Raw genomic sequence first — 245,454 nt, 5'->3', positions numbered from 1 at the left:
AAAATATTAGACATGCTATTATTATCCACGTTTTCACTGCGGAGTAGTGCAGTGTGGTTTAAATTATTTTCCTGATTGACATCTTGGTGAACAAACACAACGAGGCATGAACACACGACTGCTGCACACCAAAGATAATCAGGCCCCAAGCCAAATCTTTGTAAAGCGCACTTTTTTTTAAAGCATCCCTCTAATAAACAGGCTTAACTCTACACACATTACATACTGAGGGACCTCTGCTGTAGTAACAAGAAGCTGTAGTATTAAGGCACTGGTGCAGGTGACTCTGAAAAACATCAATTATTCACAGCACATCCGTCATGACTGACTGAGCTCTTTTGGTAGAATACTTTCGTCACAGTATCTGTTAACCTGTGTGGTGGGGTCGCACGTTATGATGCTCTGACGCCATCTCGTGGTTGTGTAGCTGAAGAGCGGCGTGGAAGTGGGTGTTGGTCTTTGTGTGAAAAAAAGACTTCCTAATTGTCTCTTTTCCTGTCCACTTCTTACATTTCAGATACAACTGATTTGTTGCGTTTATTCTCACTAGTTGTCTGATGACTGCTCCGTGTTCAGATGTGTCACTGAGATCAAACTGAGATCTGGTGCCGCAAATTGCAACTTTCAACACAAAAGTGTGGATGAGTGAAGTTATTGAGGGATCAGTTCACCCAAAAATGAAAATTCAGGCATTATCTACTCACATCCATGCTGATGGAAAGTCAGGTATTTGTTTTATAGTCCACAAAACATTTCTGGAGCAGAACAGCATTGCAGCGTTCTCCTAAACAACTGACATGGACTTGTTTTAAAATGTAAAAGATAACTGAAAAAGGAATTGTTTGCAAAGCCGAGCTCGTGCACCAGCTTCAGACGGGGTAATGATTTTAGCCTAGCGATTACAATGAAGATTTCACCTAAAAAAAGGGTGTAAATGATGTTTTTTTTTCTTCTAATTCTACCTCAGTCATTGGAGACAATTGCTTTAATGTTTAATGTTTTGTGGACTACAAAACTTCACCTGACTTTCCATTGGGAAAGGGGGTGAGTAGATAAAGACTGAATTTTTATTTTTGGGTGAACTTTTCCTTTAAAGAGCTCTACTTCTCCGCTGTATGCTCACTACCTATACATCTATGCAGACTGTGCTAGAGTCCAGACATATTTTCTGCATATTTTCACACATCTGACTAATTCCTCGTATCGCCCACTTCCATGTTTTGATAACAATATAGATTAAAATGTGTCTTTTATACATTGTTGATTTTCTCTGAATGAGGTCAATCATATTTACATAATATATTTATGGGATAGTTGGATGTGCATCCAGCGTTGTTACAACTGTTTTTGTCCTTATGTTTAATATATATAACTGTGTATTGAGGTCTCCAGCCTGTAAATTATAAACAATGAGTGAGATGGTGCTGAGGGCAGGCTGAGGGGATACAACATGTGGGATGTTTCCAAACAGTATCCAACACATTTGAATTACCGACCTGATGTGTATGGCTCGGTTCAGTGTAACTGTAGCTTATCATCCTTTTCATTGTCACAACAAGCGGTCAAAAGGGTAAGAGAGCATGTCGTGGATCGCTGACCTGAAATTCTCCTGTGAGTTACATGCTGTTCATTAATGTTATTACCCATCGTGCCCCAAACTCCTACCCTCGCTGCTCAGTAATGGTGATACTGTACCGCGTAACATGAGAATAGGTATTTGTTGATTAAAAAACTAAATAATCTGAAGCTCAAACTCTTACATTTACACATTAGGACCTTGCATACAGTAAATTCACGTTGTTCTGTACCTACAGAGTGTTTGGCCATCTTTTAAAGGGTCACTTCACCAATTTTTCACACTTTCTGTGGCCCTGGAGGAGATTTGTCAAGTCAGATGATGTCATCATCTAGGTTATTTCAGGGTCTTGATGGGTGTCTCTGCTTCTACTGCAATTTTGACTGTTCTCTTTAAAATCTCTTTGTCAAAGCCCTCCAAACTTATGAAAGTACAATACTACATCTGAGTATCACACCAAATATCTTCTCTATATTTTCATACGCTATCTTTAGATTTAGACTTAGATGTACAGTTGATTTTGGTGTAAGGTTGGTCCAATGATGCATTTCACCTGCTTTGGCTATTTATCCACTAATTCAGTAGGATCAGTTCAAAAATGTTCAGATGGAAACAAACCTGTTGAGAATGACAGAAGCCGTGACGTATGAAAGATAGCTTTATTGCACAAGGTGTTAGAATGATCTTTTTAGTTTTTGCTTTCTTTTCATAGAAAATGTACTTTTGAACACAAGCAATTGCTATAACAAGCAACTCAAACAAATGTTTGGGATACCCTCAACATTTTTTTTGTTTGTTTTTGATTTTCATACATTTTTTCCTTCAGTTTTTCCCTTTTAGCAAGCATGCAATGATTCTTTTGAGGATGAACAAAATATAAAATAATGATAATAAAAAAAGTAAATAGGACAAATGACAACATCAAAAGACCTTTAAAAAAGAATAAAAATTCAACAAATTAGTATCAAAAACATAAAGGGAAAGAAAAATGTTTTTGCCCATTTCAGAAGTAAAATATTTTATTTTTGATACTATTTCAATTTTGAAATTGGGGCATTCAACCCTGATGTGTCCCCTGATTTATTCTGACGAAAATAGCTCTTCATACAAAACTGTGTTTATGTACAAGACTTAATCTATAAACAACACTGACAAAGGTAGAGATGATGGGTCTAGTATGTTTAGGGTGGTGAATTTTTACTTTAATTTATCTGAACGGGGGGGAAAGGACGGGAGTCTGAATGCTTCAGGTTTACAGACCGACTCCAGTCCAGTATATACACAACAGTAGTTTGTGTGACCAAAAGAGCTACGAGTCCCTGATTTCACTTGGCTGAACAGGTTTTAGCCACAGGCCACATACCTTAGTACTGTTTGGCCCCTGGAACCAAAATTTTTGAAAAAACCCAAAACAAATAAAAATGAATTTTATGAATCGAAATCAACAGACCAACAGATACCCTCTCCCCTAAACAAACAAACAAACAAACAAACAAACAAAGCAAATGGATAAACAAAGATAAAGCACAAAACACTGTCATGGAGATGCTTCAAGAAGACATTCCAATAGGTTCTTGTGTGAATGTACATTAGAGCAAAATGGAGGTGGAGAGAAAGAAAGCGGGACATGTACAGTACTTCAGACAGGGCAACAACAAAGATATCAATTGAGTGAACATCATATAATTTTTTTTTCAAAACTGAACTCCCTGACATATAACATCGCTCAACTTTATAATATTTTACTTCATTCACATCATGACTGGGATTTCCTTTCAGCTAGTTATCCATTTCTTTGAAACAGCGAAGATCGGCTGAGTGACACCGAGGCTGGCTGAAAAGTTGTTACTGTATCTGTGACAGAAGCCTTGAGGATATAATATGTAACATTTCTGCATTAAAATGTCTATAAATGACTGGACCTTTAGCATATATTTTGTCAAATTGTGTACTTACATTATCCTAAACCTTTCCAACAATGTTCAAACCCAGAGATATTCTTAATTTTACTCATGGTAAAGGTGCATTTAATTTGGTCGCCTGTCACTGTAACTTCCAGTCAGAGTGACAGAGGAAGTCTACGAACGTGACTAATTGTAACGTGAATACAACTTTAAAGGAGACCTATTATGCGTTTTCATTGTTTTCCTTCCCTTGTGTGTGTTGCATGTAAAAGGTTTTCAAAATTAAAAAGCCCAGAGTCTGCACCAATGGGAGCTCTTCTCTCCCACAGAAAACTGAAGCGCCTAAAATGCCTCGTCAGTAGTCCCGCCTTTAATTCTGTCATTTCTTGACATCATACGCCATCACCACGTGTCACATCTGCATACTTTATACCTTTACACGACAGAGCTGACCGGAGACTAGGTGAGCGGTGCTGGCTCAGGCGTCTCAGACGGAGGGGGATTACAGAGCTGCAGCACTGGACAGTATGAGAAAATTGATGCGTTTTTTTAAAAGAATTAAAGCATGTAAACCTATTCTACTAGTAACCCAAAATAAAATTATGAACCTGAATATGAGCATAATGTGTCTCCTTTAAAAATTTACCTCATCCGTGAACGTTTCTGCCTGAGTCACGTAGATAGATTTAGATTTAGATAGATAGAAGACCACAACTCCCATGATCCCACACTACTTACGTCTTTAGTTTTGCTTTGATTGAGAGACTCCTAGCGGCGGAAATTACACACTGTACATTCAATTCTATATGGTAACCACCCCATATCCTCATGAGCAGGTTTAATCCAACAGAAGGCTTTCTTGTCATGATTGTTTAACACTCATCAGTGTAGGCGCTGCTATTATCTGTTCACCCAGCCAGCCTGCCTTGCAGCATATCTTGCTTTTTTCCATCTCAACATGGGGCTTGTAAAGGGCCGCTCTCCGTCCGTACGGGAGCGAGACACTCTTCTCTTAGTCGGTCTACACAGAGAAACATACAGAACATCCCGTATATATACTAAACCTTTTTCTTTCTTTAGTCCAACCTTTTGTTAAAATTTCTCTTTTTTAAATTTCATGATTGAGCGATTGTCTCGTTCGTAAATTTGACTTTAACATTAAATTGCTGTATATACTACTACACTATGGTAGTACATACAATTTATACTTTGTCATAATTTCACTTAAATGTCAATAATATACCTACATAGAAATATATATGTAAATTCTTTATAATACCAAATATTCTCTATTTGTAATCTGAGAAATTATAGCTGGTTCATTTGGGTTGTCATGATTTGATTGAAAAGTTCGACACTGTTCAGCTGGAGAGAGATGTGTGGAGAATATTCATGTGATATAATTTTTATCCTTGGAAGTGAACCTGAATCATTTCTTCAGGAATCGTCGTTAAGAGAGAATCTGCCAATAGCTATTTGGGACTTTAAGAGACACATAGAGGGTGAAAGATACAGTAAGAATCGGGTAACTTAACTTGAAGTCCTGCAAATTGACAATAATACTCAAACTATGGGGGACAGTATGTGTGTGCGTATGAGAGACAGGATGGCCACACAGCTTCATATTGGCTATCGTAGTCTTCATCGTCATAAACACAGAGCTTTCAAGCTCCTCAATTATAGTCAGTATTTCCAAATGACCACAGAATCGCTTCCTGGTTTTTCGCTGTGCAAGTCCCGCGAGAAGTGAGCGGAGCTGAGCACCAGCCGGCTGGAACTGTTAGTTGGAGTTAGTAATTCTTTTATAGAGTCCCAGGTGAACATGAAAAGTAGGGTTAGCTGGGTCTCTGTCTGGGAGAACACCTATCCCGAGGAAAATTAGACAGAACGCGGGGCAGTTCACCATTAGTTGGGTTTACAGAATGATGGTTGCATGCCCTTTCTGGCCCAGACTGAAGAGTACCAGAGTGGGGCTGGCTGAGGAGTGGGTCAGCAATGCAAGTCTGTGCAAGAGAGCGGACTACACCAGCGTGTACGACTTGGAGTAGGCCCCCACGCTCTGTTTCTGCAGTCTCCCCAGTGCAGAGGAGCTGCTCTCGAGCAGCGAGTCTCTGGAGCCCCCCACCTTGTTACTGTTGGTGGGGTTGCTGCTCGTGCTGGAAGTGGAAGCTGTTGCTGCAGTGTTGGAGCTTGGCATGGTGAGAGTCCTTTGGGGCAAGGTGGCGGTACCCGAGCTCGCGCCCAAGCTGCCCAGCCCAGAGTGGCCCAGCGTCAGGGCCTGCTGCTTGGCAGGGTCTAGAGTCTTGTGACGGCCCTGGGTGTGATACGCCCGCTGCGTCAGGCTGCGGATTGAGGCTTCCCGCGGCGGCACAGCTGGGCACGGGTCATGCAGCTCCCCTTGCTTGCGGAAGAATGGGTCTGTCTTCATGTAGAGGGGTAGGTTGCAGAATTCACCTGAGAGATGCAAGGCAAAATAATTTTGAATTAAGGAAGGAAGGTGTCATTTCAGCTGCTTAAATTAATCATTTCCAAATGCATATATGTTATAACTTTGTGGTTTTTGAAGTATGTAAGCCAGAAACTAAGCCTTGGAGTGATTGCTTAGACATATCATCCCAGAAAGATGACTCCTTACTTCCTTGTGGAGCTTTACTCATCCTAGCCAACTGTCTGAGGGTGATTCATAGCGACAGTGTCTCTACCTATTTATCTGCCAACTTATTGTGTAATGAACACATTTCTTTGGTGCATCCCCAGATCAGATTCCATAGAGTCCAGTCTATCTACATTTAGTATTTGTACTTTTTCTGGTAAAATTTGTCTTGGCTTCTATTTTAGCATTGTTTTGCATTTTCGGTGCCCTTTTGTCAAGGGAAGCTGTTTTTTTTACTCTACTCTCACAGTGTTGCTAGGTCACCATATGCAGTGCAACATGCGATGTGTAAAATATATGCAAAATCAAGAAAAAGCAGGTATTCATGCAGAATACTATCCATATAATAATAATATCTGCATGTCTCTCATCTGTCCATACTTACTTTTGTTAGCGCGGTGGGGAATGGGCACAGCCACATTTTTACCGCGGTCGTAGTCCTGCGGTTTGGGTGGCGAGGCAGTGAAGCGGCAGATGCCCGGCTCAGACGGCGTGCTGAGCGACGTCATGCTGTCCGCCGGGTCGTTGGTACCTGTGGTCATCTGGTCGGACGAGCTGTCGGAGATGAAACACTCTGTGATGGTGAACTTGGCGTGCTGAAGGTGCTCCTCCAGCTTGGCGTGCTCGTAGGCCCTGGCCAGCTCCTCGTAGGTGGAGGAGGCGCTCTCTGTCGACACCATGCTGTTGCGACCCTTGTCTGGAAAAAGCAAAGCGAGTGAATCAGTCAGATGAGAGCTCATACGTGTCACATGGTTAGATATCTTACATTGGCTTCCAGGTGGAAAAAAAAATATTCTGAATTATATTCTTAATGAAGAAAATGATGACTTACTTTCATAAAAGTAGTACATAAGTAGTACATAAAAGTGGACGGCTTGGATTGACTCACCTGTGTCTTGCGAGAGACTGGCGCTGTAGCTGTCGCTCTCGGTGGCAGTGATGCCGTGAGAGCCCATCGTCCGCCAGTCAGAGGTCAGAGTTCGCGCCGAGGCCGTCGACTGGCTCTGACTCGGCCGGCTCAGCGTCCACTGGCTGGAGTATCTGTTCCTGGAGCTGTGGGCTGACTTGATACTCTTCCTGGACACGGGATCTGAGAAGAGAGGTCACAGCGATCAGAGAACGGCTCAGCAGTACAAACACTGTGTGTATCCATGTATTGATCACCGAGAAGACGAGTCTTCACTGTCTCATCGTCTTCATGGGTGAAGTGGATTTAAGTGGAAGAGCTTATAGCAAAAATGAGAAAAACTCACTCGTGCCTGGCCGGATGTCTGACATGTCAATCAAAGGCCCTGAATTCTGGATGAGGGCCTGGTGGTGCAGAGACACGCCCGTGCAGAAGTTCTGCGGATTCACCGATTGGCTGAACTCCGTGTCTGTCACTGGAACCGCCGCCTTGTCCTCTCCTGGTGAAAGAAGTGAGCAGAAACGATAGTTACACAAAGAAAAATCATTAATTATCTAATATAAGCTGCCAGATAAATGATATTTGTGCTGTCGAGTGCAGCCACATGCCTATCTGTTTGATGCCTTCCTTGTCCTCGATGAGGAGCTGAACACGTGGGATGTCAATGTGGAGCCTTGGTCCTTGAGGAGGGCCCTTAACTGGAGTGTCTATACTGCGATTGTTCTTGCTGCACACACACATGGAAAGGACACATGTAGTCAGACTGCTGTCTCTTGTGAGGTTTTCCAAAAATGTACAAGTCTGTGAATTATACCTTCCTCTACACAGTCGTCATAAAATCTGGCTCTTACCTGATAAGCATCTCAGCGAGGCTCTTAGCATCTACAAGAAGACAATATCTTAATTAGATTATAGTTGGCTGTGAAGATAATCGTTTAAACGTGTCAGGCTGTTACGTTAATCCATTACACACAATAACACAGATCTCCCTCTGAACTCTCACTTTCTTTCTCTCACCTCTAAGTCGTTTAAGCCTCTTCTCCTTGCGCTTCTTGCGGATAATGAAGAGCAAAGCGACGCCCAGAGTAACCAGGATGACGGGAGAGCCGATGGAGAACAGCTTTTTCACGTCGTCCCCTTCTCCACGGGCTGATTTAATGGGAGGGATTGTGCCTGAGGAGAGATGGAGGAAGGAAAGAAAATTTAGAGATACAGATGACAAAGAAGCGACGGACGGACAGAAATGCAGAAATGTAGGATGCACTTACTGCCATCATAGTCGGTGGTCGCAAACTGGGAGCTCTGGTTGCCGCAGCCAGCGCTGTTGCAGGCCTTCATTTTGAGCTCATACCAGGTGGCCTCACGCAGCTCGCTGAGGAAGAGCTGAGTGGTGGAGTTGGCCTTGAGGCTCTGCCAGGCCCAGGTACCTTTGGGCCTGAAGTCCAGCATCATGTCAGTGATGGGGCAGCCACCGCTGGTCCAGCCCTGCAGGTTGAGGCCTGCGTGAGTGGAGTTGATGTGGGTGAGCAGCGGCTGGTCCTTATTGAACACTGGCTCTGGAGAGACGAGTGGCACAGAGCAACAGGAGGTTAGAAAGATAATGGTAATGCCAACGCAGCAATCTAACATGTATATCTGGATTTTTGTGATCTACTGATGACTTAAAATGGCAACAGACAAGTTACAATGAAATAATGACACCATCAGTATTTACACTGGTTTCCTATAAACCTCGCCATCACTGACCAGTTTTCTCTGCCACTAGATCACAGTCACCCAGGAAAACAACAGTTGGGAGGAATACCATCGTATAGGACTATTTCACATTGGGATCTCATTCAGGATTTTTTTTTTATAAGGACTTCGTTGATGTGATATAAGAACAATGTGTCCCAGCTGACTGCACTATTTATTCAGCATATTTGCATGTAGAAACTGTAGAGAGTAACATCCTGGAGACATTTTCTATCTTTCTGTTGTATTAATTAAATATAATCTGAAGATTTTAATTGAATTACAATTAAGTTAATAAAAAACAACCTACAAACTCTTACAAAGACTTTTTCTTTTTGCCACACTACAATCACGTATATTTTCACTACAAATTAGCCAAATATGACGTTGCAGAAAGAATCTGGACTGCAAACAGAAAACAACGTCCTATTGCATCTTATTAGAAGAAATGCTGCTTTAAGAGTTTGCTGCTGGGGCTGGGCTCTGATGGGTGCATACCACCGCGCGATAGTTGGGTTCAAATATTCCTAAATGACCTGAACACAGGGGGGAAAGGCTCCATCAGAGCTACGTGTGAAAACATACTTAGATTTTGATTTATTTAATCTCAAATGAGAAATTCCACCATTTTAATCTATTTTGAGTTAAAGTCTTTTAATTCCCTTTCCTTCGTGTATACGGCACTCTAAGCCCTCACCTCTTCCATGTGTCTTTGCCTCAATGATCTCACTGATGCGCCCTGAGCCCACGCTGTTCTTGGCGGCCAACTTGACCTTGTACCAGGTTCCACAGCGCAGATTGTCCAACCTGAACGATCGCTCGCTGGAGCTGATGAACACATCCCTCCATTCCTCCGTGTTGTCCACTGAATACTGCAGCACAAACCCTGCAGAATTGACCAGCACAATTTTATGTCAAACAAAAGTCATTTACAACATCTACTGAAAGTACAAGAGATGTAACACTGTGGAGGATCCTTGCTGCTGCTACATCAGTTGGACACCAGGGGGCAACAGTGAGCCACAATCAGCTCTGGTTTGAGGACTTCTTACACAGAAACATTGTTTACACAGTTGTGTGTAGCATAGAAAAACTGTCACAAAATCAGCTATTTGCAAGGTGACCAGATGTTTCTCTGGTCAGGAGCATACCTCTGATGGAGCTTCCCCCATTGTCCCCAGGGATCCAAGCCAGGGTGATGGAGGAGGTGGAGGTAGTGGAGACGGTCAGGCGAGGCTGATCAGGAGGAACTGCGTGTGCACACAGAGACAGTGACTCAACAACAGAGCGGAAACATCCCAATGCAAACACCTCCTCCGCAGCTAAACTCCGCTCAAAAACACCTTCTGTTTCTTCTTACCTTGCACCACCAGATTGACTATAATGGTGTCGAAGCCCAGGGTGTTTGTGGCCGTACAGGTGTAGTACCCAGAATCCTCTGCTTTGACTGAACGCAGCACCAGTGTGCCGTTGGATAAGATCTGCTTCTGGCTGTCAGCTGTCACAGGGATGGCGGTGTCCTCACTGACAAAGCACAGGCAGGTTACGGATGTTAATCTCATTCCAGAGAAAGTTATTTGTGCTCTCACAAGCAGCAGTATCTGTCTGGGTGAGTCATGACTCTGACATATAAGCGATATATGACGAGCTCTGACCTGTCTTTGGTCCATTTAATTGTGGGGGCGGGCTCTCCCACTGAACTGCAGGGCAGACGCACTTCCTTCATCCAGGGTGTGGTCACCGTGCCCCCGAAGGACAGGATCTTAGCCGGGACTGCACACAGAAATAACTTGATTAAATCAGATCTATGACACAAAGATGATTGCAGATACACCAAGACAAAACGTCAAACTCTCCGCTGTTCGCTGAATGAGTGGCCCGGTTGCCAAAGGGGAAAGGCCTTCGCTCTCTGCTGAGGGAATAAAAAGCTGTAGCGTAGTGTTTTAGTGTGGCCCCTCCTCTAACCTCTTAGTTTCAGTCTATCTTTTCTCCATAGATCCTCCCATCTATTGATTCCCGCCTGCTACCTCTCTCCCCAAGGGTCATTTTACTGGATAGGCCCTGTTCATCACCACATAATTAACAACAGCATTTCTTGCAACACAGCCGCTACTCAATCGATACTACGGCTGTCAATCAATAACAGAGAGAGTAGACAGAGCGAGGAAGGAGAGCGAGCGATGAAAGCGATCCGCGCACGGACAGATCATGTAGCCGTTTCATAGCCATCTCTGGAGCGCTCTCCCTCATAACCTTTACAGAAATCCCTTTACCCTTCTACTCCACTACAGGCTCGCCTGGAGGACCCACCTTTCCCAGCAGGCTCCACTGTGACCTTTGAGCTGATGTTGCCTCTGCCCGCAGTTGTCACGGCTGCAGCCCAGATGTGGTATTGTTTGCCACGGGAAAGGTGCGTGATGCGGTAGAAGAGCATCTCCGGGTTGGCCTCGTACTCGCTGGGTGCCTGGGACAGAGGGCACGCAATGTCAGGTTAGCAGACTGTGATAACACGCTGACACGACAGGCTTGGTGGCAACTCAGAAACTGTACCAGACTAAGCGTTACAGGAAGTATGTAAATGTGCATTGAGAGACATCAGTCTCATTTTAAAGTTACATTTTCTTGGAGAACAAGAAGAGAAAATTCTGTCGATAGGCATTTTTTGCAGCAGACATTTTAACTTGTCATACCAGGAAAGTGTTAGCTTTCACCTAACCATCGGATCACTGCTCGTTGCTTGTTTTACAGTCTTCCTATATCTGTACTTCTGTTACCAAAATCTGAACACATTCTGATATTTTTTATCGCTAATTATCTCGTGTCGCCTGTCCTCCTCCAGGTGCACGCGGAGGAGAGGAGGTCATGTGGCAACGACTCAGCCTGCTCACTCTTCACATATATTTTATAATCTACTTGTATCAGATATTTTGTCATTGTGATCTGCATGCTGTGATTTTGTCGGTCTGTTCTGTACACATGATATCTAGTTTGTGTCTGTCCATCCTGGGAGAGGGATCTATCCTCTCTGGCTCAGGTTTCTTACTCTGTGTATATACATTTTTCTTTTTTTTGGCTATATAAATATAATTGACCTGACTCGACTAACAACAGCTTTGTTTTATACTGTGCCGTAACAGTGTGACAGTGGGCCAGCGTGCACAATATCAGGAACCTGAAACTGAAGCAGCTAGATGGAATCCAGCCGTCATTGATTTTATTATTTACACCTGTGTTTTTTAACCACTCTGACAAGTCAAAATGTCTTCTTTAAAAAACGCCTACGGCAAAACGATTGTTTGAAAAATAGTTTTCTTTTTTTTGGAGAAATTGTTCAGAGACATCTTGGTGTCTGGAAAGAATAAGATTTATTTATTTTTTTTAATTTGACCTTGAGATTCCTGCATGTTATATCTCTTTTTCTATTCATGCATGATGTCTGATCCAAAACACTTTTTTTTTAGTTTTGGCCTTGTGATCATTGATATCAAACATTTATTCATATACACATTAAAGTCTTTTGAGAATGAATTTTGCTGTTTTTGGTTGACATTCATCATTGTATACGTGATATAAGGCTGCAGGATATGGTAAAAAAAATATATCATTTTGACAGATATTATGATTACGAACTGATTCATGATTAGTGGGACTGATCATGTTTGCATCATATTTTTCATTTTCAGTAAAAAAAAAAAATAAAGTCATGATGATGTTACATTTCTTCGGATGTGCACCAAATAATCACGTCTTCTTACATCTGAAGAACAACATTTGTAGGACAGAGCACGTAATAATAATGCTGTCACAAATTTTACCTTTATCAAAAAATGCAGCTTGTGATTTGGACACTGCACTTGACATATTGCAATTTCAATGTTTCGATTAACTGAGCAGCCCTTGTGTGATATGTATTCACATTCTTTTGTAGCTTTATTGCGTCATTTGAATTTAAGCATGCAGATGTGTTTCTACTTCGTTTGTATTTGCTGGTTCTTGCAGTGTGGACATGTGGATACTGGAGGCCTCTCTCAGCTATGACTGACCTCTCTACGAACTCCACTGCTATGTTCATGTAGGTTTCCCTGTGAACCCATCAAGAAAACCTTGATCAGTAGAATTTTGACTTTATTGACAGAAACAATGATAAAGGAATTTGTCATTTTTGTCATTTTGGTGGCAGTGATGGATTTTTTTTTTTATCCATTGAGAAATGTTTTGAGTGAGTGAAGGCCTCTTTCACCACACATTAGTGCTACACAGTATAAATGAATGTAGTACAAGTGTTTCAAACTGTTACAAATGAGCATTAAGCACTTAAGTATGAAAAATAAGAGAAATAAGTCAAATAAAAAAAATGCATTCAGAGTGAGTGCATGGATTCCCCCCCACCATTTTTTCAACGAAATAATTTATTCACCGGGCTAAGAAAAATCACATTTTAGGCCTCAATACTGGATTTAACGTTCCTGTGGATAATTTTTTACGACAACACATCTTTGAGAAGATATTCACTCACGCACCTGCAGGCACACAAACGCACACACATGCCGACGCGCGCACAAAAACACAGTTTTTCTCTCAAGTCGATCCTCCGTTCTATCTCTTTAATCTGTTCATCTCTCAGTGTTCATCTTCAGTTCCCTCACCATTTGCTTCCCCCTCTTTCCCTCTATCCCTCTCTGTCTAGCTCAGTGAAGAGGAGAGGATGGAGAGACAGAGGGAGGGAGGAGGGTGTGTGTACGTATGTGTGTGTGTGTGTGTGTGTGTGTCTGTGTGTGTGTAGGGGGTGCGTTCGAAAATTCCTCCAGCATAGCGGTGGTGTTGTGGTGATCCAGGGAGTGATACAGGGAGATAATGAAAAGACGGACAAAAGCACTCTCATCTCGATGTGACTGATACCCTCCTCTGCTCCTCCCTTCTTCCCAGCCTGCCTCTCCCTCTCTCCCCCTCTTTCCTCCCCCCTCATCTCTCTCTTTTTCCCTCATTTCCCCTCGGTCTCTCCCTACCTCTAACGTTGCTCCTGTTTCTCTCTCTCTCTCAACCTCCTTTCCCCCTCCCTTCCTCCCTTTCTCTCTCCCCTCCCTGCCCGTGCTCATTTACATGGCACTCATGCACAGAGAGGGGAGGAGTATTTGTGAATAATAAGAAAGTGAGATTCGAGCTTGATATCAGATTTCACCGTGCGCCGGTGTTTGTGTGCACATGATCTAACTGCAACCGAAATGCCGCACATGCATGTATAAATAGAAAATGTTGAAATGTAATGTTTCTGTGTGTGTCTCTGTGTGTGTGTGTGTGTGTGTTTCTTATGCGGCAGTGTGCATGTGTGAGCTTGTTCTCTGCTTCATTTGCATATCTACGTCTCATCACGTTGCCAAGACAACCTCATCTGTTCATCTGGGAGGGCAGGAAATAAAGCGGTGGTGCAAATGCAGTGAAAGAGAGACACGCGCAAAAGACACACACACGCACACACACTTACAGGGCCAATTAATAATAGTGGTTACAAATTAATTATTTCAATTGGTAGATGTTTATCAAGTTCACAAATTCCTTGCCTCTCAATCAGCTGGAACATTTTCTACTGGACTTACCGGCTGTCCAGACCCTGGACTGGAGCAGTAGATGGTGTACTTGCGGATGACGCCGTTTGGTTTGTGAGGAGGCAACCAGGACACGACCACACTACTGGGAGAGGAAGGGACCGCCTTGATGCCAGCTGGTGGACCAGGAACTGTAGGAAACACATAGGAACATCAGGGCACGCGCACAGTATATGCCTCCATGTGTGTTGCGCATGCTGGGTGTTGGACGCCTATTAAAGTGAGCAGGCTTGTTTGCAGATTGCTCGTCTTATCCCGCGCTAAGCCGCTCTGGGAGGACTTGGACGAGGTCCCTTTGGGGTGGACGCTGGTGACATATGTTCAGTCCGACATTGGTCAGCAGTTCTGACTTTGTGACACCAAGCATTCTCTTAACTCTCAGACCCACAAACAGATTAGAGACACTAGTGTCTGATCCTCTGCTCGCCACTTCAGCTTGACACTGGATACCACTTAATGCTCTCATTAGCATCTAAAGGCGTAAGAAGGGTATAAAATGGATGCGCGCTGTACAAAAAAACACATCAGGACACTGGATGCTGTGAAAGCTGGACAATAATGCTTTTGTCACACTGGCCTTACAGTATGGGGTTCACAGTGTCAAGCCTATTCAATCCTGTCCATAAATATAACTCGTGTTTGACAGTGGGCCTCATATGGGGTCTATAGAAGGCTGTAACTAAATCCAACCCCCAATTCCTCTTTCTCTTTTATGTGAGGCCCCCTGATCCAGTCATTCAAACCTCGGACTTCTTCATCCCGCACATTACATGAGCACGGATAAAAACAACTCGAAAAAGGATAGATGCAGCGAGGGAGGTTTTAAAAGAGGGAGGCGGGGATGAAAGAATGGCGAGAATGATAGGTGCAGTTCCTGGGGGAGCGATGATGTCGGGGAGGGGCAACATTATCATAACTGGACCTCCATGTCAAAGTAGGAGTGGTAGCGGGAGGGGGTGGGGAGGTGGTTAAGTCCCATCTGGTGCCCAAAATCTGCCCAGGACTCCAGACAGACTGCACAGCCAGCGCGGCCCGTGTGATGACGAGGAAGCGAGGAAACAATGGTGCTGAGTGAACATCCCCACTTAAATGAAGACATTACACTGTGCCAATCACGATGCGTCACGGTAAAGGGCTCATACACTCAAACAAATATAAGACGAGCACTTTAATTCGGCTCAAACATTACGTTTCTATTATGTCTATATAAAGGCTGCGTGATCACCGTCCTATCTTTCCATCTTCAACCTCCAGGCCCCTCCTCCTCCCCCCTCCTCTATAAAGAGACATGGATCCGGCTGTAATCCCGCCCTCAATGGTGTAAGCACAAAATTAATTCTCTCTAATCCAAGAGGAGTTAATCCCTCTGCCTATGGCAAGAGGGCTGGCAGAGAGGATGCAGGCTAGGGCTGATGGCTGACTCCTGGATGCTATATGCTCCCAGAGAGCACCCCTCCTCTCCCCCCAGCGTCTCCCGCCAGCCCTCCCTCAGCCCTGAGCTGTGGACCCAAAGCCTCTTAATTCTCATTAGCACTGCTAATGGAGCTTTCCAGCATAAATGAGCTTTTGTCATGGGTTTGAGATAAAGCCCAGCACTGTTTTTTGTATATTACCTTCCCATCTTCCTTCCCCCTTTACCCCATACACGGTGCAAGCATACTTTCATGCTTTCCTCTATTTGAATCTGAACGCATCAAAATATATAAACAAATAGGTAAAATGCTGTCATCTTTCATTTTGACCTCTAGTTGGTGTGTATACTCACGGTCCTCGCGTGTTTGGATGTACAGGACGTTGCTGCGGACTCCGTCTCCAGCCTGTGTGTAGGCCAGCACTTGAACACTGTAGTTGGTGAACTTCTCCAGCCCTCGCAGCTCCACCTGTTCACGTGTGGTGGTGATATTCTGCATCTCTCCCCATTCTGAGGAGGAGGACAGGAGGGGAAAACTTTATTTAAACAGTTCTTTACATAATCTGGCGGGCAGGCAACACATACTCTGTTTTCTACAAAATACATTTACACACTACTAACTTGCTTTGCTAAATATGTTTTGCGGGAAATTTGATTACTGCCTAAAATACAAGGCAGGGTGGCAATAGGTTTACACAGTGGAAAATGGCACTTCAAAAATAAGTACAAAAATAATAAAACATTAATTTTTTTGCCAGTAATAATTAAAAATAATCTGCCAATGGAACAAGTGAAAATTGTCTAAAAACAACTGCGTATAACTCACTGAAATGCTTCTTTCTTTGTGACTCTGTCGTCTACTAGAGTCGTAATATGTAAGAATTTTAGTTAAAAACACTAAAATTAGGGTTAATTATGATTAAACTAAAATTATCAACAGAATGTGAATGTGACTTTATGACTTCTATGATTTGGGTTGCAGAGATGTCAACAGATGTTAACATGCCAACCAGCTAGCTCTGGTCCATCCCAGTCAAAAGCCCCCGGTCTGGACCACTAGATGCATGGCTAAACGAGCTAACTAGCTAACGGCAGCTACAGTTCGTGGTTACTCTGGTGATATGCTGCTCCATTTGTTTTGAGTACGAATTCGACCAATTCTTAGGTGGCAGATTTTTTTTACATATAGCACCTTTAAGTGTAATGTGACAAATATACTAAGAAAGGTTTTAAGTTTTTGCGGTGTATAGGCTACTAAAGCACTTAGTCATAGTTAAGAAAAGTTTGTGAAAAAGTCCTTTCGTCAACTAAACATAATCAAAACAATGTAAATTGTGCCTCTTTTTTTTGCCATTATCTGCACATTAGTTCCCACAAAACATATCTGCTAATGCAAATTTAGGAAACAGGGTTGAACAGACATAGGAGCACAAACACATTGAACTACTGTACTGCAATCTCACCAACCATCAGAACTGACAGTGTTGAGACTCTAAGACACAAAGAAAAAAGGGCAAACAGACACATTCAAAGACGCACAGGAACAGGAAGTGCTTTATGAGAAAGGTGCGGACACACTCACAAAACTCTGACTCCAAATACAGACAAAGAGGTCGGTGGGTGGGTGGGAGGGTTGGTTGGTGAAGTTTAGAATGAGATAGGTGATAATTACTCTGCATTGGCCACTGGGCCTGGCCCCCACAGCACCCACCTCCGTCAGGGAAGAGGGACCAAAACACAACCCGGTAGCCTTTCAGCACACCGTGCAGTGTCAGCCGTGGAGGCTCTGCCCACGTGATCACCGCCTCGTCCGACGTCACGGAGATGGCTCGCACGTTCTGCGGAGGCTCGCTGGGCACTGGAGAGAGCAGACGGCAAGCGTTAGTCAATATGAGCATTGAGGTTGTTTTAATGATTTCTACTTGTCCAAAATCCTCAGTTATTGCTGTCGCTAAGAAGACATGACTGATCTGGCATGGCGGGCTAAGGCTTTAATAATTAATGACTACTCAACACCAACAACCCACAGGCAATCTCTGCTGAAACAAATCAGTCAAATAAGCTCAAATTAGCTCTCAATAGCTCCTTGTTCGGTGCTGGCTTTTAGAGCACAGAGGAGAGACGGAGAGGAGGTGTAGAGGGGAGGAAGAGCACTGAGAGAGAGCACCATGAATAGTAAAGCAGCTACACCTTAAGGGGTTAAAATGCAGATGAAGAGGGTGGGTTGAGCAGAGATGTGGAGGATAAAATCTGAGAGAGGCCATGTTCATCTTTAAGGTAAATGCAGTTGTAGGGTAATTACAACCACAATTACTGTTGATAAGGGTGTCTATCATTACCGTCCATATAATTCTGTCTAACAGAAATGACAAAGATGTGACATAGACAGAGGACGGATGAGGAGGAAGAGTGGGGAACCAATGGGAGGAAGAGGAAGATAAAGGAGAGGAAGAGAAAAAGGAGGCAGAGTGAGCAGACATTTGGAGAGTAATGGGGTTCCTTGTTCCTCTCTCGCTCTCTACCAGCCTAATGAGGGTGCTAATTAAAGTGGAAAGAAGAATGGGGGGATGTGCTGCAAATTCATTTCTACAATTTCTTTTAGAAGCACGTGTGTCTGTATGTATGATAGCTGCGTTTATTTGTCTGTCTGCCATCCTGTTGTTGCATTTGATTATATTCTCTATTATTTCTTCCAAATCAAAGACACATAAGCTTTATGGATCCTTTAATCTTCACGTCCTGCCATGCTCTCTCAATTGGGTCTACACTCCTTGTCTTTCATCCTGTCATCTACTTTTTGCTCCATCCCTCTCTCCCAGCTCTCCTACCATCTTCCAATGTGGTAGCGTTGATCTCAGTACTGGATGGACCCGTCCCAGCTCTGTTGAAGGCCTGGACCACAACCCCGTACTGGGCAAACTTCTTTAGGTTGTCCAGGGTGTACACTTCACTGTCCCCTGTAGCTTTCATCTCCACTATGCTGTACTGGCCGTTGCTGCCTGGGCCATTCTCCCTGTAACCGATCTGGTAGCCTCGGATGACTCCGTTCTGCAGCTCCTTCTTAGGAGCCTGAAAGAAATGTGGTGAGAGGGATTCATATTAAAGTGCACGTCAGGGGCAACGTGTAAGAACTTTAGTTAAAAGCATCCAAAAATCTACAAAACCTGTCCGCAGAACATGAATAAAAAGCAGTTTTAACATTATGATGTACTGTGTTGTAGGGATATCTGCTGAAGGTAGCAGCTCGTTCCAGTTCAAAGCTAATGTGCTAGTGGTGTACACACTAACAATCTTTTGGTCCCAAGCTCCCAGTCTGGACTGCTAGCTGCACGACTAACTGAGCTAACATGTTGATGAAAGTTCTCAGTCATCCAGGTCATGGTAATTCTTAGTGCTGTATCATAGGCAACTGGACTTGTTTTAGTTTGTTGAAGGAGCGGTGTGTGAGATATGGCCAGAATTATAGTTAAAATTTTTTAAAAAAGAACAGAGTTGAATGTGATGAAACAACAGTGTGCAACAAATGCAACTATGTACTGTGTGTGTATTGTGTTCAAGAAACTGAAGTCCAGCTGCCTATGATACAGCACTTGGAACAACTGAGCTAACACACTACGTTAGCTAGCAGTTAGCAGTTACTCTGGTTATATACTGCCCCTTTTTGTTTTGAGTGGCTAATTCTTACATATTGCACCTTTAAAATCACTGTGCAACGTTGCAACTGGGTTATTTGGAACTTGGCAGTAATATTATAATACATTGAATAACTGCAAAAATATAAACATTTGCACCTGTAATCCTTAATTCTTGCTCAAGAATATAAATATTAATCATCTGGCTTGTCACAATTCTATGTAGGTATTAATGAATTAAATGTTTATGCCTATCAACACTTAAGAAATTTGTAGTTAAAGACATAAAGGACATAAGTATTAGCATTTAAATGAAGTGTTGTGCAGATGGAGGTATATATACACACAGTATTAAACAGTGATTTGCACTGTATCTCTACTAATCGTAAATAAGCACTGTATGATAATACACATACCCTCCAAGTAACGCGTATGCTCTGAGATGTCATCGGTTGGAGGATTACATCCATTGGCGGCCCGTCAGGTGCTGTTGATGGAAGATGTCAAATAAACTGTTACTGTCGATATTCACAGCCCTCGTTCATGAACAAAAATCACAGAGAAAGACAAAGAGAAGAAGTGTGATGTCTAGGAGAAAACAATCACTTACGTGCTTCCTCGGTACTGATTGTGAGCTCTTTGCTTGGAAGGCTTCGGCCAATCTTGTTGTAGGAGTACATGCGGATGCTGTAAACGCAGGCCGGGTGCAGCTCCACAATGTTTGCCTGATTGTTGGTGGGTGAGATGTTTCTGGTTGTGTACATGTGATCCCAGGAGTCTGTGGATTATGGAAAGAGTTTAGACCTTTAAGACATGGATCTTGAAAGATGTTTCAGGCATATTTAAATGTAGGATACCCACCTGACTTGTTCTTGTACTCGATGTCATAGCTGGTGATGATGCTGTTTCCATCAAACCTTTGGATCCAGCGCAGGTTCATGCTCCTGTCCTTCACCTCCCTCACTTCCAGTTCAGGGGGATCTGGTGGTTCTGTGTGTGACAGAGAGAAAATGTAAGGGCTTCTGATCGAGATTTGATTCGACAACATTTTTCCACATATTGCTACCGTGCTGGACCTCATGTTTCAGTAAATTAAAGAAGTTTGCGAGACATGCGCAGTATGTGGTAGAGATACCTTGCACAGTGAGTTGGATGAGGCCTCGACCCTCTCCGTAGGAGTTGATGGCATGGCAGGAGAAGAAGACAGAATCGCCTCGCTCAGCTGGGTTCAGCTGTGAGCGTCAACACGGACAAAAAAAAGTTAGAATGTGCAACAAAATATACAGAAAAAGCACATCAGGCAGCAGCAGTAGCACACATGAAATCTTCTGTTATAATACAATTAAACCATTAATTAAGAAGCCTGAATGTGTGAAGCCAGATAATCACATCCTTCCGTTCATCTCGTTTCATAATGTAGTCATTTAAAGGAAAAAACATTGACACTTCCTAAAATTAAAAAAAATATGCAAAATACGAACACTAAATATGCTAAATATACTGTTGTATTCTGTATCTGACCTTAAGGGTTGAGATGACCTCGTCGCCCTTCTTGTTGATGGTGATAGAGTAGCGGGGGTTCCTCTCAGCGTCGATGACGGTGTCCCCTCTCTCCCAGCGGATGATGATGGGTTGTTCGCCCCGTGCCGTGCAGTTCAGCTCCTTGGTCTGGCCCTTCCTCGCCATGGTGGTGTTGGGGTGGCTGGTGATCATGGCGGGAACTGAGCGGAAATACAGACACATGTCAGTGTGACGAATAGTATTATATGGAGTAATGAGACGAGGGAGCGGGGATGTGGTATTGGAAAACCGAGGATATATTACAGATGTATAGACATCTCTATTTCTGCACTTCGTTCTCCATTTTCATTTCACGCTTCAAGCCCCGCTGGCCCTCTTACTCTCCCTCCTTCCTGCCTGCCTTCTTCGTCTTCTTCTCCTGATTCTTTTCCACCTCCTTTCCTCAGACATAGATTATTGATTGAAGAGGTTCCTGTGGTTTTGTTTTCATCACTAATTCATCAGCCCTTTTCCCCACCAAACATTCAGGAGCACACAGACCGGCAGCCGGAACGCATCAATCAATAGCAAAGATACCCCCAGTTAAGGAAGGGCAGGGCGGAGACAAGGTTTTGTTAGGTTCAGTACAGGCCGCACTAGCCTGGGGCTAAAAGTGCATCTTAGAGGAGTTGATTCCCCTCAAAAAGCTAAGGCTTGTCTCTGTATACAGTGGATGTGCAATCCAGGAGATGTGGTTATGAAAGGAAGCTAAAGAGAGTATGATTGACACTTACTCTTGACAGTGAGGATCATGCTTTTACTGATGTCTGAGCCCACTCCGTTGGAGGCCTGACAGAGGTAGTACCCTCTGTCGTCCTCGAGCACGTGCCGGATGAGCAGAGAGCCGTTTGACATGATCTGGATTCGGCCAGTTAGAGGGACTGGGTGGTACTGCTGAGGGTTTCCTACACCTGCACCGCAACGCAAAGTAAAAGCATGGTTATTTTCCATGACGTGAACCCGTGTTGCAGATATTGTCAGGGTGATGTGCTGATTTTACCTTTGGCGTGTTTCCACATGACTTTTGGAGGTGGGTAACCCTCCACGGAGCAGTTGAGAACTCCAGCTTTGCCGTAGATACAGTCCTGATTGTTGGGCTGCACCACGAAACGTGGAGGCACTGAAGAGTAAAAAGATGTGATTAACCTAAATGGAAGGCTAAAAGAAACAGTAAAAGGTAGAAAATGGGAGTGTTCCTAAAATAACGTGTGCAATTCTAAACTCCCTCTGCACATTGGATATCACATCTGATCTGACCTAATTCATCATCATGCCACCCTCCCTTTGCTCAGTCCCTCACCAGTAACAATCAACTGTCTCTCCCAGCTGACGGTGGCGGCGGCGTTGCTGGCGATGCAGGTGTAGTTCCCGTTGTGCTTCAGTGTCACCTTGGAGATTTGCAGGGAGCTCATGAACTCTTTGGTCTCTATTGCGACGCCAGAGGCGGAGCCTGGCACGATGAGCTGGCCGTCTTTGTGCCAGGTGATGCGTATGGGCATGTCCCCAGATGACACCACACAGGCGATGTACATGAGCTTCCCCACTGAGGTAGAGGGGATATCGAAGGGCTGGATGAGGGGTGGCACTGGCGGAGGGAGGAAGAGTGCGCAGAGTTAGTGGAATAAAGGCAGCGATAGACATGGAAGAGTGGCAGTGTGGCCATCTGGAGCAATGCTGAGAGAGAGAGAAGGTCATTGGCCAGTGGGTCCCTCTTCTCTCCCCCCCTTCAGCCCCCATCTCCTGCAGCCCATAATAGCTGCTCTGGTTAGAGTCCAATTGGCAGGAGGAAGTCATTCCGTTGCCATAGTAATGGAGGTTGGGGTGGGGGTACTACAGCTGAGACATCTGGGGGATTTAATCTAGGCTTCATTATTATTCATCTAATTAAATCAGAGACACACTCGCACGCAGGCACATGCACACACCCTTAAACACCTCTGCAGCTGCCCTGCTACCATCATTACCCCACTCAGAGTCAACAAAATGCGGAAACACTGAAACACAAATCTGTCCTAAAACACCAACTACCTTTGTCATGAAGCATTACTTTAATCTGCACTGCACAACTTTGAACACTGGCGTCTGCAGTGATGAGGTATTGTGAAATCTAGAAATCTCTTTTGCTAACATCTGTAAACTGCACATATATATATATATATATATATATATATATTTGGCATATTGACCAAAAAGACCAACTTGTCGATCTTTTTTAAAAAGGTAAAAAAAGGCGCCAAAAGAACTAATGTTGCTTATTTAAGCTTTATTTTGGCAGATTGCTTTCTGACTACTGACATGAAGCCACAGTGCATCCCGATCAGGTGGACGGCTCACTAGCCTCACTTCATGATTGGAGATGGGTTAATTTCTACCTAAAAACATTGCCCACTGTAGCTTTGAATCTTCTCTTCACGCTCACCTTTGACAGTGACATGAACAGTCTGGTTGATTGACACCTGCGGTTGGATCAGAACGCTACACAAGTAGGTGCCCTCGTCCGCGCCCTTCTGCACGTCCGTCAGCCTCAGGGTGCCGTTCTCAAACACCACTTGACGATGATTATCGGGCAGCTGCATGCCGTCCTTCAGCCACTTGATGGAGTAATAGGGGTAGCCAATCACGCGGCACGTTATGTAGGTGTTCCTGCCCGCCACTGCGGTGATGTCCCGCATGGGTCTGATTCGGGGTGGACCTGGAGACACAGGGAAGAGAGGGAGGGGATGGAGGGAGGAGACAGAGAGAGAGACACACACAGAGGTCGGAGAGAGAGGCAGATGAGGTGAGGGAGGTCATGGCAGAGTAAGGGAGCAGCCACGGAGACAGGAGGTGAAGAGATAAAGGTTGAGGGATAGAGTGATTGGGGCAAGTTGACAGGTGGACAGGGAGGTTAGTTATGCTCCCTTTACTAAAATCTGAGTGAGGATATTGTTGATTTTGGTCTAATCAGATAGTCTGTGTATCTAAGTGAGTCCTGATTTTCTAAATTATCCTCAGATAGATAGATAGATAGATAGATAGATAGATAGATACAGTAGATAGGTAGATAGATAGATAGATAGATAGATAGATAGATAGATAGACAGACAGATAGACAGACAGATAAACAGATAGATAGATAGACAGATAGATAAATAGATAGATAGATAGATAGATAGATAGATAGATGTAACTGTGTGTAAAATGCAAAGTGATCTATGCCTCTCTTTAGCCCTTGTGTGTTTGTATGGAGTCAGGTGTAGAGTGCATTTATATTGAAAAGCAGACAGGCACCTCTTACGTTTATGCGCGCTTGGTACTCGGCGCTACCGGCCGAGTTGCGTGCGACGCAACGATACACTCCTCCGTCCCGAATGAGCGGGCTGCTGACGTTGACGTGCGACACGGTCAGGCCGTCCGACAGGGTGTACTGGCTGGTCTTGTAGGTGGAGTCTCGCACCACGGGCTCGTCGTCCAGCGTCCAGGTGATGGAGGGGGGCGGGGCTCCTTTGGCTGCACACATGAGGGAGAAAGGCTCGCCGGGGTTCACCACCCGCTCGCTGAAGGAAGACACAATACGAGGAGTACCATCTGAGAGGAACGAGAGAGAAGGACATAAAGACAGAACGGTGAGAAGAAGTCCAAGGATTACCTCTCAGTTTCTTTTAAAACACTGTATTAAAATGCCTTCCCCGTCCTTATTTATACAGACTTTGCACTTGTGTATATCTGTGACAGCTTGTCCACATACCCTCTAGCAGAATAATGGAAAAGTCCTGAGCAGTGTGGCCCTTTCGGGAGGCGAAGCACTGGTAGGCCCCCGAGTGGAACTTCTGTGCTGCAGTGATCTGCAGCGTGTCGTTGTGTTGTCCCTGGATGGAGATGTGCTGGTCGGGGACGATTGGCTCTGTGTTGCTGTACCATGTGATGGTGTATTCTGGAGAGCCCTCCACAGTGCAGGTGAAGAACAGTGTGCTGCTGATGCCAGTTTTCAGATTCTTAGGGGACAAGGTCACTCGTAGTGGATCTGAGGGAAGGACGAAGGTTGTTTGTTAGAACACAAATAGATACAAGAATAAAACAATAAAACCTCCAACTGAGGTTGTGTTTAGTTTTTATGTTACACTTTAAAGAAATTCATACCTTTTGTTGTGAGACTGTTAAATGAATAAATGAAATCATCATGTTAAGTTTGTATCGCTGTTGCTAGCCTTCTTTTTATTTTTGATTTGGTATCACTTGATATCCTCGATTTCCTGATAAATGCCAAGATTTTATAATTTTCTGGTACAACTTTGCAGTCGATCCTAATTATACAGGGTTTATTCTTTGTTAGTGGTTAATGTATTGGTGGTTACTATCTCAGGTATTAAGGATTCACAAAATAGTTATTACCTATGAGATATAAAAATACAACCTGAGTTGCCAGATTCATGAGTTAATATTAAAAACACCAAGTGTAAGTGACAATATTTGTACCAGAGGTCGGAGCTGGGGAGGATGAGGTGTATCCTTATTGGATCTAATTCAGAAAACTAAACCATACCCTGCTTTATCATCAATTTTACTCCAAATGGGACCATAATTTAAAAAATGAACATCATGCTGTATTGAAGAAGACTTGAAACTAGAAATTGGGACCATAAACTCATTAGGAAGCTGTTTACTGAGGTACAAAAAACAAGTAAGAATTAGGGTCATTTTCTCATGAGCTTACATACAATCAGACTTCTTTTTTGCAACCAGTGGAGTCACCCCCTCCTGGCAATTAGAAAGAGTGCACTTACGCATTATTGTCACTCATATTTTACATTGAGTGGTTTACACATCATATTAGGGTTAATAATAATTAATAATTTATCAATTATTTGAAAGAAACAAATTCTAAATATTTTATAAATATGTCTTATTGTCAAGTGATATTATTTTTTTAATCTCCTAAGTGACTAAAATCATTCAGCTGCAGTCAAAAGTGACACACACATTCATGGATACAGTCTGCAGAGACGGAGAGAGAGAGAGGGAGGAAGCGAGCACAATCAGCAGTGGTGACTCAATCAGTTCGACGCACTCATTAAAAAAGCAGCTGGAGATATCTCTTCACATCTCCGTCCACTTGTGTGTGTAAGTGTGTCCGTCCGCTTTTGTGTACGCGCGACAGACAGTGTGTATGCACGTGTGTGTGTGTGTGTGTGTGCGAAAATGTCAGTGAGCAATAAGGCAGCTGGTGGTGTGTGCTGGGGGGCATCTCTGTGCCTCCCAACCTCCCCCCCTCCTCACCCTGTCAGAGTCACAGAGTGTGCTGCCATGATGTGCCCACTGGCAAAGCCTACCGCCTCTCTATTCTCCCCCTGTGTCTCGCCTTCTCCCGCTCTTTGTTTCGTTGTATACTTTACACAATGTGCGCTTATCGCTGCCTCGCTTATTATCTTGTTATTACATTGTAGATAATGTCATTCCAGCACTGTCTGGGTGTCTGATCGTCCCCCGTGTGACCCCTTGTGTTTATCTCTGTCTTCCTCACCCTCCGTCTCTCTGATGGTGAATTGTGCTGGCAGCTGTGTTACGGATTCAGTCTCAGTGAATTATTGCCCTGTCTCCCTTTTTGAGACCTGATATGACAGGGCATCATACAGCTCACACACATGTTTGTTACAGACACACTCTAGGCACAACTTATATGTGTGAGGAGTTTGTGAACGTTTCCGTCTGCCAGGCTGAGTCACTGAGGAGACAGCGTGGGAGTCTGTCAGGTTGGTTTTGAATGTGTGTGTGTGTGTGCGTGCTCACACACCTATAACGTGAAGCTGTCCAGACACCTCCTTTGAGCCAAAACTGTTGGTGACCTCGCACGCGTAGCTGCCGCTGTCTTCCTGCCTCAGGTCGCTGATGGTCAGCCCTGTCAAACGCCGTGTCCAGCGGGCATCTGAGGGCAGCGGGCGACCATCTTTCAGCCAGCGCACGGTGGGGCTGGGGTAACCTCCCGCTATGCAAGGGAGCTCGATACTCTGGCCTGCATACACCTCCCCTGCTTGGAAACTGTCCAGGATGGTAGGTGAGGACTCGTTGGGGTCTGGAGGGCAGAGACAAGGTTGTTTTTTGTTTTTTTTTATTGTTGAGACAAAGATAAATATCCAACTAACATGAGTAAACTGACAACAGCAAGCTGCTCACCCATTACAGAGAGCCTGGCTCCATTGCTTTGGCGTGTCTCGCCACTGTACTTATGTTTGGTGATGCACCGGTATGTGGAGAGGGCGTCCTCCTTCTGAACATCAGAGATGTAAAGAGCCCCGAAGGAGGTCAGTGAGAACCTGTTACCTGAAAAAGACACATTCAATAACGACTTTCATTAATTTCCCCAAAGGAAAACTGCTGACAGACAGAAACATCCAGTAAAAAACATACACTCATTCTGGTACAAACCCATTGTGCTCATTGCGAAACCGTATTGCACTAAGAACAAACAGCTGCCTGAACAGTTGGCACTACCTGCCTGATAATGTTGCTTCCCCAAAACCTGGCACTCTTTCAAGGCCTGGAGGACACTCAGCGGTCACTTACACCACCCATAGACAGAGCGGAGACAGATTTACTGTCCATTTACACACAACATAAAACTCTTATGCACCACACTTTCATCACCAAACTATCTAAATGTTCTTCCTTTAAGTGTGGTAACAAAAATGGAAGGCCAAAGATCAAGTGTGTCCCTATGTGATGGGTCCGTTGATTGCAGGCAGATAGGGTGCAGAGGGAAAAGAGAAGTCGGGGGATTCTCTGATACTGCATGGTACACACACACACACACACACACACACACACACACGTTGTCCTTCACTTTCTGCTTGTATTTGTTTGTGTATTTTCTGGAATCCCATGGAGCTAATTTCCAAATGTAATGACAGACATTTGCCCATCGTGAGGTATGAACATCTCTATAAATTAATGTTTCTCATAAATCGAGGGGGGTATATGTTTACATTGTAAAGGATCAGTGTGTAGGATTTAGAGACATCTGGCGGTGTGGTTGCAGATTGCAACCAACTGAATACCCCTCGTTTCACAAAAGGCCCTCTCTAAAGTCAGTGCTCGGTTTGTCCATACTGGGCTTCTGTAGAATCATGGTGGAGGAGAACTCGCTCCGTCTGTAGATATAGAGAGCTTTTTCAATGGTAAAGAAAACACAATATGGGCATTTTAAAGGATGAGTTCACCCGAAAAATTAAAATTCAGTTATCATCTACTCACCCAAAGTCAGGTGAAATAATGTATTTTCAAATCAATTTGGGAGCTCGGGTGCTACTAGATTATGCCGAACAAGCTGTATAAAGCTATTTTCTGCTGTTTTTTTAAATTTCAAAACACGTCTCAATTTATCAGTTGTGTAGGAGAATGCTGCGACATGTTATATTATTTAACACATTTGCTGTGACGCTCCAGAAATGTTTTGTTGACTTTGAAACTTCATCTGACTTTCCATCACCATGGGGTGTGAGTGGATAATGACTGAATCATCAATTATGGGTGAACTTAACCTTTAACAACTTTCTGGAACACAGAGTATCTTCATATTTGGGCATGCTAGTGGTTGTTATTAAAAACCCTAGCCAATTAAATTATCACACATTTTGTCAATCTGGCCTTTTCTGCCAAGCAATTGTTTTGCAGCTTCCTGTTAGAGGAACATATTTCAAAATGGTTGCCATTAAACAATCAGGTTTAGGTAAACATCAACTATCACCTGCTTCTTTAAGTATCTACGGCCAGAAGCTGGATTGGCTGTGTTCAGGCGCCCCTGTGTGTTTTCAGCGTCAGTATTTTATCTACAAGCTCTGTGTTTGTCGAGGTCTTGCGGAGGGGTTGAGCAGGAACACTGAAGGTAGCAGTTATGGACTGTGCATGTGTTTGCATGGAATATACTGCATGACCCGAGAGGAGGCACAGGCTGCAATTTCACAGCAGCCTTTGTTTGCCCCCCAGAATGAAGCCTTACAGGATAATGAGCACTTTAAGACTGCTACTCCCACAACACTGACAACTCGCCTGTCACAACACTCTGACATAGGCAGGGAGAGAGAGAGAGAGAGGGAGAGAGAGAGAGAGAGAGAGAGAAAAGAGAGAGGGAGAGTCAGCTGGATCTGTCAAAGCCACACTTTCTGTCTTCAGCAGGGGACGGAATCCATCCCGTCTGCAGCGACGCGTCTGAAACAACACTGATTACATGATGCACCTCACATTATTCCCCTTACTGTCGCTCCATCTTAACTGAGTGGCTCGTTCACTATCAGTCTATCAGTCTATCTCTGGTCGACTCTCTTCATCTCTTTGTGTGAACCCTCTTCGTCTCTCTCGCCCTTTTCCGCTCTCTCTCTCACTCTCGGTCTCTAAGCAGAGTGGCAGACAGAGTAAAATATTAATTACTAAATCACTGTGCTCCCTCAGCTTTTATTCATGCTGACTTGACTAGATAACGAGAAACAGAGCCGATGTGCAGTACACACACACATGCAGACACACACGCAGCTGCAGCAAAACATGCAGACATGCATGCATTCAGCTCCGAGCGGAAAACAGGGTGCATTTGTTAGTGTTGCATAATTTTTTTACGCAAACCTGTCGTGTGTCCTTCGCTTTAACTCCATACGCACTAAGTATTTAGGTTTATGTCTCAAACATGCATTTGTTCAATCAAGTCAGAAGAAAAACATGAATAGACAAACGTCTTTCTGTTCAGCAACAGAGGAAACTGCTGACCATAAGACATTATACTTCACATGGCGCAAAACAGTCCATCCAAATGGTTTAGTTTGGGATCTTCATGGAAGACTTTCCCAAAAAGACTGAAACACCATGTACTGAAACTAAAAGGACCATTAGGTTAAAAAATAGAAGCACTCATGGATCCTCAAAAGACCTCTGAAGGAACCGTTTAAAGGTTTAAGTATTTTCCACCAACTATAAATGGTCCTTTAAAGAGTCCTTTCACCCAGAAAGAAGCTTTCTGAAAGAAGCTGCATTGCCTTGAGGATGTCAACATTGTTGGATTTTGTATGAGTTCGGTCAGAGCCTCAATGAGAGCCATTCATGGAGGAAAATTGTGCATGTATTCCTGATGCAGATGGAGTCCAGAGGGGGAAATATTCTAATCTTTACTTATAAGAAGTAGATCAGGATTTTTTTTTTAAATGTAGTGAAATGTGTTTTATTCTCAATTTTCACAAAAATGTTAGATATGCAATTAAAAACAAAGAAACACCATCTTTTAATCACACATTTTAGAAACTGATAATTGATATTTTTTCCCCTAAAACAAGAATCTTTTCCACTACTCCCCCTCCACCCTGTTTTTTTCTTCATTTTATAAAATCATCATTTGAATACTTATTATAATAAGTATTATTATATTTGTTTCCACGCGTGCATTCACGACAGCATGCATTGCTTATACTATCTTATAGTTATCTATTCTTATGCTTTAGGTCACACACATTTATTTGAAGCTGATTGAAGTGGCTAAAGTACACACATGAGCATGTCATTAAAAATCCACTCCCCGACTGTGTGTGTACTCTGTAAACTGTATGTGTGTAATGTTCAAAAAGTGGCTTTACTCAAATTAATTGCGCTGTATGTCCTGAGAAAACCTCTTCTGTGTGATGAAGGTTTGCTATCGCTGTATCTTTTTAATCCGACAAAATGCCCGCGGCCTCGCAGTCGCACAACAGGCCCGACCTGCTGCTGCTATGACAAATTCCGACGAGGAGGAAACAAAAAGGGAAAAAATGGAAGCATAAATGTGCGAGAGAGAACAGGAAAAAATAAAAGCATGACAGAGTCTATAAATAGGAAATATACTGTAGCCCGTGTGGGTCTAAGAGTGTTTGTGTGTGCATCGCCTGTGTGTGTGCGCGCGCCCGAGTTCGTAGCAGCCTCATTTTCTCACATGCAAATGAAGGCGTCGGCGCAAAGATAACGAGGCCCATATTTCCACCTCCTCAGTGGGGCCATTATTTATTGATGTTCTGCATCTTTCCCCCTCCCTCCCACTCTCACGCTTTCTTCATCCTCTCCCTGTTGCTAGGGTCTTCTCGCTGCCATCCTGTTACGTTTTTCGGCGTACTTCCAGCAATTATTAAAGCACGACGTGTTTACAATCGTTAAGGACGAGACGGTGAAAGCCTCCACGTTGTGCAAAGTGCAAAAATCACAATGGTGAACTGGTGGAAGATGTCAGTGAAATTAATGGGGGGAAAAAACAGCATCAGGGTGAAGTTGCTAAATATAGCTTTTCAGATGCAAGTGGGTTTTGTATCCAATCACAAATATTTTCCAAAAACATACGACTGAACACACTTTCTTTTAGTGTTCCTGTTCCCTGAGGTTCAGTCTGAAGTTTGTTGGTTTGAAAGGCAGTTAAATCCAACTCTGTGTCACAACATGAGCACAATGAGAGCAACTTATTTAGCTTTTAGACCTTCAGGACGAAGGTGTGAAAAGAATCAATCTAAAATCACTTGGTGCCCGTTCACTGGCAGTTTAATGTGCAGCTCCGAAACTAAGTTGGACATCTCTACCCTCAACAGGAAACTAATTTAGCTCTTGGAAATGAATCTGACCTACATGCTTTAAAGGGGCAAATTGCCACACGATCTAGACTGGTCTATTTCAGGAGCTTTTAACCTTTTAACTCTCTTAGCAGGAATTATCTTATAACCTGCGTAAACATATACTAAATGAAAAATAACTGTGTGATCGTGCAGCACTCACAGCTCTGAGTAAAAACGTTGGTTTTCCTTCGGGAGTTCCCTGTATGGACCCCATATCTAATCAGTTTGGAAAAGGCTAATGAGCTATCGAACTCACATCCCTGTTTTCCTCCTGGCGGATCACTACCATCTGATCCCTGGAGTCTGCGTCGTACTCAACACTGTCGACGGTCAAAGGCAGTGGGTTCCTTCGCTCGAAGGGCTCTCCCAGTTAAATGAAGGTTATTTTCACCGCTCATTATGACGACTACACGGCAACACAATGAGAAAATGTGCCAAGCAGAGGAGGGTCAGAGGTTTCACTCCTCCACAAACTGACAACAGTGTAAATCCTCAGATAGACGGCCGCCTACAGCACAACATGTTTATTTGTTAAATCGAAGGTGGTCTAAAGTTAGAAGATTAGAGGGAAATTGACTCAAAAAGCAGTCATCTTTACAATTACACATGAGCTGAAATGCCTCCACATCACCTGAGGCTCTAATATTGGACAAAACTGAACTTGATTAATTAAAAACAGATACTCTCCCACCTATAACTATAAACTGTTAGAAGAGGAGTCAAGTATGAATAGTTGAGGATGTAACTTTAAAAATAAAGAAAACACATTTTTCTTATCTATGTAAGCTTAATGATGGACAAACATTTTGCTCCATCAGGCAGGTAACATACGGCGCATGAAGGTCAAAGGTTAGTTAGTCATTCTAATAAATAAATCACACTCCTCTAACCGACGGGCGAAATAAAGGGAATTTTTCTGATTTTGACGTTAGAAATATCGCACTCTGTATCTCTGCCTTTTGCCCTTGCTCTCAACGGCAAGTCGCAGAGAAGAATTTGAAGAAGGTGAGAAGAGAGAGGGGAGGAGGAGCGGATCAAAGACTTGTGACTGTCACAGGAAGAAGAAGAAGAAGAAGAAGAAGAAGAAGAAGACGGAAGAAAAAAAGGCGGCATATTCCGGAGATATTCTCTGCGGTGCTGGAATATGCTTGGTGCTCACATATGCAGACACACACACACAGACAAAAACACCTACTGGGCTTAAAATAGGACAAAAAATATTTCCTTGCTGGAATGAAAAATAATAAACTATGTAATAAAATTAGCACAGTGGAGCCAGTGAGTGGCAGTCGTCCAGTTTCGCAGCAGAGGAATGTGTTAAAGCAGAAAATCGGCGCTGTTGGACTGAATGACGACTTGGGGAGGAAAGACAGTAGAGGAGACAAGCAAAGGGAAAGATGGAGGTGGAGGAGATAACAGTCCATGTCTGTGTTCTTTACTTCTTTCAAACCTTCATACAAAAAAAGGGGGGTGTTGCATTTGTATTCAAAGCGCGAGCCCACTCCAGCCTCCCTTTGCTCTCTCTTCTGTGTACATTAAAAGCCTAAGTAGAAGCAGGTGTCAGCCAATTAAATATATACACTTTCCTGGCTTTTATTCTGCCGCACACTTACTTAACATCTTTGAATGGCACCCTCTTAACTCCTTTCAATTCACATTCAAAGCAGGTTTTATTGGCACAACTGATGTGTAACAACTAATTGTGCAACGGGAGCCCACCCTGCTGCATCTCCTCCATAAAAGAGACTTTGTTAACACGACCAAACTGTTCAGACGGAGCACAAGTCTGGCTGCCAGTTAAGGCTAACGCTGCATGAGCAATATCTGAATCTCGGCGTTCAATTCTCTCTCTCGCTTCTTGTTCGTCTTTCTGGATTGGGGGGCGAGATGCAAGACGTTGGGAGCAAGCCGCAGCTCTGTCATGTTTTCATTAAAAAGCCACGCTTCACTGTCTAATCCTGACTGCTGTCCTCTTTCCTAACCAATTCTGACTGCTTACCTCATCTTTCAATCATGTTCTGCCCCTCGCCACTGTGCTGCGTCCTGCACCGACTCATCGTGAGCTGGGAGGACGTTGGAAAAAGTTGAGGGGACGGAGGTGAGGGGCGGACAAAGGTGGAGGGTGAGGAGAGGGGATGAGGCAGAGCAGACAGACAGAGCAGAGTCCAGTTTCCACTGCGATTGGGACCACGTCTCTTCTGCTTCACTTGACTGCTCTGTCCCAATTTGCCCTGTGTGACTTTAAACAGTAAACACTGGGGGAGGGGATGATGCTGAGGGGTGGAGGGGGCCTATCGGGAGGCCTGAATGGACAGTCGGGGACCGACATAAAACCGATCTTATGCAAAAGACGTCATTTGCGTGGATATAACTCAACGCAGTGCTGCAGAGACGCCATGTTCTCCCCCATAAACCCATCCTAACCAGACAGGCCGACGATGCTGCATAAAGCTAAATGGACCATCTCAGATAGAGGCAGCGCTGAGGAGATTAAGCATCAGTAGGAGCATCAGAGGAAACGAGGGATGGAGGGGAAAAGAGGGTGGGAGGATAGGAGAGAAATGGGGAGAGATGTAGAAATAGGACTCCATTATTCATGACGTGTGTTTCATGTGCTCGGTGACATCTGGGACAGCAGTGATAATGAGAGTCCCGGGAGAGAGAAACCACATATACACACACGTACACACACACACATCCCGATGCACCGCGCCATAGAGAAGTGTGCCACCATGGTCCAAACACCTACCCTCAACAGGATGTCCCATTAACTCTTATTGAACTGTTTACTGCATGTGCACAAAGGCTTCGAACACTGAAGCAACTCTTTTCTTTTAGAAAATCACTCAGTCAAAGTCAACATCCAGCGCTCGCCCCTCCACCTTGTTTTGATTCGGCAACGGATAAGAGGCAGAGATGGATATATGGTGTGTGTCTGCCATCGTGTGTGTGTGTGTGTGTGTGTGTGTCTGTGTGTGTGTGTGTGATGTGGTGTACTCCAGCTTAGCCCATGGCCCGGGGCAGTGAGCTGCATTAGCGGCACTGAGTGAGCTGCCTGGTCCCTCCCTATTAGAGTGCTGGTGGCAGAGGAGTGTCACTGCCCAGCATGGAGAGCGAGCGAGCGAGCGAGAGAGAGAGACAGAGACAGAGAAAGAGAGAGAGAGAGAGAGAGATTAACTGCTGCTACACACACACACACACACACACACACACACACACACACACGTACATTTACAGTGTTTACCAGTAAAAAGGGGACAGCACGTCAAATGACCGTTATACTCTCAGAATCAAATAATCAAATATCACATTTACCAAAATCATCATCACGAGCTTCTGTTTGAGTTGCATGAGATGGATTTTCATCAACAATGGTGGTTGTTCAACAATAAAGACCACAAGTCCCATGATCACATGGGATAAGGTGTATCAAAATGACTATTATTGTTGCTTTAACATACGCATCAGCAGCATTTTAATGGTGTAGATAGTAGATAGACTGGGTCAGTCTCTTTCAAACCACTTATTTACAATCTTTAGCTTCTGAAGGTGCTGACGTTATCTGTGAAGAGCCTTCTGTGTGGAGTTTGCGATGCGTGCGCTGGTTTCCACCCCACAATCCCAAGACACACAGGCAACAATCAGTTAATCCATTAGATGTTAACTGTTCAGTTAATCAGTAACTATTTTGTGTTTCGTATTTTTGACTTTTTAAAAAAAGTCAAAATTCCAGCTTCTTAAATGTGAATATTTTCTGCTTGCTTTCCTCCTCTCTGACAGTAAACTGAATATCTTTGGGTTGTGGACAAAACAAGACAATATAGGATGTAATCTTTGGCTTTGGAAAACACTGATTGACATTTTTCACCATTTTCTTTGACCAAACAACTAATCAAACAATTGAGAAAATAATCAACATAAAATAGTTAATGAAAACAGTGTTAGTTGTAGTCCTAATCAACACCAATTTAGATATTTTCATCATCAATCTCGGGTTTTGGACTTTTAGTGGGACAAAACAAGCAATTTGAGAAGAATCAGTGTGTGCATACTGTACTGTATATGTTGCTGATATCATGGAAATATACTGAACATGAATATAAAACTAGGGGAAATGTCACTCTCTGCAGGAAACTGACACTTTGGAGTAAAACGATTGTGCTTTACAATCATATTGACCCACGATTTTATTAGAATTATTACTTTATCATCATGTTATTGATCCATAAAGAAAACAGTGGATGCTATTTGCTCTGTATCATCCTTATTGCATATACAACATGCTGAATTGTTGACTGAAGCCTCAACAATGTTTTACTGGAGAGAGAAACAGAGAGAGCAAACAACTCACATGCTGTAATCATGTTGAATTATTGACTTGCTTACACAGGACATTCACTATGCACATACTGATCCACAAACAACAGCCGAGAGAAATCACAACAGACTTTTCTTATCACATTAACCCCAAAGCAGCGCCGCTGATCCGCTCGCCTCCCTCACCTTCCCGCCCGCTGCAGTCAATCACGGCCTGCCATGTTGATCTGGCCTCTACGTGTGTTTGGACAGCTAATAGCGAGGCGGATCAATAGGTCTGATTGAGAGGTCATGTAGGAACATGACACTTGGATGACCACCAGGGATCCCATTTGATCCCAGATCATGTCTCCGCACAGTCCCTGGGCAACCAGCTGCATTCACGGACACATCATAAAATAGAAATCTCTTCATCAGTGCGAAATCAGGAATTAATCACAGTGAGTCGTGGGCTTAATTAACAATTTCTCTTTATCTTTTCTTTTTTCGAAGAACCAGAGGAGGAGGAGAACCATGGGTCAGAAAAAGGGTCAGACTTATGCTTTTAGTTTTTAACGCTGGCTATTTGTAACAAAACAACATAATCTGATTGAGGTTTTGGAGAACAAAAGGTTGGAGCCACAAGTTGAGATATTTTAGGACAGGATTAGAGAGAAAATCGCTGCATTTCATACTGAGAGAAAGAAAGAAATGAAGATGGAGCGGGAAATCAGAGCCAAACTTCTCACTACTGCTGCTGAGTAAATAAGCATTTCCTTAAATACAATTTCTTAGTAAAGCCTGCAGTAATCTCCTCGCACTAATCCCTCTTTCGCTAGCCTAAACAAAAGAGTGGAAGAAAGCAGGAGGAAAGGGGGTAAAACCTCTTTACTCAAATCCTATTTCTTAACCCAATCCAGGCCACATAAACCTTCCAACTCCTTTACTCTAAGCCTTGACACGAGCCTTTCACTTTCATTAACGACTGTGGATGTTAGTTAGAAGTGCAGATTAACAAGCATCATTTACAGAGGCAGCGAGAAGAAATTGTGTGGTTACCCAAGAGATCAGAGTGAGGTGACTGAACAATATGACCTGAAATAACACTTTACAATAAGGGACACAAAAAATTGACCCTAACCCTTACGAGGGAACAAATGAGGGACGAATGGAAAATTACCTGCTAGTTAACCAGTAGTTAATGAGTAACTCCTACTCCTATTTTTTAAAGTAGCTAATGATTAGTTAATTATGAAGAGTGGTTATGAAATGAGTAGTTACTAAGTAGTCCCTCAGTACTTATTATCTTATGTTAACTCACCTTTTTGTCTCCCTTCAAGTAAAGTGGTGCATCATACTGAGCGGTTATTGAGCTCTAAATCATTACTTCATGAGTACCTCTCTATTAGATAACAAGTCATTTTCCTTTGGATCCTGGTTCTTTCCTCACTCTTTTCTTAATCAACCAATCATCAACCGATGATTAGCTACTCTTTAGATTTGGATTTTGGAGGTAATTATTTACTAATAACTAATAGTTAACTAGCAGTGAGTCATTCATTCCTAATTTGTTCTCTTGTAACTACTCAAAATGTGTCACTTATTGTAAAGTGTTATCAAAGATAGCACAGCCTTGATGACAATAAAAGTAACTTTTAATTTATACATCAGTGTATGTGTATTCTGTAATGTTGGCTCACTCTGTTTTATTACAGTATGAGCCGTTAAGCTTACTGATTAGTTGGTTGAATGTGTAATTGTTTGTAGCTACTGTTCAAAGATATTTACTGAGTTTTAGTAAGACATTGATAATGTTGCTACTTTGGTCATTAGGGTGGTATTATTCAGCACACAAGTTTGTCTGTAAAGCTGTTTTATTCGCAAACATGTCTTCACATTATGTCAAACTCTACAGCTTGAGACTTTCTCAACAATACAATAATAGTGATAAACTTTATTTGTAGGGCACTTTTCTTAATCAAGTTACAAAATGTTTTCCAAAGGAAAAAAAAGAAAAAGTGCCAAATAAGTTCAAACTAATCGAACAAATCGTGTTTTTACCCTTATTTTACCAGGTTTGTCCCATCAGAATTTGTCAACTCAGTCACCAGGATAAAATGTTGGCACTTTTTGACATTCCTGCAAACCAGTGATTCGTTCACATTTGTATATGTCATACGCTACCTACCGTATTGACATTTCCTCAAAACATGTCATATGATGTTAACATTACATGTTTATGACCTGACGTTCATATCACAATGCAGAGGTGATGGTGGTGGAGTTACACACAAGAATGCTGCTGAGCCAGTGACTGCAGTCCGAGACGTACAAATGACAGTTTCATCATTTGTAAGTGTGAAACCACAGGACATTTCAAAGGAGGCCTCAGGACAATTTCCAGCTGTGTTTGTGTCAACAACCAAAGCAACCAAAGCAGGTATAAATTTGGAATATAAAGAAATGTTAAGATTCAACACATCCTTGGTTTGCAGAGACCTACATTACCGACATTTTATCTGGTGATTGGGTTGATTTTTTTGTAGCAATATTGTTCGTCTAAAATTTACTTTGGCGAGTACCAGTACAAACAATGCTGAAACGCTGTTTTAATAAACTGTAAATATCTTTTTAGGCCACACAATTGGAAATCCAAATCCGACTTCCTCAACTCTCTCTCTCTCTCAGTTGATGTATTCTCACAGAGCGAGGGTTGAAGGGTGAGATAGTGGCCAGATTTCTGTCAGAGTGATGTGCTCGCAGGGGCTTTCCCATCTCTCCCTCTTACACTGATTGACACTGATACACTGATGCACTGTAAACATGCTCATGCTGCATGTGTGTGTGAGTGTGTGTGTGTTTGATGGAGACACAAAGAGAAAAAAGGCAGGGGAGGAGAGCGATGGCGGAGTGTGTGCGGTTTCTGTGTTATGTGCACGTGAGCAGGCGTGCGTAGTAGTGTGTAAATAGTCAATAATAGCCGACACTTGTCAGCCCTCTGCTCTGTACACACAAAGCCCGTGGTTGAGCCATTGTTGAACTCCGCCTCTCCACGCGAGCCCCCCCAAACTGGGCCTCTCAGGCAGAGATAATTATGCCTATTGTGCCCCTTGCTCGCGCACGCACGCACACATACAGACACAGACACACACACATACACACACACTTGTTTGTGCTAATTTACACACCCACCCACGTGCCTACTCAACCTAACTGAGTAAAAGATGTCTGCCAGCACCCCATCTGCTCCTGCCCGGCTCTCAGGAGCTCTCAGCACACTGGGGCAAATGTGAGAGGGGCAAAAATATCCAAAGAAAGTAAAAGACGACCAGTCAGAGGTATTTAGTTGCATTGGAAACTGGATGTGAGAGGTTAAACATGTTAATATTTCCATGTTGTTTTACCATTTCTTTACAAGAAGCTGCTCATCGTTATGTTTTTGTGTTACCGCCATATGTTTGCATGTGTAGGCAGATAGTCGCGGCACCTTCAGCTGCATGATTTAGTCTTTAATTTTCTCCCACTGACCCCCATGGCCTGCTGCGTGCCATGTGGGACAGAGGCAGTAGCTGAGGGGGGGAGAGGTGAGGGAGGGAGGGATGGTGTGTGAGACTCAGGGGTGGGGGTGACAGAGGGCGACAGTCGATGGGGTTGTGTTCAATGAGCCCTGGGGACGCCACGTGCTCCCTGTCCTCTTCTGTCACACTACGTCCTGCTGCACCCCGGCGGCCCGAGCACAACAACAGGACAGCCGTCACACAGCAGAGCAGCCCGGCGCAGAGCACAGCCTTAATGTATCCCGAGTTAATGTTTAATGAGAGCTCCATATTCAGGCAGGTTCATGCAAAACCTGAAAATGGCTTTATTGTGTTTCTTTTGAGGAGGATGTGCGTGTAGGCTTGTACATTTGTACTTTGCGGAAGCAAGTGTGTGTATGTGTGTGTGTGTCAGACCAGTGTTTACAAGAGTATGCGGTGTCCCAGACAAGTGTATCTATTAATGTATTCCTGCTCTGAGTGCACAAGCACAGATTTACAAACAGACATCGTGTCCTAACACACCACTGCTCTCCATGAGGTCCCGCTGCCTTTGTCACCTCTCCCCTGCACCTGTGTGGAGCCTCATGACGGTCACTTTTTAATTACTCAGGGGAAAAGCAAGGGGCAATAACTGTATCACAACTGTTAATACAGACTGTATTAACAATCTCCACCACAACGCATGTAGTTAACTACTAACTATCACTAAGTTAAATATTGCCATTAGTTTTGAAAATTGCATTATTTTTTTTAACTGTTTAATATGTACCCTAACTCTAACCCTATCTGAAATTATATTGGGTAGAGCTTAGTGTTGTGACGATACTGGAATTTCTAACTACAATACAATACCTTTAAAAAAAAAAATGATATGCAATGCCATATTCGATACCACGGGGAAAGAAATGATCGGGGGCACAAAAATTTCAGATTTTCATTAAAGGATAAATATAACAAGGGCTGTTTACTGTGTGTTAAGCACAACAGCATCTAAGTCAATTAGAGGTGAGACTGTGTGCATGTGTTAACTTGCTGTTGGAGAGTAGAGTGGAAAAAATGCAGCTAGGACTGGAGTATCGATACTACAGAAAATGAGGAATGAGACCATTTTAAATAACTAGTATATATATTGATGGACATTTAGATACTTTTGACGACACTAGTAGAGCCCGACCGATATATCGGTTGGCTGTTTTCAAGTACACTCCGGTATAAAAACATTGTTTTTAGACATTATAATGCAGGTAATTTAGAAGTGAACAGTGAAGTTTTTTTTTTTCAGTGCACTGATCTAATTTTAAACAACTTTAGACTATGTGGGTGTGTCCGCAATTGTGTACATAGTTGTGTATTGTTGCGTGTCTGTTGAACCGCTTGACTCCCAGCAGGGACCCCAGGGGGCAGGGGATTGATCTGTAATGTAGCCAGTAAGTGACCTCGCCACCCGGTGACACCCATTAGGATCCAAGTTCACATTAAGGCCTGATGGCTCAGCACTTACACAGTGACAGGTTAACACAGGTTAAATCCACCTTACTGTCAACAACAGGGACTTACCTAGACTGATGGGATGGAGTACAAACAGAGTCTGCTTAATGATACACTAGATCAATGTATGCGTGCAAAATACACACACTGCATTGTTTTGTTCTACCGCCTAGAGAGTGCAAGGAAGAGAGTGGAAATACAGACTGTTTAGGGTGAGTGGGTGAATTGTTGTGAATGTGTGCAAGAAGAGTTTTCTAATCTTATTTTTCTCATAAATTAAATTTTCCCCCTTCAATTATTGCTTTTCATCAATCGATTTTATGACCGCGTGTATCAAATTACTGTGCAAACACATAAACAAGACCAAACTGTGTGGCAGGTGGATTAGACGGAGCATGGTCGGGCATCTTCTGTGGACCACCATGTGGCTGCAGCCATCTGCTGGTCCAGTCTCTATTCATCGGAGCCACTCATTAGCTTTCTGCTGCTTAGACTGACGGCCTCGATCTGCGAGCTGAACCCTCTCTGTGTCCCACTGTTGTTTTCATTCCCGTCCACAAAAACCCCTCCATCTCTCTGTCTCCGCTCCAGCTCTCCTCCTTCAGATCACTGCTCAGACTAGCAGGGCTCCATTGTCTCATGAGGGTCACACAAACACACACACATACACATGCACACACACAAAGCTCAACTATGGGGATGGTATGGGACGGGGAAGTGAGAGGGAAATAGGTCAGTCTGCCTGCACCCCTCCCCTCTTAAACCCCCTCACTGTCCTGGCTGGACAGGAAAGTGGGGCAGGCAAGGGGACATGCACACACATAAACACACACACACACGCGGCTCCAGATGGGGAGCATGTGTGTTTGACAAAATGGAACCTGTTGGGGTTCAGAGGGCATGGCTGCGTTGTGTTATGTCATCAACTCAACCTTCAGACTGGGATGTGATCGTGCTACTGATCAGGGTCTGCACCTGACGATGCCTCCGTGCAAAGGCACAGGCATTATGTGAAATTGAACTTTTTTTGTTTTTTGATTCAAAGAAAAGTGGGCAGTCTGGTCACTTTTTAATCTGACTTTGTTTTCAGATGGTGGGTAATCAGAGAAGAGAGCCAAAGAACTGTGGTGGGTGTGATTTTTAATGCATCAACAGCCCTAAGAGAAGTCAATTAAAGAAGACCTATTCCTTTCCCTCAGTGTGTTATGTGTATAAGTTATTGTGCATGTAAAAAAAAAAAGTACATGCTAATGGAAGCTCCTCTCTCCCACAGAAAACACTGCTCCTGAAACGCCTCGTCAGTAGTCTCGCCTTTTTTAATGCCTAGATTCATTGTAGAAGTGAAGATAACCAGAAGCTGAAAACATGACAGAGCTGACCGGAGACGTGGTGAGCAGTGATGGCTCAGGTGTGTGTGAGCTGACCAATCAGAGGAGGCTGTGGGGCCTGAAAGAGACAGGAGTGTTTCAGACAGAGGGGGAATACAGTGCTGCAGCACTGCACAGTTTGAGAGAACTGATGTGTTTTTTGAGCATTAAAGCCTGTAAACAACAACCCAAAATAAAAATATGAGCGTGAAAATGAGCATTATATGTCTCCTTTAAAATCAACATGTAAACAATATCTGTGTATCTCAACTAAAGGAGCTCAGTTCATCCTTCATGACATTTGCAGCAGACAGACTGCTGCAAAGTACATCTGATTCTATTTTTCTCTTTTGTGTTGCAACAATGCGACGAGCCAATCACAGCCCACCCTGAGACACAGTATTAAATTCAAAGAAAGTTCAGTGATGGTTGAGTGCTCTGGCTTGCTGTTTGCAGTGGATTTCAGCAGACAATGTCCCTCTTTGTTGATACAAATCCAGATAACATCCTCGGCAGACTTTACCACAGAGACAGCCAACGGGGATCTGAACAAAATAAAGGACACACAAGCGAGTTGTGTGTGTATGATTGGAAAAACGAAAAGGAAAACGCATGAAGGGAAATTGACGGCGTGAATGTTTGGGTTGCGTGTGTGCACCTTTACACAAGCATGTATAGATTTACTGACTTGAAATCAACTCCTTACAGCGAGCGTGAGAAATAGTGACAGGCGAGACAGGCGACCACCCACTCACTGGCGTGCAGCGAGCTTTCAGTCACAAAATCAATTTTAATTTTCACATCTTCATTAGACCAATCCAGACGGTCCTTTACTGGCCGAGCAGCGGAGAGAGAGAGAGAGAGTTTGACCGGTGGTGTTAGAGTTGGAGATCAGCATCGATGAAGCTTCCCATTAGACTGTTTATGAAACATGTATCTACTGTACACGGATATTCTCTGTTTGTGTGCATGTTTGTATACTTTGTGTGCATCCATGTGAGAGTGCACTGACAATATTCAGATTATGAGCGTGTCATTTTGCAGACTGTGACTGTGTTGATTGGCTGTGTGAATATTGAGGTCACTAAGTTGAGGAACGGGGAGGTCGGGGGTCAAGGTTTAACACAAACACATCGGCAGTGCTTGTTCGTAGGGAAACGAATGCTCGGAGTTCAGTGAGCAGCTCTCCATGTTCAACATCTGATCCTCACACTCACTGCTCATCAACTGACCTATATACCCCTAATTACACACAGCAGCCTCATGACTGTGTACACAGCAACACCCCATACGTAAGGGCCATAAACACACACGGAGGGCTATCTAAAGCAGATCGACTGTGTTTACGTTTAGCAATCAGAGGAACTCTTCATCAGTTTAGAGCAAGAAAGAACAAAAGATGAAATCTAATTTGATAATTTTGCAATGTGCAATTTGCATGTGTTTAGCGAAAGAAAATGAGGAGTAGTGTGTGGGAAAAATAAGAAAATAATAATCTAATCAATCTGAATTTTTTTAAATGTTTGTAGCTAAAGGTAAAGTCAAAAATGAACTTTTTAAAATGTCCATAACATTATTATGTAGGTCTGTAATGTAGCAGCTTTCTGCCAGGACACAAATGTCATACAAAGTACAGTAAAACACTGTAATGCTCTACACAAAAACGGAGAAAAACACACTGAAATGTCTGAACAAAACAAAATAACCACAACCTTGGTGCATGCGCATGTGTGACACAGTGTCTGTGTGTTTTGCATACATATAATATAAAACGCCATCTGCCAGGACCTGAGGCCATTCTTGCCCTACTACCCTCCTTGCTTCTCCTCCTTTGGTTCATTTTTCTTCTCTATCTCTCATCCCTCCTCTCCTACATGGTTATTGCAGGGAAATAATCATGCGTACACCTCAAATATACACATAATGTATAATCACACAATAAAATACCCATAATGTATTCTCAAACAGACAAAAAAGCCTGAACACTGCATTTCTCTTTCTCTCCCTCTTGCACACACACAAATGAGGTTAATGAAGATGAATGTGGGGGCACAGTCCTATTGACATCCTGTGTCTCTAATTGCGGCCCTGTTCTTCAAGGACATGGTGGTAAAGACAAGCAGGGAGAGGACAGAAATAGATCTGATGAAGAGGAACAGTGGGAGAGTCGTGCGGCATGGGAGAGAGTCGGCCTAATGCAGTGTCAGTCACAATTATTGACATCGGGGGGGAGTAACTGTATGTGAGGAGAGGTAAAAGCAGTGATAGCGGAGAGGGAAATGTCTGTGAGAAGAGGAGGAAGACGAAGGAGAGTGAGGGAGAAGATACAAGCGAGGGAGAAAGGAGGGAGAAAGGAGGAGGGAGGTTGACGGGGACCAGATCAGTGATCCAGAACAGTGAGCAGACAGAAGACACGAGTTAAGAGTGCAGTCAAACATAGAGCACAGCGGTGCATCAACTATCCTCATACACACAAACACACACACAAACAGAGAAGATAAAGACGTCCTGTGAAACAGAGGCGCGGACTCGAGTCACAAATTTGGTGACTTTACTTCTCCAACTCCACTCGGACTTTAGTACGAATGACTTGTGACTTCACTTGGACCTCTTGACTTTAAAATACGAGATACCTTCCCCAAAGCCTCAAGATGTAAAAATCATTTTAAAAAAGGGACGAGAATCAATTCATGAATCATGATTCATGATCAATTCATGATGACATGAATTGGCCCTGAAGCGCAAATCACCATGGCAAACAACAAATTAGGTCAAATAAACAAAACAGACTCAAACAGCACAACAACTTCTGTTCTTGCCTTCTCCTGTCGAAAAGAAAAAAAGGAAAGATTTTTTGAGCACAGAGTACCAGGAACACGAAGCCATTGAGGCTGTTGCCATACAAAAAAAAAAAGACGCAAGCCAATCAGAGGCAGAGAAGGCTGGGTCTTGCGAGAAAAGCAGTGGGATCCATATTAAGATGCAAGTGGCACCTACTTCCTGTTTAAAAGGCGGACAGTGCGTCTGTCCAATCAGCAAAAATCATTTTTGATAGAAGGTATCTAACTTTTCAGGTGGAAGTTAAGGTCATGTTTTCTGTCATGTTGTTGTGATTTCTTCCCAAATCGACTAACGTTAACGCTATCATTCCCAGCAAGTCAACACCTAATTTTCCTGATCTACTTTGTTTGAAACAATCCAACAGCATCCAATCAAGTTCCAGCAGACAACCTTGAAGAAAAACATTACGTTTCTTCCAAGATCTATTGACTGATCAACAATTACAATTACAGTACGCAAACGTGTGAAGATTACAGTCGGCGATGCAACAAATTCCAACTTTGCTCGACATTTGAAGTTGCACATAAAGTGGTAAATAGAGGAACTGTTAGAACGGCATTACATCTGGTGAAGCACATACTTGTTTAGGACACCTAATTCAAAGTTTAGGATTTGGGACTTGTCAGTCTTGACTTGAAAAGATTGAGACACATTTCTCACTTGCATAACTATGACTCTGTCCCATCTCTGCTATGAAAGAAACCAACCCGTCCATCCCAGGATAATCCACATTCACTCATGTTTTGTTGTCCTACCTGGGACGATGGAAACAGTGTCTCTCTCCCAGGACACGACGCTGACGTACTCCTGCACGGCGGCGGGGATGAGGCACTTGAACACAGCTACGTTGCCCCGCATCGAGCGCTGGTCCGCCACCCGCACGGTGTAGGGCTCCCTGAAAACTACAAAAACACACAGAGGAATTTGATTCTCAAGCGTTTAAAAGGCAAGATTATTTCCCTATCACTGGATAGCTGAGGTGTGGTGACCCATGATGGTGTAAATGTCACTTGAGATGCTTTTCCAGCCAGGCACAAACACATTTAAGGGTTTGTTTGTTTTTCATAAAATAGGTCAAATTTGGAGATATTTATAATCTATGTAAGATATCTTCCATCGGCTATCCAGAATGTGTTGAAAATAAATGAACATTATGGCTGTTTCAGTTTTAATCACGTAATAGTTCAGTGTTTCTGAGACAAAAACAATAATCTGCTTGTGTTTACATCATCAAAAACAACACATTAACACTCCAGAGCAAAACACCCTTTCATCAATTACCACAGCACTCCACATGTATTCATTGGAAATTACTGGCCCACTCTTGTGTATTGTTTGAACTCTTCTAATCCTGCCTCTGCTTTCACCATAAATGGCGCGAGCCGCCATTAAGCGGGATAATCATGGAAATTATTTTCCAGCTTTGGTGTGACATCATCATGAAAAACTGATCGACTGTTTGCGTACACAACTTTATTAGGAACAGCACCGAGCTGCACACTCAAACTAAACCAAATAAAGGTTGCTGGCGCTTCAGTTTATGCAGCTTCATGCAATATTTTACACTCTGGTGAATGAGCGGGGACTCATTAGCAAAATCACATGAAAGCTAGGACGTATCCGAAGGTTGCTAAGAAACTGGTGCGAAATCCCTTCCCTGGTAACAGACACGATGACAGCATGCATACATTCCCGCTGCAAGAGGGAAACACATGCAAGTGCATGTAAATTTACATCTTCCTTTGAACAGTCGAGTAGAATAAAACAGATCTGTCAAGTTCTTTTGGAATAATAAGAATGAACACCACTGATGTGACTTTGTTGTTAGCCGTGAAGCAGTAAAGGTGATTCAGATGAATGTCAATTAGTGCAGCACCGCGGCCACAAGATTGAACCCCGACACAAAGCATCCGCATCCTGTCTGACTGTAACCTGTGCGCCAGAGCTGCCGACCAGAGGCCGCTGGCTGCAGGATGTTTGGTTCATGCTAATCCCTCGTCTCCTGAGGCCAGGCTTTAGGGTCATGTGGGAATGAAGGCAGCAACCGGCTGGCATGCAGCTCAGGGTCCTGGCTCAAATCCTCAACTTGGCGCTAGTATTAGTATTAGAATGAATATGAGTATTAGTTCAGGTCGGTGTTGGGAGGCAGAATATGAAAACAGATGTTGACGGCAGGAGGGAAGGGGGAGGGACCGAGTGGCCTGAATGAATGATGGGAAGGAGGGGAGGGGACAATGGATGCAGTGTAACTATCATCCAGCTGTAGCTTTTGTTCCAGCTGTGGTTTGATGTAACTGTCTGTTCTTCTTCACGTATCACTGCCGGTTCTAGAGCTGGAGGAACCCAAACCCCCAGACGTACTATTTTACTTCTGATGAGGTCTGGCTTATTAAAGCAGCCTCGCGAGGTCCAATCAATGAAAAGCACCAGTTAGGTTTGTTAATGAGAGATAATTAAAGAAGTGTGCTGTGGCTATATTTAGTCTGGCACAAGAGGACGGCTCGGAGGAGGAGGGAGCAGGGAGGAGAAAGAGGACAGAGGAGAGAATATGATGGCAACAGAGGCAGCTTTTGGTCAAAAATTCAAAAAATAGACTACTTTTACGGTGATTGATTCTTTAATAACTGACTCTTGAAAATAATTAATTGGTCGGTTTGTGAGCAGGATTACACAAAAACCACTGAATGGATTTGCAGAAAACTTGAGGAATGGACTGGAGGATGGGTTTAGGCCCAGAGTAGACCCCGTTAACTTTTGGTGCAGATCCGGATTCCAGATTTTTTTTTTTCTCACTTTCGTTAACATTGTTTTGTTTTGTTTTGTTTTGTTTTACATTATGTCAATTTCACAGGGAATAATGCATGGATCAGTCATATTTAGGTGACTGGTATCTACAAAAGGGGAGTGTTGGGCCTTGCCGGAGGTATACTCTCTACTGAGTGCCATTCTAGGTCCTGTTGTGATTTCTGAAAAGAGGTATTTTTGTTTGTATGTCATATTGTAACAGCATATTAAAAATACATTTCAGGAGGAAGAAAGGAATGATAGGGTCACTGATACTTTAACCATATCTCCTTATCACCAGGTGTTGAAATACTCTTCACACCTTGCAAAGCTTTAAAAAGGCTCGCTTGAAAAATATCCAAGTGGCTGTCAAGCTCCTGGTGGCCTTTATTGTACTGTCCTTTTAAAAAGTGAAGGACTGTCAATGAGAATGAGCCTGTAATGTGATATAACCTATTGTCACACTTTTTCCCTCTTCATCCGATCTGGTTATATCATCTAAAAAAATCACATCGGACTTGCTACTTTACTCTAAGTACTGTAGGGGTTGTGTTTTGGATTTCATCCGACCAGATGGTGCCGTGCCGTAGATGGAGCTGAAGGGGTTAGGTCGGTATAAAGTGCAGCGGTTCATCACCAGCTCAGTCAAATAGGTGTGAGCGAAGGCCTCGGCCTGGTGTAGTATGTGATGCAGATGTTCTCTCTGTAGACTGTGTTCTAGGTCAATCTGTGTTCAGGTCGAGATGGGCTATTTTAGGGCAGGTGATTCTGTGTGTGGGTTGGGCTTTTTTTTTTTTTGCAGCTGCCAATCACATCTGCTCTACTTTGTGCCTTCACAACCTGTCTCTATTTTCTCTGTTCCTCATCATGTTGTGTGTCACTTCGACCTTTTGCTCCATAGCCCCTTCTTTTATATCTCTTAGGCCCGTTTTCTTTCAGACTCACCAGCTTTGATGCGGATGTTGGGGCTGCGGATCTTGCCGGCTTGGTTCTCGGCGGTGCAGAAGTAGTCGTTGTCGTGGATGTAGCTGTTGTAGGCGGAGGGCGAGAAGGGGTACAGTTGGAGGGTGCCATTGGCGTGCACGTGTCGGATGTGGGGCACGTCGTAGATGTCGTCGCCGGTGGCCAGGTACCAGCGCAGTATGGCACTGGGGGTGCCCCCTGCTGGACAGGGCAGGGACACCCCCACCGAGCTGGAGTAGGTTACCCTCTGCAGGGAGGCATTCACAAAGTACAGCCTGGTAGAGCCCACATCCTCACTGTGTACTGCAAGGGGACAAACAGACAACAAAACATCACTTAGGAGGCCGAGGTTGAGGTCAGAGGTCAGTGATGAGCCCCTGTCATGTGTTATAAACACGGCGAACAGGATTCATTGATTTAAAGCAATCAGTGTCACATTAATGGACGAGAAAATGGACAGAGTGGGAATGTCCTTCAAATGTGTGGCAAAATAATCATAACAAATGTATGTCAAATGTCCAGCTGCAAACATCAGTCATGTGATCCAGAAAGCCAGGGATTTGGGCTAAAGCCTGTGATGGTTTAGGTGGATCGGAGGGGGGAGGAGCCTGTTACCTCCGTACAGTGAGAGACAGAGAGCGAGAGGGAACGCGATGATAGGTTATGTGATTGGAATTTCTATGCCAGACGCAGAGATTTAAGTCTATTTAATCTCCTTACATATTTAACACACACACACATGCACGCACACACACACACACGTACAGGAATGTTCTTCATTGGCACTCAGATTAAACACATACAGCTCCGACAGAGAAAGGAGAGTGAGAAGAGAGAAATGAGAAGGGGGGGGGGTCTCAAATTTGGGGTCATTAGAAGAAAGATTAGAAGAGAAAGAAGAGTGCTGCTGATGGACAGATGTGGATGTCAACCACCACTGGTTCTGAATTATATCATCTAATACACACCATCCCACCACATGTTCATCACCCTGTTAACGTTCAGCGCAGAGAGTCGGTAAAACATCGTGGAGGATGCTAACAGACACTGAACGACGGAGGATTTTGATCCAAATTGGATAAAATTAGCATTCAGGGTACTCTGGGAAATGTTCAGTCATAAATGTGTGTGTTTTTCCTTTTTGATCAAATGGATCAAACTGATTTATCTTCGATATGTCTCTCCTATTAAATGCTGCTTGTTGAAATTGCTTAATTATCAATTACATACAATTGAACATGTTTCAATTTCTGATCGATCAAATTAATGTCACAAAGTCTTACTTTTTAGAGGTTCAGGTGTGTTGATGGTCACATCAGGGTGTTTTACGCTCTATTCTTAATCGAGGGTCTGAAAGTTTTGTTCACTGTGCAGATTACAAAGCCCACTGAGGCAATGTGGTTGTCATTTTGGGCTATATAAATAAACTGATTTGACTACACAAACCTAAATGAATCAAACAGTTTAAGATCCGGCACTTAAATAAAAATATGTCCACTGGGTCACCTTTCAGGACTTTCACACTGTTGCCAAAATATCAGGTAAAACAGAACTAAACATATGGAGATGAATTAAAACTTTCTACGGTATAAACGCTATATGGCTGCAACTTATTATTATTTTCCTTATTGATAAATATTAATTTTGGTAAATTGATTAATCAATTTGGTCAATAAAGTCCAAGGTGTAGTCATCCAGTTGCTGGATTTGTCTGATCAACACACCAAAAAGAAAAAAAAGATATTCAATTTTGCTGTTAATAAACAATCAAATATAAAGCAATTGTTGTTAAGCACTTGTTTATCATTAAGTTGCAATAGATCTACACTTTACATTGCTTAATAAACCGTTTATAAAGTATTTCACTGTTTGTTGACAGTAAAATTAAGTATTGATTTACCGTTCAGTAATGATGGTTATTGTAAGGTGTTGCAGATTCTCACAACTGAGGCAACAATTTGGGAATATTTGTTCTTTTTGTTTGAAAAATCATTAATTATTGACTCATTGTTTCAGCTGTAATAAAAACACATTTTTACAAATCTAAAAGGTTTCGACTCCTCTGTGGTCCAGATCATCCATCTGACTTTGTCACCAGCTAATTGTTACGCTCACTTTAAATAGCAGTGCTGCATGTAGCATAATGTACAGTACACCAATCAGAGCTGCTCCTTCCTCTCAGTATACAGAAACACCACGATGTACAGATCTTCAGTTATATCGATCACAACATCTTCTGTTCTTAATAACTTTATTATTATCTGTTCATTGTTCTTTATGATGGCGACAGTGTTGCACCAGCTAAAGCATCATCATTTTTGAATAATTATGAAATCATGCTTTAACTCTGAGGAGACGGGATAACAGATATATATCCCTGTTGTTCACATTACATGGGCCAGTATTTGGTTTTCACAGCTGCAGGAAAAAGTTATAACAACCAAAAACATCTGCGTGAATGTATAAGTGTTAAGTTTTTGTATCTTATATATTGTATCTGATCAACCAGTGCAACCAAACATTTATACTTTGTTTAAGCCGCGACTTTAAGCTATGGCAGGAAAACATGACCAAATAAAACCTGGCAGAGTTAATCACCACCATCAACAGTGTCGCTGTGCTGCCACTGAGCTCAGTGCACCAGATCGAAGACAGCTATCACTCTCATCCAGGAGGGTTTGTTAATAATTCCTGCTTCCTTTCAAAGAAGTGCTTCTGTCCCTTGTAGACTGCAGATTGATAAAGCTGGGTAGAATGTTACAGATGGTATATGAAAATGTGTCTGGCAGTCCAGTGGTGGGCTGCAAAAACCAGGTCAGACTCCCTCCCCTCTGCAGATTACTGATAATGGCCCCTGAGCATAAAGCCCATATTAAAGATTGCAATATCTATAATCTCCCAATGGGGGGACAGGACTAAAGTGGAGGAGCGAGGGGGTCACCCTGAGAGCTTGGGGGCGGGGGGGCTTGGGCAGCAGGAGGACCTCTCATACAGTAGATTATATGGCCTGGGGGGCCCGGGCACTGGGGGGCTGGGGAGCACTGGGACTGATGGAGCGGGAAGTGGAATAGAAAGGGGATCAGAGCAAACTCCCACCACTCAGAGCCTGTCAAAACCAGGCGAGCCACACATGCACTCACCCAACACACACACACACACACGCACGCATACACATAAACACTCCAAAAGCAGCTCTCGGCGCTCAGTCACACTGGGAGGAGACAGAGTGGGTTGCCATGGTGGCGCTGGCACTTGAAAGCTGTGACTGAATAAAAAAAACAATGCAACAATTTAACCTAACAACAGTGACCCACTGAAGAGTCTAAATTTAGAAACTTCAAGTCAACTAGCCCCAAATTCTCAAATATTTACAGGTTGGGGGGAAAAGGCTGCTGAAGTGATCGAGGAAGGCATAGAGGGGAAAACAGGACAAGCAGGCTGCCTATAGAGAGTGTTCATTTAATTTGTACCAGGATGAAAACTCCTGTTTAGTTAGGTGTGGTCAGGCACAGCGGCGTTATAGCATCACGCTGGGCGCGCTCCAAAACTCACCTGGCAAAGTCCTGCATTGTGGCAGAATGGTGGAGTTTCCACCCCATTTAAGACCAACAGTCCAAACATCACATACCACCTGTGCCAACCCGTATAGACGGCTTGTGCGACAAGACAACAAAATGTCACGTGCACCAGCAGTGTGGTAAACAACAGAGACTGCATAAACACATCCTTGTTCGTTAATCCAAATGGAAAAGCACTGAAACGTCAGAGATGAAATTCAAGTCGGGCCAGTTCACCCTAACGCAGAGCTGTTCAACAACTTTCTGATATTGACATACTATCATCATCAAACATCAGAACAGGGATCGATGTTACGTTTAACCAATGACAGGATCAACTGGCCAAACAGACCAATTTATCATAACCTTAAGGCTTAATCATTGTTATTTTACTGAAATATTGTTGACTGGTTTGTTTGTTTTTTTTGCTAACTGAAGTTTAATTTCCACAACTCAAGTTTTTACAAAACTTTTGCTTTATAGGGATCTTTAGGGAAAAGGACAAGTAATGTTTTGACAACAGTGTTGACAGTAAAATACCACAATAAGCAGGTAGTATAGTCAACATCCTGTCAAACCAGCACGCTCCAGGACTAACATATTCAGCTAGTACTGTGCAATATATTGATATCATATTGTTATTGTTATTGAAACTGCTGTCTTAGATTTTGGATATTGTTATTTCGTGATATGGCATGTGTCGTCTTTTCCTGGTTTTAAAGGCATTACAGTAAAGTGATGTAATTTTCTGAATTACCAGGTTGTTTTACTTGTTCTTATACTCTCCTTTACCCACTTAATCATTATATTCATCTCACTGATGATTATTTATCAAAAATCTGTTTGTGTAAATATTTGTCGTAATATTGATATCGAGGTATTTAGACAAAAATATCATGATACGTTATTTTGTCACCCACTTCTAGCATTTATGAAGTGCTTTTGAGGAGATTTCAAAATATAGTGAGTTATGTATTGAGTGTTGTGATAAAGCCTAAAAATATAGTGATATCATTTTAAGGCCATATCACCCATCCTTACAACCAACCACTACAGTAAGACATAACATATAACAGACACTGTTTTCTAGTTATAAGGGTGTTTTTTCACTGCTAAAATATCACAATAAGCTGATTTTAACAGCTGTTGTTATTAACACATTGTGGTCACACTGAATTAACAAAAATAAAGCTGAGTTTGAACACTAAAGATTTATTTTTTTATCGATGTCTCAAAGTTCTGTGACAGATCACATTCCTGCATTAATCCAGGACTACAACTCCATAATTTCAATTATTTAATTATTGATAAATCTGTCAATTTCTAAACAGATCAATTATTTAGACTTTAAAATGTCAGGAAATAGGGAAAAAAAAGTCCATGTGGGGTCTTCACGTGTCTTGTTTTATCCAACTAACAGGCCATAACCCAAAACTATTTTCCTTATGATAAAATTAAACAGAGGAAAAGGGACTAATTTTCCAATTAGAGAACCTGAGAGCTGAGAATATTTGGATTTTCTCCTTGAAAGACGACCGACACGATCATCAGATTAGTTGATTTTCTGTCAATCGACTAATTGTTTCAGCTCTACATTAACTTATGTTGATTAAACTCAGTATTCTTCGATCTTAGTCCTCTGGGCCGTCCTGTCCTGCATGTTTTAAATGTGTCCCCGAACACACCTGACTCAAATGAACGGGTTGTTTTGAGATTTCAGCAGAGCTTGATGACGAGCTGATCATTTGAATCAGATGTGTTGGGGCAGGGAAACATCTTAAACATGCAGGACAGGGGTCCCTGAAGAACATTGCTTTAACAGATGGAGAAAAAAACCTGTACGCAGGCTTTAACACAATGGGACACGTAGATCACATTCACATGGTGCCCTTACTCATTTCAGTGACACCACTTTTCTCAGCGATGCACGTCCACAAACATCTAACTCCAGCAGCGTGTGGACAGTCAGCTCCCTGATAGCAGTATTGACCACAGCTGTGGGGCTCCTGTGTTGTTGCTGCTGCTGCTGCTGCAGTTCACCTGCACCCAGGAGGCTTCATCAACCCCGTTCAGACACAGAGAAAAAGCAGCCCTCTCTGGAAGGTGTTGGAGCACTGACGGCGCCGCTGGAGCCAAAAGCTTAGGCTGTCAAGAGTCGCAGCCACTATTTTATACATCCTGCCAGAGAGCCATGCATGAATATGTATGTCAGAGAGGCAGAAGTCATAACCTATGCAAGGTTTCATCATGCATAATGCAGCTGATCTACGCCTCTCCAGGATGTGAGTGCGCACAGGAGTGTACACACACACACACACACACTTGAAGCTCACGACTGTATTGTGATGAGGAGGTAAACAAACCCCAGAAACCCTCACACATTCTCACACCCAGAGCTCCCTGCGCCCCTTCGCATGTTCTTCTCCTCTCTTTCCCATCTCTGCCTTACATTTCTTTCTTATGGCAGCATCATTTTCGCAGCATTTCACTGTTATTGGATTTACTGATACGTAGCAAAGGTCAAAAGTAGGATCCAACTTAACCGAGACAAGCACATCAGCCGCGAGAACTGTCAAAAACCTCTCCCTCCTCTCCTCGACTGCCTGGAAACGGCTTCATTTCCGACCCGTGCCACCTCTCTGTCGCTCATCCTTGAGGTGCTTTTGGGACAGAAAGTTGGTGTTTTTGTTAAGGGGCCACGAGGATTGGGAACCGTGCGCGGAGACATAAAGCAGCAGGGGCGGAGGAGGGAGGAGACGCACCGTAAGAAGGGGTGTGAATTGAATATTGGCGTGGATGCAGGGGGATGAAGATAGGTGTAATCTTATGGATAATCCTCAGGGGTCTGGCATAAGTAGGTGGTTGGCGAGTGGCGGGGGCTGTTGGGGTGACATCTAATCAACAATGGGGGTATCGCCGCTGCCCACCTACTGTCTTTCTGTACACCCTGTCCCCAACAATCTGCTCCCCACCGCAGCCACCCACCACCCCCATCACTAACACCCCCCCGGCCTGTGCTGTGTCAGTAAAAAAAAAAAAGTGTGCTACTTCAGCAGTCCCCTGGGACCTGCTCCCCCCTCACATCAAAGCAGCCAGTTTCTCTCTTAATGTGAATATCAAATCTGTGGATCACAAGTCCCAGCACAGTCTGCATAAACTGCCCCTCCCCCAACCTTTAATTCTGCCTAGTGATGAGGGAGAGAGAGGGAGGGGAGCTACTGCGAGAGGAAGCGATGGAGGGAGGGAGAGATGGAGATGGAGAGAGAGATGGAGATAGAGAGAGAGAGAGAGAGAGATCCAACAAAAACAACTACTTGCTTCAGAGATTTGACATTTGCCGAACGCACCCTCCTTCTGAAAATGTGCAGCTCCGCCATCCAATAAAATTTGGAGGAGGTCCGGCTCAATTTAGCATCAGTGTGGTGATACAGAGTTCTTGTTGAGGGGGATAAAAAAAAAAAAAAAAAATTCTCACTGTTGAAGGTGTTCATTTGCATCTTTATTTTTGTTGATGCTGTTTTAAAACGATTCGCTCTGATTCATAATCTCGTTGGGATTTATGATAATGAATTTAAGGACGAATGGGGAAGCAGGGACAGAGCTGTGACATCCTATTGGTGCGCTGGGAAGTGCAATGAGCTCCGTTTCCCTGCTGACAGTCTTACACCACCACACTTCTTTAACCGCCATTTGGCAACAACATTGAACAAAATTTGTGTGCAGATATTTTTCAGCTGATGAATTATTTAAGGACAACTGGAATTTTAGTAGTTTCATTATAATTGACTGCTGGTTCTTATAATTAAAAGTGTAAAGGGAGGTGTAAAGATCATTAAAGAAAAACTGGCCGGCAACAGTGGTGTTCGTTTCTAAATTTTACGCTTTTGTTGGAGCACATTTCCCTCATTTTAAATCATGCATTGAAGCTCCTGAAAAATGCACCCAAAGTCACACTGGGAGCTCAATACTCCTCCTTTAACCCTCTTTAAGATGGCTGTTGTTGGAAAATTAAATAATGCCGGGTTAGGTAATGGTAAAAAATGTAGGCCTGCATGTGCCCTGCCTGAGTAATGATTGGCACCCCTGTGGACCACACAGCTCTGTCATTGAGTGGAGCCTATGTGGTTCAGATTGCAGCTTTAATTGTGCAGCCTTGCAAAGGCAGCACGGGGAATTGGACTGGGGAGGGAAGCAGGGGGAGGATTTTTGCATATTTCTATTTGTAGCGGGTGAGCAGCGGAGGGGACAGGAGTGTGCCAGGGTGAGGGATCACCTTATTGCTTTTCACACCTCAGATTAAAATCCAAGTCAAATTGTTTGAATTTTGCACATTTTTTTTTTTGTTTAATTAATTTGATTTCAAATTTCAGGTTCAAAATAGGCCTACATGAGCAGGCCTGCAGATTAAAAGGGATGTCTTCACTGCTAATTAATCCAGACTGTCAGTAAATTAAACCTGTGAATTTGATTTAAAATGAGAGAAGAAAACAGGCATTTTTTGTTTTCAAATCACCAATTAAAAATCACCATCAGTCCTCTTTTAATTGCATATAATATATTAAATCATTGAGAAAAGAAATTACAGGCATTGTGCTTTAATTGGCTACCCTTCAAGCATGTTCCTCCAAAAAGATCCGTTAATTACCCCTCACACCCCGACTGCCTCCTGAACCTGAGCCTCTCACATAATTTAACAACATTTTTTTTTTAAATCACGAGTGGTGTGGAAATTTGTTTTCAACATATATTTAAAAAAAATTCTTGTAAATAAAATAAATTAGTGAATTTCCGGTTCAACTCCTGCAGAAATCACAGAAATGGCATCCAAAAGTGTCCAAGACCAAGAGGGGTGTCCCCGTCACTTCCCCTCCTCCGCGCGCCCGACAACACACACACACACACACACACACACACGCAGAAACACGAGGCGGGACGCACGCGCTGGCACACGCGCGATCACGTCCGCGGGGTCCAGGTGCGCTATTAGTGAGGAACATGACCGGGCAAGTCTATAATCTGCACCCACGCCCCTGGAGTTTCTCATTTGGCGAAATAAATTTGCGCATATTAAAATGACTCCGGAGAGGCTCCGACATCACATGTTTCAAGTTGAATAAATGATTTAAATCAAATGCGAATATTTGAATTCAAGAGAGCGAAACGCAACGTGGGGACGAACCCGGGCAGCACATATGCGGCTAATTGATATTTCTAAAAAAAAAAACAGGCTGATCCAACATGCCACAACTTGGAAATGGAAAATGAACCCCATGGCCTATTTTGATCAACTCCGTTCGCATCGAGAACAGCCATATTCCTCCTCCCTTCCGATCCATATCCAACACTTTGTGAAACACATTTACACCTTCCCAGGGCCCGTGCTCCTGTTAATCAGGACAAAACAACACGTAAACATGGCTCCAAACAGGCAGGCTACACAAAGGCCCATAAACAGCTCTCATGTGGAGACAGTGTTGAACTTCTGTTATTTTCGACGCAGATTTGTTCAGGATTATTATAATGCACTGTAATAGCAGAAGATCAACTTTGCAACAGGGTCAGGGATTTGCTGCATATACTGAGCGAGGCAGAGAAATGAATCCATTTAAACAGATAGACCTCCATTTATATCTAAAAATGCAATTAAACAAAAGGAAATGAAGAGAGCAAATGATTTAAATGAGGAGGACAAATGTGAATGCACTAATTATGGCCTTTATGTGGGTGTAGGTCCATTAAACTGAGGCCGTTGTAGAGAAAAAAAAGAGGCCTTTTTATTTGTCATCCAATTTTAAAATGGTAATTTGCCATCACGCACAAAAAAAGAATTAAAACCCTAAAAATCATCTCATCCGGAAAAAGAAATAATAAATCAGAGCATCTCTGTGGGATGGAGCGCTCGTGCCAAATATAGTCCACGAAAACAGCTGCAATTAGCAAAAGGGCTGCACAATGAGCGCACAAAGATCTCACAAATCACAAGAATCCCCCTCCAAACTTTACAGGGGCGCACACGTTTCGAGTGGATTTGTTCCAAAATTGGCAAACAATTGATATAATTGCAGGCCGATGCATGTTTTCATTCCTCTCTCACCCTCCCTCTCTATTTGCACCTCATTCTCCCTATTCAGCCATTTTACATATTCATAACTGGAGTTGGTAATGCGAAAACAATCCGTGCTATCAGCACCATCGGAGGCATCACGGGCCGCTGCATAAAACCACAAAACACTGAACACACAGGGGAAAAAAAGAAAAGAGAAGAAATCACTTGACACCTCCACTCTCACCAGATTTCTACCTGTTCAGCTGCTTTATACATTTTGATTGAAAGAATCGTTTCCAATCAATTCCTCATCACAAGGCTTCCGATGAGACATCAAAGCACGAGCCACACACACCATCCACAGCCACAGATCAATGCATTTCGATCGATTATCACTTTTCATTCAACTTGAAAAACAAACCGACAAACAACAAAAAAAAGAAAAACCCAGCAGGACTCCAGCAGTCAGTGTGCAGGGTGTGAAATATTTCAAGCATTTCTTTTTTTTTTCCCCCCTCTTACCTTCTTGGAGAGAGTACAGCAGGAGTAAAGTTACAAGCCACATGCCATAAATAGCAGGTATATTTTTCAGGAATATTTGGCAATCCTGGCAAGTGTGAGGCGCGGTTTTTTGGCCAGGCGGGTCTCCGTGCTGGACTGGCGACTGTGCTCCCCGGAGGTCTCTCCAGCCCTGCTGCCCCGCTAAGCATGGAGGGGAAATGAGAGGCGCCTCGGCCCCGCCCATGTCCCCTCCTCTCCTCCCAAGACTACTGTGCATACAAATCCATCCTCCCTACACTAATCAAACACCGCAGAACGACGGGCCACAGCGAAGCCGCGGGTGGCTGAGAGCTGAGCGGTGGATCTTGGTCCAGTTGTGTCCAAAAAGAAAAACAAATGCCAGTTTGTGTGAGCGGTGGAGCCGCGCAGACAGATGTGTTGGCACCTTGGAGAGCGCGCCCACCTGTGCGCCCCTGACGACCGCGTTTCTTTGCGCAATATGGATCTACAAAAGCCGCTCGGGCTGCTGCGAAGACTCTAGAAAAATGTGTTCATGTCTTTTCCTCTGAGTTCGGGTGTTAATCACGGGGACGTGGAGCTACACCACACACTAATGACTGTTTTTCTTTGTCTTTCGGAGCCATGAAACGTGCGTAGACATTTGCGCACAGATATGCACTGCAGATGGAGAGGAGGAGGAGGAGGAGAGAGAGAGGGAGAGAGAGAGAGGCAGGGAGAGAGTAGCGGGGTGTGGGGCATGACACTTCAACACAGCAGGTGAAAACACAGCAGGTGAATCCGACCAATTATGAAAGAAAGGTTTCAGCGTATCCTTTAAGGACAGCGAGCAACTTTCCACATCACCGTTCCCCTCTTCACCCCCGCTCTGTTGCGCATGTGATGAGCTCCCCCTGCATAAGCATAAATTAGGACGGCGAGTTGCAGGACACTCCCAGTTCATGGGATATTTAAGGTCCGCGTGGATTCCAGAGGTGGATCCGAGAAGTGGTCCTCCGCTGCACCAGACGCAAACAGCTCCAGGCGCAGAAAGAGCGGAGAAACGCAATAAAATGATTGAATCTGGACGAGAACTCTGTGTTCCTTCAGTGTCATTTTGGCTGATTGATAAATAAGAGCTGAGGCTGCAAGTGTGTGGACTGAACAAGATGGTTTTGAGGTTTTTCCTTTCAGACAAACAGTGGAGATCAAACTGGACATGTGTATTTTTTGGTGTTCATATATATGCAACTATTAAGATTTCATTTGTATTTCCATCATCTTATATCAATCATTACTTCGATCACAAGTCAAATCTCATGAGAGTAAAAGTTTTTCCCATCCTGCCCAGCACATTTAAGTACACTTGAACGCCGCCTGCGGCCTCAGGACAATTCAAGGAAAGAAGCAGAAGTGGCAAAAATGTACACATATGAGTTTGACACCAGTGGGCCAGAGGTCACTCACTGAAAAGTTGGGTTTAACTTTAAACTTACACAAGTTGAAGAGCAGCAGGTCAGCAGCAGCCTCTCTCCTCCCCGCATGGCGCTGCTGCCTGCAGCGGCCGCTGCGATCTGATCTGACCGGAGCTGCAGGCTCCACATGCGGGTAACTGCTGACATCTGCTGGCCGCACTCACACATTTCTGCACGGTGACGTGGTGTGGTGTGACCTTGTAGATGAGATTAGGTCTGTGGCACTGTGCAGAGGTAGTTTTCAAAGCAACTTCAGGAGGTTAAGATTGGTTTGAATTATTCTGATGTTTATTGTTTATGACTTTAGATTTTAAGTCTGCTCTTCTTGTTTATTTCACCACTATTTTATTTCAGTGTGAGTAGAGCACTTAGTTTCTTTGACAAGTGCTCTAATAGTAAACTAAAAAAAAACTGTATTATTATGCTTAATGTTATTGCATTTGTGTCTGATGTGAAGCAATAGTCCTCCCTATTAAATGATGAAATCAAACACCCTCAGCCCCCAAAATGATTACATCTTTGCATGTTCCTTTTTGTAAAACGTCTTTACTTTTGCTCATGGGGACGTATTTTATTAGATAATTCATATAACGTGATGGGTTAACATGAAAATTCAAACCAATAATATTGATCACAAACCTCTGAGCAATCCGGCTCTTTAACATTTCAAACATCAGAGCGGTGGAAAAAAATAAAGGCAAAGTTAAAGCTTTCATTTGCTTGAAGGCTAAGCTTTTGTGCTGTTGCTGTTAATTTATTGACAAGACGATGGAGTAATCTTCTTACCTTCTCTCTGCTTGTTGTAGACATAAAGGGGTTCTCCAGTTTTGCACTTCCATGCCACGCCGGTCTTCAACAGGGTCCTCAGAGTTACTGTAGAAGGGCCACCAAATTATTGTTTGATAATATTTTTGAAGGTTTTTATGTTTTTATGTATCTGAAAATACACACTGACATGAGTCTAACATATCATTAGCAAATATACATTTGTAAAAGAAAATAATTAATTACACAACACTGATGACAGTCTATTCATGATTTATTATGGCATCATGTAAGCAAGCTCACCTAACTTAAAGCTAAAACGCTGTGTGGCAACGATTATAATGGCAAACTAGTCAGATAACAACATATTTTTGAAACATAATGGCCATTTATCTATTATCATCCCAAGTGTACAGACATTACAACATAACAGCTTATCAAGCAAAACACTCCAGCATACCCTCCACCTCAGAAACCACAAACTGCAGAGGGTGAGGCTAACCAGCTAACATTAGCTACCTATTAGTTACACATGGGACTACAGGCTGTCCTACACTTGTTGTAGGTCCAGTTTAATATGCAACAGGAGTTTGTACAATGTGTCATGTCTTGCTCTGCTTCTCAGGTCATGTTTTCTTTATTTGTCACATTTCCTGTTTTATTTTGTTACTCAGCTCTCCTGTCGTTTCAGATCTTTCTCTTCCCGCCCTTGTGGTTGGTCACCCCGCCCTAAAGTGTTTCACCTGCGTCTAATCATTCTCACCTTCCTTGTGTATTTAGTCTGTATGCTCCCTTTTCCCTGTACCAGTATGTCTGTGTCCCAAGTGTCAAGCTTCCAGCACTAATTCCTAGTTTGTTTGTTTTTTAAAATCCTTTTGCTCCCCCTTTTTGGATTGTTTACCTGCTCTGCCGGCCGGCCGGCCGGTGTACCAGCCCCTTGCATGTATTAAAGGACATTCAGATTTTTACTGCGTGGTCTTGAGTTGTGCTTTGTCATCTCACTCAATACATCACCATCACCAGCATGGCCACTGACTGAGCACGCAAAAGGTACTAACAAAGGTGGAAAACACAATAAATCTGGTCTTATTGATTACTGCATATGAAAGGGTAGTTTGTAAGCTCTGCAATATACCTGTAATATACAGGACCAGCGTACAGTAAAGCTCCAAAAACCCTGGATCCTATTCTTCCCATAATGCAACTTGATTTCCTGCATGTAAATTCATGAACGATAACCCTGATGACATCATCAGGGGGCATTTTCTCATCCTGAAAAATAGTGTCACTTTAACGTGGCCTCTTGTTCTTCCTCCCTCCGCCCAACAGGAGGCACTGCTGTCAAACGTCAAGTGTTGCATTCCTTCACACACAAACAGCACGACAGGATGCATTTTATTCAAAACTTTATTAGATTTCACGTTTCTATAATAAAGAGATCGAGAGCTGATATGCACAGATGAGAGGGAGTTGAAAATGGAGACATCATTTGAGAGCGAGCCAGAGCATTACAGCTGTATATTGGTGTGCAGAGAGCAGCAGTGAGTACGATGAGTCTATACGCTCTGCAGGGTCTGATCAGTACAGGGGCTCCAGTCCACTCAAGGCTCCTCTCTGGATGTTCCCCATTCACCCTGCATCCCATTATCACAACTCTCTGATCCAGGACCTGATCTTCTGCGGTTATATTGCTCACAGACCTGAACTGTCGCAGTAACTCAAAGCTGCAGTGTGACAAACACACTGTCACTCCTGTTGTGATTTGCATAGAGTTGCTTGTCATCATAAGGCCCTTCGCTGACACAATGTCGACATTACCCAAACGCTTGTTTTTCTCAATTCATTGATTCAGTGAGACTGACATTCAAACAAATCACATTTTTTTTCCAACATCGTCTAACAAGACAACAGAAGCCAATCAAATTATTGCAATCAAATTATTTCATCATATGATCCTGCAAAACACTGTCGTCATGTTTTCAAAGTCACAGCAACAGACCAGAAGTTTAGACCTGATTTCTCGAGGGTGGATTTTCTCTTTTAAGGCAAACAAGAATATGGTAAACACACATATGACAAATGTATATTACCCATACTATGTCTTGCACCTTGTGTACCTGTAATATCTTTTCAAAGATCCCATGCAATGACGTCATCACAGCTTTTTCAGCAATTACGCTTCTCTGTTCATCTTCAAATTATTATTTTTTTCCATTATTAACACTTTAGCCTATAATTCAACATTTTGGGAAACATGTTTATTTTCTTTGTTGCTTAGAGATAGATGAGCCGCTAACCTGCTAACTTAAAATAACCTTTTCCCGGAGCCTGGAAGTAGCTTAGCTTAGCTTCACAAAAACACTGGTGTCAAGGGGGAAACAGCTAACCTAAAATAAACAAAAATAAATCTTCTTACCAACCATAGAGTCTCTGTCACGTCCCCATAGTTTTCTGAAGAGCCATAATGACAGTCAGTGTGCTCTTATCTCCTGATCCAGGCAGAGCTAGCTGCACACCTAGCTGCCGTCGACAGCAGTGGGTGGTTACTCTTGTGATAGGCTGCCCCCCATTTTTTGGACTATTAGTTTCACAGTTGACCAATTCTTAGATATTTAATATGACACTCGCTTGCTTTCAGAGCCAGTCTCAAGTGGCCATTTGATGAATTGCATTTTCCCACTTGGCTTAATTTTTCAGTCCCAGAGGTTGCGGCTTGCTACCCACACCTTTAATGTGAACTAATTAATAGATCATATTTTGTTTCAACCAGCAGAGACTCCAGCTTTAGAGGTGTGGGCGTGCGGATTTTGTTTCAATTGTACGGAACCAGGGTTGCTAATCTTTGCGCTAGGCTAAGCTAACAAGCTAATGGCTGTACCTTCATATATATCAGACAGACATGAGAGTGGTATCAATCCCTGTCATCTAACCTTTGGCAAGAAAGCAAATAAGCAAATTTCCCAAAATGACAAACTACTTCTTTAAGATCGATATCTTGCCATCTTGCGCTGTTCCACTACTTCACATTACATGAGACCTTGAAGAATCACCTGGCTATTTCCTCATGCGGGCTGTTTGGTTTCTTCTCATCTCACTCGGATGATCAATGTGACAAACCGACACTGGTTTGGATTATACATACAACAAAAATATACATCTTGCCCAACACACCCCATTTGTTATATTGCTTCAAGCCAGTGACTAAAGACTGGAGTCACTTTAATGTGGAGGCACATTATTATTAACGTAACAGTGAGTTTCAGAAACAGCCGGACATTCACACGTTACCGTACAGTACGATCAGTCAACACCTGTTGTGACTTGGGAGGTACGTTTATATCTGACCTGACACAGTGTTATCCACACATCTGTCCCACTCTCCAGAGGTATTTCTTTTTAAAGCCAGACATTCAGCGTCTTAGATGTGAAACAGATGTATATTGTAATGCAGTTGATACAGATACATTCATCTCCTAATGTGATGCTCAGCTGGAGTCATCCCTGTTTGGCACAGTCACTGGGCTCCACTGAGAGCATCACTTATTTCCTGCTTGAGAAGAGTTATACTTGAACTACAGCCCCCCTACTCAGCCCGTCCATGATCATTTAAACCATGAATCTATGGGTTGTTTACTGTATGCATGGGCAGGACAACCAGGTTTATCTTTGTCACTGCAGGGCAGCAGGTAAAGATTATTTATAGCAAGAAGGAAAACACTGACTGAATGTGTTTGTCAGGAAAAACGAGCCGTTCCCATGAAGAGGCAGACACTAAGCAGTGTGGATATGTTGAGTCTAATCCAGGCATACAGTATCCGGGGCAACATCACCAAGTAGTGCTAAGCCTTAGCCAGGGTTAGCACGATGAAATTAGCATGGCATAGAATGGGATTTACACTTAACCTCAGAGCTGACGCTACTAGCGTTAGTATATTAGAAGATGTTTTTTTCCAAAAAGTATGTTTTTCTGTTTTCTAGCATTGTGTCTAAAATCTGGCCCATGTTGCACATGCTTAAAATGCATTGGTTATTTGTCTTAAAAGCAGCATCATCAGAGGGTCATTCATTTTCTAAAGGGGTGGGGGGATTGTTTCAGGGGATTGTCTATCATTTCAGCTCAGAAGCTTGTTGTACTATTACTGTTTGCTGATTTTTATCATCTGTTTTGCAGTATGTAGTTGTCCTCGCTGGCAGAGGAGCATAGAAGCACTAACAGGCACCTGTGTTTTATATCAAGCAAAGATGGGTAGAGGGTGAAGAGCTGGGCTGAATCCCACAATATTCTGTCGATACCATTAGTACGGAGGCCCTGAGAGGCAGGTAAGAAATACAAATTCAGGTAATCCCCTACAAGGTTTTGACAGGATAATCTCTCAAAGATCTTTAATCTTTTTATTCCTCTCTGAAACAGTTGGGATTTTTTTTTTAAAAGATATCTTTTAATCATCCTGGCAAAAAGTTTTTGAACATTTTGTTTTTCCATGTTCATTTTTCTCAGTGTTGGTTAATGTAACACTTATTTTGGTCACAAGACGGTGTTTTCTGATTTCATCAAGTTTTCTGAGGAGGTTACTGGGGACACAAATATGGGTGATACTCCCGGTGCTCTGCGTAACTAGTGTACCTTTTTTGTACCCATTCAACAATTCATATCAAATTTAGAGAATGGACCGCCAGAATTTATTTTCTCGCCTCTCAGGGCTTCCATACATTTGTGTTATTAATACTTTAATCACCCATTGTTTCTAAATTGTTTAAATAAATCAGACAACAAACTCTAGGAGTTAAATGGAAGTAGCTTCAAATGTATCAGCAGATTTGTGGGATTGAACTGCTGTTGTATCTTGACTTGACTACATCTACTCTGAATTTGCTGTATGTTAAAGAGGGATTCAGCCCAGCTGTAGCTACATTGCATTATTCCCTGTCTCGAGCACTTAAATAAAAAAGTATTTTTGCTCTAACTTTAGATGAAAAACAGTCAAAGTTTCAAATGTGTATCTGCTCTGGCTGTGGCCACAGACATTTATTCATATAACATGGCTTTACAAAGCACTTTAAACAGTGCACAATGTTGCAGAAGTGATATACAACTGTTTTGATTAACCCACACACAGTTTGATCAACTGTACACACAAATTCACACAAGCATCCCCGTAAGTTAGTAATATGCGCACTTAATTTGGTTTCTATCTCATGATTTTAAAAAGAAAACCATCCACCAGAGACTCTTAGCTTACTGATCAGAAATTAGCATGCGTGTCTACATGGCAGTCTTTCTTAAAATGCATTAGTGTACCTTCTTTGGTGCTCCATGGTGTATTTAAAGCATAATCTAAGAATCAAAGTACTTAAACAAAATCAGAGAAAACAATGTTGGAGGACAGGTTAAAATTCAGTGGACTTGTTCAGTGAATCAGAATCAGATGATGACTTCGCCACCGGGAATGATAAAAATGACCTGTTGCATCTTCTCCGAGCACATTATCCGTTGCAGGTGTGCCGGAGTCAGGGAGGCGTCACCAGCTGCACCTCATCACCATAACAAAGACTTCCTCAAATACTCTGCTCAGCGATCTCCACCCTGCCAGTGCAGCCACGTTCAATATATTTTGCTATTCAATGCTTTGCCAGCTCCTAGCCCTGCCTTCCCTGACTCTGGCCCTGCCTTATCCTCCTCACCTGTCAAGCCTGCCGCTCGTTCACTGTTCTTGCCACTCTGCCTGGGACCCAACTTCAGTCAAGCAACCTCAAAACCCTCCCTGGATCCGTTTCCCTCTGCCCCATCATCTCCCAGTTTTGTGATAAACAAAACTTAACTGATTATCTGGCTCCCTTGGGTTCATTAGTTCATCGCCCCCTTAACACCATCATGTTCAAATCATACAGAGCCTCGTAGGTGCCTTCTTCCACCCTGTTGTATAACCTATACTTTTCATCCCTACTGTGGCTTGATATCCAGGCTCTGTGAACCATCAGCCCATCTTCATGAAGTTAAAGTGTACACTAGGTTTCCTTGTCAAATGACACAGATGTGGCTCCCTTTGGCTTGCTCCTCTAAACACACACACACACACACACACACACACACACAAAACAAAGATAACACTTAAATATGTTTTTCAGGTAATGAGTCAACTGATGGGCTGTATGGAAAACCTGGTGTGAAGTGGGGAAGTAAATGTACATGAAGTAAGTGTTAATCCTGAATAAATCAAGCTTAAGTGTCTCTGGTAGGTCAAATTGCACGTCAGATGTTAACTAATTGTGTGCACATTTTAAATAACAATTGAGTTGTATATCATCTGCAGTTACTACTCATGCACATGTGGTATCACTGAGTCCACGTGTGTATGTTTCCCTTTAAAGGCCACAGCCAGGCAGAGCTTTAAGATCCCAACTTGAATATAATGAATTTGCATGTGCGCAAACACATGTGCATATACAAATATATGCAAAGTAGGTACATAAATGTGAGTACTCATAAGGTTATATATACATGCGCTTTCTCATTTCTTTTTTGGTGTCGGTTTTGAATCAGCTTTGGATCCTGAGAGGCCATTTTCTGTGTTGTCGATCCCTGATGAAGTTACAAGGCACTCCTTACTGCAGTGGGAAAAAGAAGAAGAAGTTCAAGTTAAATCACAGCAGCTCAAAGAATTGCTTCATTTCAGCAGTTAGAGATGTTTACACTGCTGATCAATACTCAGGTGGTCGTGACAACTCACTTTTTCTCCTCAAGCTTCATAAGAACAAAGAGAGTGAAGTTCTTGAGCAACATGAAGCCCATTAGCAATGCGATGCCTCCGCCCACACATGAGGCTATGATGGTGGCCAGCGTGTTGTCCACCACCCTCACTACAGACAACAACAACAACAACAACAACAGAGGGATGATGATGATGGAAACATACAAACAGTTACAGCAGAGGTTCCAGAAAAATGGACATTTATATATCATGTCAGAGAGCCCTGGCTGCCTTTTGAGCTGTTTAAAAAAAGGCTTTTAATTGAGACAAGTTGGTACCTGGACAACAGATTAGAGTCTGGCCACAGCTGCAGCCATCTCCTCAATGCCTGACACCGAAATATTGATTTAAAATGTACGAAAAATAATAGGGAGCTAATATCTTGTGATATTTGTTCCTTTTAGATGTTTTAAAGCTACTGCTTGTACTTTACCAGAACCATTTTAGTGATATGTGGTGAATTTTCTTACTCCCTTGTCAGCATGGTTGAGTTAGGTTACTTTGACATGTATTTTCTGAATAAAATTTGAATGAAAATTTTTGTTATTACTATTGTAACCATTGGATTACAAAAAATAGATTCCTTTTGAATTACTTATAGTGTTGTAATTCAGCATTTTCTGCTTATTATTTATTTTAATCTGCTGTGTGCTTAAAGCCAGTGGAAGGAGGCACTGAGACGAGGCACTCAAGTAGTCATTTACAATTTAACCTCCACCCCGAAATCATAGCCGACCTCCTGCACAGGGAGAGTGGGATGATGGGCGGTTCCTGGGCCGTGAAACATGTAAATATGTGGAATCAAATAACTCACTGCGAGCTGTTTCATGGGGACCTACAGAAATTGTGATGTTCCAATTTTGCGGAAAGACTTATTAGGGTTCATGTGCAAGCCAGATATGGAGTGACACTTTCCTTCTTGCTAAAAACAGCACTGAAGATTGTTACAGTGATGAAGAATAACTAATTATAACCACCTTATGCTTGAAAACTAGAAAATGATTAGTGAGGATGGAGACTAACTAATCATGAAGATAAATATTTAGTTGATCTTTTACTGTCACCCCAGGATTTATTTTCCTTCTTGTGCAAGGGACATTTATTTCCCAGCAGACTTTGCATTTCTTCAGCAGGACTGTCTGTGTATATGTGGCCTGATTTATTTTATCTTCAACATATAAACGAATGCATGTTCTAGTTTATTTTCAATTCGGTATGCACAGTATGGGGGCATGAGGCCCCAATGAGCTGTCCCACATTTGTGATTGGCCAATTTACAGCATGTCAGGGCATATAGTTAAACCAGTGATATCTACAGTGATGTGTCTTCCACACAATTGGGCTCATTTTAGTTACTGAAAGGGGCGAAGATATGAATAATGGGTTGGTTTATGATCATCTGGGCAAGTTTATAAAAAATGATGTCTGCGTATATAACTAAACAATCATAAAAATACCATTTTGCCCCCATTTATTTGTATAATAAAAGGACAATAAACATAAATCAGACCCCTCCCTCACAGACTTCGACCACTCACACTCGTCCACCACAATGAGGTGGAAGACGGCACTGTGGTTCCTGCCCTTCTCTTTGGGGTTGCGTCCAAAACAAGTGTAGTAGCCTCCGTCCTCGAAGGTGATGTTCCACAGCAAGATGGAGATGTTGTTGTGATCGTTTTTCCCCACAAACTCCACCCGGTCCCGATATATACTCACATGTGGCACCACCCCCTCGTGCAGTATCACTGAGTCACACACCTGATTGGACCAACAAGCAATCAATCATCAATCAACCATCCAAAAACCACCACTTACGAGTTACCAAAAGGTGAATGTTTCTCTCGAACAGAAGGCTCTAACCTTCTGCATGGTGCCGTTGTCATTGAACTGCCAGCTGAAATAGAGGTTCTTGATGCCGATGCAGCTGGCGTACGTGCAAGGCAACATTACTGTGCTGCCATTCACTGCCTCTAGGAAGGGAATCTTCCCTACAGACATCTCAAGGGCCTGAGAAGACCACATGCCTGAGAAAGAAAACACAACAAGAATTAGTTTTACAGTGCAGCAGCAACAATGTAAGTCTGCTTTAAGGCAACAGTTCAATATTTAGGAGAATTCGCTTATGTGTTTTCTTGCAAACGGTAAGTACGGTTCAGTACAACTCTCTCACTCACACATATCCGTTTGTTAAATATACATCTACAGGCAGCGGCCAGATAGCTTAGTTTAGCATAAAGACTTAAAACAGCTAACCTGTAAATATGAGTGTCATGGTTGAATAAATCCTGTAACCTAAGTCTTTAAGTTTTGTGCTGGTAGAGTGATTGACTACCGATTTCTTTCTTTCTGTGAGAGACCTTCTACATAAGACATTGACAATGCTCTACACAATATCAACTATCTGCACTTGAAATCACTCCAAACTAGAATAGCACTCAGTAGAGCGCACACCTCTGCCAAGGCCCAACAGTCCCCTTCATTATTCACTCATAGATATCAGCCACCTAAATATGCCTGATGTTTTTGTCAAGATCCATGCAATATCCACTGGGAATTTAACAAAAATGTTGAAAAACGCAATGTAAAAGTAAATGAGAAGAAAAAAATTGGATCCATCCATTTATCCGGATCAACACCAAAAGTCAAGTCTATTTTGGGCCAAGACCCTCCATCCAGGTGTCATGCTAATCCATTCAGTGGTTTTTTGTGTAACCAACCAACAAACAAACGGACACGGGTGAAAACGTAACCTCTTTGGTGGAGGTAATTTAAAGCTTCAGACTTTGTGCACAAGCTCCTTGGACTCACAAAACAAGTGAACAATGACAAAGAGTACAAGTTCATGGATGGTGACAGCAAATTTGCCTCATAAACCCCAGAAAGCTGGAATACAAGACTAAAAACACTTCAGTGCACATGCTGTCTGGTTCTGTACTTTGACAAAGATTACCTAATCAAATCCCCCAAATATTAAATACTTTTAAACAATTTAGTGAACATACACTACATATCAAACACACTCGTATGTAAGTGTTTATATGTAAGTTCAACTTCTACAATTTTAAAGGAACAATATGTACAAATACACAGCATATCAACCGAGTTACCATTAACTGCTGCTAACTGTAGCTGCCATTAGCTAGTTATCTCAGTTAGCGGTGCAGCTAGTGGTCCAGACTGAGTTTTGCTGTTGTTTACACCAATAGCACAGGAGCTTTGGACCACCGTGGGGAGGTTTTCATGCTTTTCAATTCTTACATATTGTACCTTTAAGAGCACATTATTACATATGTACATTATATGTCTATTACTGCCACCTGACTAGTCCAACCCTCAGTAACATGACACCAGAAAGTCCTTGCTGTGACATTACTGTGAATAAGAGGATGAAATCTGCTGCGCCCATGTGAAACGTGTAACTGTACACCGGGGACCTCAGTCAGACAGCATCAGGAAGTTGCAGTGATTCAATCTTACTTCCAGCAATCGAAGACGCAGACGGGTCAGTAAAACTGGCACATCTTTTTTTATTGTTTTCCTCCTCCTCTTTTTTCAGGCGGAGCAGGTATTCAGCCTTCTCATCTGGCTGCTCAGTTTTGTGATCAGACATGTGTCAAGGTCACAGGTAGAAAAGAGAAAAGCAGATCAATGACAGACTGTACTGTTGGCCTGTCCTCTTCCTGTTTAACACCATTAAAGCGCCTTGTGCGTAATGCTTCCATCTAGTGTGTGAGGTGTAAACTACATGCTCACGAGGCGCAGAACCAGTGCACAGATGCAGAGGTTATAGAGAGAAAATATCACACTGACACACCTGCATATGATCCATTGCTGCAGCTGCAACATTTTCGACACTGACAACTTTCAATGTTGCTGTGATATCTGCCCTCTGTCTCACGGACAAAGTGTTACACTTTGCTCATAACATGGTCAAGGTCAACATCTGACATGCACCACTGCAGCAAATAGGACTAAGACCAAACAGATAGGGCTTCACACAGCAAAGGAGGGCATACAGTATGTGGGGATGTTATTGATTCATTCTCTTCTCACTCTTGCTATCTCGCAAACTCACTCCCTCCAATCTTTTCCTCAGCTGGTCCAATGCAGCACAGTGAGCTTGCAGAAAAGGTAATAGAAACAGTGAGGAGAGAGCAACTGCAGGAGGGGTCCTGTCTCATTCACATTTTTAGTGTCACTCGGGCCTTTTTTTGAATAACATTTAAAATATTTTTGCAATATTCCCTTTTCATCCCTCTGTGTCTCCTCACGACTTTGTTTTCCATAAGATGACCCTGTTGTTGTTGTTTTTAGGGCGTCCCTGTTTGTTTTTGCTGCAGTTACTGAAGAACAAAACAAGTGTAACATGATAAAGTCTACGACAACATTCAAATATCACTCTCCCTTAAATCTGTAGTTTACCGCCCATCGTTTCTTTTCTGAATTTCTTATTCAGGTTTCCAATTACAGTTTTGTTTTGAAAGATAACGTTTCGAATAAAAGTAGGACAGTGATGCTCCAGTTTCCAGCCTATATATGTCAACCTTAGGACAAGAGTTTATTTGATGAATACAAAATATGCTCTCCACATCCCTTTTAAAAATATGTAGTATATCCACACAACAAAACATATATATAGCCTGAGTCTCCAACTGAAATGCTAAACTTGGTAGTTTAATAGTAGTAAAATACGATAATAATGCTTTAAAAACATATATACATAATATAAACTTGTCAGTGCGCTCTTAGTTCGGTAGGCCTACTGCAATTTCTTGATACTTATCAGCTGACGTTTACACCAAGACAGACACAGTATATCTGCAGTGAGCTAATAAAAGCTGATATATCCAGCAGATTTCTTTTTTGGTTTTAAAACTGTGATTTTTTACATTTTAGGTTAAGACAGGACAAGAATTAGTCTAATTCAAAGGGGTGAGAGGAGACATACTGCAGAGCCGCTGCAGTTTCGATGGTGGGAATGTCGTAAAACAACACAAGATGTCTCTTAAAGGAGTAATTTGTAAGAAATAGCCAGAATTTGAAAGTATCTTCAAATCTATAGGGGCCAGCAAAACTGCTTACTGTTGCTTATTACACTCTTTGCCGTAGCAACTAGCAGACGTTAGCATGTAGCTCTGAGGAGCTAAGTGGCCCTGATAGCTGACAGGAGTCAGCACGCACCACAACCTCAGGAGATACAGTCTAGAGGCTATTTACAGCAGCTCCAATCAGGACTTATGACTCCGGGGGTAAGAAGACATGGCATGCTGCAGGGACAGGACGAGGCATGAAGCAGCAGAGGAGTGAGAGAGAGTCGGCCATCAGCAGTGGGAGAAAAACAGCGTGTAGAGCTGGAATAATTCACATCTTACTCTGTGACTTGAGGATTTATTTCGACCAAACCAGAGGTGATTGTGAAAAGACAAATCAAGAAGGCTTTGGTAAGTTTAATTTGTTGATGGTGTGGTTTGATGAAGTGTGTTTTAGGAGGAGTTAACGAGGCAATTAAGCTTGCCTTAGTTCGGTTCAAGAGAGAAACTTGAATTAAGAGGGTGCACCGTGGTATTTTTCTGTTTAGAAAGCAAAATATGTGTAAAAATATCTTCTTTCTTGATGTTTTTTGAGCTAATTTTGTTTACTTCTTAGACTAAGTAGCGAATTTGAAACCTCCTTTAGTGCACTTACAGTCGCTATCTCACTGTTTCCATGAATAGCTTTAATACATCTGAGCCTGATTTCCCATCATTGTACATGTTTACACAAACTAACCAGCCTGTTAAATGTGGCTTAAAGATACACTATGTAGTTTTGGGAGAAATACCTTCATTGATTGATTTTTTAATGCCTAAACAAACTAATAAAATACCTCATTAATATTGTAAATATTAAAATTCTAAATTTGATTTTCTTTTCCAAAACTACACAGTGCCCCTTTAATGACCTTGTCAACACTGTTGAGGTGGAGAGGATTAGATATATTATAAGTGATCCAGTGAACTTATTTAATGCCTGGCATCTGGCAACCATCATCATCCACCCTTTGGACAAGATAACAAACAGAGTCTAATGCTATTTACAGAATAACTTGTGCATATAGATTCCCCTCTCAATAAAAATGTTTACACGGAAATAAATAAAACCCAAATAAATGATGATGCTAAGATTCTTTGCGGCTGCTGTAGCATCGTTCTCTGTGTTACTTGGCATCCTGCACCTGCTAGTGTACCATGCAGTGTTTGTTGTGTGTACCAGACATGTTTCTTCTTCAGTCTAAATAAAGACAACACCTGTGAGCAAGAAACAGCCATTCTGGTCCTGAAATAACAATATTAAAGCGTTTACCTGGCAACACAGATCCACTGACAAATCTGTTCATGTGTGTAAATGGAGGGAGAGAGAAATCATGAATATTTAAAACTGATTCAGAAGAATTAATAACCAATTAACTTTACTAGACTGTGACTGTTTGAAGGTAGTTTTAGAGCCTAGTCTCATGAAGGTTCAACTCTTTAATACGTGTTTGCTGCACTATAGCTCCACTGGTGCTCATATAGTGTAAAGTGTTAGCAATGAATGTAGGAACAATAGTGACAGCTGTGTTTGACTCAAAATGAACTGATTGTTAATTACAGGATGGAAAACTGTCAGCTGTGGCTGAAATTTGATTCTAATGGGAGGAGTTTTCAGGTGCATTTCTTTAACGAAGTTAAGGAAACACTCTGATGGAGATGTCTGTTCAGGCATACAGAATACATTATCCACACCTGATACACCACAACCCAGATAATAAGAGGCTACCGCCTCCGTCAGCCTCAGATCTGATTTTGAATCTACTGAAAGCAATGTCAGATTGGGATACCCGTTACTGAAAAACCACTGCAAAAGTAATCAATCATTGTTGAGAATTTGATGGTTTACCGGACGAGAGCTGCAACGATTAATCAATGAATTATTAGCTATTAAATTAACCGCAACCTATTTTGATAATCATTGAATCAGTTTGAGCATTGTTTTAAGACAACAAACTCAAATTTATCTGATTCCAGCTTCTTACATGTGAATATTTTCAGGTTTCTTTACTCCTCTACGACTTGGGTCATCATCGTCATCCTGGGCAAAACCGAGAAAATTATCGACGGATGAAATTAATTAAAATAATCGTCTGGGTGACCCTGCTGCTGTAGTACTGCAGATACACATGCTGTCCTGCACGATACACTGTGAATGACAGGGCCTCATCTAAAGTGCTTATAGTCTGACACAGCTTTTCCAGTAGATGGGCCACTCTATTTTGCTGACATTTCCTTTTGTGGACATACAATCCTAATCCAAACCACTCTGGGTCACAGATAACACCAAGCTGTTTAATTGTAGCAACATTTTAAAATCTGGCAGCCAAAGACTTTATTCCAAACTACCACATTTTTTTCATCGTCATTGTCCTTTCTGTGTTTCCTTTCAGGCAGAACCAGCGGCACAATTTGCTCATCTGATGAAACACAAACTCGTCTTGTCACTAAAGCAAAACCCTTCTTCTAAACCGTGTGTACCGACAACATAAATGTAATTGCAGCACCCAGGTCAGAAGCAGATGAAGGTCAATGTCAGATCTTGAAAAGCCATAGCATCACTGCTCTGCATCACCGCACAAAAACATGCTGATATTGGCACAAGCCCAAGGAGTAAGAGGAAAAAAAACCAAATACGAAGTTTTCAAAAAAGAGAGATGGGTAGGAAGTGTGCACATGGGCCAAAGGGAGATGACGTAAAGTGAAATATAGACGTTACCGAGCAGTAAGGAGAATATCAGGCCGACGACTGTGTGTGGAGGGCCCAGCCTCGGGGGTTCAACCCCAACCCACTGGACCTCCATCGCAGCCAGCTGTGCTCCAAAACAGACGCTGCTACAGGATCCAGCCCAGGCTTGGGATGGCTGGTAGAAAATCCTTTAGCACAACTCGGCCTCTCTGCTACGCTGGATTAAATGTGGAAGCCGGATGTCTGGACCCCAGAACGAGGCACGTCCCAATGTTGCACCTACAGTGGTCCCAGGGGGTGGTGAGCCTGCCTGCCAGCACTCCTGTGGACGAGACTGTAGGTTAGACAGAGGGCAGAGGAAGCACAGAGAAGGAGGGAAAAGTGAATCAATCCTAATAATAAAATAGGGACAGTGAGTCACTATAAAAGCACAGGCAGTGCAGCAAAAAGTTACATGTTTGCACAGATTGCATGTTTTCTGCATGCATGTGTCCTCACACACACGCTATATCTCTCTGTCTGAATGTTTCAGAGCTAAAGCTGAAGGAAAAAGACATTACACGATGCTGAGCACAGTTCAAGTTTTGTCATGCCTACCTGCTCTCTGCAGCTGCTGTTCACTCACAGGCCGGCACAGCTGAGTCAGTGTGGACAGGACAGCGGCGGAGCGGCCAACGCTCACTGCGCACAGTCAGGGTTCACTCAAGGAGAATCCGCCAGCCAGCACTTTCACTGCAGAGACAGCCACATTGCAGCGGCAGCCGGGATGAGAGACAATTAGAGAGGAGAGGGGGAGACAGACAGGGACGCAGAGAGACAGACGGACAGGAGGAGAGGCTCTCATTCCTCCTCAGCAAAGCCCCCAGTGAAGCTTCTCCCTGCCCGTCCCTCTGGCTACCTCACAACTTTTCCCCGTCCTCTCCGTTTGGCTGCATGCCATCTCTCCCTCTCTCTCTCTCTCTCTCCCTCTCCCTCTCTCCCTCTCCCCTCCCTCACCTGCTGCCGTATCCCTCTTGTTCCCTTTCCCATCACCCCCCATTCACTCCTCCTCTCCCTGCCCCCCTCCCTCAGCCTCCCTCCCCATCTCCTGACTCGGGGCGTGTATGCAGACTCAGGCACTTTTGTCAGAGTGTTTGTGAAGATCAGAGAAAAGTTCTGCAGTGCAGGTTGAGGAGGAGGAGGTTGTGTAATGCAGCCCCAGAGCCGGGCCAGACGCACAGTCCCATATCAGAATGCTCCATTCATAAAGAGACGTGTCCTGTCACTGATAACGTCACCATCCAGGGATCAAGAATCACAGAAGTAGGGAAGGGAAAACAGTGCAGTGGCTGTTAAAATGTCAGTTTTTTTTTAACTGCAATGTGACTTTGAAAGCTTTTACCTTCTTTTATTTTCTCTTTCCTCTCCTCCTTTCCTCCTGCCAGGACTCACATTGCCCCAACATCCACGGCCACCCGCATTGTGTGCATGTGTGTCCCATTCAATGTCTCAGAAGGTCAAACCATCTTGTATATCATGAGGAGTTCATTACTCTCATTCGAGGCGGCGTGTGCAGTCATTTTTCACAACAGGGCCGCACCTCTCCCTTCCCATAAATGTATTAACACATCAGTCAACACCATCGGACCAATATCATGTGTCTGCACTATTCACTGCAGGAAGCGCATAGGTCAGTTTTCAGATTTGATTAGTCAATTCTGGATCCGACTAATGTTGCATTAAGACGATGTGCCTCTCAAACTCCATCCATTAAACACCGTTTCACGGAGCATTACTGTAAATAGAAGGTGACTGCGCAGCAATACCGGCTTATTGGTAGAGAAATGCGGTTGGTAAGAGGTTAATTGGAGCAAAGGAGGACTGTGAGTGCTAACGAGGATGCAACTGAGATCATGTGACAGAGCGTGCCATCTGAGGTAAGGTACAGTTGCACAGGCAGAGGACAAGAGGACAGCTGCACATCCATTTTGGACTTCACCTCCTCCTGCTTGTGTTTTCTCTGCTTACAGAACTGGTATTTATTTTCCAGGAGAAGAAGGTAAGGTAATGTTTGCGACCTTACAGGACTGTGACTTTAATTCACAAAAAGACGGATGCAGGTATGTGCCTCATAAGTGTTTAGTGCACTTTACTTACTTGGCAAGTACTTAACACAGTGATCCATTATTAATGCAGTGGGTTATTACGTACATATGCAGACACTGCAGGAATGCATCTTTTTCTTGAGTAGCTCATTTAAAGTTTATAGTGCCTGTCACGTGCAATATAATGTGAAATATGTCTAATTCAGATGTCTTTTGCAGTCAATAAATATATATTGTATATATAATACAGGCACATCGCAATATCCAAATTAAAGTCTAATGTTTGATGCAGGGTGTTGAGTGAACAAAGTTAATCCATCCTGTCTTGGATTAAACAGCCTCAGACTGTAACCTGTTAGTCAAAGGATTACAAACACTAATGAGGTTCAGGGCTCCATAATGAGGCAGGTGAAGTGTGGTGTGAGGCGGAGCACAGGGTGGTTTTGACGGGTGTGGAGCTCTAAGTGAGAGATAATGTGGCCGGGCTGCGGGCTCACCGCTCTCCTCTCCAGGCCCCTCCACTGGAGTATCAATGCAGCAGTAGTGGGAACTCTTCCAGAACTGCAATAAGAAGAAAAAAACACAACAGCAGATTGCTGCAGAAAGGCCGGCTGCTGCTGCAGGACCTGTGCAGGACTGCACAGGGAACAGTCACATTCACACATGGTGTGTACTGTACGGATATTTATGATTATGGTTCAAGATGATTTAAGCAGCCTCAGATTGTAAAAGCACAGATGGTTCATTTGCTGTTACTGCAGCAAAATGTGTGCTGCTCCAAAGGAAAGAGACAAGGACACACATCTCACATCTGACTGTACATTAATGAGTTCGAGCAATACTAGTGCTCACACAATGAAAACAGAAAGTCAGTGTGGGAAGAAGCTCGGACCTTTCACTTACAACACGGGACCAGTACAACACTGTAAAAATAGCTCAATTACAAGTAAAATCACTGCATTCAAGTGGAGGTACAGAAACATGTTCTTCAGCTAAATGTAAAGCATAAAAACACCGCTGCAACAGTACTTGTCTGTGTGGTTAAATCAGGACAAGCCTTTGTGAATACAATAGCCTACTCACCAGAGACTTTCCTCTCTGTAACGTTCATGGAGTAAAGTACATTTCCCCTCCAGCTCCCGTCGTCAGTCAATATTACAGAGCATTGTTGTAGAGGATGTATACAGCAAGTGTATATGTTGAAGCCGAAACTCTCAGAAAGTACGACACAGACGCAAGGTTTGTAGAAAGTGGGTTCTCGTTTATTCCTGGACTGACCAAGCCTTTATATGTCTCAAAATCTGCTTGCACAATCACACTTGTGTAGTGAGGACCACCACCAAAATGTCTCAATGACCCGTCTCATTGTTCCAGATCTTTCGTGGTATTTCATGTAACTTCCCGTCATCATTCCAGAACTTGTGTGCGGGTGTGCGTGTTTTGCTCGTGCATGCGTGTGTGTTCATCCTCATTGATGTGCTGATTTGGAGCGTCGACTTCCTGTTTTGCACTGTTTTGGAAAGTTCTGGCAGTTCTATGTAGTAATGTGTGTGTGTGTGTGCTTATTAAGTCTGATGTCAGTCGTATTTCCCAATCTTCTGTTCATCTCGGACTCCAAGGCAGAATAACCCATTCATTCAAAAGGTCAATACTGATCATCTAGTCAGGCCTCAATATAATCCCCCCTCTGTGGGTTAACAGATCCCACACAAAACTTAACAATGTGCGTGAGGGCAAAAAAAACCTAAACCCTTATAGGATTAAAAAATTGCTTTTACTTTAAATGATCTGGACGACCACCTAAGGCTCACATTGTTTACATGACTTGATCATACAATGGTTATACATATTGCATATACACATTTGCTATAAATGTCATGTAAGCATGGCCAAACGTTACCGTTAGCGTTTGCCTGCAGTATGCAGTTATGTGTAACTTAGACGACTATAAAATGGAATAGTAGCGTAACATTAAAACTTAAATGACAAATATGGTATGAAAACAACATTTGTTCGATATTAACACTTCCATCTTTCGTTATTCTTCGTATGAATCCAGTAACACTGTTAAATAGGGAACATCCCAAACTCAGAGCTTTTAACCTTCTCATTCCTTCGATACACATATTATAGTACTGATTAATGAAACACTTCATGACTTGATATAGACTTCATAAGTTTGGCATAGCTTGTGCATATCAAAACCTTTTTTAGGGCAGGTTGTAAAACAGAATATAGTTCATTATACTGTCACACAAAAATAGAACAAATTCGACTATAATTTGTTGATTAAATTTCAGAATATGCATAATACATTTTTTTGATTATATTGCTTTTGTCCTTTTATGCTTTTCGATCAGTCCATTCTTTGGCAACTACTACAATGTCTTCATCACAGGTGTCCAGAAGTCACAGTACAGGCACATGTTGAAATCCTTTAATTCTTTATTTCAAAGTTCAGTCCTTGTTCACATTCATAGAACAGTTATACCTTTGATTCACTGTCCGAGTCCATGTAGTAATCAGGTGTTGGGAACAAATCTGGATGTTCGGTCACCATTTGTGCCAGCTGAGCCTCTGCCACCTTTGTGGTTGCCATCATGGACATCTGTCTTCCCCCATTGTCATTTGACCATGGATTTGATGGGCAGTCTCTGTGTCTGTGTCTTCCTCCTCGTCCCTGCCCCTGTGTCATTTGTGGTGGTCCTCTCATCTGAGAGTACTGTGGCTTTTGATAGGTACTGACATCGGTCGGGGGGTTTTGGGGAGCGTAGGTGGGAGGAGCCGGAGGCGCAGCGACAGTTGCTTCAACAGGCGTTTTATTGTCCATGACAGGAACTTGGATTTTTTCCTTGTTTTTGTTAGCCAAGTCAGTTAACTGCACTCGTGTAACTTTTCTTTGAATGTCTCTTTCTTGCATTGCTAGTCTCTGCTCCTCCTTTCTGAATTTTGCAACTGCATGTGCAATGAGTGCCAGTATTTTGCCCACTGTTTCTTCCTCAAATTGTTTTATCCATTTATTGGCCCCCTCTTATATGTCAGGTAGTCTGGAGATCAGCCCCTCGAGGTCGAGCGTCTGCCACGGTATGTAATGCCCTTGTGATCCCCTTATCAAGACTGGGTATTGGCCATCAGAGTATTGTCAGGGTATCTGGTCGGGACTCGCAGTTCATTTCGGTCTCTTAAACTCCCATTACTTCCTTCCCTTCCTGTGGCAAACATAAGGCTGCCTCCAAACACTCGTCTCTCTTCTACTTGCTCTTCTCTTGTCTGCTGACCTGTCTGTTCGTTAATTCTTACCCTGCTCCTTGTTGCTCGAGCCTGCTTCTGTTCTGCATTTTTCCTGTCTCATTCTCAAATTTCTCAACACATGCAGCAAAGTCCTGATCTATGTCTTCCTCTAACTCTTGAACCCTTGTCTTTTCTAGGTCTTTGGCTCGCTCTCCCTGGTCTATTTCTATCCAATACGATGCTCCTCTCGCTTCCTCACTCATTCTCCTTTCTGCATAGCAATCAAGTATTTGTGACGTCTTTGGATTCTCTCCCTTTTTTGCTGCACTGCACGATTGAGGGGACTGTACAGGGGTTGGGAGTTTTCATGATTTTCTTTTAACCTCTTTCTAAATGTAACCCCTTCAATTTTGAACAGTCTCATTATCTCAAATTCTTTTTCTCTTTTTTGTTTTCTCTTCTTATTTTTGTCTTTTGGCTTGTAGTCTTTAATTCTGACCTCCATATCCTCACACACTCTTTCATCAAATGTACCTCCCTCTGGCCAGCTCGGGTTTTGTATTGTTTTTGTATACTCCGTTTTTTCACTTAATACTTCACCTGTTTCAGTCCTAATGTCAACTGTCGGTTTTATAATTGTAATTTTCCTTAGTTTTACCTCAAGTGTATTACATTTCTCATTTGTGAACACACCACTTACACAACAGAGTAGGCTGGTCAGACTTCGGCTTGATTCACAATGGCTTTCTGCAACTCACAATTTCTATTTGGGGAAGAAAACCAGATCACAGCGTTTACTTGAACATAAACCAGCTTTAAATGCACTTGCAACACAATTGGTTAAAATATTTGGAATAGCAGCTTATATGTAATTATTAGAGCCCGACCGATAAAGGATTTTTAAGGCCAATACCGATACAAATATTTGGTGATTTAAAAATCCGATATTTGGATATATAAAAAAAAAAAAAAAATCCAGAAACGTGTAACAAAACATACAACAGATTTCCATAACATTAGTTATTTGTAGTTATTTATGAGTCCTCCCTGAGCGCTGGGATCCCCCTCACACAGACACAACTTTCTCAGCACACTACTTCTCAACCAGCAATGAGTTAGGAGCTCGCTGACATTTTCAATTGCGTGCTAGGGGCAACTTTACGGTAGCCAAAATGCTATTTTTAAAACACTAAGAAGACTTGACACAACATGAAACTTTGCTCGTAGTATCACCAGGGTCTCTACACATGAACACGAGCAGTCGAGATGCGTCGATCCCCGAGTGAGACGTTACATGGAGGAGAGTAAAGGTGGAAAGCTCCTAAAGCTTAGTTTCCCCTCCAGCTCCCGTCGTCAGTCAATATTAGAGCATAAACACCCAAAAACGGAGGTCATCTCTGCGGATAGGAGCTGCAGTCAGGTTGATAAACTGGAGTGACGATAAACTCACTTTTTTGGTGTTTCGATAGAGAGCCCCCTAGTGGCAGAAGTTACATATTATATGTTTAAAGATAACTAACCAGTGATGTTTAAAAAATAAAATGAGAAAAACGCAGACTGTTTATAGAATATCTATGACATGAGAGGCTCTAACTGGGGCTACAAAAGCACAAGACATTTCTCTTGGTTGGACTATCAACTTGGACTATGCTGAACAACATTTACATTGACTGTGATCAAAAGTGTTGTGCATTTCTTACCCATAACTAGCTGTTTTTTTTCTCTTGCTGATCTTATGTTAAAAAAAAGTTAATTGATCGTAAGAGGTCTTATAATAGCCTCATGTCTATTGCTTGGAAAGGTATTTGTTAACAGCGCTTAACCCATTCATGCAAAGAAAGAACCTGTTCAGCGGGGCATGTTTTCATTTCATAAGCAGTATTATGCACAATGTACACTGAGCCAAAGAGCCAGTGAGGAGAGGCTTCCACCCAGACAGGTCCACACATGTCACACACATACATCAGTTTTGTTTGTCTTGTTTTAAGAGGATGGATATGAAGCATGGGTGGTGTTAAAGAAGAATACTTCCACTTTAACACTACGCAAAAATAGATTTCATAATACCACCAGGGGGTGATGTGTCCTATATGCCTCGTTTTTCTGAATTCATGCTCCAATCACACAACCGATGAATACTGATGTGAGCGATATAACAGCAGTGCATGTGGTGTTCTCGTGATTGTTCAGTAGGTGTAGGTTTTAAAAATGTAATTTCGAGAACACTGTTGGAACAGAAAAACTGAATAAACTACGAGCTTTGCCCAGCTGTTTTAAGGCCAGGAAGTGTGACTATAACTCATTGTCATGTATGACACATAAAGGAGTGGCATTTCACACTCACCCACCCAATCTGTTCACTTGAAGGGCTCATCTGTTCCAACACTCAGAGCACTTAATCAAAATACACTTCATGCTAGTGAATCATTTCATAAAACATTTCTTTATTCAAGTTGCTAATGACGACATTTCAGGAGTTACAAAAGTGTAAAGCTCTGACTATTTTACACTATATACAAAATCAAAACATAAAATCATTTGTGCAATGTTGCCACTTGGTTTGATTATGTAGATTTCATGGTGGACTCCCTGGAAACAAATATTTAATGAAGGCAACCGTTTTCCTGTTTCTTCTCCAGCAGCATTCATACCCCTCTGAAAAGACGCATTATGTCACAGTTAAAAGCCGTTTCTTACTTTTATGATTTGTCCCCTCTCGACTGAGGCTTTTAGAAAATTAAATGGGTGAAATATTAAATCTGGCAACAGCACAAATGGACAAACACTATCTGCACTCGTATGGGGTGCCATGAACAAAGAGCCAAATACGTCTGGCTGCTCTCTCTAAAACTCTGGAGTCCATTTATTTAACATGAAAATGAATTACTTTTCACAATATTGATCTAAGGCAGTATTTCCAGCAGCAGCTACATGGAACTCCAGTCAAATTAGCACAAAAAAGTTAAAGTTAAAGCAGTCATATACAACAAACCAGACTCGCATCCATCAAACAAACAGAAATTAAAGGGGAACGCCACTGATTTACACATCAAAGTCAGACAGTTGAAAAACTGTTGCACAAAAAGTATTCTGATAGATTGCCCCTAGTGATGTCACTTGAGTCAGCATTAGTTGGGGCTTAGTTCAATCTGGGGGTGTGGAGTTAGAAAGAAGTGAGCTTACCAAGCCTCTGTAGCCCACTCCCCATCTCTGCCTGAAGCTAGCAGCTCGAGGCTAAATTAACCACAATAAGCATAACACAGAATCTCTGACTGAACATTGGTAGGGGAAGTTGTATTGTAGGAAATGTAGGCAGCAGGTTGTCACGAGAAAGTAGACTGCTTTGAATGAAAGAGACAATATCTCTGATTCGGCTGCATTGATTTTGATAATAATAATAATAAAAAAAGTCCATTGTGAGTATAACAATGTTAAAGGAGTGCAATGCCAAGTCGGTGCAGTTCTCTTTTATTATTTACTGTTATGTATTAAAGGGAAAGTTCACCTTAAAATCAATAACACATATTTTTTCTCTTACCTGTAGTGCTATTTATCCATCTAGATTATTTTGGTGTGTGTCTGTAATGAAACTAGAGGCTAGCTAACGAGGGTTGCTAACTTACAGTTCAACCTGGAAGACGCTATTAATGTTTATATCCCGTGCTGTCACAAGCACGAGCCTCTCGTCCATGAGTAGATGCAGGTTTCCTTCTGCAAAGTGATACAGAAAGAGGGCAGTTCTTGCATAAAACTGCTCACAACAAGGTCTGTGGATTACCTTGAGTAACAGGGTCATGATTTCTGGAAAGAGACATTGCTGTTGAGTTTTTCAAAAGAAATGTTGTCGCTTTGAGCACCAAAAAGTTGAGCGGTATCAAGTTCCATTATAATACTAGAGCTCGACGGCTGATACCTCTGTAGCTTGGCCAGGGGCGCCAAAAAGGGGGGGTAAAGGAGATGGATTCTAGGGGCCCATGATTGAGGGGGGCCCAGAGAGGCCCCTAATGATGATGAAATTATATGCTAAAATAGCATCAAAAAATTTCGCCGCTGTGTTGGGGGGCCCTGTAAAGATTCTTTTTATGGGGCCCAAAATCCCTAGCGGCGCCCCTGAGCTTGGCAACTCACACCCAGGTAAGAGGAAAAATATGTATTTTTTGATCTTGGAGTTAACGGCCCCTTTAATGTAATTCAGTAATCGTAGTGCACTGAGCTCTAAAAATGTACAATAAATTACATGTGACACTGAATCGTGTAAATGAAGGGTAACAAGGAGGATGTCATAATCGGAAAGACGATATTAATCAATCTAGTGTGTCCATTTAATCATCATCGTCACCACCATCATCGTCGTCATCATCATCATCGTCGTCGTCATCTCCCTCTTCGAGGCCTTCCTCTTCCTCATCATCTCCGCTGCTGGGTTCAGACTCTTCATCATCTGAACTATCAGCTTCTTTCTCCGGCATCACCATTTTCAGATGAACTGCCTCTTCGGGTAAACTGACGACACCCCCACAAAACAAATTCAATCACACAGACGTAAACAATGAGACAGGCTACTCATGGATATCTGGCCGCATGGAAAGTGTAGCAAATAAAGAAGCCCGTTGATCAACCTCAGGAAACCTCCCTTAACAAAATAACAGAGAAAGAATACAATACCCAGAATCCTCAGCTCGAAACAAACCCAGCCACAGTAACCACACAGAATTTCTGCTTCCTTCTGCCGACAGACGACCACAACAAAACCAGTTCATGTTTCTCTGTTTTTTTAAAATTCTTTACCTGTATTCACAAATTAAAAGTGGCATATACTGTGAAGCAGTAGTTGTTAATGCAGCCCCTTCACACAGAGAAAAGTGGAGGGTTTTGCCCAGAAAATGACTCAATTCACGGCAGCAGTATCACGTGTGAAGTGCTCGTTGTGCCCTTTAGTGATGTTATCAATTTTTTGTTTGGAGGTGATGATTCAGTCATAAAACACATAATAAAACAACTAATGATTCTTAAAAAGCTGGTCATTCTATGATTATATAATGAAGGAGCAAATCAGTCACACTGTTGCTGTGAATCAAAGCTCGAAGCTGAAGAACAGCATGTGGTTAGAAAATCCCTCCATATTTACATCTCCTACCTACAGCTTAAAAATCTCTTAATTAAGTTAGCAATTACAATCACTGGCAACTTTTGGTAAAAACACGCAAAAGTATATTAAGATTTACAACAAATGGGAAGGGTGGTACTTTTTATCTCTAATACTGAAGTAAACAAACAGTTATATCTGAGAGGTGCACATTGGAGGAGCAAACATGGAAGAAAAAGGTGCCTTCCCACCCTCAGCTTTCTTTTGTCTTTTCCAGCAGAGTGGACCCAAACAGCCCGATCACACTCCACACCTGTCCCAAGAAGAAGAGGAGCAGAGTAGCTCCAGCTGTCTGGCCCTCACCACACGGTCGGGTCCTTCCACTCTTGCTCCCGTGGGCTCAGCTCAATGTCGTTGCCCATGTGCTTTCTCCTGCAGAACCTCACCGCCACGACGATACCGAGCAGGATCAGGATTGCACCGCAGGCGCCTCCGACTGCTGCGGCCAGGACACCGATCTCAGAGACGGAAGCTAGAAGCAACAAGGCCCAAAATCAGTGATAAGAGTGAAGGCTGAATGCTCCCTGTTGGGGAATTTATTTGAGAAAACATAACATAGATACCACTGAAATGAAAAATAAAACAGTGTCCCAGTAATCAAACACATTGTCCTTCACTTCACTTCACACATCCTAATTTCTCAAGTTATCTTGAGCAAGACAGAGCTCCTACCTGCTCTGGGAAGACAAGGGCAAGAATAAGAAATAAAGCAAAAATAAGTTAAAAGCGCCTCCAACATTGCTATTTTGATGCTGTAGAAAGTCATGCAACACCGCCAGTCTGACCTTTGTTGACGACCGAGAGGACGATCTCTCCATTACTGCCGTGCACATCTGGAGGGTTGCGCACCTGGCAGGTGTAGGTGCCATTAAAGGTCGGGGGCACCTCATGCAGGGTGATGGAGACATCCTTTCTCGAAATATCTCCCGACCACACCGCACGGTCTTTAAAACGGCCACGCTCAGGAGGGTACGGTACCTCCTGGTAGTAAAAGACCTGACACACAAACACACACACACAATCCACACAAATGACAACAAACTAAATTAGCAATCATCAGAAAGTTCTGCTGGTACAAAACTTATAAAACGCAGATGCTGTGGTGACTTCAGCCTCATTTCCTGTCACATATCACTCTCTGAACTACCACATTAACATATGAGTTTCATGCTATTCATATCTGTGGTCACTGAGGTGCTGTTTTGCTGTGTATGTTGGCAGCTTCTTTTAAGTGTTGCAAGTGGAATAATGCAAACTAAAACTTGTGAAAGACGGCAAATATATCAGTATTCCAAGGCTATTGTTACAAGAATAGAGATGAGACAATTACCCGAACATGGTGTTATTTATCTGAAAATCTTCATGATCAACGGTTACAAGGCCCTTGATTTCATTAATAATGACATGAAATATACAACAAAGACACATTCCAAGCAATTTCATAAAAAGACGTTAAAAAAGTTTCTACACACCGACTCCTCCGATCCTGAATTTAAGGGACGGAAGTTCCAGGACACCGAGACGGTCTTAGGCGACACTGATTGAGTCGAAGAGAAGGTGCACTTCAGTCTCACATTTGTCCCGTTGACTGCTTCCACCTCACCCGGAGTGTAAATAGTTATTCCACTGACCCCTGCAATAAAGACAACAAAGTGAGAAAGAACACTGATCAAAATTAAAGCTAATTTTCAGGTTCATCATTTTATTTTGGGTTACTACTAGAATAGGTTTATATGCTTAATGCTCAAAAAGCACATCAGTTTTCTCGTACTGTCCAGTGCTGCAGCTCTGTATTCCCCCACTATCTGAAACACTGTTTTGGCTCCTGTCTCTTTAAGGTCCCCCCTCCTCAATACACAGTGTCCTCTGATTGGTGAGCTCACACATGCCTGAGCCAGCAACGCTAACAACAACAGAGCAGCTGTACTAAATCAGTTCTTAGTGCCAAATTGGTTGCTAGGCATAATTTATGCAAATGTGTGACATGGTGATGTAGTGTGATGTCATGGAGTCACGGAATCATAGGAGAGACTACCGACGAGGCGTTTCAGGAGCAGTGTTTTCCGTGGGAGAGAGCAGCTTCTGTTGTTTTTCTTTCCCCTGTAGGATCTTTTACATTTACATGAACCTATATAAAACACCAAAGTAAAGGAAAAACAAAAAAAGCATCTGTCTCCTTTATCATACACCTCCACCACCGGACTCATACACACACCAGTTATACTTCAATCCACCCAGGTGATTACGTTTCTTATTTCATTCGTCAGCCATTCATTTAACCATTCAAACAAAAACAGAGCTGTTCACACCACACATATCTCCAACTGTTTATTTAACACAGCAACGTCCTCGACAGTTCAGAGCAGAGTGACACAGAGCTCTGGTGTTCATTGTTTGTAGCTATAAACTGTAATCTATCAGTTTCTTGTGACGACAGCTGCTCACAATCTTTTTTACACCCACTGCTTGAGATTTTCCACTTTTCTACATGACTTCACTCAGTACAGCAAACAAGAGAGCAAATGATTCAAATAATCCAATGGGAGCTACGCATACTTTGGGTTAATGATTACGTGTGTACAAGTACAGACACAAAAACACAGCAAATTCTTCTAATCTGAAAAGAGCAGGTCTGGATGTCTGGATGTATCTTATTAGTGACCTAAAATACTTTTACTTGAAATCTTGGTTAAGTTTCATACAGTATCTCCTTCAGGGGTACTGGTAAAGTTAAATAGTGGAGCTAAATCTGCATGACTGTCAGCCACAGTGATGGGCAGACCTGCAGATTCCTCCCGTGGATTAAAGCATTCCTGCTAATAAACTACAGATAAAGACGCCGAGAATGTTCTGTAATCCCGGGGAGGGATGAAATAATGTTTATGATTGCAGAAGAAAACTACATTAAACAGGATAATAGTATTTGGTAAAGACTAGGTCAGTATCTCTGTATGGAGAACCCACGGACACATAAAGCAATAAACATGCTTACTGACAGTGGATAACAGATAGAGGATGAACCCCTTCAAAATAAAAGGACTTTCAATAAACCTGAAATGAGGGCACACAACAGTGGCACAGCAAACAAGTTCAGGTATCAGCCAGAGAGACTTCTTTTGCAATTTTCCCTCAAAAATTGTAGCCTTACTGTACTTCTCATTCAATTTGTAGTGTGCCATGCATTTATCTACTTTTCATTCCTGTCACTTGATCTGTTAAACTCACATCAGTTTCCACTGAGACTTGTTTCTTTGTCTCATTCCTGAAAACGTGTTCAGTTCCAACATTAACAGTTCCTTCTTATTGGTGCACAGAGAAACCTTTCACCGGGAAGTCACAACTTTTTTTCTCCATCACGAGACATGGAAGGAAAAGGAAGTTGGTTGTCTTGGTTTATTTGACAGAACCTGGCGACAAAGGTTAAATTTATATAATATTTATTTCAACCAAGACTGGCATTACAAACAATATGCAACATTTGTTTGAAAACCATGCAGCTAAATCACAGGAGGATGTCGTCTGTGAGTATTTTAGGGGCGAGGGCTGCTTTACCTTTAATAAATACTACAGCTGATCGCTTATTTACTGAACTTAAAAAACAAAACACATTTTTTAACAGTGTATTTCCTTGAACATTAAATATAATTCAACTAAACATAAATACATTTTAAAAATGTCTTCAAAAATCACCCAGCCCTATCCAACACCTCCTGCAGCCTTAGCGGTTTCTATTTTTCCTTGAATACCTAAACAATAAACAGATGTTGTGCAAATATGATGTAAATATTTTCCCATGAGTGATTAATAAAAAAAAAACTATGTTGCTTTTTGGTGACTATTTTTCTTATATCATCACGTTAGTTCCTGCAGACACTGTGATGGAGACCTTTGAGTTCGACAGTACAGTATTTGCCTGACACAGATTGCGCAATAAAACTGAATCAACCCATAAAACCTGTGTGAGCTTGTGTCAACAAAGTTATCAGGAAGTGAACGATAAAGGAATGAGATGAATAAGCAGAATCAAAACTGGAGTCAAGTCAAGTCAAGTCTCTTTTAGTACCCCGTGGTGAGGCTGGTGGCATTGATCGCATCACAAACATTAAACACATACTGCATATTCATAGCATGTTTGATATCTGACTACAAGTCGCTACTGTTAACATATGTTACTATTCTAACAATATATGCTATTATGTTGCCAAATTATTTCCAGAGGCAGGTAGCTATTACTGTAGCTCATACACATCAATAACAGCTACATATACTGTATACTTTCTTTCAGATGGTTGCGGATGTTTAATATTTTACTCTTTTTTCTCTTTCCATTTGTATCCAGAACTGGAATTTCTTTCGTGAAGATGTTTTAGTACATTTTCTATCACCCCACCCTCCCCCCTTTTTTTAAATCTCCAATTAAATGAACGGATGAAAAGCTTCCCAACCCTTTGCAGCTGTTGATACACAGGTCTGAGCTAATTGTGAGAAAAGTCATAGTTAAGTTTCAACTCTTCCGTAATATCTTCCTCAGTGGAACGAGCCCAAGGACATTATGAATCATTATTTGTGTTACAAAGCCTTCTCCATGTTATCGTTCCACTGTCGTGTCAAGAAACTACTTATCAGACATACGACCTTAAACGCAACTCTACGGTAGTGACACTTTCATGGCAGGTGCCCTCCGACTGACTGTCTTCAACCTAAAATTTAAACGTCTACAATCTCTGCCATAGATTCATCTGTAATTGCACTAAATGGAAAGCACTGTGTAGCCTTATAATCCAGCCCACCACACCTGGTGTTTCCAGGCTTGCCTGTCCAAACAGCTCCTTCACATTCACAACTGGCAGACTAATGAAGCAAAACAAAACCTGATGCCAACCAGCAGGCAAATGGTATGTCTTCTTCGAGGCCAACATACTGTATGTCAGCGCTCACTTGTCACGTAGTCGGGCCAGAATTTACACTTACCGGTGCTAAAATGAGCACTGAATTCAATGCATTGTTGATTTGTGATTTGTGTCCTCAAGTTATAAAGTAGTTACTCTAACTACTACCACTATAGATTAGTGCCTTCATACACAGTACAAGCTTCAGTCCCCATATTTATTAATTTACATCAGCATCACCATCAGGTCCATCAGAGTGGTTTCCCAAAATCAATCAAATAATGGCATCTATACCGGTGCTGTGCATTTTACTAAAACACTAATATATTACACAAATATAGTTGTTGACCTCTTAAAACTTGCTGAACACAAGAAATCAACACCAATACACTCTCACAAAATGAACTGTTGAGCACACAGAGGTGGCAGCGTTAAATTGTTGGTCTGGGCGGACAAAACAACAGAAACAATAGTCCTGCTGTAAATACCAATACCTCCTGTCAGAGGCGTAGATCCAACTTATTCACGCAGAACTTGACTAGACTGGAGTGTTTTATTGCCCTTTAGGGAGGGATCTTTGCTAGCCCTCCAGTATTATCCAAAATGAAAGCCTTCCTGAGTTTTGAGACTTTTCCAGGGTTAGGGTTCAGGGTTCAGGGTTCAGGGTTAAATTGCACTGATTCTGCAGGAATTCAAGCTGTAGCCTCGTGTTACATTGATTATCAAACCTCTAGTAAAGCTGACACATGCTAGTAATTAATAATAAACTAAAGGATCATCTGTCTGATTCACTGTAGCGGCTGCTTGAATGTTTCCTTGACTTTAAAAGTTGCAATATGTACAATTTTTTACTACTGAAGTTAGCATGCTAAGCGGCTAGCCCGTCCTGTCCTGGTCCAAAGCTGCCTTGCAAGCGTGATGTCATCTGTGTTTATGTCGGTGAAGTTGGCTCAGTGGATCTTGCCCGAATTTCGGACTTGGATGACGGTTCATTTGCACTTTCATGCATCACAGGTTGTCCCCCCCCACCCCCAGTGCAGCAGTAAGTGGTTACCCTGGTGGTATGTTGCCCCCTGTTTGTTTGGAGTATGAACTCGACAGGACTCCAGTTCTTACATATTGCTCCTTTAAACAACGCACACCCATTTTTCTGTCGATCAAGAGATAGTTAGATGTTACACTATAATGAGCCATTACATTTAGATGAATAGTTATGAAACATTTCAAATACTGGACTAGATTTGATTATTAAAAGAGGAAATAATAACATAACTTCATGATGCATGATGTTCGTGGTCTGCCCTGTAGCCCACAGAAACAGAAAACATTTGAAAACACACTGCTGAAAATGTGTGTACTGACTGACAGTGATGGCCAGTTATGGATTTATTGTTGATCAGTAGTTCATGTCTTTTTTTTTTATTCTCCTATATTCTCTGTCACAGTCAGGTTTTGCATTTTGATGAACTGCAACACAAAAGATATATAATGTTACGTGCATACATATATAATGGTGTAACAATCCAGTATAATCATTGACTTTACAGTCGACAACAGTGACACACATGAAGCCAAACGTCTGTATGGGTGTGCACAGTGTGACCCCGATACTACACAGCCGCACTACTTTTTACATGTGTCCTACTTGCTGGTAAGAGTATTCATGTCACAGCTCGGTGAAACTAAACAAACTCCTCCAGACTTTGTCATGTTTCTTTGTTGGGTCCAAAACTCTCGCTTTGACTCTGTTTTTCGACGACATAATGAGGTGTGCTCCCCTCGCCTCTCCTCTCCACTCCACTCCAGGAAGTTGTTGAAACTCACCTGGCAGCACGAATCCTCCCAGGAGAAGCAGAAGCCATATCCGATACATAGGAGGATAAAACATGGATACTGCCTCAGCTCCGGCCGGTTAAATCCTCTGTAAAAGTCCCCTCATGTACGTGTGTTATTTAACGGAGTCGGGAGCGCAAACGTCGAAGCGGAGCGTCGACACTGAGGAGACGTTATCTGTGAATCTACGCTGCGGAGGTGGAAACGTGAGTCAACCTGCGCACACACCTGATGGGCGGTGTGTTCACGGCCTCCCTCACTTCTGGCTCGACTTGTTTATCATTCCTGCTGCTCACTCAGCTCCACCTCATCACCCTAACGTCTTATCACAGGCATGCACCTTCAGTTTGTGGTGACAACCAAGGTTATTGTTTGATTATAAAGTTCTGATTTGTTTCCATCTTGTGGCCAAAAAGTATCAGTCTTCATTCAAGTCCAAAGGTCGACGTGTTGTGTTCAATTGCTGTTGGAAATACATGAAATTGTTTATTTTGTATAACAGGCGTAGTGATTGTGTTAACAGCCAAGAGCTTATTATGACTTCCTGAATGCTTCTGGAGAAAAAAAGATACTTTAATTAAGGCAAAGGTTTTGTTTTCTGTTAATTTTCTCAACTGTCACATATAAATATGATATATCTCTGTACATTTTGAATTCCTGGTGGTTTGTTACTACTTAGAGATCCTCACCAGATATGTTTAAGTAAAATATTCTTCTTGGGCTAATAATTTGTGTCCTCATTTACTTTTTGAAATGTCACCCAGTCCCTCCCTCTTTGAATCTATGAATAAGCAAAAATGTTTACCAAAAAGATCATTCTCAGTGTCTGGGCATGAAGGCGTCATGTTTCCTCACCATGTTTGTGCATTTAGAAACAAATGAAACTAGTTGTGACAACACAATTTGTTTTGTAGCTGAATGTGTTATCAGACTGAAGATATGATGAAAAATGTTCCTTCTTCAGCCTTGTAGCGTAAGAAAAAACAAAAACGACAATACTCTAAAGATATGTTTGTGTGGAGCGGACTTTATCAACCCACAGCACTTTGTTCCACAACATTTTGGGCTTATCCGGGTAGTACATGCTGAAGACATTATCTTTTGTGATTAGGCCACATGTCATCCTTCCTCTAACATTAACAGAATGACATTAACACCATCTCTTTATCTTACATTTATTATTAGACGCAGGCAGCATGGAGTCTTTTCATAGCTTTCTCAGGCTTTGTGCGACTCAGTTTGGTGACGTCAAAACACCCAGCAAAGCAAATAAATGGTGATTTTTATGTAATTTCTGCCACTAGGGGCCTCTTGGTCAAAACAAGGGTTTTACAAGTAAAAATGACTCATCTGTCTGTCTGCTTGTGTTACAATATGATTTCAACACCTGTCAAACTCCTGCACCAAACAAACCCAGGAACCAGTCAGGTAGGTTGAAACCTGCAAAGGAAACAAAGAGGGAGGCAGAGTTAGAGAGCAGTAGCCTGAAGATGTGTCCCGGTCCAGCAGACTCGTCTTATTGAACTTTTGGCTTATTATGGTGACAGTCAATCGCAGCCTTTCAGAGACCAGAACTAACAGTGCATTCGGGCGGTGGAAATCTAGTGTATCTCTAAAAACTTGCCCATACAGGACCATCAAATTGTGTCACATAATGACAGAAAGTGTCACTGGGCCTACCAGGCTTGTTGACGACTCTGAGGTTAACCTCTCCATTAATGCCATGCACGTCTGGGGGGTTGAGCACCCTGCAGCTGTAGTTACCATTAAAGGCCGGGGACACCCGCAGCAAGGTGATGGAGGCGTCTTTTTTCTCAAGATCCCCTGACCACACCACATGTTCTCTAAAGTGCTCTTCAGAGGGCAGAAACGGCTTCCCACTGTAGTAGAATATCTGAAAAATACACTGTACATATTTAAAGCCACTATCCAGGGCTGAATAAATAACATAGAAACACAATAAGAAAGAAAAAGTCCGGTGCCACACATACCGCCACCTCATGTCCTGGATGAGGGGGTTTGAAGTACCAGGCCACTGAGGCGGACTGCAGTGACACAGGAGCACTGGAATTGAAGATGCACTTCAGCTTCACATCTGTCCCGTTGACTGCTTCCACCTCACTCGCAGTGTAAATGTTCATTCCACTGACTTGTTGAACCCCTGGAGAAACAAAAGCATGCAGGCTTATACACACAGACCTGCAGCGGCAAACACAAATTAACCAATATTTCAGATTTTTAGTTTGCCAGTTTTATCCTTCAGCTTTGGAACAAATCACAAGTCCCACATTTCTTGTGTTCCTTGTCTGTAGCTAAAAATTGAGAGTTTAACAGCTCCTTGTGCGTAATGGTCTCTAGTTGGACAGTTTTGCAATTTTACCTTCACATGAATCTAAATCAGTGTACGTTTGAGAATAATGCAACAAACTCTGGTTAATGATTGTATGTGTGCTTGGACACGGAGGGACAACTGGACACTGGTCAGCCTTTTTTATTTGCTCACCCATGAAATTCTGCATTTGAGGCTCAAACCGGTCCGTTACTGTTTGGCACAGTTAGACAGTTTGACATTTCTTGTGGAGACGGGAGAACAATGAGGTATTTTCCACACGCTCAATTGTACAAGTAGGCACACAAAGTGAAATGGTTTGTTATGGTCTCAAGAAGATTGTGCAAAATTAAGTAATTTAAAGGGGGAAAGGAGCAAATGTAACAGTGCAAATAAATAACAATGACAATAATGGTACAAATAAAAAATAAAATGACACTACTTCTGTTGTAAACAAAGCTATTTTCATGTAAGTTTTCAAAAGACTGTAAACTTTTTTTAAACTCACATTAAACTCACATGCATCTTGCTGTCATGCAGTGTTGCCGTTTGCATTATTGAAGACTGAGGTTGTTCAAACTCACCTGGCACCGAGGTTCCCCCGAGGAGAACAAATAGCAGAACCATCTGACACATGATATTAAACATGCTGCCTAAAAATCACTTAATTGGAAATTAGTTAATTTGAAGATTCCTGACAGCTCCTCACCAGAAACCCTGAGAAATGAATATTGATGGTGGAAATATTGTATGTTTTGCAGTTCCTGGTGGGCGGAGCTACATTAGACATTAAACTTTTTAACCTGTTATTATACGGTACATTCAGGGCCTGTCTACACATGAGCTGTGGGAAAACTGCCGGGACGGTTTAGTTATCGTCTCATCAAGGAAATGCCCGGATTAACAAATGTCTGACGCACTTGCATGGCTCAAATAATAGTCAGTTAATGCAAGAGTTGTCTGTTTTTCAATTGCACAACAACAGCAGATATTACAACATTAAGGCACTGTACACACATGTCAACAAGGGCCAACTTCAATCAGGAGAAACAGAGGCAATTCAACTACAGCCGAAGAAAGATAGATATAATATAAAATTCTTACATATGAGAATTCAAACGGAAAGATTTTAATGGTCTAGATGAAGAGTGATCTCCAATTTGAAAGAGATTGCTGCTTAAAACACAAACTTCTGAGACACAACACACATCAGCTCTAGAGGCAGGTTATGGATGAATTATGAAGATTTTCAGAGCTTCTTGTTCCAGGCTCCGTCTCAGTACTGTGCATGCTATAAACCATAAACCTGTCAGTGATGTTAATGCATTATAAAAACGATTTAGAGGCACTGTTAAATTGAGCCCATAGGACTATTTAGATATGCATAACAAAGGAAACTCTGAAGAAGAGAGAAGAAGAAGCAGATAAAACTTCTCGGGCGTAAAAAACAAAACCCAATTAAAAATGAGGCTATTAAACAAGTGTCATTGTAAGTTTATTCCACTTCATGTATCATTAAAAGAAGGCTGCCTGCAGCACACAAGCTGTTACCAGTCACAAAAGCGTTACATAAATGGGAAAACAATCGAAATTGACAGCATTAATAACTTACGGTGGTTGAGTAATTACATTAAAAAAATATTAAGTAAATGTGAGCAGAAAATTCTCATGAAACTCCCTTTGCTTTATTTTCAAGCATGCACTGATTATTCCCTACAAAGTAGATAATAAGAAGATGCTGCTTCTGCTGTTTCCCACAGCACTGGAAGGGAACATTTGATCTAACGTGACCATGATGCATTGCGATCAGCTGACACAGCGGGCTCGGATCAGAGATGACTGTGGCTGTGTCGAGATTGGTCACGAGTGGAAGCGAGAGATCTTTTTACAGTATGTGGTCCAACAAAGATGTCGGCAGTGCTTTAGCTACGTTTTCTGCGCTTAAAGATAGTCTCCCAGCTCAGAGGCATTTTTCTTCATACTGGTATCTGACACGACTGAATATATTTTACATATATATTTACTGAAAATAATTTGTTGTTTAACACAGTTTAATGTATTTGTTTTTAAACGCATTTCCGAACCAACCCATAATTCATTGCGAGGCCGATTGAAAAGGGCGTTTAATGCCCTGCGATTAGCCTTTCAGGAAAGAGCACCTATAATCTGTGTGCCGGACTCAAACAACATCAATAAAAAACAGAAGGTAACATTAGCACTGTTTCGGTTTATGGTAACGTGACAATGGTTCGCTAGGGTTAGCTATTGTTGTGATGTGTTGCCTAACAGGGTATGTTCAGGGTAAAATTCCCCAAATATGTAGCTCGCTGCAGGCCTTCCGCCGGTGTTGCGCCTGATGGCAGCAGCTCGGCGCTCTCCTCGGAACAGACTCTCTGCAGTTTGCCTTCTTGACACACCTTTTGTTGTCTCGTCTAGCTAGAGTCAGCTAACGGCTGCTAGCGAGCATCACCCGCCTCGTTTACCCGACAGCGGCGAAGCGAAGTTGGGTCAAAATAGTTATTCTGAAGCCGAGGGAGCCGACGAGAAGTGACGGCCAGGTAGTTTGTCTTTTAACTTGACGAGCGAAGTAATTTCCAGAAATTTCCATATGAACGACGGGCGTGTCAAACGTTAAGTGTCAGAGATGCAGCCATAACAGTCCCTAGTCATTAGCCGGCTAGCTAGCTAGCCAACAAGCTAACGACAGATAAACAGTAACCAAGCGGATTTAATGCGATCTGCTCTGTGATCCATAAGCACCAGATTTGAAAGCGAAAGTAGCCCACATCCGTATTAGGCCAGTCTGTCTGCTCCTGAAACGCTAATCTGCTGCAGCACAGCGATTGTTTCTGCTAGCTGGTGCTGATGCTCTCCTCCTTATACTATAACACGAGCCCTTCATCTTTACATAAGCGTGTCTCTGGTGGGCTATGCATTGTTTTAATAGTGTGTGATAAGCGGTGTTGGCTCTTGCAGGATGAGTGGTGATGAACTGAACCCAGCTGCAGTGCCTCAGCCGGTGGAGGATGTGCAAGGAGATGGACGGTGGATGTCACAGGTTGGTGGCATTTATTATTACTGTGCTAGATATTCATGTTTCATTTAAAAATACCACATTTCCTCCTTACGTATGCACAAGCAGGCTGAATGCATTTTACCAGCTGGAAAATTGACATTATTTGTCAGAGTTTGTGTCATTCTTGGCCTCGCTCATGCTTTTACATGACATCAATAACACATCAGTTGAAAAGAGATGTAAACAAAACTCCACAGCCGGCTTGTAAGAATGTATGACTTTATGCTTAGATGCTTTATTTATTAATCTCTATTTACTTTACATTTATAAGACAACAATTACGCATTAGATATTGCATTTAATTTGTACTCATTGATGTTCTTGATTGAGCTGTGATCGTGAGAATGATTTCAAATGAAGGGACGCAAGCTAGATCTGCCCAATATTGTGATATTCTCAATAATGTTAGTGTTTGTTATATTAGCAGAACATCAGGCTACACAACAAGGTTAAAACAATGATATTGTGAGTATTTTGACAGATTGCGTTTGTAGTGTGATGTGGGAAAGATATTTTTTGCATCACAAAGTTAATTGTCATTGAAAACACAATTTAAAAAAAAATTAAAATCATTAAGAAGTGACATTTGCTGCAGTCTGTAACAAACAATGTTTTCTCACAACCGGAGAACAGCATTTGTAGGTCAGGACATCCCTGCAGTACTACAGTACAATGCTCTTTTGTCACACATTTTACTTTTATCAGAGTATTAAAGCTTCTTGTGGTTTGAATATTGCACTTGGCCAATTTGCTACATCGATTGTATTCTGATTAGTTGTGCAGCCAGACTTTTCTTCCTTTTAAGAGCAGCTTGCTAGCTTGCTTAGCTCAACACCTTCTGATAGGTCTGTGCAAGGTTAATCCTCCAGAGCTAATAGGGCTGAAACAGTCTGCAGACACGTCCTTCGTGTGATGAACTGGAATTGACACGGAAGGCTGGAAAGTACCACAGCGCAGCTAAAATCGGCAACACAAAGGTGTTAACTCAGACTGAAATGCAGAATTAAGAACAGATTAAGTTGTATTGTTCTCTGTGAATGAATGTTATGTCTTTGTGTTTTTGTTTTTTTTACAGCACATAAGATTTGTGCTGGAGTGTAAGGATGCTGAACCAGATGTGCTTTTTGTGGGGGATTCTATGGTACAACTAATGCAGCAGTTTGAGGTGAAGTCCTACACCTGGTCATGTAACTGTTCACATGGCAGGAGCATCTTCATTTAATATTTTTCTCAATCTAAATATTTTTGCACAATACGCTAGATGCAACTTACTGATTAGCATGCTTTTCTGTCAGCATTAGTGTGTAATTTGATATTAGTCGCACAAGTATGAAATTCTCGTCTAAAATGCAGGTCTCTGATCTCCTGTCTGCAGGTCTGGAGGGAGTTATTCTCTCCTCTTCACGCGCTCAACTTTGGGCTCGCAGGGGACACCACCTGTAACGTGCTGTGGAGGCTGCAGAACGGAGAGCTGGAGAACATCCGTCCCAAGGTGAGACGAGCCTGCAAAGAGGCAACAGTCTGTGGCAAAATAGTCTTATTCACCTCTCACACACATCATTTTACATCTCAGGTGCAGAACAAACTCGCGCATACACAATTCACTTCTGTTTTCTTGAAAACACCATGTGCTCACAAGTTGTATCTCAAGGTAGAACAATGTGTGCAATGTTTATGTGTGTAGCTGCCCCTGACCTCCTCTTACAGAGAAAGACATTTGGAAAATAGCATAGTTACAACGTGTTGTATTCCCCTAACTGTGCTCATTGGCTGTGCTACTGATACAGACATGAGGGACAGCTCACATTGCTGACCCATTATCTGAAATGTGAGAACTTATTCTTTAAAAAAAAACAACTAACGGGATGTTGCTTAGTATCTTCTGTATGTCATGCTTTGATCAAATTTCAGGAGATTAAAGCGTGCTCAGTGAAAATGAAAGTGTCTGTCTGTGATTGTGTCCAGGTGGTGGTGTTGTGGGTAGGAACCAACAATCACGAGCACACAGCAGAGCAGGTCGCTGGAGGAATTCTTGCGATTGCACAGCTGCTCACCTCCCGCCTCCCCAAAGCAAAGATAGTTGTACTGGTGAGTAGTTCTCTGTACGTCTTGTCTTTTCCTGCACCGGGTGTGATGACATTTGACAATTTAGTTTTGTGTGTGGACTTGGTCATTTTTCATTTTGGTTCTTGGTTCAGAATTGGATCAATATTTAGCGTTGTTATTTTACATTCATTTAGTGAAACACTGACATGAAAGGTTGAAGTACAAAACTGTTAATGTGATGAACATCGCAGGATGTAGGGTATAACAGACTGTCCATGCCCCGAGGGTTCAACTATCAAGGTTAGCTTTCAACACATTGACCTTTTATATATGACTGAAAAATATTTTTGCATTTCTCAGAGTTTGCTACCTCGAGGCGAGCGTCCAAACCCACTGAGGGAGAAGAACGCGACTGTTAACGGGTTCCTGCGCCAGTGGCTGCCGCGCTTGGGCCAGGCTCAGTACCTAGACGTGACCGGGGATTTTGTCCACTCTGATGGAACCATCATCCCACAGGACATGTTTGACTTCCTCCACCTGACGTCGACGGGCTACCGCAGTGTGGCGAAGCCCCTGAGCGACCTGCTGCTTCAGATACTGGAAGAGACGCCGGAGGAGAGACGGGCGTCGCTGGTTTGAGGGCCGCGGCCCAGCAGCACATTTTTCCAGAGGCATGTCTCACCCGCTGCTGCTGCGGGGAGACGGGGGAGACATGTCCCTGGTATCTGCAGGAGGAAGGGCTCACTCATTGGGGGGGAGAGGCACCCCGATGTGAGTGGGCCCACGAGGGGTGTGGGATCACATTTATGAGCGGAGGGTTGGGTGTGGAGGGGTGCTGAAGAGGGAGAGAGACCTCACTACAGATGTAGACACTTTGATTGCAGGAAAGGATTCGCCAAACTACTCTGAGTGATAAACTGAGATCATGTGGGACTGCAGTGGCACACAAACACACACACACACATCAGTCTTGGCCTATACAAATTGTGTTTCCCTTTGTCACCTATACCACATAGATATGACGCAAAACAAAAACACAATCAGTTTCGTTCAATGTCTGTCCAGTGCACTAACTTTATCCAACATTGTACAATGTTATGAGTCTGACCAGTGTGTTACAGAGCTGTGGTTTCCAGGCTCGGGGTCAGTGCCCCCCAAAACCTGTCGCACACAATTCTGCTTATTTAGCCTGACAAATGAAATCTGAGACGTAAAAATCACTCTCAGCTCTTGCTTACTTTTAAGGGTCCCACGAGTCAAAAAGGTTGGGAACCACCGCCACACAGGTGCTGCTGCAGAGATGTACTCGATGTTATGCAGTGAGCAACATTTAAAATTACTCTCACTATTAGACACTTCTGCTTAAAGCATAGCCATGTCAAGCAACTGGCATATAAAATCATTTACGTAAATCCAGTTCTTCATATGTACTATTTCATATACTCAGCTAGACAAGGAGCACTTAGCCTGCTAAATGTTCACCTTTGAACTCAGTGTGTGACTATTTAGATGTCTTTTGAAACTACATCGATATAAAAAAAATAGATCCATGTCTGTGTGAAGAGTTAACTAGACCACACATACTGCAGATCGCTACTTCATTCCTGTTTGACTGCATGCATGTCTTAGGACAACCTTTGGTGTAGCTCTTCGGCCAACGCTTGTGTATTAAATTAGTGAATATCAGTTAAAATCACGCATTCATTCGTATTAATTAGCGATGCTAGGCTGTTGTCGATAATCTGCACTGGTCTTCCACAAACTTCCAGCTCTGATGCTTTTGTGCACATCACATCCAGCAGAATTACATTTCACCATTTCCAGATAAATCTACTGTGAAATTTAATTTAAATGTCTAAAAAAACAAGTAGATGACACACTTAAAATGTTTTGTATTGTCGAATGAAGTCCTGCCAACGTTTTAAAATTGTGCTGCTAACGACTTCTTGACTGTGTCCTCGGTATCTGTTGAAGGATATTTAAAAAAATAAAAAATATTCAACACATCCAGTCCTCCTGCCTTCACCTCACGTTGCTAATCGTAAGACGAGTTATTCCTTATTAAAAAATACAGATGAGTCTTATTCTACGTCTGTATTTCACACTAATATATCCAAATATCCACAGTCAGACTTTGACTAGCACAGGCTCTCTCTCCCTCTCCTTCCTGAATCCATGGATATACAGTATTTCCTCTTAGAAGCACCTCTTTATTCTGTTTCTCACCTCCTCTTTTTTTCTGTCCCTGTTGTATTTGTAGTCGACTCTCGCCCAGCCCTGCCGCCCCCCGGGACCTGACATCTCCACATGGTATAGTTAACTGAATATTTTTAGGAATTAAAAGTAGCCACGTGGTGAAGCTACTGAACACAGCTATACTGAATATTGTCACGCTAAATGCTAAAAAGCAATCGCAGGTCATGTAAAGGAAAACCATTCGTCTGTGAGCTTATACTGAGAGTCTTTTGTCAAGCATCGAATTACTGCTGTCTTAAGCTCTGCACGTTTGCGTGCCGTGTTAAATATAAATAGTGTATGTGTGTGTGCCTTAAGTGTTCATGGGGACGGCTGTGTACAGTATGTCTGGTAAGTTGGAGGTATGAGTGTCTAGAAGAGACCCCAGTTGTATATAAGACGTGGAGCTTGAGAAAGTGATGTTTGAGGGGGTTCAGATTGTGTCTGGTGCGATACGGCATTTGCACTGTTTTGGCTCATTGTCACGTTATTAAAAGCATTCCAATAAAATAAAAAGGAAAAAAAAAACGAAAAAGAAACAAAGATCCAATCATGTGTCCGAGTTTCCATTTGTTTTGTGCAGCCCTGTGTGTTTTATATACTCGCCAGCAGAGGGAAGCATTTTATCAGAGAGCTAAATTGAGTCAGACACTAACAAGGCTCACTGCTTGTTCCACGCCTCCTCTCTTTCAGCCAGAGAGATCCTCATTGCCTAATTAATCTGCTCTCACCAAATTAAAATCTCTAATGTTGTAATAATTCACCAACAGCACTCGGAGGCAGTGTAGACTCATGTTGGGACGTCCTCATTAAACATTTAGTAAGCCGTGCTGGATTGTATGTGATTGGTGGCCACTTGTAAAATACTTGGTTAATAAACCATTCGCTCACTTTTGATGTCGCTCTCATTAATTTCTATCTGTGACCCAAAACTGCCCCAGCGTAGCTAAAATAGTTGGTCCATCTGGAGGCCCGGACTGTAGACTGTCGACTGAGTGTGAAGTCTGAAGCACGGTTAACACACTGAGCTCAAAACAAAACGTAAACTCATTTACTGAGGGCTGGCTTGCTGGATTCAACCTGTGACAGGGTTCATACAAAGTCTTCAAAGTTCAGAAAATGCTTAATTTTAAATGTTATGTTTTCAAAATATGAATATAATCCTTGAAAAGCTCCTGGTGTCTCATCAGCACAATCGCTCTGTTCAACAAAAAGGGGCACAATGTAGCTCTGAAGAAGAAATTCAAACTCAGATTTGTAATATTTACAGTATTAATGAGGTAATAATACAAACTCATAAATATACATTTTTTCCCTAACTGAACAAACAAGCTGTTCTCAGAGAAAAAATAAGGTCCCCTGAACACTGGTTGAAGCTAGAAAGTGGCAGGGTCCGCCAAATATAAACAAAGTAAAACTATGAAATTGTATTGTCCTTTAAGGTCAGTTTGTTTATTCAGTCACAAAAACAGAGAGAGTTTGTTTATTTAATTCGTTTCGGCATAAAAAAAACAGTCCTATGATTAAAATTTCTTCTCCAAAAACTACAGTCATCTACACATCATCATATTTGTTGCTGCCTGCAAGAATTACATAATGTTATAATAACAATTTAGATGCAATGATAAAGGTTTCTAGAGTCTGAAATCTTTTGGTTTATGTACCTTGAGAGAGTTTGAAAAGTGCTTGAATTTTCCTTATAAAAAGCTGTAGGAACCCTATTGAGTTCATGTGTCTGACACCTGAATGATTGAGGAATTTAAGCTGTTATTTTTACTAGTTTTTCCATCTTAAGAGTCATGATGCAGTAAAAAAAAAAAAAAAAAGAATTAAGAAAAACAATCACTGACATAAATCTGCATTCTTATGACCTGAAATCGTAAAAGGAAATTTATGAAGGGCACTTTCCTGCGTCTAAAGCACATATGTTTAGACTGCCAGTGATCTAAATCTAAACGTCCACTTCATGTTTGCAGGAGCCTTGAAAGTAGGCGTGCAGACTATGGATAAATATTTAACTCCTTCGTCTATCAGCGCACAGCTTGAAAATGGGAAATGATAACTTTCTAATACCAACAGGCACTAACAGAAGACAGCATGTTAGCTACAGTACACCCTGATAAAATTTAAATCTGGCCTTGTGTGTTGTTCCTGCTCCATTGACCTGTTTAAAATCTGGCCTCAGTTCAGTATTAACAAGCTGGGCAGTGTTGGGAGTCTGTACCACTTGGCATGTGAAGGGCCTGTATGAACGGAGCAGGCAAGAGAAAAACACTAAATCCTGATTAGATATACGCTGTCACCTATGACACGGTTACTTTATGTGTGAACCCGTGGGGTCAGGGTTTGTAATACACTGCCAAATGTGATGAATGGTGCAGTGGGACCTATATGTCATCTGCTGCAGACAGCAAAGGTTTTATAGTATATCTAATAACACAGCACAGGGACACTGAACGTTCACCAAAATGACAACTCATTTCATCAATGACATAACAATTAAAGAATAAGTTCGACCAAAGAGTTAAATATCACTCATCTATTCACTCCTACACAGATGGAAAGTCGGGTGAAGTTTTGTAGACTACAAAGCATTTTTGGAGCTTCACAGCAAAGCAGAGTTGCAGCATTCTCATTAAACAACTGAAGCTGCAAAACACCCCAAAAAACCCACAAATGGCTCCATCCAGCTCGTCCCACGTAATCCAAACCTTCCTGAAGGCCCAAGATCTGACATTAATTTGAGCAAACGTTGTTTACACCCTTGATATACGTGGTCGAGCTCATACACCCACTGTAGATGGGGCGTGCGCTACCTTAGCTTAGCATAACAGCTACAGTGAAGAATTTGGCTTTCAAAAGTGTGTAAATAACATCTTTCCAAAACAATTTTGGATCTCGGGGGGCTTTCCTAGACTTGGATTACGCTGCACAAGTTGTACGGAGCCATTTTATGTATTTTTTTCAGTTGATTTTTTAAAAACAAGTCCCCATCTACTTCAGTTGTTCAGTTGAATGCTGCAAAGCTGTTTTGCTGTGAAGCTCCAGAAATGTTTTGTGGATTACGAAACATGCGACTCCCCATCGGCATGTGGGAAAGTAGATAATGACATAACTTTAATTTTTGGGTGAACTTTTCCTTTAAGCATTTAGTCCAGAGTGGAAAACGACCGTCTGCATACTCGGAATAGCATCGCTGTACACGATGTTCGTCCGCTGTCGATACAGTTGTTTGACTTGACATCCAGAAAATCTAGTTTGCCCTATCGTAAAACAAGAGGCTGTCCACTCTGCATTAGTCAGATTTCACTCACGGGGCTCCGTTTCTTTGATCACCATGTAATGTGACTTGACATTCAGTGTGATGACTCTCAGATGTCTGTTTTTCTTAAATGTTCAGCCGTGTAAGTGCTTATTTGTGGCTGTGACGTGTGCTGCGACCCTTGTGATGTGGTGCGTCCTGGTCAAACGTTTCATCCATCACATGTTTTAACTTCACAATCTGATTATGTGATTTCAGAGGAAATGAAATACAGAAGTCACGATAAAAGAGGAAGATAAAGGAATAAATGAAAGTTTGCCACTTTTGTTTTTTATGCTGTTTTGATGCTCAACATCAAAATCTTGTGTTTGCTGTCACCAACAGACTGGGATGTCTTTTAAAGGGCTAACTCCACCAGTTTTACACATTAAAGTGTGTTCAAAGGTCTTGGGTAGTACTACTGCATATGTGGGGGAGAAAAAGTAGTTTAAAGCATTTCTGTGGCTCTAGAGGAAGCAGCATGTTATCTGATCAATTTCCCCCAGTGATTTCACTCTTAGTTGCAGTTTGGGTAACGTAGGCACCGTGTTTTGAAAAGGAAGTAGAATGCGAGAATGTAAAAGGTGATCGTTGCTTCTGCTGTATCGACTTTGACCAGTTGTTTTCAAACTGTCTATAATGAGTCAAACAGAAGTGCAAAGCTAGACCAGTGAACTGCTTTTAACAAACCAGTGCCTACATTACCCACAATGCAACTTAGCCACTGACTGACATCACCAGAGGCAATTCATCAGATTAAATGCAGCTTCCTCTGGAGCCACAAAAAGCTTCATACTACTTTTTTCACATATGCAGTAGCTCTCCGCAAGACCTGTAACCACACTTTAATGTGTAAAACTGGTGGAGTTGCCTCTTAAGTGCTTGAAATGTGCTTCTGTTTGGGGTAATAACCAGCATGCTCCAGTTGAGGGCCCTCCTAAGTGGAGTCTAATGACATTTGTTGTCTTGTGTTTTTACTTATTTGATTATAGTTTTTACGATTATTAGAATTTCATAAAAAGGACTATCGCAATAAAATGAAATGAGAGGCACACTCCCACTCGCAGTAACATATTGAAACGAGATCCAAGAGTTTTGTGAATCATTGCGCCCTTATATTCATAAATCGTTAAGTCGTTCATTTACTTGTTTCTGAGGGAGGCGTTTTTATACCTCAACAGCAAGTATGTCATCTGACATGATTTTACACGACTGACTCCAGGATTCGTATACAGATAAAAGGCCACTTTCACTGAGGAATTCCTCCTCTTCCTCCTCCTCCTCCTCCTCCTCCTACTCCTCCTCCTTCTGCTCAAAGCACTTTACAGCTTCACTGCAGCAGCTATCGTCAGACAAAGGTGCAAGACTGTCATGACTGGTTGATTAGGTGATAAATTGCAGTGTTGAAGCAGAATCTGAAAAATGGTTTAAACCACGGCAGCGTTACCCTCAAGGTGAGCTTCGAAGACTGACGCGAATATTCAACCACACGTCACCCTCTTGAGGTTTCACCTTTCAGATCTCAATATCTGGCCTCAAACCAACAGATTCGAGAGAAAACGCCTGCTTCCTGACTCACATTACCCACCATTTACAACCGATACTCCTGTGGCCTACCTTCCTCATCCTCTCATCATTCAAGGCAGCCATGTATTTCATACACCACCTTCCTCTGTGGTTCCAGATCAACCATATTCATGCCAATGAGTCACACACACACATATTCAGACATTCATGTTAGCCTCAGCCTGGAGGCAACGTCATTATATCTGATGTGACATCCGTGCAGGCTCAAGACCTGCAGTCTTCAGCTGAGTCACTCTCTATTCTATAAGCACATAAACTCATGCATAGAGGATATCTCCTTTAAATTACACCTTGAAACAACCCTGAAATGGAGCTTACAGTGCAAAAATTACAACCAATCTGCTTCATGATTTGCTGCACAATAAGCTGTTTTACCTGCACCGCTTGTCTAACACCATCTCCGCCTCAGAATTCCAGAGGGTCCTTCTACTTCACGACCAGGTCATCAAAATTCATTTATACCCATTGATTTCTGCACTGCACCTCTCGATAATTGTCTCGGTCCTAAAGCTAATTCAGCAGGTCTCGGGTCGGGCTGTCCTATTCACTTCTCCAGCTTTTCACCCAGGGCGATAATTTCTTGACTGCAGTCTTTTGTGGCGTCACTTAATGACCTTGGACTGACATCACCCTGCCGCATACAAAACAAAGCAGCCTAAAACTGCTCTTGCTGTCAATTAATGCCTGAGTTATTGGCGTTTAAATGTAGTTCAGCGCAAGTACTCGGTAGGACAAGCTGCCCTTTGGCTTTTTCTAGGTCTACCACCAATCGCTGTGTCTTAACCAGGCTTATTTTCACTGCAAACCTCTTATCTGTTTTTCTCACATTCCACAACTCCTCTCACTTGTCCTCGCCTCTCATTTCAAGATTTATTTACAAGCATTGTGACTTTCGAAAAGGAGGGTGTCACTCATAGCCGCAGGCCTGGCATGTCTTTCTGACATTTCATTCAAACCATACACGCCTACAAAGCAAATTAAAATTGGTTTCCCTTCTCATCTGCTACTCTATTGTAAAACGAGATTAGTATTGTCAAAATGATACAGAGATTTACGTGAGCTGTGTGGCGTTCAAACCTGCAAACAATGTTCGTGATAGTGTAATTGATCTGCTCTGGGGAAAAGGTGTAAATCACTTTAAAGAACATGGTGGTAACCTTTATTCAAATTGATTTGGTGCTTGTATCATGTGTACTGCAAGGAACCAAGATAAATCCATTATAAGCTGTTTTGAAGCCTTCAATCAGTCTCACATAATCCTCATCAACTGATAACTGAGTTATGTATGGATAGTTGTCATGAAGTTACACATCCAGCTTTCAGAGCGCTTTTCTTCCATGTTGGCTAAACAGATTGAATTGAAAGTATATTGTTGATCTCAGAGATGAAAAACAAAGCAAAGCATCTATGGTATGGTCCCTGACTGGCTTCCCACCAACTAACATTTACCACTTAAAATCCATTTACAACAAATTATAAAACTGTGTTTAAGGTCTGGTTAAGTTTAGGCACAAAAAGGACTTGGTTAGGTTTAAGGAAAGATTGTGATTTGGAATCAAGTTACTACTTTGGTACGGGGAGGGGAGTTTTCTCATCATGCTTACAGTAATAAAAACATGGTTAAAAAACCCCACAGTTGTTTGACTGTCAAAAACAGAAAACATACCCAATGTTCAAGTCTGACCTATCATTGCTACCAATCGCCAGAATAAATGTTTTACATTGTGGAAAAAATTGTCAGTTTTGTGGCGACAAAACTAGCTCCAAATATCCCCAGGTCTCCTGACTTCCTCCTTTGCTCCTGTCATAATTACTATGGACACTAGAGGGCTTTGCCCCTTGAATTTAAACGTGTCCTTTTGGGGCTGAACAGATTCTGATTCTGACATTTTTCTGAAGATCATATGATATTTTACGCATCCTCAAACGTACGAGGGTCCGTTCGGTTCTGCGCGACATTCATTTCGCCATCAGAGAGTGCGTGCCTAGTCACAGCAGTGTGCATGTCAGCTCCAGGCCTTCGGAGAACAGTCCCAGGTGTTGTATTTTAAGCCAGAAGCACTGCTGGCAGAGTTTGAAGCCAAGTCTCGGCAGTAGCTGGCGACAGCTTTTTCCACTATGTCACTCAGATGCCTTAATCGGTGTCCTACCTTACCGACTTTAACTAACTGTAGCATTAGTTCTTGTCTGATAATCAGACTAAAAAGTCCATTTTATTTACTCCAATCTTGAGGTCGGGACCAGTCTACTTAACTTCAGCCTGACTGGTTGAAATTTGGACCATAAACTACATAAAACTACTACTATGCGTCTGTTATGGTGAATACATCGGCACAAATTGTACTTCTCCTGAATCTGTCTTCAGTGTGCAAAATTGCATCCTTCCTCTTGAGACACAACTGAAAGCTAATTTTGAGAACTTACAGAGTCATATAGTTCCTTTTTCTTTGTTTTTAAATTACTTTTAAGAGTTCAGTTCGCTCTCTAGGAGCCATTGAACCCCCTGACCTTGCTCAACAGCACAGTGGTAGCTGGTGAAGAAGGATCAAGTGTTACATCAGCTTCCCTATTCACAGATACCAGTCTGAGGATTCAAACTGGTATCTCTCAAGTCAGAAGGCCACCTCTTTAACCTCGAGGCTAATCGTCGCCCCTGTTATGCCCCTGTATGGCAGCAATGTGCATTCCACTGCAGTGAGGCCAGTGGCGTGTTGGTGTTTCCACACTTTCTTTAAAACCCTGATGGAATGAGAAAAAAAAAAAAAATAGCTTGGCTGTCAAAAAGGTCGGGCGCCACTGCTCTGCTAAAAATTAGGTGTAGAAATGTTTAAAAGATTGAGACAGTGAGATAAGGATTTTAAAAAAAGGAGCACAGAGTGATGTGTTTGTTTTAGCTTGTTTGGTTTCAAATGTGACAAATGTGTTGTTCAGGCTCATTAATTTCAGCTGCCTGCCTGTACTGGCAGGTCAGAGGTGAGATATGAGCTATCAGTTGTACCTGAACACCAAACCTCAACCCTTACTTCATATTTACATAGTTACACACCCTCGTTCCTCAAAGTCGAAGAACACCTCCATAGTGCTCCACTGAGCAGCTCCACTGCAGTGCTTTATGGAGTAAATGCCTTGCTCATGTAAAAAGATGGGAATTGTAGTTTTCTTCTTATTCTTCTTAGTCGTCTTCTTCTTTCTTCTACAGTGGCCCAAAACGGAGAAACCCAATAGCTTTAGAGAGGTCTGTTAGCATTTTTACTCAGCCGGCTGCAATCTGCAACCTCACACCGACCGGTAGATGCCACTAAATCCTGCACACATGACCTTTAACTAATAATGATTTACCGCTTCCTAAACAAAACACTAAGAAGCTGCACTTGACTAGTTGTAAACTCAGTTAGTCTTCAGATGATAAAGTAAAAGTCGTGCAGCAGTTCTCATTTCCTGAAAGGTGATGAAACAACAGTGTAACACATTTCTGTAGTTCGTTCACATGGTAACACTATCCTCAAACACAAATAAATAAAGAAAAGAAACAGAACTATAAATAAGTTAAAGATGATTCTGCTCTGTTTGGTAGCGATGTTTGCTGTGGATACCATAGAGGGGAACCAGGGTAAAAATGTCATGCAGGGACACAGAAGCTGGCACTTTATGGTAATGGTCGCTTGAGATAAACTCGGGCAGATGTGTCGAGTAGTGTGAGACTCAAAGAGCTCACTTATGCATGCTAGTGTTGAAATAAATATGAGTGTTGAAATAATAAACACGTTTGGTAATTATCATCATCTAAACTACAGCAGAGATCACAGCCGCTGTCCCGCAGAGACTCAAGTGCTGCAACTCCATCAACACTTTTAATACTGAGGGCATTATAAAGAGGAGGTGTGGTGCTGTAACACTGTCTTGATGAGCTATTTAATATAAATATGACTCGAGAATTTCTGAAGAGCTGTTTTCTAATGCTTTTATTTTGGAAATACTAAAAATGAAAGCATAAAAAACGAATATATGACCACGTGGACAGACTTATTTACTGTGTTGTTTCCACTTAAATCCAAACTTGTTTCACAAGAATTTGCAAGATACAACTTAACCCCGCTGTGTCAAAACTTGTACACAGTTTCCTGTTAAAATATCAAAAAGGAAGGGGAAAAGGAAGTCTTTTGTTTGCACTCCCTCTGCAATGAACTTTCCTTTTTTGGAAATGCTGTCTGATTTCTTAATTCCTGTTCTGTCTTGACCTACACGCCGTCTGACCCCGGCCACCGTGATCTCCCCTGTTTGACTCCATCTGGACATTTTTTCTTCTTTTTTGTTCTAAAAAAGTACTTCCTGTTGTTTCTTATAATCTCTTTCTCTCACCAGACCTAACGTTGTTCTTCTGCATCCTCCTCCTTCCTGCTTTTATTCACCATCTCCTGCCTTTTCCTGAGTCAGTTCATGCTGAACAGCTTAGTCGGTACTCAAGCGAAAACAGCATAAACAAAACCTTGGCAGGAGATAGTGATAGGCCTCGTCTGAATCCCCCTTGTTTCTCTCGTTCCATCCAACCAGGCATGAGCCTGGCCAGGAAAAATCCAGACTTTATCCCCACCCTTCATCAATCCCTCCCATCATTTTCTCTCCTCCCACCTTTGGGCAGATGGCCTACTTTTTTCTTTCTTTTTTTTTTTGTAGACTTTACTACATCTGCTTATCTCTGTGTGGAGCACAGCTCAAGTTTAAAACAAACACAGCTACGTGTTGTGCTATAGTTACCTGCAGAAACTCAAACATGTTTGTTGAGGGTTGCTATGTACATGAGATAATCTCTTGTTCTGTTTACCAGGTGCCACCAGGCTGTAAAGAATCACACAGCACAGTGATTTTGGCACATTGTGCGATCAATAGCATTATCAGTAGATGTGGACAAAGTCTGCTACTATCTCAGTTTATCTATTCATCACACAAGAGGCTTCTTTCCAGGTAAATCGAACTTTATTTCAAAATCATTGTTATTATAAACGTTGTATTAAACTCTGAAAAGAAGGTTCCACATATTGATTAGAAATGAGTAAAACGAGAGCATCTAACCAATCGTGCAATGGAGCAGGTAAAACACACACAACTTTATTTTCATAGTTTTTCTTCAAACTGTTTAAAACCAGGCACTAAACTTTATAAACTGGTTTTGCTTGATGTAGCCTATTAACAAAATCTGTGCTCACCATGTTGCCACGTTTCAATTATTTCCAGTACACAATAAATGAGACTCAGACTTGCTTGAGCATAGCTTACTTTTTTGGGGGGGGAAAGTTGGATGGTAGCTGTGCAGTTCTGCTTGGAGGTGCATTCAAGGACACGCTGACACTCAAGAATTGGTAACTATGTTGTCAGGAGAGCAATGCTGCAGATTAAAAAAAGCAATTGAGGTCTGAAAATTAATTTTGTTGTTTCATCCATTAAAAATACTCAAATGTCAGATATCCCAGTCCCCTTGAATGTATCATTCACAATTCATAAACACTGAATGTGATGGATTACTGCTGTTGAGCAAGTAACAAGTCTCTGCAAGTTGTTTTGTTTTTTTATAGTGAACTGAAAAGAAGTGAAACCTCTGACATGTAATGTGAGGCACATTGGATTTTTTTGTGAGCAGGTTAAAACATGCAAAACAACTGAAATGATTCTCAAAGAAAAAATATATTTTACAGTTTACTCTGTTTGTCTAATTGTTTACTCGTACTGTTAAAGGTGTGTGTCTTGTACTGTATATGTGCACATTTTCCTGTTGGTCCCGTTTTGGTCCAGTTTAGCCTTGAAAAAAGTCAGGTTACATTCCTCCTCATGGTAAAGGTAAGAGTCAGAGTTTCTCAGTCCCCGTCAGCCTTTGAGAGGACAGAGGAAGGAGCGTCTCCGCGGGGTTCGTTCAGGGGTTGTTGTTGATGATCTGCCTGGGTCGTCCGTAGCCCGTCATTCCAGCCTGAGATGCTCCTGCATTTGTGCCCATTTGCAGGCCGATGATATTTTTGCCTTCGTTCAGCTGTTCGTTTGAGAAGTCTCTTCTGTTCTCTTGGGCCTTCCTGCACACACACAAACACACACATCTCTCAGTCCACAGTGTCATTCCTCACCACTGAAATGAAACCTCCTTTGTTTGAGCAACTTTCCACAGAGAGACCAATTCACACTTACTTGTGGAACCAGTTGGGGTCTCCTTTGTAGCACCCGTCACCCTTTGTTACAGCCAAACTACCCAGAGCCATCAGGGTCCTCTGGACAGCAGCCAGGTCCTTGCCTGTAGACATGCAACAATCTCACATGAATAGAGCCCACACCAAACATATGGACCAGATCTGTGCTCTTCACCGCTGAATACAGCTTCACTCCCCTTACTTATACTGCCAAACACTGTTGTTATGAGTTCTGCTTGTTGTCTTACTTTCAAAGAGGTCCACAGTCTGAAACATATCAGTTTTGGTGATTCCATATTTTTCTGCAGCTTGCAGGAACAGAGATATTTGTTCCATCTGCTTGAAGGCCATGCCGGACTTCTTGACGGTCTTGATCGGCTTGTTGGGTCCAGAAAGGCTGTTGATGAGCTCAGAAAGCACCTACACACACAGAGAAAAGGCAGGTCCCTCTAATTCTAATCTACATAATGTGAATTTCACTTTTGTATTTACGTTTGCAGAGCCAACACTCACACATCCGTCCTTGAGCCAGACTTGGATGCCAGTCTTGCCTGGCTCAGGCTCGCCGACTCCCGGCCCACACTGGGCGATGATCCACTGCACCAGCCTTTCCTCCAGTTCCGGGTCGTATTTCTTATCAATCTTGTTCTGCACCTCTCGGGTCAGACCGTAGGAGGGACCTCTGTTTGCCATGTTGATCCTGTTGGGAGGGAAAGTTGGTGTTAGATACGCAGGTAGCTGAGCAAACTTTACTCCTTGGCATCGTATCGCGTCCTTTTCAATATGGATATTAAACAGATGTAACAACATTCACCCTCAGACCTGGCCCGCAATCAGAACAAATAGGATTTTAGTTGCTCTCTTCCTCATGTGTGCGGGAATGTTTCTATTGTGAGTTCTGTTTTTTTTATGAGAACCTTTAGGTTTCAGAATGAGCGACCACATTATGGCTGGTGCTCACATGTTCATTGGATGACTTTGGTTAAAGTAAGAGCAAAAGATTGATTTATTGTGGGAAAAAAATCAGCAGATTAATCAATCATAAAAAATAATTGTTAGTTTGCAACCCTTAAGGAATGCAATATTTGGCTTTCTGTTGGAGAGTTAGATGAGAAGATTGATGACACCCTCATATGTGTGTGTTAAATGTAAAGCTACAGCCAGGAGCTTGTTAGCCTAGCTTAGCATACAGACAGCTTCCATGTCTTTATCTAAAGGTAACAAGGTTTGCTAACCAGCACCTCCAAAGCTCACGAATGAACACATTAAGTCTTGTTCGTTCAAAAAAACCCAAAGTGTGAAAACAACGGTTCAGCTCCAAGAAGTCACTGCTCCCCACCAAAGAATAGCATGAAACACAAAAAACTGTGAGATGTCATTTTTACACCTGAGATATCACATGTGATTCATTGAGAAGTGTTGGTATGTGTTTTTGTTAGCTTGAGACAGAACCAGGCTAGCTGTTTCCCCCGTTTCCAATCTTTATGCTAAGGTAAGCTAAGCTAAGCGGCTGCTGCCTGTAGCCTTACATTCAACAGACAAATATGGAAGTGGCTCCAATTAGATGATGTGTATAAATGATTGTCTGTTTTTCTATAATAGAGCAGAGCACATTTAATTATAGGGGGATTCCTCATCTTCTTTATTAACCATAATGGAATGATGTGCGCATGTTTTAACTACCAACATGTGTATTGAACACTGACAGACTGGAGCATTGTATTTCTGTTATCCAGACCACGTCAGCGTCATTGATTAACAAGGTTAAAACCGAAGTTAAAAAAGTAAAATGTCGTCAACAATTACAACCCCTGCCGTTCTCTGTAAGCAATTATGGTCAGCCTGTGCGACTTATTAATGCAGTACGAGCTTCCTGTCAGCTTCAGCAGGACCGCCCCGCTCCCTGCATCCTGTTTGCTCGTTCAGCTGTCACTTCCTTCCTCCCTCCACTGACAAAGGTAACTATGTATATACAGACTCTAAACAAAACAACACACTACTGCTCACCATGGGAACGGGAAAAAGAAAAAAAAACTTGTGAAATCATGAAAGTATGAGCAGTGCGTGATAACATGCTGCAGTTATTGCTTTTACAGATCCGAATTACTGAGTTACACAACGCAGTCTGACATGACTGAATTTCCAGGGAAGCAGATAACATATGGAGATGTTTATAGCTGATAGGAAAATCCTCCTGCTCTTACTTTTCTCCACCTCCTGCCCAAGTATGTACACGCGAATGCTGCTCCTGCTGCATTTCAAAAAGGCTGGCGATACCACAAAGGATTACATTTGTGCAAGAATCTGTGTTTTATGTTCGCAGGCAAGCTGGGTTTAATAGACAGCATGAAGCACATTTGTCCTTGGAGAGGAAAAAAAGGCACACCTACTACATCTCTTGCAAAACAGAGGCTTGTCAGTCTTACACAATATGTGTTGATAGTTTGACAAATCGTCGTTGTGTCTAACAGCTCCGCAGCAGCCATAGATCACACTTGTGTCTCTGTTCATTGTCTGAGGTCACAGTGGTTGCAGAGAAGCATCTTCCTGTCCGCTGAGTTATTCCAAAACCAGCAACAAGGGTGAAGTAAATATCCGAACTCTTGAGCACTCTCTTTCTCAATCGCACGACTTCCATCTGTGGTGTCCCTGCACGCCCAGAGAGCATCCAGCTGCTGCGAACATCAGGACTTATCTCTGCATGTAGGCATGATGGAGTCAAAGAAAGCCACTCTTTCAGACGAACCTTCTGCACTTTGATCTCTGATTACACACCACTGATTTGATGTCACAAGATAATGTCATGCCTCCTGCACTGCACATTTCAAGCATATCTCCCATTCGCAGGGTTTTACAGTCAACGCGACTGTATAGTAGCATAATGTGCATCCGAGCAGAGTGTTTGTGTGCAGGTGTTTGAGTGTGTGTTTTCTGGATTATGTAGATGTGTGCACTTTAGAAGTTATCTGGGTGCAACCTGGTGTTTACTGGGAACATCTTGTAATCATAGAGTCACACAAGCCAACCCCCCACAAGAACCGAGATGTCGATAAACAGATGTGAGGTAACCACGGTGATTGCTAAATATGGGATATAAGTATGGGTATCATAAATTGGTTGATGCATTACTCATACGTGTTTCACAGTTTTTCATTTTCAATCAATATATTTGAAAACAAGTCATAAACATCACCTGGATGTGTCTAAATGTGCAGCTTTTATGAATGAACCTTTGCTCTGTATACTTCACTGTTCAACATAATGTGACCGTTGTTATGTACTCATCACTCAAACTTACTGTATAACAACTATATTTTGTTATATTTATGTTTTTTTTTTACTTTATTATGAACTGCTTCAGGTGCAGTAAAAACCACATTGTAATGTTTAATTTTTACCTTTATCATTCAAACTCAAATAAAGTGGAAAACCCACTGTGTAATGACTTAACTGTATTACTTTCTCATTCAATTATTATTTCCGAGCATACATCAGCTTTTCCATTAAAGGAGACCTATAATGTGTTTTCAGTGTCTTATGCAGATTCTTGCATTTTCTGAGGACTAAAGCGTATAAACCTTTTCTACTAGACATCCAAAATGAGCATAATGTGTCTCCTTCAATCCTCTACTTTACCTCTACACGCACTTTTATAATACCTGACTGCCACGCCGAGCAAACACTCCTCACATCTTCTATGTTCGCCCACTGATCGGCTCCTGCACGTCCCATTTGAGGGTTAAGTGTCTTACTCAGATGCAACTCCAGTAGTTGCCGTTATCGTCGTCATCCTCAACCCCCCCCCCGCCCAAATTCTTCAACTTTTGTATCATAGTAACTCACTGTCATCCGGTTCGTTCTTGCGTCAGTGGTTACTTCCTGAGTCAATTCAATACCATCCTTACTCATAGTTTGACTTGTGATTCACTTTGAGCAGCAAACGGCTGAAAGGTCATTCTGAAACCTTTGCGATGGATCTAAACGGTTAAACTAGTTCACATGATTATTTCTTACAGTGTTCCTCAAACTGCTGTTGATCCAGACTGTTAATCCAGCATCCTGTGTTCCACCCTTATCACTGAAGATAGTGACACCACCTGAAGTCCCTGTCTTTAGTTATCTTATAGTCAAAAGCGCTTACATGCACATAAAACTTTAGCATGGTTTATAAATGGGACACACACACACACACGCATGACTTCTGCTGCCATATCTTGAAACAGCAGGCTGCTGTACAGACCGGAAAATGACATAGTATTAGACCGTAATGGCCACATGTTGATGAGAGATTTCACAGAGGCTGAACCTAGTATCCCTCCCTGAAGCTGTGAGGCCTGCTGAGAGGAGTGCTGAGAGCAGAGGTAGATAAGAAACAGGATTTCACAACACAAGGACATACAGAGAAGTGGCTCAGTCAGAAGGCATCTGATCCACACAAAAGGCACTAAACATTAACCCAGCGCTCAGTCTGTGTCAAACATGAGCGAGAGCGAAGGAGACAGAGAGCGAGGGTGGGGTGTGTGATACATTACACTTCTTTTTTCACGTTTCCTGCCGAGCCAACAAAGAAATCTTTTGACTGCCAGTGAGCAGCCAGAAAACTGAGATTGATGAATGAGGAGAAAACAAGAGCAGGAGCGTTCACTTACTTTGTGTGGTAGCCTTCAGGTGAATACAGGTGGGTTTGGGCTCTCGCTGCTGCTTGTGTTCCCGCTCTTCGTCTAGCTTACAACACAGCGCAGAGTGCACCGTACGAGACTGCCAACATAAATACAGCAAACACCCCTTGTCTGAAATATATGACTTCACCACATTCAACAGAAAATAGGGAGAGAGAGAGAGATAGGGAGGGAGAGTGAGAGAGAGAGATACGCCTTCAGGTCCTCTTATTTCACTCTATGGCCCGCCCCTTTGCTCTTTCTCTTTTTCCCCACTCAAATTGTAATTCCTTATTTAGGAGAAGGACGGGAAGGAAAGAGAGAGGCATGTGACTGGAGAGCTTGGTGTGGTCACTGAAGAGAATTCTCCAGATTTCTGCCTCAACCACAAAAGAACGAGACAGGATTAGGAGGGAGGGATGATAAAATCCTGGAGAACAGCGCAGTCTGAGGCAGCACAGGAAGGGAGTTGCAGTAATTAGAGAGCAGTGGAGCACATGTAGGAGATTATTTATTGCCTTAATTCAACAATGTTTGTGTCTGAAAGTGAAACAGACAGCAGGCAGCTGTGGAATGTAAATCCCCTCCTCTCTGTCGAGTTTCATATCAACACACAATAAACAGGGAGAAGAGGGACAAGTCAGGACCTGGAGGGGATTGGAGACATGACGATGACATCACATGTGATAACAATGTGAGGATTTGGCAGCGAGTGAAGTCTCTGACTGAGCCCATTAGTTATGAATATGTGCTGTATGTGTTAAGAAGTGCAGGGGGACGTTCACGTCAGCCGTGTTTTGTGTCATTTATGAGTCTGATGTTTAACCACCGTGACACCTACAGGGTTAATGATTGTCACAAACCACGAGTACTCGTTGCAGGGGAATATTTCCTCTTTCCTGCTCACAAGCTGCACTTGCATGATAGTTTCAGAGCAGTCATACGCCAGCTGTACTTCAGCTGTCACTAGTGTTGTAGAAAGTACCCAAAAGGCATACTTGAGTTAAAGTAAAGATGTCTTGTTAGACTATTACTTTTGTAAAAGTGTAAGTTACCCATCTGTATAGTACTTGAGTAAAGTTCTTTGAGTACCTGATATTAAATGTACTTAAATATCAAAAGTAATTTCCTAGCAATAAATGTACTTAGGTATCAAAAAGTAAAAGTAAATTATACATATATTGATCTGTTTGTATATACTGTATACTATACATCGACTGATTATTAGCCTGGCCAGTTATCAGAATCAATATTTAGCTTTTTTTAAAATGATAGGAATCTGTGTTGTCATCCGATTGCTGAAAATTTAAATTAATTTAAAAAAGTGCTGCTTTGGCTCTGATGCAGCACACAATCCACAAAGTAACTGGTAACTTAAGTAATCCGATGAATGCAGCAGAATGTCTATATGTATAAAGTATAAAGGATGTATAAGTATAAAGTAGCAGAAAATGGAATTACTCAAATAAAGTGCAAAAACCTCAAAATTGTACTTAAGTACAGTACTTGAGTAAATGTACTTGGCTACATTCCATCAGCACTCATCACTTTTTCGATTCATCATTTCAGCTTTGTTCAATTTTGATTAAATCACATTCTGTGTAATCAGTCAACTTCAAAACAGCACAAAATGGAGGAGATGAGGAACACGAGATGAAGTCTCCATCTACTTTTCATTCTTTGTAGATATACATGGAGAATCTTTTTAAATTTAACTATTAAACAAAAATAAGTATTGTATTTCATTTTCTTTCTCGGTTTGATTTGTTTTATTTTGAATTTTTTAAATCTTCCATATTTCAGACCCTTTTTAATAATAATATAAAAAATCTGGGTCTCTACTCCTACTCTCTACTATCTTTTTTTAAATGCTCATCAAAAGTTCATGTATTTACACTGTTTTTTTCTTTTTCTGACCAACAATCCAAAACCCAGAAATTCAAGTTATTTTTCATAGAAGGCTGAGAAAACAGGCAAATAATTCAAAGTTAGGAGCTGGGACCAGAGAATATATCGACGTTGTTGCTTAAAAATGATAATCTAAATAAAATGTCCTTTCGATCAAATAATTATTTGTTATCTATTTTGATACTGAAGCAATCATGAACAACAATGGATGCACTTTGATTGGATTGAAACTTTCTAATCCTGATACTATTATCACTTTTCACATCTGACAGCCATTATTCCTGTAAATAATCACACAGCTGACCCCTGCTACTCTTAATCTTCAACATGGAGCTAACACTGGATCATCACTGCAACTCCATTTGTCTTTTTTTTATTTTCTTCAGAAAAAACATCAAAATGATCGTTGATCGAATTGAATTTTGGGGATTTTTGCATATTATGTAGTTCTTAATAAAAGTGTCATACTGTATAACTTGTATACAGTATGTAATATGACTGTATAACTAACATGGTTGACCTAGTACATACAAAAAAAATGTTATCACATCACTTTTTACTTTAAAACTGTTTAGGGGGGAAGTTAAAGGGACATTCAGGATTCAAGAGGTTAAGGCACTTATAATGTAACATTAAGATTTTACATACGAGAGATTTGCTCAGTTTACATGATATAATGCTTTTGGATGACTTAAACAAGCCACCAATGAATAAACCAGAAATATTAGCTGCATCTTGACCAGCTACAACATTAAATTGCTGCACATGAATGCAGAAACAATTGTAATTTAATAATACAACAGTGATACAGATACAATACTCAGAAAGGATGCATTCTTCACACTATTATACTCCTGCTGTGTAAGATTTTGAATCCAGGGCTTTAACTTGTAATGGAGCATTTTCACACTTAGGTTTTATTATTTGTGAAGGATTTGAGTTTCTCTTCCACTACTGGCAACAGTCCAGTTGAATATCCCATGAACTTGTTGACATTGTGGGGTGGAGAGTGAGAGGGGTGTTACTCGGAGGCCTGCTCATGTTTAACCAGATGGCAGATAGCTGTGTGCGTGGGGGGGAAGACATGGGAAATATTATCCAGCAAACATGTTAATGGTGAAAATACACAGATGAGAAATTCCACATGTGGTTGAACTCTGAGCGAGGGGGAAACACACCCAACTTTCCTTCCCACTGAGATTTTTTCTTTAGCTGAAGTAACATTAACAGTTCATTCTTTCTGCCTTTGCCCTTTTCTCACTTGAGCCAGATGTTTCACCTGTCCTGAACTCGATGGTGAACATCAGTCAAACTTTTTCTCATATCTAAACTTCGCGTGTCCAAAACGCTACGTTTGCAGGAAATCCAGCTTGTTTTGCAGCTTTTTATAATCCAGATGCTGATCAGCTTCCCGATGAGTCTCTACAGGCTGCACTACAGCAACATCTGGTGGCTCAGGGGGGCAGATAGCAGGGGATGTCCACGCACTGCTTCTTCTTCTGTGGTGTAATTGTAACACAGCTAAAAGCAGCATTGCTTTTCACACTCAGCAAGCAGTGTGATTTTGTTCAAGGGGACGGCAATTAGACGTGTTATACTCACTGTCCGTTAGAGTCTACCCCGTCCTGAGACTGAACAGATTTCATTTTATTTTCAGGGGCACACTGCTGGGTGTTGATGACCGTGCTGAGAGCTGCTAATTGAAAAAGAGCTTCCTGGTGGACAAAACACTGAGATGTCATCGGGGTGTAAAATGTGAAGCTGTTATACAGAAAAAGAAAACTTAACAGATGGAGAAGAGTTACCCAGCACCAAGGGGGATGTCAGAGAAAAGTGGTGCAGGTTTTTGTTGTTTTCCAACTGAATGAGGTTGAAAGCTGAATAATTGAAGTTCAAAACCTATTTTGGGTCCAAAAACCAAAACAATAATCTGATGTTCCATAAACTCTGTCTCAGGGGTTTCTGACTTTTAGAGAGTAGAGTGGGCTGTCTTTGGTTTTTAAAAAAAGGCAGAAAAAAAAGGATAAATAATTTAAAAAAACAAGATTTCAATATTGTGTACTTTAGTGTGACACAGCACAGCACATTTATAGAGGCTGGAGCACTTTGTGTTTATGGCCGTGTCAGCAGCATGGCTCTAGGGATGGTCCTGTCTGGACAATACACATGGCCTGTCAGACAGACAGTCCTCCACTTTGGTCTAGACTTAAATATCCAAACAATTACTGGATGGGTTGCCATTCAACGTACCCTTTATGTCCGCCTAAAGATGAATTGTATTAACTTTGATGATCTAGCACCATAATCAGATCACATTTTTAATTTCTCTGCACAACTAATCCATCGGCCTCATCTGCACTTTGTGTTTTTTCTGTTCGTTTGCTGGTTGGTTGGTTTGTCAGCAGGATTACACAAAAACCACTGAACGGATTCCCATGAAACTTGAATGGAGGACAGGTCTCAGCCCAGAATAGACCCATTAACTTTTGTTGTGGATCCAGATAAAGGGACAGATCCAAGACTTTTTTCTTACTTTCTTCAGCATTGTAAGACAGGGTGTTATTTGACATTTTCATTCATTTCTCAGGGAATAATGCACAGAACTTGCTGAAAAAGTCTGGTGTATTTAGATGGCTGGTATCTATGGGTGAGTACAATTTGATGAAGAGCCAAATAATAGTCCAGATCAAGCGCACTAAAATCTGTTTTGTTTGATATTGCATTAGGCTTCAATGAATTTAAGGGGACTGTTGGGCCTTGGCGGAGGTATGCGCTCTATTGAGTGCCATTCTAGTTTACCATGGTAAACATACCTGCTAAATTGTCATGGTTAGCATTTTAGCATACTGATGTTAGCATGTAGCTCTGTTTTTGTGTTATAACTTAACAAAAAGATCAAATTTGTTAAATTATGATCTTATTTTGCTCTGGTTTAAAGATTTGTCCCTGTAGTAGATAATATTTCTTTAAACGTCAGGAGCAATGATAATTAGTACATTAAGTGGGCTAGCCTCTTGGTGAAGTTTTGCCAACTTCATGATAATCAAGACAATAAAATCCTTAAATTTGAATTTTTGGCAGCAAGCCACGTGGAGGATGCAGCTTCTCCTTTTAACCTTTGTTAATGCGTTTGCTTTCATTTGACATGTGACTGAGGGACTGATTATGTTTGCATATTTCTGTAATGGCTCCTGTGGCCAAATGCCAGCTTGAAACTAGATGCTTATGTGATTTTGCACTGTAGGTCCTTGAAACTGGGAGTAGTGTGTCCGGCAAAAGGGACTTATTATGACTTCAATTTCCTTTCTACTTTATTCAGAAGCTTTCATGCTTATTACATGTCCTTCTGCAGTCTTGTCTTGTCTGACGGAAAAGCTCCCGTCAGGACAAATGATAAAGAAAGGATCACATGTACAGTGTTAATAAACGGACAAGGTTTTGAACCAGGATCATCTTTTTATCTTGATATTACATGCACACAGTCACAGATCATCAGTAGTGAGCTGTGGGAGGTGTGATGAAGTCCGGATTAAGACCGCAGGTGGTCCAGCTGTGTCTGATCCTTTAGGACAAAATACCAGTAAGGCACAGCAGGGAACATCTGTTTAAATGCTTCATCTATTCACGACCTCCTTTCCATTTTCAGTCTGTGTGTCAGGGCCAACTGTACAGATAAGTGTACGACAAATAATCCCTAATGTAGAGAAGAAACACTCTTGCCATGCTTGATGACAATCTGATTATTACCAAGAGGGATTTGCATGGCGTGTTTTCTTAAATGGGAGCTGTAGTGAGCAGTTGGTTCCTCTTGGAGGCGCTGTGTTGCAGTGTGAGCCTAATCACTAAATAGACAGTTCACTGCTGACACTCAGCCTCTCAACTGTGACCCCTAAATGTCCATATAAATCTTCTGCTCTGAACCTTCCCCCATCTAGTAATGCTATGAGAAGGAAACCAGCTGTGCAGAAAATAAAGCTTCTGCCCTGCTGTGGACATGTTCAAGGTGGACATGGTGTGTGTGTGTGTGTGTGTGTGCGAGTCACTCAGTAAATAGGTGACGTCTTGGTTACATTCTAGCTCAACTCAGAGGATTGTGCCCTCTCTCCTCCAGAAATGTGACCTCAGGTTCTTGGCAAATGTCGGATTTGAAGCAGTCACACCTGCAGCGAGAACATCTGCATCCTCAGCTTTAGTGCTACTTGGCTGATGGAAGCCAACTACATGTGATCTGGTGCGATTACAAAATAAGATTAGACTTCCCTTTAATTTATGTGACCTCTGTGTATTGATCCAAGAGGCAGAGATGCATATTGGGGGATGGGTGTAGAGGGAGAGATTGTGAGCCAAAGGTCCATCTTGGGCTACCATGTATTTTTGGATGTGTACATGACAGGAGGCAGGAGTCACATGTCTGATCGGAGCATAATTTAGGGCATACAGTGAGCGCATTTCACAACAGTTTGCACAACAGTCCCAAAATTGAATCTACAAAGTGAAAGACTGTGATGCCAGAATCAAGGGTTTATGTCCTGTTTGTGTTTAGGTCCAAGCAACGAAAGCACTTTAGTTTGGGTTGGCAAAAAGATCTTTTCAGTTCATGAAACAGTGATGAAATTTAATCTATAGAATTCACTTTGGTATAAATTTGGGAAGGACTGTGATTTCAGGTTATATGTTAATTTAAAAAATCAGGGAAAAGTCATGAAATTTAATTTAATTTAGTCCATTTGAAAGTCGAGAGTCACTAAAAAAAATAAGGAAAATATTACATTTCTTGACTACTTCATGAATTGTAGTGATACTGGGCTGGTATTTCAGTTGACTGCATGCAGCTCCACATTGGTCTGCTCTGTCCTTGTATTTTTAATCCAGCATTGCAGTCGCTAAAACGAGAATATGATCATCTTCCCTCTTTGTGTGGTACAGTAAGTGTTTGTAAACGCCTCTGTGGAGCTCTTTAGCAGAAGTCTCACTGTGTGCGTCTCAGAGCGGATACAGCAGGAGCTTCATTTTATTAATCCATGTTATCTCTGCCCGTAGGGAGGTGCTGGTATATTATTAAAACAAGGTGTTTAAATTGCTTGCGCCTTTTTGACTGTAAATCACAACGTCAGGAGAGGGGATATGAAATAAATGCAGACATCCGTGCTCAGATCGAGGTGGGTATCTATTGACAACGAAAGGGATTTAAGCAGTGTCGTAGAATTATATTCATAAACCTAGTTTTCCATTACAAGTATACAGTTTAACAGTATAATTTACAGCCAATGACTCATAACTTCTTACCTCATCAACCTTTTGAAGTCATCAGGCAGATAATGAAGGAGTATCATGTTCATGTGTTGCTTAGAGGGGAACTAATTTTTCTTACCTTTTTTTGTCAATATTTGTATTTTAAAGAGGTTTTTTTCATTATAGTAGTATAGATCATATTATATTGTTATATTATATTGTATAGATTTTATTGTGCGCATATCAACCAGCCACACATCTTGGATGTTGTAAGACCAGAAATATATATTTCTTCAGATTACTTATAGGTTCAATATGTAAAGAAAAAGAAAAACATAATTAAAAAAAAAAAAACATTAACTAAAATTATCGACAGAATGTAAAGAAATAGCAGTGTTGACATCATGACATCTGTGTGTTGTGTTGCAGAGATGTCAACTGAAGTCAGCATGCTATCCTGCTAGTCCTGCTAGCCGTGTAATCACAGACACTGCTCAGCTGTATGAACTGCTAGCTGCACAGCGAACTAAGCTAACAACTAACAGTAGCTACAGTTAGCAGCAGTTAGCGGTCACTCTGGCAATATGCCGCCCCCTATTTGTTGACAGGAACCTTTACATTTTCAAACTGCTATTTTTGCTGACTTGTATTCGTTGTCTGTTGTTGATGTTGTTATGGCGACTTGCATCAGCCGGTCGTCAATCACTGTGTTTAATAGGCGTCACACCCACAAATGTCACAGTAACTGTGAATCATGCCAGAGCTGAAACACGTCATGTGTTTCATAATGCATTTTTAAAAAGTATTATGTACTTACTCATGACGAGTGTTCGTGATTTCATGTGTTAAGGTTGAGTAAAGGCGAGGACCCAAATGCAGCAGCAGCAGCAGAGACAGGCCAGTTGAAAACAAAAAGCAAGTTTAGATGAAGAGAAGCTGTAGTTCATAAATCCAAAATCCAAGAGGCTGTGAACAAAGCAGGATTAATCTGAGAGCAAAAACCAGGATAACACAGGGACACAGGCAGCAAACGCAGGTAAAACATGAGGAGAAGGCTGGACCAGGGGAGCAGATGAGAAACAGACACTGGAGCACAACAGAAGAACTGACCAAGAGAGTGGGGAAAAGGCGGACGAAGTTACACGAGGGCTAATGAACAAATGAAACACAGGTGTACACAGAAGAAGGCCGGGAAAGGACAAAGACGGGGTGGAAAGTTACAACAAGACACATGAGGATAAATCCACCAATATAAAACAGGAAAAAAACAAACCAAATACTAAACTATGACATTGTTTTTTGTGTGATATTTTTGGTCGGTAGACATTTAAGACTTTTGAGTTATGCATGCCTGTTGTTTTTTATATTTAGAGGGTGGCACACAAACAGAAACTGTGCTATCCAATTTATTGCTGCAGGCGCCAATTCAGACTCCCAGTGAAGGATTAAGTGTCCTTTAAAGATATGTGGGGAATGTTTTGTGTGCATGTACACGAGTACACATCGTTCTTCAGCTGTGGACATTTTTGCTTGACAGTTTGCTTTTGTAGCTTGGCTTTTTGGTGACCTCTTACAATATCAGCAATTTAATGCTAGATTTATCTCTGCACCACTTATATTTTCTGTTACAACTCCCTGTGATCTTAAACAGACCCAGTTAGCAGAAATCAGGATGAAAAAAGGCAGAATACAGTCCTTTGTCAATCATGTCATGAAACTAACATGACCTCAGTATTTTTCTGCTTTATCTAAATTTCCAAACAACCACATTAGAGGCAGATTCGAGCTGAGTGTTGCAGAGTTGGTCGACTGGTTGTTGATGGTATTTTTTAAGATATACCCTAAATCTGTCTGCAAGTTCCCAAAACTGAATTAATCCAGTGAGACGATCTGATCTGGAAGGCTGGGCACCAAAGAAGCCACAGCTTGTATCAGCAGACGAGACTTGCATGTTTTCTGCTCCACATATATCACATTTCCAGGATTATCAGCTGGGCAGAGCGAGGTGTCAGTGCATCAGTGGAGCTATAGAGGGAGATAATAGAAAGCTGTTGAGCTGTTGGGAGAAGATGTCTCCGTTTTTTGTCAGCATTCTCTTTGAAGAGGCAACAAAATCTTTTGTGGTGAGAGAAAAAGGATGAATCGGCGGGGAGAGGAGGGTGGGGAAGGGCTTTCCTGCTGCACAGCAGAAGACTTCAGCTTCAGCATCTTTGACAGATATGAGCAAGAGAGAATGGGAGCATCAAAAAACCAAGGAATCATTGGACTCGCGAGATCCAGGTGGAAAAGCCGGAGCAGGTCCTACATGAAAGAGGGTAGAGAAGGTCAGAGGAAGGTAGGAGGGCAGGAAGCAGTGGAAAGCAAGAGGAGTGAGTCAGGTGGAGGAGGAGGGGACCAGATGGAGACAGAGGGAGTGAGAGAGGAAGGGCAGTGAGAGTGTGCCAAGCAGGGCTAACACGCAAGGAGACCAAGTTACTTGCGGAGAGCAGAATGGAGACTGACACGGATTGATGGGCCGAGACATTAAGAGGCTGGAAGTGAAGCAGGCTCCAGAGAGAAATAAGCCAACTCCAATTTCATCTAGCGAATGACGGAAGAGTCAGAGAGGGGAATATCCGAGGAACATGGGAGAGGAATAATGAAATGATTCTTCTCCCGGTGCTGCCTTATTACTGGGATAGTAATGAATCAGCTGTGGAGAGCAGGTCACAGAGCAGATGAAAATTTGATGAGGATGCAGGGGTGAACGTCTGTGAATAGATAGTCAATGCCAATCAATCTGGTGACACGACTCATCCTTACAGAGGAAAATGATACGTATATTTTCTCAAAATTAGATCTATGCACTGGGGAGTGAAGGGTCAGAAATAGACTGAGGATTACACTGCACTGCTGGAGCACGAATCTGATGTGCTGTACATGTCGCTGCTGTACAGTAAAATCTCAAGCGGAGTCAGCTAAATAGAAATGTTTGACTATACTCCCGGCTCAGAGACAAGATAGCAGAACAAAAGCCACATCTGGTCGCCCCAAAATGACAAAACAATGTCTTAAAATAGACTGTAAGTGAAAGAGTGCGCTCACTGTGCACATGCTGTATCTGCTAAAAGGGCACCGAGGGAGCAAACTAATTAAGTAATCCACATGTCAGCAGGTACGGCATCACCCTACTCCATTAATGATGATAATGATTTCAAAAATGTGTCAGTCAAATTGATTTTTGTGTTCCGAGCAGGCATCAGTGCTAGATGACTAAATGATGTAGACACCGACATGCAGTACAGTTGTCAAGCTGGCAGGGTTTTGTTTTTCAGGGTTTCCCCGGTGCGCCATGGAAGAACAAACACGAGAACTAGAAACAGCTAAATTAAAGCTGCCTGATCTGATCAAGCTCAGCGAACAAAAGGGAGATGACGGGGAAACTGAAGTGAAGTCAGTTTACTCTCTACATACTAACGCAGGCCATCAGTTTGGATAGTGAAAGACGCAGCTGAACATCCTTCATGATACATCTGAGCCGAGTGAACGTTTGAAATATGTTTAATTAAGGACATTTCAGAGTGATGAGGACAGTGTATGAAACACACAATATATTATTTCTGCCTCTAGGAGCCTGGAGAGTCAGGTGCAGAGCCAGACCTTCTGGAGGAATAATCACCCAGAGTCACATCTGATTCTGAGCTAATCCAGAGTCATTAACTGACGGGAGGAGAGCTCAGAGATTACTTTTAAATTTTTGGGATTAAAAAGTAGATTTATCTTCAATGCCATTCATCTACTTGACTGCAGCAGCAATCCGCAGAGGTGACCTCCATTGTTGTTACCGTTTTGTTGACTGGAAAAAGTGTAAATGTACTGTACATCATGAACACAACGTTACAGAGTGGAAAGGTATTGATTTATGTTAAGTTTTATTCCTGTCATTTCTGGACATTTTAATGCAGAATTCCTGCATATTATATCTTTAAAGTCAGCGGTACAGTCAAACATCAATATCCTTTCACACCTCCAGCATAATGAGAAAGAAAAAGCGTTTTAAGTGCAGTCTGAATTCCCTGCATACCGACAAATAATCAGATTTTTGTTTGTTGTTTCAACTTTAATTTCAGCCACTTCAGTGGAGACCAGAAAAAGAACATTTACAGACACTGGGTTTAGAGCATAACAAGCGCTGGTTGAAATATTAATTTTGCATTTCATACAAGGGTAAAATATATTCTCTAATCCACTCCAGTGGAAATTATTTGAGCTGAAACCAGCATATGGCTCATCTGTTGGGCTTTACCAGCTTGTCGCTCTGTATCCTCCTGGACAGCACGCACTCGCTTGTTTTATAATAGTTTGCACAGCAGTGTGATTTTGTTTTATGTTCAGGGGGTTTTGTTACATTTTGTTGTTTTTCTCATTCACTGTGAAATCAGGCCACTACAAATGCATAACTTTCTCTTCACTGGTTCTAAATTCATAAACCTGCAGCGCCTCTCACCATCCCTGTGATTACACGGTGCGGTTAACCATCTATTTGCATTGCTGTAATGCATGAGTAAGCAGGTGGGATGAACTCTAGAGTTGTACTTATGCATTTGTTCTGTACGTAATGAACTGCACTAAGTGCACAGATGTGGAGGTATGTGGGCGTTGAGTGACAGCTCTGTTTATAGATATGATCTGACCATATAGAAACACCTGCGTACCTCTTGTTGTAGGCGGTCCAGTGAGACTATCATCACTGTGGTCAACCTACACAAGTCTGACAAAAGAAACAAGAAGTCCATAAACTGAATGAAAGTAGTGCTGTAAAAAAAAGAAAAAGCTTCTCTCAGATCATTTCATTTCCGTATTTCCAAGTAGATGATTTTATCAAATGGTGTGTTTTTTTCCATCAAGTTATTGCAAGTCGTTGTTATATTTAAAGGTGTCTTTAACAGGTAACTATTTACCTGTCATTTGTAGCTGCAGCACCGCAGCACAAAGCCCAGCCCAGCATGTTGGTAACTTTCTATACCTCAGTGTGTGTTTGTAGGTTGACATGCTGCTGTGGAGCGACAGCAGGAGAGATGGTGCAGTGCTGTTTCTGCCCTTCAGTCTCTGCGGTGCTTAACATCATTACTGCCCTCCTGTCACCACAGCAACCGGCCCGGCTACATCCTCAGAAAGGCTTTTGTTTAGGCATTTATTGACTCTCTGTGCACGTGCGTGTGTATATGTGCGTGCGTGTGGTCGTTGGATGCTTGTTGATGTGAGTGTACATCACACGCAGCAGACAGTCAATCACTGCTCCCCACATGTCAATAAGAACATAGTGTGGCCTTTAAGTGAATGAATAACCACAAAATTCATTACTCTACATCCTATCAGACAATCAGCTTTATTAACACGCCTCTCCATCACGCTTGTCCCTCTTCCTCTTGTCCCACTGTGCTCCCAGTGTTCCCCAGGACACGGCCACATGACGCCTGCGCCGACTGAAGGTTTAATAACCCTAAAAGGTTCACCGCCGCCCCCACACATCTCCCTCGATAACCTCGCTCATTACTGGAATTATCAGGGCCGCTATAGTAACTTACCTGCCTATGAGTCACGCTGAGCTTGAGAAGAAACAGTGTGAGTATCAGATATATGCTACTGCAAAGACTCTGCAAAGACATGGCAGTTGTCAGTGTAGATGAATAAAAGTTCCTGCATAGGTTTCCTGACAAATTGACTTTAGTCAGGAGTTTTCTGACATGAAGCGAGCAGGTTAAATATCTATAATTCATCAAGTGAAAGTCAGAGAGTGCACTAATGTAGCCCTAAGAGATGTATCATTTCTTAGTGTTGAATAATAAATATTGAAGCCGGGTTTGAATCTGTGCAGCTGAAAGTACTGCATTGTACTCAGCAGTCTGTGAGGGATGTTTTCTATACAACATGAAAAGTCACTGTATATTTCATGCTGCAGTAATAGCACACTGTCATGTACACCGCCAGTGGTGGAAACTAACGAAATATAATTACTCAACTGTGTTTAAAGGGTATTTCTATCAATTTTACATATTAAAGTGTGTTTTCAGATCTTAAGAGCACTACTGTATATGTTGAGTCAGCATAGCTGCCAGGTTTTTAAAAAGGAAGATTGCATTGAATAAAACAAAACTTATATCTCCGGTTCTTCTGTGTTGATTCTGACCATTTGTTTTAGTGTTTCAGGAGAAGACCAAATCATTGTGCATACATTACCCACAATGCAACTCAGCCACTGAGTGACATCACTGGAGGTAACTTACTACATTACATGCAGCTTCCTCTGGAGCCACAAAAGGCATAACATGTACTTTAAAGGTGCAGTATGTTAGAATTGGCCCATTGTCAAATAAAAAAAAGAAAAATTAGGGGCCGCATATCGCCAGAGTAACCGCTAACTGCTGCTAACTGTAGGTGCCCTTAGCTAGTTAGCTCAGTTAGCCATGCAGCTAGCGATTTGGACCAGGGAGTGTTAGTAATTACACTGCTAGCAGGAGCTTTGGACCAGGATGGGCCGGGGTTAGCCCGTTAGGATGCTAACTTCATTAGATATCTGCAACACGCTCTTTTTGAGCATTTCAAAAATATCTAAAAGTCTTACATATTGCCCCTTTAAGAAAGTTTGATGATAAAACTTTGATACTTTTTAAAGTAGCATTATGAATGCAGAACTTTTACCTTTAATACAATATGTTTAACTTTGGGGTATTAGTGTTGTGGTAGGATTTGATGAGGTTATTCAACACTTACTTCACAACATCCTGATAAAAGCAAAATGGCAGCAGTACACACTCATTAACACATGACAGCCAAAATCACCGTTTGCATAATAATTTATTCACATATTTTTTCACATACTATATATTATTATTGCTGCAGTTCAGGAGCCTTTCAGGTTTCTCTCTTTCCATATTCCCACAAAGGGATTCTATGTTCATATCTCTTTATATTTTCATCTTCATGCATGCTAAGTATTACATTTCACAGGAGCAGGATGCAAATAAATAAAACAGTCTCTTTTTAAGTTACATGTCATAATCTATCCATTCTATTAATGCTTCAGTAACATGCCTTTTTTCAAAGTCCATAGGGGGGGAAACACTTCCTCGGAACATATAGTCTCCATTAGAGGGCGAAGGCTTAACAAAGAGCACAGTAATAATACATATTGTTAAAGCTGGCGATCTATGATTAATCATTACCACCCCCCCATCCAAGTGAAGCCCATCTATACCGCGTAAGGAAAAGGCTAAGTGTAATTATTACATCTCATCTATGTACAGTAACTTTGAAATATGGCACCAAGTCTGCTTGTGAAAAAAAGCTTGAGGTTACACGTTAAAATATTTGTGACTACAATACTTTCTCCTGTTTATCTGAAAAAAGTCTTTATATAACCCCATTCAGCTCCTTAGTCAGTGATCACGCTTTACAAAGTGGAAACACTGACACACTTTTCTCGACTGTTTTCAGCTGCGTTTGAGAGTAAACAGCGTGCCTTGCAGGCATCGGGAGCAATGCGGTGTGTAACACAGTGTTGGAAAGTAAATCTAACTCATCTTCAAAGCACCACGTGTCTCACTTTGAACAAAAGCTCCCAGGGGATGTCAGTCTGTAGCCTGATTGGCACCTAATGCAAAGGCTATGAAGAAAAGTGAGAATTTTTATGAAAAAGCCTGGTGCACTGACAACAAGTGCTGTGCTCCAGTTTCTGCTGATAGTTTTCAGTGCTGTGGGTTTTTGTGTGAGTTTCTTAGAACATGTTTAAAAAAGGTGCATGTTTGTCCGTCGAGTGACCTTACTCGAAGATTATGGACAATGAGAAATAACATCTCTCGCTCAGAAGCTCAGATTAGCTTAGCATTCAATTTTCTGACTCAAGTCAGAGATTGGCTTTTTTTTCCCACACATGCGTATGCATGCACACGCTTAAGCTCTTGCATATGCACACATAATTGGAAAATAAGGGGATTATTTCTGACCTACAGCAAAGTTAAAATAATGCAGAACTTCAGATAATTCAACCTCAAACTATCTTTACAGTATTTTAATATCATTAGTAATTGCTCAGTTTAATCTGTCGCGTTCTTTGAAGGCAGCTAGTGTCACCTAGGCAGAGCAGGACTCTCCATCATGTAAGCTTTGGCTGTAAGCTTTGTTACAGCAACACAGTTCCTGTTCAGGAAGGTGATTCTTGTCTCTTGAAGTGTCAAAGATTTTGTGACTTGATGCTTCATCATGACTACACAGAGTCTGTCTGTGCTCCTGAATAATAATGCAGTGGTGAGTTTTGTGCCCTAATGATCGGGGGTCCTGGGCCGGGGAAAAGCTCTTCTCCAAAATGTAAGAGGTCCTCGAGCCCCCAGGCATAGCAGCCTCTGTCAGACGTAGGCTGACTCACTAGACTGGGTCCTGCCCAGGTTCGGGGCCTGGGACAGGTGTGAAACATCCTTCTTGCGCACTTCACAGATGGACTTCCTTCGGGCCTGCACCCCTCGGATGGCCGTCTTTATCTTCCTCCAGCCAAGGTGGTTGAGCTCAGCCAGGTTGAGTAGCACACATATGCCGCTCACTGCGAACATAAAGACCAGAAACACGGTCTTTTCTGTGGGACGAGACACGTAACACTCAACCTCCTTCACACATGGGTAGCGATCACACTCGAACATCCCTGGAACGTTGAAGCCGTACAGGAAGTACTGGCCGGCCAAGAAGCCGATCTCCAGCGCGTTGCGGAACACCACCTGGATGACGTAGAAGCGGGAGATGCCTTCCTGCCGTCGCACTTTGGCACTCTTGTGTGTCGGAGGAAGTCCCCGGGGTCCGTTGGGGATCTCCTTGACCTCCAGGCAGTCATGATCCTCCTTACTGCTGTCAGGGTGCACCAGGATGCCGTTGATGTTGCGAGAGTGTAGCTTGCGAGCGTGATGGTCATGATGGCGGCCGTGGTGACCGTGACCGTGGTGATCCATGTAAGGATGCAGGAGAGAGTAGCTTCGGTCACGAGCCTTTGCAGACTGGTGAACAGAATATGTGATGAAGCACAAACTCGGCGTACACACCAAGATGATCTGAAAGACCCAGTAGCGGATGTGCGAGATGGGGAAGGCCTTGTCGTAACAGGCCTGGTTGCAGCCGGGCTGCATGGTGTTACAGATGAACATGATTTGCTCATCCTCGTACACCTTCTCGCCCACTATGCCTACTATCAGGATGCGGAAAATCACCACCACTGTCAGCAGGATCCTGCAGAGAGACAGAAGGAGAAGGAAAGGGCAGGACAGGGAGGGGGTGGAAAGGAGACAGAGAAAATCAGTTAAAAGGAGCAAATGCACCGAGATTCAGGAACTATCTGGGTGTGATTCTGACTGTCTAAAATAAGATATAAGTCTTGGTTCAACATAATCTAACTGCTGATTGAATGTTGCTTTGTCTATCTTCACCTTGTACTCTAAAACCATTTCAAAGCATTAGAGAGAGAACGGTTATCAGGCATGATCCCCTTCCCTTCTTGCCTGTGTATGCATGTGTGTCTGTGCATGGGTATGTTCAAGCATGAATGTATTATCAGTCAGAGTTTCGCTCTAGATAGCATGCACGCATGACTTCACTAATCATAAGAGACTGGAACAGGTGATTTCACACTCATCTTCACCACAGAGCTGAGACGGAACAGACGGACGTAAATGGCATCAGTGTGTGAGGCCGCAGGTACAGTATATGCTTAAACAGCGATTGCTATGCATTGATTTGAGGAACGGCGTTGTAAAATGATTACCGATTATATTAATTCCTGCCTTTCATCGTATCCCTTCGTAAATCTCTCATGAATCTGTGTGACAGCTGACCTCAGCATTAGGCACCCTATTGTGGATCAGTGAGTGTGACAGCTACGCAGCTTGGCAACACTCTATATTAAGGTCCTTGTAATAAGCATTATGTTATGAGTAATAAGGCCCTTTTAAGTCCTTATAGGATGCTTATTAAAGGTGCCATATATATATATATATAAAATATATTTATGAAAAATATATATCAACAGAATGTGAAGAAATAAAGACTTTTGACATCATTTCAAAGACATCTATGCATGGCGTGGAGAGATATCTACTGAAGTTTGTGACACCAAACTACTTTGTCATGTCACACTTCTGAATAATTTATGCTAGCAGCAATTATAAATTAATTTATGGAAGCTGCTGTCTTGTTATTACTGGTGCTGGCTCAGGCGTGTGTTAGCTGACCAATCAGAGCAGACTGGGTACTCAGGAGGGGGCCTTAAATAGACTGGGGCTAAACCAGATTGTTTCAGACAGAGCTGTAGCACTGAACAGTATGAGAAAACTGATGTGTTTTTCGAGCATTAAAACACGTAAACCATTTCTAGTAGTAACCTAAAATATAATTATGAACCTGAAAATGAGCATTATATGTCTCCTTTAATAAATCCTGCTGACAAGGTTCTTGTAAGTGCTTACAAATGTCTTATAATCTAACAATAATTAAGTTTATTATGCTATTATTGAGACATATATAGTCTGATAATAAGGGCCTTCTTGTCTATTGACTAATATTTAGTACAAGCACCTTAATATAAAGTGTCACTCTCCCACCGAGCATCATTAGTGCAGTGCTGCAGTTATAGAGCGCGGTGTCCAGGGACCAGAAGATCTAGAGAGCAGTGCGGCTGCTTGTCAAGGCCTCTGAGAGACTGGTGTGCTGTACTGTTATCTTCTGGTGTCGATCCAGCATGGGCACTGCGGAGGAGGAGCGGGGCTTTAGGGCTGCACTGTCAGCTTTTTCTAATGAGGGAGGAAAGCCTGCACATCATGGGGCTCCCTGGTATTTATGCCACTGTGCAGTGGATGTGCATGCTCCCTGTGTGGAGGAGACAATTACTTAAAACACACTTGTTTCAGAGGACAGGAGGGCCACCCAAGGCTAGTGAAGCGACAGAGATAGATGGGAGCTGGTCCCAGGTGGGTCGGAACAACGGGGGGAAATGTCAGTATGACAATCGCCTTAAGTTCAGGTGACGTGAGGTAACACGATTCTGTGCAGTTTATACATGAAAAGTTGTTCTTTGTTCTTTCAAATGAGCCTCCACAGTCCTTTGAGTCCTCATCTTTTAATGAGGACACAAAAATGCCGACACCAGCCTTACGGGCGAGTTACCACAGCAACCTGCAAAACAGTAAAAGGTGAGGATCTGGGAACGAGAAGAGGGGTGCGATGACGAGGTACTGAGTAAAAAATAGCCCGAAATTGAGTCTGGAAAGTTATAGATGTGTTTGCCTTGGGGAGTGAAAAAAGAAATGTCTATGACTGAGGTGATCGAGAAGACAGCTCATGAAAGCTATGTGGACGACAGGTGACGGTAAGAGAGGCATACATGTGTTAGCGTGAGACAGACTTAAAATAGAGCAGCGCGCCGCTGCAGGACTGTTCCCGCTCCACCTGCGAGTGCACGCCTGTGTGCTACTTTGTGTGAGAAAGACAGACACGAGGACACAGAGACAAAGAGGGAGAGTCATCCATGTGTATGACTTTTGCAAAATGGCAAACATGCCCGGCCGTCAGTGCTCGGAGCAGCTGTGAGCATGTACGCTACACTGACTTTCAGTATGTTCAGAAATACAAGCGAATAAAGCTTTTCTGCAGGAGTTAAATGCAGGTCGTGTTTGTAATTCACATGAAGACATCCAGTCTGAACCTCTGCTGTGAGCCAGATGTATCTGCCCGCACTGACAGCAGTGGATCCGACCGAAGGGCTGATATTGATGGTCCTCTGCACCACAAGGAGGCATTTGACGCATACGGCTCGCTGAGATAGACATCTGTGGTCGACACCACTCATTTATATGCAAATATTTGTTTAAATAACATGAATATGAAACTAGCTCATGTTCTGTGTCAGGGAGAGAACATGCAGCTCTGGATGCTGATTTAAAAGGATAGAAACAGCACGCCTGCACTCACTTACTGTTAGGTCTACTTCTTCTCATGGCAGTTATAATTACTTACATGTAATAGCATTAACTAAATGTCACGAAGTCTGCCTGGGATCCACATCTCTCTACAGTCACAGAAGCTCATACTGGGAAGGTCCTTTATGGTAAAAATATCTGCCGTAATGTCCCTTTTTAAATTCCTTTATAACATTTTCTACAGACCTAACATACAACATACAACATCTCTGTATAACCAGTTTGTGACCCACTGGAAACAGGCTGATCTTTAAGTTTTAGCGGCAGCCTGCACCATCAAGACTCCAGGTTCATTTTGGTTCATTTTTGCACACTTTCTATGCATTTATTATGTCTTTATTTGGCACATTTTAAACCCTAATACCACACATACAGTACATTCTATCATTTTACTATCTTTTCTTGAAGCACAAACTCAGCTTTAAGTCTGACATTTCATTTTGACAACTTGACAGAAACTGAAGTCTAAAGCTGCCAGGAATGCGAAATGCAAGAGACAAAACAGAGGCAACCGAAAAAATAAAACCTTCAGAGATACACTGCAAAAACTTGAAATCGAGTAATTTTGTCTAAACTCTCATCAAAAATATCTCATTAGACTTAATATAAGACATCATTTCAGTGAGATAAATGGGACTTGTTCTGTTCGCAGATTTCTTTCTGTTCAGTATTTCAAATACAGCAGAAAAAGCAAACTATAATGCATTCTCTTTACATGTGGAGTGATTTTGTCTGTGCCTTGTCACTGACATTATACATATGCCTGTAAATCACTGATATCACAACAGTTTTAAAAATGTATTTTAAAGACATAAATGTGATACTGTGTTAAAGCCTCACATTGGGACTTTCTGCAACTGTTCCTATAAATAAAACATGCTCAGAGACAGACGGCAGATGTTGGACACAACCTGTGTGCAGTTGAACCGAGGGTGAGTGGACTGAACCTGTCTCTCCTCCCTAAAGGAGCCGACAGGATTCATTGTGGAAACACTGCGAGTCTCTCTGTGATGCCTCACAAAGGCCAAAAGTGATGAAGCGCCCTTATCAACGTGTGCTCCAAAAAATTATTAAAGTATTATCACTTCAGCATATGGACAACTGGCACCCAGTGTACCGAGTTAATTACGAATATATAAATCCAATCTCTCTAATCTAATTTGTGTGAATGATTGTGACAGCAGGGATTAACAACATATCCAGGCCGTTAATGAGTATGAACAAGCGGCGTGTTGCTGCACAGCTCCACTTCATGAGATGTGGTTGCAAGTGACCACCTGAAGGCAAACGCCTGCTAAATTAAACTTGTTTGTGAGCCAATCTTAATGTGCAGGTGGTTGAGGACTACACGAATGCAGCAGTCAAAGCTGTCTGGGGACAAAGGATAAACCTTTTATGGCTTCCTAAAATGCGACACATCCTGCAGTTTTCTCAGTGCAGTTTTGTTCACCTTCTCAGAGAGGAAACTTTTCTTAACTACTCTGCTGCAGATATTCAGCCATTCAGTCTATACTTGTTTGTTGGGCAGTTTTATGTCATTAAAAAATCTCAAGACATTGCAAGTATCGAGTGTTGTGCTGTGCGAGTTTGCAGGTCTATATGTGTGTTTGTGTCTGCATGTGTGTATGTGTGTGTGTGTGTACTCTGCTGCTGGATAACAGGATAATCAGCACGGGGCAGATTGCTGCATTAGCAGAATGCAGTGGAAGAAGGTTATCTGCAAACATCAGTGTTTTAAGTCCTGCAGAGTAACGAGCCAATACTGTACGTTAGAGCAGATTGGGGCAGGACAGCAGCAGAGGCCTGAACCTGCAGAATATTCAATAACGGCCATAAATGATGAAAAAGATTGGAGATTTTTTAGCGACTTAAAACCTTAGGGCAGGATGTAAAAATAGGGACACTTGCTGAGTCGATTCAAAATGAGAAATGAGGAAGATTACTGCAGTTTCTGTCACCAGAAGTTCTTCAAATCATCTCCTGCACTTTTCCCCAGAGGACCTCGTTTTGGAGACTCTCTAAATCCAAATCACAGTGCCTTGAGATTTGAGAGAAACTTAATCTGTTTGCTTGGATCGGGTTCACATGTGAAAACTTCTCCAATTTACATTTTCTTGTGCCGCATCACTGACAGCTGATACTTTTATAAAGTGCACAGGCAGGACGGGAGGAGGACGCACAGATACGGGCCTGATGTAGAACCATGCAAACTGATGTGTCGGCAGCTGATTGACCTGTAAGACTGTGTGTACAGTATAGCTGCTCTTCAGCTGGTGTGTCGGCTGGACATGCAGGCTGTGACTTTCCCAGAGGCTTTCACACACACACACAAACACACGCACACACGCATACGTTCATTCATACAGCAGCTGCTGCTGCCTGGCTCTAGGGACTACAATTGCCTCGAGTGCAACAACAGATGGATTGGTAAACACACAGACTTGACTCTAACACACACATACACACACTGTGAATATAAATGACCCTTTACTGTATATGAGTAAAGAGTAACAGACGTATGAAGGTGTATATTTGCACATTTAAGGTTGAGTGCAGGGACCCTGAGTAAAAATATTCTTCCTGCCCATACGCTCTCAATAATAAGCTCTACTGATTGCTGATGGCAGCACATAATGAATAAAGACCTTACCAGGCATAGAAATTAGGCAGCTTAATTATCAGACATTTCTCTGCTCCCGCCCCTCACCCACGGTTCCTCTCTCAAACAGTTTTAATAGTTTTCCGTCGTGCCCACATATCAGGCAGACATGCACGACCGCCTGCAGTGCCATTATGAGTCGGTGTGACAAATACATTAATATACGCTAAACTCTTGTGCCTTCAGCTGCGGTGCCTCACTCACGTCTGGCCTCCTTTTTAAACACATGAAAGTGATATTTTACTGGGAGTTTAAACACACAAGTGGTTATGAAAATATTTCTGATTTTAGACGAAATCACTCGAGCGTTTTACTTCTGCAAATTTCCCTTGCGCACCAACACACATGCGACCGTGCCTTTCTGCAGCACGTGCAGAAACGTAATCATCTCACTTGCGCATTCAAATACTCTGAAGGAAATGGCTTCCAGCTGTTTTTCAGGAATAACAGAGGAAACAGAGAGAGTTAATTGAGGTAGTCTCTACAGGTAAGTGCTTCAATTATACCTCAGCTGTCGAAAGGCTTAAATCAGATTAAATCATCAGATGCAAAAGGTTCCCCAAGTGTGATTTCTTTCTAATGCAGACCTCCTTTGTTGAAACGAGTGGGAAACACGACAATCGCCCAAAGCTGCAGGATATCGTGTTTGAAGATATTCCGCACACAAATTCTCTATTAAGTCACTGCACAGCCTAGCCATGCGTGGTGATGATGCAGTGTGTACCAGATGCAGCCTCCCTCCATCCCATTTGTCTTTATGCTGTCTAAAATTACCCTTTCATCTAAAAGTGATCCTTTCATCTCAATTTGAGCCAAGGGAGGCAAAAAGTATCCCTCTCTAAAATAACTTGAATGTTAAAAACCTTCAAACGGAGGGGATCAGCATTTCCCTCTCTGCTCCTAACAATTTTGCTGATTGCATCAATATGCAATTTTCAGAATATTCCATAAATCACATCAAAGGCTGTTCACTATTTGGAGCAATGATACATAAACATAAAAGTAAAAGAAGATGATGGGTTTAATTTAGTATAAAATAGATGTTATCAGACAAAATGTCTCTGCAGGCACCTTTGTATTGTAATTGTGTAGCTGTCGGAAAAACTATTTTCTAGTTAAGTGAACTGTCTTTTGTGGCTGTCCTGCATTTCGGTCTACTGAGGACGTGTGCCAGCCTCATCTCTGCCAGCCCCGCAGTGAGTTTCTCCCTTAATGTTAAGATTAGAGACAATCTCTTTCCCTCTGATTCTTACAACAAAACCTTGTCTTGTCGCTTGTTTATACAGTTGACATTTTTCTGTAGTTAACTGGAGCTTTATTCAAAATCGGCGTAACATTTGGCAGGAATATTTGTTAGAAACAAAAGATATCACAGCAAAGTGGACCCAGAAATTCAAGGGGGTTTTTAGAGAAGATTTTCCCTGATGCTTTCAACATGTCTGCATTTAAGTTGATGGTGATGACTAGGGATGACTGTAACTGGAATTTGCTGGAAGTTTTATGTTCCTCAGTTCCTTAGATGTGCTGCAACCCTGATAGGAAGCAGCTATATCTCTTAGTTGTGGTTAACTGGATTTACATTGTTAATCTCTGTGTCAGTTTATTGTGTCTGCTGGAGTTATTGTGTATTTATTAACAGCTTACAAATAGAAATAATGTCGACTTTTAAGAGTGAGTGACTACAAATGGATTGTAAAAGAAACAAGTGTCTCAGTTTCTTTGCGCAGTTTTTCCACATTTCTTTATTTACTCAAGCAATTAAGCAGAGGCACATGGGGCTGACACGGCTTCACCTCCTCAGTCATAATGGTCACTGACTCGGCTGATTAGACATTGGCCCACTTGGCCAGCTTGTGTAGAGCAGAGGGGACGATGGAGGATTCAAGGATGTAGAAAGAAATCTGACCTGATGTGAACATGAAATGTGTCTGGTTGTTTTTGTTCTGAAAAGATCCTCTCCAGAAATTCAATTAAGATACCTTTTCAGTATTTTTCTGAAACAAATCAGTAAGTCCCTGGTTGAATGTCTTTGATTAGTCACACAGACGAGCAAGTTGTAATAAAAATCCAATCAAGCTGATTTCACACCACTTTTTTTTTAAGTGAGACTATTTCTACTGAGAATATGAAGAAGTCATTGACGTGAACGGTTAATGAGGTACGTCTAATGTTCTGTGCTAAACACAGCAAGTTTACCTCCTCTTCACTTTTACACTGTGACACTTTTAACAGAATGAATGTGGAAGACATGTTAAAGTACTTTTAATCTTAAAGGTCGCTTAATTAAAAAGTTTATGCACAAAATATCTGTTCTGCCAAGATTTAACTTCCACATGAGGTTATTAAAATTAACATTTTCTGCATAAAAAATGCTCATTAGACTTTATCTGAATCCAACTCGAGCCCCCGACAGTTTATGTACCCCGGAGTTGGGATCCGATTGGTTCTGGTTGGGTATCCATGCTCTAGTGTACAGAACAGCCCCATGATGAGACTCATGAGACTGAATCAAAGATGCGACCTGTGAAACCAAAACAATGAGCTTAAAGACACTAAAGAGGTTGAGTCCGGTGATATTTCTGTGTGGGTTTATAGCTACGAGTGACCCGTTTTTCATTAGATCTATTGTTAACATAAAAATGTTGATTTGCGCAGCTTTAAAAGTTATTTTGACTACATGACCCACAGTATATGTAAGGTAAGCTGTAACATCCAGGGAAAACATCCAACGTAATGAGGTCTGTGGAACAACACCTGCTTCCCTTACGGCTTTTGCTAACTTTCTGGCGGATTAATCAACTTTCTGGCAACCTGGCCGTAGCTGATAATTGTTGCTGGAACTTTCTTCCTCTGTGCTGCTCTATAAATTTTAAGTTTGAAACTTTTAATAACATCATACCTTCATTTTGATTTGCCACACATTCTGCTTTTTTCCTCTTCATGTGGAGTAACTATGGGACACGGTGTAAGTTTTAATCAGCGATCTTCTCAGAAAAATGAAAGTACACTATACCACTTTAAAGAGAACATGCCTCGGGGATATAAAAACACATTCAGGCAACTGTGGATACTGCATTTCCCTTGTGTAACAGCTTACTGTAGTCATGTACTAACTTAATAAGGATAACTTGCAATTAAAAATGCCCTCTGAGCTGCTTTGGCAATTAAATGTAATGTATATTATTTGAAATACAACATTAAGGAAAAAGTAATGCAAAGACATTGACATAGATGAGTTGCCTTGCATTCTCTTTATTTATTTTATTAAGTCAGTATTAGTGAGTTTGATCCTCTGATACAAGGATGGGTGTTTATCATTTATTTAAACTGATATTTACATACATGTATCTTTTCTTTTTTTTTTACATAAAACACACTTAAAACATACCTGTGTGCAGTCTATTTGTACATTAACGATCTCGAAAATAGAGTCACACATTATGCTTTCAAACAAACACATGTAACAGATCACAATACTGTAACTTGAGAGCTGTTTAGCTTTTGGCTAAAAATAGACTCAGTGCAGAACAAGTTGCAGTCTTGTCTTCACCTAATTAAGGAATTCGATCACGTCCCGGAGAAAATCATTGAAATAAAGAACGCTCAGGCTGTGTATAGGGAAACATTACACGCCCGGTAAAGCTCATACACACACCATCGATGTGTTGCTGAGATGAATAATAGCCTGCGCTGAATGAGAGCTGAGCTCAGCTTTACTGGCGAAATCCCCCCTGTCGAGCGGTATAATCGATAGCATTCAACATCAGGGATTGCTGCACAAATAAACTAATGACAACTCTAGATGTGCAGAGAAATGGTTTAATTTGAGCGACAGCCCCGCTCGTCGCCACAGGATGATGGATTGCTAATCCTGTCAAACGCTGAAATATTGTTTCCAGTGTTTTTCTTTGCAACACAATCTTCCCATACTGTAAAGATTTTATACAGGAAGCTGATTATTAATGATACATTAAATACATCCTGGTTCACCCACTATTAAGATAGTGCCCTCGATTAAAGCGGAGCATTCCTGCATCTCAAATTATTTTGGGAGAAGTAGGGTGCCCTTCGCAAAGTAGGGTACCTCCTTCTTGTGGCTATCCTGACCTATTTAGGCAAAGTGGAGAGAGAACTGAAATATGTGCACCAAAACTACAGGAGGGAACGATTTCAGGGCAAAGAGGCCGACCATCATCTCGGTTTTGCTTTTAGAGACAACAAACAAGGACATAGATATATTTGGTTTCATCAAACCTTTCAGGACTCTCCACTCAAGTTGTTTTCTTTACCATATGAAGTAAACTACAAAGCAACAAGATATTTTATACACCACTCTATCCATTACATTAAAAGGCTGGTAAAATGTGCATACATTTTTAATGAACATCGGTTGCATCTTGCAACAAGGGCCACATAACATTTATTAAGATTTTATTAAGTATTTATGATGTCCAAGTAGGGAGAGATAGATGTTAAATAATAGTTTAACTAAAAAAGCAAATAAAAGGAAAATCAAAATAGAAATTTAGTTTAGAGTTCATTAAAAATTAAATATGAACAAAAACTAAAATAATTATTAGTCTGATTGAAATGCAAATGTAGTGCAAAAACAGAGCGCTTCTGCCTCTTATTAAAGGTGCTGTTTATTCAGCCAAACCTGCATTACTGTGTTTGCATAGATGGTGAATATTGCATGTAATTTCTCTCAGGTTGGCAGCGTCCTCATCCTCACCTTACAAGCAGTACAGTAAGAGCATCACATTCAGACAGATGTAGAATTAAAAACTCAAAGGTCTTGTGTATTTTTAGAAAATCCTCATCAATGCAGAGGACACATGCTGAGTTTGTGCGGACTGTTTTTCCTCAGCAGCAGGGTCAGTCAGCAGCTCCAGAGGAAGGAGCTCTGACACAGATTCACAGCACTGAACCTCTGCAGAGGGAAAACTTCTTATCCTTCCTCTGTCTCCTACACCCACTCCACCCCCCCTTCTCCCTTCCTTTGTACCCTTTTTGTTCTGCCTGTACCGCTCACATCCTCTCCTCTCCTTCCATCCGGCAACCTTTATTATTTTATCTTCCTTAGATCACTCTAGCCCTCCATTATCTCTGCCTCTGTTTTCGCTCTACTTGTCTTTGGCACTGACCTCACTACAGCATTGCAGTGTAGGGGAAGATGCATCAACACACTTCCTTTCCTTTGTCTTTCCTACCTGCAAGGTGTTTAACTTGAACCCAACGGCTTCATCGTCTCACGGTAGAAAGAATCTTTTTTTTATTATTACATGACACACATAGACACACACCTGTGGTCTACAAAACATCTGAAGACACAAGTGTGGAAAATAAAAAAATATAGTATGTCAAGTTTTAATATATTATGTGGGTATACACTCAAAAAATATAAATAATATAATTTGCCTAAAATAGTTACTTTAAGTACTTAAATGTAAAATGTATATAATTTGAAATTCATTACTTGTATGTATAATACTGGAATAATAAAACACTGGAAAAAAGTTCCTCTTAACTTCAGTTGTAATAACTGAATTAACAAAAAAGGTTTATGTACGTCTTAATCAGACTAACGTATTAACATTAATGACAATAATTAAAAGGTGCAATATGTAAGAAACTAAATAGGGTGCTTATATAGCTTATTAACTCAGTTAGCTGTGCAGCTAGGAGTCATGCTAACTTCAGTGGATATCTCTGCAACACAATACATAAACGTCTTCAATATTAATGTTTTAAATTACTATTCGTTTTGGGCAAATTCTTTTTTTGAGTGATATGTTTGATTGTCCTTATATAGAAGTATGCATTACATCACACAACACACAATTATAGCAGAAGATAGATAGATAGATAGATAGATAGATAGATAGATAGATAGATAGATAGATAACAGAAACTTTGTATATACGTATGTAACTTCTAACTTTTCTAAAAGAAATAAAGTGACATCTCACATAGAAATGAAATAGACTAACTGGTCTGGTCCAACAAATACTCATCATTGGATGCCCTGAGATGTTAGACAAATAACCTCCACATTCAGCTGTTTGCAGGGTTTTGTGGACAAATCGTTGTTTTTGGCAGATCAGCAAAGTATACAAGCGGTTGTTTTTCCCCCCACTGGATTAAACATCTCTTGTGTTCATTAGAATTTTATTGTCAAGGTTTTTAAATGCCAGTCTGATAAGCAGGAAAAATAAAGAGGGTGAATGGAACAGTAAATGAAAAACTAATGCAACATTTGTAATTATAGAAATAGGACTTGTGTGAAGTGCTACACCAGACCTACCAGTATATCTCTATTTGAATGCTGAATACTAATCGAAAACCTGTCGACATTTTTATGAACTACAAAATGTGTAAATGCTTACATATATATATACATGTGTGTAAATTATCATTGTTATCATTATGTGTACAACATTTTGAGACATACAAAACAAACATTGTCAAGGCTGCTGGTATTAATTTACACAAACACATCGGTGTATCATCGGCATATCAACACAAAAAGGTTTGATTGGTTTTGGTGACAAAAAACAGGTATGCAGAAGTCCCTATAGAAACTATGATCATTTTTCTTTGAAAGTAAGTTAACATACAGTCTCTGCAAGGAAATATATGTCGAAATATTTACAGCAGGAATATAAGTACACTACAAATCTTGATTGCCAAAAAAACGTTACGAGGTTGTATTTAATCTATAGCCCTGGTGGTGTCTTCACCTGTTTGCAGGCTCTGCTCATCAAGAGCATAAACTTAATTAATTTCCTTAATTAACACACTAAGTGAGATACACTGAGACACTTTACAGGCCATACTGAACTTATCTAATGCTGAAAGCCCCAGGGTCATTATAACTGTGAATATACAGTAAATTTGGTTTGGGCGAGAGAATTAGGTAAATGCAGCCTTGACAATGATTTCTTTCACTGTGTAATCATGATTACAGACATTGGTTAACCATGCACACACTGTACATTGCCCAGTTAGAAGTCAGGCATATGGAAATCACAATACACAACATTAATCCTTGAATGAGTCATAATATGCAAGCCACCTGTGGTTAGTCAGAGGCACAGAAGCAACTCTCAATCGTCTGTCTCTTTCAAAGACCGTAATTAAGCTAACCTATGCCACTGCGTCAAGTTGGTCCCTTTCTATTTTTACACTGTTACGTTTGCCTGGGCTAATTATCTATCCTATGCCAGGGCATAGGTTAGCTTAAAACCTACAATTAAGAAACAGCTTAATTGTAGCTGGATTAGACAGTCTAGACATCCAACAATGCTATCTGACAGCGTTTCATGGTGGAGCTACATCCTCACGTTGCAAGAGAGAGGGTTGGCACTCAAATAGATGACTGACATGCAACCATGTTCCAAAGTTTTGATGCAGGGGAGACTTTTCAGCCATGGGGAGACATCACTGTTCTGTACTTTGGAACCGCATCCTTTGAACTGCAAGCGCACACATGCAAAGTCCATCAGAGAAAACTATACACAGGCTGAACATCCTACATGTGATGGCATCTAGTAGTTGCTGCATGCTCCGGCCACACCCTGTGAAGTTCAGGACTTCACAATGCACAACAGTGCAACGCTATGTCACAGTTGGTTGTGTTCACAAGTGCAACAGACCACACCTGACCACACCCAACTGTCCTGTTGGGTGTGGTCAGTGGTGCAACAGACTTGAACCTTTCAACCCATAGAGGTCAGTGCAACAATTTTGGCTCCATACGTGATTTAGTGTGGAGTTGCTCATTAACAATCTAGGAGGCATCTTTACAGCACAAAACTGTGCCAGTGGTGAACAATTCTCCAACTTGCTGGTACATCCAAAAACATCATTCGGATTATTTAAATGTTAAGTGTCATTAATTTCCTGACCATGCAGACACATGCTTGGATTAGGAATCAAGTCTTTTTCTTTAGTCATTTTTGTGTTTTGCTAAGATTGTCTAAAAAATCTAATGCCTAAAAAATGCCTGCCTACAGCTAAAGAGCCAAGATCCAGACCACCACTTAAAAATAAACTGTTACACCCTAACCCAAGGTCTCTCTATCCACCAAACTGCATACGACTTCTCCAATATGTTTTTTGAGATATCCTGCAAACAAGCTAGCTGGGGACAACATTTAAATCGACTTGGCAAGGGTAAAAAAGAAATTCTGGGATCTAGAGCCTATACTACTTGCAAAAATACTGTACAAAGACAATGTTTCTTGACTCGCATAGCATAGACAAGCAGAGTAGAAGGAGGGAACCTCACTGGAAAGCAGCTAATGTTACAGCTAATGCCCTAGGGTCAAATAGAGAGCCTTGTAGGACAAACACAGTCTGAGGGAAGCCAAAACACATGGGGATCATTTACAGAGCAGTTCACTGTATTCAGTACGGTAGCACAAAGCTGCACACAAACTACTTACTGTATGAGGCTTTTTTTTACTGACTCATATTATCGTTTAACTCTCAAATGTTATATCATTTTGGATGTTTTGACACAACTGGTAATTAATCTTGTAGAGTCTATAATATGAAGAACAAAAGCTGGTGCATATAGCACTATTCTGAATTTAGCAAGAGAAAGCTCATTTTACTAAATGTATTTTAAGTATTCAGGTCAATGTTTAACCAGTGAAGTGCATGATCAACAAATAGCTCAAATTGAGCATGTAAGAGGAAGCCATTACGTCATCGGAGTATTCATTATGACTTTGGAAAGAGGTAGCAGACAAATTGAGAGTTGCTTCTGTGCCTCTGAAAAACTGTAGGTGACTCACAGTCACTGAATCATCCGGAGATTAATTTTCAGCATTCTTTGTACCCTGTGCTCACAAGGTTTTACTGATTCAGCTGCCAGGACTGGATTATAAAGCTGCATTAAGTAATTTTTGACCACTAGGGGGCGGAAAGACTCCAGAACAAGTTCACAACAGTTAGCAATTAGCTTATGAAGTTGTTATGGCTAACATGTTAGCAAACAGTTGCCTACTTACAAATCCAGCAGAAACAGAGCAACACGGACATCCCTTTGGTCTCCTTTGTCTGGCCACCTGTTGAATGTAATTCCAATATTCACTGGCATTTAGCCCTTGTCTGGTCTTCCAGCTCATGAGAAAAATATCTGTCTCTTTTTGGCTTGTTCGAGTTTCTTCACCAGTTACTTCGGCCCTCTGCCATTTCACACTGGGGCAGTTAGCATACAATTAGCTTGATTTAGCTTCTGTGTTGGGAGCAGCTGCCCACGAGCCGACATTGTTTTGGTTTTGTCGCTCCCGAAACCAAAACAATGAGCTGAAAATGGCTGAAAGCTGCGTAGTGCTTCAAAGTGAGATGTTGATTCTCAGCCACACTGGTAATACTACCAATCCCACGAGCGGAGGGAGTCATAATTAAATGGTACAAAATATTGCTTAATGCATCTTTAAATCGAGTTAACATGCTGCACTATATGCAGGTTTTCCTTCCATCTGAGGACTAGACCAGGTGATTTCATTGATGAAGGCACTTTCAACCACAGAGGAAGAACTCACTGAAATGACTTGGTGTAGTGTTTGGTTGGAAGGAAAATCTCCATCGCACATGTTTTCCAGATCCCTGATCAACAGTAGTTTTGGTGTAATGCAGCTCACATCATCTCTGTCGCTCTGATGCAGCTGCAATGACGCTGATTTTGAAGGATATAGCCTAATGCCTCTGCGCACAGCGCACACTGTAGTCAATAAATGCCCGAGCCAATTTCCACTCCTTTAACTTCCACACAGAGTAAGACCCATACACCCACACACACTCAGAAAAAGCCACTGGAGCAAAGAGAAGGTTAGGCCATGCCCTTGTTGCGGACTATTAATGAGTACAGCAGTGCAGTCAAATTCGTGGTCTTTGTGTCTTTGTTTTTCCCTGAAAGGTAAAATTCAAATCACAAATCCTTACATCCGGGTTTCTTTGACTCTTCACTTTTCCAAATGAGAATCTCAGCATGACATTTGGATTGTGTTTAATGGGTGGAAAATTCCCCTTTTTCATTTAATTAATCACACAGAGATGATGTGGAGCACATTTTTTTTTTTCACACAGATTTTACAGCATGTCTCCATGGCGTGTCTCCACTGCTAATCAAACTAAAAGCTCATCTGTTCAACCCTCCACCACGAACCATTCTCAGGCAAAATATGAGAAATTATCGAATCGGGCTTTCACTGTGATGCAAATTAGCGTCTGTCGGTAAGATCAAACTGAATGAACTTTTTTTTGTTCATTTTCTGTCTCAAGTTCACAAAGAGTTCAGAGCCATTTACTCCCCCTTTGATTCTACCTTCAACACCTGCTTGCTCGCCATCCTTTCATCTTCTGCACCTCTGCTCTCCTCTCACTCCCACTCCCCTCTCCTCCTTCTGTCCTATTGGTCTGCGGCCAACAGTATCAAGCGTTATCTATCAATAGCGGGGCTATTAGGTAGTATCAACACAGGAACCTCTCTGAATTAACCATAATGCCCAGTAAAGCCTGTTATTGATTATGCGCAATTAGTTTATCCCTTAACTAATGATGAGTGTGGAGGATAAGGGTGAGGAGAGCAGGGAGGAGGAGCGGACGGGGGAGGCAGTGATGATTGTGGGGGACTGAAGAACAGAGGAGAGCACTGGGACAAGCCTGAGGAGGGGGGTCTCTGTAGGGATGTCACCAACATAACATATACTGTACATTAAATCACCCAGCTCAACACAGATACAAAACCTTCGCTCACAAAATCGATCAGTGTCTTACCTTCCGATCATGGTAGAGTGCTGCTGGACAGCCGCCTCCAGCAGCCTCTCCAAAATGGTCCATTCTCCCATGGTGATGGAAAAGTGGCCGAGCTCTCAGAAGAAACAGGACCTTAGGGGCAGACCCCTCTTTCTCCAGCGCACTCCTTCTTCTTCTTCTTCTTCTTCTTCCCAGGATGGGACCAGCGGGGGGGTACACCCGACCCTCGTCCCGCACCAGCTCTCTTTTTGACCTCTACACGTCGACCTGGCCTCTCTTTGTCTTTGACTGTGTGTGTGTGTGTGTATGTGTTAGTGTCCTCTCCTGGGCCTGTCCCGCTGTGCTTCCCTTCCTGGTGGAGGAGAGGTGCTGGGCTGATTGCCTCCCCCTCCTTTCTCCCTCAATCTCTTCTCCCCTTCTCCCCCCTCCCCTGTGCGCTGATGCTTGTCCTCCCCCTGCCGCACCACTCTGTTCTGCGCTACAGCATATGCTATAGCTCACTGCATGACAGCCATGATCTCCCTCTCTTTTCCACTTGCCTCTCTCCGTCCCGTTGCTCTTTTCCTCTTCTTCCGCCTCCTGTCCCTGCCTTCGTCCTCCACCCTACCCCCAGGGCACTCCTTGTACTTTACCTGCACTGCCTGCCATCAGTGCTGCTCTGCGCTCGTCCTTGCATTGTGTCGGATCTGTGCCTTTGCTGCACCCTTGCTACTCTAACCTAAACACACACACACACCGCATACAGCTGATCCTACTTGGCTCACCTCAGCGAACAGCTCTGTAAACACACACTCTCTTGCACTCGATGACAGCTCTGTATCCCACTCTCCCACTTCCTACTGAGGACTGCAGATCCACACCAGCACACAAAGCTCCTGCCTGCTGAATGTCATTTTATGACTGGAGGAATGGTCGCTCCCACAGCTCCGAGCGCTACAAGGACCCATAAAAACCTGCATACACACACACACACGCACACACACACACTCTCAGAGCTGTACACGCAAACACGCTGCCACCCAGCCCCTCAGTAATAAATCAGCTGCCTTGCTGCATCCAGTGAGGCTCAACCGAGGCAGTGCGCTGCAGACCTGCTGTCCTGTGTTGTCCCCCTGGCTAATTTCAGCACAGTCCAGTGCCCAGAGTCATGTCTGTCGCAGAGAGCCGGGACGAAAAGCTGTCCTGTGAAGCCTATTTCTGGGCTCCATCATCCTGCATCCCTCTCTCCCCCCTTCCTCTTGCTCTCCTTCAACCTCCACTCTCTTCCTCCTTCCTCCTTCTTTGCTCACGTTTGTGTGCAGATCTCAGTCTTGCCAGCTACCTCTGTCTCAGCGTTCGGTCCCCATCTCTGCTTTGTGCTCTCCCTCTCTGCCTCTGTCTCATGGAACCGCTCTATCTCTGTCACACTCTGTGAGCATGCAACACTCCCCCCCCCTTCCTCCTCCTCTCATAGATCTGCTCTCTCTCCTCCCTCCTTCCCTCCCTCCTTCCCTCTCCCTCCCTCCGTCCTCTGGTAAATGTGCTTGGATTGCTTCCCTGATCGCTGCTTCACTTATGCTTGCAAGAATGCCTCCCACCGTACTGCTGCTGTGTCTCTTCCTGCCTGATGTTGCACAGGAAAAAGAGGGGATTTTGTGATCTAACAGTGCCTTCTGCCCTGTCTTCACCGCAATCCTTTGTTCCAGCCTGGAAGCCGGGCCAGTGGTGTTTCCCGGACTCCTCAAATGCTCTCTTCCTCTCTTTTCCTCACTCTCTGTCATACATCATCCAGCCCATACTTCCAGGAGGAGGTTTACAGGAGAACTGTGGCTCTGCTCCACCCCATCCCCCATCTATCTCCTCCCTTTCCTCATCTAACCTTATTGGTGATGACAACACACCTATTTTACCCTGACCCAACCCTCATGCCCTTTCTGCATTTCCTCTCCTCATCTTCTCTTTCTGTCCCTCAGTCTGTCCTACCCCCGCTTCCTCCATTACACCCCCATGCTCTCTCCACCTCTCAGGAGAGATGAGCACCATATTGTACTTTGCTGTGACATTGAAAGCTGCATTCATTAGATTTATATTAAGGCGATGTGGAAATGGGATGGTCTCCCTCCATTACGCACATCCGTATGTGTGTAAGCGCTCCCTGCCCCGGCAGAGCGGGTGTTTTTTAAAAGGGAAATGTCTAATAAAATCAATCAATCGTTCAATCACACAGATTCAGGAAGAAGTAATTAACATGCTCACACACTTGACAAATACATGTGCGTATGTGCATCTAAGAGATGAGGATACATAACAAGCATAAAAAAAAGATAGTCAAGTAGTTTTTTTCCTAGATGTGAGTCATAGCAAGGTTTCCCCAGCTCAAAGAGTGAGTCAAGTTATGCAGAAGTAAATGATGCAGTGGCATGACAAGAGACCAGCACACCATGAATGAAGTCATGGCTTGAGGTGACAGGTACAATTCATCTGTGTTTTCCTTTGGTTACGCCTCTTTTATTTTGGATGCCATGCTATTCTAGTTGACAGTTTATTTGTTGCAGAATAAGGCGCATGCCTCTGAGGCGCTTTGCAGAAATTTGATTACCACCTTCACAACCTCAAATCCTGTTCCATGAGGTGAGCAAATTCACGATCACAGCACTTACACAACAACCTCTCCAGTGCATTAGTGATCGATCTATCTTGTTGTGTGCATGAGTACACAACAAGATAGATCACAAAATCCCTCTGTGTGTGTGTGTGTGTGTTTGTGAGAGAAAGAGAGAGAGAGAAAGAGAAAGACAGAGTGGGGGAGACAGAGAGCGAAAGAGGATTTTGTGAGATCAGCATCTTCAGCGGGGGGGGACTTGGGGTCTTTCCCTTACCAAGGACATATGGCGTAGGAGTGCTGTTGAGGAGAGCAGGGAGGGGAGGCGGGCAGCAGAGTGTGATGGCTCTCGTTTGGCGAGGCTATGGTCGCAAACAGAGCAGCTGAAGCGCTGGCATCAGCCGGTCGGCACTCTGAGTAGAGGGGTTAAGAGCTGGATGAGAGAGGGAGGCGCAGGTGTGTCTTCAGCGACCTAGAACACAGAATTCAAGCATGCATAAACACACATATTATATACCTACATACATATATATACGTACATCAATAACACTAATATAATTGATATTAGTGCAATAGTTCGGGTGCTCATGTAGGGAAAAGCAAAATGTGTGTTTCAAGAGTAAAAGTGCTAATGTAAAATCTGCCATGTTTACATTACATTGTCCATCCAACATTTTAAAATATACAATACTCATTTTAAAGGTGCACTATGTAGTTTTGGGGAATACATTTTCTCTTCATTGACTTTTTTTTTTTTTATCTAAACACACTAAATAAACAAAACAATTTTCTGAATAAACTGAATAAACAAATCGACCTTAAAGGATTTAACTTTGTTTATATTTGGCGGACCCTGGCACCTTTCTAGCTTCAAACAGTGTCCTGGGGACCTTATTTCCCTTGAGAACAGCTTGTTTATTCAGTTCTGGATACGATAAATATTTCTGAGTTTGTATTATTAGCTCATTAACATTGTAAATATTAAAACTCTGAGTTTGAATTTCATCTCCAAAACTACAGAGTGCCCCTTTAAGTTTGAACTCACATATGACCTCATAAAGACACCCATGGAAACATACCATATATGCCCCTAAGTACTGCACACATAAATATTTTAGCCCATGTAATGTTTCTAAGAATTATGCAAGAGAGAAATTATACTCAGAACAAGGGCTCTTGTTAAAATATGGAAATCAGAGGTGATTATTAATCAATGTGAGTATGCTTATAATGAACTGTGGCTTAGTATTTAAATGAATGCAGGTAGAAAGAGCGGAGCCCAGCTTTGTTGTACTGCAGCAAGATCCCTAGTTCAACTTATATATCATAGTGGATTATTTCTGAATAATTAAAGAAATATAGAAGGCATATATTGTGCAAAATATGCAGTATGCAAAATATTAGCAAAGAAAATGGCAAGTTCTGAAGGGTTTAAAATGAAATGTATTATTATTGTTCGTCCGTCACTGGGTGAAGCAAATGAATGAAGTCACCTTGTATATTGCCACAGGGCTTCAACCTTCTGGACAGCAGCTGTCCAATAAGCTGGAGGTCATCGAAGGAGAGCTACAGTCGATCCTGCAAACATTACAGCACATTACACCAATTTTCAAAAAGTGTCTGACATAATAGACCTAACAAGTCAGACTTCCTCTTTTCACACCTTCGTACTGCTACCAATAACTGTGATTTAATTTTGTTCAAAAAGATAATTACGCCTCTTGGCTTGACGTTGAAAGGTTGCCAGCAAAATCTGGCATCATTATAACCAATATACTGTAGGACTGGGCATGTGCACACTGTAGTGATGGCTCAAAATAACCTGCCCTGAACAAAAAGGGGTGTTATTCTTTCAACAACAAGAAGGTGTGTTAAGATAGTGATGGTGCGTCAAAACATTCATGTCAGTTATGTCAGGTGTTATGGAAGTATTACACAGACATTATTAGTGGTAGGATACAGGGATTAGGCAAGGACACACCTACCAACTGTGTATACACATATAAATCAAGTAAACTGGAGGTGAATTAAAGGGGCACTAAGAAATTCTAATATTTACGTCAGAAATATTTATTTTTTCCATAACTGAATAAACAAGCTGTTCTCAGAGGACAATGAGGTCCCCAGAAAACTGTGTGAAGCTAGAAAGGTGGCAGGGTCCGCCAAATATAAACAAAGAAAAACAGTATGAAATTGTACTGTCCTTTAAGGTCAGTTTGTTTATTCTGTTTATTCAGTCAAGATAGCGAAGAGAGTTTGTTTATTTAGACTAAAAGAAGTCAGTCAATGAAGATCTTTCTCTTGTTATTAAAAAACTACATAGTGCACCTTTATATAGCCTTAGCTTATATAGAAATACACTTAGTTGAGGATTACCAGGGGAAAGAAGAGACTACACATTTGTTTTAGCTATTTCAAGTTGAATACAGACACAATAAGATACTTACAAATTGGAGAATGTGATTTCCTCGGGACAGCTAATGACTGAGATTATCAGAAAAACATCCTAGCAGGTGAGATGTGAGCGCTGTGATGAACGGGCCGACGCCATCTTGTGTTAATACGAAGGTACAACACGGATCAATCGGTCTCCTTCCTTGTTGTTTAGCCTTTAGCCTTCTGTTTGTACGCCATCCCTCCGACTGATGAAATAAAGGTGCGATATGATTCATGTGTTTGTGTTAAAGTCTAAACTGCGTTGATCTCCCACATGGCTACAACTTTAAATCATGTTGTATTTTTTCCTCCACCTGTAGATGGCAGCATACCAAGATGTCCGACAATGACAGCAACACTGTCAAGAATGTGGAGAAGAAGAAGAGTAGCCCAGGGAGGCTAGCTGGTAGAAATGTCAGAGAACTGACAGTAATGCTAACTTGGCCGCAGTAGTTACTGAGTTGTCAGAAAGTGTCTGGAAGCTCAAAGGAGTGATTGTAAAACACGAAACCTCACCAGACGGCCTGTGTAGAGGAGTGGGCAAACCGGTTAAACGTTACGGATTCCGGACATTTAATATTTGACAACCGCTGGTTAGCTAGCATTAGCTGGCTAGCTGGGGAGCTCCTGAAAAGTAACGTCAAGGATTGTTTCATACAGTCATGTCGGCGGCCGGAGACTTCGGAAACCCTTTAAGAAAATTTAAATTGGTCTTTCTCGGGGAACAGAGTGGTAAGTCTAATGCTAATGCTACAAGTTGTTGGGGTGTATAATCTGAATTATGCCCTATAGGAGTTGAGCTAACACGAGAGTTTGGTGGATTGGTCGGGTGATTAACATTCACCAGTTAGCTAGCTAACATTAGCTGCGTAACGTTAAACTTGGCATAGTGATAGCATTGCGACACCGTAACTTAACTAGCTGCTTGTCCACGCTGGCTTCATTCGCAGGTGTTATTACTTATAGGTGAGGTCATATCTGTAGAAACTGACTTAGCTAAGTTGTGTGGGGGAGCTGTGATAACATGCTATTAACAGAGGCTGTGGAAGCTCGTAGAAAGTTACAAGTGTCGATTAAGTGGTGAAACAATGTGGTTAACATAGTGGATACATGTACTCTCTATGCATTAATACCAGCTGTGTGTCCATTTAATATCTAGCTACAGTTACAGGCTATGTTGGCTTCAGGTGATGAGCTGTATTTGCTGCTGTGTTCAGAGGAATGCTACAAATCTCTGTCAAAGTTCACTAAAAAATATGACAGTGATTACACAGTCAGATCAGATTGTCTAGCCGGGGGGCACTGCAGAGAGTTGGTGCATCATAATTATCAAACCTGCCCAGTGGCATTCCTTCACTCTGCCTACTCATTTTCCCCTTTTCAAGCCAAACTGAACACAGGGTGTAATTGTACTGGAAGAGAAAGAGGGGGCAGGGAAGTTGTTGGGTATAGACCCATACTTAACAATCTTATGTCTGTTTCAAAGGTAAAGGTGTGGGCTTGTTCATTAGTCTAATACAGTGCTTCCACAGTTTTCCACAGTTGTTTGCTGAGCATTCTATGGACTTTGGAGCTTTGTGTAAAATATGGATGCACCATTACAAACCTTTTCTCTTCCGATAGTCTATGATACCTCAACTTTAGGTATATGTTTATATTAGGGCTGCACGATAAGCATTGATTTTGACAGACTTCATTCACGATTAGTGTGAATGACCTCATTTGCCTCACAATTTTCATTTTCACTGCAAAGAACAATTAAAATCATGATGTGACTTTTTGTTGGGACTGTACCAAACAAACCTGTTTTCTTACGTCTGGAGAACAAGATTTGTGTGCAAGAGCATCTCTGCTGCACTACAGTACTTCATTATAATGCTCTAATGTCATACATTTTACCTTTTTATATATAAAAATAGCAGCTTCCTGTGATTTGGAAATGACACTTGGCCATATTGCAATTTTGAGTATATTGGGATAATCTTTTGCGTAATTGTGTGGCCCTTGTTGATATTTAATACTAATATAAAACTAGGGCTCTTTTGTTAAAAAAATTCAACATTGCAATCACTACATAGAAGTCAATAAATAATGTTAGTGTGATCGGTATGTAGGGCCAGGCACTGGTGTGGTTCCAAATAGTTGGCAGCGCACGAATGTAATGCTGACATTTTTTTGGCATTAAGGAACAAACTGTAATGTGGATTCATCACACTTGAGTCTGACAGTACCCAATCAGCCTAATAAGGTCTGTAACAGCACCAACGCTGATCCGGCCGATCTGATAGGTGCTTCAGTAGGGTAGAAACAGGATATGGTAGTCTAGAAAAGTTTACAATTTCTCCTTTGCCAGCAATCATTTTTCTTCAGGTATTGTGTCCTGTAATATGACTCACTTCCATCGAGATAAGACAGGCAGACTTTGTTTGTAACACAGTCTGTAATCAGCTGTGGTTCCTTGTAAAATTGTAAACAGCAGTGTTGGCTTTGGCCATGTCATCATCACTCGATGCTCGCAGTGTAACTGATAATGTAACTCGAGCTCAGCAAAACAGTCTGAGGCTGGGGAGCACTGTCCGGGTGCTTAAAGCTAACGTATGAGTGAGTCTCTCTGATATGCTAAAAGTGATGTTGTACTGGGATATATCAGCAAGATTAAAAGAAATATTATGAATCATTGTACAGCTGCCAAATTATGTAGAAGAGTGTGGTAAATTACTCTTTTTCAGCATGGATATGGAGCAGGGTTGACAATGTGGCCAATGTCTGTATCACTATACAATTATTTTTTTATAATAATTATAAGAAATTGTTTAAAATAACCATACCATACTATACTGTCACATGTAATTAATGTATTTTATTTTAACTTCTATATGGACAAAAACAACTACCTTACCTGAGAAAACTCAAAAACAAAAGAGTCAAAACAGTAAAACTAACATTCTTTCAAAATGGAAGCTTTAAAGTTTAAAATGAGAACGATAACTTCAAGTGTTGCAGGTTATAAGGGCACAAATAAATACCAGTCTGACTTCCGTGAGTACGGTATATAAATCACACAAATTAGATGTGCATTGCCACCACTAACTGTTGCTCTCACGTCACATGAGAATGTGGTAATCAGTCCTGCTGCCAAAACCACACTACCTTGTGCAGCTGGATTCACACCTCCACTTGAGAGTCCAGCCCTGATATCCTACATAACCTGTCCAGAATATGTAGCAGACACATACATTAATTAGCGTCTGCTGTGGATCAGTATTGTGAAATATCTACCAGTGGACACATTTCTACTATTGTGCAGTATTTATACCGTTAAATTGCCCAACCTTAATGTGGAGCAAGAAAAGAGACAGAGAGGGTAATAATGGGGAACCTGGCTCCAAACCCGACTCGTCTCTCAGCATTCCTCAGCCCTTTAAGTTAACCTCTCCTCAGAAACTTCAAATGATTCAGAACTACACCTTTGAATGGACAGCTACTTGCCCTTTCATGGGAGTTAAAGGATATACTTTGGTAAATTATACGGGTTCTTCATATGTGGCTTATTAACTGTGCACAACTTTGATGTTGTGCACTGTAGTCTACTGTATCTTGCAGTAGGTGATCCATCCACTTACGTTATTTGCTAACAATTCATATTGTCAGCAAAGTGGTGCATTAGGCTGTGGTCAGAGACATACGTTTTAAATGCAAATACATACATTTTATACTATTTTTTGCGATTTTATACATTAAACAATTAATCAGTTGAGAAAAAAATACAATGGCTATTATATAATAGAATCCAGGGGCGCAACGGTACATGTATTTGTCCTGAACTGTCGTGGCGTGGGTGAGATTATAACCCTTCTGATCCACACTTCAGTCCAGTAATGGAGAAGTATTGCACTAAAATTGCAACTGTTGCATTAAAAGCTGCAACAAAGCAGAAGAAGACGCACTGTTTTGTTACTACATACACTATGGCGAGTCCAGACTAGGTAAAACAAATTGTAAGTGTCTCACCACTTTCAGTTGAAAATAAATGAAAAGAAACCTAGCCTTGTGCATTTTGACTTTTTTGTCACTTTTTCCGCTTGTACTGATCTAACAAACTGTGACTACTGTGTACCGTTACACCCCTTATAGAATGTAATAGATAGGCTGATGAATTAATGATTGAAAGAATCATTAATTGCAACCTTACTAGAGATAGGCACACATAATTGTGGTCAATGTTGAATAAAAGCTGATTAGCCTACAAAACTGAATGAATGTGTGATCATAACACTGATAATACTTTGTTTGTGTTTGTTTTTAGTGGGAAAGACTTCGCTGATCACCAGGTTCATGTATGACAGCTTCGACAACACTTACCAAGTGAGACAAACACCTCCACCTGATTTAATCACCGCTGATAATATTCATGTTATTCTACAATCCAATGCTCATAGATTATTGTTATGCATATTTAACAACTTGTTACCCATTTTCAGGCCACAATAGGAATAGATTTCCTGTCGAAAACCATGTACCTTGAAGACAGAACAGTAAGTTTGTTTGTTTTGTTTTTTACTAATGGTGTTTAACACTCCCTGATTGTTGGCTGTTCTTGTCTTTGTTCAGATTAAACCTCATAGTGACTTGGTGGTGGGGATTTCAGTGAGCTTCTGGTTGCTGACATAAATCAGTTATGTTCTTTCTAACAAGCACGAGTAGTATTTGTACTGCCTTCCAGTGTGAGCTGGATGCCGTACCTCCTGGACCGTCCGCCCGGTCTTTGTTTATTGCTCCCCTCAACACGGGTTTTCTTCCTCTCCTTCCTACCCCTCCATCTATTCTCTCCATTCCTGGTTTGAAATTAAACACCTTACTTGATCAAGAGAGGAGGGCTGATGACAAGTGAAGGGTGATTATTTATTTCTTCCCCCCCAGGCCCAGACAGCTTGCTCTTTCTGATGGTCTTTCACTACCTGCATGCACTATGCTCTCTCTGTCTTCTCTCTATCTTTTCCCATTCGTCTGACTTTATTTAGTTTTCTTTCAATTTGCTTTTTGTCACCATAACTTACCTCATTTCTGCCTTTTTTCTTGTTTATTTTCATCCCTTCTGTTTTTTTTTTTGTTTCTTTTTTTTGTTTCTTTTTTTCTCTTCTTGGATTTTTCCTCCCATCCCCTTCCCCTTCCTGCCCCACAGATCAGGTTGCAGTTGTGGGACACAGCAGGGCAAGAGCGATTTCGTAGCCTCATCCCGAGTTACATCAGAGACTCTGCCGCTGCTGTCGTAGTGTATGACATCACAAGTAGGTTGATTGCGTGTGCACTCAGTGGTTTAGAAATCTGACACATTTGTCTTGTCCTCTCTTGTGTTTCTTAATTTTCTTTTAAAAATGAGTGTCCGTTACTTCAGTTTTACAAGCATTTCTTTTGCATTTTTAAAAATCCTATGATTCCAAATGTATACATCAGACTCTACTGTCACAAACCCGCCAGTTTTTACAGCTAAGGCATTTCACATCCTGAATACTGATGCCCTGCTTCCCGCTTCTCCATCGTCTCTCTTTCAGACGTCAACTCCTTCCAGCAAACCACAAAATGGATCGACGATGTGAGAACAGAGAGAGGAAGTGATGTCATTATCATGTTGGTGGGAAACAAGACAGACCTTGCGGACAAAAGGTAATTTGTTCCTCCCTCCGCCTGCCCCTGTGTATGCAGGCTCCCTCCTTTAAGAGCATACTAATGAAGTCATTGATTGTTCCTGTCAATACTGAGCTCCTCGGCCCTTTCTGAGCCAGCATCAGATTAGTCACCTCCACCCTTTGTGGATGTCAAAGCTGTGATTGACTTTTTTCATACTCTTTGCCCTCTTTCTCTTTGTTTCAACCCACATTGTTTGAATATATTGATTATTTAATCTTTAACAGATTAAGCTCCTAAATAGATTGATGGTTGTCAGCTGTTGTTTGATAAAATTTTATCTGAAAGTGTGTACTGTTTGATCCACTTTATCCACCTGTCTTATGAAGTCCGTTTTGTAATGTCTGTCGCTGTGCATCTCTTAACCCCCCTGTCTACCACAGGCAAGTATCTATTGAGGAGGGTGAGCGGAAAGCCAAAGAACTAAATGTAATGTTTATTGAGACTAGTGCGAAAGCGGGCTACAACGTAAAGCAGGTAAGAATGTGTGTGAGTCGTGCTCTGTAGTCCTGCCGCGGATGCTGCCGCCTGGGCTCCACCTCCAAAGGTCTCCGAATTTGCCAGCTGTTCCAGCATCTGCATCTCATCGTTCATTTTCTGTCAAAATTTGAAAGCCTGCTGTCCCTGCATGGCTGACAGTGAACTAGGGCTGTACCGAATTTTCTTTTTTCAATTCAATGCTTCTGTTGAGGTTTTCAAATGAAGCTTCAGGTTTCTGTTGTCATATTTTATCATTAAAAAGAAAAATATCCTTGAACAGAATCCTCAATTTGAATAAAGTGATTAATTGGAGTAAATGAGTGGGTCTTTTTTAAATTAAAATCACCTTTCTTTAATAAATAATAAAAAAGTCATGATGCTAGAAAGATGCCAGAAAGAAAGTGTTGTGCATTTTTTAAATTATTACATCTATCTTTTTTTTTTAATTAATTTGTGATTGTTAGACTTAACTCTAGATTTATTGGAAATATTCGGACCGCACAAGTTGGTAAGCAATCCTCTGCAGCCACCACTGGAATCTAATTCTACAAATAGTGAAACAGATATAATATTACTGTAGCATAATTTGTATCTGCAACTGTGCAAAAATATCAGGTTAAAACAGAATGAATAGACATTCATAGACATAGATATTCGGTACAGCCTGGAGGTCAAACGGATGACTTTTGGTCTCGAGCAGAGGTGGCAGTAGCAGCAGGAAGGGGCACGACTTGTTACTCCACTTCAACATAATCTCAATCTGTGTTATTTTTCCCCTTGTCTTCTCGTCAATGTCTGTGGTGATATGTGCGTGTACCCGTGGATGTGCGTGTTGTGCGCGGTGACTCGTGGCTCATCACAGACAGATAACCACAGAGGAGGGAGAGCAGAGAGCGAAAGAGATGAATGTTCTGTTTATTGAAACAAGTGCAAAGACAGGCTACAATGTCAAACAGGTAGAGCGTGTGCACCTCTGTGTCTGTGTGTGTGTGGGTTCATAGTGCTCATGCTCTCTTCTGATTGGCTTCTATTTCACACACGTATGCGTGCATAAAGGTTTAAGCATCAGCTTCCTGTGGTGGAAAGTGTTGTGTGTGGATCTGTTTTTCAAGCTCTCTCCCACCTGTTAAAAGTATTGATTAGTATTGGCCAACCTTTGATCCTTCAGCCTTAAAGGTGGGTCAGAGTTTGCAAACCAATACTCCTCCACTCTACTGATTAGCAAAGTAGCAGTATTTCTGTTGCTGTGAAATCTGCATGTCTATTTTTTTTTTTTTTAGTTTAATTCATATGAATCCATCAATCACTTAAAGTGCTCCAAGCTCTATCAATGGAAGGTCTCATTGAGGCACAATTACAACCTCTTTTCAAGCCGCTCCTGCAGTGCAGAAATGTGGCCTTGAAGTAGCATAAACACATGCTGCTAAATTTAAGATCAGATTTGGAAAAGCTCTGGTGGGTGTCTTCCTCTGTGCGAGCTTCAAGAGAACCTGCTGAATCATGTTATGGGAATATACACTGCGCATTGTCTTGATTTCATCTTGTGTGTTTGTCATGTATCTGGGGTTATTTCCTTGCCTGACAGAATACATCTGGTTCTTTTTCCCTCCAGCTTTTCCGTCGTGTGGCAGCCGCCCTCCCTGGCATGGATACCACACAGGACAAGAGTAGAGAGGACAGTATCCTTTTTGTATGTGTCAGAGTCTGTGTCTGATGTGACAGAAGTGAGTCAGGAGGTATCTTGCTCTCTTATGGATAGTCCCTGCCAGAAGGAAAATCTAGTGCACCGCTGTGACAACGAGCTATTGTTGTTTAACCCAAGTGTCCCTTTAGATTTATTTTACCAGTGAGGGCACATATTGTGCTGCAACTCACTGACTTTTGTACTGAGTATAATCTTAAAGAAATACTCCACTGAAAATATACGTTGTGAGTACCAACTGCTAACCATCTCTAGTCTGCAGTAAACTGGGATTCACAGCTATAACAATGGATTCAGATTGCGCCTCAGTCACGACTAAAACAGGTCAGAACATCCTTAGAAACCTCTGAAAGCAATCCTGAAACATGAGCCACATCTCACTGTTGACCCTTCTGTTTAGATGGTACAGTATATGGGTTTGCACTCATGATGCTATACCTTTTAATCTGTCCCCATTCTGATGCCACTCAGAAATGGATGACAGGGCTGAGTATTGAACCTCAGTACTTTCTTAGTACTATGTGTCCATAGCACATTGTATGGTAATTTTTGTTTTCTTGCTCTTAGATCAGATATTTACAGATTAAAATCAAAATGTAGCCAATTTTACCAAGTATTACCCTGAAAATTAGTTTAATATCGGACCTTTTAAGATTTATCATTTTTAAAGGTCACATGATGGGGACATAAAACATGATCTTTCTCCATAGAATTCATTTTGTCTTGAAATGCAGCTTGTGGACCTTGTCATATAATTGTGAGTTCACATAATGTCTGATGGTTTGTATGGTAAACATGGACATTAAACAACTTTTTACAACTTTAAAATGTTATCTCTAACAGCTTAAGCCTGGCAAGCAGTTTGCTTTGGTTCTCACGACATCTCATTTACATTTTAAACGTGTATCTTTTCCTGTTCTGCGATGTTCCTTAACTCCTAAACCCCTCAGTGATTGACATTAAGCTGGAGAAGCCACCAGAGCTACCTGCCAGTGAAGGAGGCTGTTCCTGCTAATGCCCGCTCATGTCATTGCTAAATATTTCTCTTCCTGGCTTTTTTCTCAGACTCAGTCGGTTTTTCTGTATCTGTACCCTTCACTGCACCCGCCTCTGTTCCCCAGCCTGAAATAGAACACTACATCTGTTATCCTCGGCATCGTGGAAACCTGCCCTCTCATCGGGATGCGCTGAAAGTCATGAAACACTTAAATTGAATATTTGCACTGTAACAGGCATACGTTGAAACAGTATTCACGGCTAGAGCTCGGCCTTTGCTGAGCTCCGGTTGTCATTTCCAAAAGACAAATATGATGGCAAAAGAGTAATTAGTCGCAGCAAGTTTGTGTCTAAAGATGACCTTTTGTACCAAACTGAAAGAAAGAAAATGAGTTTGTAAGACATCAAATCAAAGTATGTGTCAAAGAGTGAGAATATTCTGAAAAAGGATTTAAAAAAAATGCTTTAAGCTTAATCAGCACAATGTGGATGTTTTGTGCGTTTGTCGGGTAACATTATTTGTGCTGTTGCAATTGATTGGCAGCGATTCATTCTTGAATTGTGTTGTAAACAAACTGTACTTTTTTTAACTCTGGAATAATACATAGAAACAGTTGCAAAGTTGTGTTGAAGAAAATCAACGGGGTCATCTCAGTGTTGACACGTATACTGTATACAACCACGATGCAGCTGAAGTTTCAAGTGGCAGCCATGAACTCATTTTAAACTGCGTGCAGGCTTTATGGTACCTGCATCAGCACACTTTTCCCCAACACGTACCAGCATGACACAAGTTGTTACACAGTCAGCGCATGTTCTCAGACCAGCCCAAATACATGACACCTACTATAAGAGCAACACTATCACTATCACTACACCATCCACATTACCGTCCTTCCTCTCTTCCCACACTTGACCTTTTTCAGATGGGTTATTTTTACTGTGGCTTCCGTTTTCTATTACCTTTTTATTTGGGTAGCTCTTTTTTTTTTTCTTTTTCTAAAAGACTACAGCTATCATAGATTTAAACAGTTTATTTGATGATAGTGTTTGAGGAGGATTTTCTCATATTAAGAGTCATAATCATAAAACCCACCATAAACATTAGATATGGAGATATTATGCCTTTTGGAGTTTAATTGTAGAGGGCTTCCTTGGATTTGGGTTTATCTAGTTAAGTTTGGGATGATGTTATGAACACTTTAAAGACTTATTTTGCTTGTTTTTATTTTTTTGGAGTTGATCTTTTGTTAGTGATTATTTGACGTGTATTTAATCCACAATGACTTGTAATATTTATTTCTATTGGATTCATGTTTCTTTTTTTTATGGCTGTTAATATCTTCACTTTTGGAATGAGTCCTGAATCGCTAATAAAATATGCATCCATCTGGACCACCTTTAACAGAATCAGTAGAGACATCTGCTGTTCCCTCTACCACCTCTAACTGGCAATTTGATCGTACTAATAATGCCGTGCAATTTATGTGTGAATTATGGAGGAGAGTTTGATTTGTATAGCAAAGTAGTCCTGAACGTTTCTGTCTGGAATGGTTTTAAATGAAAGAATAAAAATACACTTGTCACCGCTGCTGAAATTCATCTGTGTCTTGCTGAAAGCTGTGAGATTTTGATGCAGTTATTTACGTGGTGTTTTTAATGTCGGAATTATGATTCAAAGGTTAAATACTCTTGAGTGTTGCAGTAAGGTTAATCTGTTTTTGAGTCTTCAGTGCGACTCTTAGAAACTTTAAACCACAGAAATAGAACAACATTACCAACCAGTGACTGTACTATTAAGAGCTTACTGGTGATGGAGCAGAAAAGTTGTCCAGTCATGTGGACTGAATGACTGACAGTAATCAGCTCTGTCCTGCTGGTGCAGTATGCTGGACCTGGATTAATAGGCTTATTTCACAGCAGAGAAAGCACAGGAGGAACTAATGGCAGTAATGATGGCTCGAAGTATGCATTCCCACTGAGCCAGCAGTCACTCACTATAACAGGTATTTGAGCTGGTACTCAAAAATAGAAACCTGTCATTATCCAGGCTGAAATGTCTGGTGTGCCCAAGAAATCATAGAAGTTTACTAAGGGAGAGAGAATTAGGGCAATCATAGCCACCTGTGCATCTGTGTTCAATCTGGATTGCAAAGTGTGAAACCGTACCAGGGCCACAAAAGCCTAGGTTCAGTGTGTGTCAATTAGTTTGACATAATTTGATTAATTGTATATTTTGATAGGAATTAGGAGTAAGGTACAATATCAGCTAGGTTAGGTCCCATCATTACCTAATCTTGTGACCCTCTCTTTTGAAGGAGCCCTGTGTCACAGTTTTAGTTTTGAGGCTGTACTTTCATTATTTATTTATTCTATAAAAGTTTGTAATCAGCTCATAGGATGTATATTCCTAAATAAGATTGAATTGTTCTTGATCAAATTACCTTAAAGGTGCAATATGCAGCCTAAGAATTTTACTTTAAAACAATCAAAAAAATAAAGTTATCAACAGAATCTGAAGAAAATAATATTTTTGATGTTGTGTTATGGCAGCTCTTCCTGCCAGCATTCCTTGCTGGGACCCCCATGCCGGGCCTGAAACCCTCCACTCATGTGCTATTGGTGTAAACCATGGTGCCAACAATTAAAATCTGCTCACTAGAGACTACCGCCGACCGAGCCCGCTAACCTCTGGTTTAGCGCCTAGCTAACTTGAATGGGAATAAAATGATTAAATCTTGCAGCTCTAAAAAGTCTGAAAACTCAAACAAGTCATTTCACAGGGGTTGCGACGCTCAAAAAAAGTAAGTAAAAAAAATAAGTGCTCCACACTCCCAGTTTAGACTGCTAGCTGCATGGCTAACTGAGCTAACTAGCTAACGGCAGCCACGGTTAGCATCAGTTGATGGTTACTGTGTTGATATGCTTCCCCTCTATTTGGTTAGCATGAATTCAACCGGTGGCCAATTCTTACATATTGCGCCTTTAAAATGTAGTGACATGGTCCCTGTAAAGAACATTAATGCGGCCGTGACCACTGGCTCACTTCAAACACAGTGGTATTATCAACCAGTCACTCAAATAAACTTTATTTCAGTGCACAGATAAGTGCAATTAAGTTAATAGGTGATTAAGAAGCTGATAATAAGACAGCACAGATAAACATTAAAACCAGGAGGAGTCAAATATTTAGTCAGGTTTCACAGTGTGTGAATACCTTTCTAGAGTTGGTTCAGCCACTAGTGCAAGTCTCGCGAGAGTCCGCGAGAACCGCTGTTACCCTGGAGACCAAATGAAACAACCGTTGCTTGTGAGTTTTAATTTTGCCACCCTGAGCTTTGAGCTAGCTTAAATCCATAATGAGTAGCGATTTCTACGAGACGCTGGAAGTAAACAGAAATGCAACCAGCGCAGAAATCAAACAGGCGTAAGTGTTTATTGAAATACCAACCATTGAGTAACTAAACATACGCTAAAACTTGAAGCAACTCACACACGTTTTTATTAGGCGCATGATACTTATTTTCACTGGTTTCCTCTTGTATCTAATACAGATATCGACGTCTTGCATTGAAGTTTCATCCGAGCAGAAATGAAGAGGCTGGAAGCGCTGAGAGATTCAGTCAGCTGGGTGAAGCCTACGATGTTCTGAGCGACCGTAAGTAGGCAGGCACAGGATGGATGTGTTACTGCAGCACCTACTGCAAGCTAACCGTTAGTACCACGTCATAGTCAGCTGTCCCACGGGCACTGATAACAGTCTGCTTGGTGATTTTAAGGTTGGTTTGCTACATGTGTACAATGTTGTAGCATGAGACATGTAGGTGACTGCAGCAGCAAGAAGTTAGATTCAACAGGGTTAAAGACAAACACACTGCTAACATGAAAGAAAGAAAAGAGTTGGAATAATCTGGAACAATTGTGTGTGTGTGTGTGTGTCTATAACAACATTTATGTTCTGACAGTTCGAAAAAAGGCAACCTATGACAAGTTTGGTGAGGAGGGTCTAAAAGGGGGTATCCCACCTGAGTTTGGCAACACTGGAGCTTGGTCATCGAAGTATGTCTACCACGGGAACCCAGAGAAAACGTTCAGACAGTTTTTTGGAGGCGACAACCCATTCGCAGGTGAGGAAACAAACCATACGGTGAACGTTCTCGTCAAATTTCATACTTACTGCATCAACTATATTTCATTTTTTTCTGCAAGACTTCTTTACAAATGATGCTCCGCTTCAGTTTGGAGGCCTGCAACCAGGAGTGGTTAAGACGCAAGACTCTGCTATAGAGAGAGACCTTCACTTGTCCCTGGATGATCTCTTCCATGGATGCACAAAAAAGATTAAGATATCTCGCAGGGTAAGAGCTACTGCATCTCAGAGAAGTATCTTTTCTCGTCCCTCAGCTTTGGAATGGTTAAAATCATATACATAACTCACATAAAACGCACACCACTTTTATCTCTTTTTGTGGTGCAGGGAATTAAATCCCCCAAAAATTCTTAGTCCAGCGAAAAAGATTCTCACACAAACTTTTCACCTCTGTAACGATAGATTTATTAACGTTTCAGTCACAAAGACATTTCTCAAGACAAAAGGTCTTTGTGACCAAAACATTGACCTTTTTTAAAAAAAAATCAATCCAGAGGTGAAGAGTGTGTGCAGGAATTCTCTCTGATTGATTAGACTGAGAGGTCATGGACACTCGCGACTTGGATCAAACTAATCAATCACAACAAGGTCCAAACAAACAGACTGAATAAAGTACATTTATGCTTTTCTTTTGTTACTATTATTATTTCTCAACAGGTTATGAATGAGGATGGATACACATCCAGCATCAAAGACAAGATCCTGAGTATAGATGTGAAACCCGGATGGAAAGAAGGCACAAGAATAACTTTCCCCAAAGAGGGAGATCAGGTAAAAGAAATATACAGCAACATTTTTACATCTGTAACAATAGTAACTAATAGCTCATCCAGTCTGGTGTCTGATGTGTAGCGATTGTTTTGGGTTTGTTTGTGTTTGTATTATTATTATAATATTGTGGTTATGTTTGATTATGTTATGCTGTAAGTGTTTGAGACTGATTACTACTGATGAAACATGACCGTAAACTTGCTCAAGCTGTTGACCACAGAATACAGGACAGAACAGTTTTGAATCAGGTAAAGATATTAATAGAAACCCATTGTTTAATATGAGCAGGTGAGTGAATATATACTGTATGTGCCGCTCTGCCACCAGTAGGTGGCCTCAGCAGATCTCCTTTAAGATACTCACAAATGCTTAAATGGATAAAACTAATAAGGAGGGTCTCCTTTACTTCTTATTGAATTAATATGATTTATTTAATTGTGGTAATCAACTTGCTGTATTTTACCTTCAGGGCCCAAACAGCATCCCTGCAGATATTGTGTTCATAGTGCGACAGAAGAGTCATCCTCTGTTCATTAGACAACTCAATGACCTGATCTACAAGACCCAGATCTCTCTGGAGATGGTGAGAGCCAGAATAATGGATTTAAAAATAAATCATCCTTAAAGGTTTGGTTTAAGTATAACAAACACTTAACTGTTCCCACAGGCTTTGACTGGGTTCTCTGTGGATGTGGAGACACTAGATGGCAGGCTGCTCAGCATTCCCACCAATGAAATTGTACAGTAAGTGCTTTTCTACATTCATGTATAATAGTGTTTTTTGTAATCCTGTTAATTTTCACTTTAATCTCAGATAAACTAAAAGCTGAACGTATGATCAGAGAAGGAAGACACGAGCATAAGAAATTCAACACTTTATATAAACAGTACACTTAAAAAGGGACATTTATAGAAGGATGTGCTCTGGGTTTAATCTGCATTAATTAATATTTTCCTGTCTCTGATTTGTTTGTCAGTCCTGCGTACAAAAAAGTGGTGACCGGAGAGGGAATGCCTCTGTCCCAGGATCCTGCCCAGAGAGGAAACCTCATCATCACGTTTGACATCCAGTTTCCTGAGACGCTCTCCGCTGAGGGAAAACATCTGATCAAACAAGCTCTCAATTGAAAATATTGATCACATCTTCAATGCATGTGTTCATTCATCATTTGACTTAAGATTGATGCAGTAACATTTCTGTCATGAGAAACAAGGGTTTCAAATGACTTTACTTTAAGTTGAAATATACATTAGGGGCCAACAGAAAGTAAAGAGATGCTACAACATCAGCCCTCTGACAGACAATAATTATAACAGTATATTTGTGCAGTTTGCTGTCATCATGGCTCGTTTCAGCTGCTCATACGTAACAAACATCACCACGTTCCAGGAGCCCAGGCGCAAGAAAGATGGCATGAACCTCAAGAGAGAAACAACAGAGAAAACAACATGATTGATTGCACTCTGTCCATATTAATTGCTGTTTTGTACGTTAAGTTTACAGCCATTGGTCCCCTTCCCCTCCTTTATAAATGATTTATATCCTTCATTAATATTGTCCGTGCAGTCAGTGCTTACCCCTTATAAAAAGCAAGCGGTCCCTCTTTGGTCATCATGGCAGCAGCACAACTGAGGACGCCGCTGTACTGGCCCAGAGCGGCGTTCATATATCTTGTCTTGACCACATCAACTGGGGAAGCGATCACTGTTGTGCATAACCCTGCACCGAAGGCTGATACAAAGTGGCAGGGCAGATTATCTGTGGAGTGAAGGCTGAAAGTTACTGCTCCACTCACACACACACACACACACACACATCTATCATCCCTCTGTGTCATGTTGCACTGCAGCCATTGTTTTACCTGTCAGGGGAGTGGACCTGAGGAGTGTTTCTTTGATGAAATCGTACGTCACCAGTTCAGTGCAGTTAACAATTGCATTTCGTGCGATGTTTGGAGCTGTCCCTGTGTGAAAGAGTCATATAAAAACACGTGAAAAGACTTAAAACAAACAATATGCTTTGATACCTAAAGAATGCTCTTGAGCTCAAGCTACCTTTCCATAGACCGTTAATGCCTTCCTCCTTAGCAATGGTCTTGTAAGCATCAATGGTGCCGCAGTAGCGTCTGGCATGCCCAGGAGCCCTGGCCTGTGCCTGGAAGCGGACTTTCACCACATCTGTAGGCTGAGCAAAAGCAACCGCCATGGCACCGGTGGTACATCCTGCAAGCAGGCGGCTGCCGATACCAGCGTCTGAGGCAGAGAGGAGGGAGATGTGAGGCCTGACTGGTGCAAGACAGAAGACATTCACAGATGTTCACAATACTCACGATCAGAGCCTTTAGTGTAGAACTGTTTCACAGAGTCGTAGAGACCAATACGGACAGAGGCGAAGCTCATCTGCCTCTGGAGTCCTGCCACCAGTCCACTGTAAAGACTCCTGGGCCCCTCTGTGCGCACCATGGTGCTGATGGTGCCAAACACTCCTTGATACTTCACTGCAGACTTCACTGAAGCTTTGGCCTCTCCTTGGATCTGTTCAGGAGAAATAAGAGAGGATGGGGGACTTCAGTATAGCTTCTAATGCCTAAAATGCTTTATGGACACAATTTTTTTTTAATGCAACACCAGAATTTGATGTGCTGATAAAAAACCTATTTTACCTGTAGCCGCACTTTGGCTGTGTCCAGGGGAAAGGTGAACAGGTCAGCGATGCAGGCTGCAGTTCCTGCTCCCACAAACTTCACCGCTGCTGATGGAGGCACATCTGCAGGTCCAAATCCAACCATTTTCCAAAAATATTTTGATCAACAAAAGGATTGAAGAGTGGCTTGTTAATGTGGACAGGACAAGAAGCTCCTCCGAAATCTGAAAAAGAGAAATCCCCCAAAACACATTACAAAATGAATGTAATTTACGTTACTTCCAGCTGTTGGGTAGCTAATTTAAAACTCCCATTAGCAGAGGTTGTAGCGATGCTAAATGGGAGACAGCTGTTATTTTCTGTAGATGGAAACAGGATGTGCTCACAGGGATAGCAATGCCTTATAAATTCAATTAAAAAAACTGAATGTTGGTTAGTGATTCTTACCTTTATTAGAGCAGTTTAGGACGGAAACATTAGAGATCAGGATTCTCTAAAGGTGTCCCTCTGGCTGAATTTAGTCCCAGCTATAAATTGGTTTCCTTGTTTTTCCATAGAAGATTTTTCAGAAGTGGTGAGCCTTAAAATCATACTCCAAATCCTGAAGAAAGACAGAAAAAAGAAAATCAACAACAACAGCAGTGGAACAGTATTAACATCAATATAAATACGCCAAGAAAAAATACGTATGGAAGATTTTGACTGTACCGTAATTTGATGAGTGGAAGCTAAAATTCGTGGTGAAATGTCTCTCCGAGCGACAGTGTCCAAATGACTGAGTGCGTGGACAGGATGCAGCAGAGCCTCCTCTTTAAATACAGCCCTGACTGTTACATCATGGCATGTGTTGTTTGGTGCGGCCCCACCCCCATCACCGCATCCATATGAGCTGCCTGCTGGTCAAACAGACCCACTATAAACCTGTCTGTGTGACAAACAGCCTGTGCTTGTATTTGTCTGATTAATGCTTCCAGGAATGTTGTGTTCATGTGTATCTTCTGTTATCTTCTTGAATTCATAATCAAGTTTCTTCTCTATCGTGTCATCAGACATCAACATCATAACAAACACTAGAAACCAGAGTTGTGATTGATAAGAAAGGCGCAGTATATTGAGAATAGGTGAAACTATGATTTCTTAGGTTTTCTGACTTGCTCAAACTCATTTGGTTGAATCAGCTATCTGTTTAAAGGTCTGTACACACAGTGGCATTATGGTACAGCGAGTAAAGACTTGAGGAAGAAATGCTGAGTCACGCTGAAAATACAAGAACACACAGTACATGGCCCGCTGAATTGGATCCGTATGTTCAGACCCATTAAGATCTCACCACGGCTTTTTGTTCCTGCAGTGATAACTGAGGAGCTAAACTGAAAGGCACTGTTACTGAGCACTGTACAGTTGGTTCAAAGAGACGACAAGTATACTATCTGCTGTTTGGTTTAAACACAAACTTTTAAAATCAGATCATATTTTACTGTGTATCTGAACAGTGGTGTATGTACACAAATGTTTCCTTGATAGGGCTCCGACAGGCAAGGCAAGTTTGTTCATATACCATTTAGACACAAGGCAATTCAAAGTGCTTTACAGAGACATAGATATACATTAAGATAAGACATTAAAACATACAGAAAGTGTTAAAATTGTATTTAAAAGACAAAAAAGTTACAGATTAAAAAGTAATGAATCTAACTTTTTGAATAGGCACAGTGAACAGGAATGTTTACAAGCAGTAAATACAGCACTTTATTAAATTAAGACAGTAGTTTTAACATAGTCGTGCTGTGGTTGTAGTTGTAGATAGATTCTGTTTGTCCTACGGGGATAATTTGTTTTCACTGTGTGCATTCGTGCCTCCAGAACAAACAGCAAGATACATTTACACACTACAACATCTGTACATACACAGTGTGTTATCGTGATTAGCGAGCTGTGGAGTTTAGCACTGCATTTTCTCCATTCTCCGCCTAGTTGTTGAGACCTGAGAGGTTGTTAGGAGACCACGTCTGAAGCTGTCTCTGTGTGTAATATGGGATTACAAAACTTGTTCTCGATTAAGACGAGCAGTCATATGATATAAAATATATGCATGGCAAATTGCAATGTTATGAATGAGTGGATGCCTCTCAACGTGGATACATGTTGTCCCTGTGCCTCTTTGATCGGACTGATTCAAGTATGAAACTGCAGCATGAGGAACAGATGAATCAGGAAGCATTCAGGCCCGATGAAGGCCCTCTAAACAAAACTGCACTCATTCAGATGCCCAATGCAAGAGGAGGATGTTGTTTTCTTTCTCGGTTATAAGTCAGAGGTAACTCACTTAATGCTGCATGTCAGCAGCCTACATGCTTGTTGCTTGGGTTATGTAAACGTGGAAATGGTAATTATTCTATATTTGCTTAGTAAGAACAGGTTTTGAAGCCATGTTTTGCTGACTGCTGCTTTCCCAAATCAGCTAGTAGGAAAAAAATATATATATTTCATCGAATATGAACACATAGTGAAGAAATGACATTCAATAAAAGGATAGCAGTTTCTTTTACCATGAAACTTTATGGAGGCTCGTTGGGGACAAACTGGGATCTTTATTCATCAAATTATATCAGAAGAAGAAGTTGTACATATGTGAATTCTGTTTAATTGTATCATTTGCCCCAAAGTTTGAGATGTTTCTTACCACTGTTTTCTACCACAATGAAATTAAAGCAAAATTGTGTAACTTTTTCATCTTAAATTAACAGCTTGAAAATCATGTTGATGGTACAGTGTCTTGTAATAGGGTGAATGGTGTCTCTATCACTTGTTTCTGCACTATGTAACCTCAGTGAGAGGGTAGGATCACAGTGTTACATACATGTTTACTTCAACATACAAGTTTTACATAACATTCTTATGATGTAATGAGTTTTGTTTGTAGTTAGCACCTACATTACATCTGACAAGCTTTTACAGACCTGGGATCTATATTTTCGACAGGGGTGTTGCACTCAAACGGGCGGCGCCAAATCACACAAAATGCCAATTTCTACATAATGTTATTTTAATCCGCTTAAATCCCAAGATGCTCCACTTTCTGTTTTATTAAGCACAAAATGTATAAGTAATCTAATGTATTGCTCCACTTCAGTCACTCTGTGATCTTTTTATATTAAATCGCACTATTAAAACTGTACTCCAGGATTTGATGATTCAAAAAAAGTGAAAGACAAAAGAAATACTAGACAAAAAAATAAATGGCACATCATTTATTAATTTTGGCATCATTTATCACTGTGCACAACATATTTATGACTTATCGACCAGCAATAAATCATGCTATTTACAATGAGCAGCGCATGGATTAACCTATAAACCCCTGACTACATGCATAAACGACGGTAAACACTGTAAACAATCTACAGTACGCAACATAGAAATGGTCACTGTTTAGGCCTGGTGTTGCCAGACTCAATCTGTCTAGTAAATAACAAAATTACACAGCAGCATCATTCATATTATGTCACAGTTCATTCTTGTAAACATGAAAATCCCTCGTCAAAGCTACGGAACAGCCTGCTGATCAAGATTTTACTACATAAGTTAATAAGAGGTCAAACATAACCATTTGGAATTACTCTATCACACCCGTCTTAGATACCTGAATAAGCTTTTTTTCCCCAATTACAATGCAAAAAAAGTGTCTTTATACATGAATCATTCGATCGCTTCCGGTGTTGCAACAATGCCCTCATTCAGGAAGTAAAAGAGCTTCCTGCCATGACCTGCCACTTCCAGGTCTCCCTTTCCAACCGCTGCTCACCACTGCATCACGGTGACATTCAGACTGCAGTCCTGTCCGAAGAAACAAGCGATGAGGTCAAAACGGCGACTCCCAGCTGTGTTGCGCCCTCGTCATGCCTCTTTTAATCTGTTCATACGTCACAAACATCACAATGTTCCAGGACCCCAGTCGCAGGAAGGAAGGCATGAACCTGAAGGAGACAGAAAAGACAATTTGAGAAGAGTCCCAGACTGGTTGTTTTAGTGCTGTTTGCTTCACTGATACATAAGTGTGTTTTTACCCTTTATAGAAGGCTGTGGGACCTTCATGCCTCAGCATGGTGAGAGCACAGTTGATGGCGCTGCTGTACTGGCCAGACCCCGAGTTCATGAACCGTGTTTTGACTACATCCACAGGAGAGGCCACGATTGTTGTGCAGAAGCCTGCGCCAAAGGCAGCAGTGAAGTGGCACGGCAGATTGTCTGAAGGGGAACAGGAGATGAGTCATATCCTTCCACAACAGCTGATATTTGTATTTGGGTGTGAAAGAAATTAGACTGCAGTTTTGGAATACATTTTCTTCGGCAGCTCACCTGTCATCAGGTCATACTTCAGGATGAGCTCTTTGATCACGTCATAGGTCACCAGCTCTGCACAGTTTACAATAGCATTACGGGTGATGTTTGGCATACAACCTAGAAGAAAGGAGAGGGTGGTCTTCAAAACCCGAGGAGGGATTGTTTTTTTATGATATATATGAAGGTTTTTGAAAAAGAAAGAAAGAAGAGAAAGAAGTGGCACCTCTCCAAAGGCCCCGTACTCCCTCGTCTCTGGCAATCGTCTTGTAGGCCTCCAGTGTGCTGTTGTACCTCCTCCCACCGTCAGCCAGTCGTACCTGGGCTTGGAAGCGCACCTTCACCACATCTGTCGGCTGTGCAACCGCCACGGCCATGGCTCCTGTGGTGCAGCCCGCCATGAGCCGAGTGACAATCCCAGCGCCTGTGCAGCAGCACGTGTGTTAGTCACAATGAAGCAGAGGGAGGGATGCAACTTCGTTCATACAACACAATGATACTCACTCTCTGTGCCTCGAGTGTAGAATTGCTTCATGGAGTCGTAAAGACCGATTCGGACCGAGGCGAAGCTCATCTGCCTCTGGAGTCCTGCCACCAGTCCATTGTAAAGACTCCTGGGCCCCTCTGTGCGCACCATGGTGCTGATGGTGCCAAACACTCCTCGATACTTCATCTCACTGCCTTTACCTTTCTGAGATTCTCCCTGAATCTAGACATGAGGATGACGTTTAAAGATTGTTAGCAGCTGGTTTGTTAATATGGAACAGAATGTACAGTTTAAACTGTGTCAAGCCCTCTTAAAGACTGTGCGTCACACCTGTAGTCTGACTTTGGCCGTGTCCAGTGGAAAGGTGACGAGGTCAGCTATGCAGGCTGCGGTGCCGGCTCCAAAGAACTTGACTGCCGCAGAGGGCACCATGTCGTTGGGTTTCATGCCAACCATTTCTACGCCTGGGTTGATGACATAAATGGAAAAACATGCTCTTAATGCTATTTGCCCTGGACCTCTGGTTATATCACACCACATACCAGAAACACAAACCAAGAAAATCATTACAAAGCTTAGACAGGCAGACACTCACTGAATGTAACTGTTCATGTGTACTTGCTCTGATAACATCTACACAACTATAGCAGTGGTTTTCAATCTTTCAAGACAAGATCACAAAGAACACCTGTATTCATTTTCATGCAAAACATCCTGTATAACTTGTCTGATCACTAGAAACACGTTTATTGTTTGGTTCCCTTGAAGGTTTTTTTAAGGTATAGACTTTGCCTTTGTACTAGGAAATGAATGTGTACAAAGAACTGATAAAGTAAATTAAAAACTAATTTGTTACTTGTTGTATAGTTGTGTATTGCAACCAGTGATGGAATGTAACTATGTACATTTACTCAAGTACTGTACTTAAGTACAATTTTTAGGTACTTACTCGAGTATTTCCAATTTTTACTACTCTGTACTTCCACTCTACTACATTTTGGAGGAAAATGCTGAATATCAGATCCGATAATCGACCCATTGTAAACAGTGTAAACATTAATGTAAATATATGTATATTTTACTTTTACCTAAGCTGTGATTGTACATTTATTGCCAGTAAAAAAAATGTTGATACTTAACTACATTTTAGATTAGATACCTTAAGGCTTTTACTTGAGTATTATTCAAATGGGTGACATTCATTTTTATCAAAGTAATATTTTAACACAATATTTTCACTTTTATTCAAGTACGACTTTGAATGGTACTTTGAAAACACTGATTGCAACAATAATCATGTAACATAATCCCACAGCACACCTGGAATTGCCTCACAGCACACCAGTGTGACACGTCTCACCATTTGGGAGCGTACAGTAACTGTGGTAAAAACCTGATCATGCTAGTAATGCTGAATATACTAATATTTATTGTTCATGCCAAACATAAGGCATACCTGTAAGCAATGGTAAAGAAAGGCTTCAAGTTTTCTCAAGAAGTACAGTAGTCTTAGGAAGTGGTTCTGTTGTGGAAATGCCTCGGGCCATAAACTCTGTTAGAAGTGAGCCAGCCGGCATAACACCGCTCACTGAAAACAAAAAACATTCACATTTACCAGCAGAAACTGCATTGTTGGTTTCATTTGTTAATACTTTTATCATTATGATACAGAAAAGCATGCAAAGATGAAGAAGATTTAAACATTTTAACATTTATTTTTCATATCTCTGCGATTAAATATAAATCAGTTAAAAGTGATGAGAAATGGTGCACGCTTCGTAAAAAGCTCTATTGTCTTCATGTCAAAATTACCTAAGTAGTGTTCCAGGAAGTTATAATCCAGAGAACAATATGTACAATTCTTCAGGCAGTTAGTTCCTTGAGCGTCCTCGTCTCATGCTGTCTGCTTACTCTTCGCTGTCGAACAAGTTCCTCAATTTATAGGCACCTTTTGCACATGACTTGGGGGCAAACCCACAAGTAATACACACCTGTCATGTGTGTCCTGTGTTTACCAGCGTCTGTGTGTCAAAGCTGGATATTCGAGCACTTGTTTATCTGCTCCCCACAGTGCTGTCATGACAGCCCAGTATGAACTCTGTGAGCATGTTTACAGTGTTTTCTTGTTGTTTTACAGTTCATTTTACAATTAAATTTTACACACCAACAGCATCGTGAATATTTACTTAAAGTTTTGGCACAAATTCTAGCTTCAACACGTGTGGTTACAGGCTCATATTACTACACAGACGTCAAGGAGCAAACCCTGTGTTTCTATTGGTTGGTATATATGGCCAATCAGACAGGGAGGCCTGTCTGGATTCCCTAAATGTTTTCATGGGGCATTTGAGTAGCTGACAAGAGTTCTCTGGGGGCAAAACACATTCACTACATCATTTCCGCTGTGTGTCCAACCACAACTCGTTCAGGAGTTTTTGAATTTCTCTCCTCCCTGCAAGTAATAAAGTTATGAAACATTCCAAGCAAAGGAACCGCCATCTTTCTCAGCCAATCCATACTGTGAACGAGAGTGGGTGGATGCACGTGGCATCTGTATGTAATCAGTCAAGCCATTAGCATCTGTCAGGGCAAACCGGCAGCAACCAAAGTCGGGACTGGACACTGAATGGAGAACGTTAGAGAGGGGAGACACTTTGTCAGTAGAGTGCTGCTGTCCTGTTCGTGCATTCCTCAGCACATGTGACTTTCCATTGCAGCTCCAGGTCAGGGCCCCGGCAGGCTTACGTCAAGTCATGAGGTTGACTGTGCAGAAGTGTTTCTTGTACCTATCTAAGGTTTCACCTGCTGGAACATGCAGCAGGATGTTTCTCTCTTCCCAAAGCTGGATGTTTTTCCCATATACTTTTTTTCTGCTCCTCTGTTTACCTAGTGTATCCTAGTACTTTGATAATGTATAGGCATTACTGTATACAGATCAAATCTGTTTCATAATCCAAATAATCATAATCAAAAAATAAAGTTTTTTTCTCAAACACTACTCCGTCTAACTGATGATGTTTAATGCATTATCAATAGCAGGCATTCAATCAAAGGGGTTTCTGTTTCTCCAAGTCTTCGGTCCAAATTACTCCAAACTCCTGCTCTGTTCTGCTCAGTGGTCATGGTCACCTCTACAAACCCGCGCCAGCTGCACAGTTTTGTGTTTTTATCGGTCCATATTCAGGGATTTCATTGGCCTGTTTGTGATCAGATATCTACAAACAAGCTTCTTGTATTGGCTACAAGAATGCAGATGAAAGGTTTAGATATTAATTCAAATTGTACTTAGTACTCAATCATGATTTTAAAGGAAGTAAGTAGATTACATGGTGTAATGCATACTTACTTACAAATTAAGTTACAGACTTGAAAATATTGTCAGAAAAGTACAAAAAAATGGCTTAATTACAGTAATTTGAATAGCTGTAATTAGTTACTTCCGCCACTGCATATTCCATGTGAGACATTTCCAAAAACTCCTTGGGTGTGTACTGAATGTGGGCTGCTGGTTGTGATTTTGGGTCCATTAAGGCAAGGCAAGGCAAGGCAAGTTTATTTGTATAGCACAATTCAGACACAGGGCAACTCAAAGTGCTTTACAGGCGCATACAATTACAGTAAAACATTTAAAATACATTAAAACAAAACATTAACATTAGCATTTGAAAGGCACAGTGTGTCCATTTTGTCTTTTGATAATAACTTTTACTCAAGTGAATTCCCAGCATTTATTTGATCAATAATTGATTTTCTGTCAATTCATTTTTCAATTCTTTTCATTATCAAGCTTCATTGCTATTATTTTTTAGTATAATTACTGCCACTTGTTGTGATCGATACATCATCAGTTATTGGCATGACTGTTCTGAGGTTTTTGAAAGCACTGAGAGCTCAAAGAACAACGTGACGCGAAGCAGAGCTCAGCTCAGCAATGGTCCAAAGTTTAATCAACACAGGAATACAAAGCCTACAATCAGGAACAAAAACGTACCGAAATTCTTAAGATAAGACGGAAGAACATACAGTAGACACAGATGGGTAGAAAACATATGGGGTGAGTCAAGGTTAGATAAAAAGGCTACTTTGGGAAAAACATTTCACAACAATACTACTTGTAGTAGTAGTAGGAGTTGTTGAAGTAGTACTGTAGTAGTCGTAGTAGTAGTAGTAGTAGTAGTAGTAGTAGTAGTAGTACAAGGCTAGTAGTAGTATTTATTTTACCTATAGCATACAAAAGAAATTAGCAAGGATGCTGGAGATCAGTCACGGTTGGGGGTGCTGTGAGGTCAGTCATAATGGCATCAGTGCGCAACATTAATGTTCTGATAGTTTTTATAATGACTTATTTTAAGGGGAGCAGCCGCCCCCTCCGCACCCCTACTGTCCCTCCCCCACTATATCTTCTTTAGTCATATATAAAGACATTTTAGACACTGTGTCCACAGGTGTTTGGACAAAGAGATTAAAGGCAATAGTCCATTTTAAAGCATTTTGAAAGGTGCACTATGTAGTTTTGGGGAAGAAATTGAAATCAGAAGAGAAAGATCTTCATTGACTGATTTATGCGTAAACTGAATAAACAAACTGACCTTAAAGGGTAACTCAATATAATACTGTTTAACATTGTTTATATTTGGCGGACCCTGCCACCTTTCTAGCTTCAAACAGTGTCCTGGGGGTTACCTCATTATTATTGTAAATATTAGAATTCTGAGTTTGAATTTCTTCTCCAAAACTACATAGCGCCCCTGTAAAGGTTGGATTAATCTGGATTTTGGATCTTTGATATTTTCTTAATATTATGTCATTTGTGAGCCAATGACTGTAAATGATTCAACCTTAAACCCAGAAAAGAGGGGAGCTGCGTCCACCACCTGCTTTCTTGACCCGATGCTAAAAACAGGTTCCTGTCTGAGAACGCTGTGTGAATAACCTTTGAGCACACATCCCGACCAGTAAACAACTCGCTGGTCCGGCTTCAACCAGCCTGCTTTGACCTCCTCGACAGCCCTTGGAAAAGAAACTGAGCAGGCAGACTCTCGTCACCGCTGCGCTCTCCTGCACTTGGAATACCATGAACCATGAATGAGTGCTGTGAAACAGCTAATCTCCATTACATTTTAAATATAGACCATTACACTATAAATAATCGAAGCTGCTGCATCACCTAAAGGTTAGTGGGGCACAAGTACGGTCCATGTCCCCAACTTCTGTCTTAACTTAATTAGGTAAGAGGTGACTGAAAAGAAAGTGAAGCAGCATCACCGTCACTTCACTTCTCTGAGTTCAATTGTTGGTTTTCATCTTGATTAATTAATTTCTTTAAATATTTTCTAAGTGATCCTCTTCTATGATTTTAGACTCTTTAATCAACCTCATCAAACGCTTCTGGAATCCATTTTCACACATGAAGAGATATTTCACTGGGACAACAAATGGACCCACATACCAAGAACGACTCAGCTGTTCATACTAAGCTTTGGCTGGCATTGTTGGTCACAAAGCAGTTTTTATTTCAGCTCTCAGTGGTGTAAACATAAAAATCTGCACACTGTGTATGTGGCTATCAGTAAACATAATAACAAAACATTTCAATATTGAATGTACTGTATAAATGAGGGGAAGGTAACAGAGTCTGATATACATCCATTCTGTCAGAACAGGATGTTCAAAAGACGGGTTGGCTGAGGACATAAATGAACCTCTAACGTTAGGCTACATCAGAGGATAAACAGCCCATGACTAAACACGCTGAAATCAGTGAACATAACACCAAAATAGAGAAGAAACATTGATCAACATTTTCACAAACATATTGTCATCATGAAATGATTTGGCTTGTAAGAATATTGACATGGAAGGGACACACATGAAATTTTCCAAATAACTCAGGGAGTAAACGTCCTATCTTCACCCCCTCATTCGGTCTGACAGCTATAGTTGAGGTCAAACACAAAGTGCTTTTAAGCATTCACTCGTGAAGTGTTTTTTCGACCAACCATCAGAGAGAATCCATGGTCACATGTTCCCCATACATACTGTGCACTGTTGACCACAGCTGGAGAGTCAATCTTGCTTGGATAGAAAAGGTGAAAACAACATGTTGGATTTGAGCTGAACTTATTTTACTAGTTATTACAAAAACATGTTTTTCACAGGTAGCTGTTTTTTCTAAAGTGATGTGTGGACACAGTATTGGAAGCTATTGTTCAGTCATATGGAAGTTTAAGGTTTAAAGGTGTAATGTGGAAAATTTAGTGCAGTCCAGGAGGATCTTAGGAGAAATATAATATTCACCTGAAACTAAGAATGGTTGTGTTTTCGTTACCTTAAAATGAACTTTTTCTATCTAGTAAGTGAGCAGGTTTGAGGTACAATTTGAGGTAAAACTCTTCATAAAAGCAAAAAAAAAAGCCCTGAACATTGACAGAAACTGAGCCATCGCAGAAATATAAATACTTTTTTGTACTTACATAAATGATCCTAAAAGTTCAAAATATGAAATCAAACAATCAAATTCAATTAAAACCTACTGATATCAATCACAGCAGCTCCTCTCATAAATGGGTGAAAGCTGAAAATGTACATGACCAACAGCGTTCCCCCTCACCCTCTGCCTCTTCCGTTCCCTTCCTGTGCCTCTCACAATCAAATTAACAAGTCTGAAACGATAGACGATCAGCTGTCGCAACAAACTCTTGAACTCTTTATGTAACTGCATTTACAAGTCTCTTAAATGTCGCCTGTTGAATAACAGTGACTCCGATTACAGGACCGAAGCTGCGACTTTAGTGATGATAAAGCAGAATCTCCCAGTGATCATAACCATATTATAATACTTGCAATATCATTAGTTAATAATATTACTATTAACCTACTGGATATTTCTCAAGACATTTCTCAGCAGCAAGAACAGTCTGCTGTACTAGTCTGCTGTACTGTACTAAACTTGATGAAGTTAAGATATCCTGTTTTTTTTAGCCCTTGTATGGGTATAGTTAAGAAAAAAGTGGTCTAAATGCAAGCTGAGATAACCATGATGACATCACCGTGACATCATCAGAGTAATGTTTTCAGACCCACAGAAGACACTGTACAGCTGTTTTTAATACCTGAATAAGACCAACCATGACAGATTACCTGACCTTCATTTGTAAAATAGGTGGAGTGCCCCTTTAAGTAAGTTGTCTCATGGGTAGAGTATACTGCTGCCACCTTGTGTTCAAGGATATTGTAAACAAGAGTAAATAACATGCAAAGTGCTGATGCTGTTAAATTCATAAGCCAGTTACATTACAACCAGTAGCTAAATGTTAGTAAAGTTAACCACTGTGTCACTGACTGTATGCAAACCATTGTTTGGTCTGTGTAAGATAGATGGTGATATCATGTGTCAACTAGCTGCACAGTGGTACTACAGTGCAATGCTTAGCACTCGGGACTCTGAATCCAGTGATCCGAGTGGAACCTAGTTCAAGACAGGAGGCTAATTCAAGAACTCAAATAACACAAAGTCAATATGACAATGACATAGCACACTCACAGTGCAGTAGAAGAAAGTCATTAAAGGCTTAGAAACCCCAAACCACTGCACAGCTAGCAATGCATGCATGTAGGCTGTGGCGAACACAGCCTCACCAGAGACTGCACTGTGGCAAAAGTTGAGCCATTAGATATCTCAGCATAGTGTACTATATCCTGTCATATTCAGAGTGGCCATGAAAGAAGAGAGTGAACTTCTCTCTTTGGGCAACCCTGTATAAATAAACATAAGTTAAACCAACTCAAAAGACTAATTACATTTACAACCAGTCAACAATTGCTTTTTTTGTTTTTTTGCATAGTGAATTACTGTTGCTGGTTGTCAGTCTCTCATTATGTTCTGTGTTTTCTTGATATCATGCATGAAAACCTATGTAGTGGTTCCATGGTGTAATGGTTAGCACTCTGGACTTTGAATCCAGTGATCCGAGTTCAAATCTCGGTGGAACCTGATTTAAGTTTGTGAGACATAAACACCAACTTGACAATGAAAAACAATACTTACAGCCTGCATAAGTTAGCTGTAGGAATTTAATGTTGGGTGAGGCATTGGGCAGCACAATGTTACCAAGAATGAGCACCTGCTTTGATGGTAGATGCCTAACTGGAGGTTGTGTTGTGGCAAAAGTTGAGCCAGTATACATCATAGGATGGTGTATGAATTAACATATTTATTCACTATATTATGATCAGTTTTTTTACAATATAGAACCTTTTTCTGAAAAAGCATTCAAGACAGTCAATTTCTATTTCTAAACTAACCAAATCTTTTTCTAATCCATATATATATAACCTTTTTAAATGTCATGGTGATTTAAGCTCTCCTATGTCTCACAAACTTAAATCAGGTTCCACTGAGATTTGAGCTCGGATCACTGGATTCAAAGTCCAGAGTGCTAACCATTACACCATGGAACCACTACAAACTGTGTCATTTCAATTTCTGGCCACTTGGGGGCACAATAACTCTTAAACAAAATGAGCTTCTGCTTGAAACATGGTTCACACACAGAGCAGACACTTTCCTGCTGCCATGTAACTTTAAATGTTGTTTAGATGACTTCTGTCATTTTAATATGCAGTTTCTGTGGAGATCCCGATGACTGGTTTTCTATAACACATGTAACAAATGAAATCAGTTTATTCTACATGACTATAAATGCAAACACACACTGTTACTTATTATTATTATTATTCTATCTCGTTGGTAAGCATTTAATGCACTTACAGTGGACTCGAGTAACGTTACCTTCACTTCGCCTGTCTCTCTAAAGACGTTGGCTTTGTTAAAGCCCCTTTTCGGTTTCACATATGTCCCTAAAACATGTCTATTTATTCATGGATGGATATGGATTTGTTTTTTTTATCACCAAAACAGCAGGTTGAGGAAAGAGAGTGAGGTCAAAATCATGTTACCTGTTACCTGAATATCCCACAGCAACCCAATTTAAATTAGAATAATGTTATAAATTAACATGGAGCAACCACATAGTTATAATGCCATGTCCATGAACAATATGACTCTCTTAGTTATACATGTATTTAATAAAGTCACCTTTAATCACGTAACCTTAGTGGTTCAAAATTAAAAGTAGCCTAGTAGTAGTAGAGAGTATCTGACCAAAACTGACAGTAGCACACATACACACATACACACACACACACACACACACACACACACACACACACACACACACACAGTCGGTGTAAAAGTATTGCTGTAAGTTAAAATATAATTTATAGAAAAATATTAATGTTTTTTTATTCAATGACATGAGTGATTTAGGAGAATGGTTAAACACTAAACAAGGCCCCATGTGACCTTTTTTTTAGGGGCTGAGCACCCCCAAAGGTCTGAATTTATTTTTTTTAAAAATTTAAAAAAACTACGTAAATTCAAAAATGTGCTAACCTGGTAATATCAACCATCTAATTTGTCTCTAATATGAGCCGTCTGTCTCAATCTTAAGAGGGTACCTCTTTACTTTATCATCTGCTTTTTTTAGGACAATACACAAGGGCATTATTATTATTATTGATTTTGATTGTATTGGGGGAAATATTGCCTTTCTTTGGTAATGCGGATTACTTTTAAAAGAAAGAATAAAAAAAAACCTTTTAAATCAAATAAAACATCTCTGAAGGAAAACAAAGCAATGGTGCTTTGTAGGTGATATTACAGTCAGTAGATGGCAGTAATTCTTTGAAAGGTCCGTGCTAACCTGCGAGGAACGCATAACCGTAGAAGAAGAAGACGACCCAAAATAATCACAGCAGCCACCGAAGAAGAGTCGCTGCTAGCCGTTAGCCTGTCAGGAAAACGTAGCGTTAACTGAGATTTACCCAATGCCTGGCTAGCGTCGCTGCAGGTGTCGAAGATAATCATATGCTGCGAAAGAGAGGGAAGGTCGCATCACACAGTTCCTGACAGAGACCGACCCCGCCTTCGACAACATGGAGAAACAGTTGCATTTAAACCTGTTACCCTCCAGACCTCCTATGGCTGGTGGTTTTCAGTCCGGCTCCAAAATGAAAATGGGGTGAGTTAGCTAGCATCCTATTAGCTTGCTGTCAACTCTGCTGGCTGTCTAAGGTTACATTTTATAATATGCGTCATAACATGAGTTGTCCTCTGTCCCATTACACTCACATCTTTACTGTTTGTTAAAGGACAGGACAGCAATGACTGCGTTAGCTAGCTGAGCTAGCTGTTGTTACCAGAGTTATGACCAACAGTGGCGAATCAAACGTAGTTTTGAAATACAACATAAGCATTATGTTTTTCTAGGTTGTATTCAGTTCAGTCTGATAGTGAACATTGCTCATTAGCTAACTAATATTAGCCCAGACATGTCAGAGTAAGAGTGAGCCTGCATGACACACCATAAAAAGCGTGTGATGATATTAATCTTGATATAAGATTAAGTGTTCTCTGAGGTCAGATTAGATGTTATTATGAGCTGCAGGGTTTGGACCACCCTCAGTTTTCATTTCAACAGCATGTGCAGTAAACATCAGGGCCTGTTTCTGGCTTGTTTACATCACCATGTTACTATAGCTTTATAAACAAGTTTTTGCTTTGGTTAGAGACCTAAGTTTGGGGTTTGAATGAATCGTTATCCAAGTTCTCTTGACTGTGTGAGAATAATTGAAACTACACCACCAACATGTAGAAACACTAACTTTACCCTGAAAAAGTCTTAAGTCTGCAGTTTCTGGTCAGTTAAGTAACCTGCAACCAGAGCATTAGAAAACCTTAATGTGTACACGTATGGCTGCTTTAGGTCTGAGGTAAAGAAATAATAATGTTAGAAGGGATGACACTGAGTGAAACACTGATGTTGCAGCGTGTGTATTGCTCTTGTTGAAAAATATTTATTGAATTTTAATTCCATTTATTGCTTGCATTAGAATTTGATTATCCCTGTTTGTTAAAAAGCTTAAGTGTCTACAAAGATGTATGTCTTGCTCAATGTGTTTTAATTATCCTGCTGCAGTATGAGATTGGTCCATATTTTACTTATCTTTTTTTTTAATGTTTTTTAATTTTTTTTAATACAGACCTGGACGGAAGAGAGATTTCTCCCCCCTGCCCTGGAGTCAGTACTTTGAAACCATGGAAGACGTTGAGGTGGAAAATGAAAATGGCAAAGATATATCCTTGTCTGCTGCTTCTGTTTGCCAGGAGAAAGTTCAGCATGAATTATTGAAACTTTGGTGGCACCCAGAGCATTCAGATCTAACTAGGTCATGTCAGGTTTAGCCACCTCTTTATACCAGTGTGCTATATAACTTCAATATGGTATGGAGAACTATCAGTTTATTAAGAATGAATCATTATTGTCTTTTAAACAGCATCTGCTTACTTTATTACTCACACACAGCTCTGGTATGAATTTCCTTGACTACCTTGAACATTTTCAGAATTTACTGCAGTGGTTCCCATGGTCCTGTGCTGCTCCTGCTCCACGGAGGAGGCCACTCTGCACTCTCCTGGGCAGTGTTCACTGTGAGTATGAGAACTTACAGAAACTCTACAGCCTCTTGACTCTGATAAATGTTTAAAATACACAGCGACAGTCTGTGGAATATTTATGGAGATATTCGTATATTTCAGCATGTTCGCTGAACAATATTTGATTTTAAGTGGTTTCCGTATGTGTCTTGCAGGCCGTCATATACAGCAGGATCAACTGCAGAGTGGTGGCCTTGGACCTTCGTGCTCATGGTAAATATAGGTAGTCACAAGGCACATTTCTTTTATGATTTAGGAAATGGAGACGTGTCAGTTTGGTTAGTTGGTATTATCAATCCCCTTCACACACAGTTCTCTGTCATTCACTATTTAATGTACTGCAGTGTAGTCAAAAGGGGAAATGTATGATGGCTGTTGATTTAAAAATATGTTTACATTGACTCTGTTTAAGTTGATTCTAGTTGCTCCTTATATTGCAAAGCGACATGGTGATGACATAATGCAGTGCCAGGTATTTTGTTGTCAGTAGAAAATCAGGGGTCCCTTTTTTTTTTAATAGATTTATTTTACTGTTTAATTTGCAGCTCCAGTACCACAAATTATTGAGTAGTGAAATTGCTGTCCCAGAGTAGCTTGATCTCATCACTACCTTACACAACCTGTAATTATAGGCCAACTCTCCCCATATCAAGTGATCATGGGGGAACTCCTACTACATCATTACACCATCTGGCAGATCTAATTTCTGCTCTTTCCTGAGCTTATATGAAGCAAATGGTAAATTCTGCTTCTCTCTCTCTCATCACCTGCAGGCGACACCAAAGTGAAAAATCCTGATGATCTCTCTGCAGACACTATGGCCAAGTAAGTTGCTGTGCAGTTAAGATTTGTTTAAGATTTGCAAGTCCAGAAGGTCGAAATCTGTCATAAAGATGATAAACTACCATTTAGTTGTGAAAGTGAAACTACATCTCTCGCCTTTGACAACATAAGTAGCCAACGTCACAGTGGCACATTTCACCTCGTTCTTTCCGAATGCAGGAAAAAGTGTTAAAAGAGGAAAACAGCACTATGAGTCTGGCCAAGTTGAGAGCTGCAGCTACGCAGTGGGGGATTTAGTCAGTTCTGTAAGAGCTAGCATGTGGGACCAGCTCTCAAGTGAGCGTTTTAAAGTCCCTCTCCTGGCATTAAACACCTGAAAACTCATCTCTCACAATTATATATTTGAAGGTTTTTTACTTGGAAAAAATCCCTGCGTGGATGTGATGCTAAAACTTTGCCTCATTAAGTATGTGAGGGTCTATTGATATGCAAATGAACCTAGACTCTAGCTGACTCTGATGATGATGTGTATCCTGATAAATACTGACACTTAAGATGTAAATATAACAAAGTTAACAAATTATTCTTGCTTTTTTCTTTCAAAAGGGATATTGGCAAAGTGGTAGAGGCGCTCTATGGAGAGAACCCTCCTCCAATCATGATTATCGGACACAGCATGGGTGGAGCCATTGCAGTTCACGCAGCCGCTGCCAATCATATACCATCTCTGCTTGGCCTCTGTGTCATTGACGTCGTAGAAGGTTTGTGCCTTCTCAAATAAGAGCATCAAAGATGGATGTTGTTCAGTTTATTTTTATGTTTTGTTGATTTTACTCCTACTATAATTAGCAGTGAACATATATGACACATACTCATGACCAATTTTTTATTAAATTAATGAACAACATTGACGAGGGGTTTATTAATGTCAGTTGTGTTAATCGCATTCAGGTACAGCAATGGATGCTTTGAACAGTATGCAGAATTTCCTCAGAAGTCGGCCAAAGACATTTAAATCTCTGGAGAATGCCATTGAGTGGAGGTAAACATGAAACATGATTATTTAACATTAGGTACCGAAACTAAGAGGAGGCCTGTTGAAAGCGTTGCCCATGTTTTGGACAACCTTCAGTTTGGAAAGGACGTTTTGATTTTATGTGTATTTTGATTGTCCAGTTTTAATGGCCTTTATTCTTTCCTTTTTGCTTTCAGTGTGAAGAGCGGCCAGATCCGAAACATGGAGTCAGCACGAGTATCAATGGGAGGCCAGGTGAAAAAGTATGTCAGCTCTGTTTATCATTGAACATCAAGTCTTGTGTGGTTTTCATGTTTCAAGTTTCATGTTCTGCATGTTAATTTGCTCTGTTTTGACTCACAGATGTGAGGAATCCACCAGCAGTCCAGGTGTGTCTAATAGCATCGGTGAAGGTATAATAGAAGAAGAAGAGGATGAAGAAGTGGAAGAAGAATCCAATAAGAAGAGGATGAAAGAAGATGATCAAGAGGTTCTGTCTCTCTTATTCTTTGTCTTTCTGTAGTAACTAGGGCTGCAACTAACGATTGTTTTCATTACTGATTGTTCTCTAATTATTTTTACTGTTAAATGATTGTTTTGTCTATGCAATATCAAAGAATTCTGAAAAATGCTGATCGCCATTTCCCAGAGCCCAAAGTGATGCCTTCATATCATCGTTGCAGCTCTAGCGGCAATGTGTCTTTAAGAGCTTGAAAAGTATCTAAATATGTTGATTTCTTCCACGCAGATAAAAAAGGACACCGTGTTTACCTGGCGAGTGGAGCTGTCAAAGACAGAAAAATACTGGGAGGGCTGGTTCAGAGGCCTGTCTGCCCTCTTTCTCACTTGCCCTGTACCAAAACTACTTCTGCTCGCAGGTTAGATCTCTCACAGTGAACTTTCAGTATTATATGGTAACCCAAATACATAAAAAGGATCCTGACAGGCAGTTTTTGTGGATTTTCAGGTCATGTCCCACAAGTTTAGATGAATACAAATAATTCAAGTTTCATTCCAAGCTATTATATCACTGACTGCACAATTTCACCCCTGACTTAATCCCTTGTGCAGGAGTGGACAGGCTTGACAAAGACCTTACTATTGGACAGATGCAAGGTAAGGAGCACAAACTGAGATTTTATGAAGAGTTGTCCATTTTCTTTGTACCACATTTGTTTAGGTTTGTCACAATAATTCCGTTATCGACCCATCTTACACATTAGGGCTGTCAACAAATATTTGAAATTCGAATATATAATATAATTTAAAAAAAACAATAATGAAACAGACATTCAATTCAGTAAAAGTTCATTTGGGATTTTTATCAAAAATACATTGAAGTGACAATTTTGACAGTCCTTGTACACATCTTACTGTACATATCTTATCAGCTTATTAGTGTATGTACATGACCTCAATCTGCCCGTTGTGTTTTCATAAGAATGGCAAGAACATTTACTATGTAGCAAGGTTGTCCCTTTGATATATTTTTTTTTTTTTTTCACATTCCAATTCAAATGTCTGAATATTATGCATTACAGGGTCATTGCTCTTTGAATGCTATGAATGAATACACAGACCTCACAAATATCCATCATGTCATTGTTTGTCCACAGGAAAGTTTCAGATGCAGGTCCTCCCTCAGTGTGGTCATGCTGTCCATGAGGACGCACCTGAAAAAGTGAGCGCTGTTTTCCTTAACGTACTCTGTGGGCTGTATTTATAGACCTAAAACATTGTCTGAATGAATGTATAATGCCTGTTGATAGGCCAAAACAATAGGTTTTACATGCCAAATCTTAAAAAAAAAATCACACTGCGATATCTACATATAGACTCTTTTTGATCCAGATTCAGTTTGCTGTTGCTACTTTCTTAACTTAGCCCTCTGTCATCTGTTGCTAGGTAGCAGACGCTCTAGCAACATTTATGGTCCGGCACAAGTTCACTGAGTTTAAAGAAGGATACCTGTGGTGAGTGAACTTCCTACTAAAGAATGTATACACTACACAAGATTTGTCAGATTTTTAAGTAGTAGTTGATGGTATTCATAATACATTTAATGATAATTAAAAAAAAAAAAAAGTATTTACATTGTTTTTGTGTAGAATTATTAATTAAGAGACTGGGCTGTAGATGCAGAATATCTAATTTTGTGTAACAATCTTTCCACAGCTAATTTCCAGTTTTCAGTCTACATAGCCAGCAGCCATAGAAGAAATGTTTCAAGATTCATCCACATCCTCGCCTGTACAATTAAACAGCAAATTAAGGAAAATATAACTATTATTATTATTATTATTGTTGTTATTATTATTATTTCGCTTCTGTTATGTGATACTTTGCCTTTTAGCTTTTGCCTTATTTTTATTTGAAAACACTGGGATTTGATTGTACTTTTCCTTTACAATATATTTTTTTTAAATCTTTGAATGCTCTCCTTGTTTAATGGCTTATTTTGAGTGACTGCATCATCGTTAATGTGTTTGTAATGTTTGAATTCAATTCAATGATTAAAGATGGACGCTGTAAAAATGTTACCCCATGCTTGTATATTTGGTACGTGTATTAAAAGGACATCGTGATCATTTTAGACGTGGTAGTTTACTTGACGGGACATCAGAAAGATACATTTAATCCGTGTTCAGAGAAAGTGACACATTCATGGTGAAATCAATTGTATTTATTCTTGCTTTCTGTCATCTCCGTACACTCTCACTTATGTTGCAATCCATTCACTCATTGTAGCTACTTATCATATCTAAACATAGACATTAGAAATGTTAAAGTGTGTTGAGACAGCAGGAAGAATCTCAATGTACGTTCACTTACTGCCATTGAGAAGGCAACATGTCTTCTGCTCGAGGTCTATTTAAAGAAAAATGACTAATGTTGACAACAGTTGGATTTTAGGCAAACGGGGAATGATCTGCATTTTCTCAAGCTACAAAATAACTGATAGTAATGTAAACTTTCCTATAAAGGTAGCTTTAGATGTGTTATTCAAATATTTTTGCACAATTCACTGTGTAACAATTACCAATTCTGTATGGGAATTGCACTAATAAATAGACTTGCATGCCATTAAAATATAGATTTCAAAAGGCCCCATTTGTGTTGCCAGGAAATACATTTATAATTTGCTGCTCTAATCTTATTCAGAGTAGATGTAAAATAGCATTTTTAAGATTTCCTCTTTAATAACAAGGAAGAATTGTGCTCATAGAATGAAACAATGACCTATCGAACATTCAATAACCACAAGTGTTCACCCCTCAGCTGTAAATAATGATGCGTTACCCCTGACCCCCCCTTATTCAATTTTTTCATGTCAACATGAACTTGTCCTGAGCATTTCTTTTAAAAGTTCCTTCAGTCAATCTTAAACAGGGTAAATGAGACATGTTATCCTGCAGTTGGTTAACAAAAATTCACAAAGCAGCAGAAACAGAAGTGGGGGAAATATTTTAGTTTTAGATTTTAAGAAAAGATGACATGTTTTTCTCCATGTGCTGGGTTTACTCCAAGGAATGCAGGTTTTAATTGTCCCGCTGTGGCCCAACACAGCGAGAAAAATATTATGTAATGATGTAAATATTTGAATTATTGATGTGTTTTTAATGACTGTCCTCTGAAGAGTTACAGTCACTGTGATCATTAAGAGATGTGAGTATGTAAACAAGGCTGACATGTTGTCCAATCCTGAACAGGCATTGTGGTTGCATCATTTTGGGCCTAACAATTAACATCCTTTACTTACGTTCTTCACCAAGCCAGAAAGTGCATGATTTACAGGGCTGGATAACATAACACCTTTTAAATAATATAATCCCACAGATTAATACCGCTGTGATGCAGTGTCAACGATTAATTTCTGCATTTTTTCCTGTGTATTAACTGAATCTGCACCATTTTCTCACACTGAATTATCGTGTGTACATGAGGTAAGATACATAATCACTGTTGAAGCTGACTTGTAAGTTCACTGGGTCTTAAAACCTTCCTTTTCTTGCCACAAATAAAAAACAATTTGCCACAAGAAAACTTCAACAATCTGTCAATCTGTCAAAGACAAAGCCCTGTTAGAGATGGAGGAGCTGTTCACTGAGGTGTGGTGCTGAAAGAAAGAAAGAAAAGGTAAGAGGTGCTGGTCAGAACTTAGAGGTAACAGCTACAGGTTTGTTTATCGTAGTGATAAAAGAAGACTTGCGTACATTTTATTATAAACAAAACAATTTCAATTACATTTGACAAACATTTATGTTGTTGGAGGATGAAACCTCATCATTTTGGTGATACTCTGACTTCACCTAGTCCCACCAAAAGATAAAAATTTCCATTGAAACATTTCCAACAACAGTCCAACTTTTAAGGGCATACTATGCAGGATTTGTTGGTTTGAAAACACACCATTCAAAGCCTGGACACAGTATCCAACTGTGAGCAGCATAGCCAGCAACGCTGCTCAGGTGGGTCCAACTGTGAAATCAAATAATCAAATCCAAATCAACCTGCTTGATTTGATGTAGTTGGAGTTGGGGGGGGGGGGGCTTCGATGATTATTATTATTAATAAGCATTATTAGAGCATTTGCCCATATGCCTTCATGCTTATATATGGTTTTAATTTCATTTTAGTTTCTCAAGTGGTCAATGGCCACATGAGAGACAAAACTGGATTTTGGCAAATTGTGCATTTACTCTTAACAATGCGAGAAAACAAAGAAGGAGACATGCAATATATATTTATTCTACTGTAAATAAGGAAAAATGTAAATATTAACTTCTCTTGTAGGACACAACTTCTCAAACCCTCCTCCATAGAAACAACAAACAACACAGAGCGCTGACTGGTTGTGGCGGTGATGACATCAAGACACAGACTGTTACTAAAGGACATGATGGCTGGAGGTTGATTCATTCCTCAGATTTGTCAAATGACATCAGACCAAATCAGTAGAAACTGTGTTTATCATGACTTTATCTTCATAGATTCTGTTTTATTATGATGCTGTCTAAATGTAAAGTCTTTTGGTATTTTTAACCCCTGAAATTTTTTCCAGGCGAACGTTCTTCTTTAATATGTTGTTTGCAGAATATTCCTAAACGTGCTTCAGGATTCAGAGCTGTTCATTAAGCATTAGTTGGTTGTGTTTGTGTGTTGCATGAAGCTGTGGTCATGAATGACACAACAGAAGTCACCCAGGCGTTGCTGCGGTTTCAGAAGTCTGTCAGGGCTTTGACTATGCTGCCATGCATTTTCTTTCTGTATGTGAACGGTGTCATGCTGTTTGCCGTGCTGAGGAAGCCTGTCCTCTTTGAGTCCTCTCGTTACATCCTGTTTGGTCATTTGCTGCTCACTGAGTCTCTGCAGCTGCTGGTGTCTGTTTTACTGTTCATCTTTGCTGTGACCAACGTCCGAATGATCAGTTATGATTGTGTTTTTGTCACACTGTTTGCAAGCATCACTATAAAGATGTCACCCCTAAACCTCGCTGTGATGTCTTTGGAGAGATATGTTGCTGTTTGTTTCCCACTGAGGCATGTTGAAATTGCCACTACTAGGAGGACAGGTGTGGCCATTGCTGTTATGTGGACGGTGGCGTCTTTGGAAGCATTCACCCTGCTTTCCCTTTTCATCCGACTTGAGAGCACAAGCTTTACTGTGCCAGTGTACTGCAGCATGCCAAATGTCTTCCGGCTACAGATTTATTTAACTTTATCTAAGGTCTTCAACATCCTGAATTTTGTATTAGTGAGCATTATTATCATCTATACATACATTGCTATCATGATTACTGTGAAGTCAGCCTCTGCCAATGTCCATGAGGCCAGCAAGGCCCATAAGACAGTTCTGTTGCATCTGTTTCAGCTATGCCTGTGTCTCACCTCCACTATGTTTTCTATTATAAATCCCAGCCAACTGTTTGCCCTCTTTGTAGTTCTCATCATTTTCCCAAAGTGTTTGAGCCCACTCATATACGGCCTCAGAGATCAGACCTTCAGACATGTCTTTATATACTATTTCGCCTTTGGCTTCAAAATTACTAACATGACATTTCCTAAGTCCTGAATTTTTAAGGTAAAGGAAACATGTATCTGCAGCTGGAAAGTTTGTTTCTTCTTGTGATTGACTTTCGTGTGTGATATAGTCGAATGTATCTGATCAGATTCATGTCAGAATTAAGAATGTAGTTTAAATCATTATTATTTTTTGTCTGTTTCTCTCAGAAGATTTAAGATGTTGTACACTCAAAAATAAAATGTGTTTTAATTTCATGTAAATGTTCCATCTTATTTTAGTACATAAGTTCAATGTAATGTGTGACATGCAATACAAAGTTTTTCTATCATGTTGAGTCTCTGTGTATAATTAAAAAGTAAATTCATGCAGACGTATCCCCTAATCATGTCTCTTTATTCAATTATTATATTTAAAGTTAAGGGGAACTTTTTTCAAGTGTTTATTAAAGTTTTATAAATAAAAGTAATGAATTTCAAACTGGTTATTCTGTTTCCTGCACTGTGGCTTGGACTGTTTCTCTTTTATACATAATTAACTGTTTTTATATCATAAACAAGACTGATTTGTAGTATCTGTGATGGCACTATGAAAAAAATGTGTTTCTCATCACTTGCTTTAAAGTTGCGTCATTGGTAGGAAAAAGTATTTGAGCATCTTAGAATAAATAGTTCAGGTTCAGTGATGATGGGGAACAATGTTTTAACATACACACACTCTACTGCTTGATGCTTCTTATCCATATATAACTCACATCAGCTACAATGTTACTGTGAAAGCAATAGGAGTTGAGGGGGAGCTTCGACGATTCCAGTCATTGCAGCTCCTCTTATAAACAGTAGACAGTTTAAAAATGTCAGCCGCTAACAAGTGGCTAACTTTAGTCAGTGGCAGACTTTATTTGCAAACTATTCTTAAGCTTACACTTAACAACTTGTAGATTGATCAATTTACAAAAAACGTGTATAGTAATTGTGTAGTAAGATGCTTAGTGGTGGTGACGTTTAAGTCATGCAACCGCAGTGTAGTCTGTTTATAGCCTAGCATTTGCTTTGTACTTACGATTTTATTTACGCTTTGAAAATCGTGCTGTTCATCTATGAAGATTATCTTGCTGCAGTTTCAGGTACTGTGCAATAATACCATTTTTATTTTTTTGCATATTTACATTTTTCTTTTCTTTCTCCTATTTAAATCTTTTTTTTTTTTTTTAGCATTTTTAAGTCTACTTGTTTAATGTCCCTTGTACTTATTGTATGTCTGTCTACCTGCTACTGTAACAAGTAAATTTCCCGATGTGGGATTGTGAGAAGGTGAGCATCCTTCCCCCCTTCTCACAGTCTCCTAGGGTGAACGCCATTGTGTGGCGTGGCCCATGAGGGAACGAAGAGAGACTTGGCTGGGATATTTGTACACACACTCATACACCCGCACACACTCCTACATATTATTCTAAGGACTCTATGAAGATGTTATTTTGATGTGTATGTTTATGATATGTGGGTATTGTGCCATGCTTTGTTAACGTGTGTGGCGTGAGCCGTGCACCAGCGTCAGGAACGCGGTGCGCCGCTGCTCGCACTCACCACACCCACAACTCCACCAGTAGCGGCTATGGACATGAACCATGCAATGGACTATGATCGTGTAAAGGAGGCCATCCTGAATTAGTATGAGATTAACGAGGAGGTGTACCGAAGTTCATTTCCACCAGTTCGGCCCAGAGATGCCCCAGAACAGAAATCTAGTGGGTCAGTGGTTTGTTATTACTGCCATCAGGAGGGCCACATTAAGCCAGAGTGGCCCAATAGGAAGCCCAAGCACTCCAGCCATTGCTGTATCCCACGACAAGAGGGGGGATCAAGAGGGGGATACAGGCTTTGTGGGGAGGCTACAGACTGCCCCAGTCCTAGTTAATGGGAAGACTGCTATTGCCCTGCTGGACACTGGAAACACACAGACACTATTACAGCCCCACCTAGTGGAAAAGAGAGAATTTGTGCTGGGTGGGAAACTGAGGGTTTTGTGTGTGAATGGTGATGAACATGAGTACCCCGTAGCAGAAGTCTACCTAGAGGTCAGATGCCAGACTTACCAGATGACTGTGGGTGTGGTTGAGGGACTTAGCCATTCTGTGGTCATCGGCCAAGACATCCTTGTCCTGCCCGAGCTGGTGCGAACAAGCCAGCCAGTCAGTATGGTGGTGACTAGGTCCCAGAGCCAAGCACAGGGCCCTGAAGAGTCTACTGGTGAGCCTGAGTCCAATGAACTGTCAGAATTAACTTTGTTTAACGAGGACATCGCTGCTCCCATCAGAACAAGGGGTAAGAAGTCCCGCAGACAGCGCAGACAGGATAAGCTTGTCGAGGCGGTAGAAAGAAATGATGAGCTACCACTTACCCAGCCAGATGATGAGTGGGGGGAGGTTCCGGACCAGTTTGAGCAGCTGCAGAGGGATGATCCCACTCTGCAGAAAGCTTTTGACAGGGTCTCCCACATTGATGATGACCAGACAGAAGTCCCTCCTGCTCTGTGTGGGGAAAGTTATGTGGTTAAAGATAGGCTATTGTATCATCAGCCAGGAGAAGGCAGGGCCGAGCAGCTGGTGGTACCCAAAAAACTCAGGGAACAGGTGCTAGCAATGGGTCACAAAATTCCTTGGGCGGGGCATCTGAGCAACACCAAGAGCCATGAAAGAATTGCTGCCAGGTTTTATTGGCCAGGGCTCTATCGTGATGTGCTGAACTATTGTAAGTCCTGCCCTGAATGCCAGTTGACCAGCAAGAGGAAGACTAGCCCTTATCCCCTTCAGCCACTTCCTGTCATTGAGGTGCCCTTTACCGGCATAGCGATGGACATTGTAGGCCCCCTGGAGAGAACTCAAACAGGCTACAAGTACATCCTGGTAATTTGTGATTAAGCCACTCGTTATCCGGAGGCCTTCCCCCTGCACAAAGTCTCTGCTCGTCCCATAGCACAGGCTTTGTTGCAGCTATTCTCCAGGGTGGGCATCCCATAGGAAGTCCTCACTGACCAGGGCACTGCTTTTCTCTCAAAGACCCTCAGGCAGATTTATGGTTTGCTGGGCATTAAGGGCATCAGAACCACTCCATACCACCCTCAGACCGATGGCCTTGTAGAGCGGTACAACCCAGACTCTGAAAAGCATGTTGAGGAAGTTGGCAGCCAATGGGGAAGACTGGGATCACTGGCTGCCCTACTTGCTCTTTGCTTACCGTGAGGTCCCCCAGGCCTCCACGGGATTTTCACCTTTTGAGCTGCTTTATGGTCGACAGGTTCGAGGTCCCTTGGATGTCCTGAAAGAGGCCTGGGAGGGACCCAGGTCACCCAAGACCCGCAGCATCCTGGCCCACGTTCTGAAGATGAGGGACAAGATGGAGGAGATGGCGGAGCTGGTGCGGACAAACCTGGGGCAGGCCCAGACACACCAGAAGTCCTGGTATGACAAGGCAGCCAGGCAGAAGAGCCTTCAACCAGGTCAGAAGGTTCTGCTTCTTCTGCCCACCACAGAGAACAAGCTGCTTGCCAGGTGGCAAGGGCCCTATGAGGTGGTGCGGAAGATGGGTCCAGCTACCTACGAGATCGACCTTCCTGGGAGGAGGAAACCCAGGTAAACCTTCCATGTCAATCTTTTAAAAGAGTGGCATGAGAGGAAGCCAGAGTTGCAGCTCAGGGTGCAGGCTGTGGTGGAGGAGGAGGAGAGTCCTGAGCTGTTCTTCCCCACTGGCCAGCAGTCAGCCGCCATGGACCTGTCTCATCTGACTTCCAGCCAGCAGAGGGAGCTGGAAGCAATCGTCCCTTCTGGCCTTTTCAAGGAGAGGCCGGGCTTCACCACAGTGGTGGGAGTGCTCCACCACTGTGGTGAAGCCCGGCCTCTCAAAGACACAACCCCTGTAAGGCAACGGATGTACCGGGTGCCTGAGTGTCTCCTGTCATACCTCAATACTGAGGTGGAGGAGATGTTGTCCTTGGGGGTGATTGAGAGGTCCTCCAGTGAGTGGAGCAACCCAGTGGTGCTAGTGCCCAAGAAAGATGGCACCATGCACTTCTGCAATGACTTTCGTCAGGTGAACGCCCAGTCCCATTTTGATGCTTACCCCATGCCATACTTGATTGAGCATCATATATCACTACATTGGACTTGTGCAAAGGTTACTGGCAAGTGCCTCTGACCAAGGAGGCCAGGCCTTACACAGCCTTTTCGTACCCCTCAGGGGCTGTTTCAGTTTGTTGTGATGCCTTTTGGTCTACAGGGGGCACCAGCCAGTTTTCAGAGACTAGTGGACATTGTGTTGGCTGGTACAGACTCTTTTGCTCAGGTTACCTTGATGACGTGGTGGTGTACAGTGCCACCTGGAGGACCACCTGTGTCATCTAGGTGAGGTGTTGCAGCGCATCCAGCAGGCGGGCTTGACCATCCACCCGCCAAAGTACCTTGGCCATGTGCTGGGCCAGGGGGTGATCCGTCCAAAGAAAGACAAGGTGCAGGCGGTGCTGGACTACCAATGGCCCTGGACCAAGAAGGATGTCCGGTCGATCCTGGGACTGGTGGGTTGGTACCGCCGGTTTGTGCCGGACTTTGTCCGTCGAGCAGCACCTTTGTCGGACTTGACCCGGAAATCGGCCTCCTCCCAGGTCCAGTGGGGGGAGGAGCAGGAGCAGGCGTTCTTGCACTTGAAGGGAGCGCTCTGCAAGGACCCAGTGCTCCAGAGCCCTGATTTTGGTCAGCACTTCACTGTCCAGACTGACGCCTCTGGTGTTGGTCTTGGGGCAGTGCTACTCCAGGGTGAGGGGGACGACAAGAAGCCTGTGGCTTACATTAGCCGCAAACTGTTTCCCCGGGAGACCAGCAGTTGAGCTGGAGTGCCTGGCCATGAAGTGGGCACTGGACACCTAAGAGTATTACCTGCTTGGTAGAGACTTTTTCTTGGAGACCGACCACCGCGCCTTGCAGTGGTTGGGCAGCATGAAGGACTCCAATGCTCGTGTTACCCGCTGGTTCTTGGCGTTGCAGCCGTACCGCTTTACGGTGCAGTACCGGGCGGGCAAGCAGAACACTGTAGCAGACTTCTTGTCTCGCCACCCTGTTGGCGAGACTCCAGAGGGGGAGGGAAATATGAGGAGGTGAGCAACCTTCCCCACTTCTCACAGTCTCCTCGGGTGAACGCCATTGTGTGGCGTGGCCCATGAGGGAGCGAAGAGAGACTTGGCTCAGACACTTGTACACACACACACGCACGCTCATACACTCTATGAAGATGTTATTTTAATGTGTATGTTTATGATATGTGGGTATTGTGCCATGCTTTGTTACGTGTGTGGTGTGAGCCGTGCACCGGCGTTGGGAACGCGGTGCGCCGCAGCTCGCACTCACCACACCCACAACTCACCTGTGACAGTTTTCACTCCTTTCTATCATCCTGGCATGTAGTGAGGTACCCACTACTCGTCCCGCTCTTCATCTGTTCACTGGTAAAGACACTGGTCCTGCATACACTCACCTGCACTCACAGTCCGGCTCCACTGCTCCTCTGCGGAAGCAAGCGCCGTTGCAGGGGAGGTCTTTATTGAGCGCGGGGCAAGGGGGGCGTTGTGGAAAATAAAAAGCCTTTTTCTGGCATTTGAAGCTTCGCTGGCTTGTGGTTTCATCCTCTATTACCTGGATCTAGTCTGCCCAGATCCCCTTTACGTGGGGAGGCCGCTCCGGTCGCTCACAGGGATGAATAAAAGTCTAAAGTCTACTGCCAAGATGGTGACGGCCGGTACTACCCGCTTTGAGCTTCATTCTGGCCCTTCAGAAACCTATGGGTGATGTCACAGTAACTCTGCCCACTATTTCTAAAGTCAGTGGCCACAGTATTTGCCCATATGTCTTCTTGCTTATATATGGTTTTAATTTCATTTTAGTTTCTCAAGTGGTCAATGGCCACATGAGAGACAAAACTGGATTTTGGCAAATTGTGCACTTATTCTTAACAATGCGAGAAAACAAAGAAGGAGAGATGCAATATATATTTATTCTACTGTAAATAAGGAAAAATGTAAATATTAACTTCTCTTGTAGGACACAACTTCTCAAACCCTCCTCCATAGAAACAACAAACAACAGAGCTCTGACTGGTTGTGGTGGTGATGACATCAAGACACAGATTATTACTAAAGGACATGATGGGCTGGAGGTTGATTCATTCCTCAGATTTGTCAAATGACATCAGACCAAATCAGTAGAAAATGTGTTTATCATGACTTTATCTTCATAGATTTTGTTTATTATGATGCTGTCTAAATGTAAAGTCTTTTGGTATTTTAACCCCTGAAAATGTTTCCAGGCGAACGTGCTTCTTTAATATATTGTTTGGAGAGTATTCCTGAACATGCTTCAGGATTCAGAGCTGTTCATTAAGCATTAGATGGTTGTGTTTGTGTGTTGCATGAAGCTGTGGTCATGAATGACACAACAGAAGTCACCCAGGCGTTGCTGCGGTTTCAGAGGTCTGTCAGGGCTTTGACTATGCTGCCATGCATTTTCTTTCTGTATGTGAACGGCGTCATGCTGTTTGCCGTGCTAAGGAAGCCTGTCCTCCTGGAGTCCTCTCGTTACATCCTGTTTGGTCATTTGCTGCTTACTGAGTCTCTGCAGCTGCTGGTGTCTGTTTTACTGTTCATCTTTGCTGTGACCAACGTCCAAATGATCAGTTATGCTTGTGTTTTTGTCACACTGTTTGCAAGCATCACTATAAAGATGTCACCCCTAAACCTCGCTGTGATGTCTCTGGAGAGATATGTTGCCATTTGTTTCCCACTGAGGCATGTTGAAATTGCCACTACCAGGAGGACAGGTGTGGCCATTGCTGTTATGTGGACGGTGGCGTCTTTGGAAGCATTCACCCTGCTTTCCCTTTTCGTCCAACTCGAGAACACAAGCTTTACTGTGCCAGGGTACTGCAACATACCAAATGTCTTCCGGCTACAGATTTATTTAACTTTATCTAAGGTCTTCAACATCCTGAATTTTGTATTAGTGAGCATTATTATCATCTATACATACATTGCTATCATGATTACTGTGAAGTCAGCCTCTGCCAATGTCCATGAGGCCAGCAAGGCCCATAAGACAGTTCTGTTGCATCTGTTTCAGCTAGGCCTGTGTCTCACCTCCACTATGTTTTCTATTATAAATCCCAGCCAACTGTTTGCCCTCTTTGTAGTTCTCATCATTTTCCCAAAGTGTTTGAGCCCACTCATATACGGCCTCAGAGATCAGACCTTCAGACATGTCTTTATATACTATTTCGCCTTTGGCTTCAAAATCACTAACATGACAATTCCTAAGTCCTGAATTTTTAAGGTAAAGGAAACATGTATCTGCAGCTGGAAAGTTTGTTTCTTCTTGTGATTGACTTTCGTGTGTGATATAGTCGAATGTATCTGGTCAGATTCAGGTCAGAATTAAGAATGTAGTTTAAATCATTGTTATTTTTTTGTCTGTTTCTCTCGGAAGATTTAAGATGTTGTACACTCAAAAAAAATGTGTGTTTTAATTTCATGTAAATATTCCATCTTATGTTAGTACATAAGTTCAATGTAATGTGTGACATGCAATACAAAGTTTTTCTATCATGTTGAGTCTCTGTGTATAATGAAAAAGTAAATTCATTTAGATGTATCCCCTAATCATGTCTCTTTATTAAATTATTATATTTAAAGTTAAGGGGAACTGTTTATTAAAGTTTTATACGTAAAAGTAATGCATTTCAAATTGGTTATTCTGTTTCCTGCACTGTGGCTTGACTGTTTCAAGCTACAGTAGCTATTATTTCTCTTTTATACATAATTTACTGTTTTTATATTATAAACAGGACTGATTTGTAGTATCTGTGATGGCACTATGAAAAACATGTTTTCTCATCACTTACTTTAAAGTTGTGTCATTGGTAGGAAAAAGTATTTGAGCATCTTTGAATAAATAGTTCAGGTTCAGTGATGATGGGGAACAATGTTTTAACATACACACTCTCTACTGCTTAATGCTTCTTATCCATATATACAGGGCCGCCCCTGGCAAAATTGGGGCCCTAAGCAGAATTTTATTTTGAGGCCCCCCCTTTACAAAATGACTGTATCACAAAATGCCATTTAGGTTTACAACCTTTTATTAGTAGGAACAAATCAAATGAACAGCCTCTTTCAACAATGGAACAAGCCTTTTACAGATGCAGGCTGCTTCAATAGACATGGTGCCTGATGGCCCTTGTGACATACTGGGTGCTGTCTCCGTGTCACCCTTAGTAACAAACTTCAGCATGGACCCTGTTATGACAAGAAATCCACCATACAAGCAGATTATTAAGATTTGTTTTGGTCTTAATGGTAAATTACACAATGAAATTAATGTAAATATTAGCCTCACAAAGATTAGAATGCAATTAATGCAAATACGACTACAGCTAATAATATTCATTATGATTTGATTTGATGATATTTCTATATTTAAATATTTTTATATAGTTATTTTTACATTTTGCACTTAGGTTCTATATTCTTACACTGCTGTTTGCTGCTGCAACGCTTTACATTTCTCCATTGTGGGTCAAATAAAGGATTATCTTAATTTTTCTTATCTAATCTTATATGACTTATGAATTAAATTCACCAAGAGATGGTGACATTTTAAGAAAAGACACTACAATATAACAGAAAGAAACTGAGAATCTGGTGAGTGCTAACCACGGTCAGACACAACTAAACTGAGCTCAAGCACAGACACACACTGTTGGTGCCTGTACTGGTATTCAGGCGAATAACGTGAGGCGAAACTTGCTTCTCTGTGAACTTTGATAGCTTGTTATCCTTAGCTAGCTTGGTAGCCTCCAGCTAGGTGGGCTTGTTTAACCACACTCAACCTCTATGCCCATTTTTCATTAGCCAGGAGTTATGCAGTGTCAGGTACTGTGCAATAATACCATTTTTTTTTTTTTACATATTTACATTTTTCTTTTCTTTCTCCTATTTAAATCTTTTTTTTTTTTTTAGCATTTTTAAGTCTACTTGTTTAATGTCCCTTGTACTTATTGTATTTCTGTCTACCTGCTACTGTAACAAGTAAATTTCCCCGATGTGGGATTGTGAGAAGGTGAGAAACCTTCCCCCCTTCTCAAAGTCTCCTCGGGTGAACGCCATTTTGTAGCGTGGCCCACGAGGGAGCGAAGAGAGACTTGGCTCGGACATTTGTACACACACACGCACACTCATACACCCACACACACATATTATTCTAAGGACTCTATGAAGATGTTATTTTGATGTGTATGTTTATGATATGTGGGTATTGTGCCATGCTTTGTTAACGTGTGTGGCGTGAGCCGAGCGTCGGGAACACGGTGCACCGCGGCTTGCACTCACCACACCCACAACTCAACCAGCAGCAGGACCAGGACCTGCACCAGCAGCACCAGTGACCTGGTCCAGAGCTGCGATCCCCAGGTTTGAGGAGGGGGATGACATTGAACAATACCTCACCACCTTTTAGTGGTTGGCCACGGCGTACCGCTGGCCAAGACAGGAATGGGCGGTGTTACTGGTGTCCTACCTGTCTGGCAGAGCATGTAGTGCCTATGTGGCTATGGATATGAACTATGCAATTGACTATGATCGTGTAAAGGAGGCCATCCTGAATAAGTATGAGATTAATGAGGAGGTGTACCGGAGGAGGTTTCGTGAGCCGGACGTCAGGCATGGAGAGATGCCTCGTGAGCTGTACACCCGCCTCAAGGATCTCTTCAACAAGTGGATTCGGCCAGCAACAAAGACAATCGACGAGGTCTCGGAGACACTCATCCTGGAGCAGTATCTTCATACTCTGACCCCTGACATCAGAGTCAGAGACTTCATGGCGGCTTGGCATGGACACAAGGCCTTCTGAATGGAGGTGCAACGAAGACCAGCAGCTCGAGGTAGGTCTGAGGGGTTTGGTTATGGGAGTGGTCCAAAGACTAGTGAGCCCAGTAGACTGCCTGCCCAAAGTTCATTTCCACCAGTTAGGCCCAGAGATGCCCCAGAACAGAAATCCAGTGGGTCAGTGGTTTGTTATTACTGCCATCAGGAGGGCCACATTAAGCCAGAGTGGCCCAATAGGAAGCCCACAACCAGAAGAATGGGGATACAGGCTTTGTGGGGAGGCTACAGACTGCCCCAGTCCTAGTTAATGGGAAGAGTGCCCCACTTAGTGGAAAAGAGAGACTTTGTGCTGGGTGGGAAACTGAGGGTTTTGTGTGTGAATGGTGATGAACATGAGTACCCTGTAGCAGAAGTCTACCTAGAGGTCAGAGGCCAGACTTACCAAATGACTGTGGGTGTGGTTGAGGGACTGAGCCATTCTGTGGTCATCGGCCAAGACATCCTTGTCCTGCCCGAGCTGGTGCGAACAAGCCAGCCAGTCAGTATGGTGGTGACTAGGTCCCAGAGCCGAGCACTGGGCCCTGAAGAGTCTACTGGTGAGTCCAATGAACTGTCAGAATTACCTTTGTTTAACGAGGACATCGCTGCTCCCATCAGAACGAGGGGTAAGAAGTCCCGCAGACAGTGCAGACAGGATAAGCTAGTCGGGCGGTAGAAAGAAATGATGAGCTACCACCCAGCCAGATGATGAGTGGAGGGAGGTTCCGGACCAGTTTGAGCAGCTGCAGAGGGATGATCCCACTCTGCAGAAAGCTTTTTACAGGGTCTCCCACATTGATTATGGCCAGACAGAAGTCCCTCCTGCTCTGTCTGGGGAAAGTTATGTGGTCAAAGATGGGCTATTGTATCATCAGCCAGGAGAGGGCAGGGCCGAGCAGCTCGTGGTACCCAAAAAACTCAGGGAACAGGTGCTTAGCAATGGGTCACAAAATTCCTTGGGTGCTGCCAGGTTTTATTGGCCAGGGCACTATGGTGGTGTGCTGAACTATTGTAAGTCCTGCCCTGAATGCCAGTTGACCAGCAAGAGGAAGACTAGCCCTTATCCCCTTCAGCCACGTCCTGTCATTGAGGTGCCCTTTACCCGCATAGCGATGGACATTGTAGGCCCCCTGGAGAGAACTCAAACAGGCTACAAGTACATCCTGGTAATTTGTAATTATGCCATTCGTTACCCGGAAGCCTTCCCCCTGCACAAAGTCTCTGCTCGTCCAATAGCACAGGCTTTGGTGCAGCTATTCTCCAGGGTGGGCATCCCATAGGAAGTCCTCACTGACCAGGGCACTGCTTTTCTCTCAAAGACCCTCAGGCAGGTTTTATGGTTTGCTGGGCATTAAGGGCATCAGAACCACTCCATACCACCCTCAGACCGATGGCCTTGTAGAGCGGTACAACCCAGACTCTGAAAAGCATGTTGAGGAAGTTGGCAGCCAATGGGGAAGACTGGGATCGCTGGCTGCCCTACTTGCTCTTTGCTTACCGTGAGGTCCCCCAGGCCTCCACGGGCTTTTCACCTTTTGAGCTGCTTTATGGTCGACAGGTTCGAGGTCCCTTGGATGTCCTGAGAGAGGCCTGGGAGGAACCCAGGTCACCCAAGACCCGCAGCGTCCTGGCCCACGTTCTGAAGATGAGGGACAAGATGAAGGAGATGGCGGAGCTGGGGAACAGCCTGACATTCCGAAACACCTCCATTCCGAAACCCCTCCATCCCGACACACCCCATTCCGACACACCGCTGTTCCGAATCCGACTTTCAACTTCCAATTACTTCCCAATATGGTTAGGGTCAGGGGTTAGGGTCGGGGGTACCACAAAAGCCTTTTCGGAATAGCGGGGTCTTTAGAAAAAATGGGAAACCACGGCATTACGATGAATGGAAGTCTATTTTCGGAACAGCGGGGTTTCGGAAAGGCGGGGTGTAACCGTGGAGCTGGTGCGGACAAACCTGGGGCAGGCCCAGTCACACCAGAAGTCCTGGTATGACAAGGCAGCCAGGCAGAAGAGCCTTCAACCAGGTCAGAAGGTTCTGCTTCTTCTGCCCACCACAGAGAACAAGCTGCTTGCCAGGTGGCAAGGGCCCTATGAGGTGGTGCGGAAGATGGGTCCAGCCACCTACGAGATTGAAAAGAGTGGCATGAGAGGAAGTCAGAGTTGCAGCTCAGGGTGCAGGCTGTGGTGGAGGAGGAGGAGAGTCCTGAGCTGTTCTTCCCCACCGGCCAGCAGTCAGCCGCCATGGACCTGTCTCATCTGACTTCCAGCCAGCAGAGGGAGCTGGAAGCAATCGTTCCTTCTGGCCTTTTCCAGAAGAGGCCGGGCTTCACCACAGTGGTGGAGCACTCCATCCCCCTCAAAGACACAACCCCGGTAAGGCAGCGGATGTACCGGGTGCCTCAGCGTCTCCTGTCATCCCTCAAGACTGAGGTGGAGGAGATGTTGTCCTTGGGGGTGATTGAGAGGTCCTCCAGTGAGTGGAGCAACCCAGTGGTGATAGTGCCCAAGAAAGATGGCACCATGTGCTTCTGCATTGACTTTCGTCGGGTAAACACCCAGTCCCATTTTGATGCTTACCCCATGCCGAGGCTGGAGGACTTGATCGAGTGCCTTGGCAAAGCATCATATATCACTACATTGGACTTGTGCAAAGGTTACTGGCAAGTGCCTCTGACCAAGGAGGCCAGGCCTTACACAGCCTTTTCGTACCCCTCAGGGGCTGTTTCAGTTTGTTGTGATGCCCTTTGGTCTACAGGGGGCACCAGCCAGTTTTCAGAGACTTATGGACATTGTGTTGGCTGGTACAGACTCTTTTGCGGCAGCTTGCCTTGATGACGTGGTGGTGTACAGTGCCACCTGGAGGACCACCTGTGTCATCTAGGTGAGGTGTTGCGGCGCATCCAGCAGGCGGGCTTGACCATCCACCCGCCAAAGTACCTTGGCCATGTGCTGGGCCAGGGGGTGATCCATCCACAGAAAGACAAGGTGCAGGCGGTGCTGGACAGCCAATGGCCCTGGACCAAGAAGGATGTCCGGTTGATCCTGGGACTGGTGGGTTGGTACCACCGGTTTGTGCCGGACTTTGCCCGTCGAGCACAATTTGTCGGACTTGACCCGGAAATCGGGCTCCTACCAGGTCCAGCGGGGGGAGGAGCAGGAGCAGGCGCTCTTTGACTTGAAGGGGGCGCTCTGCAAGGACCCAGTGCTCCAGAGCCCTGATTTTGGTCAGCACTTCACTGTCCAGACTGATGCCTCTGGTGTTGGTCTTGGGGCAGTGCTACTCCAGGGTGAGGGGGACGACAAGAAGCCTGTGGCTTACATTAGCCGCAAACTGTTTCCCCGGGAGTGACAGTGCCTGGCCATGAAGTGGGCACTGGACACCTTAGAGTATTACCTTGGTAGAGACTTTTTCTTGGAGACCGACCACCGCGCCTTGCAGTGGTTGGGCAGGATGAAGGACTCTAATGCTCGTGTTACCAGCTGGTTCTTCGCGTTGCAGCCGTACCGCTTTACGGTGCAGTACCGGGCGGGCAAGCAGAACACTGTAGCAGACTTCTTGTCTCGCCACCCTGTTGGCGAGACTCCAGGGGGGGGGGAAATATGAGAAGGTGAGCAACCTTCCCCCCTTCTCACAGTTTCCTCGGGTGAACGTCATTGTGTGGTGTGGCCCACGAGGGAGTGAAGAGAGACTTGGCTCGAACATTTGTACACGCACACTCATACACTCTATGAATATGTTATTTTGATGTGTATGTTTATGATATGTGGGTATTGTGCCATGCTTTGTTAACGTGTGTGGCGTGAGCCGTGCACCGGCGTCGGGAAAGCGGGGCGTTGCGGCTCGGACTCACCACACCCACAACTCACCTGTGACAGTTTTCGCTCCTTTCTATCATCCTGGCGTGTAGTGAGGTACCCACTACTCGTCTTGCTCTTCATCCGTTCACTGGTAAAGACTCTGGTCCTGCATACACTCACCTGCACTCACAGTCCGGCTCCACTGCTCCTCTGCGGAAGCGAGCACCGTTGCAGGGGAGGTCTTTATTGAGCATGGGGCAAGGGGGGCGCGTCCCAGGGTGCTCAGGGGTGTTAGTTTTGATATTGTATATTGGTTTCGGTGATCATCATACAGAGGTTTTGTGTTGACAGGTGAAATATTGTCTGAGTCAAAAGGGGATTTTGTATTGTTTATTCTGGGGGATATTCATGTGTATAATGGCAGATGTGGACCATTATGGTTTTGGTGTTCCCCCTCATTAATGGTTTGCCCCAATTGGGCTTAGCATGCTGCCATATTTAAGGGAGCTTCATTCAGCTTCCTGGGGCTCTGAGAGGAAGTAGCCTGGTGCGAGGCTATGTTATTGCCATTGTTTGCTTTTCTTTGCCCTCAGAGTATGTGTGTGTATTTTCATTGTCGTTGTGGAAAATAAAAAGCCTTTTTCTGGCATTTGAAGCTTCACTGGCTTGTGGTTTCATCCTCTATTACCTGGATCTAGTCTGCCCAGATCCCCTTTACGTGGGGAGGCCGCTCGGGTTGCTCACAGGGATGAATAAAAGTCTAAAGTCTACTGCCAAGATGGTGACGGCCGGTACTACCCGCTTTGAGCTTCATTCTGGTCCTTCAGAAACCTATGGGTGATGTCACAGTGACTCTGCCCACTTCTTCTACAGTCAGTGGCCACAGTATTTGTCCATATGCCTTTGTGCTTATATATGGTTTTAATTTCATTTCAGTTCCTCAAGTGGTCAATGGCCACATGAGAGACAAAACTGGATTTTGGCAAATTGTGCATTTACTCTTAACAATGTGAGAAAACAAAGAAGGAGAAATGTGATATTTATTCTACTGTAAATAAGGAAAAATGTAAATATTAACTTCTCTTGTAGGACACAACTTCTCAAACCCTCCTCCATAGAAACAAACAACACAGAGCTCTGACTGGTTGTGGCGGTGATGACATCAAGACACAGATTGTTACTAAAGGACATGATGGCTGGAGGTTGATTCATTCCTCAGATTTGTCAAATGACATCAGACCAAATCAGTAGAAAATGTGTTTATCATGACTTTATCTTCATAGATTCTGTTTTATTATGATGCTGTCTAAATGTAAAGTCTTTTGGTATTTTAAACCCTGAAAATGTTTCCAGGCGAATGTGCTTCTTTAATATGTTGTTTGCAGAATATTCCTAGACATGCTTCAGGATTCAGAGCTGTTCATTAAGCATTAGATGGTTGTGTTTGTGTGTTGCATGAAGCTGTGGTCATGAATGACACAACAGAAGTCACCCAGGCGTTGCTGCGGTTTCAGAGGTCTGTCAAAGCTTTGTCTATACTGCCATGCATTTTCTTTCTGTATGTGAACGGCGTCATGCTGTTTGCCGTGCTGAGGAAGCCTGTCCTCTTGGAGTCCTCTCGTTACATCCTGTTTGGTCATTTGCTGCTCACTGAGTCTCTGCAGCTGCTGGTGTTTGTTTTACTGTTCATCTTTGCTGTGACCACCGTTCGAATGATCAGTTATGCTTGTGTTTTTGTCACGCTGTTTGCAAGCATCACTGTAAAGATGCCACCCCTAAACCTCGCTGTGATGTCTTTGGAGAGATATGTTGCTGTTTGTTTCCCACTGAGGCATGTTGAATTTGCCACTACCAGGAGGACAGGTGTGGCCATTGCTGTTATGTGGACGGTGGCTTCTTTGGAAGCATTCACCCTGCTTTCCCTTTTCATCCGACTTGAGAGCACAAGCTTTACTGTGCCAGTGTACTGCAACATGCCAAATGTCTTCCGGCTACAGATTTATTCAACTTTATCTAAGGTCTTCAAGATCCTGAATTTTGTATTAGTGAGCATTATTATCATCTATACATACATTGCTATCATGATTACTGTGAAGTCAGCCTCTGCCAATGTCCATGAGGCCAGCAAGGCCCATAAGACAGTGCTGTTGCATCTGTTTCAGCTAGGCCTGTGTCTCACCTCCACTATGTTTTCTATTATAAATTCCAGCCAACTGTTTGCCCTCTTTGTAGTTCTCATCATTTTCCCAAAGTGTTTGAGCCCACTCATATACGGCCTCAGAGATCAGACCTTCAGACATGTCTTTATATACTATTTCACCTTTGGCTTCAAAATCAGTAACATGACATTTCCTAAGTCCTGAATTTTTAAGGTAAAGGAAACATATATCTGCGGCTGGAAAGTTTGTTTCTTCTTGTGATTGACTTTCGTGTGTGATATAGTCGAATGTATCTGATCAGATTCAGGTCAGGATTAAGAATGTAGTTTAAATCATTATAATCATTATTATTTATCATATGTTGTCTGTTTCCCTCAGAAGATTTAAGATATTGTACACTCAAAAAAATAACTAGCCTAAAACAGGCATTTTAAGTGTCTTAATTTCATGTAAATGTTCCATCTTACTTTAGTACATAAGTTCAATGTAATGTGTGACATGCGATACAAAGTTCTTCTATCATGTTGAGTCTCTGTGTATAATTAAAAAGTAAATTCATGCAGACGTATCCCCTAATCATGTCTCTTTATTCAATTATTATATTTAAAGTTAAGGGGAACTGTTTTTCAAGTGTTTATTAAAGTTTTATACATAAAAGTAGTGAATTTCAAATTGGTTATTCTGTTTCCTGCACTGTGGCTTGACTGTTTCTCTTTTATACATAATTAACTGTTTTTATATCATAAACAAGACTGTTTTGTAGTATCTGTGATGGCACTATGAAAAAAATGTGTTTCTCATCACTTACTTTAAAGTTGTGTCATTGGAGGTCATTAATTGAATAAAAAGTAAACCCTTCTGTTGCTGCAGCTCCTTTTTCCTCTCTCTTTATTAGCATTCGTATGGCATAGTCTCTTCCTGTAGGCATTATATTATATTCTATAGTATACATATTTTAAAGGTTACGCCACTCAGAAATGCCATTCATTATTATGCAACGGATGTAGAACATATAGGGGTTTTTTTATGAAAAGAAGTTTTCTAAAAGAATGGATAGAGATGAGATTTTTAGTTTGTCAAATGTATATTACCAATGGTGTTATTCCGATGTAAACTTACAATGAGAATTACTGATAGATAAGATCAATTTTATACCCGTAGATTTAAACACATATTTAAAAATAACAAATATCACTGGAATACAACAGATGACTTAAGCTTCTGGACACCAAATATCATGAAATCTGACAGGACAAGTCAACATTTTTAAAGTAGTTGTCACTAATCACTGTCTACTGCCTCCAATATTGTAATCATACAATAAGTTGAATGTTTTATAACAATTGGACCAAAAGTCACAAGTCACAAGTTAACACTGAGAAAGGAGGGATGTTATAAGATGTAAAGGTACATTTTCAAAGCGAGATGTAAATCCTGCTGGTTGTAATTCAGCCTTTCAGCCAGCAGAGGTCACTTTTGGTTTGGAAATAGGTTACTAGGGTGATAACTACCACAATGTGTACTTTCAGTCTTTAATATGTAAGCTTATGGTAACTTTTTAGTCTTTATAAAAACATATAGCAGCTATGTAAACTTCTATGATGTTGTGAAAAATGGGGCTGTTCAGTAACTTGGTGATATTGATGAAATTCCTATCCCCTCCTCTTTCTCACAGTCCAGATGGACACTTGTGTAGCAGAGAGCATAGAGACAGAGAGCAGAGAGAGACCAATTTATGTGGGTAAACAGGGAGGGAGGTGCTGACCCGCAGAAGAAAAGAAGCGTCTGAGCGGGAGGTGGACTAATTTAACCGATCTTTACTCCGTCACAATCCTGAAGCCCTCTCAATACCTCTCTGGCCTTCATGAAAGAGCACTTGAAGGGTTGAAAAACATTCCAGAGAGAGAAAATACCTGGTGACAGAAAGCAGCTTTAGTTTAGAGCGGGAGCAGGAGGGAGAGTTTCTTATCATGATCACAAAATTCTTCACATCCTCAACTAAGAAAATGGAGTCTGTGGCTTTGGCTTAATAATGGCGAGCTACATAAACACAGGCCCCTGTTTTATTTTTGGTCACACAGGTTATGTGTCACTGTTTCCACTGTGTTGTGGCATTTCCGCGGGCTGTTGTGCTCACAGGGAGCGCATCCAGAAAATAGAATTATCTCTGAACAGAAAGCTTATTTTGATCAGTATTTGAAGATCTGACTTTTACACAAGTAATCTCACTATTACTTTTTCAGACAAAAAGGTTTAAGCAATGACTATTGTGTATTTCTGGGCTACATGCAAGTAAACAAACCCGACTCTATCCTATCAGAAAATATTCTCAAGAAAACTGGAGAGTTATGACACTGAAAACCAACTTTTTTACCAGCCTGGGAAAACTCTACACAGTAGACGGGGATGAAATACCAAGAATGCTTGCACAATATAATGCAAACCAGTGCAGTAGCCCACAAAAAATGCTATTGTGAAAGAAGTTCTTATTGTGTTTAGGAGGCTGCATGTTGTTCAGACTGTGTCAACATACTGGACACTTCCCTTGCCCCCCACCCCCATACCCAGGCCCACACAAACATACACACAACTGCAACTACCCACCATATGTGTGTAGTTTTTGCACAGATTGTCAGTGACAGCACGCATATTTTGCACTAACATGCATTGCACTGAATCATTGGATATTCGTACTGTATGATACTGCACATTTGTATTATACCGTATATCGGTACCAATGTTGCATATTTGCATATTGCACATTGTACGTCTTCTGTAAATGTTTGTATCTTATTATTGTTATTGTTCTCATATTTCTCTTTTTTGGTAAGCAGAAGAGAAAGATCTTCATTGACTGATTTTTTAATGCCTAAACAAACTAAATAAACACACTCTCTTTGTTTTCGTGACTGAATAAACTGAATTTCATTCTGTTTTACTTTGTTTACATTTGGCAGACCCTGCCACCTTTCTAGTTCTGGGGACCTTATTTCCCTCTGAGAACAGCTTGTTTATTTAGTTACGGAAAAAATAAATATTTCTGTATTTGTACTTTTACCTCATTCATTTTGTAAATATTAGAGTTACGAATTTCTTCGTTTAAAAACTACACAGTGCCCCTTTAACTTCATAAGTTTTTCATTGTAAAACGGCATTCAGAGTGGAAGGCAACGGAAGAATTTCATTGTGCCGTTTGGAAACTCTGCATATGACAATTAACATTTTGAATCTTGAATCTTGACTATAGTCATCCTTTCTGTTATGATGCTCATGTTATACATACGGAGGACTGACCTATACACCTTGAAATATAATTCATTCCTGTGCAATAACAACACAGCCCAAGAAGAAGAAAGAAGGAGAAATAGTTGAATTAAGACTTCACTTTACCCCTACAATATTGAACCTACTACAAATGCAGTATGTGTTTTTTTACAAGAATGTTTCTGATTTTTTTGTCCGCTACCCCTAAATTCTTTATCTGAAAACCCTAGCAGTTACAAAACATTTCACTGTGTTTGTTGATTTGGCAAGAGCTGGACATATTTGATTGACATAAGAAAGCGGTGGAAATCGTATTTGACAGATTAGCTGCTGATGAAACAAAAAGGAAATATGAAACAAAGAGGGGGGAGAAAGGATGTAATAGTCGAGCTCATCATGTCTAAATTGCATTTGATGGAAATGTCTACTGCTCCGAGAGGAGGGGTTGTGGAAAAGTCAGCGGGAAACTTTATAATGTAAAAATTCAAATATGTCTGTGATTTAAGAAGAAGCCCCTTAATTGAATCATACAGTCTGTAAGTCGGCTCCTCTCGATCCCTCATCATAAAATTCTTTGTCGCAGCAGCATATGGCTTTCATGTTGATGCACTGCACTCAAGGCGAGATCTTCAGACTGAACTTTAGAACAATGAGAATATTCAATGCACTCATTTTACCCACTTCGAGATGGATTAAAGAAAAGACGTGCTGACGAGCACACTCACACACACAAACGCTTGCACTGCGGAGTAGCAGATGAATGGGATGGTGGGAGAGTAATTGTATCCCTCGTGGCTCTCCAAAGGACAGCACTGAGACTCAAATTAAAGCACTGACCTGGTTATCTTTCCCTCAGTAGAAGGGGGTGCTGCCCCCCAGCCCCCATCACATCCCACCCACATTTGCTTTGCAAAGATTAACTTGTTGATTATGAGCACTAACAACATATGTCTGCATAACAGACCCATGCAGCTACAATTCACCAATAACAGCAATATTAACATTCTCACCAACCTTTAAGTGTTACTTATAAAATACAGTTAGGTATCACCAATGACAGTGTGTCTCTAGAGAGAAAATTAGACAATATAACCATTTTTAGAAATTTGCAAACAGTGAACAGTGAAATATGTACCACCATGAATACCACAGACACATTACTATACCCCACAGAGGTATAAATGTTCATCTCTAAGGGAACCATGCCAGGATGAACGGTGTCAACCTTTTTTTACTGCAGGCGTTTCAAGTTGTCCTAACAGGACAAACACAGGTAGGAGTGATAACATTAATGATGGCTCAGTTCAAAGTCTCCCTGGAGGCCATACTAGTAAGCCAACAATGTACTGACGCCCTGAAACTGGCCAAACAAAATGGGACGCAGCCATCGTTGATGTTGTCCATTACATTCGTGCTTTTCCCATGCTTTTCGTACTGTTGAATGTCAAAATAAATGCCTGTCAACACGTCTGACTTGTAAAAAGAGAACAATTGTCAGTCATATTTTTCTAAATATGGATGCACTTGCAAAATGCAGTGAAGCAAGAATCAAGCAATTTCTTCTACCTTTGTCTTAAAGGGTGAAAATGGTATGGATAACAAAAAATTAAAAAAAAATTATACTAGTGATGTGTTATTCGTAGAAAAAGTCAACTTCATGAGGTGGCTCCTTTACGTGAACGATAGAAACCGTCTCTCTCATCTAATTTCTTTCACCATTTTCACCAATGTCCGTTTGTTGGTTGGTTGATTTGTCAGTAGGATTTTACAAAAACTGAATGGATTTCCACAAAAGTTGGATGGAGGATCGGTCTTGGCCCAAAATAGACCCCATTAACTTTTGCTGCAGATCAGGATAAAGGGACATTCTTGGTTTTTTTCTCAGAGAATAATGCATGCATCAAGTTGATGAAAAAATTTGAGCGATGCAGGGCTATCGAGATTGATATTGGATTAGGCTTAATTGAATTTAGGAGACTATTTGGCCTTGGCGGAGGTATGCGCTCTACTGAGCCATTCTAGTTTGGATTGATGATCCTATTTATAGGGGTAAAAACAGTCCAGACATCTCACCATGACACTAGCATTAAGACACAAGTGCAGTGAGCTTTTGTGTGTTGGTCGCCATTTTACAAAATGTAGCCCAATATAAATAAAACATTCAATACACACGTGTAATAGTCTTTGATGGTCTTACATTATTTAAAGTTGTATACCGTACATAATGTAAACTTCTAGTATTCTGTAAATTATGGGGGCAGCACGGTGGTGCAGTGGTTAGCACTGTTGCCTCACAGCAAGAGGTTCCTGGGTTTGAAAGCTGTGCAGAGTTTGCATTTGCAGTGGGTTCTCTCTGGGTATTCCAGCTTCTTCCACAGTTCAAAGACATGCAGGTTAGGTACATCAGGTACTTTTGGCTGGATTATAAAAGCCAGGAGTGGTAGGCCTACTAAATGAAGAGCCGCTTGGAAGGCATGAGAAAGCCTGTTTTGCTGAGCTGAGCCAAATGAAGTGGCTCATTCAAAAGAGATGAACTTTCCTCCCCGAAAAATAAATTTCTTGCCTTAAATTCAAAATGGTGAATAATGTGCAGGCAGAATCAGGCATGACCCATATGACACATGGTTGGAACATATGGATGACCACCAATGATTGGACCAAGCAGTCAAGAAATGAATTGTTTCTTCACTATCATGAAATAATAAGAGAAAATGTGCTTTGTGTATGTTAAATGTTTGCCTCATTAGCACCAAAAATCAATCACTGATTCTTGATTAACTGTCCTAACTTGCCACCAAATGTTATTAAAATCAGTGACAAACTGACTAACAGGAAAGCAGAGAAAGCAGACTGAACATACATCCTTTCTGTCAGCGATTAAAAAAAAACAGAAAAAAACAAAAACAAAACACGTGTCTTTAGTGAGTACCCGGCAAAGACAGCGAGAATAAAGTGATTTAATTAATCAATGTATGTCGGGCTATCAACAGAGATGACGTAATGTGTATTCTAATGGATCATTCCTCCAGGGGGATGTCGCTGTCGGCTCTCGACAAATGACCGTTAACTTCCATTGTCAGGTGAGCTCCCGGTCCCCCCGCTCCGTGCGGAGCAGATGGTACAGTCCACATGCAGTTCGGAGTTGTTGCTGAGGAGGTTCCTCTGTTCAGCACATACCGTTAAATTGGCATGCAGCCTACGCCTGGGTCCTGAAGCAGGAGACTGCACTGCTTTTTGAAAATGTTACCGCCTTCTCACCGGAGTTACCTCGGACAGCAGGGCGGGCTCGCATTAATTCACCTTTTGTGCAGTATAACAGGTGAGTCCGGTATTTTGTACGGCAGTTTCTTTTCATTTGTTGTACTAACGGCACACAGAAGTTTTGTGAAGGAGCCGACCGTGGCGCGCATCATGCAGGATATTAAGTGTTCAAAAACTAGCTACCACCGTGTGCTTTCAAGTGTGGATCATCTGAAGTGTCAAGTTTGGCAGGTGTAGCAGGTGTCATTTAAGGACCAAAGGAAACTTGGGTACAAGTTCACTGCAACGCTTCGGAGCGGTAGCTAGCCACCGCCAGCAGCGGGGATGATGGTGCGACCCGCGGCTCAAACAGTCTGTAAGAACCGGGGAGCACAGGCACTGATGATCTGTGATATACATAACGTTACCCGACCTACACTTGGGTCTTGGCACGTTCACTGGCAGCCATATTAGCTCTTGAAACATTTTAACATCGTGCTGTTCCTGTGTCTGCCTTTGCTAAATGTTGATGAACTTATCTGTGTGTCATCAGAGAAGACAATGCTAAATGTCAGCACCTCTCAGGTTGGGATGAGGGTCAGCCACCGTGTGCCTGCAGTGCAGCCTGAGCTCATTATGGTTTAATTAAGGGGAGGGCAATTGACTAACTCCACCCTGAAACACGCCAACTTTGTGCCAAGTGCTGCTGCCGTGTTCAAATCTAAAAACTGAGTAGAGGGAGGATACTTCAGTGTAGCTCCAGCTCTGTCTTGTAACTGACCTCATGTCTACTCTCAAGTCAGCACAGTGTGTGAACATGCATGGGTGAATACTGCAATATGTGATAGGATGTGTTGCTCACAGGCAGATTTTCAATACCAACCACTTCCCTCGATAAAAAGAACAAAAACATTTGCTGATGAATAACAAATGTGTTTTATGCCCGACTGATATGCAACTTTTGGGGCCAATACTGATATTGGGACTAAAAAGCTGATGTATGCACATTTTTTGCAATGATCACTCAAATGTTCTTGAGATTAATATATGTAACGGTGGCAGGATATTTTAGGGTTTATCAAGAAACTTTGTCTTAAATGACGTCAGTGCACTGACACAGTGAACTTCACAGGGAATTTAATAATTAGAAATCATTCTGGACACTCTTTTCCACATTATGTTCTGTTAAAACAACATTTTTTATGTTCGGCCATATCACACAATATATACTGTGCGTCAGTACAATATATCTGTGATAGGCCAATATCAGCCAATAAGATCAGTCGTGGATCGCATTGATCATGGTGAGTTTTCATTATCGGGATAATCGGGAATATGGTTATGTGAAAAAGCTGTGTAGCTCAATAACATACAGTCCTATACGTGTGTTTTTTTGTTTTTTTTGTTTTTTTTCGTATTGTCACAAGGTGGAGTCTACAGTCATTCCAAAATCCAAACCCTCTCACCATGGCTGAAGGCTCGTCTTGCCTAGCGTATTTCCCACTGAAAATGTTCGATCAGTTGTGTGGAACACTATCCATCAGTGGTGTGAATCTTTGGCAATCTCACAATTTGATTCGATTCAGAATCAATTTTTCCATTCAAAACGATTCTCAATTTAAAATTGATTATCGATTGAATAAAAAAGGGGGCGCTATTTTACTCCAGTTTTATGTTTACGAGAATTTACAATGTTGCGTGAATGGAGCGAAGCAGCGGCAATAACAAACCTAAACTGCTTAATGTTCGTCTTGCAGAGGTGATTATCCAGTCATTAAATTAAACAAACGTTTGCAACCACTGCCTTGTTTGAAGATGAACTTCAAGATAACTCTAGCGTGTGCGTGCTGTAAATAGTCCAGTTGCTGAACTACCCTAGCACTTTAGTTCTGCCTGTTTCGTTCCGTCCCGTCAACATCACACCAATAATTAACACCTAGAAAATCGATTTTTGAAATTTGTGGATAGATTCTGAATTATCATAAGAATCGCGAATCTTATGTGAATCTGTATTTTTAATCACCCCTACTATCCGTTCCAAATGAAAGAACAACAGGGGAATGTAGCGGCCATCCATAGAATCGGCCTGAGTGTCGTCTCCAGCTTGCGAACCAGCACCTCCTACTTACTTATTATCTCCGTAACCACAATCTAGCTCTGTTAGCCAAACTGTGTTGTTCCACAAAAAACGGTGTTCAGTGAAAAAAAGATGTGTCCTGTTTGTGATGCAATAAAAATAGCTGTTTCTTAACAAAATTTAGTTAGAGTGGTAAGATAAAGGTTAGGTAAAGCGATTTCAGTATGTTATGTGATAATGTCACACCAAATTCAAACAAACTGGACAATCAACACATGGTTGTCCAAGGACCCCCGGCTATTTTCACTATAATCCATCCATAAGACAGAATGACAGAGGTTGACTGTTTTAGTCATGAATTTCATACTTCGTAATAAAACATCTTACAGCAAAATTCTTATCAGATGGGAAACCCTGGGACAAAATCTTATTAAAATGGTCTAATTTGTGTCAGTTGATGTGAAAAGGTTTGAGAACCACGGGCCTAATGTCTGCGTAGTGAACCCTCGCTGACTCACTGTCCACCTAACTGATTCTCTCACCATATTTCTCTTGCTTTGTCTGAAGGTAGGGGGAAAAAACCATGATATGTTGACTGAACAGCTTTTGGTGAAATACAGTTAAATGCAACACCAGTCTCCAGTCTTACAACTAAACTCTTAATACATTTTACAAACGGTTGGCATTTATTGCAGGGCTATGTTATTGGATGATATTGCATTGCAAAAGGGTTTGCAGTTTTGACAGTTATCTAACTCGGTCGTGGTTGCGTTATAGCCATAAAACTGACATGTACGTAAAATATAGAATACCAAAAATTGACTTTGTACTGTAGCATTTTACATAAGTGTCACCTCTGTAGCTTTATCCATTACTCGGTGAAAAAGAAGAAGTTGTATTGCACATGCCTCTTGACAGTGTACAGAGAAGAGAGACTCTCAGCTACTTCAGTCGGGCTGAACCCATAAACAGATCTGTAACTCTTTTGTTAAAGACTTGACTTGACCCAGAGACCTTTTAGCACATTATTAAAGTACTGCATTATGTTCTGTCATGTTCTTACCTGGATCCCAAAGTGCATTCCTGAAAGGACTGTTTATTTCCCTCGGAGAGTTCAGGTTAAGGAGCAGAGACAGGTGCCCATTTATCTAGCTTCAGTTTAAGTCTGCTGTACATTTCAATGAGCAGTTTGACCTTGTGCCTTTTTTGAATGCAAAATAGATGCACACACCCTCACAGCTAATAATGTCTAGGTCTTAAAGGGGAACAAGCCCAGTTTTCACAAGATTTAATGCTTCCTACTTAGATGCACTGTGTTTCATTAAGGCTCCATTAATCTTATTTCTGGCCACTAGGGCTGACAGATATAGAGCCACACAAATGAGCTTCAGCTTTTAAAGTTATCATGTTAGCCAACAATTTCCTGCTTGCACATCCAGCACACAAAGCAGCGGCAGTATTTATTCGGATGTTGCATAGGGGTTGATGAGAATGGCTCAGATTAAACCACATAAAAATATACATATCATAAAAACATAAAGAATCAACTAGCACTGTCTGAAAGCTGCAGTTAATCCTCCACCACATTGGCACTACACATGATCTGTTTTACTTCCATAAAATGATTCGAAAGCCAGTTTTATTTGAATATTTTTAGTGTTTAAAAGTTTTAAGACCTGCAGCTTGTATCACATCAGGTTCTCCTATACCTGTTTGTGACACCCCAAGACATCATACAGCTGATTTTGTCCTTTTCTTGTAGTAGAAATGTTGAGCATTTCTACACTTTTGCATTACTGCCCTTTGCAGTCAGCTAGAAAAGCATATTGCGTCACCACAGTGCATGTGCGCCTTTGTGCAGCTCGATCAAGCCAGTTATAAACTGTCTATGTGCAAAAAGTTGATTTGAGGGTCTGATAAGCCACGCTGTCAAACGACCATTCAATCCCAGCCTGTCCTGCCCTGCACAGCTGGCTCTGCCACTTCCACCCTAACACCATCACCATTTATGTTCTGATTTCCACTTTTAACAAGACACACTGCCCTCTGGCAAGACACACATATTAATACACTTGCTGCCACACAAGTGGTGCATGTGAAGGTAATATTGACTAAAGTGAGAACGAGCAGCAGTGAGTCCCCAGGGAGCAATGTGTCCTTGATGCCAGGATATCTATAATCTGTTTTCTTGTATGTGTGTGTGTGTGTGTGTGTGTGTGCGTGTGTGTTTGAGAGAATGAGACATTGCCTTGCATTTGCAAACCAAACTGAAAGTGTCTACAGTAGCTTCTCTCTTTGAGGATTGCGAGAACTTAAAGCACAGAAGAAGAGAGAAAACGTTCTTGTGACTATGTCAAGACAGGCTGCATATAAGATCAGATAGACTTTGCCCTTATTCTCATCACTTTTTTATTCTGTGTTGGAGAAAACGAGGGCATGCTTATGTAAGGTTGTCGTCGTGTCACCAATAAAAATTTAATATGGTCGCTATACCTCCTCCATTACATATTCAGTGCAGGAAAAATGCTGCTTTCTTGCTCTTCCTCTGCTTATTCTTATTCCTGCTATCTGGCCTCATCCTGACAAATATAGCAAGTTGTAAAATTTTGTTTTCTACTTGAGGCAGAGGATCACTTACAGTATATTGTACAGTTGTCGCTGTCTGGAGTCTAATGTGACATTTCACATATTTCATACCAATCATCACATATATATATATATATATTTTTAATCAAGTTTCAGAGCAAATGCTTTGCATTGTGGGTACATCCTGGAAGTTTGAATCTTAACTGTGTTTCCACTTGTGTGGGGAAACGCTGCAGAAGTTGCCTGTTAAGTACCTTGCCGTGGGGCATTACTGGTGACATGCACAGTATGTGCAATTAAGTACCAGTTTATTTAAGTGTTGTCAGCTCTCCGCCTCCTTACTTAATCACCTGACTTAATCGCTTGTATGCTGGATACTCACTAATTCACATTGACAACTGAATAACTAAAGCAAACATCTGCTTGGGTCAATCCCTTTTGATATTGCCTAAAACTTTGGTATGGGTATCAGCAGTAGGCCTTTTGAGGGGGGATGCTATCCCCCTTGTTTGCAAAATCACCTCCCTCATTGACCTGTTATGTCTCTCCATCCCCCCTGAGATCACTAAAAGGCAGACCATTGTCCGGGTCTGGACCCAGATGCCATCCTGTCCAGACCTACACCCATAACCGATTAAATTCTGAGAATTATTGCATTTAACCGACATAGCTTTTCTAGCCTTTACAGCACTAGCGGCCCAGGAAACTCGGAAACCAATTACATGTGATACTCCTCAGCCAATCAAATCTGTATCGCGTTAAGCACTGTGATTTGAGTCAGACAGATATACAGACAACAGACAACAGTTGGAGATAGACAGTGAAAACAGAGCTTTTAATCAAGAATGGACTCCCCTCGTTCATTCTTCTCACAGGGAGTTCAAAATCAGTGTGACTCATATCTGAGACCATGGTCATTTGTAAAAGCAACAATGTGAAGTGGCACTACACGACAGCAAACGGCATGTTTTAAACAAATACACCCACTGAAATCTGAACTGAGGGCACCGGAAGTGAACTATTTTAATAAGCACTGAATCACTAAATCACTAAAAATATACACTGAATCACAGTGTATATTTTGGTTGTCAAAACTATAAATGGGTGGACACCACTGACCGGATGTTATCTCAATTATGTTGTAAATTCAAAGTTAACATCTTCCTCCCCTGACCCTCTAGTACAGTGCAATCTCTCCATGATATGCACCATGTGTTTGCCTTCCATATAAGTGAGTGAATTGTATATTACATATTGTAAGCTGACCGTACGCTGGGGGAAAAGAATACACATGCAAACGCACTTTTGATCAATCATTTAAAGTAGATCCAGACTGCTCCAGCACCACAAAGTGCTATAGCCTCGTCTCCGTTTGGTCTGACAGAGAGACTTGCTCTGATGGCTGCTAGCACTTCTCTGCAAGCAACTAAGCAGGAATGATGAACTCCCAGTGACATGTAAGAGAAAACTGTGTTGTTTTATAGTGCAGACAATGACTAATTCATGTGAACAAAGACTTTGAAGAAATGTATTAAAGAGAAACAAGAGTTTGGATATCATTTGGCAGCAGAATTAGATTTTTTTTTTTTTTTTTGACCCAAATAGTGTTTTTAACCCAGATTTCTTACTCCGATATCATCTAATTCATGTTCAATGTTTCAATCTGTCATAAAAAGAGTAATTCTTCCTGTATGTCTTTCAGCCAAGGGTACTTTAGTGGAAATGAAAGTGGTGATTGCTTAGCAAACTGTATCGTCATATGGATTAAAGTATAGCTTGACATTTGCTTGACAAACAATTGTCAGGTGCCTATATATATATAATTGTTTTTGCTCGCTGCTAACTTCTCACACTCACCAAGATCTCTTCCTTACATGATTTCAATGGAAGCGATGGAGGATGAAATCCACAGTCTGTGCAAAAACACATGCCAAAGTTTATTTGAAGCTAATATTAGAATTAAACAGTCCACGTTAGCCAAATCAAGTGGACATCATCCAAAGTTGCAGTCTTTTCATTACAGTATTTCCTCTTTGTGTTTCCACGGTGACACTGTGAGATTGGCCAGTGACGCTGTGAAACACAAAGAGGGAATTCTGCACTAGAAGACTGAGACTTCAGATAATATTCACATGATTTGACTAACTCGGATGTTGAACTCTCATATTTGCATATTATGGATTTATGTACCGAACGAGGACTGTGGATTACAGAATGGATTACATATTGATCACATACATACAATATATACATATTGACCAGTTTGAAGAGCAAACAAAAACTAATGCGCCTGATTTTTGTTTTTAGACATAAATGTAAACATCCTTTTAATACAGAGTAGCCACATGGGCTAGGTTGGGTAAACGTTGAACTTAATGCCGAGTTTTTGTTATGAGTCGATTATTTTAGCTTTTTTACAAATCCATATACTGTATAGCATACTTTTTTGTCTGTGTGTCTGCATGTACATTGTGAATTGAAACCGATACATAGCCCTAAATAGCACATAAATTCAGAAAGGGTGCTTCCACAGTTGAACTTCTCCTCACTGATATTTGCTGCCCTTTCTCTGTATGAGCAACACGATGACTCATGATACCTACTCTACAAAAAATGTGCCACCAAGATTTGATATCCACAACTGAACATTTGGCACATATTTATTTATAGCTCCATCTGGGCAAACATATAAAAAGTGTTGAAAGTTTGCATTGTCGATGATTAAATTCCTCAAGTGGATTGTCACCAATTGTCAATATTACAGTACAATACAATCTATTCTCCAATTTGACAAATGAGTCGCACTATAATTAAGCTGTCACACTAATCAGGTTTTTGTTTTTTTAATTATGTGGAATCCCAAATAACTAACTGCAAAATTAATCTCTGAACCTATAACATGAAAATTAAACATTAGTGAAAAATAGAAACACTGTCATATAAGAGTGTTCTCACTGATTTAACTATTTATCTAATGGCAGGGAAACGACAGATACGGAAATAGACATTTTGTACTTTAGGTGTTGGGGAAACTTCTGCAGTTCTAATATTTGAGGACATGGCCTTTTCAAGGGAGACTGGCCAGAGAAAGAGCGGCTTTTGGCAAAACAACAATGGAATATTTGCAGTCAGTTGCCAAGCAGCGCAGCAGGTTTTGATTTATGATGATGTCTTCCTGCTGGCAGCTTGTTGCAATTAGTGATCTGGTTAAAGGGGCTTTGGCAGTCTCGCAGTGTTATATTGTCTTTTCTAAATAAGTAATGTAATTCTCTGTTTTTTTGTTTAACAGAATCGTGGTTTTCCATTTCCTCTCACTTTTGTTTCATACGTGACTTTGCCTCTCGCCTCTCCTCACTCTCAGCCCTCTTTTTTTCTTCTCTCAGCGATGATGTCATCCTCGTGTTAGCATATCTCTTCCCTTCGTCTCAGTCTGTTCTCTTCACATCCCTTTGACTCCTCTTAATACGACGTTGAGCTCTCTGCTTTTGAGACATGCCACATTTCTGACAAGTGCAGGTGACAGAGTGCATGGGTCGGTTATATTTGGACGAAGGACGTACAGACAGCCTGCTTTTAATTCTTGAATTCAGGTCAGGAGGAGGAAAGCTATAGAGACAAAACAACTTCATCAATGGAGCACTCAGTCACACAGTCAGCTGTGTTTCATTTATTGAAAAACCCAACGCCGGCTGTGGTGGTATCAAGCTTGGATTCCAGTCTGATACTCACAGATGTCCGATGGTACTGAACTTGTATAGATATTCCCTTTTTTCTTTTTTTTTTACGACTGACGTCAGAGGTAACACCAAAAATACTCCACACTCACTGACGCAATCATGGTGCTCTTGATTTGTTGCTCAGCATTAGATTGATGACTGTATTTCTTTACAACCAGAAAACTTTATTGTCTGCAGTATTAATTAGGGCTGCAGTAAACAATGTTGTTCTTCATAGATTAATCTGTTCAATATTTTTTGATTCATCATTTGTGAAATGTCAGAAAAAAAGCTTTGACACATGCAGATGTCTTTAGTCAGAACAGTTCAGAACCTGAAATATTTTCAATTTTAAAATTATATAAAACACAGAAAAGCATCAATCTTAATGTCAATTAATTATTTAGATGATCATTAAAAAATAATCAACAATTTTTTATCATTTATTTATTGATTATGTAAGTTATTAATCAAAAATGCCAAGCATTCACTCATTCATTCCACACAAATGTGAATATACACCTTTTTACATTTTCTATGACGGTAAACTTGTTATTTAGCACATTTATAGACCCACTGATTTATCAAAAAAAAATCTGCAGATTAAATGATAATGAAAATAATTGTTAGTTATAGCACTTTCTTGGACCAAACAGTGTTCGTCTTTTTGCTTGATTAAACAACTGTAGGTAATCATTTATCAAAATTATTTCCAATTAATTTTCTGTTGATAAACTCATTTTTCCAGCTCTAATACTTTGCTCCATACAAGGAAGAATGGCTGTACTATTGTCATTAAAAGTAGTGGTTTCGGTTTCATAAGTCTTGCAACACGTTAAATAAAAGACTAGCAATCCAAATCTAGATTCTCATTTTTTAAGCTCTCAGGATAATAGCTTATGATGTTAGTTACTTTAAACAGTACGGTTTATTTATTTTGCCGCGGGTGGTTTTCTCACTTTAAAGGATTCGAACTTTATAAGTACAAATTAACAATTACAGTTCAAATTAGGCTAAAAGGATTTTGTGGGCATAATACATTTTTAAAGATGTTTTAACAAGTTGTAAGTGCTTTAAATTTCCAACTGTTTTCATTCTGGTGTTGAATTATTGAAGCCTTTTTTCCAATGAACTTGATTGTACGTGATTAAAATGTTGTTTTTGTGTGTGTGTTCGGCAGGTGTGTGGGGCAGTCAGGTGGTGGTGCCTCAGAGGGTGAACGCTGTGTTGGGGAAGAATGTGACATTGGATTGCAGGGTGGAGGTGGGCGCCAACCTTACCCTTACCCAGAGTTCCTGGGAGCGCCGTCTGCCTTCAGGCTCTGTCACAGTGGCTGTCTACAACCCACATTTTGGCATCTCCATCCCTCCAGAGTACAAGCAGCGCTTATACTTCCGCTCGCCCTCCTCTCATGATGCCACCATTGTACTGGAAAACGTGGGCTTTTCTGACGTCGGGATCTATACCTGTAAAGTGGCAACTTTTCCTCTGGGAAACACACAAGCCAGCACTACTGTCAACGTACTTGGTAAGTAAAGTACATGTGCTCTGTGTAAAAACTCTTTTCAAGAATATGTGTTATTGTAGGTAATGTGATGTACAGCTGAAGCAATTAATCAGTGAATTTATTAGCTGATATTTTGGCAGTAACCCAAAGTGACATCTTTGAATTGCTTCTTTTGTCCAACTACAGTCCAAAACCCAAAGACTCCTCACCTACTGTCATAAATGACAAATAAAAGCAGCAAATCCTGACATTTAAGAAGCTAGAACCAGCAAATGTTTGACATTTCTGCTTGAAAAAGGACTTAAACAATTGATCGATTGGTTTAGTCGATCTGTTGGCAATTTTCTTTCTATCGACAAGTCAATTACTTGACTAATCATTGCCGTTCTAATGGAAAAACTAATGTGTGCAAATAAGGAAATTGTTTGATGCAACATATTTCGTCCACTGGTGTGCAATACATCAGACAACACATGTAAAACAAAAACGTCAGTAACTCACTCAAGTTTTTCATTGCAACTTGCATAATGAACATTTTCCACAATCATCAGTGGATTAAATGGAAAGAGAGGGAACAATGACTTTTACAGCATCAGAGAACTTTGATATTGTCATTGTCTTTTATGTGTTCACGAAAGGACAAACTATGGCATGTACAAATCCTGTGTTTTGAGTTTTGCGGAAGCGATCGGCCTTTTTGTTTGCATTTGGATCACAGGTTGTCACTGCTGGTACACAAACTCGGTGTGTACTCACTCAATCCTTTTCCCCAGAACAGATCACAGGGATGGCTAGAGCTCATAATAATGGGTTGGATTGGTTTGTAGAAGAATAGCATCAGGGGAGAGAATGCAGTGAAAGTAAACTTTATAAAACTGAAATGTGATATAAACCTTTCAGACCGTGCAATTCACTCAAAGGGGTCTTGAAATTCTAACGTTCCAACCTGTTTTCCTCCTTTCTTGTCTTTGCTCACGCCATGAAACACAGTGGAGCCGAAGGTCTACGTGTCTGCTGGTTCGACTGCACTGATCGATGGTGGCAACGATACTGTGGTGGCCACCTGCATTGCTGAGCGGGCTCGGCCCCCTGCTGAAGTGTCCTGGGAGTCCAACCTGTTTGGCCAGTCAGAAGTGCAGCTGTTTGACGAAGTCAACGGCACGACCAGCACACAAGTGCGCTACCTCTGGCAGCCCACACGTCACATCCAGGGCCACGCACTCACCTGTGTGGTCCGCCACCCAGCGCTGCTGAATGATTTCAGGATCCCCTACCAACTCAATGTGCAGTGTAAGACATCAGTGAAACAACCACTGGCATTAAAAATGTTTTAAGTAATTTAAAGTCAGAATAAACTTGCAGGCCTTAAGTGAGTAGATTAGAGGGTGAAGTAGAGTCTATGAAATGGTTGAAGAGCAGGCTCCAGATGTCAGCTGAGGGGGGGCAAACATGCATCTATTTACTTTAGAAGAAAGTACAGGGGAACAGTCTTGATACTTAAGTTATTTAACGTCTAACAGCAGTCAGTTTATTATACTTGGCCTTGTCAGTATTGACGTTTGATTTATTTAAAGCACTTCAACAACAATTCACTTTGTAAACAGCTGAATTGACAGAGAGGAAATCAAGGACAGTCCGTGCTTACAGGTATTAATTATGGTACAAGAAAGGCTGTCCTTGGTGTTGTCTTTGATTTTGTTCTTCTCTTTTCAAAGTCTGTATTTCTTTAGGCTTTTTCTATGTCAGTACATGTCCCTGTGTGCCCCTAAACTGTCAAAAGTGAAAATGTTTTCTGTCAGTAAGCCCCCGTAGATGTTCGAGTACATATCTTTACCTTGTGGGGCACTAATGGGTCCCTGCGTACCAGCTACAAATAGACTGCTCGGTGAAAGGGGTAAAATTACCTCCTTGAAAATCTTTTCTGTTTGACAGATACATTTAACGTTTTCCCAACCCACTGTTTTGTGACAGGTGGCCACTGCTAAGAATGTTATGCGTATTCAATGTATGGCACATTAAAAATAAACAACATGTACTCTGTAGGATAATTAGCTAATATCTGTTAAACCATTTTAAACTGATAGAGGAGATAGATTAGTATAACCTGTTAAAATACTGCTCAAAAAAAAAACATGATGGGGTGTAGTGCTGATGATTTGGTTAGAAATCGTGAAAACCATCATGTCATGACTGTGTCTCTGTGCACTGTACTATATTTTTGATTACCGAGCACCTTAGTGCATATTTGGAGGTCACAGGCTTTTATGTCTGTAGGCCATCAGCGTCCTCAGACTTCATCTAACACTACACACAGACTAAGCAAACGGTCATCTTGCATATGTTTGCTGATGTAAAGCCAGTGCAATATCAAAGCAGAAATATTTTTAGAAAATGAAAGTTTACCCTGGTCGAGCACTATTTTCTAATGTTGTTTGTCAGGTTTCTGCTCAGTTTGTAGTGATAGCTAAACAATTTGTTGTATTATCTCTCTGTAGATGCTCCTGATATCTCAGTTGTGGGCTATGATGGAGACTGGTATGTGGGGCGGGAAAATGTTCAAATGACGTGCAAAGCCAACGCAAACCCACCAGCTCATCACTTCAGATGGATCAGGTGTGTGTATCTCTGTATGACATTGTCCTTCTCCTTCCAAAAATCGCCCCAGCAAGCCAAAACACTCATTTTGTAGTTTGAGAAGTCGGATAAGTCAACTTGAAATGCCATTTCTAACAGACTGCTGAAGGCACACTATAAGATTAACAGGTGAAGGGTTCTGTTAGTCACTTTTCAAATGTTTTAAAATATCTTTTACTCATCCGAAACATTAAAGTCGCTTTTTATCAGATCTTCCACATTAAATGTCACATGTATGATTACATAACAGGATACTTGTTGGAGGTGTGTCTGTCTTAATGTTTGCGTCTCTTGTGCATCATAGATTGGACAGTGAAATGCCAGAAGGGGTGGAAATAATGAACAGCACTTTGCTTTTCCTGCGTCCCCTCCAGCGGAATGACTCGGGAGTTTACAGGTGTGAGGTTGCCAATGACATCAACCTCCGCAGTCGTGATGTGCGCATTCTCATACAAGGTGAGCGGAGTACACACACCGGGACACAGCTGACTCCTATTGCCTGCTCTTCCCCCAGGAAGCACTGTGCGTGCACGCACGTCATAGAGGATATCGGTGCCTCTGACATTGTCCTTCAAGCTGAAATGTGACACTGTATCACTCTCGCTCATTCTGTACGTACTGACAGCATTCACCCATGATACAGTGTGTTGGCACTGATAATATTTGACCCTTTCATTTAGTCTTAATTGCACGCTGATTAGCCTTAATTAACATTAGGTCTCAGATGTTCGGAGGGGAGTTCCTGGGCCAAACAGCTGCAAATGTTTAAGCCCTCTCTAGACCACAGTGCTCTGCCTCTGCTCTGTCCTCCCGGCTTGGCATCTAAGTGTGTCACGTCTCTCTGTTGTGTATGAGGAGCATGTTCCTCTGGTTTCTCCAAATCTGTCTGTCTGTGGAGGCTCTCGTCCTGAATGAAGTTCTGATTATGATGTGATTTTCTTTTACATCTCTCCCTCTTCCTTTCTGTGTTTCTTTTATTTCTGCATGTGTCATGCAGTGAGAGGCAAAAGCCTGCAGCCTGACTGTGAGATGATGTCCCAGATTCATAAAACATTAACTAGTTCTTTTCAACTCCTATTTATTATTTATCATCCATATTTCATTTTCCTTTGAGAGGACCTGTACGGGTGTGTGCAAGCTTACATGTGTCGGCGTACCCTTGGTTGTGTGTGTTGCTGTGGTTGTGCTCACACATGTGTCAGTTCACTGGCTCTGCATGGAGTTGTACAATTCATACACTTAGAGACTTGCAAACCTTTGAGTTCTCGTTTGTCATCTCTCAGATGTGAATCTTTTCCTCACATCTGGCTTGGCACTGAGGTTAAAGTGGCAGAGCAATCTTGCAGCACCATTAAAGCTTTTAGACTCGCATTCTTTCCATTACCGTAGCTCCCTCTGATTATGGCTTTTCTGTTTTCCGGCCATCACCACTAATCCAGTTCATTTTAAGGTTGGTGTTGTAATAGTGCTGTAGTGAAATAGTGGCTCTGCTTCATTATACTTGAAAAAGAAGGGTGCTAAATACATTTTCTCGTCAATTTATGCATGCAATATACAGTATAAAGTAGATTGGTTATGCACTTTTTAAAATTGCTGACACCAACATAGTAGGAATTTAGGGACGATAACAGTGTTTCTCTTTAAAGTCTCCTGTCACATCAGTAAGTCCCACATTTGGAATGGATCCCATTTCTAATAATTACCCCTCGTGCTCAAGTCCCCTCTTGTCCCTCATAACAGAGTTACAAGGGGGAAATGGGACAATCTTTCCAGACTCTCATACTTCATCAGTTGGCATTTAACCTGACATTTCCAATATGCCATCTTCAGTTGTGGTGATTTTCTATTGCCTTAGCTGGTCAATCCCTGTCTTATCACAATGCCATTTATCCAATGGAGATAGAAAAGCCTGGACGCACGCAATTCATTCACAACTTCATGCTATCAGTCAAGTAATCAAAGACAAAGGAACACTGCGCTTCATTACCTGGCCACTAGCGCTGCTTTATAGGCTAACACTAGCAACCCATGGTCCTGCCCTGCCGGTCTGCACTGATATTAGAGGAGTGGTACCAAGCGCAGCAACTTTGATGGCGTACGGCACCTGAAATGCAACTAAATTAAATCGGTAGCAAAGGGAAGGAATGCCACATTTCAATCTGTCAAAATGCACGACTGTCTTGCACAAATAAGCATTACTGTAACAAACTAACATAAGCCAGTGTGAGAAATTTAAATAGTTTTGAATTCAGTAATCAATGTACGGTAGAGAACATATCAGGATGTGAGAGGAGGGGAGATTCCCCTTCCCCCGTAGGTTTCAACGGTCAGAAAGTCACATGAGGGGCAATTCTGTCTGCCTGAGGTGTTTACAGGAAGGTAGATAGGATGACATTTACTGTCCAATAAAAATCAAAGGGTCACTGTCCTGTGAAAGGCATGATCAACACAAACATCAGGGGGTCATTGTTTTGGGAAGAAATGATTAACAACTGTCGTAAAAATATGTAACCCCTACTCTGTTGTATTTAGTCAGAAACATTTGGAAGACTGCAGAGAACACTTCGGGTCTTCTCTGCACGCTGCATGTATTAAGAAGATCTGATTCATCACACTGAGTCTAATTAGTAACTCTCTACCTCAACAAGGAACATTTCCCTTACATCAGCTCACTAGTTAGCAACCAAGACACCAGCAAACTAGTAGTGATTGTTTTATGCTTGTGTTAAAAGTTCCACGTAACCCTCGTTTTCAAATTTGCCTCTGGCAAGGTGTGTATTGGAATTGGGTCTTGCTGTCTATATGTACTAATACTTCAATTTAACATCAACAAATTGTGATAATAACCCATTGGTTATTTATGAGGCTGCTTTCAAAGTAGTTGAAGTTGGTATCAACAAGCAATAAAACTACAGTGACGTAAACGAGCAATATATTAATTACAACTGTGCTGGGCCTTATTATACCAAATTCCTGATATTTTTAATTAAAAATTCCTTTTTATTTCTTCAACAACAAATGTCAGTCTCATCTCTTATGGTCCATGTGGATATTGTGTCCCTACAGTCCTGACCACAAGCCTTAACACCCTTAATGGTGTCACCTACAGTTGTGGCTCTTATTTAAATTCGGATCATCTACTGACTGTCCCTGAAGTCAGATAGTTTAAAGGAGTTCATACACTGCCAAAAACTCCCCTGCCAACAAAGCAAGAAATTAGTCACCTGATCCAAAGCTGCGCTCATCAAGGTGGTGGTTGTTATAAACATCCCCAGCCATTACTCCATTACACTGAAGGAAACACTGAACTGAAATGAAACTACCTGGGTTTAGCAAAGTCATTAACTGAGCCAAATCATCCTAAAATATGGCATGTCAGCAACCTGTTTTTCTTCTTTTCTTCTTTTTTGTGCACTCTTTCTACCTTTGGTAGTTGCACCCCAATCCATTCACTCAAGTTCTTCGGATGCCAATGCAGAAGAACAAACTGTCCAAAACAGTCTATAAAAGAATTGCACTAACTTTTGGGATATTATTGAACAAATAACAACATGGCCTGCTTTGTCCAAATTCTACATATATATTTGTGTTCAAAGATTTAAGTGAATATTTGCATGTTGGGATTATATCTTATGGTGACAAGAAATCTTGCCATGGATGTTGTGCCATTTCATGTAATCATATGATGCTCTTTAATTTAATCGAAGCACTGCTCAGACCCTGCTGGAAACAAACTTTCTCATTTTTCCATCATCTAATATGTTAGATTTTTCAGCCAATTATACCATATACTAGATTCTTATGTTGTATTTCCCATCATTATTTAATACCTAAAGACTTCACCCACGAGCTCTGAAGAACTGGCAGTGCAAACCTCCATAGTTTCGTTTGTGTGGTAGTTTAGTTGATGTATTTGTCAACCTATCCCTACTTGATGTAGTTGACATTCTCTGCTTCTCTGTCTGTCCATCTCTCCCCTCCACCCTCTACTTCCCTCTCACCCTCCTTCCTTCCCTCCATTAGATCCTCCCACCATGCCTTCCACCATTACTGCTCCTGTCCTAACTGGCTCTGCCTCCTCCACCTTAGTGGATGAAAAGGGGCATGTGCTCCTCAGCTCCCCCACTCTTGAAGCCCTACCTGAGAGTAATCTCGGCTCCATAGTGGGTGGGGCTGTGGGCGGGGCCTTGTTCCTGCTCCTGCTGCTGTCTCTGGTTGGCGTTTTTTACCTACGGAAGCAGCAGACCTTCCACGGGAACTACTACACCAAGCAGTACCTGGGCCCCAATGACCTCCAGAAAGCCCCCACGCAGCACGAGCTCCACCCTACCAAAGCAGGCAGCAGCTCCAAGCATCGGGACCACGACCGAGAAGAGTGGGGCGACCGCCAGCTCAAGCAGGAGCGTGACCGTCGTCACCATAGCAACTACAATGGAGAGGAGTATCCCTCTAATGGCTACACCAGGGCGATGAGGGAGAGCAGTCAACACAGCCATCAGCAGAGTCCCCACCACCACCGTGAACACGCACAGTATTCTAGTCCACGGCAGCCCCGATGTGCCAGATACCCTCAGTCACCTAAACTACAGGGAAACGGCTCCCCCTACATGTCAGATGACTGCTACGATAGCGGGCCCGAGGGGGACTATGTCTCTCACACAGACGGCTCTGTCATCTCACGTAGGGAGTGGTACGTTTGACAAGCTACCTGGTCCTGCAGAAGCAGACGTATGACAGAAACCTGAAATTTTCATTTATTAAATTAGGGAGAAAAAAACACATAATCTCTCTTCTGTACGCACATGCACACCTCTACTAATCTCAGTTCTGTAGTTCCTTTGTTTTGTCCAAGCGTCCTGGTTGACACTTGAGATGAAACGTTTATGTTGTTGATGTGGAGAGACTGTGGACTGCACAGCCACTTTGACAGTCTACATGCCGACAGAAGAGGGCGTGTCACTAGTTTGTGTGTGTAGAGACTAACTAAGGATCATGATGTATGTGCTGTCTCTGCCTTACTACATGGACTGCCAGTTTATTTAGCATTACTGATGTCTTTCAGTTGAGTGGAAACCCTGGGGGTTCACAGATCACCTGTGGTTGTTGTAAAAGAAAGGGTTTTTTGTTTTCTACAAAATCAGCCTTCTCAGGCTATGTGGCACTTGCTTATTTCTATGTGTAGATATTGCTTACGCTGATTTTGTTTAAAAGAGCTCTGACTCTGAATATGACTGAAAGTAAAGCCATGAAAATCAGATGGTCAGAGGCCTTTTTTCCAAAAGTCAGTAGGACACAGCAGAGGCATACAGGCTAATTAAAAAAAGAAAAGACCTCACAGAGAAACAGAATTCCTGGTGACACACACTGATTTATGGTCAAAAAACTTATTGCACTGCCTTTTGCAAAACTTTATAATATACGACCACATAATTTGTATTCTACTAAAGTGTCTACCCTTTATGTAACTTGCAATGATGGGAGACTTGAGAGCTCGAGGACTTGACCACTGATGTCCCAGCAATGTCCTTTTTAAAACTGATGGCCTAGAGTGGGAACCTTAAGAGCATTTCTACTATATGTCCTCAGCTCATCTTTTATCCCCTCGAGGGAGGGATGGAGAGAGGACGGGCAGGGAGGCCTGCACAGAGGAGGCACAGTCCGCTGTAACAACAGGCTGGGTTTATCAAACAGTCTAGCCTTGATATGCAAACGTGCTACAAAATCCTCTGAGTTTAAATGCGCTGGAATACTTCTGTTTAATCCTTGAACATTTGTGTGACTTCTTGATTTTGAGTTTCAGATTAGTTGTCATTTTCAGTAAACCACAAACGCATCCTCCAGATTTTAAATGGATGTGTTTGAGAATTTGCACTCTGGCACCAAACCAGGGCTCTTGAAAGTTCAAGAGAGCCGTCAGCAGGGGCATTGTTCAAAGCAGGCTACAGTATGGCAGCCACTATACGCTGGCCTCTTAGTCGCAAAGTATTTTGTTACACAAAGAAGTCATTCAAGAGTGCAACCAGTACACAAATCACGGATGGACTCATTTCACTGCTCTCAGTAATCTGTAGAAACAAGACAGGACTGTGTCACAACTATAATCTGAGGCATTAATAGGCTTATTGTCACTTATCCATGTGTTCAAATGCACGCTCTAATCATGTTCACTAATGTTTTTTTCTTTTAATATAGCATTTATTATTACTACCAGTACTACCACAGTAAAATATACATTATGTGATGGATGTGCTGTCACCTGTGGTTATCAAAACCTGCACTCAGCTTCTTATCTTCAGCTCACCAGAGGGGACAGAATATTTTGATCATTAAATCTTTCACTCATAATTATCCTTTGAATAGTTATAAAATAATACACCCTCCTCTGGCTTTACAATCAGATCTGTATTCATTTGTTAACCGCGACATTTTATTGCTAATCAAGATCAATCAAGAACTTGACAGAAAACACACAGAACTGTGATAGAAGTGAGGAAAAATTTATTTTATTACGGTTTAAAGATAAATGTTTTTGTTTTTTTATGTGATCAGGTACTCAAAAAGATTCGTTTTTTGACACATGCACTTATTTACCAGGCAGCATGGAGGAGATCCAACAGTTTCTTCCATGTCCACTAGTGTTGTGAATACATGCCAACGTTAGTAGTACGGTCACCTATTCAATATTTGCTGCCAGATGCCAAATATTTGTTTAACCTGTATGTATAAATATGATGATGACAGTGTCTCACGTTAAGTATTGCTGACTAGCTAACAACTGATTATAAGCTTATATAAATTAATTAACGTATCACTGTTGTATACAGGGTCTTGTAGCCTGAAATAGAAGTGAAAAGATGCTTTAGGCCACTTTAATATTACAGTCGTCAAAATGGGAATTAGTTATATTGTTATGAGCCCTCGCTAATTATTTGTCAGGGTGTGAATTTTGTGCAGTGAATAGGCTGCAGTGAGATTTGATAATGTGCCACTGTAACTTGCAGGCAGAGAATATGTCCCCTATACTGCAATTCATGTAGTTTCATCCGTGCGTTCAGCGCTGTGCAGAATCCTAGAAGTCATTTATCATCATAGACAGAAGCGTCCCTTTCCAATAACTACCTGAAGTTTCAGTTCACTCCAATTACATGAAAATAACCTCACACAACACTAGTGGTGTACATAAAGTTTTGGTTTAATGCACCCTGGTTTTGAGATTGTAACACTTAATAAGTAGGAAAATAAAATGCAAATTTATAGTTAATTTAACTAATAATTATTTAGTTAGTTACTAGTTATTTGGCTGTTAACAATGAAATGCTTTGTTAACCATTTATTAAACAATTGTAAAGGTTTATAAACATCAGTTGCAACATAACAGCCAACCAAATAATGTTTATAGATGAACTGCACAGTATTTATTAACCATTTGCAAAGTATTATAACCCTCTATTGCAACTTAATAAACAGTTGCTTAACAAATGGTTTATAAAGCATTTCATAGTTAACAGTTAAATAACTAAAGTGACTATAAATCGACCATTTAATAAAGGTGCAATAGGTAAGAATTGATCACCTGTCAAAGGTCACTCCAAACGGACAGGGGGCAGCATATTACCAGAGTCACTGCTTACTCCTGCTTCTTTTTACTCTTTGGCTGCAGTCAAAAACTGGCGCTCTGGGATGGCGACTCGCCCTATGAGTTGGGAATGAGACTCAAAAATCCATTTTGTTACAAAGTGGTATTATGAGACAGAACAGGTTGGGCTGACTGGTGATCAACTAGTTTAGTTCTTACGTATTGCACCCATTTAAATATGGTTTATATAAAGTGTTGCAACTTTTCTAAAATATTATTTCTTTGGTAGAATATAGTTCCAGCGATGACGCTTTTACAGTGTGGATCACCCAGAGTAATGACAACAATGTTTCTGTAAAATTGACCTCCATGAACAACCTTTATTCTAATGGGATCGGGGTTGAAATCTGAGAGACGGCGATCTCAAAACCTGGGTTAATAAATCCAAAACTGTATCTGCATTGTTAGACACCACTACATAAAAGTGAGAATATGTTCTTTGTAATTTGCGTGAGCTGACCCTTTTTAATGTGGGTGTCCTAAATGAAGTGTACAATTGGTCATTTCTTAACCAAAAAAACCCTCATTTAGACAGCTGACTTAAACGTAAGGATTGTGTCGTGTTCTGACACCTATTTATTCCGCCTTTCTGGTCACTTTTACATAAAAGCGGAGAATAACAGGAAGCAGCAGCCTAACCCCCTTCGTGTGTTTGCTTCTATGCACTAAGACGGAAATTCCACTAATCAATATACTATTTTTGCTTGACTTGTCAATTTGCATCCCTGCACCCGGATTAATGAAGTTCTTTTGTACTGTGACATTTTTTGTATAGAGGTCGGTCATCAGTGTCTTTACCTTGAGAAATGTCCTTCACTTTGGGTTGAGAAATACAACTAGTGCCTTAGATACCTAGAAGAAGAAATTTAAGTGTTGTGTTTATTTACTTATGGATGTACGTTTTGTTGCTCTGAGATTTATTTCTTGCCCATTTGTTTTTATTTTCTCTGCATACTGTGTGTTAGGAGGACTCCGTAGTGCCATATTTACTTTTCTGCCCATGTCACAAAGACGGTTAATATCGCAGTATATTTGCAAACCAAGAGGCATTAAAACACACACAAAACAAACAAAGCTTGAATGAATTTTGATGTAAAATGAGTTTCACAAGTATCTGTCAGGGGTTTTCTGTAGAATCACTGTTGCTCAAAGGAGTGAAGAATGAACTTCAGTCACACATTGTCAATGAAAAGCACCTTGTGGTCATGTTTGTTTTTGTATATACTGAAGAAAATGTAAGTTTCTGGGAGGGAAAAAAAAAATATTTATGTCTGTGACAACAGTGGAGCATTATTTTGTCAATCTTTTTGAGATACTTTAGTTCAATAAAGCACCTTAGCACCTGTGAGTTATTTTCTCTGGAGGTTTTTTAAGCTTGCCATTGCTCAGACTGCTCAGTCTCTGCTCTTCTTTGTGCTTCTATAAATGACATCATCTCTAGCTCCCTAATGCTGCATACACCCCCACCCCCCTCCCCCCCAATCCAGTGCGCACATGTGGGACGCCGCACATGATGTAATTCATGCTTCCTCACTTCCACCTCATCTTCGTTACTCTTTAGTTTCCAAGAATGTTGTAATAGTGTTCCTCTCCACTGGTATTTCTATAGTCTGTGGGGAGATCCAGCACTTCCTCTGCTCTCTCTGCGCCCTCTTCTCCTAGTTTGCTTTGTTTGTCAGGACAGAAAGGCCCTCGCTCTCCCCTACAGCACGTCTCCTTTGTGAATCTCCCCCCCCCCCCCCACCGTGTCTTTCTTCCACTGTCTACCAGCTGGTAAAATTAAACGCTGAGTGTTTATGTCTGGCCCAAAGTCCCCACTCTCCAGCCCATTGACTGTCCCCATGGCAACAAGCTCATCTGATGGAGGCTGTCTTCCTATGAGCTCTACCTGGCCACAGAAAGCTGAGGGAGAGAGGGATGCAGGGGGAGCTGCTGAGAGTTTAACTGTGCTGCTGTGAAAGGCGGAGCAGAAACAGAGAATTAGCTACTGGAATTGAAAATGGCCCATTACGCCCCGCTGGCTGGCTGAACTACAGAGGGCTCCTCTGGCTATAAGGACGCATCATGCTGATGTGACCTTGACACTGTTTAGCTTGCACTCCGGGTCCTCAAGACACACTTCCTCTAAAAGTCTTAATTTCAGCTGACCTTTGTGTCTTCCATAGATCTTATCATGGTCACAGTCTTTCTGACCTTGAAACGGGGCATGCTCGGTCTGTAAATACATGGTGGAGCTCGCAAGAGTGAGGCAGCTCAGTGGTTGTAATGATGTAAGCCAGCGATGCTCTTGTAGAAGATCAGTGGGTTTGCTTTCTCGACACAACAGTTTCCAAGGATACTTTTCACAACACACAAAGGAGTGAGCAAACGTCTCAGGCAGCACAGAGTGATGCAGCGCTGTGTAAGAGACTCTGAGCAGAGGTGGGATCAAATTGTCACCATCATTGAGCTGAAAATATTGAAATAGATGTCTGAGAGGAAAATGACAGACCCTCGACCGCTCTAACCTTCCTCCCCCCCTCCTCTGTTATTACACCAGCATCTGCTCCCTGTGGGGGCTGTTGTCTGGGCAGTAGCGTGACCCTTGACCCCGCTGTCGAGGGGGCGGTGGGGTTTGTCTTACCGTCACAGACTCCCCTCACTTCTCCTCGTGCCACAGAGGTCTGCTGTATTTAATTCATGATGAGCCCGTCTGCCGTGATGACCCTTACTGAGCATCAGCATCTACTTTTCCTGGCTGTGCAGTCACGATGTGTGTTTGTGATAAAGTGCTGAAGTCGGGGAGACAGTGAGAGCCATGCACTGGAGCCAGATCCCAGTTTGGGGACAGTTGATCCACCGCTAATCCAAGCCCCTTCAGAATGGATGATATTTGGACCATGTTTAACTGGGAGGAAAAACATCAGAACAGAACATGCAAAATATGCATATATTAATGCCAAATAATATTTAATAAACACATCAAGTTTTGCTCCTATATAAATAAACTTTAAGATGCTCTATGCATTGTAGATTTAAAGCAGTCTCATCCCTTGTCACATTATTAATGTCTGTGGAAATGTCTGTCAGCAGGCATTAAAGCAGGCAGCGTGATGAACTGCTTCTTTTTTTAAAGGCGTTTTGATCAAATCAAGAGGCTCTTGTCATAGTTCAGCCACCATCAAAGGTAATCGAACGGTTATTAACTGGTAGAGGACAGCATGAAGGGAGAAGAGCGGAGCGGGGGAGGGGAGAAGGAGGAAGAAGTGGCTTTCAGGGGTGAGCTCAGAGGTCCAGGCTCGTCCAATCTGCATCATAATTGAACTGTTATTTAGGATTCTCATCTCAGCACATTATTGATTTTTTTTCCTCCACCTCAGCAGCTAAATCAACTGGAATTGACCATCACACACTTTGCGTTTTTTTTCCACCCCTGCTGTCACCTTTTGTCCTCCAGTTCCTTCAGTGTCCCGCAATCGCAGTTTTACACATTACTGCTGATTGGCCCAAAGCCCACTGTTCTGTGAGTTTAATTCATCTTAATCACAATTAATCCTAATCCCCTCAGTGGACAACATGGAGCACATGCAAGCATATGGTCAAACAAAGCTAATTCAGCCGACATTACAACAGCATCTAGAACTCGACAGACAAAAGACGGAGGACGGATGATACAGAGACATGGACTGATGGAGGGAAGTGAAGATATAAAGTGACTGACGAGTGACTAAAAGAGTTTCAAGATGCAGGAGTTAAACTACAGCTACAACCACCCTATCCCCATTATACACATGAGCTACAGCTGAACACACACGTTATCGTATTTATAACAGTAATTACATAATTATAATTATATTATTATCACTATTTCATTTGGACTATTGGCTCCATGGCACCAGCCTAACTAGCTTGGCGTTTGCAATTACTATATCAGCTAATGTTACAAAGCAACCAACGCCAGATCCATGCAGTGTAGCTAAGTTACAGCTAGCTGGTTAACCTTTGCTTGGCTTAGGTTACAGGTAGCTAGTTGCCCCTTGACCTACAGTAGGCCTACTCTGCTAGAGAGCAATCGTTGAACAGCTTTAAGATCAATATTTTACGTACACTTGCTAGTCAGACAAGTTTGTTTATGTGTCACTTGTCGTGAGAATCAGTTGTCTGTTGCTCTTCTATCAATAACCAACAGATAAATAAACATCAGATCAATAATATCCATAACAACTTAGCTTCCTTTTCTCTTGGCATCGGCGTCCCTCGACCGCTTTTATTTAAAAGAAATTTCAAACCTGTTTAAGAGCTCCCTCCTTTCCTCTCCAGAGAAACCAGGAGGGCAGTCCTTGAGGACAGAAGACGCATGATGACTCTCAGAGCAGTTTGTACTCTTCAGAACAAACTGTGCTCCAGTTAAACAAAACTCTTACATCTTGCAGGTTTACAATGTAAAATGTCAAGCTGCAAAAATAAGACACATCCTCCGAAAAACACAGCTACAGATTTAACAAAGCATCAAACTTCCCTATGCGATGCAGACTGACGTTGCTGTTATTCCCATCGCCTCTAGCGGGCACATGTTGAACTGTAACTACGAGTTTAACAAACATACCAAGTTTTAGCAGCTTACAAAATCTGAATGTTACGAGATTCACCTCTCTTGCAGCAGGCCTTTGACTCTGTCCCTTTTACTCACTCATGTTGATGTTATTGTGTTTGTGGTACTCAAAGTGTCTCTACTTTTACGTACTCTACCACAGACCAGTCTCAAGCGGAGAGGTCGAACTCCATCGCCGTGGCCGGAGCTGTGATGGGGGCTGTCCTCGCCCTCTTCCTCATCGCTGTCTTCATCATCGTGATCCTCACCGCTCGCAAGGCCCCACCACCAGCCTTCACCGACAAAGTGTAAGTGTGACAAATAATTCATGGCAAGGAACATGCTCGGCTGGTTAATTAATGACATGATACCTTGCGAGGTTGACTGAAGCCCATCGGTGGGTTCAGGGAGTTGCTCCACACTCCTGTGGAGAAGTGCTGCAGCGGTGCACGCCCCTGGAGCAGGGAGGCTGCAGGACAAGGTTGAGGGGCGGCACATAATTGCTGTCTTGGCAGGAAGCCCTTGTCCTATTTTGTTCGGTCTGTTCCTGTAGTGCACCGGCACCTGTGTTAATGTTACAGCAAAGAAGAATTACTCTGAGGTTAAATTATATACAGCAGTAGCTGGGTCACACTCTGTCCCGTGACTGACAGTAAATGCTTTGTGTGCGTGTGCTCTTTGTTTTTCTCTGTCCCCGTTACTGTATGTGTGTTCTGAATAACTGTGACAGATGGTAAACTACAGGACTCAACAGGACCATTTATGTGTTTTAGTGCACATTAATGACTCCTTGTTGGTTTGTTTTGATTAACTCTGTTCCTATTTAACATTTAAGTCCTAATAGCAACACAAAGATGCACTTTATGTGTCCAATGCCGCAACTCCTTACACGCAAATCATTATTATGAACCTGTGGACCATATCTGCAAGGTTGCAGCTCGATCCCCTCATCCATCCCTGTTAGTGTGTCACTGAGCATGCTCACTCCAGAGAAACACAGTGCATCGAGCGTGCGTCAAGGAAGGAGCTAAACTGTTGAATAAATCCTGAAGCATTTTACTCAGGGTGCTATCCCCCCCCCAATACAAATTTCATGTCAAATGCAATTAAGGCGACGATGTATGAAAAAGGGGTTGAAACTGTTTACAGCTTATAATTGGGAAGCACAAAGCAAAGCGTTGTAATGACAGAATGTTCATACATGGATTATTATTGTTCCATCTAAAGGATTTTGGGTCTCAGCCGTTCTATTATTGTTCTGCGATCTCATGCTTCTTTCATTATCCGAAATAAAAGCACTCAGTCAACTCATGAACAATGATGTTTGTTTATTCACTGAAAACATATTGTTCTTTGTAAAATGTTGTATCCTAATTATGCCGCAAACCTCTTCGGGGAACATTTATCGTGCGTGCCTAAGACTGAGTTTCAGTGTGACGCTGCTGACGCTGGCATAAAACAGCACCGAGGGGGAAATACTCAACATATGTGCACGTGTGTGGCCTCTGCATCACTCCTCTGACACTACAGGAAGGTGTATCTACCGTGTGTTGGTCTGTGGTCAATGCCACGACAAACTTAGCATCTTAAGTGTGACCGCGGCTGGAAGTCCCAGTGGGACGGCGGGGGGGCGGGTGGATGCAGGCCTCGTCCTTCTCCTTCATCATACGCGGACGTGAGTGTAGGACAGCGTGTCACCGAGAGCACGGACTGTAATCTCTTACCGCTTCTCATCCCAAGTGTGAAAGAGAAGAGCAGCATCGAGTGATATACAGTGTTAGAAAATCAATGCCTGTCATGACACCATTTTATGAATGGT

At 41.8% G+C, this 245,454-nt stretch overlaps 16 protein-coding genes and 1 long non-coding RNA gene across 24 annotated transcripts in view; 8 read left to right on the top strand and 9 right to left on the bottom strand.

The window, feature by feature from the left end:
• Positions 1-2,216: 2,216 nt before the first annotated feature.
• LOC311269491 (cell adhesion molecule DSCAML1-like) lies at positions 2,217-59,157 on the bottom strand (the record flags this gene model as incomplete). The annotated part of the gene is given in 35 exon segments (XM_084373658.1): positions 2,217-5,934; positions 6,519-6,830; positions 7,023-7,223; positions 7,387-7,539; positions 7,649-7,767; positions 7,892-7,922; positions 8,058-8,213; positions 8,309-8,596; positions 9,472-9,660; positions 9,926-10,024; positions 10,135-10,298; positions 10,430-10,547; positions 11,085-11,238; positions 12,818-12,856; positions 14,369-14,508; positions 16,143-16,298; positions 17,461-17,646; positions 18,617-18,857; positions 19,837-19,907; positions 20,031-20,198; positions 20,282-20,410; positions 20,556-20,652; positions 20,942-21,141; positions 21,715-21,891; positions 21,981-22,100; positions 22,281-22,565; positions 23,400-23,672; positions 24,251-24,547; positions 24,708-24,983; positions 26,751-27,029; positions 27,131-27,277; positions 45,853-45,999; positions 48,827-49,147; positions 58,970-59,078; positions 59,080-59,157. Coding segments are annotated over 35 exon segments (6,354 nt in total). The 3' UTR covers positions 2,217-5,500.
• Positions 59,158-62,576: 3,419 nt separating this feature from the next.
• Positions 62,577-79,022, bottom strand: scn4bb (sodium channel, voltage-gated, type IV, beta b; the record flags this gene model as incomplete). Of its 5 annotated transcripts, none has more annotated exons than XM_084373515.1 (8): positions 78,860-79,022; positions 78,274-78,337; positions 76,290-76,424; positions 75,723-76,026; positions 69,795-69,958; positions 69,473-69,692; positions 67,914-68,043; positions 62,577-67,791 (listed from the first exon to the last, which is right to left on the bottom strand). In XM_084373515.1, the coding sequence occupies exons 4-8, from the start codon at positions 75,805-75,807 to the stop codon at positions 67,695-67,697; spliced, it is 696 nt and encodes a 231-aa protein (XP_084229641.1). In that variant the 5' UTR covers positions 75,808-76,026; positions 76,290-76,424; positions 78,274-78,337; positions 78,860-79,022. The 5 variants fall into 5 exon arrangements, with proteins under 5 accessions (XP_084229641.1, XP_084229638.1, XP_084229639.1 ...); XM_084373512.1 differs by having other exon boundaries at positions 75,723-76,014; XM_084373513.1 differs by having other exon boundaries at positions 75,723-76,014; positions 78,274-79,022.
• Positions 79,023-83,431: 4,409 nt separating this feature from the next.
• On the bottom strand, positions 83,432-93,224 carry LOC311269392 (myelin protein zero-like protein 2). The gene is made up of 5 exons (XM_084373524.1): positions 92,867-93,224; positions 87,626-87,786; positions 86,939-87,149; positions 86,457-86,625; positions 83,432-85,510 (listed from the first exon to the last, which is right to left on the bottom strand). Exons 1-5 carry the CDS (start codon positions 92,928-92,930, stop codon positions 85,330-85,332), a joined length of 786 nt encoding a protein of 261 aa, XP_084229650.1. The 5' UTR covers positions 92,931-93,224; the 3' UTR covers positions 83,432-85,329.
• Positions 93,225-94,265: 1,041 nt separating this feature from the next.
• On the bottom strand, positions 94,266-96,860 carry LOC311269063 (myelin protein zero-like protein 2; the record flags this gene model as incomplete). The annotated part of the gene is made up of 4 exons (XM_084373042.1): positions 96,817-96,860; positions 94,867-95,036; positions 94,556-94,769; positions 94,266-94,315 (listed from the first exon to the last, which is right to left on the bottom strand). The coding sequence occupies exons 2-4, from the start codon at positions 95,014-95,016 to the stop codon at positions 94,266-94,268; spliced, it is 414 nt and encodes a 137-aa protein (XP_084229168.1). The 5' UTR covers positions 95,017-95,036; positions 96,817-96,860.
• Positions 96,861-97,577: 717 nt separating this feature from the next.
• On the top strand, positions 97,578-103,111 carry pafah1b2 (platelet-activating factor acetylhydrolase 1b, catalytic subunit 2). The gene is made up of 6 exons (XM_084374558.1): positions 97,578-97,762; positions 98,181-98,262; positions 99,356-99,445; positions 99,656-99,772; positions 100,246-100,368; positions 100,687-103,111. The coding sequence occupies exons 2-6, from the start codon at positions 98,182-98,184 to the stop codon at positions 100,963-100,965; spliced, it is 690 nt and encodes a 229-aa protein (XP_084230684.1). The 5' UTR covers positions 97,578-97,762; position 98,181; the 3' UTR covers positions 100,966-103,111.
• Positions 103,112-112,383: 9,272 nt separating this feature from the next.
• LOC311269601 (transgelin-like) lies at positions 112,384-118,455 on the bottom strand. The gene is made up of 5 exons (XM_084373835.1): positions 118,269-118,455; positions 114,133-114,319; positions 113,868-114,039; positions 113,621-113,723; positions 112,384-113,508 (listed from the first exon to the last, which is right to left on the bottom strand). Exons 2-5 carry the CDS (start codon positions 114,310-114,312, stop codon positions 113,355-113,357), a joined length of 609 nt encoding a protein of 202 aa, XP_084229961.1. The 5' UTR covers positions 114,313-114,319; positions 118,269-118,455; the 3' UTR covers positions 112,384-113,354.
• A 13,780-nt stretch (positions 118,456-132,235) lies between these two features.
• LOC311269768 (gap junction delta-2 protein-like) lies at positions 132,236-152,242 on the bottom strand. 2 transcript variants are annotated; one of them, XM_084374163.1, is made up of 3 exons: positions 150,855-152,242; positions 149,084-149,140; positions 132,236-134,666 (listed from the first exon to the last, which is right to left on the bottom strand). In XM_084374163.1, the coding sequence occupies exons 1-3, from the start codon at positions 150,923-150,925 to the stop codon at positions 133,802-133,804; spliced, it is 993 nt and encodes a 330-aa protein (XP_084230289.1). In that variant the 5' UTR covers positions 150,926-152,242; the 3' UTR covers positions 132,236-133,801. The 2 variants fall into 2 exon arrangements, with proteins under 2 accessions (XP_084230289.1, XP_084230290.1); XM_084374164.1 differs by lacking the exon at positions 149,084-149,140.
• An 867-nt stretch (positions 152,243-153,109) lies between these two features.
• On the bottom strand, positions 153,110-155,941 carry LOC311269201. Its single transcript, XR_014624059.1, has 3 exons — positions 155,862-155,941; positions 154,908-154,992; positions 153,110-153,886 (listed from the first exon to the last, which is right to left on the bottom strand). It is a non-coding gene; the product is annotated as an uncharacterized lncRNA (long non-coding RNA).
• Positions 155,942-155,982: 41 nt separating this feature from the next.
• On the top strand, positions 155,983-166,304 carry rab6a (RAB6A, member RAS oncogene family). Of its 2 annotated transcripts, XM_084373229.1 has the most exons (9): positions 155,983-156,070; positions 156,171-156,582; positions 160,157-160,215; positions 160,332-160,385; positions 161,033-161,138; positions 161,403-161,514; positions 161,919-162,012; positions 163,628-163,694; positions 164,668-166,304. In XM_084373229.1, the coding sequence occupies exons 2-9, from the start codon at positions 156,513-156,515 to the stop codon at positions 164,730-164,732; spliced, it is 627 nt and encodes a 208-aa protein (XP_084229355.1). In that variant the 5' UTR covers positions 155,983-156,070; positions 156,171-156,512; the 3' UTR covers positions 164,733-166,304. The 2 variants fall into 2 exon arrangements, with proteins under 2 accessions (XP_084229355.1, XP_084229356.1); XM_084373230.1 differs by lacking the exons at positions 155,983-156,070; positions 161,919-162,012 and adding an exon at positions 162,878-162,971 and having other exon boundaries at positions 156,249-156,582.
• Positions 166,305-167,984: 1,680 nt separating this feature from the next.
• On the top strand, positions 167,985-170,783 carry dnajb13 (DnaJ heat shock protein family (Hsp40) member B13). The gene is made up of 8 exons (XM_084373789.1): positions 167,985-168,140; positions 168,268-168,371; positions 168,679-168,840; positions 168,923-169,071; positions 169,521-169,634; positions 170,104-170,217; positions 170,302-170,378; positions 170,612-170,783. Exons 1-8 carry the CDS (start codon positions 168,073-168,075, stop codon positions 170,760-170,762), a joined length of 939 nt encoding a protein of 312 aa, XP_084229915.1. The 5' UTR covers positions 167,985-168,072; the 3' UTR covers positions 170,763-170,783.
• A 12-nt stretch (positions 170,784-170,795) lies between these two features.
• Positions 170,796-173,179, bottom strand: LOC311269578 (dicarboxylate carrier UCP2-like). Its single transcript, XM_084373792.1, has 8 exons — positions 172,987-173,179; positions 172,726-172,879; positions 172,298-172,502; positions 171,965-172,169; positions 171,690-171,887; positions 171,497-171,598; positions 171,213-171,393; positions 170,796-171,054 (listed from the first exon to the last, which is right to left on the bottom strand). Exons 3-8 carry the CDS (start codon positions 172,421-172,423, stop codon positions 170,943-170,945), a joined length of 924 nt encoding a protein of 307 aa, XP_084229918.1. The 5' UTR covers positions 172,424-172,502; positions 172,726-172,879; positions 172,987-173,179; the 3' UTR covers positions 170,796-170,942.
• A 2,335-nt stretch (positions 173,180-175,514) lies between these two features.
• On the bottom strand, positions 175,515-179,054 carry LOC311269577 (dicarboxylate carrier UCP2-like). The gene is made up of 8 exons (XM_084373791.1): positions 178,919-179,054; positions 178,563-178,694; positions 177,437-177,570; positions 177,124-177,328; positions 176,846-177,043; positions 176,638-176,739; positions 176,346-176,526; positions 175,515-176,255 (listed from the first exon to the last, which is right to left on the bottom strand). Exons 3-8 carry the CDS (start codon positions 177,560-177,562, stop codon positions 176,141-176,143), a joined length of 927 nt encoding a protein of 308 aa, XP_084229917.1. The 5' UTR covers positions 177,563-177,570; positions 178,563-178,694; positions 178,919-179,054; the 3' UTR covers positions 175,515-176,140.
• Positions 179,055-186,901: 7,847 nt separating this feature from the next.
• Positions 186,902-193,054, top strand: ppme1 (protein phosphatase methylesterase 1). The gene is made up of 14 exons (XM_084374474.1): positions 186,902-187,188; positions 188,210-188,305; positions 188,567-188,657; positions 188,819-188,876; positions 189,437-189,488; positions 190,053-190,207; positions 190,398-190,488; positions 190,659-190,724; positions 190,825-190,951; positions 191,210-191,339; positions 191,533-191,577; positions 192,078-192,142; positions 192,367-192,434; positions 192,637-193,054. The coding sequence occupies exons 1-14, from the start codon at positions 187,103-187,105 to the stop codon at positions 192,638-192,640; spliced, it is 1,134 nt and encodes a 377-aa protein (XP_084230600.1). The 5' UTR covers positions 186,902-187,102; the 3' UTR covers positions 192,641-193,054.
• A 2,307-nt stretch (positions 193,055-195,361) lies between these two features.
• Positions 195,362-196,533, top strand: LOC311269062 (odorant receptor 131-2-like; the record flags this gene model as incomplete). The annotated part of the gene is made up of 2 exons (XM_084373041.1): positions 195,362-195,371; positions 195,632-196,533. 2 exons carry the CDS (start codon positions 195,362-195,364, stop codon positions 196,531-196,533), a joined length of 912 nt encoding a protein of 303 aa, XP_084229167.1.
• A 4,936-nt stretch (positions 196,534-201,469) lies between these two features.
• Positions 201,470-203,842, top strand: LOC311269061 (odorant receptor 131-2-like; the record flags this gene model as incomplete). Its single annotated transcript, XM_084373040.1, has 3 exons — positions 201,470-201,627; positions 201,935-201,975; positions 202,941-203,842. 3 exons carry the CDS (start codon positions 201,470-201,472, stop codon positions 203,840-203,842), a joined length of 1,101 nt encoding a protein of 366 aa, XP_084229166.1.
• A 5,967-nt stretch (positions 203,843-209,809) lies between these two features.
• On the top strand, positions 209,810-212,609 carry LOC311269060 (odorant receptor 131-2-like; the record flags this gene model as incomplete). Its single annotated transcript, XM_084373039.1, has 2 exons — positions 209,810-210,023; positions 211,708-212,609. 2 exons carry the CDS (start codon positions 209,810-209,812, stop codon positions 212,607-212,609), a joined length of 1,116 nt encoding a protein of 371 aa, XP_084229165.1.
• A 6,201-nt stretch (positions 212,610-218,810) lies between these two features.
• The window catches only part of nectin3b (nectin cell adhesion molecule 3b), a 29,534-nt gene continuing 2,890 nt past the window's right edge, over positions 218,811-245,454 (top strand). Inside the window, exons 1-6 of one of the 2 annotated variants that reach the window (XM_084373985.1) lie at positions 218,811-218,988; positions 228,469-228,816; positions 229,786-230,085; positions 231,291-231,408; positions 231,734-231,885; positions 243,799-243,943. In XM_084373985.1, the coding sequence (XP_084230111.1) occupies positions 218,910-218,988; positions 228,469-228,816; positions 229,786-230,085; positions 231,291-231,408; positions 231,734-231,885; positions 243,799-243,943 (1,142 nt within the window). In that variant the 5' untranslated portion in view covers positions 218,811-218,909. Of the gene's footprint in view, positions 218,989-228,468; positions 228,817-229,785; positions 230,086-231,290; positions 231,409-231,733; positions 231,886-235,452; positions 240,414-243,798; positions 243,944-245,454 lie in introns of those variants that run through there. The other variant, XM_084373984.1, reaches the window with a different exon arrangement.

The sequence above is a fragment of the Pagrus pagrus genome (assembly GCF_965226575.1).
Source record: "Pagrus pagrus genome assembly, chromosome: 14".
NCBI lineage: Eukaryota > Metazoa > Chordata > Actinopteri > Spariformes > Sparidae > Pagrus > Pagrus pagrus.
The sequence above is the reverse complement of the archived record's forward strand: the minus strand, read 5'-3'. Positions and strand labels throughout refer to the sequence as shown.

Bases quoted from the DNA above. Each gene is read 5' to 3' on its own strand.
- LOC311269578 (XM_084373792.1), bottom strand. From the start codon at position 172,423: ATGGTTGGATTTGGACCTGCAGATGTGCCTCCATCAGCAGCGGTGAAG. The intron at 171,888-171,964 runs GTGAGTATTGTG...TCTCTGCCTCAG, and splicing joins CTACACTAAAGGCTCTGATC to ACGCTGGTATCGGCAGCCGC. The intron at 171,055-171,212 runs GTAAGCACTGAC...TTCTCTCTTGAG, and splicing joins CCGCTTGCTTTTTATAAGGG to GTTCATGCCATCTTTCTTGC.
- LOC311269577 (XM_084373791.1), bottom strand. From the start codon at position 177,562: ATGGTTGGCATGAAACCCAACGACATGGTGCCCTCTGCGGCAGTCAAG. The intron at 177,044-177,123 runs GTGAGTATCATT...GCTGCTGCACAG, and splicing joins CTACACTCGAGGCACAGAGA to GCGCTGGGATTGTCACTCGG. The intron at 176,527-176,637 runs GTGAGCTGCCGA...GTTCCCCTTCAG, and splicing joins GAAGTATGACCTGATGACAG to ACAATCTGCCGTGCCACTTC.
- dnajb13 (XM_084373789.1), top strand. From the start codon at position 168,073: ATGAGTAGCGATTTCTACGAGACGCTGGAAGTAAACAGAAATGCAACC. The intron at 169,635-170,103 runs GTAAAAGAAATA...TTTTACCTTCAG, and splicing joins TCCCCAAAGAGGGAGATCAG to GGCCCAAACAGCATCCCTGC. The intron at 170,218-170,301 runs GTGAGAGCCAGA...CTGTTCCCACAG, and splicing joins CCCAGATCTCTCTGGAGATG to GCTTTGACTGGGTTCTCTGT.
- LOC311269601 (XM_084373835.1), bottom strand. From the start codon at position 114,312: ATGGCAAACAGAGGTCCCTCCTACGGTCTGACCCGAGAGGTGCAGAAC. The intron at 113,724-113,867 runs GTAAGACAACAA...GCATGTCTACAG, and splicing joins GACTGTGGACCTCTTTGAAA to GCAAGGACCTGGCTGCTGTC. The intron at 113,509-113,620 runs GTAAGTGTGAAT...GTGTGTGTGCAG, and splicing joins GACCCCAACTGGTTCCACAA to GAAGGCCCAAGAGAACAGAA.
- LOC311269392 (XM_084373524.1), bottom strand. From the start codon at position 92,930: ATGTTTTATCCTCCTATGTATCGGATATGGCTTCTGCTTCTCCTGGGA. The intron at 87,787-92,866 runs GTGAGTTTCAAC...TCTTTATTGCAG, and splicing joins GGGAGGATTCGTGCTGCCAG to GGGTCAGTGGAATAACTATT. The intron at 87,150-87,625 runs GTGTGTAGAAAC...TTTGTGTGTCAG, and splicing joins ATTCAGGATCGGAGGAGTCG to GTCTTTTACTACCAGGAGGT.
- LOC311269768 (XM_084374163.1), bottom strand. From the start codon at position 150,925: ATGGGAGAATGGACCATTTTGGAGAGGCTGCTGGAGGCGGCTGTCCAG. The intron at 149,141-150,854 runs GTAAGACACTGA...TACATTCAACAG, and splicing joins CACTCTACCATGATCGGAAG to GTGGCCAGACAAAGGAGACC. The intron at 134,667-149,083 runs GTAAGTAGGCAA...GTCTCTCTGCAG, and splicing joins GCTCTGTTTCTGCTGGATTT to GATCCTGCTGACAGTGGTGG.
- ppme1 (XM_084374474.1), top strand. From the start codon at position 187,103: ATGGAGAAACAGTTGCATTTAAACCTGTTACCCTCCAGACCTCCTATG. The intron at 188,306-188,566 runs ATCCTTGTCTGC...TACCTTGAACAT, and splicing joins AATGAAAATGGCAAAGATAT to TTTCAGAATTTACTGCAGTG. The intron at 191,578-192,077 runs GTAAGGAGCACA...GTTTGTCCACAG, and splicing joins TACTATTGGACAGATGCAAG to GAAAGTTTCAGATGCAGGTC.
- pafah1b2 (XM_084374558.1), top strand. From the start codon at position 98,182: ATGAGTGGTGATGAACTGAACCCAGCTGCAGTGCCTCAGCCGGTGGAG. The intron at 98,263-99,355 runs GTTGGTGGCATT...TTTTTTTTACAG, and splicing joins ATGGACGGTGGATGTCACAG to CACATAAGATTTGTGCTGGA. The intron at 99,773-100,245 runs GTGAGACGAGCC...GATTGTGTCCAG, and splicing joins TGGAGAACATCCGTCCCAAG to GTGGTGGTGTTGTGGGTAGG.
- rab6a (XM_084373229.1), top strand. From the start codon at position 156,513: ATGTCGGCGGCCGGAGACTTCGGAAACCCTTTAAGAAAATTTAAATTG. The intron at 161,515-161,918 runs GTAATTTGTTCC...TGTCTACCACAG, and splicing joins ACAGACCTTGCGGACAAAAG to GCAAGTATCTATTGAGGAGG. The intron at 163,695-164,667 runs GTATCCTTTTTG...TAAACCCCTCAG, and splicing joins GGACAAGAGTAGAGAGGACA to TGATTGACATTAAGCTGGAG.